At 54.3% G+C, this 274032-nt stretch overlaps 70 protein-coding genes across 71 annotated transcripts; 43 read left to right on the top strand and 27 right to left on the bottom strand.

Moving 5' to 3' along the window:
* Positions 1-14564: 14564 nt before the first annotated feature.
* Positions 14565-15578, top strand: KRP23_1853 (uncharacterized protein; the record flags this gene model as incomplete). Its single annotated transcript, XM_067886514.1, has 1 exon — positions 14565-15578. One exon carries the CDS (start codon positions 14565-14567, stop codon positions 15576-15578), a length of 1014 nt encoding a protein of 337 aa, XP_067749188.1.
* Positions 15579-18855: 3277 nt separating this feature from the next.
* Positions 18856-19497, top strand: KRP23_1854 (Temptin; the record flags this gene model as incomplete). Its single annotated transcript, XM_067886515.1, has 1 exon — positions 18856-19497. One exon carries the CDS (start codon positions 18856-18858, stop codon positions 19495-19497), a length of 642 nt encoding a protein of 213 aa, XP_067749189.1.
* Positions 19498-20070: 573 nt separating this feature from the next.
* On the bottom strand, positions 20071-21070 carry KRP23_1855 (uncharacterized protein; the record flags this gene model as incomplete). Its single annotated transcript, XM_067886516.1, has 3 exons — positions 20071-20696; positions 20783-20880; positions 20961-21070. The coding sequence occupies 3 exons, from the start codon at positions 21068-21070 to the stop codon at positions 20071-20073; spliced, it is 834 nt and encodes a 277-aa protein (XP_067749190.1).
* A 160-nt stretch (positions 21071-21230) lies between these two features.
* KRP23_1856 (uncharacterized protein) lies at positions 21231-22181 on the top strand (the record flags this gene model as incomplete). Its single annotated transcript, XM_067886517.1, has 1 exon — positions 21231-22181. One exon carries the CDS (start codon positions 21231-21233, stop codon positions 22179-22181), a length of 951 nt encoding a protein of 316 aa, XP_067749191.1.
* A 3703-nt stretch (positions 22182-25884) lies between these two features.
* KRP23_1857 (Glycerol-3-phosphate dehydrogenase 1-like protein) lies at positions 25885-26922 on the top strand (the record flags this gene model as incomplete). Its single annotated transcript, XM_067886519.1, has 1 exon — positions 25885-26922. One exon carries the CDS (start codon positions 25885-25887, stop codon positions 26920-26922), a length of 1038 nt encoding a protein of 345 aa, XP_067749192.1.
* A 2156-nt stretch (positions 26923-29078) lies between these two features.
* KRP23_1858 (Egl nine-like protein 1) lies at positions 29079-30092 on the top strand (the record flags this gene model as incomplete). The annotated part of the gene is made up of 1 exon (XM_067886520.1): positions 29079-30092. The coding sequence occupies one exon, from the start codon at positions 29079-29081 to the stop codon at positions 30090-30092; it is 1014 nt and encodes a 337-aa protein (XP_067749193.1).
* Positions 30093-30150: 58 nt separating this feature from the next.
* On the bottom strand, positions 30151-31741 carry KRP23_1859 (uncharacterized protein; the record flags this gene model as incomplete). Its single annotated transcript, XM_067886521.1, has 2 exons — positions 30151-30558; positions 30620-31741. The coding sequence occupies 2 exons, from the start codon at positions 31739-31741 to the stop codon at positions 30151-30153; spliced, it is 1530 nt and encodes a 509-aa protein (XP_067749194.1).
* A 141-nt stretch (positions 31742-31882) lies between these two features.
* KRP23_1860 (Alkyldihydroxyacetonephosphate synthase, peroxisomal) lies at positions 31883-33817 on the bottom strand (the record flags this gene model as incomplete). The annotated part of the gene is made up of 1 exon (XM_067886522.1): positions 31883-33817. The coding sequence occupies one exon, from the start codon at positions 33815-33817 to the stop codon at positions 31883-31885; it is 1935 nt and encodes a 644-aa protein (XP_067749195.1).
* Positions 33818-35947: 2130 nt separating this feature from the next.
* Positions 35948-37876, top strand: KRP23_1861 (Coiled-coil domain-containing protein 93; the record flags this gene model as incomplete). The annotated part of the gene is made up of 1 exon (XM_067886523.1): positions 35948-37876. The coding sequence occupies one exon, from the start codon at positions 35948-35950 to the stop codon at positions 37874-37876; it is 1929 nt and encodes a 642-aa protein (XP_067749196.1).
* Positions 37877-41004: 3128 nt separating this feature from the next.
* On the top strand, positions 41005-41682 carry KRP23_1862 (Patronin; the record flags this gene model as incomplete). Its single annotated transcript, XM_067886524.1, has 1 exon — positions 41005-41682. The coding sequence occupies one exon, from the start codon at positions 41005-41007 to the stop codon at positions 41680-41682; it is 678 nt and encodes a 225-aa protein (XP_067749197.1).
* A 96-nt stretch (positions 41683-41778) lies between these two features.
* On the bottom strand, positions 41779-42984 carry KRP23_1863 (uncharacterized protein; the record flags this gene model as incomplete). The annotated part of the gene is made up of 1 exon (XM_067886525.1): positions 41779-42984. The coding sequence occupies one exon, from the start codon at positions 42982-42984 to the stop codon at positions 41779-41781; it is 1206 nt and encodes a 401-aa protein (XP_067749198.1).
* A 1100-nt stretch (positions 42985-44084) lies between these two features.
* Positions 44085-45083, top strand: KRP23_1864 (uncharacterized protein; the record flags this gene model as incomplete). Its single annotated transcript, XM_067886526.1, has 1 exon — positions 44085-45083. The coding sequence occupies one exon, from the start codon at positions 44085-44087 to the stop codon at positions 45081-45083; it is 999 nt and encodes a 332-aa protein (XP_067749199.1).
* Positions 45084-45299: 216 nt separating this feature from the next.
* On the bottom strand, positions 45300-50969 carry KRP23_1865 (Ankyrin-3; the record flags this gene model as incomplete). The annotated part of the gene is made up of 1 exon (XM_067886527.1): positions 45300-50969. One exon carries the CDS (start codon positions 50967-50969, stop codon positions 45300-45302), a length of 5670 nt encoding a protein of 1889 aa, XP_067749200.1.
* A 376-nt stretch (positions 50970-51345) lies between these two features.
* Positions 51346-54420, bottom strand: KRP23_1866 (Ankyrin-2; the record flags this gene model as incomplete). Its single annotated transcript, XM_067886528.1, has 2 exons — positions 51346-52409; positions 52500-54420. The coding sequence occupies 2 exons, from the start codon at positions 54418-54420 to the stop codon at positions 51346-51348; spliced, it is 2985 nt and encodes a 994-aa protein (XP_067749201.1).
* A 185-nt stretch (positions 54421-54605) lies between these two features.
* On the bottom strand, positions 54606-57194 carry KRP23_1867 (Ankyrin-3; the record flags this gene model as incomplete). Its single annotated transcript, XM_067886530.1, has 2 exons — positions 54606-55628; positions 55698-57194. The coding sequence occupies 2 exons, from the start codon at positions 57192-57194 to the stop codon at positions 54606-54608; spliced, it is 2520 nt and encodes an 839-aa protein (XP_067749202.1).
* Positions 57195-59531: 2337 nt separating this feature from the next.
* KRP23_1868 (Isonitrile hydratase) lies at positions 59532-59990 on the bottom strand (the record flags this gene model as incomplete). Its single annotated transcript, XM_067886531.1, has 1 exon — positions 59532-59990. The coding sequence occupies one exon, from the start codon at positions 59988-59990 to the stop codon at positions 59532-59534; it is 459 nt and encodes a 152-aa protein (XP_067749203.1).
* Positions 59991-60459: 469 nt separating this feature from the next.
* On the top strand, positions 60460-60903 carry KRP23_1869 (uncharacterized protein; the record flags this gene model as incomplete). The annotated part of the gene is made up of 1 exon (XM_067886532.1): positions 60460-60903. One exon carries the CDS (start codon positions 60460-60462, stop codon positions 60901-60903), a length of 444 nt encoding a protein of 147 aa, XP_067749204.1.
* A 528-nt stretch (positions 60904-61431) lies between these two features.
* On the top strand, positions 61432-64287 carry KRP23_1870 (Serine/threonine/tyrosine-protein kinase HT1; the record flags this gene model as incomplete). Its single annotated transcript, XM_067886533.1, has 1 exon — positions 61432-64287. One exon carries the CDS (start codon positions 61432-61434, stop codon positions 64285-64287), a length of 2856 nt encoding a protein of 951 aa, XP_067749205.1.
* A 668-nt stretch (positions 64288-64955) lies between these two features.
* On the top strand, positions 64956-67544 carry KRP23_1871 (Ankyrin-3; the record flags this gene model as incomplete). The annotated part of the gene is made up of 1 exon (XM_067886534.1): positions 64956-67544. The coding sequence occupies one exon, from the start codon at positions 64956-64958 to the stop codon at positions 67542-67544; it is 2589 nt and encodes an 862-aa protein (XP_067749206.1).
* Positions 67545-67729: 185 nt separating this feature from the next.
* KRP23_1872 (Ankyrin-2) lies at positions 67730-71104 on the top strand (the record flags this gene model as incomplete). The annotated part of the gene is made up of 2 exons (XM_067886535.1): positions 67730-70812; positions 70870-71104. The coding sequence occupies 2 exons, from the start codon at positions 67730-67732 to the stop codon at positions 71102-71104; spliced, it is 3318 nt and encodes a 1105-aa protein (XP_067749207.1).
* Positions 71105-72136: 1032 nt separating this feature from the next.
* On the top strand, positions 72137-72601 carry KRP23_1873 (C2 and GRAM domain-containing protein; the record flags this gene model as incomplete). Its single annotated transcript, XM_067886536.1, has 1 exon — positions 72137-72601. The coding sequence occupies one exon, from the start codon at positions 72137-72139 to the stop codon at positions 72599-72601; it is 465 nt and encodes a 154-aa protein (XP_067749208.1).
* A 1497-nt stretch (positions 72602-74098) lies between these two features.
* KRP23_1874 (1-phosphatidylinositol 3-phosphate 5-kinase FAB1) lies at positions 74099-76975 on the top strand (the record flags this gene model as incomplete). Its single annotated transcript, XM_067886537.1, has 1 exon — positions 74099-76975. One exon carries the CDS (start codon positions 74099-74101, stop codon positions 76973-76975), a length of 2877 nt encoding a protein of 958 aa, XP_067749209.1.
* A 402-nt stretch (positions 76976-77377) lies between these two features.
* KRP23_1875 (uncharacterized protein) lies at positions 77378-78652 on the bottom strand (the record flags this gene model as incomplete). The annotated part of the gene is made up of 1 exon (XM_067886538.1): positions 77378-78652. The coding sequence occupies one exon, from the start codon at positions 78650-78652 to the stop codon at positions 77378-77380; it is 1275 nt and encodes a 424-aa protein (XP_067749210.1).
* Positions 78653-80102: 1450 nt separating this feature from the next.
* KRP23_1876 (1-phosphatidylinositol 3-phosphate 5-kinase FAB1) lies at positions 80103-82466 on the top strand (the record flags this gene model as incomplete). The annotated part of the gene is made up of 1 exon (XM_067886539.1): positions 80103-82466. One exon carries the CDS (start codon positions 80103-80105, stop codon positions 82464-82466), a length of 2364 nt encoding a protein of 787 aa, XP_067749211.1.
* Positions 82467-82666: 200 nt separating this feature from the next.
* On the bottom strand, positions 82667-84316 carry KRP23_1877 (uncharacterized protein; the record flags this gene model as incomplete). Its single annotated transcript, XM_067886541.1, has 1 exon — positions 82667-84316. The coding sequence occupies one exon, from the start codon at positions 84314-84316 to the stop codon at positions 82667-82669; it is 1650 nt and encodes a 549-aa protein (XP_067749212.1).
* A 168-nt stretch (positions 84317-84484) lies between these two features.
* On the bottom strand, positions 84485-86690 carry KRP23_1878 (tRNA uridine 5-carboxymethylaminomethyl modification enzyme MnmG; the record flags this gene model as incomplete). The annotated part of the gene is made up of 3 exons (XM_067886542.1): positions 84485-86338; positions 86414-86472; positions 86537-86690. 3 exons carry the CDS (start codon positions 86688-86690, stop codon positions 84485-84487), a joined length of 2067 nt encoding a protein of 688 aa, XP_067749213.1.
* Positions 86691-86989: 299 nt separating this feature from the next.
* On the top strand, positions 86990-87364 carry KRP23_1879 (uncharacterized protein; the record flags this gene model as incomplete). The annotated part of the gene is made up of 1 exon (XM_067886543.1): positions 86990-87364. One exon carries the CDS (start codon positions 86990-86992, stop codon positions 87362-87364), a length of 375 nt encoding a protein of 124 aa, XP_067749214.1.
* Positions 87365-87518: 154 nt separating this feature from the next.
* On the bottom strand, positions 87519-87821 carry KRP23_1880 (uncharacterized protein; the record flags this gene model as incomplete). The annotated part of the gene is made up of 1 exon (XM_067886544.1): positions 87519-87821. One exon carries the CDS (start codon positions 87819-87821, stop codon positions 87519-87521), a length of 303 nt encoding a protein of 100 aa, XP_067749215.1.
* Positions 87822-88071: 250 nt separating this feature from the next.
* On the bottom strand, positions 88072-88380 carry KRP23_1881 (uncharacterized protein; the record flags this gene model as incomplete). Its single annotated transcript, XM_067886545.1, has 1 exon — positions 88072-88380. The coding sequence occupies one exon, from the start codon at positions 88378-88380 to the stop codon at positions 88072-88074; it is 309 nt and encodes a 102-aa protein (XP_067749216.1).
* Positions 88381-89129: 749 nt separating this feature from the next.
* KRP23_1882 (Ceramide synthase 4) lies at positions 89130-90315 on the bottom strand (the record flags this gene model as incomplete). The annotated part of the gene is made up of 3 exons (XM_067886546.1): positions 89130-89509; positions 89585-89922; positions 89993-90315. 3 exons carry the CDS (start codon positions 90313-90315, stop codon positions 89130-89132), a joined length of 1041 nt encoding a protein of 346 aa, XP_067749217.1.
* Positions 90316-90556: 241 nt separating this feature from the next.
* Positions 90557-91729, bottom strand: KRP23_1883 (Ceramide synthase 4; the record flags this gene model as incomplete). The annotated part of the gene is made up of 3 exons (XM_067886547.1): positions 90557-90930; positions 91001-91338; positions 91407-91729. 3 exons carry the CDS (start codon positions 91727-91729, stop codon positions 90557-90559), a joined length of 1035 nt encoding a protein of 344 aa, XP_067749218.1.
* A 321-nt stretch (positions 91730-92050) lies between these two features.
* Positions 92051-92467, top strand: KRP23_1884 (uncharacterized protein; the record flags this gene model as incomplete). The annotated part of the gene is made up of 1 exon (XM_067886548.1): positions 92051-92467. One exon carries the CDS (start codon positions 92051-92053, stop codon positions 92465-92467), a length of 417 nt encoding a protein of 138 aa, XP_067749219.1.
* Positions 92468-92570: 103 nt separating this feature from the next.
* KRP23_1885 (Glyoxylate reductase/hydroxypyruvate reductase) lies at positions 92571-93657 on the bottom strand (the record flags this gene model as incomplete). The annotated part of the gene is made up of 2 exons (XM_067886549.1): positions 92571-93523; positions 93600-93657. 2 exons carry the CDS (start codon positions 93655-93657, stop codon positions 92571-92573), a joined length of 1011 nt encoding a protein of 336 aa, XP_067749220.1.
* Positions 93658-93769: 112 nt separating this feature from the next.
* Positions 93770-94875, top strand: KRP23_1886 (Glyoxylate reductase/hydroxypyruvate reductase; the record flags this gene model as incomplete). The annotated part of the gene is made up of 2 exons (XM_067886550.1): positions 93770-93827; positions 93917-94875. The coding sequence occupies 2 exons, from the start codon at positions 93770-93772 to the stop codon at positions 94873-94875; spliced, it is 1017 nt and encodes a 338-aa protein (XP_067749221.1).
* Positions 94876-100010: 5135 nt separating this feature from the next.
* On the top strand, positions 100011-100526 carry KRP23_1887 (uncharacterized protein; the record flags this gene model as incomplete). The annotated part of the gene is made up of 1 exon (XM_067886552.1): positions 100011-100526. One exon carries the CDS (start codon positions 100011-100013, stop codon positions 100524-100526), a length of 516 nt encoding a protein of 171 aa, XP_067749222.1.
* Positions 100527-103864: 3338 nt separating this feature from the next.
* On the bottom strand, positions 103865-106111 carry KRP23_1888 (uncharacterized protein; the record flags this gene model as incomplete). Its single annotated transcript, XM_067886553.1, has 1 exon — positions 103865-106111. One exon carries the CDS (start codon positions 106109-106111, stop codon positions 103865-103867), a length of 2247 nt encoding a protein of 748 aa, XP_067749223.1.
* A 426-nt stretch (positions 106112-106537) lies between these two features.
* Positions 106538-108874, top strand: KRP23_1889 (uncharacterized protein; the record flags this gene model as incomplete). Its single annotated transcript, XM_067886554.1, has 1 exon — positions 106538-108874. The coding sequence occupies one exon, from the start codon at positions 106538-106540 to the stop codon at positions 108872-108874; it is 2337 nt and encodes a 778-aa protein (XP_067749224.1).
* A 2648-nt stretch (positions 108875-111522) lies between these two features.
* On the top strand, positions 111523-112650 carry KRP23_1890 (putative 12-oxophytodienoate reductase 5; the record flags this gene model as incomplete). The annotated part of the gene is made up of 1 exon (XM_067886555.1): positions 111523-112650. One exon carries the CDS (start codon positions 111523-111525, stop codon positions 112648-112650), a length of 1128 nt encoding a protein of 375 aa, XP_067749225.1.
* A 3055-nt stretch (positions 112651-115705) lies between these two features.
* KRP23_1891 (Secreted RxLR effector protein) lies at positions 115706-116428 on the top strand (the record flags this gene model as incomplete). Its single annotated transcript, XM_067886556.1, has 1 exon — positions 115706-116428. One exon carries the CDS (start codon positions 115706-115708, stop codon positions 116426-116428), a length of 723 nt encoding a protein of 240 aa, XP_067749226.1.
* Positions 116429-118269: 1841 nt separating this feature from the next.
* On the top strand, positions 118270-119007 carry KRP23_1892 (putative 12-oxophytodienoate reductase 5; the record flags this gene model as incomplete). The annotated part of the gene is made up of 1 exon (XM_067886557.1): positions 118270-119007. One exon carries the CDS (start codon positions 118270-118272, stop codon positions 119005-119007), a length of 738 nt encoding a protein of 245 aa, XP_067749227.1.
* A 2032-nt stretch (positions 119008-121039) lies between these two features.
* KRP23_1893 (Secreted RxLR effector protein 124) lies at positions 121040-123257 on the bottom strand (the record flags this gene model as incomplete). Its single annotated transcript, XM_067886558.1, has 2 exons — positions 121040-121060; positions 122031-123257. The coding sequence occupies 2 exons, from the start codon at positions 123255-123257 to the stop codon at positions 121040-121042; spliced, it is 1248 nt and encodes a 415-aa protein (XP_067749228.1).
* A 1440-nt stretch (positions 123258-124697) lies between these two features.
* On the top strand, positions 124698-125816 carry KRP23_1894 (uncharacterized protein; the record flags this gene model as incomplete). Its single annotated transcript, XM_067886559.1, has 1 exon — positions 124698-125816. One exon carries the CDS (start codon positions 124698-124700, stop codon positions 125814-125816), a length of 1119 nt encoding a protein of 372 aa, XP_067749229.1.
* A 15842-nt stretch (positions 125817-141658) lies between these two features.
* Positions 141659-142090, top strand: KRP23_1895 (uncharacterized protein; the record flags this gene model as incomplete). The annotated part of the gene is made up of 1 exon (XM_067886560.1): positions 141659-142090. One exon carries the CDS (start codon positions 141659-141661, stop codon positions 142088-142090), a length of 432 nt encoding a protein of 143 aa, XP_067749230.1.
* Positions 142091-142204: 114 nt separating this feature from the next.
* Positions 142205-142543, top strand: KRP23_1896 (uncharacterized protein; the record flags this gene model as incomplete). The annotated part of the gene is made up of 1 exon (XM_067886561.1): positions 142205-142543. The coding sequence occupies one exon, from the start codon at positions 142205-142207 to the stop codon at positions 142541-142543; it is 339 nt and encodes a 112-aa protein (XP_067749231.1).
* A 120-nt stretch (positions 142544-142663) lies between these two features.
* Positions 142664-143176, top strand: KRP23_1897 (uncharacterized protein; the record flags this gene model as incomplete). The annotated part of the gene is made up of 1 exon (XM_067886563.1): positions 142664-143176. One exon carries the CDS (start codon positions 142664-142666, stop codon positions 143174-143176), a length of 513 nt encoding a protein of 170 aa, XP_067749232.1.
* Positions 143177-144547: 1371 nt separating this feature from the next.
* Positions 144548-145543, top strand: KRP23_1898 (uncharacterized protein; the record flags this gene model as incomplete). The annotated part of the gene is made up of 1 exon (XM_067886564.1): positions 144548-145543. The coding sequence occupies one exon, from the start codon at positions 144548-144550 to the stop codon at positions 145541-145543; it is 996 nt and encodes a 331-aa protein (XP_067749233.1).
* A 36790-nt stretch (positions 145544-182333) lies between these two features.
* On the top strand, positions 182334-183572 carry KRP23_1899 (uncharacterized protein; the record flags this gene model as incomplete). The annotated part of the gene is made up of 1 exon (XM_067886565.1): positions 182334-183572. The coding sequence occupies one exon, from the start codon at positions 182334-182336 to the stop codon at positions 183570-183572; it is 1239 nt and encodes a 412-aa protein (XP_067749234.1).
* Positions 183573-193536: 9964 nt separating this feature from the next.
* On the top strand, positions 193537-194001 carry KRP23_1900 (uncharacterized protein; the record flags this gene model as incomplete). Its single annotated transcript, XM_067886566.1, has 1 exon — positions 193537-194001. The coding sequence occupies one exon, from the start codon at positions 193537-193539 to the stop codon at positions 193999-194001; it is 465 nt and encodes a 154-aa protein (XP_067749235.1).
* Positions 194002-195460: 1459 nt separating this feature from the next.
* On the top strand, positions 195461-198628 carry KRP23_1901 (Phosphatidylinositol 4-kinase beta; the record flags this gene model as incomplete). Its single annotated transcript, XM_067886567.1, has 1 exon — positions 195461-198628. One exon carries the CDS (start codon positions 195461-195463, stop codon positions 198626-198628), a length of 3168 nt encoding a protein of 1055 aa, XP_067749236.1.
* Positions 198629-198893: 265 nt separating this feature from the next.
* KRP23_1902 (Kinesin-like protein FLA10) lies at positions 198894-202304 on the bottom strand (the record flags this gene model as incomplete). The annotated part of the gene is made up of 7 exons (XM_067886568.1): positions 198894-201086; positions 201161-201262; positions 201327-201542; positions 201601-201963; positions 202025-202089; positions 202156-202192; positions 202257-202304. 7 exons carry the CDS (start codon positions 202302-202304, stop codon positions 198894-198896), a joined length of 3024 nt encoding a protein of 1007 aa, XP_067749237.1.
* A 118-nt stretch (positions 202305-202422) lies between these two features.
* KRP23_1903 (uncharacterized protein) lies at positions 202423-203174 on the top strand (the record flags this gene model as incomplete). The annotated part of the gene is made up of 2 exons (XM_067886569.1): positions 202423-202540; positions 202615-203174. The coding sequence occupies 2 exons, from the start codon at positions 202423-202425 to the stop codon at positions 203172-203174; spliced, it is 678 nt and encodes a 225-aa protein (XP_067749238.1).
* A 74-nt stretch (positions 203175-203248) lies between these two features.
* On the bottom strand, positions 203249-204721 carry KRP23_1904 (Alcohol dehydrogenase 4; the record flags this gene model as incomplete). Its single annotated transcript, XM_067886570.1, has 3 exons — positions 203249-203514; positions 203586-203964; positions 204056-204721. The coding sequence occupies 3 exons, from the start codon at positions 204719-204721 to the stop codon at positions 203249-203251; spliced, it is 1311 nt and encodes a 436-aa protein (XP_067749239.1).
* Positions 204722-213508: 8787 nt separating this feature from the next.
* KRP23_1905 (uncharacterized protein) lies at positions 213509-214045 on the top strand (the record flags this gene model as incomplete). Its single annotated transcript, XM_067886571.1, has 1 exon — positions 213509-214045. One exon carries the CDS (start codon positions 213509-213511, stop codon positions 214043-214045), a length of 537 nt encoding a protein of 178 aa, XP_067749240.1.
* Positions 214046-216552: 2507 nt separating this feature from the next.
* KRP23_1906 (uncharacterized protein) lies at positions 216553-216879 on the bottom strand (the record flags this gene model as incomplete). Its single annotated transcript, XM_067896050.1, has 1 exon — positions 216553-216879. One exon carries the CDS (start codon positions 216877-216879, stop codon positions 216553-216555), a length of 327 nt encoding a protein of 108 aa, XP_067749241.1.
* Positions 216880-218425: 1546 nt separating this feature from the next.
* KRP23_1907 (uncharacterized protein) lies at positions 218426-219778 on the top strand (the record flags this gene model as incomplete). The annotated part of the gene is made up of 1 exon (XM_067886572.1): positions 218426-219778. One exon carries the CDS (start codon positions 218426-218428, stop codon positions 219776-219778), a length of 1353 nt encoding a protein of 450 aa, XP_067749242.1.
* Positions 219779-219965: 187 nt separating this feature from the next.
* On the bottom strand, positions 219966-221237 carry KRP23_1908 (Astacin-like metalloprotease toxin 2; the record flags this gene model as incomplete). The annotated part of the gene is made up of 1 exon (XM_067886574.1): positions 219966-221237. The coding sequence occupies one exon, from the start codon at positions 221235-221237 to the stop codon at positions 219966-219968; it is 1272 nt and encodes a 423-aa protein (XP_067749243.1).
* Positions 221238-222641: 1404 nt separating this feature from the next.
* On the top strand, positions 222642-225916 carry KRP23_1909 (putative E3 ubiquitin-protein ligase HERC4; the record flags this gene model as incomplete). The annotated part of the gene is made up of 2 exons (XM_067886575.1): positions 222642-225644; positions 225710-225916. The coding sequence occupies 2 exons, from the start codon at positions 222642-222644 to the stop codon at positions 225914-225916; spliced, it is 3210 nt and encodes a 1069-aa protein (XP_067749244.1).
* A 3903-nt stretch (positions 225917-229819) lies between these two features.
* KRP23_1910 (Mitotic checkpoint protein BUB3.2) lies at positions 229820-230867 on the bottom strand (the record flags this gene model as incomplete). Its single annotated transcript, XM_067886576.1, has 2 exons — positions 229820-229895; positions 229963-230867. The coding sequence occupies 2 exons, from the start codon at positions 230865-230867 to the stop codon at positions 229820-229822; spliced, it is 981 nt and encodes a 326-aa protein (XP_067749245.1).
* A 206-nt stretch (positions 230868-231073) lies between these two features.
* On the top strand, positions 231074-233988 carry KRP23_1911 (Short transient receptor potential channel 4-associated protein; the record flags this gene model as incomplete). The annotated part of the gene is made up of 5 exons (XM_067886577.1): positions 231074-231673; positions 231731-231911; positions 231971-232084; positions 232160-233338; positions 233420-233988. 5 exons carry the CDS (start codon positions 231074-231076, stop codon positions 233986-233988), a joined length of 2643 nt encoding a protein of 880 aa, XP_067749246.1.
* An 8682-nt stretch (positions 233989-242670) lies between these two features.
* Positions 242671-242949, bottom strand: KRP23_1912 (Sm-like protein LSM3B; the record flags this gene model as incomplete). The annotated part of the gene is made up of 1 exon (XM_067886578.1): positions 242671-242949. The coding sequence occupies one exon, from the start codon at positions 242947-242949 to the stop codon at positions 242671-242673; it is 279 nt and encodes a 92-aa protein (XP_067749247.1).
* Positions 242950-243088: 139 nt separating this feature from the next.
* On the top strand, positions 243089-244674 carry KRP23_1913 (DNA-binding protein HEXBP; the record flags this gene model as incomplete). The annotated part of the gene is made up of 2 exons (XM_067886579.1): positions 243089-243892; positions 243967-244674. The coding sequence occupies 2 exons, from the start codon at positions 243089-243091 to the stop codon at positions 244672-244674; spliced, it is 1512 nt and encodes a 503-aa protein (XP_067749248.1).
* A 149-nt stretch (positions 244675-244823) lies between these two features.
* KRP23_1914 (Tubby-related protein 1) lies at positions 244824-246440 on the bottom strand (the record flags this gene model as incomplete). Its single annotated transcript, XM_067886580.1, has 6 exons — positions 244824-244934; positions 245006-245113; positions 245185-245514; positions 245585-245782; positions 245865-246013; positions 246080-246440. 6 exons carry the CDS (start codon positions 246438-246440, stop codon positions 244824-244826), a joined length of 1257 nt encoding a protein of 418 aa, XP_067749249.1.
* Positions 246441-248064: 1624 nt separating this feature from the next.
* KRP23_1915 (uncharacterized protein) lies at positions 248065-248436 on the top strand (the record flags this gene model as incomplete). Its single annotated transcript, XM_067886581.1, has 1 exon — positions 248065-248436. One exon carries the CDS (start codon positions 248065-248067, stop codon positions 248434-248436), a length of 372 nt encoding a protein of 123 aa, XP_067749250.1.
* Positions 248437-252000: 3564 nt separating this feature from the next.
* KRP23_1916 (uncharacterized protein) lies at positions 252001-254088 on the top strand (the record flags this gene model as incomplete). The annotated part of the gene is made up of 1 exon (XM_067886582.1): positions 252001-254088. One exon carries the CDS (start codon positions 252001-252003, stop codon positions 254086-254088), a length of 2088 nt encoding a protein of 695 aa, XP_067749251.1.
* A 373-nt stretch (positions 254089-254461) lies between these two features.
* KRP23_1917 (uncharacterized protein) lies at positions 254462-255222 on the bottom strand (the record flags this gene model as incomplete). Its single annotated transcript, XM_067886583.1, has 2 exons — positions 254462-254550; positions 254619-255222. The coding sequence occupies 2 exons, from the start codon at positions 255220-255222 to the stop codon at positions 254462-254464; spliced, it is 693 nt and encodes a 230-aa protein (XP_067749252.1).
* Positions 255223-255307: 85 nt separating this feature from the next.
* KRP23_1918 (Protein FAM184A) lies at positions 255308-258631 on the top strand (the record flags this gene model as incomplete). Of its 2 annotated transcripts, XM_067886585.1 has the most annotated exons (2): positions 255308-257711; positions 257783-257802. In XM_067886585.1, 2 exons carry the CDS (start codon positions 255308-255310, stop codon positions 257800-257802), a joined length of 2424 nt encoding a protein of 807 aa, XP_067749253.1. The 2 variants fall into 2 exon arrangements, with proteins under 2 accessions (XP_067749253.1, XP_067749254.1); XM_067886586.1 differs by having other exon boundaries at positions 255308-258631.
* A 345-nt stretch (positions 258632-258976) lies between these two features.
* On the top strand, positions 258977-260520 carry KRP23_1919 (COP9 signalosome complex subunit 4; the record flags this gene model as incomplete). The annotated part of the gene is made up of 5 exons (XM_067886587.1): positions 258977-259000; positions 259120-259164; positions 259241-259298; positions 259359-259396; positions 259462-260520. 5 exons carry the CDS (start codon positions 258977-258979, stop codon positions 260518-260520), a joined length of 1224 nt encoding a protein of 407 aa, XP_067749255.1.
* A 1076-nt stretch (positions 260521-261596) lies between these two features.
* On the top strand, positions 261597-263768 carry KRP23_1920 (uncharacterized protein; the record flags this gene model as incomplete). Its single annotated transcript, XM_067886588.1, has 2 exons — positions 261597-262691; positions 263667-263768. The coding sequence occupies 2 exons, from the start codon at positions 261597-261599 to the stop codon at positions 263766-263768; spliced, it is 1197 nt and encodes a 398-aa protein (XP_067749256.1).
* A 66-nt stretch (positions 263769-263834) lies between these two features.
* KRP23_1921 (uncharacterized protein) lies at positions 263835-264206 on the bottom strand (the record flags this gene model as incomplete). The annotated part of the gene is made up of 1 exon (XM_067886589.1): positions 263835-264206. The coding sequence occupies one exon, from the start codon at positions 264204-264206 to the stop codon at positions 263835-263837; it is 372 nt and encodes a 123-aa protein (XP_067749257.1).
* Positions 264207-267954: 3748 nt separating this feature from the next.
* KRP23_1922 (uncharacterized protein) lies at positions 267955-268326 on the top strand (the record flags this gene model as incomplete). Its single annotated transcript, XM_067886590.1, has 1 exon — positions 267955-268326. One exon carries the CDS (start codon positions 267955-267957, stop codon positions 268324-268326), a length of 372 nt encoding a protein of 123 aa, XP_067749258.1.
* Positions 268327-274032: the final 5706 nt, after the last annotated feature.

A 274032-nucleotide genomic window follows, 5' to 3' on the forward strand; every position in this document is an offset into this window, starting at 1 on the left:
AGTCTACCGCAGCTCGACAGATGGGGTAGTTGTCCGTCTAGCGCGACCGGTTCCTCGGTAGCTTCGGTTCCCCTCATCAAGACTGGTTGCTTCAAGGGGCAGGAAATGTTCGCTTTAACCCACACAGCGACAACAAGGAGGCTCTCACTGCGCTTAAGATTGCTGCCGTCGCACAGACAGAGGACATGACTAAGGTTTTGCTCCAAATAGAGAGCCTGGAAGCCCCAAGGCATACGAGACCGACACCACCACCACCAAACAGTAGTCAAGCCACTATCAACCATCCGTTGGACTGCTTCTTCGCAGTAAGTACATACTGCATATCAGGCTTCTATAGCAAAACAAACAAAGCATCAACATAGAAGGCCATTACCCCCGCCCAAGGTTCGGTTCCCTGGTCGATTTTGTCGGACCTGATGAGATTCGACGGGGAGTCCATCTCCGTGGACGGGGTGTTGTACTTGCGTCTTCTAGGTCGTGCCTCGTGCTCGTAAGGCAGCTTGCATGACCTGCTCTACAGAATTTCTACCATTTTTAAGGTTTAGCTACCAATTGCTATTTTGTTGTGCTCCATCGGGACCAAATGTATCCAGAGTTGAAAATACGATTGCAGTTCAATAGATGGACAAAATGCATGAGTAACTATTGTAATACTTAGAAGAGAAATCCAGACATGAAAAGCATCCGACTCGCATAATTTATGGGTGAAATGAAGGACATACATCTTGTTGACAGGATACGAAAACGTACACGAACTACTCCTTTGAAGCTTCAGCAGCGTAAACCAGAATAGCACGTTTGCAAAGGCCAATCTGCCAAAGCAAAGACCAATTCGTAGCCGAACTCTTGTCCGTCGCAGTGGTACTACAAAAAAAAAACCTGCTCAACAGAAGCACTTTCTTCAGTTATTCACATTCCTTTAGCATAGCTTTTAAAAATGAAAATCCAATGCAGTTACTAGAATAGCGTATAAGCGACGAATAGTACTGCTGTTCCATAGACACCACCATCTAGCGTATGCTTAACGGTTTAAGCAATGTATCTCTACACTGCGTTGACTTTCTTAATGTATCGCTGGATCATTTCATCAGCGGTAACCACACCACTGAGCATTTTGGAAAGTCCTGCCGGGCTTTCCTTATCGCGCACCCACTTGTTGAGCAGCGCGTTCTCTAAGGTCGTGGCCAGTTTCTCCGTACTCGGGACCTTCCTTGCCGCATCGAACATTCGCAATAGTGCTCGATCGTTGTAGCTAGCTCTGAAAGCATCGATCATAGTCGTTTTCTTGTCGGGGTATCGTTGGTTGAAGTCACCCAAATACTTAGCCCAGGTTTCGAAATGTGGATCGGCAAAAACTTTTTCGTCCGCCGTGGGTTGTCGTAGAATCCAGTTGAAAGTACGATCTGGAGGCTTCTCCTTGACGAGCCAACGCTCCAGCAGTCCTGCCTGCACCTTTTCAGCAATTTTCACAGTGCTTGGGTTTTGCAGCCCTATGTAAACCATCGACTCAACTCCACCATCACCGTAGGCCGCATGAAGTGCAAAGTACCAATCGGTTTTCTTCGCTGGGTTCTCTTGGTCGAACTTCTTCACGTAGTCGAGCCAAATCTTGAACAGCGGATTGCCTAGAACATTGTCCCATGCATCGCCGAGCCCGAGCAGGTTGAAGATTTCATCGGGAGATTCCTTGCTGGCGAGATGGCTCTGGATCTTCTCCGTCTGCAATTTGCTGGCTGTGCTTTCTAGATGCGGGGATTTCTTCGCCTCCTCGAGGATTCTGATCAGTCCTCTGTCGTTGTAATGGACTGTCAAAATCTTGAACAAGTTCGTTTGCTCCCCCGGATGTTTGTTGTTGTAGACGCTCATATACGAGCTCCACGTCTTATACAGAGGGTTGCCGAAGAAGTTTTCCTCTGCTTTGTCAAGTTTCAGCAGCGTGAAAACGTCGTCCGATGATTTACCATTGGCCAGCCAGACTTGCATCTGCTGGTTCTCCAACCTTGTTGCGAGTGCCTTTGTACTGTCCAGTGTCTTTCCGGAAGCAATAATCTTTGCCAGAGGTTCATCCTCGAACCTCTTCGTTAAAAGATGAAGCAAAGTTGTTTCCTTCGTGGGGTACTGTGCATTGAAATCATCCAGGTACTTGACCCACGTGCTGAAAAGCGGACTCGCCATCAGATTATCCTCTACGTTGCCAAGTCCCATCTGTACGAACGCATTATCCGGCGATTTCCCACTCCTCAGCCATCCCTGAAGCTGCTGGGCCTCCAATTTAGTGGCGATGCTCATTGTTTCGTCCGACTTCTTGGCGGCATCAAGCATCTTGAACAGTATATAATCACGATAGTAAGTCGTCAACGTTGGGATCGTCGATGCTGCCTTCTCCGGGTTCAGTGTGTTGAGGTCGTCCACGTACGTGACCCACGAGTTAAACTTCCGGTTTGTGAGAAGGGAACTTCCTGCCTTTTGGAGATCGAACAGACGAAAGACGTCGTCAGGGTTTTTTCCAACGGTAGCCCAGTGCTGCATCTGCTCGGCTTGCAGCCTGGTCGCGAGGCTTTCTTGTCCTGGGACCCACTTCGCAGATTCAAGCAACTTATACAGTGCATCATCGCCGTATTGAGTCCTCAGCGTCGAGATCGCCGACGTCGCTTTGGCTGGGTACTTGGCACTCAAATCATCCACGTACTTGATCCACACGGCGAACTGCGGGTCATAAAACAGCAGACCCCCGGACTTGGTGTTAAGCTTCATGCGCGAGAAAACGGTATCCGCAGTTTTGCCGTTGCTGAGCCATTTCTGGAGCTTTTCGGTGGTGATTGTGGACGAGGAGAATAACGTTTTGGCCTTTTCGATAGCAGAAACGGAGAGTCCCGTTCTCTCTTCGCCTTCATCGCCCTTGCCTAGAACTGAGAATTTATGCGAATTGGAAAATTACCGAGGCTTGTTTCAGCATAAGGCGTTGCACTGACATTGAGACTTGGAAGCAAGGAGGATATAACCAACGCCATCAGCAAGTAGAGGAGCATCCTACGACTGGAGTAGTGGAGATCAAGTTTGCAAATGAAGAGTCAGCTAAGGGTCAAGAACCGAACAGTGGATTATTCACGGGCATGGGGCGGTGGTCGTGGTAATCTTACCATCCCAACGAAAGCACTGGTGATAATAATACCATGGGGTTAATTCGCAGTTCTTTAGAATTGTCATTAGTAGCTGTTTCGCGAAAGATACTGGTATAGACCAAAATCGAGAATAACGGACAATGGACAACGTTTTTATACACGTATAATACTGAATAACGGTCGGTATTTCCAGTTTTGGTCCAGCTGACTTGAACAAACTAAGGTGCAAAACCTTACAAAAACCAAGATTGGTCAAGTTGGAGCGCTCGCATGCGCCGCCGTTGCATAGGATACCGGTTCGTTGTACTTGGCTATTGTATCAGCCCATACAAACGCTGCTCGGTCGAATTCTTAATATCCTGCCACTATCAGCGTAAGATTCAGGTAGGATTTCTCGGGTCGATGCCGAACCACACCAAGCGCACACAGCTCACACGCAACGCGCACCCAAAACCCAAAACCCACCGATTGTACTCAACAGCAACAGCACATGCACCGTGCGCGCTGCACGATTCGCAATTTGAACCCATCTCTCTTCCTGGTTATGTTGGTGGCCCCACCGTGGGGTGAACATCGCTTACATATTTGCGGCGCTAGCTATGCTATGGTTGTTATACCAGCACTTTATCGTCTACTTGCATCTACAGGTTGCACACGCGCTTGAGCGAATAAGGGTCGCATCGAAATCGCCTCACAGATGCCAGCTTTCGAGCATAAAGCAACCTGAGGGCAGTGCAACTAGTTGGTGCGCTCGTCTATTCTATACCCTGTCATATCGACTTGACTAGAGTAAATAAATATCTGTACTCAAATATATCATCGTGCACCGAATCTAATACCTCTTAGATCGCTTCATTGACTTCAATGAGCTTACTGAGACTGGCGTCTGTAATAATGCACAGGAGTGGGATTAAAGGCTTCGAAATGGTCTAATGAAAAGGTCAGGGACAATAGGTAGTCTGTCATTTTTTACACACTCCAAATGACGAGAAAGCGTCTGCTGGGCTGCACTTGCGTGCGCTTCGAATTGGTCCAACAGAAAATAATAGGGACAACAGGTACTGCCCTCGGAGGGATTGTGGCTGTCATTTCCGAATTTGCGCTGGAGGAGACAACCCCATGCCCAGAAAGTGTGCTGGTGAAGAGAGTGTCCGCTGTGGTAGTGATGGCTCTGGTAATGGCGAAAACTCCACCGTTGTGGCTATATTGATGGCGAGCAAGAGAGCTTGAAGTGCGTCCGACGATGACGATCTATTGGGGCATCTTGACGACGCTTTCGAATTGGAGAATTATAACGATGGCGGCGATACTTGCGGATTTGGTGATTTTGATTCGCACGTATCTCGTCGGTTCTGGCGGTGGTGGCGGAGGCGAATGTGGTGTATCGAGTGGGGTCAGCGGACAACCTGCCACCTGTGATGTATTCGCGAATTCTGGTGGTGGTTTCGGCGGCAGCATTCGTGATGTTCCTGGTTGTGGTGTTCGAGGCGTACTGGGTGGGGAGAGAGGTCCCAGCGTACAAACATGCGTCTGTGGTTTGTGGGACAATTCCGGTCATGATGTTCGTGACGCTGGAGGCGTTCGTGTCCTTCCTGGTTCTGTCGAACGTGGCGTACTGGGTGTGGTGAGCGATGTGGTGTAGGAATTCACCGCAGTGTGGGTCCTGCCGTTGGAAGCTGACGCTGCTGCAAAAATCCCTTGGGAAACCACGTCAAACTGATAAAGGGTTTCTCCGCCTGGTGATTTGGCCACAATTGGACATGGCGAGGAATGGTGATGAGTGAGACAGCTGAGTACGTGATCCGATCTTATTGAATGAGATCCGCACTTAAAGACGGAGCACGTACTTAGAGGTAAGATCCAAAAACCGACGACCAGTCCGACTCGTCGTTCGACTGTTCCGAAGCTTTGACGACTGTGGAGCCCTCGTAGGTTACGGAGAAGATCCACAACGGACTCGTTTGTACTAGCTATATGTATAGGAACCATAGGACAGCATAACATTAGGAATGACCCACTGGGCAACAACACACAGAACAGATTTTCCTCTCAACAACCCCAGAGTCAAGTCCGGCTTCGGTAAGTGTTCGGAGCGTCTGGTCCCGCTCGGTAGGGTAGGAACTGCATTTCGGTGACGTAGTTTGTGTGGCTAGTGTTCATCTGGTAAGGCCAAGAGAAAAGTGAGAGAGAGTGGCCGTGCGTGTGATAGAAGACCAACGAGAACTCGTTGTCATTTGGGAATGTCTGAGTGCGTCCCATATATTTTCGCGCCGGGATGAAGCCTCAGCACCCTCGTGCAAGACCTTGACCGGCTCGTACTCTTCCTTTCTTAGGGACGACGAGGTTTTAGTATGAGAAGAGCATCGTAGCCGTCGCTAGTGGCTAGTGGTGGTGGATATTGGTTGAGCTTGACCGCATACTCATGGATTTTTTCTGCCACTCGAAATGGCCCGTGCCACAAGTGCGCCAGCTTACGGGCGTAACCTTCTTTCACGCGATCCAAGTATAACCAGACGCGAGATCCAGCTTCTATCGGGTGGGGTCGGACGTCGTCATTGTGCGAGTCTGCTCGATCTGCGATCGCCTCACGGAAATTTTCGTTGACTTGTTCTCAGACCCGCGTGTAATAACGCTGGATCCGGTAGCGCCATCGGCGTGGATCGCGATATTGGTGTTGGGTACTGCCCATCGGGATCGTGGCTTCCAACGTAGATCTAGGATCCCAACCATGCACCAAATAGAAAGGCGTATCACCTCGGATCCGATCTTGGGCTGTGTTAAGGGCAAGCGTATTCGTCCCAGTCTTGTTGATCCACATCCTGGACATGCATCTTGGGTGCACGTGTGATCGTTTAAACCATGCGCTCCGCCGTCCCGTTCGCTTGCGGCCGATATGCCATAGTGGCCCTCTGACGCAGGCCTAGGATTATGTTGAACGCTCGGAAGAAGTCGGACATAAATCCTGGCTCCCGATCATGCCGAATCACCTCACTCGCGCCAAATCGGCGGAGCACACGTTCTTCCTAAGACTCCGCTATCGTTTGTGCCGTCCTGGATGAGCTGGCCTTAGCCATCACGTAGCCAGTGAACAGATCCACCCAGACCAGCAACCCTGTATTGCCTCTATACGATTTCGGCAGCGAAGGTATGTGATCCATGGCTATGATCTGGAACGGATAGGTCGCTTGGATTTACCCTGGTGACTCGCCTCGGATAGTGGGCCGGCCATTTCCGGTTTCGCAGTCTACACATTCCCCAACATACCGTTGAACACTCCGATACAGGCCTCTCCAGTGGAAATGATCTCGGATCCACTGGTAGGTGCAGCCGATCCCTTGGTGGCCCCCCTCAACATGAGCATGATAGTGGTGCAGGATATCCCGATGGAAGATTTCGGGTGCGACCAACCGCATCGCGAGATCTCGATCTTCGTCCGACTTCCGGTTAGGTGGACAGTAGAAGAGTAAGCCGTTCAGATCCATCTCGTAATCCGTCGCCAGATTGCTGTAAGATCGATCTTCGTCCTGGGTCAAAGCGGCTACATCGCCGACCAGATACTTCTTCATTCCGGCGATCCATGACTCTTCATCCTAGTCTCGACGAATTCGCTCTATCCTGAGCTCCCTTACTACTTCCTCCTGCATCACCTTCGGACTGAGTCCGGATCTGGCTCCAGATCGTGTGGTCACCGGCGAGATCCGGACCACGGAATCCTCGGACTGCACAGTTAGGATATCGTCTAAATGGTTCAAAGTCACCAAATCAAGGTAGTCTTCCTCATCAACCAGGATCCCCGACTGTCGCTGAAGGGCAGCTCCGGCGAGGCTGTCAGCGGAACCATTCCAATCTCGCTTAACATTCAGCAGCTCGTGATCTGGCCACTCTCCCACTCGATCTAGAGCTTTCTTTTTCAGCAGGATCAAACCTGGGACCTTACAATCAATCTCTCCTCTCACTTGCCGGATCACCAGGTTGGAATCCCCGCAGATCACTAGACGTCCACGCTCCACTTCAGCCAGTAGATAGAAACATAACAAGAGACCATTGTACTCCGCTTCATTCACCGTCATCCCTTCTACATAACCCGATCGGGCTTTCAGCACGATCCACTCGGGTAGTTTCCACAGGATCGCGCTGTACACGACTCCTCCTTGTTTTACTCGGGCCGATCCGTCGAAGCTTACCACGTACAATTCTTCATCAGCCTTCTCCGTGGGTACGGGACCTTGGATCTGCCGCCGGGGTTCTTTCTTCGGCGCAATCGCGATCAACGCCTCCTCCACATCGGATCTAGGTGTAATGCTGGCAACCATCGCCCCTAGGATTTCGTCCTCGCCTTTGGTACACTTCATAGCTTCGAGTGTCCATGGCGACAGAAGAGCTGCCCATTGACCCAGACGTCCCTGAAGCCCCAGTGATCGGAACAGTCATGCCAATGTCGAATGTCGAGTTAGGATCCGGATCTCACGTCCCACCAGAAGGTTGTAACTCAGATCCAAGATCCGTAACAGTGCTAACACTTCTTTCTTGACCACATTATAATTCAGCTCGTTCGACTTCAGTGTCCGACTGGCGAAGGTGACCGGATAGTGGATCTGATCGTGACTTTGCATTAAGGTGGCGAAGACAGCACACTCTCTAGCGAATACAACTACTACTGGGAGTAGATCGGGATCGAAGTGACGTAGAATCGGAGCGGTGGCTATCTTGTCCTTCAACGTCGCAAACGATCTATACGCTCTGATCCACCTCTTGTCAGCCGGATCCATATTCGGCGTCACTGGGATCGTGGCCATTGAGTGGGGGGATCTCGAGATCGGATCCAGAAGATCTGTGATCCAGGATCTGACGAAGATTAGAGCGCTTCTTCAACTCAGCGAACTCCACTTTACGCAATTCGTATAGAACGGCAGCATAGATCGTGTAGTCCTTGATAAAGCGTCTGTATTAGTTCAGGCTGCCCAAAAACAACTCCATGGATCTGAGTGATCCGGAGAAAGGTAGATCCGTCAACGTCTTTAAGTCCTTGGGATTAGCTTCGATGCCATCGTCGGACACTCGGTGCCCCAAGTATTCCACCCGGGACAAGCCCCAAAACCTCTTCACCACACTTATAGACAGATTCCGTTTGTCACATGCTCCAAGTAGATTCTCCACTCGGTTGCACAGTTGATCCCAAGATCCAGCTGTTACTAGGATCTCATCGATGTAGGAACTGCGTCCTAGCACTGACGGACGACCTGGATCTTCCGGTTCCCCAGCTTCTAAGAGATCTGGAGCGAGTCCCGGCTCGTCAGGAGGCGGGATCCATGTAAACCCATATAGCGCATTATCCAGAAGCCACTGATAGATCTGCGGCGCGTTCTTGGGCCCGAAAGGCCTCAAACAGGCCGAGGGGAGTTATGAAAGTCGAGATCGCGCGAGCTCGGTCCGGTATCGACACGACCCAAAATCCGCTTGCCATGTTCAGCGAGCAGTACCATAACACCTTATTCAGATCCTCCAATAGATCATCGATCAGAGGCATGGGGTAAATCATCAGTCGAGTGAGGCCGTTCACCAGTCTGTAGTCTATACGCAGCTTGATGTCGATCCCGTTCTTCTTAATGATCACCACAATTGGCGATACCCACGGCGATGTCGAATGTCGAATCATCTTTGCTGACAGTAACCCTTTGATCAGATCTGACACCTTCTCCCGGAACTGCGGTGCTATCTTCCGCACCTGTTGCACGATTGGCTTTGCGCCTCCTACATTGATATCACATACGACTCATCGGGCAGCCGACGGTAGGCCATTACCTTTGCCTATCAACAAGTGTCGCTTCCGCCAGATGATCTGCCGCAGGCGATCGATCTCATCTGGAGTGCTGCGATCTGGATCACCCACCTGGATATCGTCAATAGTCACTTCGCTCGTCATAGCCGTGATCTCTGGCAATACTGCCATCTCGCCTCCCACATCTTCAGCTAGCAGATCACCAGCTTCGTGGTGATAAATATGTCCATCTTCCGGCGGCTCCGCGACCTGTTTTTGGTTTAGTTCCGACTCCACCACCGGAATCGACCCATCTGGATCTGGATCTTCGTACCGTTTTTGGCCGGCACTTGATGTGTCCAGCCGATTTGTCGGGATAGGCGCCGTCGGATCGGCACAATCACTGAAAACGCAACCAGATGAGCCATTTTGCATCTAATCAATTTCGGCCGGGATCCCAGCATCCTGTTGCTCCGGAATCTTTGGTGGGGCAGGTGAACCGTGTTGATCGGTTCGGCACTCAGGATCCGGTTGATCGGCGGGATCGCGCCTATCTTGATCTTGGTCATCCACGCCTGGTTCTGCGTCCACGCCAATTGCCCTGAGATCCTCACCTTGAGATGAGCCAGCGGGTAGAGCCGGATCAGGAGTCCATTGATCTTGATCTGGCCTTTCCGGAGTCAGCACCGTTGTATGCTCTACACATGGGCTTTCCTGATCAGGTCCATCCGCTTTATCCTCGTCTTGACGGTCGCCTCTGTCTCTCTTCTGGGCAATCCTCACTCCCTCCTGCGATCTTGCGACGTCTGGGTCTGAGTCTCCAGCGGCAGATTTGTTCAGATCAAGGGTGATCTGGGCGACCGGGCTCCTCCGAAGTATCGCTCGTGGGGTCACATATGTTGGACGCTCCACTGCGGGCCCCTGATCGAGTTCCGGTGAATCTGCTTGCCTCGGTTTCGACTCCACGGTAGACTCGAGTACTAGATTCTGCCACTCCATGTAGCGACGAGATCCGACCGAAACGAAACCTGGCAGGCGGGGAACGCGGTCCCCAGCCAACCACATGCCGACCTTCTCATCACCTTGTAGAATTAGGACCTTTTCACTGATGTTGGTGATCTGCAAGTACCTGTCCTTCCTGGTCCTTTGACCACGGTTGGAACTCAGCGGTCTCCTCGAGTTATCCATAACTTCTCTCGATCGGACAGACACAGCCGTATAGGCAACTCCATTGTTTCTCCAACTCCGATCTGCATGTGCTGATCCAGTCGAAGTATCTTCACCTTGTCATCATAGAGTTGGCGTCGTCCGCTAAGCTGGATCTGGATTTCATCTGGCAGGCAAATGGATCCGTCGGCCAGATCCAGTCTGATCCCGACTGGGACCATGAAGTCCATGCCTAGAATAGCTTCCTGTCCGGACAAATCTCCAACCCAGATGTTGAAAAGTACACGAACACTCCGGCTAACTTGATCTTGATCCGGGTTCTCCCCTCCGTAGTGTATACGTTCTCGCCAATTCCAACACATTCTTGGCTCTGACTCGTGTCGATATAGCACCCAACCTTACGAGCAAAGGTGGTGTCCACAATGGACACATCAGCACCTGTACCTAGGAGTAAGATCGTCTTCTCATTGTTGATCTTGCCAGTCAGTTTCGCTTGGCGAAACCATTTCCCCGGCGCATGGTGTTTCCAATACCCCCTCGACTCTCCGGGTAGGAGATCCATAGAGGGTCTGGCGCCAGATCTGCGGAATTCACTGATGTGGGGTTGATCTAGATCAGAGGTCGCGGTGGCAGCTTCTTCATCGGTTGGTCGAAGCCATTCCTCTTGGTCACGCTGGCCCCAATACCCGCGAAATTCTCCAGACTGTAGATCTAGTGACACTTCAACCTCCGATCGGTCAAATTTATCCGATCGTAGGCTGGAGATGTTGGCAACTTGTTCCTCGTGCAGATCACATGTATTACCGCATAGATCTGGTCGTTGACTACCTTGATCTAGCGATAGCTTGTTCACAAATGCATAAATGCAATACCTAGAACGCTCGGCTCGTATCGGTTTCCAAACCGACGAGCATCCTAGTTTAACATTTTTTTCTGCCATCGCTGGTAACATCCCGGCATACTTGGTCGGGTTGTACCACTGGCGGATCTGATTGTAGGACTCCTCCATCGGACATTTGCCCATATCATGAAGCTCGCCACATCCACGGCAGACGAACAGGCATTGTTCCGCCGGGTGTCCTCGCATGCCACACTTCTGGCAAGTAAGGCGTCTCCAACAGCCGAGGTCCGTGTGTTTACGAAATCCGCAATGAGAACACCGGTTGTGATCTGAGTCCAAGGCACTGTTGAGACCATTCCATCAAAGTCTTTCGCTCCTATCTGATTCTCAACCACCAGTAGCTAGTTGTGTGTGCGGCCACTCTAATGGCCACTCATGTATGTAAACGCTGCAGTCAAAACGCTGTATTTATCTACCTGTTGCAAGCGGTATTAATATATTCGATCGCGTACAAGAATCCTACCAAGCCTGTCGCTTATGCGCTACCGCTCTCACTGCCCTCGCTGCTTTCGACCTCCTCCAAGAAACGCTCACCTTCAACACTCTCGCTACTCTCGGCCTCAGCACTCTCGCTGCCCTCCACTTCGACGAGGAAACGTTCACCATCAACGCTCTCACTGCCCTCGGTCTCACCAGAACTCTCACTGCTCTCAACTTCAGCCAGGAAGCGCTCACCGTCAGTGCTCTCGCTGCTGGCGTCGACTTCGCCACTCTCGCTGCCGGTCACCTCCTCGAGGAACCGTTCACGGTCGGTGCTGCCATCAGCATCAGCGTCGGAGCTCTCACTGCCGCTGACGATCTCCTCGAGGAACCGTTCATCCGACAAACTGTCACTGCCCTCGGCATCGTCCGCACTTTCACTACCGGTCACCTCCTGTAGGAAGCGTTCACCCGCCAAGCTGTCGCTGCCTTCCGTGTCGGTGTCAGCACTTTCACTGCCGGTGACCTCCTGTAGGAAGCGGTCGTCGTCGATGCTGTCGCTACCCTCGTCGATTTCCGCGCTCTCACTGCCGGTCACCTCCTGAAGGAAACGGTCGCCCGCGAAGCTGTCGCTGTCGGCGTCAGTACTCTCGCTGCCAGTGACCTCCTGGAGGAATCGGTCACCAGTGAAGCCGTCGCTACCTTCGTCGAGTGAAGAAGCGCTATCACTCCCCTCCATCTCGAACAGGAAGCGCTCACCGTCCGTGCTGTCATCCTGACTAGCATCGAAGCTGGCGTCGAAGCTCGTCAGGAAACGTTCGTTGTGTTGCTCGGTACGGAGGCTGGCAGCGTTGACACCGTTGAAGGTGGAGAGCGCAAGGGCGGCGAGGGCGGCGAAGCTGAAGATGACGTTCAACTTGGTCATGGTTGGTAAGGTTGTGGTGTGGAGAGGATAGAGAAAATTTGGAAGTGGCTCTTTTGATCTTTGAGGAGAAGGGCATCCAGGAGGTGTGGACTGAGCAGTTGAGTTTGTATGTTTAGCTTCTTCTTGTTTTCCCCTTGTGGATTGTGCAACAACTGATTGTTTCGTGTCTGGATCAGTGGAATGGGATTTTGGGCGATCAGTTAGCAGGGCGAATGCCCAACGAGCTCGCGAGATCCTGCAGCCCTGTCCATGAATATCTCTTGTAATGCTGTAGGTGTCATGCCTTTCACAGATTCATCGCACGCTGCCCGAAAACCGACAACTACTTACAACAAAAATAGGTGACGTCGCTGACTAGGGAGGGCTTCACGGTATCCTACCTCTCTCCTTACATCAAACTAATAGACTGTGGTGGCTAAGTAACTCGGTGCCTGAAACACTTTTCCTGAGAAAATCGCTTTCTTGTGGCTCCATTCAATGTTTCCCCTAGGAATCACGCAGCTACATAATTGAATTCTCCGCACGGTAGCTCAGTGTGAACTGTGCGTGGTCGCATGACAGTAAAGCCGAGGGGCGTTGCCCGACCTTATTCAGCGCTATAGCCACCGCGGCTAAATGCAGGCATGGGAAGTTTGGCGATCTCCAAATGTGGCGAATCTGAAGTGAAACGTTGCTACCTGCTTCCCAAGACGCCCTCAAAACAATATGAGATTGCACGCCATAGGCACTTGTAGCGGACCCGCCACCCAAGCAGAAATCGGAGACGTCGTCTTCATCTCGATCACTTTCAATTTTCTCACGGACCGGAAACACCGCCGACCGACCTCTTCACCTTCAACCACCACACACACACACCACAACCTTACCAACCATGACCAAGTTGAACGTCATCCTCAGCTTCGCCGCCCTCGCCGCCCTTGCGCTCTCCACCTTCAACGGTGCCAACGCTGCCAGCCTCCGTACCGAGCAACACAACGAACGTTTCCTGACGAGCTTCGACGCCAGCTTCGATGCTAGTCAGGATGACAGCACGGACGGTGAGCGCTTCCTGTTCGAGATGGAGGGGAGTGATAGCGCTTCTTCACTCGACGAAGGTAGCGACAGCTTCACTGGTGACCGATTCCTCCAGGAGGTCACTGGCAGCGAGAGTACTGACGCCGACAGCGACAGCTTCGCGGGCGACCGTTTCCTTCAGGAGGTGACCGGCAGTGAGAGCGCGGAAATCGACGAGGGTAGCGACAGCATCGACGACGACCGCTTCCTACAGGAGGTCACCGGCAGTGAAAGTGCTGACACCGACACGGAAGGCAGCGACAGCTTGGCGGGTGAACGCTTCCTACAGGAGGTGACCGGTAGTGAAAGTGCGGACGATGCCGAGGGCAGTGACAGTTTGTCGGATGAACGGTTCCTCGAGGAGATCGTCAGCGGCAGTGAGAGCTCCGACGCTGATGCTGATGGCAGCACCGACCGTGAACGGTTCCTCGAGGAGGTGACCGGCAGCGAGAGTGGCGAAGTCGACGCCAGCAGCGAGAGCACTGACGGTGAGCGCTTCCTGGCTGAAGTTGAGAGCAGTGAGAGTTCTGGTGAGACCGAGGGCAGTGAGAGCGTTGATGGTGAACGTTTCCTCGTCGAAGTGGAGGGCAGCGAGAGTGCTGAGGCCGAGAGTAGCGAGAGTGTTGAAGGTGAGCGTTTCTTGGAGGAGGTCGAAGGCAGCCAGAGCACGGAGGGAAGCGAAGGATCGTTGTAAATTAGTAAACGCCCAACCAGAATGATATATGCAACAAATGATCAAGTAGCGAATACATTGAAAGACCCCAGCAAGGAACTCAATTTGCATTAACATTGAAAACAAATCGACAGTACTGGCAACTATTTCGTTCCCAACGTATTGTGGTAAGCATCAGCAAACAGTATGTTATCGCGTGCGCTAGAGGATTCTGGATAGAGCGCCGTGATCACTGAGGAACGATGACTTTGATCGCCATTATCGCTGCTGGTTCCTGTTCTGCTTGCAGTGGCGTGGAGAAATTATCCGACACAAGTCATGCTCGCGCATATCCGTTGTCATTGATTAGGTGGAGAGGTTGTCCTGCGATAGGAATGAGAACGGAACCAGGATAGTATAAATAATGATGCAGCATCGCATCGTTCATCAGGCACGGAGCTAAATTCAGCCGTCAATGGTGAAAAGCATAGCAGCGCGACCTCCTTCCCACTTTTGTTTTTCGCTCCCACCCAGCAACACCCCACTCTTCCATCTCTCTTTCAACCATGGTCAAGTGCAGCTTCTTCCTCAGCTTTGCCGTCTGCGCCATCGTCGGAACTTCCTCGCTAGCCGAAGCAGTCGACAGCGGAAGCGCCTTGAACGACACCAGCGCCAGTGGTGCCGGTGATGCCGGTGTTACCACCGACGTGATCACCGATACCAGTGCTAGTACTGCAGCTGTCATCACCACCAGCGCCAGTGGGTCCACCGATGTTGCCGGCGTGACCACCGATACTAGTGCTAGCAGTACGGCCGATGTCACCACTACCAGCACCAGTGATGCCTCCGATGCTGACGGCGTCACAACCGATACTAGTGCTAGCAGTACGGCCGATGTCACCACTACCAGCACCAGTGATGCCTCCGATGTTGACGGCGTGACCACCGATACTAGTGCTAGCAGTACGGCCGATGTCACCACCACCAGCGCCAGTGATGCCTCCGATGCTGACGGCGTCACGACCGATACTGGTGCTAGCAGTACGGCCGATGTCACCACTACCAGCGCCAGTGGAGCTTCCAACGTTGCCGATGTCACAACCGTCTCGAGTGCTAGTGCTGCAGTCGACGCTTCAGCGCCGGTTGTTGGAAATGCCGCCCCGACCGACGCGCCTACGCCAACCGTAGCAAGTTCTACAAGCGGTACCGTCACAGCGACGGTCAAGCCTACGACGAAGCCAGTCGCGACGGTCAGGACGGGGCCAACTCCGATCGGCGGCCAAGTGACTGTAGTTCCTGGCTACGCTAACTGCGGTGGAGTCGGCTTCGACTACACTGTTTACATGCCCGAGGAGACGTCCACGAGCGAATTCACCAGACTCACGTGTGAAGCGGGCTACAGGTGCCAAGACGTCGAGAGCAGCGACTTCTTCCAGTGCAAGGAGTGGCCGAGTCGGGACCCCGTCGCCTTCTACGGCCAGTGCGGGGGAGGCAACTACGACGGCCAGACGTTCTGCGCCCCGGGAGCGGTGTGCAAGTACATCAGCGCCAGCTTCTCGCAGTGCCTCCCGACCTACTAAACTCTTCAGCATCGCAGCATTATGAGCAGCTTTTAACCTAGCTGGAGCTGCGTATGCAAAGCTAAATCAAAATATGACCCTGCAATCGATCCAAACTCCTACGTTTTCTTGAAATTCCTCATTACTCAAGCGGTCACGACTTCCCCAAACGTGCATCTTGCGCAAGAAACTACAAATTACGGATTTCGTGTTGAAGTTGTTTGTACTCAAATTCTATTCTAGCAACGGATACCATTCTTTTTTGAGTTGACCTCAACGGACCATTTGACAAGATCATGAGGCATTGAAGCGATAAAGGTGCGAGCTTTGGTAGGCGAGACTCTAATGGACCGAGTATTTCTGTTGTCTCATCCTTATCATCTTATCACCTGCGATCGTTCCGTTGAAGCCGTCTCGTGTTTCTCTCTCCGACGATGGTCACCTGCATATCGCTTACTTTTGAATTTACTTCAACAACCCAAGGCAACTCAAGCCCCAGTCGTCTGCAACCAGATCAACCAACATGGTGAAGGCCCTCTCTGTCGTGGTTGCTACAGCAATTGCAGCATGTGCTCTCGCCCCCATCTCCGCTCACGAGGGGCTCACAACGCGTGCACTCTCCACCGAGGAACGCAGGCTCTTCGCCCAGAGTTCCCAGTCCGCCCTGACGACGTGCACCGCAACCGCGTCGTCTCGCAAGCTCCAGGAGCGAGCTGCTATTCGACGCGCCGAAACAGTCGCAAAGCTGCGTGAAGAGCACCGCCAGCGACGTCTTGACGCTGCCACGGCGTTGGCCAAGGACCACAAGTCGACCACCACGGGTATCACGGCAGATACCAAGTCCAGCACGCTCTTCACCAGCAATACGTACATCGTGGAACCCGAAGTCACCGAGGGCCCGTACTACGTGAAGGGCGAGTACATTCGCTCCGACATGCGAGAGACGCAGAGCGGCGTCAAAATGGTCGTCGACGTGCAGGTGATCGACGTGAACACCTGCCAGCCTGTGGAGGACATGTACATCGACCTGTGGCACACCAACGCGACGGGCGTGTACTCGGGTGTGGTGGCCAGCACGAACGGAAACAGCAAGGATGCGAGCAACATCAACGCTACTTTCCTACGGGGCGTCACCCCCACAGACTCTGACGGCGTCGCGCAGATGCTCTCGATCTTTCCTGGTCACTACGCCGGCCGCACCACGCACATGCACTTCGTCGGTACTCACGACGGCAAAGTGCTCGCGAACAAAACTTACTCGGGAGGTTCAGTCGCTCACGTGGGCCAGTTCTTCTTCGACCAGACGCTTATCACTGAGGTGGAAGCGGTGGCGCCATACGCGACCAACACACAGACAGTGACGCTCAACTCGAAAGACAACATCTTGTCGTCAGCCGCTGCTAACGGCTTCGACCCTGTGATGAACTACGTGAAGCTTGGCAGCTCGGTGAGTGACGGCCTGTTCGTGTGGATCTCGTTGGCTGTCGACATGACGGCTGTGCGGACCCCGAGAGCTGTTGGCACGCTCACTGGCACTGCGTCGACGTCAAGCAATTCTAGCAATTCAAACAATTCAAGCAGCGGCAGCTCGGCTACTATCACCACCACGGACTCCAATGCTGCCTCCAGCCTCACTGTGGCCACTTTTTCGGGTGTCGCGGTGGGGCTTCTCGCAGCCTTTGCACCGATGCTCATGGAGCTACTGGCAACTTTGTAAAGGAGAAGAGTGAGCGCCGGGCCAGGTAAAATGGTCCTATTAACTAAACTACATTGAAATCAATAAATTTGATTGTTGAGATTGACATGTGAAGCAAGTTTACCAAGTTGGTAGGTTGTTGAGGTCTACGCGGCGAACAACCTCGTCAGACAAAGGGCAATTTGCGCAGTCAGTGCCGAGGTTGGACACTCGCCAAGTCCACCATTGCATTATCCATACTTTCCAGCCGATATTGGACGGCGTACTTGTCAGATTCCTGCACGACTTCAAGCTGCACGCTGCAGCAGAATACAGAACACATGTACAGGTTTCAAGACCCGGGGAATTCATTATCACGCAAAACAAAACATCCATACAGATCTACACAAGACGGCGAGAAATCCCTGCAGCATTCAACGCGATTAAGCGCGCAGCTTGGCCCGACAACCGCCGCCGATCGCGTTCGAGTCCGTCGAGGGAGCGGTGGTCGTCGTTGCCGACGTGTCCGTCGTGGCGGATGAAGTCGGGGCCGCCGAGGTCGGGGCCGTGGTTGTCGAGGTCGAGGTCGAGGTCGAGCTGTCGGTAGTGGAGGAAGAGGTCGTCGAAGTGGTCGTCGTGTCCGTGGTAGATGAGCTGGCCGAAGACGTCGTCGAGTCGGCCGATGAAGTGGTGGACGAGGCGGCGGACGAGGTGGTGGAGGCCGACGTGGCGCACACAGTGGCCGTGGCGGGGTCCGTGGTGAAGGCCGTGACGGTGAAGTCGGGCGTGCCACCTTGCAAAACTAGAAGCGCTTTCGATGCAACTGAACAAAAGGGTGACTGTGAGTTCTATTGGACCGCGCGATGCACACATGGCGGGTGTTTCGGTAGCTGAGCGCGACCGACATCTCTACTGGAGCCTTGCCGCAAGACCAGATGCTGAATGCGCCTGCCTGAGATATCGATCCGTGGGCTGTCAACCGGGGAAGCATTATTGAGCTCAGGAATGGATTTTATAGCGCTTGTAGGGCGGGATTAATCGTGGTCGCAAGGGCTTTTACGTAGCGCGTTGAGCAACGTTAGTGCTTGTATCGGCACAACGCAGAGTCGAGCCTTGTATTGCACCACCAGAATCGAGTCAAATTACCCTCCAGATAGGTACCATTAGAAAACACATTTACGAGCGCTGTAAAAGCTCTACCTTACCACAGTTCACGCCCTATCCTGGGAAATTAACGCCGTCACAGTGGACTCGTTGAAGCCACCTCAACACGGCCGACCTGGCTCAGCAAAGGCGCTCGCAACCGTAGAGGCTATAGCGCGTGCCCGACAGCTCACTGTCCGAAGCGGGTGCGTTCATAACCACCGGGAAGGACTGGTCCCGTTCGGATAGGTCCTGCATTGCATCTGCTACTCAGTCACCTTTGTCAATGCGTGTTACGCCAAACGAGTATGTATTGCAGATAATGGTATCTCTCTAGCTATCCTTACCCTGCAAGAGGCACCCCATCGACGCAGCTCGGTGCGAAGATGTCGAGCGAGGCGACAGACATCGCTTAAACGATCTCATTCTCACATTTTCCATTGACTACCGACCACCATTTCTTTTCATCGTCCACTAGTTATGAAGTCCTTCGTCACCTTCTCCGCTGCCGCCGCCCTCAGCATGGCCACCGTCGCCGACCTTGCCAGCGCCATGCAGGCCTACCTCGACTACATCCCCAACGGATCCCTCTTCTCGCAGGAGCTCGGACACCCGGACAAAGACAGCTCGCAGTACACCGACTTCGCCACCGCCTTCGAGGCCGTCGGACTCTCCTGGACCGCAGCCTTCTGCGCCGACACCTTCCCCAATTCCGACATGACCAACGGCGCCGCCTTCGGAGACCCCTGCTGCACCTGGGCCCAAGGTGGCACGCCCGACTTCACCGTCACGGCCTTCACCACGGACCCCGCCACGGCCACCGTGTGCGCCACGTCGGCCTCCACCACCTCGTCCGCCGCCTCGTCCACCACTTCATCGGCCGACTCGACGACGTCTTCGGCCAGCTCATCTACCACGGACACGACGACCACTTCGACGACCTCTTCCTCCACTACCGACAGCTCGACCTCGACCTCGACCTCGACCTCGACAACCACGGCCCCGACCTCGGCGGCCCCGACTTCATCCGCCACGACGGACACGTCGGCAACGACGACCACCGCTCCCTCGACGGACTCGAACGCGATCGGCGGCGGCTGTCGGGCCAAGCTGCGCGCTTAATCGCGTTGAATGCTGCAGGGATTTCTCGCCGTCTTGTGTAGATCTGTATGGATGTTTTGTTTTGCGTGATAATGAATTCCCCGGGTCTTGAAACCTGTACATGTATTCTGTATTCTGCTGCAGCGTGCAGCTTGAAGTGTCCTTCTGCGGTGAACAAACCTGTTAGCAACAGCAATTCTACAACAGAGTCGGCGCTGAGGTTGAACATTCGCCGACGCTTCTGACCGCGTTGACAAGCTGCCCAGCCAACGTTATCGCGTAAGTTCATTGCTGCATTACTTTCCAGTAGGCATTTCGCCATATCAAAATGGTCACAAGCTACAGCGCAGGAGACGGACATGACTGAGAGTGCCAACGACTTCAGCACGACGGGCAACGCATTCCTGAAATGCGAGTGCATACTTAGTATTAGCATCTGCTAGACACCAACTTGAATTGCACCCTGAGAGAATGCGTGAATCCTCCGCATACTGTTTTGTCTCGCGGCACCTTCCGTTTCTTGTTTATCAGAGTTGCTCCTGTACCCTCAGTCTCACGCGCTTGCCAGGACGGCGTACTGGTAATCCTCCGTTATTACTTGTTGCCATCATCATCCTTGCCACGCATGTACTCCTCAATTCGATGCACCAGCCACATCACGTTATGCGGCGTGTTTACCGCCTGCTTCTCCATTTGCTCCGTCAGTCGTCGACACGAGTCCACATACCGCTCACTGAATCCGTCCAGACGGCGTTCCCAGAACTTGTACATTGCATTCGCCGAGTACTTGGCTTTCTCCACCATTCGATCTTTGACCTCGGCCATGGTAATCTCCGCCGGGATCACTGCTGGTCCCCGCGGCTTCTTCATACCCCGCACCACCTCGCTCTCCACGAGTGCTTGGCCGTCATCCGTTGCCTCTCCATCTTCAAAGTCGAACAAGTCCTCATCTCCCTTGTCCTCGACCACATCCTCCTCCTCCTGATCGATATCGTCTCCATGATCCTGCAGGTCTCCCCTATTGCCCACACCTTTCCGCAGTTCGCGCTTGATGCGCTTACGCTCCTCGATCAGCTTCATGAGCTCGCCGTTGTCTGTGTGGACCGCAATGACCCCGATCCCCCGGACGTAAGGCAAGCGTTTGCCCTCCTCCATCCACTCCGGAGAGTACACCGACAGTCCGACGCCCATGAAGGTGAAGTCATCCTTCCTAGGGGGAGCTGGTACCACCATCCACAACATTATCAAAACTTCGTTAAAATTCCCCGTTCGAACCGGAATAAAAAGTCAAGTCTCTCATCTTCACCTGCTCGTTCCCTCATATCCTGCAAACGTTCGCGACTAGTCGAGAAATCCACTTGAAGACCCTTGCATTCAGGGCTTTGACGTTCTTTCCACATGGCTCTAAATAATTCCACCATATTATGATTTAGTACCTATTTTGGCATAACCCGAGGGCGCATTTGGACCGGAGAAGCGTCTACCTGGTGTATATGCTGATGCCCACGCAGTAGTTGCACGGCACGTTGTCGTCGGGCCCCGTGGACGCCGCAGCGCCCTTGTCTCCCCGGCGTCCAGGCGGCACTGGAGGCATATTCGTGTTCAATTCTGAAAATACAATTTTGTGTAACTTACCCTAGTTACCAAAGGAATAACAAATTTCAAATTTTCAACATACAAAAAACAAGTCACGCGACGGCAGTGTTTCATTTCCAATAGTGTTGGGCTTGTAGAAAAATAAAGATACTGATGCCATGCAGCTTCGTCATGTCATAGTGAAGGTGCCAGCGACTGAGACTGCAACGGGGGTGAGCAGGAACTTGCTGGCGATTCTAGCCACGCCGGATGACGTCAGCAAGGAGGCTGCTGAGAGTTACGACGAAGTCATGGTGTATCTCCACGGGTTCCCGGATATGAGTGTGCACCCTACCAAGGTAGACTTTGCATCCCGAACATCTGCCAAGCTGGCCGAGTTTTGGGTGAGCAAACAGGACAGGAAGAAGGCCTTCGTGACCTTCAACTTCGGTGGCGTTCCAGGGTCGGACAACGAGTTGTGCTTTACGGACAAGAAGATCTCCTACGAGGTCGAGGACATGGTGGTCGTGTGCAAGTACATCCGCAGCCATCTACTTTCGACTAAAGGGAAGGTGCACGTCGTGGGGCTCTCCACTGGAGCCATCTTGGGAGCTTTACTCCGTGACAAGCAGGTAGCGGATACCATCGCGGTGATCGCAGGTTTATTGGACATGACGAAAGGTGTCCATTTTGACTTCAACGAGCTGCAACTGGAGCAGAGCGCTACACAAGGATGGTGCTGGAAAGAGTTCTACCTGGAGGGCGGTTGTCCTCTGCCCAAGAACGTTGAGCTCTCGCTGGATGGTGTCACTGCCACGACCGAGTTGACTGATTCAGCAGCACCGCCGAAGCTTTACGTGCGCCTGGACAAGCGCTACATCGACGAGTACTATGATGGCTCGCTTGATATTGTCCGAGTTGTTGCGGGGGCTGGATTGCCACCACTGCTAGTAATTCATGGCGACGCTGACACGGACGTGCCATACGCGAATGGTGAGGAACTCTTCGCAGCCGCGGCCGAGCCGAAGACTTTCCTGCATATCTCGAAAGCCAACCACATGCTATCGAACTCGAAGCATCTGAAGAAGGCATTGCGTGCAATTGGAGACCACATTGCAGCCGCGCAGTAGTTAGCACACAGTTCGAATGCATACAAAGCACGTCTTTCGTCGTACCAATACGGTCTCTTGGCGTGCGCTTGACACATTCGCCGTGCTTGACTAAGGCATGAGCACGATTCACTTCCGAAGCATTTTGCCTGTGTTAGCACACCTTTCGAACAGCCAGGCTACGAGCACACTGGTCGTCCACGATGAGCGAAGCATCTCCTCCTTTCTGCAGGCTGCTTCTGAGAACGACGTGCTCAATCGGGTCAAATCTCACATCCTGGATGCGAGCAAACTCTAGTGTGAGCACAGGACTAGCCTTTGTCGATCACATCCTGCGTGCGAGCATTGCCATCCACCGCAAGCCCAGCTCAGCATAACGTAGAGGCAACTGAACGGAGCTGCCACTCATCATAAGGAGAGCTTTCAATGTTCCTTGAGCCACGCTTTCAAGTCGGCACTCGATAAAACGATCAGCTCTTCTGAAAAATTCGCTCGCACCTATCGTAGCAATCTGATCATCGAGCCCAGGTGTCTCCGCACCAGCGCCACTGTCACGAATCTCAAGCCTGGGATCTGCTAGTTTTTGCATCGCACGCTGCACCAGGTCGTTCATTCTCCGAATATTGGACTTGACATGTGAAAGCGAACAGCGATCACGACCTGCATTTCTGCAAGCGCATCCATCAAGCCATAATCAACGGTTTGGTCGGTTGCTGCTTATGGTAGGATAGCGGTCAAGATTGATGCACACGTAGAGCGTTCGAGAAGGTAAAATAGGGTGGGCGGCGCTCGATGCTTTCCCTGACCTGCAAATTCCCAGAACGAGACTTGGTAACCTGTCTCCATTCTCGCTTTCAATGCTCCACTCGATCAAGTTGACCCCTCTTCGACCACGCCGTTGCCAGACATTGTGGACTACACCACGGATGCGTATTGAAACCCTCCACCATGAGTGAAGCAAATGGGGACGGCTCTATCCAATAATTGCTTGGTACAATCTGCATATATGTACTCGCACTGATTGTCTCCACCGTCTTCGCAACACCGACTTGAAATTCATTCTACGACATGTTTCCTGCATCCTGGACACGACCATGGAACGCTGACCTCCCAGCCCAAGACGTCTTCGTGCAACCCGGATGAGAGCGGCAGACGCGTCCCCCACGAACAGTACACTTGAACGAAGGTCCCTTATACAACCTTCACGCGAGCAGTTAGCTCTGCTCCACAGCGACATCATTCCCCTTGTGCCACGCTCTATCACCTTCCTCTCCTTCTTGACTGTAGAGGATGTTGCTGGGTCTCAGGCTATGGGTGCCTAGGCCTCTGCGTCGTCGCCGGTAACGAACAAGTTCCTCAGTATGAAGAACTTAGCTGAGCAACTGCTCCCAAGGAGTCGGCAGTGCGCATATACAGCCACGAGCCTCCGCTTGCATGAAGCACTAGAAACCGAGAGACGAAAAAGAGCCCTACAGCCGACGTGCTCAATACCACACGGCATGTCGTTCTCATCGCCAACAGCTTCACTGATGGCACTGTCCACTCCACCTAGCACATCACTCCCTCAGGCGTCCACATGCGCAATACCGACTTCAACTCCAACACCTTCGAGGCGGATAGCTGTTCCTCCACCGTTGTCCTTCCTTGCTGGCACTATGGAGCTCATCGCTTCCAGGTCACCTGCCCCAGCCTCCTGGACTAGAAGTCGCGAACTCTGAAGCACGCGTCGGAGACCACACAGCAGCGATTGCATGAGCAAGCGAAGTCTCCAGCCGTTTAACAAAGACCGCCGAAATCGTGTGTGGAAGCGTCTCAACTTGGGACTCAAGTGCCTCGGATCGTGCGCAATCCGAACATCTGCAGATTCTTCAATCAGCACAAACTGGAGAGTTTGAGTGAGCAAGCAATGTAAGTCGCGTGCATAAGCCGCGTGCTGGCACCAAGCAGCCCATCTGCGCTCTGGAACGATTGGCCCGCGGCAACAAGCTCCCAGCGTGGGGCTGTCAGATGGCTGCACACGAAACAGGCCGTGCTGGGAGATGTTAAACGACGAGGGTAGATTGCTTGCTCACCGCCTTTGCACCTTGCATCCACGCTGCGATGGCCATCGGCCCCGTGGCGCCTTCCTAGATTTATAGGTTGTCCGAAGTTTTTCGTCTACAGATAACTTCAGAAGTACAGACAATCCTCTCGGTCGTGATATCCTGAGTAGTGATACCCTCCACGGAGAGATATGGGGAGGGCTCCCGATGACCGTCACCATACAAGCACGAGTCAAATATACCTCTACCCTCTAGTTACTGGTTTGTGATACAAAACACGTCATTATCACTATTCAAAGGTGCTTAACTATTGCTAAGGTCCATTTGGTGCAGGACGTCCGAAGAAGTCGAGCATCGACTTTTGCTGCTTGTGGCCTTGTCTACACGCAAGCTCCTCTCTAAATACTCGCTGCATCGTTCGAAGCCCGATAACGTCCCTTGAACGGACCCCCATCGCACCGGCGGTAACGAAAAGTTGTGCTATCCATTGAAGACGCTCCTTCAGCTCCTCTGTGGACAGGTTTTCGGGCGTTGGATAGGTTGAAGAAGTGCTTTCTTCTTCTTCGTCCTCGATACCGCCATCACCGACATCTTGACCGCACCCATTCTCGCGCTCTGAAGACTCGACCCGGCAGAAATCTTCGTCCGTTGGTTCATCCGCGAGGATGTTCTCGTCCGGTGGGTTCAGCAGCTCTTCAACCGACATCGGATTCGAGGGGTGGAGACGCGTCAGCATCTCTGCCAGCTCGTTCACGATGTCATCCTCCACGCCCGGCTCGGCGTACTCGCACGTGTAGTAGTCAAGCAAGCCAGTCTTCTTCCAGCAGTTACTGAAGACGCTGGGAAGCAGGGCGTTCCAGCTCTCGATGCTCCACAGTACTGCCTGCTGTACGTCGACGCTGTAGAGCTGTTAAGTTCAAATGTACCAATTTTACGGCACATTTCTGCCTTGTAATAACTCCAGCGAGTGATAATGTGGTGGTTCCCGACGCTATCACAAAGGAGAGGATTGTCTGTAGCGAAGTGGTACACGTACCTCAACGTTGACAGGAGCAAGCACAGCAATGCAGCCATGAGTGAAGACTGCAAGGCACCAATGTGCAGACTCCTACGATCTGCCCGACGCCTCTGGTTTCGGCGATGCTGGCTGCGTAATTCGGAGGATTACGCGGTCGCATGGAAATGGCCGTTGGGACCGCCGGAACGAAAGCTGCTCCATGCTGAGGCGCGAGCGACTTGAAGCTGCTAATGCAACGGAGCGCCCAACAGCGTAGGTTAGACTCGTGGAGTCAACGGCGGACGTTCCCAGACCAGTGACAGCCCTACAATCCAAATAGACCTACAGCACCAGCCAATGGAGTCGAATCTACACTCGCCATCATCACGATTGGCTTTCCCTCTCGATTTTTCCTAGCGCGCCGTGATTCGCCGAAATGCTGTGCACCAAGCAGAAAACCCGTGCAAAGAAATATCCCGCGAATACGTATGCACAACTTCGTTTCGTCAACCTTTTTATCATACAGTAGCTCCCTGCTATCTCTAATACAGACCATCACTCCTGTCGCTGACGTCAGCGGTTCCCTTCACACGTCCTCAGGTGGCGTTGTCACATGCCTGTCATTCCTGAATTTGCCGTCTAGCGCGCACTCCTCCATCTCCTCCGCCACTCCAAGCTTAAAACAATGCCGCAGAAGGTCTGTCTCGTGGGCTCTGGCAACTGGGGCTCGGCCATCGCCCGCATCATCGGCGAGAACACGCAGAAGCTGACCGAGACGTTCGAGCGCGACATCAACATGTGGGTCTTCGAGGAGCAGGTGGACGGCCGCAACCTCACGGAGATCATCAACACGGAGCACGAGAACGTCAAGTACCTGCCCGGCTACAAACTGCCTGAGAACATCATCGCCGTGCCGGACCTGTGCGACGCCGTGCGCGGAGCTGACATCCTCATCTTCTGCGTGCCGCACCAGTTCCTGGGACGCATGCTCGTGTCCATCAAGCAGCAGGGCCTCAAGGAGGGCGCCATGGCTGTGTCCCTCATCAAGGGCATCGACTTTGACGACCAGGGCGTCGTGCTCGTGTCCGACCTCATCCGCAAGGGCCTCGACGTCGACTGCAGCGTCCTCATGGGCGCCAACGTGGCCAACGAGGTTGCCGCCGGCGACTTCTGCGAGTCGACGCTCGGTTGCGCCGACCTGCGCCACGGCGCGCTGCTGCGTGAGCTGTTCAACGCCCCCACGTTCCGCGTGGACGTGGCGCTGGACCCGCACGGCGTTGAGATGTGCGGCGCGCTCAAGAACGTGGTGGCTCTGGGCGCCGGCTTCTGCGACGGCCTCAAGTACGGCGGCAACACCAAGGCGGCCATCATCCGCATCGGGCTGAGCGAGATGAAGAAGTTCTGCTTCAAATACTTCGACGGCGTCAAGGAGGACACGTTCTTCGAGTCGTGCGGCATCGCCGACCTCATCACCACGTGCTTCGGCGGCCGCAACCGCAAGTGTGCCGAGGCCTTCGTGACCCAGAAGACCACGTGGGAGGAGCTTGAGCAGACCATGCTCAACGGCCAGATGCTGCAGGGTACGCTCACGTCGAAGGAGGTGTACGGCATCCTCAAGGAGCACAACGCCATCGACCAGTTCCCGCTCTTCGCGGCCATCTATCGCATCGCCTTCGAGGGCGCCGACCCCAAGACCATTACCCAGCTCGACTTTGCCCAGTAAGCGTGCAGAGTATGACTAATATATTCCCCATCCACTAGAGGTAACAACAACAAGATACTTTGTCATTATCATCGCCATTACGATGTGCAGCGTCACTGACCTGTCGACGGCAACAACATAGAGATTGAAATTTGCTGCTTGTATTGTGCCAGACTCATTCTCTAAACCGACCAAGTGAGCAGAGGAGCCGACCACGATGTCCGAGACCGGAGAACAACGTGCTGGGGTCGCGATCGAGTCTTTCGAGAACAACGACCACTTACAGCAACACACTCCGGCCTTCATACAGGCTTCCTTCACAGACCGGAAACGGCTGATGTCTGCGTGAACGAGGTGGGTTCTCATCGTCTTCATCCTCATCGCTGGTGGCATCTTCCTCAACGTCGTTGTCGCCGTCGCCGTCGTTGCTTTCTTCCTCCTCTGCAGCGTCATTCCCTCCGTCATCAGCGTCCTTGTAGCTTTCCGAGTCGGAGTCGCAGACATCAGCCGCTTCCGGTCTGCGAAGGAAGCCTGCATAAAGCCCGGAGTGTGTTGCTGAAATTGGTCGTTGTTCTCGATCGACTCGATCGCGACCGCAGTACGTTGTTCTCCGGTCTCGGACATCGCGGTCGGCTCTTCTGCTCACTTGGTCGGTTTAGAGAATGAGTCTGGCACAGAGATTGGTTCCGGCCATGGAGAAAATGTCCTCCCAATCCATCAAACTTACTTACATTGGAGAAAGACCGGCGTTGCAGCGACGCCCCCTTCACTTCTAATGCATGTGTATTACATGGAGAGATGATAAAAGCAATCAGCACTGAGTGATGGGATAGTTGCTTCGTACAAGATACAACAAGCCATGCGAGACGGAACCCTCAAGACGAAAACCTCAAACGATTAAATCACCCAGCTAGCCAGCAGTTGCTGCACCGACTGGCGTCGACCCTTGAATGCTTCCTTCATCAAGATGAATTCCGACTCATCCGACTGCCCTCTCTCCAGCAAAAAGGTCACGATACTAGCACAACCACGATTTAGTGCTTCAATCAGTGCCGCATTGACACTCACCGAGTCGCTTTCGGGCATAAGCAAGTCGACAACTTCGACTTGCCTTGTCGCTACAGCAGCGCGAAACACGCGAGCAGTATCGAAAGGGTTGCCGCGATGCATTATCATCCGAATGATGTGAAGACGGTGCTGGTTCACAGCAGTCTCGAGGGCCAGCGTTGCGTCTGTCGAGGCGGGACTATCCTGTAGTAGTATCTCCACCATCGCGGCGTGTCCGTGCGCCACTGCTGCGTGCAGGGACTCACTGGCGCTAGAATCACCGGGGAGTAACGCTGCGACCAGGTTTGCAGTCGCTGCAACCTCCACTCTAGCTTTGAGAAACAACGAATCGCACCGCTCCATAAGATACCCAGCGACATCGTCTTGTCCAGTTACTCGAACTACTACCACGATTTGCACCATAGCGAGCTGAGACTGGAAGATTTCTGGATCATTTATCATAAGCCACTTGACCACTTCGAGGTGGCCGTTGGCTGCGGCCTTGAACATTGTCACTTTGGTGCATCCTAAACCTCGATCGTCATGAAGCCGCTGCATTGTATCGAGTCGCCCCCTAGCATCAGCGCCGTCCATGGCTCCACATGTCAACATCCGAGAAGCCCCGAAGTTCTGGACTACTCGGTGCAAATCGTTGTAAACGGCCGAGTCGATCGTCTTGGGAAGGAGGTAGTCATTAGCGAACTCAATGATGTGTGGAAACTCTTGCAGCAGTGGGGTGAGCGCGAACGAAACGATAAGCAGGAGTTGAGGCTTCTCCATCGTGGGGGAATTGTAAACTGGTATTCAAGCTCAAAAAGTCGATACTCGCCTGCAGGCCAACTGCTTCCACGGAGGGCTATAGCTTACGTCAATCATCTGAGAAATCTACTTTCCCCACTGCCTCGGACTCGTCGACGAGCACGCTCATCCTTCACAAACTGCGGTGTTCCTATCAAATCTATTGTTTTTGACCCTTGACGGCCACAAAGTATGCCATCTACAGATACCGTTTCAAATCAATCGCGCTGTTTTCACGTCTGGCTGAGACTGTGCTTGGTGGCTGGACAGCTGTGCGCCAATCGTTTTTGCCATGATTCAGTGCTGCACTGGCAGACTTACACTTCTCGGCCATGAGCGACACCTTCCCAGGCAAATACAAGGAGCCGTTCACGCGCGACTACGAACGTCTGCAGCGCAAAATCACCACAGAGGCCTGCGCGGAGCTGGACGAGAAAGGGTATGTGGTCATCGACGACTGCTTCGGTCGCGGATGGGCCAGCGCACTGCTGCAGGAGATGAAGTGGCTCCACGAGAACGACCACTTCAAGCCCAACAAGACGCAGTTCGCGCTCACGCAGAAGGGCTCGGACGGCCGACCGCAGGCCTTTCACTTCGTCAAGCCCCACATTTTCGAGGTAGATCTACACGATGCGTCGCTGCGTACCAAGGTGCCGGAGCTCGATGCACTGTTCCACTCGACAGAGCTGTTACAGGTGCTGGCGACCTTCCTGCCGCAGTACGAGCTGAAGTTTAGCACTTCGGACCGCACGTTGAAGTTGCAGCGCAATGCTGGACACGGAGGGTGTTTCCCATGCCACTACGACAACCCCGGAGCTCCGAACAAGCGCAAGGTTACGTGTTTATTGTATTTGAATGAGGGCTGGAAGGAAGGCGACGGAGGCGAAGTGCAGCTTTTTCCGTTCTTGCAGCAGCCTGTGACTGTGGCGCCCAAGATGGACCGCGTGGTGCTGTTCCAGAGCGACTGGATGCTGCACCGCGTGTTGCCGTCTCACGCAGAGCGATACGTGCTTACGATTTGGCTGGATGGAGCCCAGGTGAACTCCCCGGAGGACTCGCAGCTGCGGTTGACGCAGAGTGATCTGGCTGACTGGTTTGGCTTCTTGGAGAGGCTGCGTCGGTCGCCTGTGCAGCGATTGCTATCTCGCGGGGTGTACGAAGAGGAATACTACGAGTCGCTGATGGAGTGCATGCAGAGCACCTCCACCGACGGCTGCGTGGAGCTGCTCAAGTCGCACGAGACGCACTTGGAGAACGTCAAGCGCAATGCTCCTCTGTACAACTTCATCAATAGGCTCCGCGATGTTCGAGCGATGAACCACGAAGACCCGGTCTACGTGGGCTAATAGGACACGCTGAACCATGAACTAACGCTAAGCTGTTTGGTATTCAATGGAAAGCCGTCTAGGTCAAGGCGTTGGGGCGATCGAACCCGTCCAAGATGAAGCGGCAGCTGGATGTGTCGTACGGGATGACGTTCCACTCGACGTGAGGTCTAGTCTTCAATTCCTCTTCCTCGCGCGTACGCTGCAGGCGTTGAGCTTCGTTTTCACGATGGTGCGAGAGCTGCTGCAGCCTGGAAAACACGTCGAGAGGCAGCGGGGAAGTCGGTCGAGCAGTAGCAATTTTACCATCCTCGAGGTCACTGGCCATGAGCTCGCGCTGTTTCTTCTTGAGCAGCCACTTGGACTTCTTGCTGATTGTAGGTTGGAACGTTAGCTTCGGTGGCAAGGGTGGAGCCTTCCTAGGCTGAAACATGCGACCTGCTAGCTCTGTGTCTAGCCTGCCACTCCGAATCAGCGCCGCGTAGATCTAGCGGCACAGACGGACAGAGCGAGTTAGCATACACCGAGTTTTCAAGCAAAAGTCCTACCTTCTCGGACTTGGCGTTGATCAGCGGCGTGAAGGTTATCTCCTTGTCCTCTTTGGCCTTCTCGATCGCTGCACGAACTTGCTGTCGCTGCTTTTTTCCTTCTTGGTAGGCGATGATATCGTCGAGCGATCGCCTCATGAGCTCCTTCTTACGCTGGATGGTGAAAGACGCGTTCATCTTGCTGCACATTGCCATGAACCGCAGGCAGGCCTGAGTGTGACGACTTCCATCAACAGGAGACGCAGACGCTTCCGTCCCGCTCTGCGCAGCCTTAGACGGACTCGGATTGCGATCTGCGCTCATGACGCAGTTGTCAGATCGACTGGTGTTGCCGTGACTGCAGATGCAGGGCGTCTTCACACTCTCCTGGAGATCAATTGCTCGGTCCCGCGTCAACGCTGCTTCACGTTGTTGCTCCAGTCGCGCTCGTTGCTGTCGCTTCTTGGCCAAAAGCGTTGCCTGACGCTCTGCAAACGCTGGGAATTGGCTGGTGAGTTGCCGACTCTTGCTGTTCATCGTGGGAGCGAACCGAAACTCGATAGTCTCCTGCGTCTCGGTCTCTCGTCTCTTAGCTGTGAGCCTACGCACCTTCTTCTCCTCGAAAATGCGAAACCGCGCGGTCATTTGCGCTACTCGCTTGGGCGACAGTGATGGAGCTGTGCCTTGTTCTCGTGAAAAGGTCTCAAGCAGCGCACGCTGTGCGTCTTGGTTAAACTTCAGCTTGTGTGAACCTTGTCGATCAGCTAGAAATCCTTCCAACGACGATGCAGTCGAATCCTTGCGTCGTGGTGAGACCGACGGCTCCTGTCTAGGGGCTTCTTTGATCTCATCACCAGCTTCAGCATCTGAAGCTACGAACAGCCGATGCTGTAGTAGATCCAACAACATTTCGTCTTCAGTGTCTGTAGACTGCAGGGCTGTGGCCGATCGGACCCCCAAGTGGTTCCCCAGTTGTTCAGCCAGCAAGCTGTCATCATCTCCTTCGTACTGATCCAGTGCGTCTCCGTCGACACCTTCGTACTCCTCGTCTTCTTCATCTTCATAGTCGTTCAACTCGTCGGTGAACAGCGAAAGTTGCGGCGGTGCGCTCAAGGTGAACTGCTTCCTCGTCGTAGCTGCCATGGCGACTCCTTCTCCCCGTCGTTTCAACACTGCCCTCCGAGATAAAACGAGGCTGAATGTCCTTTTCTTTATACGTCGGTCATCGTTCGGCTAGACAGACTTGCTCTCAATCTATATACACATCGACTCCACGCGAAGAAACTAGGCTTGATGCTTGCTCTCGACGTGATTCTTGGACGGTTGCAAGTTGGCCACTGCAAAGATATTGGTCGGGTCCAGCGCAGTCTTGATCCCCTGGATGGCTGCGATGGCCGGGGGTGATACTGCTTGAGGCAGCCACGCAAGACGGTGCTTGCCGACGCCGTGGTGATGAGACAGCGCACCGCCGTTGCGAATGATGGCATCCACGGCAGCAAGCTCCGTCTCGCGGAAGAGCGTCTTCGGCTCGTTCACACCGAAGTAGTTGACGCCGTAGTATACGTACACACAGACGCCGGTGTCGTAGACTTGTGAGATGCGGCAGGCAATGAGGGGCGGGACCTTAACGTCACGCTTGGCAGCTACAGAGTTGATGGCCAGCTTGATGTCGGTAACAAGCTGTCGCGCATTGGTCCAGGGGACGGCAGTCTCGAAGGACTCACTCATGAAGTAGTAGTCCAGCGCGAAGTCACGCAAGTACGCGATGATGTACGTGAAGAAGTAGCCGCGCTTGCCGTTTTCCTCGCCACCGACCATGCCTTCGTGGCGCTTTGCAATGGTCTGGATGAGTTTCTGCTGCTCAGCCACCTTTTGTGGACTGGTTCCTTCGAGCAAAACGGTCGCCGCGCACATTTCGTTCACGTCAAAACCACGGATCTTTGTCACGTACGTCTTCTTAGCAAAGTCGAGGACACCAGCGGCGAACTTGTTCGTCGTGGACGATGTCTTCAGCGCCTGGCCAAGCTGGAACTGCGTGTTGTCCAGCAGACGCAGCGAGGCTGGCTCGCACCCAGCGCGCGTGATCTCCTTAAGAGCCGCCAATCCATGCTCAAGGCTCGGGAAAATGAGCGAGTCGTACACTTGTACACTCGGAAACTCTCGAAGACGCAGAGTCACCAGCGTGTGCACGCCGAAGATGCCCTCTGACCCCATCATAGCGTGGTTCATGTCCGGTCCCATTGCTGCACGAGGTACATTGGCCGCACGCTGCATAGTGCCCTGCGGCGTCACCGTCGTAACATTTACCACCAGGTCTTCAATATTCCCGTACGTGTTCTTCTTCATGCCGGAGGCGCGCGTCGCCACCCACCCTCCGAGCGTCGAGAACTCCCATGAGTCCGGTTCGTGGCCAAGCGTCAGGCCTCGATGCCTTAGCCGCTCATGCAGATCCAGTCCGGTGATCCCGGCCTCCACCACCGCCAACATGTTCTCCCGATCCACACTCAGAATGCGTCGCATTTCGCCCAGATCCAACGACACAATCGCCCGTCGTTCCTTCGGGTCGCACTCGAGCGCATTGGTCACGTTGGTGCCCCCTCCAAACGGAATAATGCACACCTGGTGTGCAAACTTCTCCGTCACCTCCTTGACCAAAACCTCCACTTGTTCATGACTCGAGGGCCACAGCACCGCGTCGGGAACTCGTTCCACTTGCTGCACATGGCGCAGTCGGAAAACGTCCTCACACGTCTGTCCGTGGCCGTGGCGGACGCGTTCTTCAACTGTAATGCTGCTCTTGATGCCGACTTCTTGCTCTGCCCATTGCAGCAGCTGCAGCAGCTTGCGGTGCGTCTCTCCGTCCTCTGGTAGTTGGTTCTGCAGCTGCAGCTCCCCAGCGCACGTGACGCTCGGCGGACTGCCGCGACCCGCGTCCAGACCGAGCCGCTTCTCCGCCCATGGAAGCAGAGCCGGCAGTGTGCGGTCTGGCGCATTGGCGAACACTTCTGCGTAGCGAGCACCCGAGATTTCGATCACATTGCTGGAGTTCACGAATAGTTTCGTGTCCTGGAAGCCCCAGCCGTTCCAGCGCGTGGCGGGGCTCAGTGCCAATGGAGGGGAAGCGGAGGAAGAGGAGGAGGAGGCGGCGGGACGACCTCCGGCCGAGAGCTGGCGCAGGATGGCCCGCATACGCGCCACGGACGGCGTCGCGTCCGACATGTTGTTGCTACTGAGCGGATACGTTGCGAACTGAATAGAGGGAGATGGGCGTGTCAGCTCGTAGAATCAAAGACCATCATTCTGAGAGACTGAGTCGGCAACTTTAGATGGTTGAGTTGCGGAAGGCGAAAGACGAAGCAAGATGGGTACATTTTTCGATTTGAAGATTGATACTTGCGGGACCTTTTCAAATGATTGACGTTAGCCATTGCCCTCAACCATATAAATAAAAGCAATTGACCTTTTGATTGACTAGCTTCGTCAAACTATTTTTTGAGCTCGGATACCAGTTTACAATTCCCCCACGATGGAGAAGCCTCAACTCCTGCTTATCGTTTCGTTCGCGCTCACCCCACTGCTGCAAGAGTTTCCACACATCATTGAGTTCGTCAATGACTACCTCCTTCCCAAGACGATCGACTCGGCCGTTTACAACGATTTGCACCGAGTAGTCCAGAACTTCGGGGCTTCTCGGATGTTGACATGTGGAGCCATGGACGGCGCTGCTGTTAGGGGGCGACTCGATACAATGCAGCGGCTTCATGACGATCGAGGTTTAGGATGCACTAAAATGGCGATGTTTAATGCCGCAGCCAACGGCCACCTCGATGCGCTCAAGTGGCTTGCCAAGAATTATCCAGAAATCTTCCAGTCTCAGCTCGCTATGGTGCAAATCGTGGTAGTAGTTCGGGTAATTGGACAAGACGATGTCGCTGGGTATCTTATGGAGCGGTGCGATTCGTTGTTTCTTAAAGCTAGAGTGGAGGTTGCAGCGACTGCAAACCTGACCGCAGCGTTACTCCCCGGTGATTTTAGCACCAGTGAGTCCCTGCACGCAGCAGTGACGCACGGACACGCCGCGATGGTGGAGATACTACTACAGGATAGTCCCGCCTCGACAGACGCAACGCTGGCCCTCGAGACTGCTGTGAACCAGCACCGTCTTCACATCATTCGGATGATAATGCATCGCGGCAACCCTTTCGATACTGCTCGCGTGTTTCGCGCTGCTGTAGCGACAAGGCAAGTCGAAGTTGTCGACTTGCTTATGCCTGAAAGCGACTCGGTGAGTGTCAATGCGGCACTGATTGAAGCACTAAATCGTGGTTGTGCTAGTATCGTGACCTTTTTGCTGGAGAGAGGGCAGTCGGATGAGTCGGAATTCATCTTGATGAAGGAAGCATTCAAGGGTCGACGCCAGTCGGTGCAGCAACTGCTGGCTAGCTGGGTGATTTAATCGTTTGAGGTTTTCGTCTTGAGGGTTCCGTCTCGCATGGTTTGTTGTATCTCGTACGAAGCAACTATCCCACCACTCAGTGCTGATTGCTTTTATCATCTCTCCATGTAATACACATGCATTAGAAGTGAAGGGGGCGTCGCTGCAGCGCCGGTCTTTCTCCAATGTAAGTAAGTTTGATGGATTGGGAGGACATTTTTTCCGTGGCCGGAATCAATCTCTCAGCGAAGGCAGCCTGCATAGAGGCCGGGGTATGTTGCTGAAAGTGGTCATTATTCTCGACCGACTCGACCGCGACCCCAGTACATTGTTCTTCGGTCTCGGACATCGTGGTCGGCTCCTCTGCTCACTTGGTCGTTGGAAACCACTTTTAGGGAATAAGGCTGTCACCACACATGTAGCAAGTTTCAACCTCTATTTTGTTGCCGGAGGAGGCTCGGTTGAAGGATGTGAGAAGCGGTCTATGTATTGGTCATGATGGAGGACAAGAGTGCTCACACGAAGAATGTCCTAGCGAGCTGCTACATGAGGCCTATGTCACAGCCATGGTGGTAAAAAGTATTCAAGCCGAAGTCGTGAAGAGGCTATCCCAGAAGCAAGAGCACTGGTACGAACGACGAGTTGACCAAGTGGAGCTCTCCTTCAGAAACTGTTCATCCTGGTATTCGGGTATTTGCTCTAGCTCAGCTGGACTTTATTCATACTAACAAGGTGATTCACCTTTACCTGCTGAATGGTGTTCCTATCAACAGGGGTCGTGGCAACAACCAGTGCTCAAAAGTATCCTCCAAACGATGCGCTTCAACACCAGTCGCACCGTAAAGCTCCGTATAACTCCGTATTTTGCTTAGGTACGAGTGAACATGTATCCAAATCTTCAATTCCGCATCGCCATGTTCAGCTCGACGTGGGTTTCCTCGGCCTCTGCAGGGCCGCCCCAAGGCGCCCCCGACACTTATGACTTAACAGAAGAGTATGGGAACGACGCGGCGGCCAAGTTGTCCCGCATTCTACAATCTCTGGAGACCGCGGGCTTCCCCAAGGCGCACGTGAACTCCTACAGCGCCTTCGACCGCGTGTTGAGCGGCATCACGTGGCTGTTGCATCGAATCGTGCGTCGAGAAGACGCCGAAAAGGGGCGAGTACAATGGGACGTTTTATTCCAGTCCCATGAGAAGATGAAACCTCGGCTGGGGCTCGCTCAGGAGGCGGTGCGATGCGTGGAAATCCTCAGTTTCTCCTGCCCCGTAGCGGTCCAGCCGCATCAATTGCTGCTACAGGACTTTGGAGATATTGAAACAGTGCACAAGTTGGTTCTGTGGCTTGTAGAAGAAGCTCAAGAGGCTCGACATTTGGAGAAGATTCGGCAGGAGAGAGCATATATGATCCCACACGTGGAAAACATCACACCGCTGAAGAAAGAGGTCAAGTTTCTGGTGGATGCGTACGCACCAAAGAGGCGCTGGCAGTACGTTGCAGAAGGAGAACAGGAGGAAACGGAGGACGCGTTGATTCAACGATGTTTGCTGGAATATGGCGAGCGCATTACCGTTGCTGTGGACGAAGCGGAGCCGACGATGGAGCAGCCAGAGGAGGGGAAGAGCCAAGTGGACTTTATGGCGCAAATTGCCAATCAAGCTGCGGCGATTGCATCGGGTGGAGCGACAAAACCTCGTGGGGGTAGTATGAGAGGACTGAGGAGGACGAAGAGGAGCGACCCACAGGCTGCAGATTTTGATAGACAGTATCAGAAGGCCATGAAGCAGGCGAAGGAGGAGCAGCAGGCACTGCTGAGTAAACGACGTGAGCGTGAAGCGAAGTTGCTGCAGAACGTGGTGTCGGCACCGGAAGAAAGACAAGAGGGTATCCAGGAAGGGCGTGTGGGGTCCATTGTGAAGACTCCGCTTCATCCGGTTCGAGCGGAGTTGAAGGAACATGAAGCTCAGGTTCAACAACTGATCCAGGAGAAGCAAACGCTGGATGCTAAGATGAGGGAGACGAATGCACGAGCTGCAGCGCTGGATGAAGCACTTGCTGTTGTCAAGCTGGAAATGGAGGAAGTGGAGGCTCAGTTACCAAAGGATGATAATGCGCAGGCGCAACTAATGAAGTTGCGTCAATTAGTGATGAAGAACGAGGCGCTAAAGCGAGAGAAGAACGCGTTCCGATCGAAGTGTCGCCTGGAGATGGAAACACTGAAGGAACGCATCGAGAAATTAAAGCAACAAGTTGCCGAAGATGCTAGTAACCAGGACGAGGAAGCACTGCGTCTGAACGAGATCGAGCAGATGCACGCTCAGATGGCTCAAAAGCACAAGGATATGAAGCTTGCTGCTGCAAAGCAGACCCGAGCTCTGCACCTCAAGATGAAGCAGATTGACGAGATCCCCACGCGAATCGAGCTGGTTCAGTACGAGAAGCGGTTTGTCGAGCTCTACGATGAAGTCGCACTGACCTTGGATGAAACGCGCAAGTACTTCTGCGTCTATAACACGCTCAAGACCACGCACGAATTTTTGGAGAAGGAGATCTCGCTCATCAACAGTATCAACGACAATTTCGACGTGGCAATGGGATCCAAGACAGCGACCCAGGAATTTTTCGTGCAGATGGAGAGCATTATTCAGAATGTGCAAGGTACGGTCGCCAAGCAGCAGACAGCACGGGATGACCATCAATTCAGCGTGGAGGCTCTAGACAGCAAGTATCAATTGCTACTCGAGCAGGAGCGCATGTACGTAAACGCGATCCAAGAGTTCCAGAAGGAGTGCGAGAAGAATGAGAAGCTGATGTCCAGACTTGAGGAGCTGACCCAGCTCTAGCGCGACAGGTGAACGTCGTGTAACTGTATTTGCATGTTGAGTAAAAATAATCAACGCCCGGCTGGAATCGTTTCCTACTGGTGCCAAGATTGAAGTCACCCATTTGCTAACAGCTTCTCCACGCAGATATGAGCAGGAAGAAGAATTTATCTCCGACAGCATCTCTGGCGACATGCCTGGATTTCGCTGCACGAGTGCTTTCTTCAGCAGCAACCGTGCAAGAAGTCTGCACTAAGCCTGTCCTGGCGCCAATGGTTGTTGAAGCCCACCGCTACGGACAGCAAGTGATGAAGCATATCGAGTCGGATGCTCCTACTGATGCTAGGAAGCTTTTGAGGTTTTTGCAGGAAGATCAAAACCCCCTATTGCGCCGAAACTCTCCGTTGATTGATTTGAAAGTCGCCGACTTGACTTGGGATTTCGAAGGGACAGTGGCTGATACTTTGGAAATGGAGCTTGAGGAGCTACAAGAGCGAGCAGCTACAAGCACGACAGATACTTGTGTAGTTATCTCTGCATCATCCGTGGCCGTAAGTGATGGGCAAGCCGTAATTTGGTTTCCGCAGGATAATCACGATGATACTTCACCTATCACCCCGAAGAAGCGCCAAATCCTTCTCTACATGTGTCCAGGCCGAGTGAAAGTTGTCAAGAGCGTTGGTGACCTCATCAAGAAAATGTATGATGAATTGCCGATGTTACGAGAGAAGGGTGCAACGTACTATGTGTGGGCGGTGGTAGTGGGCTCGAGTGCTAGCAATCAGCAAGAGGAAGAGTTCCGGAAGATGGAGTTTGGACTCTCAAATGGCGATGAAATCAGCCAACATCTGCCTGAAAGTTGTTTGGAGCGCCTTGTTGTCACTAATTCATTGGCAGCAGCCACGGAGGCTAACGAACAGAAGGATAAAAGGCTGGAATTAGCAGAATTACAAACTGCGCCGAGCAACCAGGATGTACCTGAAGTAGTGAAGGTCCCTCTTGACACTGCCTTAGAGTCCTCTGGTGATGACGTCGATCAAAACGACTTACCACCAGTCTCTCCTCGCTTTTCCGTATACCCCGATGTTACCGCCGTGAAAAAATATCCCCCGAGATCAATATTTTCGTTTGGTTTAAGGGGTCCGGCTGATGTACCAGCGAACGGAATGGACAAAGAATGTGAGGGTGAAGAGGAGACCATCGAGGACGCTACAAAACAGGCTGAAGTTGATGACTGTAGCCCTGTAGATAACCAGCGTCTCGAATCGTGCCCAAAACGAGGTGTTGTTTCGTCATCTCTTGCAGATTTGCCGATCCCCAGCGGGGTACTTCATGAAATGGAATGTGGCTTGGGGCTCGGTGTTCGCTTGAAAGGGAATTTTGCGTGGCAAAGTTGCGATGGCAAAGTGCTGCGCAGGTCAGTACGCCCGCAGCAAAACGCGAAGTCTGTTAAAGTTGAAGTGAAAGAGCCTAGTGACATCAGTTCGTCTGAGGACAGAGGAGACGATGGCGATGTCCACGCTGCGTCTCATGACGCAGTGCATGTACACGAGGCCATTGTTGATCTTGAGGAAGGTAATTGTGAAGAAATGCAGCAAGAAATAAGCGAGGTGTCCCGACCTGATGATCAGCAGAAGCAGCATCACAGCACAGCGGTGCTACCGTACGAGGCTGTAAACGAGCTCAGGATGCCAAGGGTGGATGCTGCTCCCCCTCTTTCCCTTTTCACGTTTGAACGCTTATCCGATATTAATCAGGTCGTGGATAGTCAAGCAAGCGTTGATTTGTCGTCTTCAGTGAAAACGCCATCGCCAACGGCATCTTCGGTTGGTCCTGATGATGCTTCGAGTAATCATAACGATACGATGGAGTCATTGGCAGCAAACTCTCAGGCTAGTGCTCAAGACGAAGTGCCTGTAGTAAAGGTGGATGAGGACGAACCTTCGGGGCACCCAGACTTGACAGTGGAAAGCGATACAATTTTACCGATACTCAAGACACAACCTGCCCCAGTAAACTACAAGGATAAGCTTGGTGCTCGAATTTGGTGGGAGCTAGAGTATACTGCAGCGAGACTTGAGCGTGAAAAGATGATGGAGCGCGACCAGGAAGTTCGTCGTCGGAGAGGAGGCCATCCAGTAAAAGGTAACAGTAGAATTGGATTGCTGAAGTCCGAACGTCTCAAGGGTCCACAACGAAGGGAGCCAACGGGCTGGTCGAAGAACGCTGGATCAGTAAAGCCGAATGAGGTACGAGTTGTGTCGGAGCAGTCCGTCTGTGAGAATCAGCAAGAACTTGTCCGTGCGTGTATCACCACTTTGGAGTCTGAGCCTCCACAAGACCAGGACTTAGGTGACGACATCAATATTTCATCTTCGAGTCCGACAAGAAAGGTGCTACCTATACACACTTCCAGTCGTCGGGATAGCGAGATGAAAGTGTCGCCTGACAGATCAATTTCTCCCTCAGTTGCTCCGATTAGTCAGGATGTTTCGCCATTCATTGACAGCACGGGGATTTGTCAATTGTCCGGTGGTGAAAGCTCCATTAGAGGTGGAGATCATTCGAGTCTGCCCAATATGGCTGCTGAGGAAGAAGACCAAACACGAAACGCGCAAGTTGTTGAGTACCCGGACCCACGTGCATCGACCAGCACATCATATGAACGCGCTTCTGATAGTTTGCTTGGCAGCTTGAAGGCGACCTATTCGAAACCTGCCGTCGATAACGAATCCTTGAACTCGTTGGTTATGAATCCACACGAGCCTGAAAGAGTGATGCCCAACAATCAACAGGAGGACGAGGACGAAACTTTGACGCAGATGATGTGGGGGAGCACCCACACCAGTTACGAGCGAGACCACAATTTAGGTTTTCGAACAGCATCTGGAGAAGAAGAGATACGTGCAACGGAGGCTGTGGCGACTCTCCCTTTTTCGGTTCGCGGGCGTGTTCCTATTCGAATTCGTCGAGCATCCAGCAAAGTGGCTTTATCTTCTCCGGATGACCTTCACGAAGACCCTTCAAGTTGTAGCAGTACCGAACATGCCCCGTTTTCAGATGCCTCACCTCGTAATGATACACGCTCGCCCCGAGATGAGTCGAAGCCTCAACATCGTGTTGAATCGTCGCACCTCCATCGCGCTTCGATGCGTCTTGAAACCGAATCAGCAATTCCCACACCACCTCCCGTTGCTACCTTTATTGCCCTGGGCGAAGACACATCCGCTCACAGTGCTACGAGCTCCGGAACCCGCCAAGACAGGCTCAATGAGCTGCGTCAAAAGAAGCTTCGGAAGCTGAAGCAGGCTCGAGAGGTCTCCATTCAACAGCAAAAGGAGAAACAGCACCAGCGCCAGGTCCATCGACCCCTATCGTTTGCCAACTCGGTTTATTCCAAGAAGGCATCAAATCGGCAGCTGATGCAAAATGCTCTGGAGTTCACTCTGCTGGCAGGGGGATCTATGGAGAAGGAGCGCACGTTGGCTCTGCTGGCTCTAGCGCAATCAACTAGTGATAACTTCATCGTGCTGCTGAAATCCGCCAAAGAACTCAAATTTCGCGCTCTGTACGAGAACCACGTGGACCGAGACTGTGCGACGCGAATTTTCTCGGTGCTGCCTAGCAGTTCTGCGAGAGCACCGATGAAACTCGGCAGCAGTGAAGTGATCTCGCAGTTTTTCAAGTACAGCTCGGCAAAGAAGCAGTTTCTACCCGTTCCGACGCGGTCATTTACCGTGAAAACGGATGCATGTGCACTTGTGCATCAACTGGTGTTCAACGGGAAGCCGAAACCCAGCAGTTCGGCTTTGTCTCGCCTGCTTTAGCTGTTGTAGTAGATAGATTCGTTGTATTTCATGGCAAGATACGCATTTTAGGAGTACTACGACGCAACTTGCGTTTTGCTGTATGGCTTGTCTTTCTTACGGCTGCCAACTCTTGTCTGGAATAGGTCGATAGCCCCGGAACGATGGCAGCGCTGAGCGCGCAGGCAGCACACACAGCAGCGCCATCAGCATGGCCCACTCGATCGGGAACTCCAGCACCTCGACCATGACAACCCAGCGCAACAATCCATCGTTCGAGTGCGCTGCTCCGTCGAAGCCTGACGGGAAGAAGAAGGCCGGGTTGGCTTGCACGATATCGTGCAGCGGAATATGCGGCCAGTGCATATCCGTCGTGTGCGTCGTGTTGCCAATCACCGAGCTGGACGCTTCATCCGACGGCGGCGTGCACTGCGACGCCGCGAGCAGCAGCAGCGACAGCGTGTGCATGAGGCAAAACACGGCGGCGATGAAGGCGATGCGTCGGATATTCCGCTTGCGGTGGGTCACGTCCTCCGCCACCTTGTCCAGCAGCACACACATCCTCTCTCCGTACGCGGGTAGCAGGATGATACACGCGGCCCAGCAGCAAACGAGCAGCACCGTGGCCACAAGCAACAAGCTGCGTCGGATCCGGCTCCTGGGCTGCTGTCGGGCGAACAGGAACATGCCCATCTGCAGCAGGTAGACGGCCACCATGAGTCGAATGAACAAAAGTCTCGGCGGCGGTGGCGGCTTCAGCGACGACGCGGGGGCAGCGATGGCTCCGCTGTCTCTCCGCTCGTCGAGGTCGGGGGCTCCTCTAGTGTGGAGACTCTGCAGCAAGACGTCGGTGTCTCGACTCCCGCGTCGGTGCTTGTGGACACTGAAGTGGGCCGCTGTGCCCTGCACCTTGTCCACCATAGCAGCCCACGTATTGAACACGAGCAGGAAGACACCGCCCAGCACGAGTGACGCGGAGGCGCCCAGCACCTGCCACAGGAACACCAGCTGAAGGTACGAAAGGTGCAGGTGAGCCGCTTCTCGGTCCAAGAGGCCACTGGCGTGCGACTGGAACAGCGCCAACATCCACAGCGAGACGAGGGTGAAGGCCGCGGCTCGGAGCGCAGCTCCCAGAGCCAACAACCCGTAGAGACGCACGGCCGTGCGGTCCCGACGCCAAGTGCGAACGAGTCGACGGACGGCCACGAGGCCTGGGACGAGGAACAACGCGCCGCACGCGTAGACGCTGGCGTAGACGAGGTAGACGAAGGACGTGGAGGTGGCCGACGGTATGGCCTGGTCCGTGGCCTGCGAGGAGGCCATGGCGATGGTTGTGCGCCAACCGACGCGACGCTGCAGCTTTGAAGGGGAAAATTAGTGAGTGGGATCCGGTATCGGTAGACGCGGCGAAAGTGCTGCAATGTGGCGTCGAAGACTGTCTGATACGCACTGCCTATGGTAGCAGTTTCTCGGGGTGTCGTGTCGCCCGGACTCGACTGCTGTTGACGTGGTGTCGAGTGCTTGTGGCGGACAAGTTTACGAGCCACAGCACCTCGTAGTGCTTTCTCAATGGTAAAACTTTAACTTTTACTGCCTAGGGTGTTTGGGATTCCAATCCGTTTTTTTAATTTCTTTCGCTGCATCCGAGGTAAAGGACTGCGAGCTGCAGACGAGGAATGGAGGGAAGCAGCTTCCCGGTCTTGGTCCGACACAGGTGGACCAGGCGCTGCTACAGACTTGCACTGCCAGTAGCGGTGCACCTTTCGATGTGGGACGGACACAGCGGCGAGAAGCCAGCGTGACGACAGCGGAGGGAGCCTCGGAGAAAAGGCGGAGATGGCATCTCGTCTGGATGCACACGCGTGCCGCGGAGCAAGCTTCGGTATCTGTCGAAGAGGACCCAAGCTGACGAGATCGTCGCCCCGAAAAAGAAATAAGAGAAGTCCGATGGCCAACAACCAGCTGAAGCGTTGACGTTGGTGGGTCAAAGTGCACCCGTCAAGAGCTTACGAAAAGCAAGTCAACCTTTCTGATCCGTGGCCACGCTATGACTACCAGATGGCGTTCTATAAACCGGGCGAATGGTTCGAAGGTGCCCTTTCTCGGACCAATCAGATCGCCGCGCTTCGATTCGAATATAGTGCGACCCCGAAAGTTTACCATCTTGCATCATCTATACCCTTGTATATCTGATTTTAAGTAAAATCTTTACACTACTAAAAAAACTCCTCAATCGTATTCCCTCTGCAATCACACCACCCGACAAATCCATCAGAATAAGAAGAAGCGCGGTGGCCCGTGTTACCACGCTGGACTGGTACGTCGCGGTCGTTCGATCGCGGCACCCGAGTCCACCCACCCCGTATCAGCCTCACTTGGCAATCGAGCAGCTTTCCGCCTGCTGGTCGTCCCGATCCTCAGCCATGCAACCGCCACACGAGTCCAAGCCCAAAGTCTCCGAAGATGACCAACCCAAAAAGCGCAAAGCTCCGGTCAAAAAGACCAAGTCGGCCAAGCCCGACGCGGATCCTGTGCAGGACGCCACGCCCCGCAGCCCCGGGCCCTACCGAGGCAAGTGTCTGTACCAATCGCGCAAGTGCGAGAACGAACGGGCCATCAAGCGCAACGGCAAGCCGCACAACCTGTGCGAGGAGCACCGATCCAAGCAGAACCAGCACCAGCGCAAGTTCGACGCCAAAAAGTTTTCCAGGAAACGGCGACGAGGCAGCGAATCGGACGACGACGAGGCGAAGACCGAGGGACCTCCTGCTGCCAAGCACCACCGGACTGGGGACGATGAGGCTGGAACGATGACGACGCCCATGGTCGCTGCGATGAGAAGCAGCTACCCACCGCTGTTCGTGGCAGGATCCACGCGGCTGCCTTCGATTCGGAGTCCTTTAGGACCGTCCCCAGCTCTAGTGTACAGCGCAGAGGTGGGCTCCGAAGCGTATCCTCGTGGACATGTCGGACCTGGAACGGGTCAACAGATGCCTCATGTGAGTCGTCGTCCGTATCTACAGCAGAACCTACGGAGCTCTCAAGCTCTTCCAGGATATTCCCAGTCAGAGCTTGCGGCGGCCAGTATCTTGATGCAGCCGCAGTCGGTTTTGCCGTCCGTAGCGACTCCAGTCCCGGCATATTTTAAGCAAGAACAACCAGTAGTAGGCGATGATCGAGGACAAGCCAGGACCACTCAACGCGTACTCCCGTCGCTGCGAGTTCCTCTGTCGACTGGGTTGGCTCCGAGTCCGTTTCTCCAAGGTGAGAGGATTGTGCCGCCTCCAGCACAAGGGTTTGCCTCTGCAGTGGCGACCCCCGCTGGTGCTTCTGTGTGCCCAAGTAGACCACTGGGCACGATCCTCCCACCTTTCGTGCCATTCGGACTACGGAGATCGCCCCCGAACAGTCAAAACAAGTGACAAGTGAGTTATTGAGTTGCCCCAGACGATACAAATCATCTGCAGGCCGTCAAATTAATCGAATTCGATGTAGTAATGAATATCAAAGTTGCTGTAACCTCAACATACAGAATGCAAAACAACAGCCCTGGTACTGCTATGTAGACAACGTTGTAGTGTTCAAATGTACTGGCAGCCCTTTATTTGGTAGCAGCGAGAAGCTCAATTGACTGTTGATCACGCGCCGGCGACTCCACCTGAATATTCGGACAGGTAGTTGACTACCTCGCGGTGATCATTGGCGCTTGCAACAGAAATGAGTTTCTTGACGCTCTCATCTTTCGTGCCAGTGGAGACAGTATGTTGGATGAGGATCTTCACGACATCGAGATATCCGTTCTCACACGCGATACCAAGAGCGGCACCGCCGCTATTTCCCCGAAGATCGGGGCTTGCGCCCTTTTCTATGAGTAGTGAAACCACGTCGGTACGGCCTTTTCTCGAAGCACTTATCAGTGGTGTTGTGCCAGAGCTGTTGGCCAAATCAATCGAAGCTCCTTTTTCAAGAAGGTAGCGTACGACGCGTACATGTCCGCTTTCGGCCGCTTTGATCAATGGACCATTACCGTCTTCATCCACCGCGTGAATGGATGCACCGCGTTCGAGCAAAAGAGTGGCAATGTCGATGTGGCCATGCTCGGAGGCTCCCATGAGAGCAGTACAACCAGTTTTGCTTGCCCCGTTAATTGACGCACCGTGGTCCAGCAAAATATTAACTACCTCCTTGTGTCCGTTTTCAGCGGCGATGTTTAGCGGTGTGTCATCGTCTTCGTCTACGACTTGAGTCGAAGCGCCATGATCAAGTAAGAGCTGTACAACCTGTTGGTGTCCATTTTCACACGCGGAAAGCAAGGCCGTAGCTCCATTCGGAAGGGGTTTGTCAATGCTAGCCCCTTCTTTCAAAAGCAACTCGACCACGCCAGTGTGGCCTTGAAAAGAAGCACTCAAAAGTGGAGTGGAACCACAGTTGTTGGGTAGCTCAATGCTCGCTCCCCTTTCCAGTAGCACCTTCAGTACGTCCATTTGCCCGAACGAAGCAGCTATGAACAGCGACGAACCTTCTTCTTCATCTACTAAATCAATTGAAGCCCCGTGGTCAACGAGTAGTTGGACAACATTAAAGTGGCCAGCTTCACTCGCAAGATGGAGAGCTGCAACTCCATCTGGACGCTGTTTATCAGCACTAGCTCTCTTGTTCAGAAGTACAGCCACTACATCTGCGAAGCCTTTATCTGCCGCACTCATGAGAGCAGTCCAGCCTTCGTCATTGGCCGTGTCAATAGATGCCCCCTTTTCCAGCAACAGCGTCACCGTATCTACGCTCCCGTTTTCAGCGGCTTTGATCAGCGGGGAATCTCCAACTTCGTCTACCAAATCAATTGAAGCTCCACGGTCTAGAAGCACTTGGACGGCGTCTGCACTGCTGTTCTCACACGCAATAAGTAGCGCGGTGGCTCCATTTGGACGAGGTTTGTTGATACTAGCCTCTTTCTCCAGTAGTAGAGAGATCACGTCTGCATGGTTCTCTGCCGATGCAGTAAGTAGAGGAGTCCAGCCATCGTTGTTGGATAACTCGACGTTCGCTCCATATCCAAGCAGCAACTTTACAGCATCAGTCTGACCGTTTGCAGCGGCTGTGTTCAGTGGGGAATCGCCTTCTTCATCTACTAAATCAATTGAAGCCCCGTGGTCAACGAGTAGTTGGACAACACTCAAGTGGCCAGCTTCACTCGCAAGGTGAAGCGCTGCAACTCCATCTGGACGCTGTTTATCAGCACTAGCTCTCTTGTTCAGAAGTACAGCCACTACATCTGCGAAGCCCTTATCTGCCGCACTCATGAGAGCAGTCCAGTCTTCGTCATCGCTCGTGTCAATAGATGCCCCCTTTTCCAGCAACAGCTTCACCACAGCAGTGTGCTCGGCCTCGACTGCCAGCATCACGGACGTAAGACCGTCATTTAGAGCTAGATCAACGGATGCACCACTCTCCACGAGTATTTTAACGGCATCAAAGCAGCCATTCTCACACGCTGTGAGAAGAGCTGTGGCTCCGTTCGGCAGCTGGTGATCGACGCTTGCGCCTCTCTCCGTGAGAACTGAAACCACCGCGTCATGGTCATTTGCTGAAGCACATATAAGCGCAGTCCAGCCTTCGTTGTTGGCCAAGTCAATGGATGCGCCTCGCTCCAGGAGGAACTTCACTACCTCGTCAAAGCCATTTTCTGCCGCGACGATTAACGCACTTTCCCCGTCGTTATCCACCGAGTCAATCGCCGCACCGTGCTGAAGAAGCTCCTTGACGACGTCATAGTGTCCCTCCTCGCACGCGATATGGAGAGCATTGCATCCGTTCGGCAGTATCTTGCTGTGCTGTGCCCCCATTTTCAAGAGTGCCGATACGACATCTACGTGGCCGCGCGAGGACGCGCTGATGAGTGGTGTCCACCCCTCCGCATCTGCTACGTTGACGTCACTGTTCGGATTCTCCAACAGGTTCTCAACCGCTTTCAACTGGCCCCTCTCACAAGCAATTCGTAGAGCTGTGTCTCCATTACGATGTTTTTGGTCAATCACGCCATGTGGCTTTGCTTTGTGAGAGCTCCTCTCAGCAGCTCTCGTCGACGTGACAGCCGAGACCAAGTCGAAGAACGATAGTTTCTTGTCTGCTGGCACCCGTTCGAATATGAGCTGCACTAGTTCAGTATACCCACTGAAGTACGCAACATCTAACGGGGTCCAGCTCTGGAAATCTCCGCACAAGTTGATGTCAGCGCCATTGTCAAGAAGGATCCGGACGACGGCCAGGCGTTTGTGCCATACTGCGGTGAGCAACGCTGTGCCTCCACTTGGCAGCCGCGCATCCATCCTAGCACCTCGATTCACGAGAAGCTGGACGATGTCGGAATATCCCAACTGTGCAGCAGTGATCAACGGAGTGTAGCCTTCCTTATCTGCTAGTTCAAGTGCCGCACCATTATTCACGAGCCTCCGGACGACGTCGAATTGGCCATGTTCGCAAGCGATATTGAGTGCCGTGGCCCCAGAAGGCAGTTGTAGGTCGATCATCTCCGGTCCAGCTTCACTCCGCAGCAATTCCTTCACAATAGCGGGATAGCCAAGTTCGGAAGCCTTCATCAGCGCACTCCAGCCGGCATTATTTGTCAAGGCACTAGCCGCACCGCGCTCTATCAACAGCTTCACCACTTCAGTGTGGCCTTGACCAGCAGCCACGAAAAGCGGGCTACCTCCTTCGTTCGCTGCTGTGTTAATTGACGCACCGTTGTCGAGGAGCAGTCGAATCACGTCGAGCTGACCGTTCTCACTTGCTACCAGAAGATCGTCGAATCCGCTAGGAAGAGCCTTGTCGGTAGCAGCTCCTCTTCCAAGTAACATGGCGACAATCCCGGAATGGCCACTTTCAGAAGCAGATTTGAGTGCTGTCCATCCTTCGGCGTCTGCTAGCTCGATCGACGCGTCGTTTTCTACGAGAAACTGGACAACAGCTTCGTAGCCCTTTCCAGCAGCAACGATAAGCGGAGTGGTGCCGTCCGAATTCGCACAATCGATCAAAGCGCCCTGGGAAATGAAAAGTCTGGCAATTTCAAGAAACCCCATTTCACACGCGATAATCAACGCAGTGTTCCCATTTTGCCCTTGCTTATTGATGTTAGCGCCCCCGTCCAGCAGTGCGCCTGCCACGACTGTATGGCCCTCGTTTGCGGCGTTCATAAGAGCGCTCCACTCATAACTATTGAGCGAGTCAATAGCTGCTCCGTGCTTTAGCAGCAATTTCACAATGGCTGAATGACCGTTGGCCGCTGCGGTGATCAATGGAGTATTGTCGTCGTGGTCTGGCAGTTCGAGAGCGGCACCCCTTTTCAATAGTAGATTCACAGCACTACGCTTCCCGTTCTCGCACGCAATTGAAAGCGCTGTCGCTCCGTTCGGACGTCGCATGTCGATGTCTGCCCCTTTATCCAAGAGTAGAGATACAACCTTCGTATAACCTTCGGCGGACGCCCTCGTGAGAGAAGTCCAGCCCTCACTATCAAATAAGTCGACGCACGCGCCCTTTTCAACCAGAAAACCCACGACTGCAACGTGGCCTTCACTGGCGGCAGCAGTTAGTGAACTGCACCCTTCTTCCTGGGTCAAATCAATCCCCGCTCCATGCTGAAGGAGTAGCTCGACGACTTTGAGGTTCCCATTCGAGCTCGCAAGAATGAGTGGGGTGGATCCGTCCAACCCCCGTCTATCAACTGTCGCCTTAGTCGCCAGCAAAGTTGCCACGACGTCGAGGTGGCCTTCCACTGACGCACGCATGAGTGCATTGAAGCCCTCCGTGTTAGTATTTTCAACCGAGGCGCCTTGCCTCACCAATATCTTTACAACACCCGCGTGTCCTCGTTCTGCTGCTACGATCAACGGAGAATATCCCTCTTGGTCGGCCAGGTCAATCGACGCTCCTCTCTCTAGGAGTTGATTTACGACCTCATGGTTGCCGTTCTCACAGGCAAGCGAGAGAGCTGTCACTCCGTCCGGACGCTGTTTATCAGCGTTCACCCCACGCTCCAGAAGAGCTGACACAGCATCTACGCAGCCCTCCGATGAAGCACTCATAAGAGCCGTCCAACCTTCATTGCTGGCCAAGTCAACAGATGCACCTCTGTCGATTAGGAGTCTCACCACATTAGCATGTCCATTGCTGGCCGCAGTGATCAGAGGACTGTCTCCTTCTCCATCTACCAGATCAATTGATGCGCCACGACCAAGTAGAAGTTCGACCACCTTGAGGTTTCCTTTCTCGCACGCAATTATCAGCGGAGTGACTCCATTCGGCCCCAAACTATCAACTGCTGCTCCTCTCGCCAGTAGCGTGGCTACAACGTCAATCCGACCCTCCTCTGAAGCTCGAGCGACCGCGTTCCATCCTGCAGCATTAACGGCCTGAACTGAAGCACCTCTCATCGCCAGCAGTTTTACCACAGCAGCATGTCCATTCGATGCCGCAATGATCAATGGACTATCGCCCTCTTCGTCTGACAAATCAATAGAAGCGCCATTCTTGAGCAGTATATCCACCACTTTGGCGTGTCCATTTTGACTCGCGTAGAAGAGAGCGGTAGCCTCGCTTGGGTGCTGTTTGTCGATAGTTGAGCCGTATTTCAGCAGCGTTGAAACGATATCGACGAAACCTTCCGCCGAAGCACTCATGAGCGCTGTCCAGCCGTCAGTGTTGGCCAAATCAATTGCTGCACCCTTTTCTGCCAGCAATTCCACGACAGCATAGTGCCCATTAGTTGCTGCAGTGACCAATGAACTCTCACCAGTTTCGTCCACCAGATCAATCGCCGCCCCGTACTCAAGAAGCAGCCGAACGACGTCGAGACTCCCGCTCTCACTAGCAAGTGTGAGAGCTGTGACTCCGTCTGGCCCACGTTGGTCGACCTTTGCCCCATTTTCAAGGAGAATCTCTACAACTTCTGCGTTCCCAGTCATCGACGCCTGCATCAGCGCGCTCCACCCTTTACGATCAACCAGGTTGATAGCCGCTCCGTTGCTTAGTAGAAACGCCACCACCGCAGTGTGGCCATTTTGAGCAGCGCTGACCAGTGGGGTATCCCCCTTCTTACTCGTGAAATTCACATTAGCGCCTCGGTTGACGTGTTCTTTGGCAGCTTCAAGTCGTCCTTTGGCACTCGAAATGACGAGAGACGTCGATTCATTTTGGACGCTCTTGGTATCCGCTTGGAGTTTCTGCTTCTGCGTGGTGTGTTGGGCTCGCTTAGCCCTTCGCGCTTTTTTCGGAGCTTGCTTCTCGTTGACTGGAACGGTCTCGCTCGGCATATCAAACACCACCGTCGACTTGTGCACTACAGCGCGAATTAAAGAGTGGCGAGTGACACCTTGGTGGGAAATGGACGGATCATAGATGCAGCACGCTGATATCTGAGGTGGCCACTTGTCATCATGCAAGATTTGCGTTGTGTATTTTTTGGTGAGATTCACACCCCCGAGACAATAATATTGTGCTTTGCTGTATAATAAACCCAAATTTGGGTCTAAAGTCTCGAAGTCGAAGTTGAGCAGATGTGAAACGAACTTCCAAGTAGCGGAAGACAGCAGACAATTCTACACAAAATACGGTAGAACTTCACAACATTAACATTACGTTTCCCTCATCCTCGCGAGCTTGTAATCACGGCTGCGTCTACCAATACTTTTAGTACAATAGAGTCGCCACTTCCTCAATTTGGTTCTCTGATGCTATCGCAAGGGATGTTAGTCCCGCATGATTGATCAAGTCGACGGACGCACCATTGGTCAGAAGCAACTTCACCACTTCTGCGTGGTTGTTCGCGGCCGCAATCATAAGCGGGCTGTTGCCACTGTCGTCGGTCAGGTCGATATCGGCACCACGGCGGACCAAGATTTCAGCGACACTAAAATGACCATGCTCGCACGAAATTCCAAGCGCTGTCATCCCGTTCGGAGCTCGCTTGTCGATACTCGCACCACTTTCTAGTAGCACCGCTGCCACGTCAGTGTGTCCATTCAGCGCCGCTTCCATTAGCGAGGTGTAGCCATTGTGCTTGTGCGAGTTAATTGACGCGCCATTGCCTAGAAGCAGTCTCACCGCGTCGAGATTCCCGTTTTCAGCTGCACTTATGAGCGGGTTATCTCCATTTTTGCCTGCCAGGTCAATGGCTGCGCCATTGCTGATGAGGACCTTAGCGACGTCGGAATGTCCCTCTGTGCATGCCAGGAACAGACCAGTACCACCATCGTGATCTTGTTCGTCAACATGAGCCCCGTTTTCTAGTAGCACAGCTACTACGTCAGGGTGACCATTTTCCGAAGCCTGTAGGAGGGCAGTATAACCATCGGTGTTGACCACGTTTACGTTTGCGCCATTCTCCAGAAGAATTCGTACGACAGCGACGTGTCCGTCTGCAGCTGCGTCGATCAGTGGAGAATCGCCTTCTTCATCCACAGTATTGATTGCCACGGCCTTCTCGATGAGAATCTTCACAATACTGACGTGCCCGTTTGAACTCGCAATATGAAGAGCAGTGCCTCCACCTCCTTCTTTTTTGCCTGCACTTGCCCCATTTTGGAGAAGCACCTTCACGACGTCTGCGTGGCCATGGTTCGACGCACCCATAAGGGATGTCCAGCCTGCGTTAGTTGCCAAGTCGATAGCCGCCCCCTTCGCTAACAGAAATTTCACCACAGCAACGTGACCGTTTTCAGCTGCTGAAGTGAGCGCACTGTCGCCGTCTTCATCTGCCAAGTCAATAGACGCTCCATTCTGGATCAGTAACTTTACAATATCGAGGTGCCCTTCCATGCTGGCAAGTTGGAGGGCGCTATTACCGTTGGGCAGCTGCAGGTTGGTGTTTGCCCCCTTTTTCAGCAGCAACTCGACCACTTCAGTGTGTCCTTCGTCTGAAGCGCTCTGGAGAGGTGTCCAACCGAGACTGTCTGGCATGTTAATGGCTTCGGTACTCGCCAACAGACGTTCAACCACCTTCAACTGCCCTCGCTCGCACGCGATTCGCAGCGCTGTGTCTCCATTGCGAAGTTTCTGGTCGACCACGTTGTTTCTCTTTGGGGGATCAGAGTTCATTCGAGACTTGCCAACTGAAGTGGTTGCAAAAACTACTTCAGCAAAGGATAGCTGCTTGGCGGGTGGAACTCGCTCGTAGATCAGATGTACGAGCTCGGTGTATCCGCTGAAATATGCAACGCTCAGAGGCGGCCACCTCTGAAAGTCTCCCCTTAAATTGATGTCCGCTCCGCTGTCCAGGAGAATTCGAACCACTTCAAGGCGATTGTGCCACACAGCGGTGAGCAAGGCAGTTCCCCCACTCGGGAGCTGCACATTCATGTCTACACCTTGATTCACTAGAAATTGGACGATGTCAGCGTATCCCAATTGTGCGGCCGTGATCAGCGGTGTATAACCTTCATCGTCAGCTAGTTCAATGTCGGCTCCTCTGTTCACAAGAGTCACCGCAACGGGAAAGTGACCGTGCTCGCATGCGATGTTCAGCGCGGTAGCGCCACTAGGCAGTCGCATATTCACTGAGGCCTTTGCCTGCAGCAATGTTTTGACCACAACAGGATATCCGAGCTCCGCAGCCCTCAATATTGGGGTCCAGCCTTCATTGTTCGTCTGAAAAATAGACGCACCACGCGCGACGAGAAGCTTGACAACGTCTGTATTCCCGTTTTGTACTGCTCCGAAAAGTGGAGTGTCGCCGTCTTCGTCCACGAAGTCAATCGAGGCTCCATGATCGAGGAGGAGCTTGACCGCTTCGAGGCGGTCATTTTCACTAGCGATTTTAAGTGAAGTCCGGCCGTCTGGAAGCGGCTTATCCACTTTTGCTCCTTTCGCCAGTAATATCTCGAGGACATCTGAGTGACCGTTTTCCGAAGCTCCCATTAGTGCAGTCCAACCTTCGTCCGTCACCAGGTCAAGTTCAGCCCCACTCTTCAACAGCAACTCCACTACGTCGGTATGTCCGTTTGTGGCTGCAAATGTCAGCGCACTATCACCGTCTTCATCCGTGTGGGCAGTAGATGCACCACTAGCGAGGAGGATCTTCGCAACAGCGAGATGGCCCTCCTCACACGCCAGCTGAAGGGCATCCTTGCCGTCCAGTAGCTGTTTCTTCACGTTTGCCCCCTTTTTGATGAGCAGTTTTGCGATACCAGCGTGGCCTTCATCTGCGGCCTGCATCAAAGCAGTCCACCCCTCATGGTTCGTCAAGTCAGTGGACGCTCCACGTTTCAATAGAAGCTTGACCACATCTACATGTCCGTTCTCAGCCGCATCCATCAGTGGAGTATTGCCGACTTCGTTTACAGCGTCGATCTCGGCACCATTGGCAATGAGAATCTTGGCAGCGTCCTCATGGCCTTCCTCGCACGCTAGATGCAGCGCGGTGTCGCCGTTCGGTAGACGCGTATCCATTGTCGCTCCAGTTTTCAGGAGCACTTTCACGACGTTATCCCAGCCTTCATCGGCAGCCTGCAACAACGCTGTCCACCCTTCCTTGTTCATTGTATGAATCGATGCGCCATTTATCAGCAAGAACTTTACCACATCCAGGTGGCCATTTTCAGCAGCAAGGATCAGAGGAGTGTCGCCGTCTTCGTCTGTGCAGTTGACAGCAGCCCCACGTCTCACCAAAGCTTTCACGACTTTCAATTCTCCATCACTACACGCGGTTTGCAGTTCATCGGCCAGGTCAGCGACCCGGCGTTGGGCTGTCGTGCTGGTTCTTGGCATCGGACAGCAAATGAAGAATGGCGTGTCGACCGAACCTGGTGGGTACAGGGGCGACCTTGAACACTTTCATTCATGGCCATAGATGCAGCAAAAGGTAGTTTGTAGCCAAAGACTGTGATCTTCAGTTCAACATGTATTTTAATAAAAAAAACTTTAGCAACACAGGCACCAGCAACAGAATACGCTTAATCGTGCTCTGCGCCTGCCTGTCGCAGCACCTCGACGACTTGGTTGTGACCTTTCTCCAAAGCTCCCTGCAGCGCAGTGCAACCGGCACTGTTAGCCAGGTTCATAACGGCTCCCCTTTCCAGTAACAACTTCACCACCTCCACATGACCACTATCAGATCCACACTTCAACGGGGTGTTACCGTCGTTGTCTGCCAGGTCAATCGATGCACCGTGGTCGATGAGTAACTTTACCACCTCCAGCTGTCCATTGGAACAAGCCACTTGAAGCGCAGTCGACCCGTTCGAAAACTGTTTATCCACAGCAGCTCCATGCTCCAAAAGTGACGCCACCACATCCACGTGACCCTTTTCGGAGGCCCTCATGAGTGGGGTCCAAACGTTATTTGATGTCAAATCTGTGGTTGCACCGAGTTCCAGCAGATACTTTATCACAGTAGGGTGGCCTTGAGCCGCAGCGATGCTGAGTGGGGTATAGCCTTCGCCAGTTGCTAGCTCAATGGATGCGCCGCTTTCCGCCAAGAGTTTCACAAACTCGAGACGTCCGTGGTGACACGCCATTGTGAGAGCGCTGCGTCCCCCGTCACGCTGTTTGTCAACGCTTGCTCCCTTCTCAAGAAGCACCTTCACGACAGCGGCATGCTTCATATATACGGCGGTTATGAGCGGAGTCCAGCCTTCACTGATGGCCAAGTCGACAGAAGCTCCATTGTCTGCTAGATATTTCACCACACCAGCATGTCCGTTGTACGCTGCATCCGCCAGCGGACTGTAGCCTCTGTCGTCTGCCAAATCAATCGCTGCACCATTGGCCACGAGAAGTTTAGCAACATCAAGACGGCCATCGGCGCATACGATGCGGAGGGCGGTGGCTCCATCGTCTGAGCGTTGTGTGTCAATTGACGCCCCCCTGGCCAGAAGAACCTCTACCACATCCATGAATCCGTTTCGGGCTGCAGTCATGAGAGGTGTTTGGCCATCTTCGTCTGCCAGATCAACCGATGCACCATTCTCGACGAGCTGCTTGACAGCATCCAGCTGTTGGTACTCACAGGCCAACTAAAGAGCAGTCGTACCATCCTGCGTCACCTGGTTAACATTTGCCCCCTTTGCCAGAAGTAGAGTGATAATTTCCGTGTAGCCCCACTCGGCAGCGCTCATGATCGGAGTCCAACCCTCATCATCTGGCATGTTGATGTCGCTCGCTCTTTCCAGAAGAGCCTTCACACTCTTCAACTCACCTTCTTCACATGCAATTCGAAGCGCAGTGTCTCCATTTCGCTGTTTCTCGTCGACCGTGGTATTTCTCACGGGTTTGTGGGTTGCTGTTGAAGAAGTTTTAGCGGGAGGGAGGGCATCAACCAACTCTGTAAACGATAATTGCTTTTCGGCTGGGACTCGTTCAAATATGAGGTGCACCAACTCGGCATATCCGCTAAAGTATGCCACATGCAGCGGTGACCAGCTCCGAAAATCTCCACACAGATTGATGTCTGCTCCACTATCCAAGAGAATCCGAACGACCGCCAGTTGGTTGTACCAGACTGCTGTGAGCAAGGCCGTACTCCCGCTGGGCAATTGTGCATCCATGTTGGCGCCTCGATTCACCAGGAGCTGGACGATATCAGACTTTCCCAATTGAGCTGCAGTGACTAATGGCGTGTACCCTCCCTCGTCAGCCAGTTCGATGTCCGCTCCAGCGTTCACAAGAGCTACAACAGCGTCCAGCTGACCGTGTTCGCAAGCGATGTTCAGAGCAGTTGCACCAGTAGGTCGTGAACGATTGATCTCAGCTCCGTTTTGTAGCAATATCCTTACGGCAAGTGCCTGTCCTCGCTCAGCGGCTTTCATGAGCGGAGTCCAGTCTCCATCCCTACTCAAGTTGATCGATGCACCCTTCCGAATGAGAACATCGAGTACATCTAGCTTGCCGTTTTCTGCAGCAAGAATCAACGGGGTGGCTCCAAATTCATCTCCCAAGTCTATCGATGCGTCATGGTCGACTAGAAGTCTCACCACGTCGACATGTCCATTTTGGCTAGCCATTTGGAGAGCGGTCGTTCCCTCTGCGTCTTGCGTGTCAACTGAAACTCCATTGTCCAAGAGTACCCGAACAACTTCTGCGTGGTTGTCTTCGGATGCCACTATCAGAGGAGTACTACCACCCTCATCTGAACATTCAATGGATGCTCCATTCTCCAGCAGCACTTTAGCCACGTCAGCATGCCCTTCTTCACATGCGAGATGGAGAGCAGTAGCCTCGTCGGGAGATTGCTTGTCCGGGGACGCTCCATGATCCAAAAGAAGCCGCACAATCTCAGCATTCCCTTCAAAAGAAGCACTCATCAGTGGAGTCCAGCCAGCATCATTTGCCAAGTCGACAGAAGCTCCACTTTCCAGCAGAAATCTCACCACAGCGACGTGTCCGTATTGAGAGACATACTTCAGTGGGGAGTTGCCGTCGTCGTCTTCTGTATCAACTGGAACACCCTGTTTTAAAAGATCCTGAACAATCTCGAGCTCTCCCTCCTCACACGCTGTGAACAGCTCTCTGCTCTTGTCCGAGCTCTCAACTTCGAGGTGCATCGTCAATTCTTCGTCTTGTATTTCCAGTGCAGCACAATTCTTCACATCTTGGTCTTGAACCGCACCTTCCGCATCAGTTCTGGTTCGTGCCATGACTTGTGGCATCTCCAAGCACACTTTCACCAAATCTCTCCCCGCTCGACGTCTCCCGCGCAAATTGAAGAATGGCAGCATAGTGGTCAGAGCGCGTGCATGAGCCAGCATATTGTACCCACTGTTGGCAGGTGCGTGTTTAATTAACGAGACTAACACATATTCGTATTTGGACATCTTTTCCGAGAGTACTTTCATGACTTCCTTGTGTCTGTTCTACACGGCAACCACGAGAGCAGTTATCCCAGCACTATTAACTGGATGCATCGAGGCACCCTTTTCAGCCGGGACCTTCGCCAACGCAGCATTACCACTTTTGGCTGCTTCGATGAGAGGAGTATCGCCGTCTTTGTCTGCGAGATCGAAAGACGCCCCATTCTGAATAAGCAACTTGACAGCTGCGAAATTCCCGGCGTATCATGCGAGTTCGAGAGCTGTGGCTCCATACCAGCCGCATTTATCGATGCTGGCACCTTTTCCGACTAGCGCGACGGCGATGTCTGCGTGGCCCTTCCACGAAGTGCTCGTGAGTGGAGTGCATCCCGAGTTCGTTGACAGGTTAATGTCACTAGTACTGCCGAGAAGTGATTCCACAACCTTCAATTGCCCTTGCCTATATGTAATTTGTAGAGCTGTGTCCCCATTACGGATCTTTTTGTTGATGGTGGGGCTTGGCGGGCTTCTAAGAGATGCGGTGGGCTGCTCAACTTGAATGTAGTAATCTGTAGGAACCTGTTCGTAGCTCAGCTGAACAAATGCAGTGTAGCCGCAGAAATATGCTACAACCAACGGTGGCCAGCACTTACAGTTTCCGCACAGAGCGAGGTTAACTCCGCAGCTCACGATAACTCTTACGGCAGATAGATGTTTGTACCATACCGCTGTGATCAACGCTGTTCCTCCACTCGGTAATCGCACGTTTACACTATTGCGAGAAACTGGGTGATCTCAGAGTAACCCATTTGGGCTGCAGTAATAATTGGCATATAGCCATCATTGTCGGCCAATTCGACGCAACCTTGTTGATCCATGAGAGCCACAACGATATCGAGCTGGCATAGCTCGCACGCGATATTCAGCGCAGTGGATCCATTCGGCCGTTGCGATTCAACTGCTTTCACAACACCAACTTGGTTGTGGCTACAAGCCGTTCAAAGAGCAGTATCTCTGTCAGACCGCTGTCTATCGATGTTTGCTCCATTTTTCAGCAGTAGAATCACCATCCATTCTGCGAAGCACTAATGAGAGGAGCCTAGCAGGAGTTGTTGTCTGAGCCAATTTGCGCACGCGTCTCTGCAAGTAGCTTTGCCAATTGAATGTGGCCGTGTTTAGTTGCACTTTTCAGCGGGCTATTTACCGTCATTGTCTGTCATGTTAATTGATGCACCACCTTCGAGAAGAAGACTCACAACGTTGAGGTGGCCATAGTAGCACGCTGATCGGAAGGCTGTGGCTCCTCTCCAAAGCCTCATATCGACTCGTGCTCCTTTCTTCAATAGCAACACCAGGCCACCGACTTGGCAGTTTACCGAACCTTTGATGAGAGCTGTCTACCCTGCCACGTTGGCCGAGTCAATCGAGCTCCACTTTCCACCTGTAACTTGGCCACGACCCCTTGAAGCTGCCAAAACAAGTGGGGTACCGCCGTCTTCATCCTGCGCAGCGTCCTGGTTCATTTCACTACACGAAATGAGTTGTCTTTCCCGAGTTGTTTTTTTATCTTGAAACGTTGAGTATTTCTTCATGGTATTCCCTTCGCTAGCTTCGAATAGACCAGCTTCATGATGACTACATGATGTAGACATCGACACGGATGCCAAGTTGCCAACAATCCAGAACAGTTGTCCTCGGCACAAATGTACGGGGGCAGCGATGTCCTCCACCCTGCCTCCAAATCGGCCGCTTGCTGGTATAAACTGAAATCAGCAAATACTCAGAAGCTTCATCAAAAAGTCAACTGAAAGACAACTTCAGCCAAGCTTTCTGCTTTACTTTGCCAGAATGACGCCTTTCACAACCTTATACGATGTAGTCAATTACACCATGAGAGAACAGCAGGCATCTATCGAGCCGAAACACACAATCTGAAACAGTGCAAGCAAAGAGCACCGATAATTTTCTGATACAAGCCATTCCGATATCAGTACTGTATCCCAGCCTCATAACAGTTCTGCATGCACTTGCACTACAAATAAAGCAGAAAACTTACCCCTCACTTATTACAGCAACATCCTTACACCTCGCTTACACCGTGGCGAACGGGTCGTCGCTAGGGTCCGTATTCGGCACGTTCTCCACATTCCGCGCCATCGTGACTGCAACTTGCTCGCCGTACGCGGACGTTATAAACGCGTGGGCCATGTCCATACCCGCCGTAACGCCCGAACTCGTCCAGATCTTGCCATCCTGCACCCAGCGCGCCTTGTGTACCCAGCTGACCGTCGGGTGCGCCTCCGTCACACCTTGGTACGCCATCTTGTTGGTCGTCGCTCGCTTGCCATCCAGCAGCCCTGTCGTCGCAAGAATCGCCGAGCCAGTGCACACCGTCAACACATGCGTCGCCGTCTCCGCAGCGCCCTTGAGAAACTTGATAAACGGCTCGTTCTTCTGCAGCTCGAAGCGTCCAGGGCTTCCTCCCGGGACAACCAGAACGTCAATGTGCTCCGTGACGTCCTCGAATCCGTGCGTGGCATACAGCGGCATACCGAATCCCAGCGAGTTCCTGCTGCGCAGAGGGCCCGCAGCCAACGCGATGGTCAGGAACTTGACCTGTTGGTCGCACACGGTCGGGAGCTGCTCGAGATATGACGTGACCCCCACGAAATCCTGCTGCACGACGCCGTCGAAGACGATGACGCCGATGGTGAGGGGCGAATTGGCAGTGGCAGTAGTTGACATGATCGATTGCAATTGCGATTCCAGCGGATTGAGCGAGGAAGGAGAAGAATGGACGGGGGGTGGGATTGAAGCACGCGTATGGGAGGGGTGCTGACTTTCGTGTCCCTCGTAAGTTTATGAGCGGCATGAAGCTGCAGCTACAAGTTGTGTGGTAGTAGTACACAAGATGCACCGAAAGTATCCGTTACAAACGCGATCTCGGTGGTCGACCGTCTTGACGACACCACGAGATCGCTTGCTCGATTGCTCTATGGTATCATTGTGCATTTGGACGATGGGGAGCGACAAGTTCCTGGTGAAGGTGGCGCTGTTCAAGTGCGAGGACTTGGTGGCGGCTACGAACGAGGTGGGCGGCAAGAGCAGCGCGTATGTGGTCTTTACACTGGACGGAGTGACCCAAAAGAGCTCCTGCGTCAAGAACAGCCTCGATCCGCACTGGGAGCCGTCCGAGTCGTTCCAGTTCGAAGTGGACGAGTGGGAGAACGAGTTCCTCATTGCGCAGGTCTTCGACCAAAACCGAACCGCCGAGGACGACCTTATTGGCTCAGCGGTGATTCCGTTGACGCTGTACGCCGGAAACAGAAACTGCGAGCTGTGCAGCTACCCGCTGGTGCTGTCCGACGAAGTGGGCGGGCTGGGAGCACCCAAGAGCGACATGTTCCTGAAGATTAGCCTCTTGGACGCGGATGGCAGTCCGGTGGAGGAATTTTATTGGTAAATCTGGTCTAATGAGCGTAGACTGACCGACAATACCTCAGTATCAATATGTATAGTTTGCTTTGTTGACTTTCACCTTCAAAACATACCATTCTACCATCAATTCGTAAGGGTTTTCTGCCCTTTGATGTTTTACATTTCAGTTGCGCTGCTGCATACTGAAGTACTTTGAAGTGTATCAATGCCGCCTTCATATCGTCGAACAGCTCAACTTGAGCTCATGGATCTGTTCTCTTTTCGACCGCTGCAGTCATGTTCATAGTATGATGTTGTCAGTGTTTTCCTTCAAGTGTATGAAACCGGAGTATCCTTCGTGGGCTAAGAAACTACACAAACGCTCGGCTTTTCTGGCGACGTCTGGCCACAGAATGTTGTCGATGGGTACCTGGTTTTTGAATGAGGCTGGCGTGTGGGTTGCAAGGATAACTACGGGACGACCCTCCAGCGGAGGGCCTCCACTACCAACCAGTCTCACTTTTGATTTGCAGGAGAAGACGCAGATCCACGGGCGGCGGCGTCTTCAGTCGCCATGCCGACGAACATGAGCAAGACGATGACCAAGTTCTGGATGGACTCCAAGATCCCGGACGACAGTCGGTGGCACTCGAGGCACGAGGGCGACTTCATCACCGACGACCGCCTGGCCGACCACTTTGTGGGCAAGTTGCGCGACGAATGTCGTGGCGAAACAAGCGAGGTGGCCATCATGGTGCGCTTCACTCGCATTTTGAAGGAGCTGCTGGACTCGTACGAGAGCCAAGCCAATTTGCTGTTGAAGCTGGCGGACACGGGTCGGGTGACTACTCTGCTGCACCAATACATTGACAATGCACTGGATATGCTCAACATTCTCGACCAAGAGGAGCGAGAGGTTTGGCACAGCAAACTCCTGCAAGAACGCCAGGAGCGACTGAAAGTTTTCGAAGCCTTTGTGAAAGACGAGGAGCAGCTACTTGCTGCTTTCGGCAACAAGAACCAGCAACTTGAAATCGTCACGTTGCTGCGCTACTGTGTCAAAAAGTATCATGACGGCCTGACACCATTTGCTGGTGCTGACGAGAAATACCGAGACAAGTTGACGGAGGGCGAGCTGGACACGCTTGCGATGGTCTATGAGCTGGTTGTGAGAAAGACGAACGTGGTGTCAGGGAAGCCGCCCGAGTGGTTTTTCACCTCCGATCACGAGTGGGCGTGGGTGAACAAGGCCAAGGTTGAGGACAGCAAGGGGGCCTGGGACAGCAAAGCTCGAGCAAAATACACGGATGGAAATGCGAGTGATCAGGTTCGGGGAGAAATAAGCGAGGAAGTTTGTGTTCGACTGGCATCGATCTGGACAGAGCTCAACCACCCGCACCTGCGCAAGTTTTACGGCGCCTCTCACGTTGGCAAACCTTTCGTCATCCACGAGACCTGCTTTTCGCCCAGCTACGAGATGGATCTGTGGCGTTATGCGGCGAATTGCGCTCGTGGTCTCCAGTATGCGCATGATCGAGGACTAGCGTACCATGATGTGTCGCCATCGACATTCCTCTGCAGTTATTCGGAGCGCAGAGGTGTTGTGGATGGACTGGGACTTGTGCCGAGGAGCGAAGCCGATCGGTCTTTTCGAGACACGAATCCAGCCGAGTCTCCGGTGACTCACAATGTGCTGCGGTTTGGCATTTCAGTCTTTTTCCTTCTTGTTCGTTCTCGCAATTCCAATCAGCCGTCGGACAAACGTGACGAGACTTTTGACTCATGGAAACCTGAATCTACGAAAAGTCTTCCGGATGATCGACCGCAGTTTATCACCGAGGATGAGTGGCGTGTTTTGCTTGGATTGTGCAATCCAAGCCCGGCATCCAGAACTAAGCTGGCTGACGCGGGTTTCATATCACTGATACCAGATGAAAACGGAGAGAGACAAACTTCAGCTGTTGAGGATGTAAGCAAGTACTTCGAGAAAGATTGTACTGTTGGCGGTGAAACTCTAGCCGAAGTAATGCGTGGGATCAAGAACAAATGCAGACAAGCAGCCGGTTTAGACGCGGAGAAGAATGAACGCGTGTGCAATCGTCTCCATGACGTGTACACGCAACTCTTGAATTTATCCGAGCCGGTACCGTCCGGGTTACTTGATGAGTTTTGTGGACTGGCACGGGCTTTTCGCAAAACGGCTGATAAAGACTGTCTCGACTGTTCTCGCTCCAATTTAAAGATTTCAAAGACGACAGGCAACATGAACTCCCGTTTTCACTACAGAATCGATCATCTCGTACGAAGTTCACCTCTCCTCAATAAAAGAAACGCCTGGCACCAGTGGCAGCCTACGTGGCAACAAGCTCGGAAGGAGCAATTTACACTGTTTCAGTCGTGCTTGAATAACCCCGAACAGTTTCTCGATGAGATTCCCAGCAACCAGTTGACTCAAGCTTTGACTACTATGCGCTTCGAGGCCCACAGCCGTTCTGGAGCTTATTCACCTGAAGATGTGGAAAAGATAAAGGTTGTCTTGGCTGCCAAAAAGATACCAACACTGCAGGGTGCGAAAGTTGGAGAAGCACTTCCCAAATGGTTTGTACCCGGCTACCAGATTGAGCTCGGAAAGCATATTAGCGATGGCGGATTTGGAACTGTGTACCACGGCAAATGGTTTGGAACGGATGTTGTGGTTAAACTGGATATTTCCCCCGTCATCACTCCGGAGAAACGGGCAAAGTTCCGACAAGAAGCAGATCTGTGGTTCACGCTGAATCATTCCAACTTGATCAAGCTGTACGCTGCATGCTACGAGGGCCAGCCTTTTTTCGTCTGCGAGCGTGCAACGCGGGGTATCCTCCCCACGTATTTGAAGAGCAGACGCCACGAGACCTGGTTTCGTTTACTGCAAGCAGCGCTAGGACTTCAGCACCTTCACGAGCACAACATCGTACATGGAGACTTGAAAGGGAATAATATTCTCGTTTGTGAAGGGGGAGCGACAAAGATTGCCGATTTTGGGCTGAGCATTCTGGCCTACACTTCCGAGGATAAGACACTGATGACAGCTGCAGTGCAATGGATGGCACCCGAGTGCTTGAAAGGTAAACCTCCTACCTACGCCTCGGACATTTATGCGTTCGGAATGTGCATCATCGAGGCTGTGACCGGGGAGCATCCGTGGGGGATGCTTGATAACAAAACTGTGACTCACAAAGCGGAAAAGGGAGAACTACCCACACGTTCAGAGAAATTCCAAACTGAGGAATGGGATCTCATTGAGCGAATGTGTCGTCGTGATCCTACGCAGCGCATCGGAATTGGTGCCGTTGTCAAGATTCTGGAAGATATCGGCGTGAGGAACTTGCTCGAAAGGTCTGGGATGATGGTGGGGGCAACCAAAGTTGACAGGAAAAACGCAACGTAAGCAGCAAGTTGTGATGCCAGGACTTTGAGTGTAGTTTCAGTATGTAGAACACAAATATACAGAACTTGGACTTGCATAACCCAGCAAGGCAACAATTCCGTCACGTGCAGTACTGGTAGCGACTCGTGGATATGAAACACGTGGTTTGGATTGAACACCATGCCGATCGCTTCGCAGTTGTCAAGTTGCTTACTTCGTAAGGCGCGTCTTTCGATCTCGCAGACAAAGTCGGCGATACCCCTCTCATCGAAGCAGCCAAAAGTGGTAATGCTGCGTTGGCGAAGGTCCTGGCTGAAAAGGGTGCCTCGATGCATCCAGTTAATAGTGCTGGGCTAACTGCTCTCGTGGTTGCCGTGTAGAACAGACACAAGGAAGTCGTGAAAGTACTCTCGGAAAAGATGTCCAAATACGAATATGTGCTAGTCTCGTTAATTAAACACGCACCTGCCAACAGTGGGTACAATATGCTGGCTCATGCACGCGCTCTGGCCACTATGCTGCCATTCTTCAATTTGCGCGGGAGACGTCGAGCGGGGAGAGATTTGGTGAAAGTGTGCTTGGAGATGCCACAAGTCATGGCACGAACCAGAACTGATGCGGAAGGTGCGGTTCAAGACCAAGATGTGAAGAATTGTGCTGCACTGGAAATACAAGACGAAGAATTGACGATGCACCTCGAAGTTGAGAGCTCGGACAAGAGCAGAGAGCTGTTCACAGCGTGTGAGGAGGGAGAGCTCGAGATTGTTCAGGATCTTTTAAAACAGGGTGTTCCAGTTGATACAGAAGACGACGACGGCAACTCCCCACTGAAGTATGTCTCTCAATACGGACACGTCGCTGTGGTGAGATTTCTGCTGGAAAGTGGAGCTTCTGTCGACTTGGCAAATGATGCTGGCTGGACTCCACTGATGAGTGCTTCTTTTGAAGGGAATGCTGAGATTGTGCGGCTTCTTTTGGATCATGGAGCGTCCCCGGACAAGCAATCTCCCGACGAGGCTACTGCTCTCCATCTCGCATGTGAAGAAGGGCATGCTGACGTGGCTAAAGTGCTGCTGGAGAATGGAGCATCCATTGAATGTTCAGATGAGGGTGGTAGTACTCCTCTGATAGTGGCATCCGAAGACAACCACGCAGAAGTTGTTCGGGTACTCTTGGACAATGGAGTTTCAGTTGACACGCAAGACGCAGAGGGAACGACCGCTCTCCAAATGGCTAGCCAAAATGGACATGTCGACGTGGTGAGACTTCTAGTCGACCATGACGCATCGATAGACTTGGGGGATGAATTTGGAGCCACCCCGTTGATTCTTGCTGCAGAAAACGGCAAGCTAGATGTACTCGATGTTCTCATTCAGAAAGGTGCATCGATCAACTTGAGTAGGGATGGAGACTGGACTCCGCTCATGAAAGCCGCTGAGCGAGGGCAAGCACTTGCCGTAAGGATATTGCTACAAAACGGAGCTGAGATCAATCGTTCACGACCTACTGGTGCAACTGCTCTGAACATCGCTTGCGAACACGGTCAGCTGGACGCTGTTGTAGCTCTTGTGAACGCTGGAGCGGACATCGAACTGGCTGATGAGGGAGGGTACACGCCATTGATCACTGCAGCTCAATTGGGAAAGTCTGATATCGTCCAGCTCCTGGTGAATCGAGGCGCCAACATGGATGCACAATTGCCCAGCGGGAGTACGGCCTTGCTCACAGCAGTCTGGTACAACCAACTGGCGGTCGTTCGGATTCTCTTGGATAGTGGAGCAGACATCAATCTGTGTGGAGATTTTCGGAGCTGGTCACCGCTGCATGTGGCATACTTTAGCGGATATGCCGAGTTGGTGCACCTCATATTTGAACGAGTCCCAGCCGAAAAGCAATTATCGTTTACAGAGTTGGTTGATGCCCTCCCTCCCGCTAAAACTTCTTCAACAGCAACCCACGAACCCGTGAGAAATACCACGGTCGACGAGAAACAGCGAAATGGAGACACTGCGCTTCGAATTGCATGTGAAGAAGGTGAGTTGAAGAGTGTGAAGGCTCTTCTGGAAAGAGCGAGCGACATCAACATGCCAGATGATGAGGGTTGGACTCCGATCATGAGCGCTGCCGAGTGGGGCTACACGGAAATTATCACTCTACTTCTGGCAAAGGGGGCAAATGTTAACCAGGTGACGCAGGATGGTACGACTGCTCTTCAGTTGGCCTGTGAGTACCAACAGCTGGATGCTGTCAAGCAGCTCGTCGAGAATGGTGCATCGGTTGATCTGGCAGACGAAGATGGCCAAACACCTCTCATGACTGCAGCCCGAAACGGATTCATGGATGTGGTAGAGGTTCTTCTGGCCAGGGGGGCGTCAATTGACACGCAACGCTCAGACGATGGAGCCACCGCCCTCCGCATCGTATGCGCCGATGGCCGTCTTGATGTTGCTAAACTTCTCGTGGCCAATGGTGCAGCGATTGATTTGGCAGACGACAGAGGCTACAGTCCGCTGGCGGATGCAGCGTACAACGGACATGCTGGTGTGGTGAAATATCTAGCAGACAATGGAGCTTCTGTCGACTTGGTCATCAGTGAAGGCTGGACTCCGCTCATAACCGCCGTATATATGAAGCATGCCGCTGTCGTGAAGGTGCTTCTTGAGAAGGGAGCAAGCGTTGACAAACAGCGTGACGGGGGACGCAGCGCTCTCACAATGGCGTGTCACCACGGACGTCTCGAGTTTGTGAAACTCTTGGCGGAAAGCGGCGCATCCATTGAGCTAGCAACTGGCGAAGGCTATACCCCACTCAGCATCGCTGCGGCTCAAGGCCACCCTACTGTGATAAAGTATCTGCTGGAACTCGGTGCAACCACAAATTTGACATCAAATAACGTTTGGACCCCACTCATGAGGGCCTCCGAAAAGGGTCACGTGGATGTGGTGGCGTCACTTTTGGAGCATGGAGCTGCTGTGGATAAACAGTTTTCGAACGGGTCGACTGCGCTTCAAGTGGCTTGTTCCAATGGACAGCTGGAGGTGGTAAAGTTACTCATCGACCACGGTGCATCGATTGACCTGGCAGACAACGACGGTAACACCCCGTTGAAGTGTGGATCTGATAGTGGTCATGTGGAGGTGGTGAAGTTGTTACTGGAAAGGGGAGCCGCTATGAACCTGGCTAACAGTGCCGGTTGCACTGCGCTGCAGGGATCTTTGGAGAGAGGTCACAACCAAGTCGTCGAGGTGCTACGACAGGCAGGCGCAGAGCACGATTAAGCGTATTCTGTTGCTGGTGCCTGTGTTGCTAAAGTTTTTTTTATTAAAATACATGTTGAACTGAAGATCACAGTCTTTGGCTACAAACTACCTTTTGCTGCATCTATGGCCATGAATGAAAGTGTTCAAGGTCACCCCTGTACCCACCAGGTTCGGTCGACACGTCATTCTTCATTTGCTGTCCGATGCCAAGAACCAGCACGACAGCCCAACGCCGGGTCGCTGACCTGCAAACCGCGTGTAGTGATGGAGAATTGAAAGTCGTGAAAGCTTTGGTGAGACGTGGGGCTGCTGTCAACTGCACTGACGAAGACGGCGACACTCCTCTGATCCTTGCTGCTGAAAATGGCCACCTGGATGTGGTAAAGTTCTTGCTGAAAAATGACGCATCGATTCATACAATGAACAAGGAAGGGTGGACAGCGTTGTTGCAAGCTGCAGATGAAGGCTGGGATAACGTCGTGAAAGTGCTCCTGAAAACTGGAGCGACAATGGATATGCGTCTACCGAACGGCGATACCGCGCTGCATCTAGCGTGCGAGGAAGGCCATGAGGACGCTGCCAAGATTCTCATTGCCAATGGTGCCGAGATCGACGCTATAAACGAAGTCGGCAATACTCCACTGATGGATGCGGCTGAGAACGGACATGACGATGTGGTGAAGCTCCTGCTGAAAAAGGGAGCGGCCATTGATGCGACGAACGACGAGGGATGGACGGCTCTCGCTCAGGCTTCAGCCGAGGGTCATGAGGACGTGGCTGCGCTGCTATTGAAGAAAGGAGCTAATATCAACAAGCCGTCGCCAAGAGGAGAAACGGCGCTTCTTGTCGCCAGCAAGGAAGGACACTGCGACGTTGCAAAGCTCCTGGTTGCGAGTGGTGCATTGATTAACTTGGCGGATGAAGACGGCGATACCCCTCTCATAAATGCCGCTGAAAACGGACATGTAGATGTGGTCAAGCTTCTATTGAAACGTGGAGCGTCCACTGACTTGACGAACCATGAGGGGTGGACTGCTTTGATGCAGGCCGCAGATGAAGGCCACGCTGGTATCGCAAAATTGCTTATCAAAAAGGGGGCAAACGTGAAGAAACAGCTGCTGGACGGCAAGGATGCCCTTCAGCTGGCGTGTGAGGAGGGCCATCTCGCTGTTGCGAAGATCCTCCTCGCTAGTGGTGCATCTACTGCCCACACGGATGAAGACGGTGATAGTGCGCTGACATTTGCAGCCACAAACGGACATACCGACGTAGTGGAGTTGCTGTTGAAGAGTGGGGCTGAACTTGACCTGGTGACGGACGAAGGTTGGACTGCACTAATGGGAGCTTCGGAAAACGGTCACTCAGATGTCCTCGAGATATTACTGGCGAAAGGAGCAAAAGTGGATAAGCCGCTTCCAGACGGCCGGACTTCACTTAAAATCGCTAGTGAAAATGACCGCCTCGAAGCGGTCAAGCTCCTCCTCGATCATGGAGCCTCGATTGACTTCGTGGACGAAGACGGCGACACTCCACTTTTCGGAGCAGTACAAAACGGGAATACAGACGTTGTCAAGCTTCTCGTCGCGCGTGGTGCGTCTATTTTTCAGACGAATAATGAAGGCTGGACCCCAATATTGAGGGCTGCGGAGCTCGGATATCCTGTTGTGGTCAAAACATTGCTGCAGGCAAAGGCCTCAGTGAATATGCGACTGCCTAGTGGCGCTACCGCGCTGAACATCGCATGCGAGCACGGTCACTTTCCCGTTGCGGTGACTCTTGTGAACAGAGGAGCCGACATTGAACTAGCTGACGATGAAGGTTATACACCGCTGATCACGGCCGCACAATTGGGATACGCTGACATCGTCCAATTTCTAGTGAATCAAGGTGTAGACATGAATGTGCAGCTCCCGAGTGGGGGAACTGCCTTGCTCACCGCTGTGTGGCACAATCGCCTTGAAGTGGTTCGAATTCTCCTGGACAGCGGAGCGGACATCAATTTAAGGGGAGACTTTCAGAGGTGGCCGCCTCTGAGCGTTGCATATTTCAGCGGATACACCGAGCTCGTACATCTGATCTACGAGCGAGTTCCACCCGCCAAGCAGCTATCCTTTGCTGAAGTAGTTTTTACAACCACTTCAGTTGGCAAGTCTCGAATGAACTCTGATCCCCCAAAGAGAAACAACGTGGTCGACCAGAAACTTCGCAATGGAGACACAGCGCTGCGAATCGCGTGCGAGCGAGGGCAGTTGAAGGTGGTTGAACGTCTGTTGGCGAGTACCGAAGCCATTAACATGCCAGACAGTCTCGGTTGGACACCTCTCCAGAGCGCTTCAGACGAAGGACACACTGAAGTGGTCGAGTTGCTGCTGAAAAAGGGGGCAAACACCAACCTGCAGCTGCCCAACGGTAATAGCGCCCTCCAACTTGCCAGCATGGAAGGGCACCTCGATATTGTAAAGTTACTGATCCAGAATGGAGCGTCTATCGACTTGGCAGATGAAGACGGCGACAGTGCGCTCACTTCAGCAGCTGAAAACGGTCACGTTGCTGTGGTGAAATTTCTGTTAGCGAAGGGGGCGGCTATCGACTTGGCAACTAACGCAGGCTGGACATCCCTTATGGGTGCGTCGAACCATGGCCACGCAGACGTCGTGAAGGTGCTTCTCCAAAATGGGGCAAGTGCAGGCAAAAAAGAAGGAGGTGGAGGCACTGCTCTTCATATTGCGAGTTCAAACGGGCACGTCAGTATTGTGAAGATTCTCATCGAGAAGGCCGTGGCAATCAATACTGTGGATGAAGAAGGCGATTCTCCACTGATCGACGCAGCTGCAGACGGACACGTCGCTGTCGTGCGAATTCTTCTGGAGAATGGCGCAAAAGTAAACGTGGTCAACACCGATGGTTATACTGCCCTCCTACAGGCTTCGGAAAATGGTCACCCTGACGTAGTAGCTGTGCTACTAGAAAACGGGGCTCATGTTGACGAACAAGATCACGATGGTGATACTGGTCTGTTCCTGGCATGCACAGAGGGACATTCCGACGTCGCTAAGGTCCTCATCAGCAATGGCGCAGCCATTGACCTGGCAGGCAAAAATGGAGATAACCCGCTCATAAGTGCAGCTGAAAACGGGAATCTCGACGCAGTGAGACTGCTTCTAGGAAATGGCGCGTCAATTAACTCGCACAAGCACAATGGCTACACCTCGCTAATGGAAGCGGCGCTGAATGGACACACTGACGTGGTAGCGGTGCTACTAGAAAGTGGTGCGAGTATCGACAAGTGAGCTCCGAACGGGATGACAGCGCTTGGAATTTCGTGCGAGCATGGTCATTTTAGTGTCGCTGAAATCTTGGTCCGCCGTGGTGCCGATATCGACCTGACCGACGACAGTGGCAACAGCCCGCTTATGATTGCGGCCGCGAACAACCACGCAGAAGTGGTGAAGTTGCTTCTGACCAATGGTGCGTCCGTCGACTTGATCAATCACGCGGGGCTAACAACTATTGCGATAGCATCAGAGAACCAATTCGAGGAAGTGGCGACGGTGGCCTCTACTGAAAAAGTAGTGTAGTGGGATGCTGTCGTGATTGAAACGTCGCGAGCATGAGCGAATTGTGCTTTTAATATTGTGGGGCTGCGTACTGTGTGGGATGTGTCGCTGACCTCTGCTGCTGGCGCCGTTTGTTTGACGCTCCATACTCCGAGGCTTATAAAAACCCAATTTTGGGTTTATTTATGTGCCGAAGTCGGTTTTATGCCGCTTCCTGGTGTATTGTATTGTGTGGTCTTTTCCAATAAAGCCGCGACTTCGCACGGAACAGATCTGGATTTACACTTTTTCGATATTCTGGAGAACCAAACTAGGTTTAAGAGCGGATGTGTAAATGTAAATATTGACTTATACACTGTACTCTCAGGGGGGGTGAACACTCGCGCGTTGGTTCTCGTCTGCGAACTATTATAACAGCTGTGCGCCCGCCCCTCTCTCGCTGCCCTCGGCACCCCAGCCTCTAAGCAGCCAGGCGAAACGTGTGGGTTAACCCTGCTGGATCTACCAACGCATCGTACAAACGTTATTTATGAGTACGGCAACAGCAGCAGCCGTCTCAAGATCAGGCAGAAATTCCAGCTATTACATGTACTACTAACAAGACGATCTGTGGTTTCTTCTACGGGTTTCATCAAGCTGCCCCCCCCCCCCCATCATTTTGTTTTGGCCAGTACATGTACTGACATTGAAGGTTGCTAACTCTCCCGGCAGGGAAATACTCACTCCTTGCGCTGTCCTCGAAGGAAAAGCTGCACTGAATACAATTATGCCAATCACATCCACAAACATGTCATTAGGGCGATCGACCTCTTCGACCTCCACAAGATGCTGCTAACTCAGCTGGATATCGGAGATTGTAGCCATTTCCCTATGGCTAGGGGTACTCACCCCTGAGCATTACACACTGCGACACCGAAACAAACCGTTTGCCGGCGCTCCGTAGAGCCACAACTGCTTCATTCCGACTTCTACATCAGCTGCTCTCCTGCGTGCCTCCAACCGCCCTCCTGCGCGCCTCCTACCGCCCTCCAGAGGCCGTCCCAGTGCAGTACAATGCCCATGACGCTTATGAACAGGAAGCACAAGAAGTTCAAGGTGCAGGTGGTGCTCTTCAAGTGTCAGGACCTGGCGGCGGCCGACATGGACGTCGTGGGCGGCAAGAGCGACCCGTACGTGGTATTCACGCTGGACGGGGTGACCCACAAGAGCTCGTGCGTCATGAACAACCTCAACCCGCAGTGGTCGCCGCCCGAGAGGTTCCAGTTCGAGGTGGACGAGTGGGAGAACGAGTTCCTCATCGCGCAGGTCTTCGACTACGACCGACTGAGCAAGGACGACCTCATTGGCTCGGCCGTCATCCCGCTCACGCTGTACGCAGGCAACCGGCACTGCGAGATGTACAGCTACCCGCTGGTGCTGCCCGACGAGGTGGGTGGACTGGGAGCGCCCAAGAGCGACCTGTTCCTGCAGATCAGTCTCTCGGCCGCGGACGGCAGCCCCGTCGAGTATTACTATTAGCGATGGCGGATATCCACGCGCGTATTTTGATTGTATTAGCCCGGTGGCAATGAGGCAAGTCGACGGGCAGAGAGGAAGCGTCTTAAGTGGCAATAAACCAAAGCCGAATGTACATCGATCGACCCATGACTTGCATTGTGCCACAACGCGCGTTAGCGGCGACGGCATGCGCGAAACTGAAGCTGGATCGCGTTGTTCAGTTGAAATGCGTCGCACTCGATTCATTGAAGGCGATCATGGCTAGATGAATCGATAGCCACGCACTCTGGTAGTATGGAGCTGTGATGGCCAGGCAGGAAGCCATGGGTTCGTGGCGCCAACGAAAGCTGGGGAGCAGCCACTCGGCACTCGTGTAACATAGACACACTCGAGGAGCAAGGTAGGGAGGGGAAGTGAGAGGAACTAGTCCCCCTCTCGAGCCGGTGAGCTGTGGAAAGCAAGATGTATTTGCCTGTGGGAAGCGGTGCACTCGATCTCTGCCTACTGAGGCCGGTGGTGGAGCAGGCAGCTGGAAGCCAGCGGGGCTCGAAAAAGAGCGCTTTGCCGTCTTCCCCACCAAAATCTTGGTGCTCTGCGACGCCGTCTGTGCTCTTTTTGCGAAGAGAAGGCACGAACGAAAGCCCCGAACCCCCACAGCGCGATGATCTTCCGACCTCTCTGTTTGTTTACTGTGGGTAACTACACTGTGTCCAAAGCCTTTCTGCCCCGGAAGCAATTGTTGGGCATGTCTACATGTAGTTTCGAGTCTCGCCAGTGCATTGAGCACAAATTTCCGAGGCTGCTGTCCCCACGACCGAGCAAAGGTGCAAGTTGGGCTCCCGGAGCTGTGTAGCATTTACGGCTTGTGACCCAGCACAACTGCTTCCTGGCGGCCACGCACGCGTCGGAAAAAGCCACTGCGGCCCGGTTTATGGTGATTTGCATCGTGAAGTCGTCGAATCCGTGCTCGTTCGATTGTCGTTTTTAGTTCAGGAAATGATCCGCCCCGTAGGTATTCCAGTGGTACGCATGCGTTTCTGCAGGTCGGATTATGCAAGAAAGCATCAGCCTCGACACTAAAGTCTCCGGTACGCATCACGCGACGCAGTATTGTGACCTTTGGTAATGCTGCTCACTCCTGGATAGACATATCGACGTCAAGGTAACCTACCTGCTGGCTGCACTCTATCACTTCCAGCTGCCTCCGACGCGCCCTACCCTCCGCCTCCATCCATGCAGCGCCACTGGTCACGTCGTCCAGCCGCCGCTTGCTCCTTTCCTTGGCCTTTCACCTGGTGCCAAGTAACGCGGCCAGATGCGGGTCATTCCTCAATCGCGTCCTGCTAGACACGTTGGGGCTGGAACCCCCTAGGAAGGTGACAATCTCGCCAGGATCGAGACCAGAGCTCTGTCTGTGAGATGCAGCGGCCGGCTCCAAGTGCGTTCGACTCATTCGATAGCCGCAGTCGAGCGAGCGGGAGCAGTGCAAAGAGAGACGAGCGACGTCCGCCCGTCCAAATGTTAAGCGCCAGGCCGCCGACAAATCGCCCACGGGCGCCTGTGCGTCCGAACGCATTCCGAAAGTCGAGTCGCAACCCGCTCAACATGAGCCGCACGGCTGCCACCAAGACCACGGGCCATGCGCCGTCCACGCTCATGCTGGAGCGCATGCACGAGGCGGCCTCGGACTTGGCCATCCTGGCCACGACCACCAACGGGTGGCGGTTCACCAGTGAGCGCAACAGCACCATGCTCTACGAAATGGCCGGACGCAACCTGCCGCAGAACGTCTCCACCGCCAAGAAGTTCGGGCGCGGGGCCGGCCACTCGTCCGACTATTACATTGTGCGCGCAGTCACGACGGTGCACACGGGCGTGGCCGCCATGTTGGACCTGCTGCATTCGTCCACAACCGACGAGTTTCGCCTCGTCATGAAGCAGGTATTTCAGCAGTATTTCCAGAGCGGCGTCACGCTCGACAAGTTGACGTGCACCACCCCGCCACCGTTTGCAGAGGACCCGGACGCCGGCGCGGAAGGCGCGCGCAGAAGCTACTCGGAGGACGACGCGTACTCGGTCAACTGGTTGACGCTCAAGGCTCAGGCCAAGCTCGGAAACGTGGAGAACCACCGAGATTTCACGCTGGTTGGCTATCAAGACGCCTTCTCTCGCCACGAATCGGGCGTGATCGAGCGTGTCGGACGTGGGTCAGTGCGCGCCCGATCCAACACAGCCAACTTTCAGCCACAGAACAAATTGGTGGGCGTCCACGTTCTGAGCAGTGTCAACTTCCAGGACGTGCCAGAGCTGCCGATTCCGGAATGTACCGACCGACTGCACTTCCGGAACTCGGGGTTTGTCATCGAAGAGACCTCGGAGCCGAACGTGCTGAGACTGTCGCTCTTGCTGTCACTACTGCCGACCAAGGCGACGTTGAAGTATGCTAGGAAGTATCAGCGCTGGCTGCAGACGCTTGCCAGTTGTGCTGGGAACTTGGCGCAGGTCTTGAGGCCCGAGGTGACCCTGCACTGTCTGAGTAAGCTCACGTGGAAGCAGAGCGATCACTGTTTCATGTGCCTAAAGATGTTTCGCACGTTCCGGCGTTGCCACCACTGTCGGTTCTGTGGTGAGGCTGTGTGTGGTGCCTGCTCCAGTATGGTCAACATGGCCGGGTATGAGGTCATGGACGGGAGTGGCAGCACGCTGGCGGCCAGTGCAGCTAACAGTTTGGCGTCGTCACAGCGCGGAGAGCCGACGAACGCAGACTTCAGTCAGACCGGAGATATCTGGCACATGTCGTCGGGTGACGGCATGGGCGCGTCGCGCAGCAACACCACGCGTGGGTTCCGAGAGGCGAGAGGCTGCAGCGCCTGCATTGCTGACCTGCGCCACGGTTTGACAGCCTCGGGCATTGTTAGGACGCGTCGGACATCGAACTCGAGCAGCGGTGACAACCCCATGCTCGCTAGCGCCAGAACTCGTCTTAGTGCCAGCCAGGACGACGAAGATATTATCTCCTTTGAAAGCTCGGACGATGTGAGCTACGAGCGATTGGGGTCTATCGCGACGTACATCCCGTCAGAAGGTGGTGCCGGTGCCATGATGCAAGAACCTCAGAACGGGCCATTCTCCGCTAGTAGTCTTGGCTTGGATGAACCAGTGGACGAGTTCCGAGTATCAGTTGAAGAACTGCAAGACAAGTTCCCGTCCGTGGACCAACCGCCTCCGCCGCGGTTCCGCAATGTCTCGGATCCGGACCAACTACGCCGTATGCGCAACGTCTCAGACCCGGAACTGCCTCAACGCCTCAAGGACAAGCACAGCATGGTGTCAATGTCTACTGCTAGCAGCTCATTCTCGCGGACGTCAAACGATCGCTACACCAACGACAATATGTCCCAGTACTCGCGCGGCACCAACTTCTCAGCTATGTCTGATGGAGCCTCGGCCTGTGATCTATCTCGTGACCCGGACATCCTGGCACTTGCTGGCCTTTCACTCAAGCCTCGATCGTCCGATGATCAGTATGAGCCCGTTCCGCAAACGCCGATGTCGCACAGCAAGAGCAGCGAGCAGTTGATGAACCAGGTCCGCGAGGAGCCTGAGATGGAGGAGGAAATTGCATCAAGACTGCAGGACAACGACGACGAGGTCGAATCGTTCTACGGAAAGACTGTTCCGACTCCGTGGCGTAGGAACAGCAGTGATAGTCGATTCCGTAGCAACACGACGAACTCCCGCGAGGATCTTGCCGCGCCTCAACCCGACATGCTTCGTCCAGCCGATGTACTCCGTCACCGTAGCCAAACTACGGCAGCTATGACGTGGAACCCCGCTGCGACAGCTCCGTTGTCCTCCACTGCTCAGGAGACCAGCACAAAGCCTAACTTTGCTAGCTCCAGCATTCGTCCTACCGCCGGACTTTCAAACAAGACCCCAGCTCATCCTGCAGCAACAGAGATGCAAGACAATGGTAGCGGCCAGTTCCATTTCTCCAGGATGAACAGCCAGCCCACCACCACAACGGCTGCGATCGTAGCAGCCGTGGCCGCAGCTTCGGCGGAGTCGACCAACTTGTCAGTTAACCGAGCACAGAACCCTTCTACTCCAGCACAGCAGAGCCAAGCTCTGGCGGGTGTGAGCAGCAACAAGCTCTACATTACGTCAACGGCTCGCCGGGGATCTGTTCCAATGCAGATGCACCAGATGCATCGATTGCCAATGTCGGTCCCGGAGGACAGCGCTGCGTCGGATGACTCGGGCCGCAACGATATGATCCCGTTGCCCCAAGGGGCCCAAGCTCAACCGACTTTCGTGGTGTTCTCGGAATCGAGACGCGAGTCGATCTTCACGCGATCGGATGACGGCCAGGATATGATCCCGCTCGACTTTTAGAAGGCCAGATGATCAGGCTTGTAGACGAACGTGGTCCTGGTGCACGTTGAAGTGCTCGAACGAAGAGCTATTTATCAGTGGAGAGTGTCGTATTGCAATATAATGCCATGCATGCAGTGCAGATTTTTTTTTAGCTTTGTGCGTACCTGCAAAGTGTTTTTTTTCCTTTTGATATCCGAGTCTCCGAATGGTCAACCTTCACGTAGTTTACCCTTGTGGCTCAATAATACAGGTACTGTTCGGCACCGACAAACGGAAGGACGCGCATGAATACAACCCGCTAGCTTCTGCTGACGTTAGGCTTCTTTGAGAGAAGAAGCTCTCTATTCGATACGTGTACAAGCTTTTCATAAACTCAAACTTAATTCTACTGCCACAACCACCCATACTGCTGATTCCTCATCAGAAGAACTCCTGTTTATGAGTTGTAGGCGACAAATTCATCTGGAGCTCAGCGATGCACGTAACACACCCGCGAGTCTCGGCAGCCTCCTCTCTGTTATGGTGGTCCCCGCCGTCGAAGCCTTCTCTTTCGACGTAGGACACCTCGAAAGCAGACATGTCGATGAAGCCCGAGCACACGCTGCACACTGCCTCACCGCAGAATCGGCAGTGGTGGCAGCGCCGCATCGTGAGCGTCCCGAACGTCTTGAAACAGATGAAGCAGTGGTCGCTCTCCACCCACTCCATCTTGGTGAGCCTTTCGATCGTCACCCCGGGCTTCTCCGCCTCAGTCAAATTCCCAAGACAGACCGCCAGGCCTTGCAGCCACTTGACGTATTTTTTTGCGAGTGAACTTCCGTGTCCTTGCGCTGCGCGGATCCGCGGACTAGCGGCTACCGATTTGAGAATGTGCTTGTTGGGCATGAGCGACAGGAAGAGGCTCACGCGCACGCAGCCAGGGTCGTTCGTCGTCTCTATTACCACGCCCGAGTTGCGGAAGTGCAGTCGCTCCGTCTTGGACGACTTGGGCAGCTCGGGGATGTCGGAGAAGTTCATACTTGAGAACGTGTGCACTCCGATGAGCGAGTGAGGGGCCATGACGTCGTGGACTGCTCGACGGCCGTTGCGCATGCCGAGACGCTCGACGGACTTGTCCGGATTGCGCTCGAAGATGTCCTGGTAGCACATCATGGTGAAGTCGTGGCACGAGTCCACGCCGCCCAACTTGTTGAGCGAGCGCAGTGTGAGCCAATTGGCCGCGTACGCATCGTCCTCCGTGTAGCTGCGCCAGTCTCCGTTGAGGCTGTCCGGGTCCTGCGCCGCCGCGGGTGGCGTGGTGCACGTCAACTTGTCCAGCGTGACGCCGTTCTCCACGAGCTTCCCGAAGAGCTTCTTCGTGACCTCCTGATACTCGTGTGTGTGCGACGTCTTGAAGAACGCCAGCAGCTCGTCCACGTCGGCGTCGAGCGTCGAGACCGCCCGCACCATGTAGAACTCGGACGGGTGGCCGCCCCCGCCCGCGCCGAACGTGTCCACTGTACTGATGCAGTGAGGCAGCGACTCGCCCGTGAGCTCGTACAAGCGGCAATCGCTGCTCTCGCTCACGAATTTCCAGCAATCGGCGGGCGTGGACGTGACCAGCAGCGCCATGTCCGTGGCGTCCTCGCGCACCCGACGGAGGATCCGCGCGGCAGGTGCGTGGCCCGTGGTCTTGCACTGCGCGGTGCGGCTCATGGCGGCGGGCCTCCAATATGCGCAATGGAGACTGGCAGCAATGGCGACCTTGGCGAAGAAGTGTCCATGACGAGGAGCTACAGCAAGTGGAAGTGTGCGACGAGATGGGCAACTTCAGCCCGCCTGTGACGCGCAAGATCGACCAATCAACGCAAAGTATCACACATTGAAGTGCGTCGGCTCTATGGTTGAGCATTGAGCATTTCACAGCAGCAGTGCTTGGGCATTAGGATAGCTTGTTGGGGGGTTGGTGGTGCCGTCCGATTTCACATCGTGTTTACAGGGATGCTGAACCGAGAGAAGCGAGCGTCCAGGCCGCCAAAGTTTAATAGCGCCGGGTCCTATGAGCCACAAGCTGTGGCATCGACCACAGCAAACGAAGCCACCTATTCAGCAATCTAGATGGTACAAGCAAATGATTGCAAGTCGGCATCGATTTATTGACGACTGCTGAACCAGAGGGCCCCGACAATGTGGCAAGAGCGGCGTGAATCGCACTGTGAAGGCAACGGTACTGCTGCTTGCCGCTGGCTCTAGCCCTTTTCACTGATGCGCTGCACGTCAGGTTTAAGTACTGTTGAACAGAATAAGATGCTTCGGAAGTCGTTGCCTTCGCGTTGAAAAAGCATGAACACGTCTTGGCTCAAGCGCTATCACGACTGAACTAGCCGCACGAACAGCGTCAAACCGTGTAGTCACCAGTAATGCTAGCGTGCAACCAAATCGAGCCCTGGCGCTAGACTCCTGTGCTGTCGCCTAACTCAAAATCTTTTGAGTCAAAGCCAGACCAGCGACGTAATATTGGCGGCTGTACTGTGATTTGCATCAGGTTCTGGTGCAGGGCTGAGAAGGTAAAGTACTGCATCGCAGCAATGCGGTAAGGAACATTATCGGTGTGGAAACACATCGAGAGCGATAGCTGTTAGCTGCTTCCCGAAGACTACCAAAGTCTAAGCGAGAATCTAGTTCGCGTAGCCACCTTTCCAGCTCGAAAAAGAAATTGCTACGCCGGCACATGAGTCATCGTTATCGATCTGTTCTAGCATTGCAGTAGTCGTCCTACACATTCGAGCCTGCCTTCAAAACTCTGCCTAGCGAAATGTAAGAAGGATACTTTTTCACGAGTCTCTGTAGACCCATGGCGGTAAAAATGCTGCCATCCCCGCCGAACATGTTGTCCACCGCCGCACAACGGCCCCCAATTGATAAGGGCTTCTTTTCCACTGACCTTACTTGCGGCTGTCCACAACCATTTCACCGGCAAAACAGCACCGTCGCCTCATTTGAAGCGAGAACGCTACAGTGGAGCCTATGGAGATGAGACTGTGCAAGTCTCTGGCGATTGCGCCGTCTCCCTCCGCTCCTTCCCTCGTCATCGTGCAACTCGTTGCAACCGCCATTCGCCAACTCGACTGCTAGCGGAGACTTTGCTGCTCGAGTTGTAGTTGCCATGAGTTCGGACCCGTCGCCGGTCAAACGGCCATCAGCCCGCATCCTCGAGCGCGTTCGAGAGGATGCAACCGACTTGGCGCTGCTGGCCACGGTCACTACCCACGACTGGAAGCTGCTGAGCGACAAGAACGGGACTCAAATGTACGAGATGACGGGCGAGTCGCTCTCAAGCCAAGTGAGCACAGTGCAAACTTTCGGGAAGGGAGGCGGCGGCAACCCGTCCGAGTTCTACCTCGTGCGAGCTGCCACGACCATCCGGTCCGACATGAGCTCCATGCTGGACGTACTACGGACCAACACGTCCGAGGACTTTCGCGCGGTCATGAAGAAGATTTTCAACAAACAGTTCGAGAGCGGCGCGGTCGTGGACTCGCTCAGTTGTACGACTCCACCCCCGTACGCTCCGAGTCCTGGCAGTACAGGAGGCAGGCAGCTTTTCAGCGAGGACGACAGCTACAGTGCCAATTGGGTCACGTTGAGAGCCTTCACCAAGTTGGGCGGACTGGATGGCCACCGAGATTTCACCATAGTCAACTACCAGGACGTCTTCGAACGCGCCTACATCAGTGATAAGCTGAAGCGTGTGGGGCGTCGCCTAGCGCGCGACCCGCACCGACCGCAGCCCGTGAATGGGTCGAGCCTCATCGGGGTGCACACGTTTTCAAGCATGAACTTCAAGGACATCCCGGAGCTGCCCAAGTCGTCCAAGACCAACCGACTGCACTTCCGGAACTCTGGTGTCGTCGTTGAACAGTTGGTGGAGGAGGACTCTCAAGGGCCGAGGGTGCGCGTGAGTTTGCTGCTGTCGCTCATGCCCTCGAAGCTCGTGTTGAAGGAGGTTTCGCAGAGTCCGCGTATGCGCGTGGCACTGGCTGCGGGTCATGAAGTGGCCAAGAAGTACCGCAAGTGGCTGCAGACGCTGGCGCTGGGGGTGACCCACTTGGCAGAGGCGGCCAAGCCTGCTGTCACCATGCAGCACTTGAGCAAGATGACGTGGACTGAGAGTGACCACTGCTTCTTGTGCCTCAAGACGTTCCGCACCTACCGAAGACGACACCACTGCCGATTCTGCGGCGAAGCAGTTTGTGGATCGTGCTCGGGTTTCGTGAACATGGCATTGTTCGATGTCAACTACGAAGCAAGCGAGAGGAGCTCGGAGAGTATCACGGTGGGGCACCACAGGCTGGATCTGCGCATGGCCAGTGACGGCAGCGGAAGAAGCGACAACAATGCATCAAAGGACAGCACGGAGGAGTTCATGGACACTCGAGGGTGTAACACGTGCGCGTCCGAGCTACAGATGAATCTGATGATGTTGGGTCATGCTTGGGATCAGCAGGACTCCATTCTCTACAGTGGCAACAGTAGTGGCAGCCACTCACAGCTTGTTAATGCTCGTCTCAAGAATCGGAGCGTCAACAACAACGAGGATACACGGAACTCGGGCTTCAACAGCATCCATGGACCACCACCACCATATCCTGGCCGTGACACTGACTTTGAACGGGATCAAGTGATGCCGATGCGCGCGGGAGACCACCAGCAATACCAGCAGTACGCCGGCCAGAAGATGAGTTTCTCCACGATCAGTAGCAGCTCGTACTCGGGTCTTTCTCCTGAAGAGCGTGATCAGCTAGCGCTGTACTCTTCCACCAGCTCTGCTGAGTTCATGGGGAAAGCGGCACCTACCTCGACATCCATCAGCTCTAGCCCCACGCCCAGCAGCTTCACGGCTTCGGACGCGTCGCTAAGTGCATTCTTGGCTCGCGACCCGGACATACTGTCGCTCAATGGGTTGGCGTTGTCTCCCGGAGGCTCCGTGGTGCCCAACACTGTCATAAAGGACGACAAGCACATGAATCTCGGTTTCAAATGCAATAGGCAGCCATCGGGCACCGATACCCGCACGAGTTACGCCACCACTGCTGCTACTAACGAAGGCAGCAACCACAGTCAGTTCAACTACTCGAACATGACTCTACAGGAGATGCAAGCTACTGAACGACTCATCCGCGAGGCCAACGCCCGAGAGAACGCGCGTGTGAATGGCCGACCGCCTCTAAGTGCTCAGCGCCACCAACCGCGGTACCAACCAGATTACGAGCACAGCCCCGCGGAGCTGGCCAACAAGAAGGTCTACCACATGCCCCGGGCAGCACAAGGACGGTTGTCCCCGTCGCACTCACAGACGTCATCGAACTCGCCAGGTAGCACGCACAGCGACCTGATTCAATTGAACGCACCAACCAAGGCTCCGGTAGCGTCGAGTAAGATGAACTTTGTTGTCTTTGATGATCGTCGGCAGACGGAGGTGATCAACCGCGCTGATAGTGCCAAGGATATGATCCCACTCAAGTTCTGAAGCAGGAATGAAAACCCTAAGCAAATGAAGCTCCGTTAGTTTATAAGTTCATGGTGATACCGGAGCTGCAGAAGTAGACAAAAAGAACAGCAGGGAATGCAGACGTATGGGGTGGTAGCAAATATTTATCAAAAGTAAAGACGGCGCAACGATTCCAGTTAAAACAAAACAATGCAGTATATGCAAATGGACAACTTCAGCTAGTTCTCAGACTCATCATCGTCCTCTTGGTTGCTGTGATCTTGCTCTGTGGTATCAGTCGGCTTCTCGGGTGGTCGAACCTCGTCCTCTTGCTGTTTTCCAGGAGATTCAGCGTCGTCACTCTTGTTAGACACTTCCTCAGCCACTTGACCAGCTTCCTGTTGCTGTTGCAGCTGGTACTCTTCAGTATGATCCTGCTGCGCGTGTTGTGCTTCCTTGTCTAATTGCTCTCGCTTTTCCTGCAATCGACGCTGCTTCCTCACCCTCAGCTCACGCAGGAAATTCTCGAATGCTTCCACGTCAGGGAAGCTCTGACCGGCAAACACTGAATTTGGGTGCGAGAACTCCTCACCACCAACGAAAAATGTGAAGCCTGGCTCCACCTCCTGTTTGTGCTCGACGCCGTCCTTTTGATATTCGCCTTCTTCACTCGTAGAATCCGAGTCGTAATCGTCGCTATCAGGGTCTTCGATATCTGCAATTTGCACGGCGAGTCCCTCGGTGCTCAAAGCAATCGTGCGATGAAGCATATGCCGGTCGCAAGCAATGAACAATACATGGCAGACACTGTCAGCAGGCAAGTGGCTCACATCCACAGTAAAGCAGCCTTTTACCACAGAGCTTTTGCTTCGATCATCGAGAGATCGACGACCAGAAGACTCTTTTGCTGGGGCTGACTGTGCGTCTGGAACGTCTGGCGGCTGCTGCACTTGAAGCGGGGCTTCCTGATTGAGGCCCTGAGAGTTTTCATCCCGCAACTTTATGATCCGCTCGTCGTAGTGTGGCTCTTCACTTCGAGCGTCTCCAAGTTCTCGCCAGATGAGCTGGAAGTAACCATTCACAAATGACTCGGTCCGAGGCACACGGTAATTCACGCGCAACAGCGCTTCACGTTCGTGCACGTGCCCCATGTTGCAAGCTTGATCGATCGATAAGCGCTCGCGGCTAGGCTCGAATATCACATAAAAATCATCACCTGCTTCTTCGTCTTGGTTGGTCGGAGTACTCGTCGCTTCGGATTTGGATTTTCCCACAAGACTGCGGATCTGTTGTTCTTGCAGCGTCGCCTTGCGCTCTCGCAGGCGCTGGAGAGCGAGACACCGACGAGTGCGAGCCGTCCCGGGCTTCATCCTGTCATGTTCTTCTCGGAGATTATCCGCTATTTCTTCTGCACTCATGAGCAGCTCCGGTGGCACCAAGTCAATCGGGAACAGCCCGAAGCAGTCACGGATCTGGATATCGAACTGCGCTGGATAGTGCTGGAGTACAAAGGCTACAAAGGCCAAATTGCCTGTCGCACAGGCTCGATGGCAAGCCGGCCACCCCGCTGAATTACTCGTAGCGCTGGTATCATTCCCGCTCTCGCTAGAATCTTGACTAGCAGCTGTCGAGCTCCACGCTTCCGGTCGCGCCTGCAATAACAGCTCCAAAGCGATCTGCAACTGCTGCAAATGCTGTCCAGACTCGAGTTCCGAGGCCACCACCGTGTGCACAGCCTCCTCGAGTTCGAGATTCCACATCGAGTCTTTCGTGGTGGCATTTGAGTCGCCATTGGCGTCGACCCCATGATCGTGCACAAGAGCTTTGAGCTGCTGGATGTCTCCATCCAACACGCTGTCCACTAAGCCCGTTGATGTCGCTGCGCCCATGAGTGTGAAGGCTCCTAAAGCGTCTTGAACGATGTTGAGGAGTGAAATGCCGCGCAGGATTCGCTGTGCGCACGAAACGTCGCGGATCTTTTCGATAGAAAGATACGTTGTTGAGCATGGATACACTCGAGATGGCTACATTGGTAGTTCCTTGCTCTATTGTACGGCTTAGTTAGTCACTTCGGCGGAGCGGTTCGCGATGGCCTTGCGTCTACGTTGCTTCTTGGTGAGTCCGTCGTGGGGCTGGCGCATGGCGTACTGGTAGAGCAGCAAGAGAGTCGCGGAACGGATACCTGCGATGCGACTGGCGGCGTGGATTGTGGCAGGCTGCGCATGCTGCAGCTTCTCGCGCTCTTCGTTCGAGATCATGGGCAGCTTTGAGTAGTCCACCCACTCCGGGATCTGCACGTGCTGCTTGTTGCGGAAGACGCGGATCTCCTGGTGCTGGGCACGCAGCTGCGTCGCGTACAGGCACTCGGTCTTCACGAGCTCCTTGATCTCGTTGCGCAGTGCGTCTGCGTGCTCGTAGTCGACCTCACGCCAGATGCGCTCAATGTCCTCCGGCGTCACAGTTGAGAAGGCCAAAATCTGGGCAGCACTACGCTTTACGCCGTCCAGGCCAACCTTGACGCCGTAGCGGTTCCACTCGTGCGGGTCACGCACGAACTCGTCCAGCGCCTTGCGAGCGTATTCCATGGCCGTCTCTTTCCGCTCGAGGTTTTCCATTCGCTCATTAGGGATGCCAGCGCCATGCTCAAACGCCTTGCGAGTGAGTCGCAAGTCAGCGTTATCTGCACGAAGCAGCAGACGGAACTCCGATCGAGACGTGAACATGCGGTACGGCTCTGTCGTTCCCAACGAGATCAGGTCGTCGATAAGCACGCCTGTGAAAGCATCAGCACGGTCAAGCACGAGCGGCTCTCGTCCCATGGCACTCAGACCGGCATTCATGCCGGCCACGATACCCTGCGCTGCGGCTTCTTCGTACCCTGTGGTGCCGTTAATTTGACCTGCCAAATACAGTCCCGGCAACTTCTTCGTCTCGAGCGTAGGGTGCAGCGATCGCGGATCCACATAGTCGTACTCGACCGAGTATCCAGCGCGCACGAGCTCCACTTTTTCGAGTCCCTTAATGGTGCGCAGCAGCTCGAGCTGCAGCTTTTCGGGCAGCGCCGTGCTGATACCATTCGGGTACACGATGTGCGTGTTCAAGCCCTCGGGTTCGAGCCAAAGCTGATGTCTCGAGCGGTCAGCAAAACGAACGACCTTGGCATCAATCGATGGGCAGTAGCGGGGGCCGACACCTTCGCCATCCCTCCCACCATCGTACTGCGGCAGCATGTGCAAATTGTCGCGCACAATTCGATGACTTTCTTCGTTGGTGTACGTTGCGTGGCAGACCACCTGCTTGTCTGCTAGCGGCACAGCCTTACGCTCGTTCAGAAACGAGAACGGCTTGGGCACATCGTCGCTGGGCTGAATCTCAAGTCCCGTGTAGTCGATTGTGCGTGCGTCAAGTCGAGGAGGAGTTCCTGTTTTCAGCCGACCTAGAGGGAACTCGCAGCGTTCCAGCGTCTGGGCGAGACCCACCGCCGGTGGCTCAAGTCCGTCCGTGTCCCGCATGTGGCGTCCAGCCGGGATGCGAATGTCGGGCCCCTGGTATATCATTCCGCGGAGAAATGTACCAGTAGTGATTACTACTTGCGACGCCTGAATTTCTCGACCAGAGGACGTCACCACTCCCTTCACCCGCTCTTCACTCTGACCAACCTTCTCCAGCATGAGGTCTTCCACTCCGTCCTCCACCAGCCAGAGGTTCGGCAGCGTTTCAAGGGCTTTCTGCATGCCCTGCTGGTACAAATCCCTGTCCATTTGAGCCCGTGGGCCTCTCACCGCCGGTCCTTTCGCCGAATTGAGCATCCGGAACTGGATGCCAGCAGAGTCGGCCACTTGGCCCATGAGGCCGCCTAGGGCGTCCACTTCACGCACCAATGTGCCTTTGCCCACACCGCCAATGGACGGCTGCAAAGAATCAACACACACAAAAATTACTCATTGGGTCATTCGACAACCATCAAGGGCAATTGCGTCGCGTACGTTGCAAGACATTTCACCAATTGTTGCCAATTTCTGCGTCACCAACGCAGTTTTAGCGCCTGCAATTGCGAAAAAGTCCTGCAGTTAGTAGATGCCGACACAATTGCGTTTTAATGCTCGTACCAGTTCTGGAGGCGGCAGCGGCAGCTTCGCAGCCTGCGTGGCCGCCACCAACCACGATCACATCGAAGTGCGAAGGAGCGACAGCGCTGCTGAGCGCTCGTAGCGCGGCATGGCGCACGTGAACCGCGAGGTGAGGTCGACGACGCGCCAACATGACGAGTGGCTGCGAAAATGGTCTAATTGATGGCGTGTGCAAATTTTGGTCTGAAAAGGTCAGACTATAAAAGAATAGTGAACTGAAGCTTAAAAATGTACCAGACTTACAAGAGATTTGTATGCCTCAAGTTGAAGCAATAGCTGTTGAAGCACAACCGCGGACGCTCACCAATCAATCAAAATCAAATGCTTCAGGTCGAAAGCAAGCACGTTATTACTACCACGTCGATACTATTCAGTCAATAGATCACAGCACGCTGGCTACTCTCCTGCTCAGTGGGTACATCGCTGAAAATCATGGCACTGGAATCCAGTCTGGATGCAGGAGACCTCAGCTCTGCCAGTGTCATTCGACGTTTGCTTCGGACGAGCAGCAAGGCTTTGGTCGGGACTCGAATGGTGTCCGTCTACGTGTGGGTCGTAATTGGTGTAGGGGCTCTGTTCGTGGCCTACCTCGCCTTCACGCTTATCAAGATGTACCTGGACGACCGAGAGCGGAGACGGCGCGAGGCAGAAGGTGGCGGTCCCTACAGCAGCAGCAGCGACAATGAGAACGGGTATCTCGGCCTAAGCGTCTTCCGTGACAGCAAAGGCAACGACGCCGGCGGGCTTGAGTTTGTCAGGGAAGGGGTCGACAAGGGCGGCATCAACAGCGCCGCTTCGACAGCGTGAGCCAAGACTCCTGGTTCGGGAGAGACACTGCAAACAGACAGATAGTTGTCTACTAAGCGTGGAAATACAAGTTGAAAAGTCTATGATAAGTATTTGTGTCTGGCTTGTGAAGCTCAGGGTGTGCTTGAGCAATGTCTCTCTTGGGTTGAAGGTCTCAGCATCTGGAGTACCCGATGGAGCGACTGCCAGTCTCCGCTGCGATCTCCACGGCCACCGCCACCATCACCGCCACCGCCAGGACCAGCCCGATCGTCGTCTCGACACCGCCGCTCCACAATACGGTCGAGTCAGTCTCGTGGTCGTCGGGATCGTTAATCTCCTCGTCGTGTCGATGGATGTCGTGCCATCGGATGCTGCTGATAGACTCCACGGGCCTCCAGCCGCTAATCCAGCAGAAGACCACTACCGCCACGTTCATGCTCAAGCCCAGCGCGAGCTCCACGCCCCAGCTCTCCATCGCGTCAGGCTATCGTTGTTGCTGTACACGTTAGGCTAACGTTTTAGCGAATAGCACCTTGAGGGCGAAACCGCTCAGAGCGGCGGTTGAGCGCAGTGCTGCGGCTCGATACAAATTGCCCTGGCTACAGCTTCAACGCCAAATGAACCGAAGCTGCAAGTGACGTGGCTGTGGCGTTAAACGGCCTCGCGTGGTAATGAGCTCTTCGTGTTGATTTGCTTAGACTTGATTACAGTGTACATAGTGTCTCTCATGCGAAGGAGGCTCGACTCATGCTCGCCGCGGTGGCTGCAACCTCTGCCGCCACGGCCGCCATGACGGCTACAGCAATCACGACGCCGCCCGCCAGCTGCACGTCTTCTCCGCACAATCCGCTGCTGAAGTGGCCCGGAAACGTCGCGTAGACGCTTGTTGCGCTCGTGCTGTGGGCCGCTCTCCTCGCGTCGCTGGAGAGCTGCAGCCCCGTCGTGGACGGCGCCCCTCGCAGCCAGCACAGAAGCAGCACCGCCGCATTGACGCCCAGACCCATAGTGATCTCGGAAAGCCAGTCGTCCGTCATGTCGAGAGGAATTCCGATTGTGAGGCGAATACCACGCGGACACGAGCCCCGCGCGTGGCCATGTGGCATCACACGAGAAGGCGGCGTCTGCTACAAATGCATGACGATGAGGAAGCAAGGCGGCACTACCTGGTGCATTTATGAAGCCCCCTAGGTTAGCAGAATACACTCGACACTCGGGATTATAACTAGGAAGCTCCTCCGCCACCTCCTCTGTGGCCTCCCCAGGCACCACCGTCGAAGCCGAATTCACCACTGCCGATACCTCGTGCATGCACACGACTGCGAATCAGAAGGCGAGCTCGCCGACGAACCACTCGGCCAACATTATTGGCAAGTGGCTGCCGACTCGGCCTCGGCAGTGCCAAGGCTCTCTGGCAAGGAGTCTATCTGTACTAGCAGAGAGATGAACAGAGTAAACAGATTTCGCGGTGGGTAACAGCAACGGGGGGGGGGGGGGGGGGGGGGCTTTACCACTTGAGGCGGGCCTACCATCCTTACGAGCTTCGCAAGGCAACATCGAGCCAACATTGTCTGGCAACGAAACGCAAGCGCGTACAGTTGACGTCAAGTTGTGCTGTTCGTCACTATGACTCAACACCGCAAGCTTGACAGCCCCCTTCACAGCTATTTGAAAACGTGCACGAGTGCGTCTTCGCTATCGGTTCTCTGAAGCAAAAGATAATATCTTATGTTGAATGTTGAATAGAGAGTCGTCTGGATAGCAATCTCAACGCCGCGCTTCATTCTCACTCGTTCTTCGGTTTGCTGCTGGAGCTGGTTGTCGATGTCTCTAGAGCTGCCGTTTCTTTCTCCACTCTTTCCACATCCGAGCACTTGTCCTGAATGTCTTCCGCCAAGCCCTTGCGGATCAGCGTGTAGCCCATGACGAGGAATAGTCCGTACCAGTATACGTGCAGCACCACCAGCATGCACAGCAGCGCGTTGCCCGGGTGCAGGAAGATGCCGACCACGTGCGGGTTGGCCTCCGGGATCACGAAGATGGCATTGTAGATCAGGTGGAACGGGTACACGTACAGCCGCGTGTAGCCCCATGAAACCAGGAGCACGACGTACATGGCCACGATTAGCGGAGTGTTGCCCGTGTCCACGACCGACTTGATGGCGTCTGTCAAAGTCAACGGTACAACAAGCACAAAGTTAGTGAATACGAACAGCGGAATGGCTCATCCATCTTCCTTACAGCCAGTAACATCGCCAATGTCGTGCGTGAAGGTAACGAGCGCCCCCATAGCACAGTAGTTGGCAAGATAGGATCCTCCAATGAGGATGATCGTCACCAAATGGTGGAGCAGCATCTCGATGAAGTCGTTCCGAATGGGGGAGAAGAAGAGCATGTACAGCAAGCTGTGGAAATGGTAGCCGAGCTGCACGAAGTAGTAGTACTTGAGCGCGAGCCCGGGGGCTTTGTTCAGGATCAGGTAGGCTTCCCGGATCACGCCGTGGCCCCCAAGCACCGGCGGGAACCACTTCTCGTCGCGCATGACGTAGTACCCGGCCACGGTAATGACCGCAAAGTATCTGCAAAACAAAACGGGAATAACAGTCAAGTCTTAGTCAGGATCCTCCGACCTTCGGAGACGAGACGCACGTGAACTTGAAGAGCACAGTGGCGAAGCGCTCGACGCGGTCGGCGTGCAGGCGCTTGGTCGGGGATAACACGCGGCGGCCGAGCGGCTTGGCGAGCGCCAGGAAGGCGAAGCGCAGCGCAATGATGAGCAGTGCGAAGCCGACGCCGATGAGCCACTCGCTGATGTGCGGCATGTCGGGGTCTGTGCGGAACTCGGGGATGGCGGCGCGCATCTGCGCCACGCCGAAGAGCTCGGCCAGCACGATGGGCACAAGCGTGAGCGTGAGCGCCACCAGCACGTACTCCTTGGCGCTCAGCAGCACCTTCATCTCCGTGGCGGCCATGGCTGCTGGACGCTCGACGGACGGATCAGGGGGGCAGGATGGGATATGGCTTACTTGGATTTTGTATACTGGATTCCACGACCAACAATCGCCAGAGAGATCATCAGATCTGATTACACGGCTGGTTGGTTTCAGATTTGTGTGGTCCACTGATGGCTACAAAAAAAAACCTTGCGAAGGACAACAACCACACTCGACTGTCTACACGTATGCTTCTGTTCAATTATGCGAAAATGCAATCTCAATCGTCCTTAGATTTGACGTGCGAGGTGTCGGCGCTGACTTCTTCGGCCTCTTCCTCCTCTTCGCTGGGGCCCTCCACTTTGTGCTGGATGTCCTCTGCCACGCCCTTGTTCACCAGCGCGTAGCCCATCACCAAAAACAGGAAGTACCAGTACACGTGCAGCACCATGAGCATGCACAACATGGCATTCATCGGGTGCACGAACGCGCCCACGATGTCCGGGTGCTTCTGCGGCAGCTCGACCATCGAGCTGTAGATGAGGTGGCACGGGAACACGAACAGCCGTGTGTATGCCCACGATACCAGCAGCACCACGTACATGAACGCCACGAGCGGTGTGTTGCCAGTGTCCACAATCGACTTGATGCCGTCTGTGTAGCACAACAAACACAAAAGGTTACTATCCGCCCCCAGCCTTCAGCCTTTCTCAAGTGAACGTACATCCGGTGACATCGCCAATGTCATGCGTGAACACCACAAGCGCGCCAAATGCCGTGTAGTTGGCCAGGTACGACCCGCCGATCAGGATAATCGTGGCCACGTGGTGCAGCAGCATCTCAATGAAGTCGTTGCGGATCGGCGAGAAGAAGAGCATGAAGAGCAAGCTGTGCAGGTGGTACCCGAGCTGCACCATGAAGTAGTACTTGAGCGCGGAGGACGGCGCGTCCGACAGTGTGTCAAACGTCTTGACCACCTCACCCTCGCCTCCCAGGGACGGCGGGAACCACGGCTCGTGCTGCATTACCTTAAAACCCACAATGGTGATGGCCGTGAAGTACCTGGACGTTCAAACCAAGAACCAGGTCAGTCCCACACCTCAAGCAACGCCTGAAATAATTGCACGCACAGGAACTTGAACAGCACCGTAGTGAAGCGGTGCACGCGGTCCTCGATCACGCGCTTCTTGGGCGAGAGCACAAGGCGCGCAAGGGGTGCGCACAGTTTCCCAGTCACAAAGCGCGCGGCAATGAGAAGCAGCGAGACTGCTCCGCCAATCATCAGGTCCGGAAGCTGCGGCATGTCGGGCGTACCGTCGTGGAAAGCCTGGTTGCTGCTGCGTGTGTGCGAGACACCGAAGAGCTCCAGCAGCAGGATAGGCACGAGCGTCAGCGTCATGGCCACGAGCACGTACTCCTTGGCGCTGAGTGCGACCTTCATCTCCGTCGACATGGCTGTGGGGGGGAAGGGGCGGAGGGGGGTCAAGGCGCGCTGGGTGCCACGCACTGTTGCGCTTGTCTCTATGAGGCCTGCTGGTATCAGAGGCCGATGATGCCAGTGCCATCCGAGCAATGTATCCACTCCCCGGCTATGTGCGATTGGTGTGACTTACACGAATGTACCATTGTGACGGTACATGGCGAGCGGTTGCATGTCAACGTCGACGAAGTGAACTTCGTCCGTCACTGCACCGCAAGTCAGTTGTCAGGCAGTCGTCATTCTTCCTTCCACCTGGCAGGCACCACCCGCGTGCCCTTTGTCTGTCTGCACTGCATGACCTTGACGGAGCTGCCTGAAGATGTGGCCACGCTCGCCCAAGTGCCGCGAGTCGGTCGCAAGCGTCCGAGAAGCGACCGCAGCAGACTCAACACGACGTTCCGTCCTCCCGTTGAGGACGTTCCGATCCCGCCCATCCGCGTGGACAAGGACCTGCTGCTGCAAGTGGTGCGCGTCAAGGTGCAGACGCTGATCCGCACGGCCAAACTGCGCGAGAAGGGACTCGAACCCGGCAGAAAGCACGACCCGCACTGCACGGCGGAGCGACTGGAGAGACTGGTTCCGGTGCTCGAACAGAGATGGCTACAGGATCTCATGAACGGTGATGAACCCCGCTACGGCTTCGACGACGTCGTCCAGGCCTTTCAGGAAATTGTCCACAGCGACGCGGACGATGGTCAACACAAACGCTAGACAACGACTTAACAATGGTGTGATCACGTGTCCATAACTTACTCAAGTTTCTTCAAGTGAACCCAAAATTGTTGATCCCGTTGATTCGAGGTGCACTCTTGCTCTAGCACACCGCGAGTGGGGGCTCCTCACCCGTCACGCCGGCAAACACGTTGTCGACGGCCATCTTGGCCATGAGCTGCCGAGTCTTCGTGGAGGCCGATCCCACGTGTGGCAGTACGATGCAGTTCTCGAGTGAAAACAATGGGTGCGACGGAGGAAGCGGCTCGGGGGTCGTGGCGTCCAGCCCGGCCGCTGCGATCGTCTTGTTCCGGAGAGCCTCCACGAGCGCATCTTGGTCCACCAACTCGCCTCTGCCAGTGTTGATCAGCACCGCGCTCGGCTTCATGATCGCAAGTTCCTTTGCGCCGATGCTTCCGCGGCTTGCATCCGTCAGCGGCTGATGAAGGCTAATCACGTCGCTTTGGCGCAGCAGTGTCTCCATGTCCACGTACTTGACGGATCCCGCCTCACCTCCGAGTGACTTGGCCACGTCGGGCTTCTCACGAGGTCCAGTGTAGAGGATCTTGCAGTTGAAGCCGTTCTTCAGCATGCGCGCGTACGCGGTTCCAATACGTCCGAGACCCACCACTCCGACAGTGCTGCCAGTGATGTCGGATCCACAGTACTGGAACGGCTGCCAGACCCCCCACTCTCCAGCCTTAGCGCTCGCCGCGCACTCGAGAAGCCGACGTTTGGTGGCGAAGGTCAACGCCACCGCCGTCTCGGCCACCGCCACGTCAAGCACCCCAGGCGTGTGACCCACGCGGATGTTACGGGCGCGACAGGCCTCCACGTCAATGTGGTTGTAGCCAACTGAAGTAGTCGAGATCACACGCAGCGAAGGTCCCGCAGCGTCCAGCAACTCCGAGTCAATGGTGTCCGTGTACAGACAGAACATCCCTGAACATCCCTTCACCCTTTGAAGCAGCTCCTCGCGAGGGATGCAAGTGTCTTCAGAGGGGAACACGTCGATTTCGATCGCAGCGGAGCCTCCAATTCGCTGGCGGAGCAAATCTAGGAAAGCATCCAGCAGTTAGTGCAGTCCGTCAAAATGGTACATGTAATAGATCTTCGCCAAGCGTTTGCTCACCAGTTGCATACGGCCAGTTGCGCGTGAAGAAAACCTTGCGAGGGGCGATGGAACTCATCGGAGTACTGTCGATCGATCAAAAGGGGACTTTGTCAGTGTGTTGTCGACTCCTCAAATCTTTTATTTCAACCAATCCTACATCGCTGCCGCACGCTCGATCCTCCTTCGCCATGAGCTCCACTGCGCCCCGCAAGGTTTTCTTCTCTCGGAATGTGCCGTACGCTATCGGTGAGTAGCTACCCTCGTTATGGCTGCAGCTATTTCTTATCACCATGGAGTTTATTTGTCTCTAAACGTCGCGTGTTATGCCTGAGCAGAGCAATTCCGTCAACGACTCGCTAAAGCTGGCGCCAACTCGGTTGCGGTGGAGTCGTTCACCTCTGAGGAGAGATGCATCTCTCGTGAGGAGCTGCTTCAAAGGGTGGAGGGGTGCACGGGGCTATTCTGTCTGCTCACGGACAAGGTGGACGCTGAAGTTCTGGATGCCGCGGGGCCCTCGCTCCGTGTTGTGTCCACCATGTCGGTTGGCCACAACCACATCGATGTCGACGCTTGTCGAGCACGCAATGTGAAAGTCGGGTACACCCCTGGGGTGCTCGATGTGTCGACCGCTGAGACGGCCGTGGCGCTGACCTTCGCGGCAAAGAGGCGGCTGCTTGAGTGCGCTGCGAGTGCCAAGGCTGGAGAGTGGGGGGTCTGGCAGCCGTTCCAGTACTGTGGGTCCGACATCACTGGCAGTACGGTGGGTGTTGTTGGTCTTGGACGTATCGGTACGACATACGCGCGGATGCTGAAGAACGGCTTCAACTGCAAAATCCTCTACACTGGACCTCGTGAAAAACCGGAAAATGCTAAGGCACTCGGAGGCGAACCAGGCTCTGTCGAGTTTGTGGACATGGAGACGCTGCTGCTGCAAAGTGACATTGTGAGTCTTCACCAGCCACTGACTGAATCAACGCGTGGCAGTATTGGCGCGAAGGAGCTCCAGCTCATGAAGCCCAGTGCAGTGCTGATCAACACCGGTAGAGGTGAACTAGTGGACCAAGATGCGCTCGTGGAGGCCCTCAAGAGCAACACCATCGCAGCTGCCGGTTTGGATGTGACAACGCCCGAACCTCTTCCCCCAATGCACCCGCTGTTCTCGCTTGAGAACTGCATTTTGATGCCCCACATTGGTTCAGCTACGATCAAGACCCGGCAAGCCATGGCAGATATCGCGGTGGCCAACCTAGCTGCCGGTGTTCTAGAGGAAAAGCTACCGCACGGAGTGTGCTAACAGAAACTGCGATCAGAGAACAGAAACCGTTCATCGCAAATGCACACGGAGGCCACTCAAAATGAGAATCCATACATTGAATCTGGCTAACTCGGTCACTTTCCTCGCCATACTATCTGGATATCTGCATCAACCAACAACGCAAAAGATGGAAAGGAAGATCGCCAATATCTACTGAGGACTACCAACAGATCCAGCAAAGTTACCGCTGCCCATGGATCCACCAAAATTGCCGCTACCGCCAGCCCCGCCACCAATAACCGAGTTACTCGAGATGACGCCGCCGTCCGCCGTCAGCGTGGCCGCCTCCTCCACCTCCTGCGCGGCCGTCATATCCACCGCCAACGAGATCCACACGAACAGACCGTCCGCCACCGAGTCGCCCAGCAGAGCGTACTCCATGATCGGGTCGTATTCATCCGCAGCGGCCGCTTGCAGCCACATGTCGTCCGCGTTGAGGGTGATCTCCTGCGTGTTGGTGACGTACGTGTCTTGCTCGTTGACAGACGTGATGAGGTCCTGGTCGAAGAAGAACTGGCCGACGTGAGCCACCGAACCACCCGAGTAGGTTCCGTTCTCGAGCACTGTTCCGTTATAGTTGCCGATGAAGTGGAGGTGCGTAGCGCGCTCGACGTAGTGTCCCGGGAAGATGGAGATCATCTGCGCGACGCCGTCATCGTCGGTGGGGGTCACACCGCGCAGGAAGGTCTTGTCGAGGTTCGTGGTATCGCTGCTGTCTCCGTTGCCGTCGGCCTCCACACCCGAGTACACGCCCGTGGCGTTCGCGTGCCAGAAGTCCACGTACATGTCTGTCACAGGCTCGCACGAGCTCACGTCAATGACTTGGACGTCGATGTACATGTCGACACCTGGTTGATCTTCGCGCATGTCGGAGCGAATGTACTCGCCCAGGACGTAGTACGGGCCGTACGTGACCTCAGGTTCGAGCACACACGCCACCTCGTCGCCGAACAGCACGCTGGACGACGTGTCGGCCGTGACACCCGTGAGGCTGGACTCGTGGCTCGTGGCCACCACCGTATCAACATCGAGGCGACGTTGGCGGCGCTCACGACGCAGATTCTCGATGGCCTCGGCGCGACGGACCACGGCGCGCTCCTGGAGTTTGCGCATGGGCTCGGTGTTGGTGCACTCTCCCAGAGCGTGCTTGGCGTTGGTGACGAAGAGTTTACGCTGGTCGGTGGAGAGAGCACGACGCGTATCCGTTTGGTGTGCGGAGGTGGGGTTCGAGAGTGCGCACGCGGCAATAGCGGTGGCAAGGAGGACGGAGATTGTCTTGATCATGGTTGATTTTGAAGAGAATGACTCTTTCGGTTGTGCTGCTGGCGTTTGGGAAGGCAAATTGCGAATTGAGGGAGGCATTGCAAAAGGCTGGATTCGGGTGAGCAGATGTGTGCAGATGCCTCGATCAGTGGGGAAGGGATCCGGTCATCTTGTTAAACAAAAAGATGGTCTGGATCCTCGGAATTCGGCATCAGCTTTACAGCGCCAAGATAGTACTCGCACACCCATTTCTTGTTGTCCAGCATCACGTGTGTGTGGAATTATCGATCACGACATGATTTGAAGATCGGCAAACCGATCCAACAACGAATCCGACTAATAAAATTCGGTGGTTCAATTGTTGGCGAACATTGCCAGCGTGGCCATCCGCTGGAGCCCAGCGAATCTGGTCTTGCTGTAGCTATCTTGTCATTGTCCTCTGTGTGCGTTGGGCTATGGCATGGGTCGCGTCGCCCACTAGATCGACATTTGACTCACTCCGGGCGTGGGACACAAGGTGATGGCTTCGCTGCGCGGTTAACACTGTGCGAAGCACATTTGCGGTCGAAGAGTAATGATCGAGCGAGCTGCTCCTGCAGCTCTGTACTAGTGGTGAGGAAGGCTAGCGATGGAAAGTCGATCCAGCATATCAGCGGAAAATACAGACTGGATAGGATGGGAGTAAACACGCTCAGGTGATGGACGATGTCAGGGTGACGATAGTCAAATCTAACTGCAAGTGCCTCTATCCGTCTGCAACCGCCGTCGTCTATGTTGGACAGCATCGATAGTTGAGTCTCACGCGCCTGTGTAGTGGCAGTTTATGGCGTGCTGGTCAGGTGAGATCGGGCGCGCACTCCAGCGTGGCGTTATCGTCTGTCTTCAGATCGTAGTAACCACGAGACTCCGAGTAGCGCAATTCCGGAGGTGGTGCCACGAGTATCTTCCCCTATTAAAAGTTACCAGCATCGCCGCACGGCAGCTTACAGATGGCGTCGCTGTTAAAAAACCAGCTGATGGTGATGTTAGCCTAGAAACTAACTCTTTTACTATCCCAGGAGAACAACCGATCTCACAAAACGCCAAGATACACAGCAAGCTTCTTGCCAGAAACTATCGTGGCAACAACGCATGCCAAACGAGTCTGCCAAACCATCATTATCCAATACGCCTCTACCCACACAAGCAAAAACCTACTTCCGAAACCAACCATGGTCAAGACAATCTCCGTCCTCCTTGCCACCGCTATTGCCGCGTGCGCACTCTCGAACCCCACCTCCGCACACCAAACGGATACGCGTCGTGCTCTCTCCACCGACCAGCGCAAACTCTTCGTCGCCAACGCCAAACACGCCCTGGGAGAGTGCACCAACACCGAGCCCATGCGCAAACTCCAGGAGCGTGCCGTGGTCCGTCGCGCCGAGGCCATCGAGAATCTGCGTCGTGAGCGCCGCCAACGTCGCCTCGATGTTGATACGGTGGTGGCCACGAGCCACGAGTCCAGCCTCACGGGTGTCACGGCCGACACGTCGTCCAGCGTGCTGTTCGGCGACGAGGTGGCGTGTGTGCTCGAACCTGAGGTCACGTACGGCCCGTACTACGTCCTGGGCGAGTACATTCGCTCCGACATGCGCGAAGATCAACCAGGTGTCGACATGTACATCGACGTCCAAGTCATTGACGTGAGCTCGTGCGAGCCTGTGACAGACATGTACGTGGACTTCTGGCACGCGAACGCCACGGGCGTGTACTCGGGTGTGGAGGCCGACGGCAACGGAGACAGCAGCGATACCACGAACCTCGACAAGACCTTCCTGCGCGGTGTGACCCCCACCGACGATGACGGCGTCGCGCAGATGATCTCCATCTTCCCGGGACACTACGTCGAGCGCGCTACGCACCTCCACTTCATCGGCAACTATAACGGAACAGTGCTCGAGAACGGAACCTACTCGGGTGGTTCGGTGGCTCACGTCGGCCAGTTCTTCTTCGACCAGGACCTCATCACGTCTGTCAACGAGCAAGACACGTACGTCACCAACACGCAGGAGATCACCCTCAACGCGGACGACATGTGGCTGCAAGCGGCCGCTGCGGATGAATACGACCCGATCATGGAGTACGCTCTGCTGGGCGACTCGGTGGCGGACGGTCTGTTCGTGTGGATCTCGTTGGCGGTGGATATGACGGCCGCGCAGGAGGTGGAGGAGGCGGCCACGCTGACGGCGGACGGCGGCGTCATCTCGAGTAACTCGGTTATTGGTGGCGGGGCTGGCGGTAGCGGCAATTTTGGTGGATCCATGGGCGGCTTTGGAGGATCCATGGGTGGTTTTGGCGGTTCTATTGGGGATGGTTTCGGTGGTTCAATCGGTAGTGCTGGCACACCTGCTGTCGGACCGACGTCGACTGTGGTTGAGACCTCTTCTGTTGATGGCGAGGCGGACCAAACTGTGTCGTGCGGTGTGCGCAAGTAGGTATGAATAACACGAAATACCCTTTGTTGCCATTCATAAAAAATATATAATCTCTTGTCACTTGGTTCTATTATGCAGAATGCTGAAGTTCGGTCGCAAAAATATGTTGCATTCTCACTCACACCATGTGCAAGTTATTTTATGACTACGTCATGTAACGAAAACGGTAAGTGAAGAGAAACATTGTGAAAGTGGTCGACCAAAGGGAGAATGGCTGTCGATGTGATTGGTGTGGTAAAACGCAATTGAGAGTACCCCACGAGCTGCAAGCGTGCAAACAACTGGGTATAATGAGTTAATCAAGTATATGTCAGCAACTAATGTTTGGCCAGGTGGGTCGGATTCGAGGAGTGACACGCTCGCTTTGTTTGAGCAGGGCTTTGAATTCTACGAAATTGGATCAGCCAGAGGCCACCGGATTCTTAGTCTGCCAATTTACGAGCCTTCAAGGACATCGTACCTATCGCTGCTAGTACTCGCACTATTATAATAGCTGTGTTTTTCCATGGCTCAACCTCGACCTGGAGACTGTATTAATCGTGTAGCTTGATTGTGCGAGAGGGGGTTTCCTGCCTTTCTTAGAGTGCATGTATGTATAACGAGGTCTCGGATCGCGTAAAAATTAAAATATAATCGAAGGCTTGCGCGGGTGAGGTCCACGTAGGATTTCTCTTGTAGCTAACAGCTCAAACAGTTATCCCAGCGGTGCACTCGTGAACAACCTCTTACCTACCTCTATCGCGTTGAGTCAAAGTGTTGCTGAAGGCAGCCATTGACTTTGGGTGCCAGCCAAAGTCAACGAGCACACTGTGAGTTGTGTCGCACGTCCTCATTTGCTGGGTTTTGGAAGGGCCTTTCGGACAAGCCCAAACTTTCGACGAAGGCCCTGTGCGGTAGTACTGCTACAGCATGATACCAAGTGCCCCGCAACATTAGCGTCGAGACGAAAGTTCGGCCCGCCATCTTCGTTCATCGTTCACGAGTAAGCGACCTCCCAGTCCTTGCCCGCAAGAGGTATAATACGGCGCTACTCTAATGAGACTGTCGGGTATTAAAGGGCTTTATGCCACCGAAACACGGTCCGCGAGGATAGCAACGGAGATTCGGACTCGGATGCCCTCGGAGTCTGAGACGCGTTGTGTTGGACACACATCAGCCATATGGCATTCTTCTGCGAAGGAATATGACAGAAGCGCTCTCTTCAAGGCTCGAAATAGCTTCAGACCAACATGCCGTATAAAAGGTTTATCCTTCTTTGAATCCTCGGGCATAAGACATCCAGTCGGTGCAAAATGGACAAGCGATCTGGCCAGTCGAGCCTGCATCTCTCTGCAAGACGCACTTTCCGTCTTCCCACCCACGGACCAGACCTACAAAATGCCTGCCCTCCGGTTTGTCGCCTCAGTCGCCGCCGCGCTCTGCATCGGCGCGCAAGGCGCTAAAACAGCGGTGAATAGCTCCTCGTGCTCGACCGACGAGCTGCAGCAAGTGCAGACGCTCATCGCAGAGATTCGCGCCTCGCTGGAGTCGGACGCCGCCTCCAGCAACGAGGCCACAAGCGTGCCATCCACGTGCAAGGCGGCGCTGACTTTCGACCTGTCGGTGACCAGCGAGGACGAAGACAACTGTGCGAACGACTGCGTCGCGTGGATCGAGTCCGTCGTTGACGCTCCGACGTGCGGCGACGAGGAGATGCCGACGTACCAGCGACGCATGGCCGCTTACCTGGCACAATGCAACGAACGTAAGCGAGTGAGGCTTCAGGAGACGGACGGAATGGAGCACTCCAGCAGACTGCGCGGGCTGGCGGCTGGGAGCCCAGAAGAGCGCAAACTCGGTGTCAAAGGTCTGATGGATGCACTGCTCGTCGTCACGCTCAACAATGCGCTGTAAAGAAATGCGAGAGCCAGTCAAAGGCTCCGAGAATATTTATCGCCGCGCAGGACCAACTCTTGCGTGTGCTGTTAGTTGTAGGAATAATCATTAGGTAGAGTGCAGTAGATGTGTTTGTAAATAAAGCATCCAACCAGAAACCCTACAACATAACTTTGGAAATGCGAGTGGTAAGAGAAGAAAGAATTCAATGCAGTTTGGTTGCGATTGATCAGGGTTAAAAAGCTCTAGATTTCAATCTACACATAGGCTTCAGAGTTGGATTATCTTGTAAACATCATTTCAATCGCGATACAACTTGGTTTGGCGAGTTGTGGAACGAGAAGGTCAGTGCAAGGATGACTACGTTTTTCGACACCTTGAGGGCCACTACAGCACTTCAGAGAGATTCCCATTGTCAAATTCATCACTCCTTCTCGCTTCATACTGCACACCTGCACACAACTAGCTACTGGTGGTTGAGAATCAGATAGGAGCGAAAGACTTTGATGGAATGTTCTCAACAGTGCCTTGGACGGCAGTTCAGTTGAACTATGCAATTGTAAATCATCACCTCCTCAACCACACACATAGTACAACACGCAGACTTGAAAATGCAAGTATACAAACACGCACAAAAAATTGCTGCACAGCGGACTCAGGCAGTATGAATACAACAGCCGTCCACACGAGCTAAAGCTTCTCGGAAGGTGTCCTAAGTTTGAGTGTCATCCTCATCCGCACGCACAAATTGATACACAAACATGCAGAAACGCACTAGCATCGGATCGATCAAACTAGCACCAACGTCCTGGCAAAAGAACGTCGGGTCTTTCGGTTGAACTCAGCGTCGGTCGTATGGGGAAAGAAGTTTGTCCTATCATCTCGATCACGGGGGAAAGGGGGCCTGAACCTGTTTATCCTGGGGAGCTGCTCGTCGCTGGGGATGGAAATTTGGTAATGAGCTGAAGGTTTGGGCCGCGAGGCACGGATACGCCACAGCCAGTCGATTTCGAGTTATAAACGGTCCGCGTCAACCAAATATGTGACGTGTGGCGGAATGGCTACATTAAAATGGCAGCCCTCAGTCCCAGTCGTACATGTACTCGGGGTCGGAATCCGGGCGGTAGCTCTCCGAAGGCTCAATATTGAATTCCTCTCGAAGCCACGCCAATATGTGCGAGTTGATTCTGCCGCAAATTTCCCAATCAATGCTGTAAGGCTTCCTTTCTCCGCGTTCGAGGTGCCAGAAGAGAGCTAAATCAAAGCAACTAGACGTCACAGCATTGGACATGAAGTTCGTTCTGTATACTTTCGTCGACGGTAGTTCGACCAGCCACAGAATCACGGATAAGCGCCTGCAGCCGGCACTATCGCAGACATCCAGCGCGGTGGTCGAGTACCCTTCTTCAGGTCGATTGGCACGCAGCCATTTCAACACGGAGAGGTGGCCTCAGGTAGCTGTCGCATCCACCACTATGGTCTTATAGCGGTCCGATCGGTTCTCGTGCAACCACTGGACTACATCCAAATGGCTGCAGCACGCAGCATTCCCCATGGCGCCTTCAGTCGACTCTATGGCATTGTGGCCGCACAGCCACTTCACCACGTGCAAATGGACATGTCTAGCTGCTTCTTGTCCACCACAATGGTGCTTGACTGCCGAGAGTCGTTGCTGCGCTTCCGTTTTTTTTACCAGCTTGTGCGATTGCCACCTCATAGAGAAACTGAAGCACAGCAAGGCGGTGCAAGCATTTCATTTTTAAATGGCAGCAGCTTTCGCTTGGCGCCACGCTCGCCGAGTAAGTCTGTTTCGGTATCGCCGGTGAACTCAGACCACAACCAGTGTACAATATCCAGATATCCATATTTTGCAGCGTCCTCCATCATCCTATGAGTGCATCCTGTAAAACCTCGAGCTTTCAGATACTTGGCAACCTCCAAGTGCCCATTTGCAGCTGCAGTGTGATCGGCGCAGATGCTCTCTTTTCCATAATTGTGATCCAGTAGCCATTTCACAACGTCCAAACGGCCGTGAGCCACTGCAGCGTGAAACGCGCTCTCAGTCGATTCTTTGTCAACAGCGATCCCGTTCCTTGTAATATGGCGTGTAAACTACCACACCACAGGCAGCGGGCTGTGTCCGCAAGCATCGGCAAAAGCTCCAGACACGCCACTAGCCAAATTCGATTCCAGTAGCCACTCGATAACGTCCAAGTGATTACTTGGGAGCTGAATTTCGTAGCCTTCCCCCTCACCATAGAAATCTCCCGCGAAACCTGTCCAGCCATCCACTGGAGCATCGGTAGATTCCCCACTTCTGCAGCCTCATCGAGGATATCGAAAGGGTCTCCCGGCTGGATACCCTGTGAAACAAGCAATTGATCAAGAGATAGATCCCCACCAGTGCGCACAACACATTTCAACACTCGGGCTTCTTCGCGGACTTCAACAATCGTGCTCTCGTAAAGCCATCGCATGACAGCATGGTGACCATTCTTCGCAGCCAACTGCAAATTCCTGCCACCCCATGCTGCTCCGTTCCCCTCACTTTCACCGAATCCTGCCTCGTACGTATCCTGTGTGAGCATGCTGTCGTTCTCGAGCAGGAACTGCAAAATCTCCAGCTGATCTGTTGCTGCCGCTTCCTCCACCACTTTCACCTCACTCACGCAGCCCGAAAAGTGACCAAAGATCCACTCGACCATACCCAGATCTTTTCGTCGTACAGCTTGGATCAGTGATTGCGAGAACTGCCATCGATTGTAGTGACGATTTGCTTGCAGCGAGGCAGCAGGGCACCAGCGTTGATTCTCATCGGGAACGAGCAGGCTTGCAGCCCAAACACGACCCAGCAGCGCTAGTGAGTATACCGTGCAGGTCTGGTGCAGCGGGATATCGACCGTAGAGTCCAGGAACGTCGAGATGAGGTTGACGACATGCAAAGATTGCGGGTTGAGCGCGCAGGACGAGCGTCATTATAGACAGTGAAGAAGCGTTTTCGCTTGAAGTGCCATTTCAGCCCTTTAGATAATTAGGCCGAATTTCGGTACAATCGAGTAAATTACGTCATGTATTCTGGTCGTCGTTTAAAAGGAAATGTGTAGCCATTTCTTGTGAGCCCGGATCTACACGTATTGCGCTGCTGAAGGCATGTCCGCAACTTCACTCACAAGATTGTGAGAGAAGAATTACGCACAGCATGAGCAGCACGATGCCACGGATCCAACAATTGCTATTTGGAGAAACTGAGCTGCTAGCGACAGTAGTCGACGGCACGTACGTAGTGGTCAGGTTGAACGCATCACATTAATATTGTCGGAGCTCGACCTCGTGTGCTTCAAAACGCATTCAGGAATTTACAGGTAAATCTTCTTAGTCTGGTCGCGCTTGGCGTGCAGCACGATGGCATCAACGACATACTCGTTAAAGAGAAGACAGTCGCCGTTCGCGAAACGCAACCGCTTCTTGTGCACCACGTCCGGGTACAAGTCGTCCGTCAGGATCTGTACGTATTGCGCTGCTGGGGTCGTATCAGGCGACAACTTCACTCGTGACGTCGGCAAGTAAATAACGCACAGCATGAGAAGCACGATGAAAATGCATCCCGCCACGGTCACCAACGCAGTCGCAGTAGGAACGTTCACTTCAATGTCCGTCGTAGGACCGGTATCATTAGAGCCGGAACCACTTGACGCCATCACAGCTGACTGAGCCAAACGCCGTGATACAGCATCCGCATAAGAAGTCGGCACTCCGCGCTGCAGCAGGTAAAACAGCGCCGAAGAGTACATATCCGGAGACGGTCGGCCATCCAGATACAAGTGGTTCGTCTGAAGGTGAGTCAAATACGAATCGACTAGCGGAGTACACACGGACGAACTCGGGTGCACGAGTTTTCCATTCGATGACACGAGGCGGTGCCAAGTCGTGAGTGCGTCGTTGTCCAGGCGGCTCATATCGAGAATCGTGGCTGGACGCAACGTCACAAGGGCAACAGGGCGCACCGCATGCTGCGTGGCCAGCGCGTCCTTGCCAGCAAGCAACACGCCATCGCCAGTTGCAAATGGCAGACTCAGGCCGAGGCACTGTTGCTCGTCTTCATCTGCACACGCGGCGCCGTGTCGAATATGCAACGGACTCAACTGCCATGAAAGCTTTCCGACTGAGATCGTCAACACCTCGTGTGGTGATTGTGACGCTCCGACGTCCTGCACATACTGATTGCCGACGCTGTATACCAAAGCGGAATCATCGTTCTGCTCAAAGGACGCGATCGACACGCCTGGTTGCATGTGAAGTTGCTCCAAGACGCTCGACGAGGTAGCATACACGCAACCGGAGGCTCCACATAGCGTCGTTCCCTCGCTGTCGGCTTCGACGGGGACGGAAAGTGTTAAACTGGTGAATTGCACATCTTCAGCCAGCTGTTGGTGCTCAAGCCGCAGAACCAGATCACCCACTCGAGTATTGCTGGGCAGTGCTGTCTTCAGCTCGCTTGCAACCACATGTACCAGGTCATCAAAAGTCTGGGGAACGAAATCACTCACTGAACCAGTTGCTCGATGCAGCTTCGCCATTCCTTGGCGGAACGTCGAGTACAGCTCAGCCGTATCCCAATCGGGTGTCACTTCGTACTTCTCGCGATTGCTCACATAGTCTCTCAGAGGGATCTCTGCAGATGCAATAGGCACAACAGTATTGGACGCAAGAAGCGCCGAGTTCCACGCGTGTGACGGAAAGCTGAAGCTCACGGACGTGGTGTCCACGTCGTCGGCCAAGGCTCCCCACTGCTGTTGCCCCCCGTTATCCTTGTTGTTGTCCTGTTTTGACCATTTGCACGTATCTTCAAACTCGAATGGCGTCGTAACACCGGTCACCGACGTTCGCAGGATCGAGTGCAGTACATCTGCCTCAGAGTCCACAGCCCAGGGCATCTCCATCTGCAGTAGCATGTCTGGCAACTCGTCCGTTAGACGTCTGGAAGTAGGGTCAGCATTTATTGTGGTTTGACCCACGTAGACACTGGTAAAGCCGACGTTCATGAGGATAATGACCGTCTTGAGCCCCCAGAAGATGCAGCGTGCCTTGACTACCGAATGCACTCGCGCCGGTTGGTCTCCCGGGTACAGGCTGCAGTTGTGCAGGTACGTGCCTAACGTGGGGAAGATGAGCGTCTCGCAGAAGACCTCAAAGACCTTCCCGCCCGAGAACAGGATGTAACCGAAGAGCGTGTTGTAGTCCTCCACGACGGACGAGGCCTTGGTGGACAGCGTCTCGTTGGCCGCCAGCCTGTTCTGGTACACGTGCGTGAGCGTTTTCTTGTTGCTCGTGAGCAGAGCGAAGCCGAACGCGAAGACCAGCGCCACCACGACGCACAGCACGAAGCGCGCGAGCCGCAGACCCATGTCCACGATCGTGTTGCGGTCCGCCAGCGCGTTGGTGCGCGTCATGTCGGTCGCTGTCTCGCCCGGCGCGAAGCTCTGCTGCAAGTAGTCGCCGCCGTCGGTGCGCAGAGGGGCTGCCATGAAGCTCGAGTGAGTTGGAACCGCAGTGGCCGAGGAAGACTGAGCACCGTTATCGGCGCCATGCGACTGCAGCTCCATTGGAGTCGTTGTGGAAGTGTGTTGTGATATCGTTGATATGACTGGGTAGAGGTGGGTTCAGCCACGGAGTCGAAAATGTCGGTAGTTAGTAGATTTTGGAATGTAGTATACACGCTTTTATAGCTGCACGGGGTTCGCCGAATCACAACTGATGTGAGTGTTCGCCGGCTCCGATCGACTCCTCTCTCTTTGCCTTATAGCTTCACAAAGGTCATCGGTTCACAGCAGACTCATTGCTGACAGCAATGCTGCCGGCGGCGGTAAAGCCAGTTGTTCGCCACGTTGGTAAAGTAGGTTCATAAACGCTCTGAGATTTTAGTCGCCATTTCGTCAAACTACAGAACGTTCAATTCGCATAGTGAAGGACCTCTCAGTTACGATATGGCCTACCCCATCTCATACAAACACCAAGGTAAAGTAACGGTCATGCCGCCACCGAAGAAGCGGCCGCCTCCTCCTCCGCAGTCACTCAGAGCACAAGCGGAAGCCAAGTACGAAGTGCACCTCGCCGAACGCCGGCAGCTGGAACAGGAGCGCATGTCGTCGTACACGGACGACGCCTTCGTGTGCGAATCGCCGCACGCCATGCTGGCCAGCAGCCGCGGTGTGCCACCCGAGAACGTGCAGACGGCCGGGGCGTCCCCATACCTGGTAGTGGACAACATCGGGCGCCTGCGCGTGGACAGCGTGAGCGACAGCGACGCCCATGAGGATGTGGCGTACGGGGAGCTGGCCCAGCCGCGGCCCGAGATCATCCTGCGCTGGAAGCGGTTCGCGGTGCTCGTGGTGCTCACGGCCGCTACCATGTCGGCGATCGCCGCGTGGCTGCGCGAGGGCTTCGTGGTGGACAGAGGCGTCTCTTCGAACGACGCAATGAACAAGGTGGATACTGTCAACTCGTACATCGGTCTCATCATGGGCTTCATCGAGTCCTTCGTGGGGCTCGGCGTGGAGGAGATCTTCCCTGTCTTCATCGTGTACCTGCACAACCTGAGATGGTACCCGGGGGACGACCCGGCCACCAAGAAGCAGAGCAAGTTCAAGAAGTTTGCGCTCACGATCTTCATCCCAGCGGTGATGATGGCGGTGGGCAGCTCGCTCTCGGCAGTGCAGGCCAACCAGAAGGACGACAACACAGTGAACGCCAGCGCCAACTCGACAGCGACGAGGTTTTTGATGCAGGAAGCGACAGAGTTGGAAGGTGGAGGACTGGCGGACAGCATTTTGAAGACGGCGCTGGCCAGGAAAGTGGACCCCATGCAGCCGCTGGACACATCGGTGTGCAACGCAGAAAACGAGTTTTCCGCTGAGACGCTCCTTGCTGCAGCTCCGAAGGCTGTGTTTGGGTTTCCTCTACATGAGTGGGGCGCAGAATTCGCCAATGGGTGGGTGCGTCAAGAAGCTACGAAACGCTACGAGGTTTCGTACCCTGGTGACGCTGAACAGGAAACCGTGACGTTGAGTGAGGTCATGCCACTGGCTACGGCCTACGAGCTATGGCTGCAGGGAAAATCTGCGCTGCTCAACAGTTTAAGGGCTTCCGGTAAGGACCAAGTCACCGCTCAGCCGTCTAGTACAGGCGAGCTTTTGGATGGTGTCTTCCAGTCCCTTCTCGATATGGGACTCCCTTTGGCTGAGAATGGTGATTTAGATGCCTCATTCGAAACACTGACGCTTAGCTCCTTGATGGACTTGGATACAATGACACTCAAAGTGCCGCTGAGTGGCTCGAGCAATGCCTCCGTTGTGTGTGGCGATGCCAGCTGTGCGTTGCTGGAGCGTCAGGTGGGTCTTGGACAGCGGCTGCCGCGCAAGCAGATTGGAATGATGGAAATGAAAGGAAATTGCTCGGCAACAGCGAATTGCGATGCTATCCCCACTGCAGCCTTCCTGTATGGGATTACTACGGTGACTTCGGATGTCTCCGACCAGAAGAGTGAAGCTACTATAGCGATGCGTTCGCTCGTGCTTACTTTCGCTCGCCTGTCATGGAGATTTGACACCGCTGCATACGAGTGTGAAATGGAGACCTCCTCGGGACAAGACTGCCATGTATTACATCACCAACTCGGTGACGGTGATCGTCACTTGGTCGTCCCCAAGCAATGGCTCCCGGCTCAGCTTCAAGCTGGTACGTTTTCTCCTCAAATGTCTCTGGTGCAACTCCTGGAGCCTAAGGTCAAACTAAGCCCAGCTCAAGGGTCACGATTCGCTACGCTAGAGTACTTGGAGTCGTGGCCTCGACAAGAGGCAAACAGTTGCTCTGCGGCTGTGGACACATATCTCAAGTACGTGGACACCAACCACTTTTACATGGGTGGCGACATGATCAACACAATGGCAGCGTCGGCGTTGCTCTTCATTTTCCAAAATGCTCGGGTGATGGATAGCGCACCAGGTGTGGACATCATGACGACCCAGCGACGTCTTGTAGATACGACAACACCCAGGGTGAAGGTATTCTTGACGAATACCACAGTGGGCAACGCATGTACCTGGACAGGATGTGGCGTGCTGCTGATTCTAACTATCCTGGTTCTCGTACTGCCAAACGAACGCGCTCGGATCTCACCACCGCGTGGTGGCAATGCTCGAGCTGAAAGGTTCGTGGCTGTGCAGACAGAGCAGGTTTACCCAAATCTTATTTACAAGAAGCGCTTCCTGATCGGCAAGACAGGCGAGGAAATCAAGTTCGGCGAATTCGCTGTTGAATCGGTCGGGCTGCACCATAAGATGGAAGAAGACGAGCAGATCTACATATGAGCGGGCTCCAAGCGCTCATGAAGTTGAATGGGTCAATATGTGTAAAATCGAATCACCAATTCAGTGAAACTAAACGCGCCATCGCGTAAATGTTTAAGGGTTAAATCGGTAATTGGATGCGATGCTGCTGGTTGTGTCCAGAGTTTCGAAGTTGCCGTTCAAGTTCACTTTCACTAAAAATATGTGTTTCCATTGCGCTTTTCACGCCAGCACTGCCTTCGACATGGTTCTTGTGCCTTTGACTGCGGTGACCATGGTTCTTCGCGAGAGACCCCATGTGACTGCATTGACGCACGTTTCCAGCCTTGTGTCAGCGTTCCTTGATAACTCGGTGGAAATACCACTTGCGCGAGCCTGCCAAATGGGGTCACTCAGTTTGCTAGACCGAATCTGGGAGAGCAGTGATCCTGCACTTCAATCTGTCGAGAAGTGTCAAGGTTGGTCGCTTTGCAAGCTTCGTCGAGCCGATCGTCACTATTACAAGACGCAGTTCGCTGAGTCGCTGTCTGCTGCAGTTAACCTCGGTGATTTAGATATCGTGAGGTGGCTTTTTCAGCACTTTCATGGGTGTTCTGCTCCAGTTGATGTCGTGGAGACTGCCGCACATACAGGCCAGCTGGCTATCTTGCAGTTCTTGCTGGAGAATGGACGCCGCGCGCATATTTATCAAGGGCGGGAGGAAGAGTTTGCCTATGGAGAAAATGAAGATCAAGATGCAACAAACACCGTGTTTTGGGGCGGAAGAGATATGAGAGCTGCTGCGAAAAGAGGGCACGGAGAAATTGTGCGGTGGTTGTATGAGCATGTGCGCGATGTTGACCGCGACCTGAACCGGGTGATGGTTTACACTATTCGCAAAGGAGACCTTGAACTCGTGCAGTGGCTCCTAGCTAACGTGTACAGAGACTTCCCTCATCTACCCCGACCGACAATCAACGACGCGACAAGAGGGGGCCATCTGAACTTGGTTCAGTGGTTGTACGACCACGGCTACGTTGAGAACGTCGAAGAAGCGTTTAGGAACGCATCCATGAATGACTATGGCGATATCGTTAAATGGCTCGTCGAGCACAGTATCCTCGAGAATGTGGAGGAGGGCGTACGAGGTGCTGCTGCATGCGGGTTCTTTTCCATTGTCGTTTGGCTGCTGGAGCGCAGCCTCGGCCTAGATGACATACACGCAATGTATTTGGCCGCAATTAATGGCCATCCGGAAGTCGCGCAGTATGTTCACGCTAAGGGCATCGTCAACTATGGAGAAAACACGATGTACATGGCAGCGGAACGTGGGCATCTGGGTGTTGTCAAGTGGCTGTATTCCGAGTTCTCAAACAACCCCGATATTGATCTTTTTCCGATCTCCAGGCCAAACGCAGACGGCTACCCCCGGCATTCCACTGCGATGGATACGGCAGCCAGCAATGGTCACTTGGAAGTCCTTCAATTTCTTCACGACCTGGAAAGGTCGATGGAGTCATCTCCAGAGCGAAGAAAAAGGAAGCGCTCGAGGGACCGAGGACAACCAAGGGGAAACAGAGTGCCAACATGTACGCGTGCGGCTATGACAAATGCCGCAGCGGAGGGTCATCTAGAGGTGGTTCAATGGCTTCACGTTAATCGAAGTGAAGGCTGCTCCCCTAGTGTTATCAACACGGCAGCTCGGAATGGGCACCTAGAGGTGGTGAAATGGTTGCACGAACACATCATGGTCGGGTGTACAACCGCCGCAATGGACGGAGCATCAGCCAACGGCCACCTTGACGTCGTTCAGTGGCTCCATGCAAACCGCACAGAGGGATGTACAACTACCGCCATGGATCGTGCTGCTAGCAGAGGCCATCTCCACGTCATTCAGTGGCTACATGCTAGTCGTACCGAGGGCTGCACGCCATTTGCAATGGACTCGGCCGCGCGTTCGGGTCATTTGGGCGTAGTTCAGTGGTTGCACCGTCACCGCTTCGAAGGTTGCACGGACAACGCGATGGATGGTGCCGCCTACAACGGCCATTTTGACATCGTGCAGTGGTTGCATCAGCACCGCTCGGAAGGATGCACTATCGATGCCATGCACTTTGCAGCGGTTCATGGCCATTTTGAGGTCCTGCTCTTTCTGCATTCTCAGCGTACGGAGGGCTGCAGTAGATACACCGCCGTGGACGCTGCTGCAAGAGGCAACAATCACATCGTGGCTTGGCTGCAGCGGCACTACCCTGGCACTAGTTCTTGATCCAGTGCTACGCTACGGTAGTAGTACTGCTACATAACATCAGTTTTTTCTACCCCAACATTGTTGACGATGCCCCACTTGCAAATCAAAACTTCTTGCTTGTTTTCCACACTCCCCTCCATTTTCCGCACCAAGAACTTGTAATTATAGGCCACAATGCAACCTTTGCTGCACCAACATTCCCTAGGAGCAGGCAATCGGATCGCGTCATCCAATGTGGTAAACAGAGGTGAAACGAAAGTGATTGCCACACTCAATACTTAATTCGGTCAACCGAGTACCATGCGACCGGGGGCGAGCGAAAGCCTATCCACTGAGATCACTGCCTTCAGCCCCTCAGCAAGTGACTAGCAACTCATCTCTCATTTTTGAAAACCCTTCCAAGCAACCAAGTCATCAACGACTCCAGCTCTCGTCCACCATGGCATCCAAGCTCTTCTCGGCAGTAAAACTCGGCGGCAAAAAGTCGCCGACACAGCTCAAGCACCGTGTGGTGATGGCTCCCATGACTCGCCAGCGTATGGGTGACGATGGTGTGCCCGGGCCGACAGTGGCCAAATTCTACGAACAACGAGCCACCGACGGCGGTCTGCTCATCTCTGAGGCTACCAACATCAGTGCTTACGCTCGCGGATACTACGGTGCCCCCGGGCTATTCACACCGGAGCAGGTCAAAGGTTGGAAGGCCGTGACCTCCGCAGTGCACGACAAGGGTGGCAAGATCTTCAACCAGTTGTGGCACACTGGGCGCATTAGCCACCCTTTGAATCTCCCGGGCGGAGCGCAACCCGTTTCGGCGAGCGCGACGAACATGGAAGGCGTCCAGAGCCTTGCCACCACCGTCGAAGGTCGACTGCCTCACCCGAATCCACGCGCGCTGGAGGTCAGCGAGATCCCGGGCATTGTCGATGACTACAAACGTGCAGCCGAGAATGCCCTAGAGGCGGGCTTTGACGGTGTTGAGCTCCACGCTGCCAATGGATACCTGCTGGAGCAGTTCTTGCTGAACGGAACGAATTTGCGCACGGACAAATACGGCGGCAGCCCGGAGAACCGCGCGCGCATTGCTTTTGAGGTTATCGAGGCTATTTTGTCCTCCGTAGACTCGAGCAAGGTGGGCATTCGTTTGTCTCCATTCGGCACGGCGTTCGGATGTGCCGACTCGAACCCCCGCGAGATCTACGACTACGTTGTGGAGAAGCTGAACGACTACGATTTGGCCTACCTCCACATGGTTGAGCCGCGTGGCATGCAGCAACCGGCAACTGACGCCCCGGAAGGAGGCGTCACCACCATCTACCGCAAGATGTACAACGGTGTGGTGATCAGCGCGTCTGGATACGACGGTGTCGAGGCTCGCAAGGTGGTCGAGGATGGAACTACCGATCTGGTCGCCTTTGCGCGTGACTTCATCTCCAACCCGGACCTTGTGGAGCGCATTCATACTGGCGCCGAGTTGACCCCGGTCGATTGGCAGACCGTGTATGTGCCGCACGATGTCCCGCTCGAGACGGGATACACGGACTACCCGATCCTTGCCTCCTCGTAAGCTGTAGATTACATGTAGAGCCTATCGTGCACTGCAAAAACCCACCAAGGCGATAGCGTAGACTATTCCACCAACGCAATACACTTTACGGCGAGGATCAAGTTGTTTTTGGCATACAAGTTTCTCTAGCGTATGGACGTGAGTCGAGTCTAATACGCGCGAGCAGGGAGGGTGTGGCTACGGTTGAAATGGTCGAGGAGCGAAAAGTTATACCTAGCGGCGAATTTGCGAACCCGTTCATGACAGATCTGCTGAGGATAGCGTTGAAGCAGCCATTGCACGACCTCCACGTGCTCATTCAGAGCAGCTTTCACTGCTGCGTCCGATGTACACCCGTCAGAGCGGTTCATGTACAAAAAGATCATTACTTCCAAGTGTCCTCCAGCTGCTGCACCATCCATTGCCCGGTATGTAGCACCCTCACGACGCTCTGAGTGGAGCCACTTCACCATGTCCAAGTGGCCGTTCGATGCTGCACCATCCATCGCAGCCGTGGAACAGCTTCCGACCTCAGGACGACGCTCGTGAAACCACTTCACCACGTTTAAGTGCCCGCCGCTCGCGGCGCGATCCATTGCATCGCATGCAATCCACCCAGAGGTACCGCTAAGTGAGTGCTGTTTGAAAAGCCACCGCACCGCTTCAAGGTGGCCACCTGCAGCTGCATTATCCAAAGCACAGCGTGAAAAGTTGCAATTCCCTGAGCGATGAACAATGAGCCATTGCATCATCGCGACATTTCCACCAGAAGCAGCCCCGTCCATCGCTTCCTGAGTACAGCCCTCGGTGCGATGAGTGTGCAGCCATCGAACTACATCAAGATGATTTTCTCGAGCAGCCCCGTTCATGGCGGCGGTTGTGCAACCCTCTCTCCGATAGCGGTGAAGCCACGTGACAACATCGAGATGCCCGTGACTCGCTGCTGCATCCATTGCCTTTGTTGTACCGCCCTCGCAACGATGCGCATGCAACCACTGAACGACTCCTAAATGACCGTGACTCGCGGCATCGTCTATAGCTTGAGTCGTGCATCCACCTGTACGATAACGGTGCAGCCATTTCACAACCTCCAGATGCCTCTCAGCGGGATCATTTAGTAGGCGGCGGTGGTGGCGTTGGCGCTAAAACGGTGCATAAATGGTATGGTCGTCTTCATAAGTTTAGGCCAAAGCTTCATCGTTTTCAAACATTTTTTGGCGCTCAGAAGACTGTAAGTCGATTCCAGCGAGGACACAGGAGAAAACCCACTTTGACATTTGTTTGGGCAGGCAATCTTTTCCCACTGGAGGAAGTAGTTTATTGATATAATTGCGACTCACTCTGATATGTGAGTACATGTATCAGATTAAAAGTGCTAAGGACCAAACTCAGTTGCGCCTCACTTTGCCTTGCTTTGCACCACACTCTCAACTTGAGAGTGTGATGCAAAGCACGGCCAAAGTGTCCTCGTCATCACTTGCTTGTCTTCAAAATCGGCATAATCACCAGATCAGCATCTCCAGAATGAATCTGTACACGTATCAAAAACCGAGTAGCCACCTATTTTTTTATTTTGATACATGTATTTATACATGCAGACTTGTAAGAAAATTGAGGAACCCCCCTGCTTCTACAGCGAACGGCCCTAACCTAATACGTTTCCAGAACTTAGTGACCTTATTGAGAATGGACGAGCCGTCGTTAGCCTTCGTATCAAATGCATGTATATTCGTTCGCTGAGGAGACAGATTACTGTACCATATGTACAATAGCATCAACAACTATTATTATAATACACCACTCAACTTTCACATTACCGGTAAATACATTGAGCCAGTTTCTAAGCTACCTAACCAGCATGATCATCATGTACACCGTGCATGTCATAATCACTTGAGGGGTGGCCCAGCCCCGCAGCTGCTGGGGTAGAGGATTGTGCGCTGCGGCATGCACATTTTAGCGGAGGGATGCCGCCCCAAACTTAGATAAACTTCACTTCAATATTAAGCTCTGGGGATTCATCCTTCGCTAAAAAAAAAATGTATTGTACTCGTCATTGAAGGTTGGACCAAAACTAATTAACATGCCACACAAATGGCAATAGCTCTTCGAGTTTTTATCCGATCAGATTAAGACGGCCACAACACTGTTCCTTAGTGCGTTGTACGTGCATTACAACTTTTACTTCGCTAGCAACATGTCCGGGTCAAACACCAAGGCGCGAGAGCTGACCATGTCCGAAGGGCTTTGTCGTACGGGGTTACGAGTTCATGACCATATCGAAGGAAGGAGGGCTCTTTAGGGGGAAGCGGACCCGAGACCTTGTAGCTGCGTGTATGAAGATTGCTCGTGGCACCGCTATGACCGTAATGGACGAATACAGAGCCGACAACATTACCAAGTTCGAGGTCGGTGCACCATATTCGCGACGCCAGCACCTTATCAGGTGTGTATCGTTAACCTGTGACATATGATACTTTCATCCCAAGCCAAGCAAGAGTGGCATGAAGCGAGGACAAACTACCTCTGTAAATCGATGTTGGCTTAAATGATTTGAGCCCCTGGTTAAAATATCTATGGACGTTTTTTTACTACATTTGCACTTTCGCCTGTAAACCCATGTGTATTGCCAATCAGAAGTGATCACCCGTTTCCCGCAATTCTAAGCCTCACGAATGCCTTTGTAAAGCGACCCGTAGCGCAGTAACGGCTGCGATTCAGCCGATTTTGACCTCATTTTTGAAATCTAGACCCAACTTTGCACCCTATATCTAAATGTCGCTATAGGTTTTAGGGCTGTGAATCGTCATAACCGATGGCTACATTTTGGTCCAACGACTTGTGACGAGTACAATAGTACAGGGCTAAGAATGACAAAGTGGTGGACTACAAATGTGAATTAATCCCTTGCACTACTCCAATCCCGGGATAATGATTCACCTCGCAAATTGCAGACGGGATATTGTGGCATGCTGGGGAGCCCCACTGGGGACCAACAAAGCGTTTGCTGTAGCCAGTTGTAGCTTTTCTCACTTCGCAATTGTCCACGTAACCCTCGCATTGGCGCCTTCCTCTAATGCGTTTCTGCAATGCCTTCCTGGCAACTCTGTTGATCCTCCTCGCGACCACCGTGAACGCGGAAAAGTCTATCCGATCCAGCATTATTACCAATGTTGCATACGGCCGTGCCAGCCGTGGAAGGCTACTGCGAAAGGCTGACGCTGATGAAGCAAATGCCATCGACACGGAAGAGAGGGGCGTCTTGTCGTCCATCAAGAATTGGGGGAATATGCAGTATTGGCTGGCAGTCGGCAAGTCCGACGACCAAGTCAAGAAGGCGCTGAAGATGGAAGGGCTGACGGATGCTGCCTTGAAGGCCCACCCGAATTACAAGCAACTGGAGAAGTTCTGGTACAAGCGCGAAGGTCGTGAGATGGACGATTGGCTTGAGGAAGGAATGTCAACGAAAGACGTGTGGGATGATTTGGGGCTGGCAGGAATGAGCAAGGCGCAACGCAAGAATAGCGACGAGCTTAGACAATATGTGCGTTATGCAACCAAGTATGACGACGAGATTTGGCTCCGCAAGAACAGCATTTTCCAGCCCAAGGTTTATTATGAAGGCAGCCCAGCGGAGATGAAGGTGAAAGTACAGATTTGGGCCAAGGCGAAACGAAAATCATGGTACGTGAAGGAAATGCTGGATCTGGATGGTTTGTCCAAAGCTATGCGAGAAACGAACCCGAACAACAAGTACTACTTGGAATTCTTGAAGTTAACGGGGCGATCGGAAAGGTAAATGGCGGTCCTAGCCACTTTTGTGAGCAATATTCACCATGATGACTTAGGAATACACTTCAATCCTGGCCACCGAATGTTGCTGCTGCAGAAATCTCCCCCATTGTTTTCTTAAGTTTAGATCTTGAGTTTTAGTTGCTTCGTGCTATTAATATTCACTGCGGGTCTCTCACCCCTGCTGCTGAACGTCCAGCAGCATCAGAACACTCGCGTCGTATATGTAAATCATGATGAAAGCCACACTGGGGAGTTCCCGGAGCATTACGCCTGCTCGGTACAGTTTACGAGGACAGGATAAGAAAAATATGGTGATTCACAATTATTGACAAATATTGTCTGCAGATCCTTGTTCTCGAGTCCAATTGCTGCCGCTCCACACAGTCATTTGGTGGCTCAGTTCGCAATTAGTCATCTTCGGCGCCTCCGGACATTTCTTCTCGGCGCGATGGAGAGGAATTGCGCCGGACATGGTGTCGGCTGCCTGGCGTTTGTCACACAAGATCAATGCTAGTCTCGGTGTGGGCCTAGTGACCCTTTCGTGTTAAGATCTCCCACCAACAGCGCCTTGGGCCTGGTGAGCCCTTCGCGTTTCCGTTCAAGCACCAAAGCACAGAGGACTTGGTGACCCTCCTATGTACCTAACCTCCACCGACTTGGTGAGCCTCTGCTTCCATGCGAGTCACCCGATCTAAATGAACATTTCCCCCGTCATTTGGTGGGTTTTGGTGCAAGGCGTGGTGGTGGCGGTGCGCATGAGTTTCTTGTGAGGTCAAACGGCCAATGTTTTCGGATCGAGGCGCAGTGTCTGTACGCTGTCCTGCCGTCCTGTGCAGTTGCTTACAATGGTGAAGAGGTCAATAGTGCTGACTTGCTTTGTTGCTGCGAAGGTAGCGATGCTGGTGCTGCCACATTTCGGGGGCATGGGGGCCAAATAAATGCTACTTTCGAATTAGGAACTAAACGATTCTGCTCGTAGGAGTAGGTTGATGTCGCTCGAGAAGTGATATTCCAGTCGTGGTGGTAAGTGGCCTTCTATTTGATGCCTGTGTTTTATGTAGAAGCCTTTTGATAATATAAAAGACACGACTTGATGTCGTTCATCTGTCTTGGTGATATTCCAGTCGTTGTGAAGGTTGTTGCTGTTTGGTGTTTGTACTCCGACAACGCAAACTTTAACAGAAAATGCGCCTAGGACAGGCTTAGCTCTCACAACCAGGTTTGATAAAAATGGGCTTTCTTGGGGTTAGTAGAAATACTTATATTAGCCCAATCTTTATATGGTAGCGCAGTTGTAGCGCGCGCTTCGTGCCTCGACATTTGATCGCGAAATTGGGCCCATAGGAAATACGTTTTATTGCGAAAATGGCGAAGAACGACTTCCGCACGGGTAATGGACCTCTCGCTGGAGGGGATAATCAAGCAAAGCAGTACGAGTATATCTGACGCATAACCTACACAGCAACTTGAAAGCTCACGCCGGTATAAAAAACTGAAAAACGCCGGAAAAAAGCTATAGTCCGTCCAAACCGGATTTTAGGCAGTCTGATTAATAGTGGACCGATTCCCGCTGCAGTTTCCCGTCTAAACCTTGCCTGTACAGATCCGTTGTTAAATTCGGACTCGATGACCATTGTTGCAGGCACCATAGTGAAATCACTTTCGACACGATTTTAGGCAGCCTATAAATTTGTCGGGGTGCGGGGAAATGCCTAGTGGGGGGGGGTCATCTATTTCGTTAGTCATTGCTAGCTATAGACTCCTGTATCGCTTGGGGCGTCGAAGCCTGAGATCCCTGGGGGGGGGGGGCTTTATAAGCAACCCGTTTCGGCGAGCGCGACGAACATGGAAGGCGTCCAGAGCCTTGCCACCACCGTCGAAGGTCGACTGCCTCACCCGAATCCACGCGCGCTGGAGGTCAGCGAGATCCCGGGCATTGTCGATGACTACAAACGTGCAGCCGAGAATGCCCTAGAGGCGGGCTTTGACGGTGTTGAGCTCCACGCTGCCAATGGATACCTGCTGGAGCAGTTCTTGCTGAACGGAACGAATTTGCGCACGGACAAATACGGCGGCAGCCCGGAGAACCGCGCGCGCATTGCTTTTGAGGTTATCGAGGCTATTTTGTCCTCCGTAGACTCGAGCAAGGTGGGCATTCGTTTGTCTCCATTCGGCACGGCGTTCGGATGTGCCGACTCGAACCCCCGCGAGATCTACGACTACGTTGTGGAGAAGCTGAACGACTACGATTTGGCCTACCTCCACATGGTTGAGCCGCGTGGCATGCAGCAACCGGCAACTGACGCCCCGGAAGGAGGCGTCACCACCATCTACCGCAAGATGTACAACGGTGTGGTGATCAGCGCGTCTGGATACGACGGTGTCGAGGCTCGCAAGGTGGTTGAGGATGGAACTACCGATCTGGTCGCCTTTGCGCGTGACTTCATCTCCAACCCGGACCTCGTGGAGCGCATTCATACTGGCGCCGAGTTGACCCCGGTCGATTGGCAGACCGTGTATGTGCCGCACGATGTCCCGCTCGAGACGGGATACACGGACTACCCGATCCTTGCCTCCTCGTAAGCTGTAGATTACATGTAGAGCCTATCGTGCACTGCAAAAACCCACCAAGGCGATAGCGTAGACTATTCCACCAACGCAATACACTTTACGGCGAGGATCAAGTTGTTTTTGGCATACAAGTTTCTCTAGCGTATGGACGTGAGTCGAGTCTAATACGCGCGAGCAGGGAGGGTGTGGCTACGGTTGAAATGGTCGAGGAGCGAAAAGTTATACCTAGCGGCGAATTTGCGAACCCGTTCATGACAGATCTGCTGAGGATAGCGTTGAAGCAGCCATTGCACGACCTCCACGTGCTCATTCAGAGCAGCTTTCACTGCTGCGTCCGATGTACACCCGTCAGAGCGGTTCATGTACAAAAAGATCATTACTTCCAAGTGTCCTCCAGCTGCTGCACCATCCATTGCCCGGTATGTAGCACCCTCACGACGCTCTGAGTGGAGCCACTTCACCATGTCCAAGTGGCCGTTCGATGCTGCACCATCCATCGCAGCCGTGGAACAGCTTCCGACCTCAGGACGACGCTCGTGAAACCACTTCACCACGTTTAAGTGCCCGCCGCTCGCGGCGCGATCCATTGCATCGCATGCAATCCACCCAGAGGTACCGCTAAGTGAGTGCTGTTTGAAAAGCCACCGCACCGCTTCAAGGTGGCCACCTGCAGCTGCATTATCCAAAGCACAGCGTGAAAAGTTGCAATTCCCTGAGCGATGAACAATGAGCCATTGCATCATCGCGACATTTCCACCAGAAGCAGCCCCGTCCATCGCTTCCTGAGTACAGCCCTCGGTGCGATGAGTGTGCAGCCATCGAACTACATCAAGATGATTTTCTCGAGCAGCCCCGTTCATGGCGGTGGTTGTGCAACCCTCTCTCCGATAGCGGTGAAGCCACGTGACAACATCGAGATGCCCGTGACTCGCTGCTGCATCCATCGCCTTTGTTGTACCGCCCTCGCAACGATGCGCATGCAACCACTGAACGACTCCTAAATGACCGTGACCCGCGGCGTCGTCTATAGCTTGAGTCGTGCATCCATCTGTACGATAACGGTGCAGCCATTTCACAACCTCCAGATGACCGTTTCTCGCGGCGGAGTTCATAGCCTGAGTGGTGCATGCACCACCGTGTTGAAGCCCCCATTGCACTGCTTGGAGATGACCCTTTCCAGCTGCTCCATCCAGACAGAACGGCCCACTAATCGATGATGTGATATCAACCAGGCTCTCGACCATGCTAAGATGGCCTCCTGAAATTGCATTCTGGGCAGCACTAGCTACCGACAGACGCAAGCAGTCAGCTCCGACGATATCAACCAACCATGAAGCCATCTCAATGTTTCCAACGCCCGCAGTGGCTTCTAGCAATGAGCTTGCACAGTCATTCAAATCGGTCGAGGGTATCAAATGCTCGTACAACCACTTCAATGCCTCCAGATTATTTGCACGTGCAGCGGAGAGCATGGCTGGTTTGATGCTAATGCCACACTTATCATGTTTTAGAACTTCTTCCAGAATGTGCAAGTGACCACCACTTGCTGAAGCTTCTGCGGCCTTCAAAATACCGCTATGGCTGTCGACAGTAAATCGTTCAAGCACGATGTTATCGAGAAGCCAGCGCACTAGTTGCTCATTCCCGCGCTGTGCAGCATTAACTAATCCGGCAGAAAGCTGGGCTTGACGATGAAAGGTATCCATCTCTTCAAGTGGCCGTCGGGATACCATGCGAGTAACAAGTCGTCGCGCACCGCCGTCACAACTTGACCCTTTACTTTCAAGCGCGCAAGCGCGAGCAATGCTCCACTGCCATGATACGTCGACGAGGTCATCTAGAGCATGCACAACATGCTGCAACGCTGCAATACTCGATTGTTCACGAAGCACCACCGCGAGACCTGAGGTCAACGTTGCTTCCTTTGTCGCCACGCCTGCTTTAGCTCCTTGGAGTTGTCGTGCCGAGCGGGTGTTCATTCTTGTACCTTGCCAATACGTATCTCTCGACCTGCTGGTAAAACCAAAACTGAAAGCGACCGAGACTAAAGAACCACGAGAGCCTGCTGCATAAAGCCAACAACGTATTTTCGCTGACGTACTGCCACTCAACTGGACAGGCACACGGCCGTTTCGATGCTTGGGACACTGCTGACGAAACGGACTAGTCGCGAAAGGCGTTGTTGACGTACTGCCCATTATTGCTCGCGTTGAATGCTGAAAAGCAACGCAGTTGCAAAGGACGCCACGTACTTGCACGTGTCTGAATCCATGATACTGTCTTGGAGCTACTTCACCATGCCTGCGATCAGCGGTCCGTACCCCGGTAATCATCTTTTAAGCTAGCCGACGTATTCTCACTCGACGTTCAGGAGCTGGCGGGTCCGGGTAGTGCTCTCGGAGCCAAGACAAAATATCATCATGCTTCTTACGCTGCGCTTCAAAGGCAGCATCGCGACTGCATCCTTCTAAGCGTTGTGATTTCAGAAACAGCAGCACCTCGAAGTGCCCTCCTGATGCAGCTGCATCCATCGCTCTAGTCGTACAGCCTTCATGACGGTAACGATCAAGCCACTGAACCATCTTCAGCAAGCCGGCACCCGCCGCATTGTTCATTGCTTCCGCAGAGCACCCTTCGGTTCGGTTGCGATCCAACCACTGGACCACTTCGAAAGCACCAGACCCAGCAGCCCCATCCATTGCTGCGGTGGTACATCCTTCATTGCGATGTTCATGAAGCCATTTCACGACATCTAGATGGCCATTTCTGGCTGCTCCATCCATAGCAGCAGTTGTGCATCCCTCCGGCCGATGATCATGAAGCCAACGCACCATTTCCAAGTACCCGTTAGTTGCAGCACCATCCATGGCAGCAGATGTACAGCCTCCCGACCGGTGTGCACTCAGCCACTCAACAATTTCTAAATGGTTCCCCGCAGCAGCACCGTCCATCGCGTCGTGTGTGTCAGTGGGGCGGCTTCCCGTGAACCCTTCGCTTGCCATACACTCGTCTACCTTCTGAAGATACTTCAGTACCTCAAGGTGGCCACTTTTCGCGGCCGCATCAATCGCAGTGCTGGGCTCGTCGGCGAGCAGCGTCAGCGAGTATGGGCGCAGATCCCGGTACAAATGAGTTTGCGGATCGCCGGCTAATACGTCGTTGAGCCACTTCACCACATCGAGAAACCCTCGTCCTGCCGCACGAAGCATAGTCCCACAAGAAACACTGGCTAATCCTTGGAAACCCTGCTCGTGAAGATATCGCGCTACGTCGAGGTACCCTCGGATGGCAGCTTGGTGCATGCCAGACTTGGCGCCACGTCCAAGATTGTGCTCCAGAAGCCACCGAACCACATGTAATTTATTTTCCCTCGCAGCAGCATCAAGGGCTCGACTTGCGTTACCAACTGGGTGATAGCGCGCCAACCACTCCACAATCTCCAGCACTCCGTTACGTGCAGCGTATTCGAGAGCGAAACTGGCATGGTGAACATATCCGTGGCGGTAGAGCCATTGCAGCACGTCTAGATGTCCACCCCATGCCGCGTCATCCATCGTTGGTGGTGCGAGCTGACGCTCCGCGTAGCCACGACCCAGCAGCCATTGCAGCAGCTCGAGGTCTCCTCCACGAACGACGCTTGTCATGAAGAGACCCCAGTCTCGATCCACATTGCCTTTGTGCTCATACAGCCATCGTGCAACGTCTGTACACCCGTTCTCCACTGCAGCCGCCAGGTCTCCACCTCCCCACACCACTTGGTTGCTATCGTTGGCCTCGGTCGCTTCTTGGGCGTCACCAGTAAGAACTTCTCTATCCAAAAAGAACTGCAAAATACGCAGGTCACCAGCGGCAGCAGCAGCTTCAACGGCCTGCACACCCACCACGCAGCCTGAAAAATGATCAAACAGCCATCGGACCATGCTCAAATCCCTTCGACGCACAGCTTCGACGACCCCCTGGGAGAACTGCGCGCGGTGATAGTGGCAGTCGGACCGCAGGAATTGCCACGGGGACCAGCAGCTGTGGCGACGACGGGAGAGCCCCCCTATGGAAGCTGCAAGCTCCTCACTGCCGTCCCACACGCGACGCAGAAGCCGCAACGACCCGAAGCTGCAGGCTCGGGCGAGAGGAATCTCCACGGAGTAGTCCACACACTGCGATACAGCGGAGATGACGTGCGGTAGCGCGCCTAGGGAGGAATTGTTGCGCAGTACCAAGACCGCAGACGCGAGAGGAGGCAAGCCAAGTGCAACGTCCGGCATTGCTACTCTATAAAAAATATTTGCAATGTTGTGTTTATATTTCTATTGCTATATTTGAAGCCAAACGTCATATTTTACTATTCTGTTCTAAATTTTGGCCCGAGATAACCATAAATTTCAAATTGTACTGTTCATATAGGTCATTAATTAATAAATGAACAAATCTCAAATAATTTCGTATGTTACAGCTCGTATCGGTGCTGTATACTGCAATGGTGTGCTTGTTCTAGATTGTATTTTCTCCTGTTTTGAAGCTCCCTCATTATTTATGTGATTGCGTACCGTATTCAATCGGGCGAATAGGCCCCCAGCGCTGCACTACAGTAGCAACGACGAAAACAACTGCGTTTCATTCTTTTGAAGGCTACTTTCTATTCATGGAAAGTTCATGGGATGCATTGCATTCTGAACAGGTTAAATGCATTCTCTAAGTCTATATATTAAAAATCTTGCTTCAACAAGTACGCCATCCAATCGGAAAGCTGGGAAAGCCGAGTGATTACTGGACGCGCAGACACGCAAGACTAAAAATAGGGCCTGCGCCGAACAAGGGAGCCTGTTGGGTAAGTTATTGCTTGAATAATAACTATTTGATAATCGTTCTAACACTTCGACAGCTATTGTTACTGCGATGGGACCGGGAACCAGATATCGGCATGGAGGTGACACAAGTAGGATCTGGATTCATTGTTACTGACATCAGGCAGTTTGGACCAGCGTGGCGAGTTGGCGCATCAGTCGGCGATCGCCTGAGGGCGTACTGCCAGTCTGTATCGTTCAAACCATATACAAGATGGAACCCAAACGCGGTCGCCGAGGTCAATTCGTTTGCAGCTGACTCCGCGTTCGGGATTCAGTTCTGGAAGACGATGAAGGTACAAGGGTGTTAAGACTGAGACGTGACGAGCACGTCAAGGCCCGCATATCCAAACCACAACATCCACTACTACGCACAGACAAGTGGGTAAGTAAGGATCATGCACTGTGGTGCATGATCTCTGTCGTGTACATTTTCCTTTGTATAGCGCACGTCAACCCATTTCAACTTGAAGTGGATTGACTAATCAAGTTCATTCATTTTAGCACCGCCTTGGGCACTGCCCAGACGGCCGGCCACAGGGCCTTAACCAACTAATATCACTTTGCAATTTACGTCTAACCACCTACACGCTTCCACATCGCGGACTATCTTCACTCACGGGCTTCTACTAGCTCAAGCCTTACAAAGGGTTGCAACACTGCCGGTCAGAGTACTTGCTACGGAAGAAAGTAAGCTCTACTGACCTCTGTCTTGCAAGGAACATACTAATATATTCTAAAGTCTGGGAACAGAGGCAAACAACAGCTCGACTTGTCTGATGCGATTAACAAATGGGATCTCAAGAACTTCAACTACGCGGAGCCGATTGACGCCAACTCGCGGCACCAAGCGTGATGACCATGAACGAGCCTGTTGCGCCAAGTGTGTTGAGTGGAGTTCTTTCATCCAAGTACGAGCCTGTTGCGCCAAGTGGAGTTCCTACAAGCGTGTTCACTGCGCCGAGTGTGATGACCACGAGCGAGCCTGTTGAGCATGATGTCGAGTTTGAGTTTGATGACCATGAAATGGATTCCCCGCGAGAAGCGTTGGAAGACGCAGCAGTGATTTGGCTCCAGCAGATCGGTGGACATCGTATCAAGTTCACGATCCAACATGGTTGGCTGGATACGATCACTGGAGAAGATATGTACAACCCAAGCAAGAACCTTCAGCGCCACTGGCTGACAAGTGACATGGTTTCATTCTTCGGACATCGATACGCACAACCGATTCCGTTCCAGCGATTGCGCATCTTGGAGTCACAAGCTTACTCTACAATTGTTGAACGCAAGAATGTGAAGGCATGGGAAAGAGCGACTCGAGGTGTTGCGGTGGTTTGCTTACCTGTTTGCAATAACAGCCATTGGACGTTGATCATTGTGCTGCTCACGTCAACTACTCCACGCGTGTTCCACTTGGACAGTTTGAATGTCAAAGGCAAGGTTCGTCCGGTTGCCAAGGCGGTTGGCAAACTACTTTCAGTCTCCGCGAAACCAATTTCGGTTCCTATCCAGCAGAATGGGAACGACTGTGGAGTTCACGTGGTTAGCCACATGATGACTTTGATGAGATTGATGAACAAGGTTAACGACAACGATCTCGCGACTTATATGGAGCCGCTGCAGTTCTCCACGGTGTTGACTAGAGATGATTTGAAGTGTGACCTTGTCAATGCAGTTGAAGAAGCAATGTGCGAGCACTCGTACTGGGCCCAGTGCCAGTTGGATGACGGTGAGTGGATGTGGTGGCCTTGCCGACGCTTCTCGCACGGGTTTGGAGCAAGACTTGGCGTACAGCTTCAAGAAGACGGCGTTCTGGTTGTATGGTACTGCAGAGAGGTGAATGACATGATGTGTATCCCGCGAAACAGAATTTGCCCGCTCAAGTACCTGACAGTCGAAGATGCGTGTTTGCTGTGCACCTACGAAGACGACGAAAAGGTAATGTTGCAAGAGGCGTATCGTCAGGCTAGTCTTTGAAGGAGTCTAGGTTGTCTTCTGTGTCATCTGCACTAATGTCATATCCATCAAACATATCCAATTCTTCATCTTCTTCAACTACAGTTGCTTCTACTTCATTGTCTTCTTCACTTACTGCTGCAGTGACTGTCTTTAGTTTCGCAAAGTTGTATTCCTTGTGACGAGAGTCTTGTAGAACTATTTTCTTAATAATGAACTCTAGCAGCTTACTAGTGGTACTATCTGTCGTGTAGGAACACGCAGAAAATCTCACTACCGAACGGTATGAGTCCCACCAACAACACACGCTTCCCTCGCGAAAGGTCAGCGAACGTTGGATCAACACCTGAAGACCAGGAACGATCCCTTACACCGGGTTGGTTGTAAGCGCCTCTGTATACCAAGGTTGAGTTCGGTCAACCTTAAAACCTGCACTACTAGCCACGAGCGAGGGCTAGAATGCAATATTGCGCTTTCGCGCGAACCCCCGCAGTCCCTCAGAAGTAAGGGTACCGGCAGTCACGCCTAATACGGGTTTGCCGAGGGTAACCTCGGCGGGTAGTGAAATACACTTGGGAACACTCGGGTTCTACCAATATATAGGGACCGACACTCCCTGTCGCCCCTAACTCTCGGCCACTCCTATCTCTTGGACTGACCAGCAACAAACTCTCGGTTCAATGTACCTCAAGCTCGCTGACAGGCATCCCACGCAGCCGAGCGTATCCAGACCCTAAGACAAGCTAGCTAGACTTACCGAAGACGGACTTGACCCTTGGTGGCTTGTGGGGAAGACTGCTGATTTATTTCTCTTATCCTACAGCTCTGGGAGCCTCTGTAGGTCATCATTTGGCTAGTCCTATATCTCTATACAAATATCAAGTGTAAACAGATCTCTGTGGGAAATCGTATAGCCGGCTCTACACAGCCGAGGGTACGACACGAAATGGGTACAAACGAGGCTTTTAACCTCGGCCGGGGTTTTATTAGACCCAGCCGAGACCTCGGTCACTATTGCTCCTAGGTCACTATAGCGCGGGAAATGAGACCCGCCAATCAAGACGCTCTGTCGCCGTTCACTGAAAGGTGCAACGTCAGCCGAACCGTGACAGTTCGGCATCAAAACCCAACGCCACAACTGCCCCCGCCTCGACGCAAGCTTCCGCAAGTAGTGCGCGTCGCGGCGCCTCTTGATCGCGCCCTGATGGCTCGCCGCTCGCCGTTGCTCAACCGAGCTACGGCCGCCGCCCTTCATGCCCTTGATGCATCCGGAGAGGTTCGTTTCCTGCTTCTCTTTGCTTCTTCATCCTCCTTGAACCTTGCCTGACCTCTCGGTGCTTATATCCACCGTAATCCACGTTCACAGGATGCTAGCGGCACTCCATCCGCTGCTTCTGGCTCCGCCGGAGCTTCGGTGGCCGTTCCTCGGTCGCCGGCTGCCACGCCTATGGCTGCTGGTGAGGGTGCAGAGGGTTCGTCCCCACCCACGCCTCCGTCATCACCGGGGTCTTCCCCGGTGTTGGCGTACCTCCTTGGCGCCACTCCGACGGTTGTTTCGACACCGCCGGGGTCGCCGACGACCCACAGCACCTCGGTTGGGTGTCAGACTGACCCCACCGACGGTGATCTGCCCCGTAGTGCTCAAGCCGAGCCTGCGGGCCCCTCGTTCATCGAGCGGCAGCTATTGCAGCTGGGTCACCTGGTCGTCGGCGTTGCGCGCCAGCGTCCACGACGCGTCGACTCTGTCCTGGACAGTCGGCTGGAGAGCGCCACAGATCTCGGTGAGATTCTGTCGGCTGCTGTTGCACCTGCTCGGCTCTCGCTCGCCGAGTCCGAGGAGATCGTCTCTCTACGGGATGAGATCGCTCGGCTGCAGGCCCAGTGCGCCGACTCAGAGGATCGGTTGCACGCAGAGGTGCAACAACGTGAGAAGATCGAGGTGTTCTGCACCCAGGCGACGAGCGACAGCAACCAGGCTATGGATGCCCTGCGTCTGCTCCGCCAAGATCACGTGGCTCTCACCCGGCACCACAACGCCGCTAATGCTGCCCTCGGGCACCATGCTGACATTGTGGCAGGCTTGTCGGCTCGCGCCAAAGCTGCCGAGGCTTCAGCGGCAGCCTCCCAGCGGCTGATCCAGAAGGATCGGGAGCGCTTTAAAGCTGGCCTCGTTGCGTACACGGCGCAGCTCGCCAAGCTTCGGAGCGACCTCGCCGCGTCCGCTCAAGCTTCTGTGGGTACGGTTCAGGCTCAGCTCCAGGCTCTGCAGGCGGAAAATGCGAGCCTGAAGCGAGCAAACTCCATCCTGCGTCGTCATTCGGCCGCCCACGATCTGGACGTGGACACTTTGGTCCTTGCCTCTGCTGGTAAGTCTTCGATCTCTATTGGCTCGGTCGTCTCTCATCTTCTAACTCATCGTGCTTCCTCTGTCAGGTATCACCGCAGGAGACATTGACTGGGACTTGCTCGGGCTGTCGCCTCCGAGCATTTGCTCCAAGCGTAGCCGGAGTTCGTCCTCCGAGAGTTCGGAGGACAGTCCAGAGGCTGCCGTGGACTCTGGCGACGAAGCCAAGGCCCCAGCCGAGGTGTCTGTCGGCGCTGGGGATGACAGCGAGGAGTCTGACGACTTGCCGCTCATCCCTTCGGTCTCCCGGCGTCGGCGTGACCGGCGCAAGCGCCTCCGACAGCGCAGCTCTTCTCCGAGCTCGCTGTCAAAGTCGGCTCTTCCCGCTGGCAAGCGGTTGGGCCGACCGTCGGTCAACCTTCGAGCTCGCGCTCAAGGTGGACCCTCGGGCGCTTCTGGGTCGACTCCAGTGTCATCTCCCGTGCCTGGGTCGACCCCCACACCCTCACCGAGTCCCTCGGCGGGGCCGTCACCTGGTTCTCCGGCGCATACGCCTGCCCCGGATTCTTCGGTGCCTCCATCTTCGGCCGAAGTCGTTGACTTGTCGGGGGAGGAGGTCGTCACCGAAGCTCCGGTGGCTGCGGTTCCTGCGTCCGGGCCATTTTCGTCGCCGGTGATCACTCCACCGCGGCATGACGGTCGCCCGTCGCGCAGTGCTTCGGTGCTGGCCAATTTGCGCTCGATGAAGGCTCTGGAGACTCTGGAGGCTTCGGACGATTTTATCCTTGGCTCTGGCCAGTCGTCCGAGGTTTCCCAGGCCCTTAAGACTCCGGTGGCTCCCACCAGTGGTGGTGTCATTGCCCCGAGTCCGGTCAGCGGAGTTGCGCCGTCGCCTGCCGTTCTGGTGACCTCGGTCAGCCCACCAGTTTCGGCGCCACCCTCGGTCTCGTTGGTTCCATCACCGGCGACTCCGATTGGGTCGGCTGTGGGTGCCCCCGAGACCTCTGCAGCGTCGGCTAGTCAGCCACGCGCACGTCTTTCGGCGGCTCGGTCTGTGACGCGTCGTGCGCACACCGAGGTCACGGCCACGCTGTCGACCGCTCCAGGCACGGACCCGAACACGTTCGCTCCGGCCGTGCCGACGGTCCCCGGGAGCGTGGATTCCCAGCGTCTTTCGATGTTGGCGAACCCGTTCTTGACCCCTGGGTTCACGGCACCAGGCGCACAAACTGCCTGGTGCCAGATCCAGAACCAGAGCGTGACTCCGCCTATTGCAAAGGGCGTCGAGTCCCCGTGCTCGGTTGCTGGGATCCGGGCCCTGGCGGATTGGACTAATCCGGCTCATCCGTGGCAGCAAGTGCGCCAGAAGATGCCGGAGGTCCCATGCCTATTCGGGCTGGACCAGAATCCGCCGGGGTCCAAGATTTCGATTCGCGCAAGTGGGTTGGCGCGCACAGTGAAAATGTGGCGCCAATTCCAAGGCGTCTCGACCGACCGAACGGAGAAAGCAGACCTCGGTCTCGCTTTGTGGGAGCGGCGCCACTGGGTCCAGGTAGCTGCCGTTGAGACTTTTCTCCGGAGCGAGGCACAGAGGCTTGGAGCGACCGATCCGTCGGTCGTCTCCCTCCGTGCCGCCTGGACCGAGTACAACAAGGCCCGTAACCTCCGTGCTGATCGCATTCGCCAACAGATGCTTTACCGCTGTTGGGAATGGTGCATCGAGCGCACCGGCAAGCCTCGGGAGTCGATCACCGAGTTCTTGCTGGAGCCCACGTACCTCCAATATTCGTTCGAGGTAATTGAGTGGGCTCCGGCGTCAGAAGATTGGCTCGGAGAGCTCGCCACCTTGGACGACAGGCAGCCGTGGCGCAATTGTTGGGTCGACGCGCCGGCTAGCCACCCGTTCAACACCACGTTCGCCCCATGCAACCCTCAGGTGCCAATGTTCGTGCCCCGAGGGATGACTCAGGCGGAGGTGGTGTCGGGTTTGATGGTGGATCCTTCGTTGCCGTCGTCGTCGGTGACGGCTCCATGGGCTGCCCAAGCTTCTGTCGGTGGTGCTTCAGGTCGCCCGAGCCAGGAGGGAGAGGATGAAGACGTCTCAGAGTCTTCTCCAAGTCACTCCTCGGTCCCAGCACCGGCCGACGAGTCGGCAACTGCTCAAGGGTCGGATCTGGATGTTTTGGCTAACATCGCGTCGACCACTGAGGTCTAGGCTTCGGTCTGGTCTCACTAATTTTCTCCGTTCGTTCCTCAAGCTGCTAGTGTGCCGTCCGAAGCCCGTAGTCATCCGTAGCGGCAGTTCTTGAGCTCCAAGTAATTCCATTTAATCCAATTCCATTCGAAAATCGTTCACGTCACATGTAAATATGCAAATTCGATGCAGTAGCAGTTTTCGTCTGTCACTGCGGGCTGCATCATCCCCGCAGGCAGTTCATTCGTCAACCGACGTCGCAACCAGGCCTCGTCCGAGGCTTGGTAGCAATCAATAGTCGGTCACTCGCAATTTTGATACAGTAGCAAATTTCATCTGTTGCTACGGGCTGTATCACCCCCGTAGACAGTTCAACTCTCGGTAGCTCTCCAGATTAGTTCTCATCAGCAACTTGAACCATCTGCAATCGTCGTTCGCTGCGCCGAGTCCGCAGATAATCATAAAGTAGCCCGCCACATGATAAATTTGAGGCAGGCTCCCACGTGGGCTCATCATACCCACTCCACTTCACTTTGAACTCTCGGACAGCGCGGCTAGTGCCCGTCGACAGCGGGGATCGGTCATCGAGGATGGCTTCTACCTCATATTCGCCAGCGAGCTGGTCTGGCTCCCAGCTATCTTCAGGCAGCAACTCCTCGTCGAAGTCCAGTCTCGTATCCTCGGTCACTTCAGGTGCTAACCGACTCTTCGGTCGGTCTCCAAATTCGTTGACGGCCTTGAGTCGGGACACGTGTACCACCGGGTAGAACCTATACCCACTTCGGTCTGGCAGTTCCAACTCGTACGCAAACTCTTCGATCTTTTTCTTGATCCTGAATGGTCCATGCCATCGGTGGGCGAGTTTCTTGGTCAACCCTGGCTTGACTCGTTCCATATACAACCAAACTCTGCTTCCGGGTTGGAACAGAGACCTCGGTCCTTCGTCAGTGGGATCAGATGTTGCCCCCGTCTCCACCTGTGACTCGTCAGAGGTCTCGTTTTCGTCGACATTCGGTACTGCAGCTCTCTCACGTCGCTCCAGCGACTCATTGTGTTCTCTCGCCCTCCGAGCCTTCTCGACACTTTGGTACTCCATTGCCATTTTCCACGAGATTTCCTGTTGCCGGTTCACTTCTCGGCGCCATGCCAATGCGTCAGTCTGGCCTCCGAATCCTCGTTTGAGTGACGACGACATCGCTCGCAGCGTGGATTGTGCGTCCCACCCATGAACTAGGTAAAACGGAGTGTCCTTCCGGGTGCCATCTTGAGAGTTGTTGATAGCGAAGATCAATCGCTCCGCGATCTCGTCCCAGTCTTGCTGCAGCGGGTCTTCTGCGTACACCCGCACCGATTGCATGACCGTCTTCACCGACCTCTCTTGCTGTCCGTTCGCCTGCGGCCGATAGCTCAGGGTCGCTCTTGACCGAGACTGCATCATTTCTGCAAAGGCCTGGAACACCTCGCTCATGAAGCGAGGGTCTCGGTCATGTCGGATCAGAGTTGGTGCTCCGAATCTTCGATACACGCATTCCTCGAAAGCCTGTGCGACCCTCAGAGCGGTAGTGTCTGACATAGCTTTACCCATGACGAATCCTGTGAACGCGCACTGGAACAGTAGTAGGGCTGAGTTGCCCCGACGAGACTTCGGTAACGGTATGACGAAATCCATCGACACCATCTGGAACGGTCGCTCTGCTAAGACGTTTCCTGGCGAATAGCCTCGGAACTGTGGTCGACTTTTGCTCGAACTACAGTCGGGGCAGGACTTGACGTGCCGTTCGGCGTCTGCATATAGTCCAATCCAAAAATAGTCTGATTTGACTCGGTGGTACGTTCGACCGATACCTTGGTGGCCACCTTCCAACGAGTCGTGGCAACTCCGTAGTACTTCCTGAATCATCGTTGTGGGCACAACTAGACGCATCGTTGTCTCCTCTCGGCGTTCGTTGCCCCACCGACGGTTCGCTCCAAGAAAATACAGTACACCATCCTCGCTAAGCACGAACTTGTCGGCCATCTTCCAAGCGTCTCTGGCCGCTCTGTAGCTGAGGTCTGTTTCCTTGCCTCGGAGGACCGCTTTTAGGTTCGACCATCTCAGCTCTTCATCCTGGGCGGCGGAGATTCGTCTCCGGCGCTCTTCCTGTATAACCACAGGGTCAACGTCTTCTGCGTTTGGAGCGCCAGGGTCTACCTCATTGCTCGATTGCTCGGCTCTCAGCTCACTCTGAGCTTCGGTGGTCACACCATTCGCTTCGTCTCGCTCGGCTGTGCCATTCGGCTCTATCACCGACGTTTCATCTGCAAACTGGACTCGTTTCTTCCTCGCTTTTGCTTGGTGTCTGGTAGTTGCAGTTAGGTAGTCGGGTTCGTCCCGCACAAAGTCGAAAAAAGATCTGTCGCGGGAGATCCCACGGGCTACTTGGGCTCGGGCGAAGCTGACTGTCGGTTTCTCTTCGGCCGTGGTCTGTACTGAGGGTTCATAGATGACCTCTCCGATCCGGTTCAGCTCGACCAATTCTAGTTTCCTAGCTTCGGTCGAAGCTACGCTGGATTCTTTGCTGCTGAGAGCCTCGCTTGCCAACGAATCTGCTGCAGCGTTGAATTCTCGGACCACGTGCAAGTACTTCACCGACCGCAGCTTGGTCGTGAGTTCTCGGTGACGATTCAGTTGAACCATCAGAGACTCCTTTCGACATGCCATCACCCCTAGGGACTGCTGGATTGCGAGTCTCGAATCTACCACGATGACTAAATCCTCGGCTCCATGTTCGAGCGCAGCTGAGACGCCGTTGTTCATTCCAGCATACTCAGCGAGGTTTACCGTGGTGGTCTCGAGATAAGCACTCGCAGCCGTCACTACAGTCCATTCTGGTAATTTCCACAAAATCCACGAGCAACTGCCATATCCACCGTTCTTTTCGGTCTTGGCCGAACCATCGAACGACATCACAAATCCGGTATAGGACCTCGGTAGGCAGGCATAAAGCAAGTGTGGGTCCATACGAGCAGTAGGTGACCCTTTCGTCGGCGGTGTAACTGGGGCCAACGAGTCTTCCAACTCCACGAAGCTTGTGAGGCCAGCTTGGAGAAGCTGAGCAAACGTACAATCGCGTTCCTTGACTCGGTTGACCACCAGGTGCCACGGGGACAACATAACCGCAAAGTGGGTCGCTCGACCGAACAGTGTCTTGGATTTGTGCACCCATTCGAGCGTCGAAAAACGCGTATAGACGTGGATGGTCCGACCCACCAACTGGGAGTAGCACACTTTCAACACCAGCAGTAGCGCTAAGACCTCCTTCTCGGCCGGGTGGTAGTTCATCTCGGCGTCCTTGAGGACTCGGCCACAAAATCGAACCGGGTGCAGCTTGTCATCATGGTATTGCATCAAAGTGGAGCTCAATGCCCACTCATTCGCGAATAACGTGACATGCACCTCCTTGTCTCGGTCAAAGTGCCGGAGAATCGGTGCCTCTGCAACCTTCTGTTGGAGAGCGGCGAAGCTTCGTTTGGCTGCCGAGAGGCTGCCACTAGGCGTGAAGTCTTCGTCCTTCAACTGGTACAAAGCTGCTCCATACACTGCGAAGTCCTGGATGAATCGACTGTAATAATTCAGCGCACCGAGGAAAGACTGCATCCCCTTTTTTGAAGCAGGGAATGGCAGCTCGGTCACTGCTTTCATCTTCTTGGTGTCGGCTCGAATACCTTCTGCAGAGACTTCGTGTGACAGGAAATCCACCTTCGGCTGGACGAAGATACTCTTCGTAAAGCTCACACTAATGCGACATTCGGTGAACCGTTGGAGCAGACGGTCTAACGTGTCCAGGCACGCGTCGAAAGTCTCGGACCCAAAACAGATATCATCAACAAACGACCGTCGGTCGAACACTGGCACCAACGAGGATTCATCCGGTTCTCCGGTGGAGAACATGTCGGCAACAGGGCTGTTCACTAACTCATTCACTGCGTCAAGCGTGACCGAGGATTCGCGGTCGGCCTCGAATTTGGTCACCCGAGTTGTTGACTCCTCGAGTTGTCGCGATGAAGGGTCGGTCACCCCTGTCCGCGCAACCTCGGCGTGGGCTTCGGCCGTTCGCATAAGCTCCGAAAAGTGGAGCCAGCCGCCTTTGGGTTGAACGAAACCCCACAGAGCATTGTCAATCATTCGTTGGTAAATCATCGGTGCATTCTTCAATCCAAACGGCATACGAAGCCATTCGAAATGTCCGAGTGCACAGACGAATGCCGAGACTTTGCGGGCCCGCATCGTCATCATAATAGCCCAGAATCCACTGGCCGCATCAAGTGAGCAGAACCATAGGTAGGCTTCCAGGTCGGTCAACAAGTCATCGACTAACGGCATGGCGTACTCCATAATCGCCGTCACTGCATTCACCATCTTGTAGTCGATGCACAACCGAATATCAACTCCATTCTTCTTGAGCACGATCACGATGGGCGACGCCCATGGGCTGTCCGAAAACGCCACCAGACGAGCTTTCAGCAAGCCTTTCAGAAGCTCGTACAGCTTCCGAAGGTGTCGGAGCGGTGTTCTCCGAGCTCTCTGTTTGATGGGTGGATGCCCCTGTACGTCAATATCGCACACCACGCCGTAGGCCGGTGGTGGCAGAGCATTCCCACTCGCAATCATGATCTTCTCGTGTCGTTTCAGCACCGCAACGAGACGTTCTTGTTGACGGGCTGTCGCGCTCGGGTTCAGAACATTCGGTCCTGAATAATCCAGTACCGTTTCCGAGGCTTCGGTCAGGTCCGGTAAGAACGCCAACTCGTGTGCATAGTCCGTCAACTCGATCTCATTCGCTAAATGTTCGGACGTATTGGTATCGGTGTTCCCACTACCTGAACCGTCCCCCGCGGCAATCTCATGCATCATTGCTACGAAGGCAGAGTCCAATCGGGTCTCCGGGTCATCACCGAGGACTGGGATGGAGTTCTCTTCACTCGTGTACGTTGTATCCGCGCCATCAGAGGTGTCGGTCGCCACCGAGTCGTCATCTACGTCGACCCATCTATCTCCAACAGGTTCGTCAGAGGGTTGCACCGAAGTCGTCAACGGCGTTCGGTCTCGTTCTGCCGGTTCCTCAGTGCCCCTATTCGCGAACGTTATCTGGCCCTCGTCTAGGCCTTCCAAGTCGTCGGGTGGTCGAGGTAGGATGCCGCGAGGTGTCGGATAGTCTCGTCGTTCTACAGCTGGTGGCTGATCTGCCAACCATCGTTCGTAGAGTTTGCGTTCCCGCGCGAACAAAGTCTCGTCTCGACACTCCGCATACGCCAGGACTTGCCACTCCTCATACTTAGCGGAGTTCAAACGAGTGTATCCATCCCCTTGCGGCAGGTCACCCTTTTTCACCCACAGCAGTACCGATTCGTGTCTCGCGCAGTGAGCAATCTTCGGTGACACGTTCGTTAGTCGCACCATCGTCGGCTGCCCTCGTCGAGACCTCGTTACAGTGGGCACCAGGTTTCCAATCCGGCGTGCCCACACGTCGTGAGTAGTCAGAGGCGGCCGTCGTCGTGGTAACCTAAATTCTCGCCACTCACGCCCTGGGACCGACAAATCTTCGGTCGGGCGTCCAGTCACTTGCATGCTGTACGGCTCGGCCTCTGCTGGGTTCTGCGACTTCACCAGGGGTACCATTACCTCGTCCGGTAGTCTCGCAGTACCGTGGAACAGATCCAACCGGACTCCGGCTGGAATCATGAAGTCTGTTCCCAGGACCACGTCCACTCCTGCACTGTGATCCATAACCCATACTTCAAATTCGTACACGCGCTCCCAGCCTAGCGTGACTTTAACGAGTGCTCGTCTGCGGGTCTCCATCACCCCTGGGTTAATTCCTCGCACTTCCAGACTCCTACCGTGATCTGGAACTTCGCGCAAGCGCAACCGTTTCGCGTATGACGCGGAAATCACACTGACATTCGCTCCAGTGTCTAGCAGAATCCTCGTTCGCGAGTCGTTTACAGCCCCATTGACGAGGGCTCGCAATCGCTTCCTCTTGTCATAGCGCTGGGATGACCACCACCCCATTCTCTCGCCAGATAACAGTTTAATCGTCTGGCCGAGGTCTCGGGATGGATGGTCGATTTTGGCCATGCTGAGGATCGAAGCATCGGTTAGCTCCACTCCGTCTCCGTCCACACGTCGTCCATTCACTTCACTCTCACCGAGGCTTACGCCTCTCTCCTTTACATTTTCCGTCGTTTTCACATATTCCATATTCAAGTCATCAGGCCGTTTGCTCACACCTGCGAATGCGAACATATAGTCCGCATCCAGCGCAGGTTTGGCTAACTGTGGCAGCCCGATTGGGACCAACCCAGTTTCAGTTGGCGGGCTGCCTAGTTTAAATGACTCCCATAGACGAGTTCTTGCAACTCCGGCGAGAGGTCCTTCTTCTCGACCTTAGCTCGGAGGAGATTCGTGAGTTCTTGGAAGGCTTCACACTTCCCGGCATCATGAACCTGTTTGCACATCTTGCATCGCTTAAAACAGTAGTGAGCCGAATGGGTGAGCCCTCCACAGGCGGCGCATGGACCATATTGGCGTCGACTATCGCGTCCGGTGGAGTTTCGGTGCTGGTCGTCTCGGTCATACGGGCGTTGGCCGTTACTTGCCCTCGGCCGACGGTTGTCGGCGCGAGCGAACGTTCCTTCAGCCGCATTGCGACGTTCAGAGTCGTTTGCGGCAGCCACGTGGCCTCGGTCCTCGGTCGACGCGTATCCGTCGTCCGAGTACCCTTCGGAGTATCGGTCGTCATCGCCAGAGTGAGACTCCGGCCCATACTCCTCGGTGTCATCATATCCGTCGTTGTACGCTTCCGGGTATCCTCCACGCGCGTCCACCAAGCGTCCCGCATTCAGTGCTGTCACTATGTTGGTCAGTGCGTCAGTGAGAGTGACCCTCGGTCGATATTGTTGGTCATCCCGGCGACGGTTATCGTCTCGGTAACGGTCTTCTCGACGACGGTCGTCCTCTCGGTGACGTCGGTCTCGGCGATAGCTGTCCCGCGGATCCTCGGAGCGCCCACCATCGCGTCGGCGTGCTACCTCTTGCCCTCGAGGGCGGCGGACCGAGGACTCGCGTCCCGATTTTCGCTCTCTGCGACGAAGGATATCATTGATCATATCCTCGAGGTCGTGAATGTTCTTAACTCGGACATGGCACAGACGCTCTTCTAGACCTCGGTCTTCGCACGAATCCAAGAAGTGCTCGACGTGGTCCTTTGCATCACGACCGCCATGCTCGAACTGCACTCCGGCGTTGCGAGCATAGCCGTTAAGTCGGTTGAGGTAGTCGCAGACATGCTCCTTCTCCTCTCGCTTGGCCGAGTAGTACCGAGCCTTCGCAGACTGGTTGAACCTCGAGCAGTAGTATTTAATGAACGCATCGCTCAACAATTTCCACGTGCGTCTCGTTTTGCGGGGCAGCTGTCGGTACCAATGCAGAGCACCATCTTGGAGGCTCAATTCAAACGCCATGCACCATTCGTTGGGCGGCGTGTGCGTCCCTTTCATCTCGTATATGAACGCTCGGAGCCACTGCATGGATTTCTCGCTCTTATCGCGGAGTCCCAAGTACGGCTTAATGTTTCCGAGTGGGAGATGCGTAGCGATCTCTAGCCTCGGTGTCGCACTGTCATTCCCCACAGCGCTCAGCTCACGAATTTGGCGTGCCCATTCTCCCGTCAAGTCACCCCCGGTGTCTCCGACGTCGAACGAATCTTCGTCAGACGAGTCATCGCGGAGGTCGTAACGTCGGCTGGGCGTCCGATTTGCACTTCGTCCAGCAGTCGGAGCGGTTCGATATCCCTCGGCCTCTCTCGCCAGTCGTTCTGTGCGACTGACCGACCTCGGCGTCACCATGTGAGAGTCTTGGAAATATGTCGACGTCGCACCTTGGGCTGAAAATATTCCGGCCTCGGTCGACCCTCTGGGGCGTCTCCCAGGGGTCACCGGCAACGGAATCATGGACGGGTCGACCGGATCCGATGCGTGGCGGACGTTCGGTGGACGGCTAACTCCCGCCTCGGCCACCCCGAAGGCCGACCGAAGCTTCTGCTTCCACTTGCGAAGCGCCGTAGCGGCGTCCTCGGGTGCCCATGCTCGGAGGTCTGCTTCCGACGGGAACACTTGGGGTTCACATCCCATAGCGCGTAGGAGTTGCACCGTGTCCTCGGCCACCTGCCGAGTGTTCCACGCCTCCACGGGCACAGTTAACTCGCCACCGAGCTCCATCCAGATGGCTTGGCGAACAACCTCTGGAGCAAAGGATCGCATCCAATTGCTCTTCACCTTCATGAGTTCTAGGTATCGACCCAGAACTCGGTTGGCGGCCGGGGTGTCTCCGTTAAGAGGAGGCCGGCCGCCATTCGGCCGAGAATTCGCATCCTCGGCCATCGCCGACGATCGGTGATCGTCGGACTCATCTTCGTCGTAACCGTTGGCTGGTTCGGGACCAGCCACTTCGTTCAACTCTTCGGTGAGGTTTCGCGCAAGCGACCTCACCCCTCCGCTGCGTCCTGCAGATACTGCAGCGGCTTCCGAAAGCTCGGGCATAGCTGCCTTCTCTTCCAGGTCATCTTCTTCGTCATCTTCCTTGGCGTCAGAGTAGTCCATCGGCTCATCAAAACTGTCCGAACGCTCGTTAATCGACGCCAACGTACTCGGCGTCGCGAACGACGAACCGGAACGCCCCGAACCCTCGGTACGCGTTCCACTTGACCTCGCCGGCGTTGCTGGTACCGCTGACTTCGCTTCTTTCGCCATCTTCTTTCTTCTTCTCTTCTTTCTTCTCTCGAATGCTCGTTAAGGTAAGACCTATATGCAACCAAGACACACAGAAGGTCACACCAATCCCGGGTCGCGGCACCAGTTGTCGTGTAGGAACACGCAGAAAATCTCACTACCGAACGGTATGAGTCCCACCAACAACACACGCTTCCCTCGCGAAAGGTCAGCGAACGTTGGATCAACACCTGAAGACCAGGAACGATCCCTTACACCGGGTTGGTTGTAAGCGCCTCTGTATACCAAGGTTGAGTTCGGTCAACCTTAAAACCTGCACTACTAGCCACGAGCGAGGGCTAGAATGCAATATTGCGCTTTCGCGCGAACCCCCGCAGTCCCTCAGAAGTAAGGGTACCGGCAGTCACGCCTAATACGGGTTTGCCGAGGGTAACCTCGGCGGGTAGTGAAATACACTTGGGAACACTCGGGTTCTACCAATATATAGGGACCGACACTCCCTGTCGCCCCTAACTCTCGGCCACTCCTATCTCTTGGACTGACCAGCAACAAACTCTCGGTTCAATGTACCTCAAGCTCGCTGACAGGCATCCCACGCAGCCGAGCGTATCCAGACCCTAAGACAAGCTAGCTAGACTTACCGAAGACGGACTTGACCCTTGGTGGCTTGTGGGGAAGACTGCTGATTTATTTCTCTTATCCTACAGCTCTGGGAGCCTCTGTAGGTCATCATTTGGCTAGTCCTATATCTCTATACAAATATCAAGTGTAAACAGATCTCTGTGGGAAATCGTATAGCCGGCTCTACACAGCCGAGGGTACGACACGAAATGGGTACAAACGAGGCTTTTAACCTCGGCCGGGGTTTTATTAGACCCAGCCGAGACCTCGGTCACTATTGCTCCTAGGTCACTATAGCGCGGGAAATGAGACCCGCCAATCAAGACGCTCTGTCGCCGTTCACTGAAAGGTGCAACGTCAGCCGAACCGTGACAGTTCGGCATCAAAACCCAACGCCACAACTATCACCCTTCTCGAGTAAATCATATACTATCTGGAACAGTTCAATAAGCAACTGATCCGCGTTTGTGGCATTGGGGAACGCGGGCAGGTTCTCTAGTTTACTTGACTTATGATTAGTATCACTAATGAAGTTAGTTTTGATAAACGCGAAGAACAACGGATCTGGGTGACTGCGCGTATCAATCGATGCGTTCTTCGCAAATACGTAATGCGAATACAAGAGACGCACATACGATTCAATAATGTCTATCGAGCGCGCGCCGCTTGCGTCATTGCCAATGTACATCAGCTCGGTTACGTTGAACAACTTGGAGATGCTGTTTGAAAGCGACTCCAGTTTTACCATATCAGGCTTTGATTTGCTATCAAGTACAATAGCCTTATCTACTGCAGTAGCATACGACATGATACTTGACGCGTCCTCAATCAGCTCGGTGACTATAGAGCGGCGATAGGTATCGTACGTCTTCACATACTTCTTATAGTACTTCGCATCTTGATTGTCTAGCTGATCCTTGGTTGCTCCGCATTGCGTGCATGCCTTAGCTTCAAACACATGAGCATCCTTGACAGGACACGATAGTGTATACAATCCAAAGAACGCTTGCATTTGCATTTGCTCGTTAAGCTTACCTTCTATTTCATGATTCTTGCTAGGAGATGCCTTTTCAATATCGAGTTTGCAAATGCGGAAAGTGTATATGAGCTTTGATCCAGTCTTGGTGACTGACCAATGGTGCGGACGGATAGATTCGTCCGTGACAAGACATGATAGTTCTTTAAGGTAAAATCATATTCGCGTGCGTTTTCAACCGGAAGGTACTTAGTAGGTGGTCTGCGCATACTTTTGAGTCTCGCGCTGAGTTGACGCTCGTATTGTTGTATAAACTCACTCGGCGGCGCGGCAACAATTGATGCATATCTACCATTAAGAGGTTCTTCCGATACAAAGTCTACAATGTTCTGATACGCCGCATCAATATACTTACCTAGCTCATTAGATGCTTTCGAAGGCGGCGTGTATGTCCCAGTGTACAATGCACGCGTCGCCAGTCGTACTGCATCCCGCTTCTTAGTATATAACTTATCTAAGTCGATACCAGTAAGCTCCCATGCATCTCTGTCACACTTCCAGTGATTCGCGCGCTGATACATATATGTAGCGTATGCTACTACTGGGCTACTTGTTATATCTAATGTGAGCTTGTCGCTCGGAGTTGATGCCTTCAGTTGAATTGACTCGTCCGCGAATGTGCGGTTCATGAACTTGAAAGCCTCGATCAACATTGTTTTGGTCTTATCATCGGTGATGCCAACTCGCTTCAATGATGCAATCGTCTGCACGATCTTCAGTGCAGCGATCAATTCATCCTTGAGTGAGGCGTCGCCACTTGTAGAACCTTTTCCCGTTTTGCCGCCGGCAGGAACATTGACTATCCAAGATTCGTATGCTTCGTACTTGATCATATAATAAACATTTCGATCGATGGCTGTATCAATATACAATCATCATTCTTTGTAACATTAGCGATCATGGTGATTCTTGTGAAGTTCTGGCATGCTCTTAAGGACGCTATCGCAGACTTTGATCTGAAGGACGCGCTAGCAAAGAATGAAGAAGCGCAACGTAAGTATGATATTGCGCAACGTAAGTACGAAGCAACTCAAAAGAAGATTCTTAATCAGTTGGAGATGCTAGTCGCGCAGAAGCAAAGCATTGAAGAGACTACTGGTGAATCATTGAAGGCGTTTCGCGCCCGTATCATTCAAGAGCAACGTGAACAACTTTACACAGTTATCACGCAAGCATTGGATCATGCGATTGCAGACTTTGATGGCATCACGATGCAATACAATGCTCTTGAAGCGGCTCGCTGCATGGAGAATGAATCAGACTCTGAAGAAGACATTGAAGATGTTCTGAAAGCTGTTCGTGTTATCGAAACAGAGAATAGATACGAATAGAGTATATCTCTTTTTTTGCTCTAGAGAGCCATTTAACGAGTTCTCATTCTGACCTCAAAATTGAAGTTCTCACAGATTAATATACTAATCACCTCAAAAGACTTCATATCTACCATGAACGCTACTTACATCATCGAGTTCCTCTCGCCACACTCGTCGCTTGGCACTAGTCACGAGACAACGCACAAGGAATCACGTATTGTGGCTATCTGTTCTTCCCAGAAAGATATGAGAGATGCGTTGGAGAAGATGTATCAATCATACATCAATGAGCACGATTACAAAGAAATGGAGATTGTGTCGAAACTTGTCAAGAAGCAATGCATCTTGAGCTACGCTCGTGCAGTTCACGAAATCGCGTGGATCGTCTATAAGCTGCCTGAGACGTCGGGCCACTTCATTACTACTGAAGGACTGACTCCTGAATCAATCTGGACGATTGAAGAAGAGTAAAAGCATGCTTCACTTAGATAATGCTAATATAGCAATTGTCTTTTTTTGCTCTAGAGCTATTCTGACCTCAAAATAACAAATGCGGCTCCTTAATAGTATAAAGCATTTCAAAACGCAATAATGACTGTCCTTCTTACATCTGTGAGCAAGACTCTGTCGAACGAGTTTGATGGACTAGTGACTGAGCTGATCCCATCGTTCTTGCAACCGGCGACCCTTGATCGCGCAGGATCGATTGCAGTGCTTACGAAGTTCACGAACCTACCGATCACTCAGACAACGTTTGATACAGCGATCGCGACGAACAACCTTGACGTGATCAAGTGGCTCCACGTGGAGAGAGGGTTTGTTCTTGGCAACGACAATGTTGATAGCTTTGGCATTGCTGCGGAACGCGGATACACGGATGTCGTTACGTTCTTAGCTCCAACTGACATTACACGTGGCGCATGCACATATGCGTTGTTCGCTGCTGCTGAGTATGGTCGCTACGAGATTGTAGATATGCTAAGTGATACGTGCAACTCAAACGAGATTCGAATTGCGAACATCACTGCGATTGTAGCGAATCATTATGAGCTTTCCAAGATGCTCATAACGAAGCATATGATTCAGTTTCCACAAAGAGCGTAGAGAGAAGATGAGTGAACATCATTTTTTATGCACCAGAGCCTCTAAAGCTATTCTTAAAATTGAAGTCTCCACAGATTAATATATCAATCACAACAATGACTGCTACTCCGATTCTCGCATCTGTGGCTAACGCGCTATGCAATGACTTTGATGGACTGGTGCTTGAACTAGTTTCATCGTTTCTTCAACCAGTTACGCTGAATCGTGCAAGCTCTATGATGGTGTTTACGAAGTTTAAAGATCTGCCATGCACGCAAACTGCTATGACCTTGGCAGTGAAGAATAATGATTTCGATGTTATTGAATGGCTGCTCGCAGAGAAAGCTCTCACCTTGAAGAAGAAAGCGAGTTACAAAGCAATCAAACAAGCAATCAATAATGATCGATTCAACTTGATTGAGCTTATATGCGCTACCAACCATATGACTATCAATATCTATTCATTGATGAAGATGATAATTTATACAAAGAAGTGGAAAGCGTTTGAGCTTCTTCATGTATATGCCAGCGCTCATATGAATGGCACAGCCTTGATCGAAGCTGCACGAGATGGACAGCACGAGATTGTAAATCACTTGTTGAATCAAGTTCGTAATGAATGTTACTTTTCACTGGCATTGGATGCTGCCGCTGCTCAAGGTCATTGCGCAATCGCGAGTCTCTTGTGTACCAAGACGTTGGGCTCGTCTATAAGCTGCGCGTTAGACAAAGCGATGCGTTGTAATCAATCTGAAATGGTAAAGCTGCTGATCACTCGTTGTGGAGGTTTTGAACACTGGTGTGCGCTATCTAGCGCTGTACGTAACAACCAATGTGACTCCGTCAAGCTCTTGATACCAACTCAATTGCCAATCTTCTTGAACCCATCTTTGGCGATTGCTATTGAAAACGGATTTACTGAAATCGCAACAATGATCACCAGCGCGATTGAGCAACACTAAAGGCTCGAACTCTTTTTGTTTTAAATTGAACATCAAACATATAAGTATATCAACACCATGATTTCGAACTATGCTCAAGCTAAGCAATATGTCAATCGCCTTGCGGAGCTCCTCAGTTATGCTAAAGACACCACTGCGACATTGGCTGATGTCAAAGAAGATCTTGCAGTAACTACTGACAAGGTTGATACTGCGCTCGAGTATCGCTTCGTGAAGCTCGACTGCGGCCAACTCGATTATGTAACTCGCAACTGTTGTTCAGCATTGCACAATAGCGCGTCTCTTGTGTAACAACTCTGTGGTGCACTCTTTTTTGTGTTTCGAGTCAGTTCGAGCCTTGATGGGTGCTGCGTCGCAATCAAGGTTTTTCAAAAAACACTAAAACCCCAAAACCTCAAGTGCTTCTTCCATGCGATCCATTCATTTCACGATGGACGAGATTGTTCTCGAATCTCATTCCGAAACGGACGACTCTCGAGAGACGCGGTTGATCCCGTCCGAAGATGAATCTGTGAAGACGCAGTCGCTCCCGTCCGACGATGAACCACAAACTCCGCCCCATGGTCATGATGAAGCGTCCCCGTTGATGTCGCCTCCGACTATACAATCCCCGCTGATGTCGCTTCCGACAAATGAACCTCCGCCGCCAACGATGGAATCTCCGCAGATGTCCCCGCCAACGATGAACCTTCCAGAATATGTTTCGCCGGCTCCGTTCCCGACCGAGTACTCGCAATCACCTCCGCTATCAGAACCAGCGTCGCCTTCATGTACGGAACCCATTGATCCACCCCCGCGCGACGTGAGCGGCACGAGGAGGAGTATCGCTGCCGAGGGTCTCGGTGGTGCTAGTACTTCTGCTCAGTCGCTTACGTTGACATCCAGATTGACTAGTAAGGTTGCCGAGGAGCTCGGTGGCCAGTATGATCCTTTTCACGAAGAGATCAAACATACTAATCCAATCTGGATGGCAGGATACCTTCCGCACATGGTCGGCTGGCAAGTGGACGGCATTGGAACAAGACTGTTCGACACGTCCAGTTTGATCGGCATGGGAGATAGCTTTGTGTACCAGCTAGAACCGTCTATGCGAGACAAGTTCAACTTTAACGCTCACGATTGTTTTATAGAATTGTTTTGCCGATGGAAGCTGTTCAAGAGGCGCGAGCTGGGAGGAGATCGCGTGCACCCAGACGACCGGTCCATCGCGTGGAACGCCTTCGTGATCCAGTTCCGCCGTGACCCTGTCCATTGGGCGCTTCGTTACCAAAACGTTCACGATCGCTTCCTGACACACTCTCTACTCGGAATGAAGATGGCGGTTCACGAAGAGTCGCGCAACTGCGGTCGGCGGTGTCGCGTTCTCTCCAACATGAATTGTGAGTTTTGCTACAACAGAGTAGCCGCCCCGCCCTTTAGAGTTTAGGGTCCCTATACACGAGAGGACAGTATAGTGAAATCAAGACAAACCGGAGAAGGGTAGGCCGGTGCTCCGTGTCCTACATTTATTGGCTCGGCTTTCCTATATGAACGCTCCGGGTCTTCTCCGAGGTGAGTGTCCTCCCATTTTTGGCTCGGGTTTCCTATATGAAAACTCCGCGACCATTTTCGGTCAATTTATCATGTTCGGGGGGCCATACAAACTCGAAGTCATACATAGAAATCCAAGTCATTCAGGGTTAGTGCATAAACCTCGACAGCACAGCTTCCTAGCCAATCAGGAGATAGAAAAACTACCATCGTCAGGAGTAGCTAAAAACTTGGGAATCCATGTTTATACATCTCCTACAAGTAACAGAGTAACCTGTCCGTCCGTCCGTCCGTCCGTCATTCCGTACGCACCTCGAGCGTAACGCAAATCCGGACTTTCCGTTGGCTATAAATAGCTGCCGAGCGCAGCGAAGGCGGCCTCCCCATTCGCTATTATTATACTACGAGCCCTCTCATTGGCTATATATTCGAGCCTCTGCGCGATTGGCTATTATAATGAGTAGTGTGGACTACACCACATCGGAACTAACGGAATAAAATCACTGATGCTGATTGGACAAAATAAACCGCCTTTCAACAACGTTTCTTTTCATTCCCATGCGTGGTCGAGTTTCAGAGAGATTCCAGGCAAATTCTCCAGGTGGTGAAGGGCGGCTCGGCTACAGAGACAATTGACGCATGCCTGAAGTCATCCGAACGGTGGCCACTTTTCCATACGGTGCGTCTGACAGAGAACATGCGTGTTCGCACGGCTGCCACCTCCGATAGTGCTGCAGAAATGGCTGCGTTTTCCGAGTACCTGCTGAAGGTTGGAGAGGGGAGACACGAGGTACACAATGATCTGGGAAATGACTACATTAAGATTCCACGTGACATGCTCATCGACAACCCCGCCGGTGATCCAGATGAGGACGAGGAGATCCGACCGGGAGCTATTCCGCGAGGTATGCGGCGCATGATCGACGAGATGTACGCCGACATCAACAATTCGGAAGTCGCAACGGACGAGTACTTTGCGAGTCGCACCATCCTCACCACCACGAACGCGATAGTCCATCGTATCAACGAAGCCATAGCGGATCGCATGACTGGGCCAGCTCGAGAATATGTGTCCACGGACTCAGTGGAGGATGACGAGGACGGGAACTTATTCGAGCAGGAGGTGCTCAACTCCCTGAACATCAGTGGCATCCCACCCCACAAGCTGAAACTCAAGAAGGGGATGCCGATCATCATGATGCGGAACTTAAATCCCGACCTGGGGTTGTGCAACGGAACACGCCTGCGAATCGTCGAACTCAAAGATCATGTCATCCATGCCACCATCATGGCCGGCGACAGGCAAGGCCAGCATGTGTTGATCCCGCGCATCGTGTTCATCAGCGATGGCGACATCCGCGATTTCCCATTTCGACTGAGACGCAGGCAGTTTCCTATCCAGACTGCCTTTGCCATGACGATCAACAAGGCGCAGGGACAAACGGTGCAGTACCTGGGACTGTACTTGGCGACTCCTTGCTTTTCCCACGGTCAGCTGTATGTGGCCATGTCAAGGGTTACGTCGAGATCGAGATTCAAGGCGTTGGTCGAGTATCCAGAGCGGGAGGAAGAAGACGGAGTGTACACGGCGAACATAGTGTACCGACAGCTGTTCGAGAGGGCGTAGGCAGCGACTTCGTGTGAATGCATATTTTACGAAAGGAATACATTTGTCACTTTGCATAGCGGTAATTGTTGAGAGTCACCATTCCCCCTCGAGCGCAGCGAGTACGCCTGCGGTTTGAAGTCCGTGTGCGAAGCACGCGGGTGAAAACCCAGGACCAAGCAGTGCATGCTAGACAAGCGGAGGCGAAGCTTGCGAGCCGTAGCGGGCTTAGGGTTCGTACACACGGGAACCACGTGAGACGAGCGCAGCGAGTACGCCTGCGGTTTGAAGTCCGTGTGCGAAGCACGCGGGTGAAAACCCAGGACCAAGCAGTGCATGCTAGACAAGCGGAGGCGAAGCTTGCGAGCCGTAGCGGGCTTAGGGTTCGTACACACGGGAACCACGTGAGACGAGCGCAGCGAGTACGCCTGCGGTTTGAAGTCCGTGTGCGAAGCACGCGGGTGAAAACCCAGGACCAAGCAGTGCATGCTAGACAAGCGGAGGCGAAGCTTGCGAGCCGTAGCGGGCTTAGGGTTCGTACACACGGGAACCACGTGAGACGAGCACAGCGAGTACGCCTGCGGTTTGAAGTCCGTGTGCGAAGCACGCGGGTGAAAACCCAGGACCAAGCAGTGCATGCTAGACAAGCGGAGGCGAAGCTTGCGAGCCGTAGCGGGCTTAGGGTTCGTACACACGGGAACCACGTGAGACGAGCGCAGCGAGTACGCCTGTGGTTTGAAGTCCGTGTGCGAAGCACGCGGGTGAAAACCCAGGACCAAGCAGTGCATGCTAGACAAGCGGAGGCGAAGCTTGCGAGCCGTAGCGGGCTTAGGGTTCGTACACACGGGAACCACGTGAGACGAGCACAGCGAGTACGCCTGCGGTTTGAAGTCCGTGTGCGAAGCACGCGGGTGAAAACCCAGGACCAAGCAGTGCATGCTAGACAAGCGGAGGCGAAGCTTGCGAGCCGTAGCGGGCTTAGGGTTGTGGTACAAGTCTACTGTAAAATATACTGAGATAAAACATAACCCTGTCATAGTAAAAATAGTAGTGAAGCGAGCTGGATGAGCGAGCGAACGGGCACCAACCAACCATGCACCCACCGCCCGCAACGCGGGCGGCGCTCGGCTAGTCTCCTACAAGTAACAGAGTAACCTGTCCGTCCGTCCGTCATTCCGTACGCACCCGGAGCGTAACGCAAATCCGGACTTTCCGTTGGCTATAAATAGCTGCCGAGCGCAGCGAAGGCGGCCTCCCCATTCGCCAATACTATAATTCGAGCCCTCTCATTGGCTATTTAGTGGAGCCTCTGCGCGATTGGCTATTATAATGCGTAGAGTGGACTACATCACATCGGAACTAGCCGAATGAAATCACTGCTGATTGGACAAAATAAACCGCCTTTCAACAACTTTTCTTTTCATTTCCATTTTCAAAACGACGCTCCGGCGACGGACCAGCTCGACGGAGGACCGGGCGGGATAGCTTCGCAGGCAGGTCATCCCCGCCGCAGGCAGGGTAGGTATAGATTAATCCTATTTAATTCTAATACATAACGATTTCGGGAGTGCCGCCTGTTGCGGATAACTGGTACCTTCAGGGCAGTCGAGGGGTAACCGTGCGTGTTAGAGGAGGATAACCGGAGCCGTGCATTGTGTGGGAAGGGCACAACTGCATGGAGGGATGGGTACCCTATGACGGCCACACTGATGCGGCCTAGCCAGCCCCCAAGAGGATCCCATCCCTGCCCAGCGAGCCAGGCCGACCTCTCTCGAAGCAATCGTGACGGTTACCCCATATTTTCGGGCTTTCTGGTGAACATGCTATTTTGGGGGGCTCCCTTCACCCCCGGGAAGCATAACTCCAGGTTAGAGGTCCGATAAAAAGATTGCAGCTGGCGCCCGAAATGCGTTCCAAGACAGTCCGCCATCCAACCTGCTCTTCGGAGCCGCGGTGCTGAGGCGCCCATTTATGCCCGCCGGCATAGTGGGAAGTCTCATACCAATCCGGGGGACTGGGATGGGTACACACGGCGATAAAAGCCGGCCTAGCCGGGTCGTCCATCCTAGCCCCGGGCTTGACACCGTGTAATGGGACCGGCCCGTAGTGTGGTAACATGCTATTTGGGTTTCTGAGCAGTTACGGCTGTGGCGGACACTTTCCAATCAAAAGGACGAGTCGGCACTATTGTGACAAGTGAGGACCGCTCGACGGTGGCCATTTGCAGTGGTACCGGTGGAAAACCGTTGGTTTGGTGCAGTCTGCGCTCGAACTCGGGGTTTGTACGGCCCTTTAATGCCTATGATGCCTTGCTGCTAAAAAAAAATATTAAAAAAGATTCCCAAAAAGCTGACACGTGTCCCTTTACAACCAAAACGGTTAATTGCCTGAGCTGATAAAGCTCAGTGGCATTGAGCGCGACCGGTAGACCTCCGTTGCCAAAGGAAGCAACTAAAAGAAAAGAAAAAAAAAGAATTGAGGTACCGAGTCGCGCTTCAGCACCTCGAACCCGCAGCTGTGTCTCCAAAGGTATTGAGACGCAGCACCAATGCGGGGGTGCTTTAAAGGGATAACGGTGGATGTGAGGGACCAGAAACAAACAAAAGCAAACGCGGCAAGGCTAATGAGGTGTTTTACAGCCGTGCAGGACTCGGGTTCGTGGCGAGGACTGTGCAAGACTGGTGGTGCTACACGGGTATCCTGCAGGTGTGTCTCCAGAAGGCGTCTCCTTGCGAATTGCGAGGTACCGGCCGTCCTTTTACTAACGACTGCAGTTTTGGGTGGTTGTTTTCCAATGCACGTGCGCATTTATTGGGAAGTCCACTAACGCTGCATTTGCTGTTGCAGTTGTTGCGGACAGCACCATGGTGAATGTCGGCAGCAAGCGGGAGCGGTACGGCTGTTTCTTGGTTGTTGTCAAGTGTCCCTTGCTCAGTGGTCTCTTTTGTTAGTGATGAGCGGCGTCAGGAGCTGGACCAGCGCCATACCCAGGCCCTCGATGCCAACGCGTCACCACAAGGATACGAGTCTCCAGCGTCTAAGAGGCGACGGTTGGGGCGCCGCCGCGCGGCTCAAAGGCGGTTTCGGGTGGCAATGGAGCAGATGGAACAACTGAGCCTACAAGAGGCGGCCGCAGGTAGGGGGGACGTCGTCACAGTTGCAACGGGTGAAACCGCCCCTCCTGTGCCGACGGTCGTTGGACAAGGGGCGACTAGCCAGCTCTCTGCAGGTGCTCCAGTGCAGAGGGCGACTGACCCACAAGCAAATCCACGTCGGATGAGGGAGGCGCAGCGAGCGCGTTCCAGACGAAGTAACATGACCGACTATCAGCGGGAGAGTGCGCGGCGGCGTGACGCGGAGCGAAAGCTAGCCCGGCGAGCCCAGCTCCGTGCCGAGCAGCTTCAGGACGTACGAGAGCGAAACCGGATCGCACAGCAGGAACGTCGGCATAATCTGAACGAAGAGGTCCACGCCGCGGAGCGTGAACGCAACAGTGCTTCTCGCGCGCTTCACAGGAGTGTACACGATTGCACTGAAGAACGGATGGTAAACCAAGAGCAACATGCCCAGCGCCGATCACAGCTTACGCAGGAGGAGCGTGCTGAAGCGCAAAGGGTAAACCAAGAGCAACACGCGGAGCGCCGATCACAGCTTACGCAGGAGCAGCGTACTGAAGCGCGAAGGGTAAACCAAGAGCAACACGCGGAGCGCAGATCACAGCTTACGCAGGAGGAACGCGCCGAAGAACGCATGGTAAACCAAGAACAACATGCGGAACGCCGCAGAGAACAGACTGAGGAAGAAGCACTGGAGCAACGCGAGAGAGAGCGATTTCGGCGTAGATCGGCTCGACGTGGAGAGGCGTTGGCAAACCATGAGGATTTTGACGTGGCCTACGTCCAGGGTCCAGACGTTGTGAATGGGCGCCATCGGCTTCCTCCCACCACTGTTTGTGAACATTGTGGCGCTTGGAAGTGGCCTGGAGAATCAAAAATGAGCTGTTGTCTGGAAGACAAGGTTCGTCTTCCCCCTTTACGGCCTGCACCTCCAAGATTGTTGCAACTGTACCGGGATCCAGCGTTTCGACAGCACACACGAGCGTATAACCAAGCTTTTGCGTTCACGTCCATTGGCGCTTCGTGCTCCAACCGATCGTTCCAGGACGTCAACCAGGATGCAAGCGTAGCGGGACAGAGGGGCGTGTACACGTACCGCATCCAGGGTGCAATGGGTCACTACTTGGGATCTCTACTCCCCTATATTGATCCCGCCACCGGAGAGCGCACGGACCCTAAGTTCGCGCAGATCTATATTGTAGACCCGGACATGCAGCAGCGCGCCCAACGCCGCAGAGGAATTTTTGCTGACTTGGATCCTGTGGCGTTGATGGACATTGAGCAAATGATGGAGCAGCACAACCCATTTGCTCAACAGTTCCTGAGTTTCGGAGAGCAAGTGCGCTCGCGAGACACGAGCGACGTCGTGGATATGATGTTCCGCCTCCACGAAAATATAGCGCATCCTCGGACATACAATTTGCCAACCGTTTCTGAGGTAGGCGCGACGCTCATCGAGGACGGCAACCTGGATAGGCCTCGCGATCTACTACTGTATACTCGGGATCACAGGCTTCTGCGACTGTTCGAGACGCGCCCGGAGTATGATCCTCTTCAGTATCCTCTTCTGCTTCCGTATGGGGAGCTGGGTTGGACCTACACGGACACATACGCGAACGGAGTCAGACGTCGCAACAAGAACCAGATGTCCCTTCGCGAACATGTCGCCTTCCGGTTGCACCAAAAAGTGGGAGATCAGTCTGCTCTTCATCAAGGCGGCCGTCTCTTTCAGCAGTGGTGTGTCGACCAACGCGCTAAATGCGAGCAGGAGCAACTTCGCTGGGTGGCCTCACATCAGAAGCAAATTCGCGCCGATCAGTACAGAGGGCTTCAGGACGCACTGCTGAACGAAGGTACAATTCAGCTGGAAGCAGGCGAAGGGCTACTCTCTGAGTTCGACAGAGGCGATGGTACGTTGGTCCACCCTGATCGAGGCCGTGGTGGTGATACCCATTTTCTCAACCAAGTGGGACGCCGCGTTATTCTGCCCTCATCTCATATGGGCAGTCCTCGAGCGATGTACCAGTCCTACCAAGACTCAATGGCCATTGTTAGAGAATTCGGCAAGCCTGATGTGTTCATGACAACGACGTGCAGCCCTACATGGGAAGAGATAGTCGAGGCCCTTGGGTCCGATCAACAAAACGCTCAGGACCGCCCCGATATTGTAGCCCGTGTCTGGCAGCAAAAACTGCAAGCTCAGCTTAAAGACCTGAGCGAAGGAGTGCTGGGCCGTATGGAAGCGCGGATTTACGTGGTCGAGTTTCAAAAGAGAGGGCTCCCTCACGCGCACATCTTGATCATTTTGGCTGAAGAGGACAAGCCACGTACTCGCCAAATCGTAGATCGTATGGTGTCTGCAGAGCTTCCTGACAGAGAAAAGTTCCCGCAGCTATTCGAGACAATCATGACATGCATGCTGCATGGACCCTGTGGAGCGGCAAACCCGTCATGCGCTTGCATGAAGGACGGGAAGTGTACGAAAGGATACCCGAAACCTTTTGCAGAGGCGACAAGGACCAATGTGAACGGCTATCCGGTCTACAGACGGCGTCGACGAGCTGAAGGCGTCCTGGTATGGAAGGGCAGGGAGTACGACAACGCCACTATTAACCAGTGGGTTGTTCCGTACAACCCGTACTTATCCCAAAAGTACAATTGCCACATCAACGTCGAGGTGTGCACGGATATTTCAGCTGTGAAATATCTATACAAGTACGTCTACAAAGGGTCCGATAAAGCTGTGCTAACTGTCGAGGCAGTTCGCGCGGGTGGAGAGCTCCCTCGGCAAGAGCCAAACGAGATTCTGCGCTTCCTCACGGCCAGGTACATATCTCCAGTTGAAGCCTGTATCCGCTTACTCGACTTCTTGATCCAAGGAAAGACACACGCAGTCACTCAGCTTACCGTTCACGTTGAAGATGCCCAAACCGTGTTCTTCAGAGCGACGGAAGACCCGGAGCGTGTCCTCGGTCGTGGGAATCACACCATGTTGACCCGCTTCTTCGAATTGTGTGCGAGCGACGAACCCGAGAACCAGATCGCGAAGACAATGCTGTACCAGGATATACCCAAGGAATTCCGCTGGATGGGAAACACGAAGTGCTGGGTTCGACGTAAAAGGTACCAGGCTGCAATTGGTCGGATGGTGCATGTTTCACCGCGTGATATGGAGCGCTTCTATTTACGCCTGCTATTATGCCATCGCCGAGGACCGAGGTCTTTCGAAGACCTGCGGACAGTTGATGGTGTGCTGTGTCCCACGTATCGAGACGCGGCTGAACATGCCGGCTATCTGGAGAACGACAGCGAATGGGTTTTGTGTTTGTCGGAGGCTGCCGAGTTCCAGATGCCGTACCAGCTGCGCCAGCTCTTTGCAACAATCTTGGTCTACTCGGCGCCTACGGATGTTCGGGGTCTTTGGGACCAATTCTTCAAAGACCTTTCGCTTGACTATGCCTACAGGAACCGGGAGATGTTGGACCCTTTTAAAACGTCTGTTGTGACGTTCGACACACTGAAGAGTATCCAAGACTTGCTCAGTGTCAGTGGGTACTCCGTCCAAGACTTTGATCTCCCTCGGCTGAGCGAGTTCCCTCGCCTGGTGCTTGAGTCTGTTCTGCAAAACAATCTCATCCGACGAGAGCTAACGGGATATGACGCGTCTGTTCTTGAACAAATTGTGAGCGAGGAGGACCACCTAAACGAGGAGCAGCGCTTGACCTATGATCAGATCACCCAAGCTGTCGAGGACCCACAGGAAGGCAGGAAGCTATTCTTCGTTGATGGACCAGGCGGTACCGGGAAGTCGACACTGCTTCGGAACATACTGGCCAAGGTTCGTCTATCCGGAAAAATTGCAATCGCGGTCGCTTCCAGTGGGATTGCTTCTCTGCTGCTTATGGGAGGTCGGACAGCGCATTCTACCTTCAAAATCCCATTGAAGATAGACGGCGAATCTACTTGCAACATCAACAAGCGATCCCAGGTCACGGAATTGATGAAGAAAGCAAGTTTGATAGTTTGGGACGAGGCACCCATGGCGCATCGGCACGCGTTTGAGGCAGTGGATAGAACGCTTCGTGACGTTTTGGATAACGAGGCAGAACCTTTCGGTGGGAAAGTCGTTGTGCTTTCGGGAGATTTCAGGCAAATTCTCCCCGTGGTGAAGGGCGGCTCGGCGACAGAGACAATCGACGCATGCCTGAAGTCATCCGAACTGTGGCCACTTTTCCAGAAGGTGCGTCTGACAGAGAACATGCGTGTTCGCACGGCTGCCACCTCCGATAGTGCTGCAGAAATGGCTGCGTTTTCCGAGTACCTGCTGGAGGTTGGAGAGGGGAGACACGAGGTACACAACGATCTGGGAAATGACTACATTAAGATTCCACGCGACATGCTCATCGACAACCCCGCCGGTGATCCAGATGAGGACGAGGAGATCCGTCCGGGAGCTATTCCGCGAGGTATGCGGCGCACGATCGACGAGATGTACGCCGACATCAACAATTCGGAAGTCGCAACGGACGAGTACTTTGCGAGTCGCACCATCCTCACCACCACGAACGCGATAGTCCATCGTATCAACGAAGCCGTAGCGGATCGCATGACGGGACCAGCTCGAGAATATGTGTCCACAGACTCAGTGGAGGATGACGAGGACGGGAACTTATTCGAGCAGGAGGTGCTCAACTCCCTGAACATCAGTGGCATCCCACCCCACAAGCTGAAACTCAAGAAGGGGATGCCGATCATCATGATGCGGAACTTAAATCCCGACCTGGGGTTGTGCAACGGAACACGCCTGCGAATCGTCGAACTCAAAGATCATGTCATCCACGCCACTATCATGGCCGGCGACAGGCAAGGCCAGCATGTGTTGATCCCGCGCATCGTGTTCATCAGCGATGGCGACATCCGCGATTTCCCATTTCGACTGAGACGCAGGCAGTTTCCTATCCAGACTGCCTTTGCCATGACGATCAACAAGGCGCAGGGACAAACGGTGCAGTACCTGGGACTGTACTTGGCGACTCCTTGCTTTTCCCACGGTCAGCTGTATGTGGCCATGTCAAGGGTTACGTCGAGATCGAGATTCAAGGCGTTGGTCGAGTATCCAGAGCGGGAGGAAGAAGACGGAGTGTACACGGCGAACATAGTGTACCGACAGCTGTTCGAGAGGGCGTAGGCAGCGACTTCGTGTGAATGCATATTTTACGAAAGGAATACATTTGTCACTTTGCATAGCGGTAATTGTTGAGAGTCACCATTCCCCCTCGAGCGCAGCGAGTACGCCTGTGGTTTGAAGTCCGTGTGCGAAGCACGCGGGTGAAAACCCAGGACCAAACAGTGCATGCTAGACAAGCGGAGGCGAAGCTTGCGAGCCGTAGCGGGCTTAGGGTTCGTACACACGGGAACCACGTGAGACGAGCGCAGCGAGTACGCCTGCGGTTTGAAGTCCGTGTGCGAAGCACGCGGGTGAAAACCCAGGACCAAGCAGTGCATGCTAGACAAGCGGAGGCGAAGCTTGCGAGCCGTAGCGGGCTTAGGGTTCGTACACACGGGAACCACGTGAGACGAGCGCAGCGAGTACGCCTGCGGTTTGAAGTCCGTGTGCGAAGCACGCGGGTGAAAACCCAGGACCAAGCAGTGCATGCTAGACAAGCGGAGGCGAAGCTTGCGAGCCGTAGCGGGCTTAGGGTTCGTACACACGGGAACCACGTGAGACGAGCGCAGCGAGTACGCCTGCGGTTTGAAGTCCGTGTGCGAAGCACGCGGGTGAAAACCCAGGATCAAACAGTGCATGCTAACAAGCGGAGGCGAAGCTTGCGAGCCGTAGCGGGCTTAGGGTTCGTACACACGGGAACCACGTGAGACGAGCGCAGCGAGTACGCCTGTGGTTTGAAGTCCGTGTGCGAAGCACGCGGGTGAAAACCCAGGACCAAGCAGTGCATGCTAGACAAGCGGAGGCGAAGCTTGCGAGCCGTAGCGGGCTTAGGGTTCGTACACACGGGAACCACGTGAGACGAGCGCAGCGAGTACGCCTGCGGTTTGAAGTCCGTGTGCGAAGCACGCGGGTGAAAACCCAGGACCAAACAGTGCATGCTAGACAAGCGAAGGCGAAGCTTGCGAGCCGTAGCGGGCTTAGGGTTTTGATACAAGTCTACTGTAAAATATACTGAGATAAAACATAACCCTGTCATAGTAAAAATAGTAGTGAAGCGAGCTGGATGAGCGAGCGAACGGGCACCAACCAACCATGCACCCACCGCCCGCAACGCGGGCGGCGCTCGGCTAGTCTCCTACAAGTAACAGAGTAACCTGTCCGTCTGTCCGTCATTCCGTACGCACCTCGAGCGTAACGCAAATCCGGACTTTCCGTTGGCTATAAATAGCTGCCGAGCGCAGCGAAGGCGGCCTCCCCATTCGCTATTATTATAATGCGAGCCTCTCATTGGCTATATAGTGGAACCTCTGCGCGATTGGCTATTATAATGCGTAGAGTGGACTACACACATCGGAACTAGCCGAATGAAATCACTGCTGATTGGACAAAATAAACCGCCTTTCAACAACGTTTCTTTTCATTTCCATTTTCAAAACGACGCTCCGGCGACGGACCAGCTCGACGGAGGACCGGGCGGGATAGCTTCGCAGGCAGGTCATCCCCGCCGCAGGCAGGGTAGGTATAGATTAATCCTATTTAATTCTAATACATAACGATTTCGGGAGTGCCGCCTGTTGCGGATAACTGGTACCTTCAGGGCAGTCGAGGGGTAACCGTGCGTGTTAGAGGAGGATAACCGGAGCCGTGCATTGTGTGGGAAGGGCACAACTGCATGGAGGGATGGGTACCCTATGACGGCCACACTGATGCGGCCTAGCCAGCCCCCAAGAGGATCCCATCCCTGCCCAGCGAGCCAGGCCGACCTCTCTCGAAGCAATCGTGACGGTTACCCCGTATTTTCGGGCTTTCTGGTGAACATGCTATTTTGGGGGGCTCCCTTCACCCCCGGGAAGCATAATTCCAGGTTAGAGGTCCGATAAAAAGATTGCAGCTGGCGCCCGAAATGCGTTCCAAGACAGTCCGCCATCCAACCTGCTCTTCGGAGCCGCGGTGCTGAGGCGCCCATTTATGCCCGCCGGCATAGTGGGAAGTCTCATACCAATCCGGGGGACTGGGATGGGTACACACGGCGATAAAAGCCGGCCTAGCCGGGTCGTCCATCCTAGCCCCGGGCTTGACACCGTGTAATGGGACCGGCCCGTAGTGTGGTAACATGCTATTTGGGTTTCTGTGCAGTTACGGCTGTGGCGGACACTTTCCAATCAAAAGGACGAGTCGGCACTATTGTGACAAGTGAGGACCGCTCGACGGTGGCCATTTGCAGTGGTACCGGTGGAAAACCGTTGGTTTGGTGCAGTCTGCGCTCGAACTCGGGGTTTGTACGGCCCTTTAATGCCTATGATGCCTTGCTGCTAAAAAAAATATTAAAAAAGATTCCCAAAAAGCTGACACGTGTCCCTTTACAACCAAAACGGTTAATTGCCTGAGCTGATAAAGCTCAGTGGCATTGAGCGCGACCGGTAGACCTCCGTTGCCAAAGGAAGCAACTAAAAGAAAAGAAAACAAAAAATTGAGGTACCGAGTCGCGCTTCAGCACCTCGAACCCGCAGCTGTGTCTCCAAAGGTATTGAGACGCAGCACCAATGCGGGGGTGCTTTAAAGGGATAACGGTGGATGTGAGGGACCAGAAACAAACAAAAGCAAACGCGGCAAGGCTAATGAGGTGTTTTACAGCCGTGCAGGACTCGGGTTCGTGGCGAGGACTGTGCAAGACTGGCGGTGCTACACGGGTATCCTGCAGGTGTGTCTCCAGAAGGCGTCTCCTTGCGAATTGCGAGGTACCGGCCGTCCTTTTACTAACGACTGCAGTTTTGGGTGGTTGTTTTCCAATGCACGTGCGCATTTATTGGGAAGTCCACTAACGCTGCATTTGCTGTTGCAGTTGTTGCGGACAGCACCATGGTGAATGTCGGCAGCAAGCGGGAGCGGTACGGCTGTTTCTTGGTTGTTGTCAAGTGTCCCTTGCTCAGTGGTCTCTTTTGTTAGTGATGAGCGGCGTCAGGAGCTGGACCAGCGCCATACCCAGGCCCTCGATGCCAACGCGTCACCACAAGGATATGAGTCTCCAGCGTCTAAGAGGCGACGGTTGGGGCGCCGCCGCGCGGCTCAAAGGCGGTTTCGGGTGGCAATGGAGCAGATGGAACAACTGAGCCTACAAGAGGCGGCCGCAGGTGGGGGGGACGTCGTCACAGTTGCAACGGGTGAAACCGCCCCTCCTGTGCCGACGGTCGTTGGACAAGGGCGACTAGCCAGCTCTCTGCAGGTGCTCCAGTGCAGAGGGCGACTGACCCACAAGCAAATCCACGTCGGATGAGGGAGGCGCAGCGAGCGCGTTCCAGACGAAGTAACATGACCGACTCTCAGCGGGAGAGTGCGCGGCGGCGTGACGCGGAGCGAAAGCTAGCCCGGCGAGCCCAGCTCCGTGCCGAGCAGCTTCAGGACGTACGAGAACGAAACCGGATCGCACAGCAGGAACGTCGGCATAATCTGAACGAAGAGGTCCACGCCGCGGAGCGTGAACGCAACAGTGCTTCTCGCGCGCTTCACAGGAGTGTACACGATCGCACTGAAGAGCGCAGGACAGACCGGGAGCAACACGCGGACCGCCGGGTTCAGTTTACGCAGGAGGAGCGTGCTGAAGCGCAAAGGGTAAACCAAGAGCAACACGTGGAGCGCCGGTCTCAGCTCACGCAGGAGGAGCGCGCTGAAGAACGCATGGTAAACCAAGAGCAACATGCCCGGCGCCGATCACAGCTCACACAGGAGGAGCGTGCCGAGGAACGGATAGTAAACCAGGAGCAACATGCCCAGCGCCGATCACAGCTTACGCAGGAGCAGCGTGCCGAAGATCGCATGATAAACCAAGAGCAACACGCGGAGCGCCGATCACAGCTTACGCAGGAGCAGCGTGCTGAAGCGCGAAGGGTAAACCAAGAGCAACACGCGGAGCGCAGATCACAGCTTACGCAGGAGGAACGCGCCGAAGAACGCGAATGGTAAACCAAGAGCAACATGCGGAACGCCGCAGAGAACAGACTGAGGAAGAAGCACTTGAGCAACGCGAGAGAGAGCGATTTCGGCGTAGATCGGCTCGACGTGGAGAGGCGTTGGCAAACCACGACGATTTTGACGTGGCCTACGTCCAGGGTCCAGACGTTGTGAATGGGCGCCATCGGCTTCCTCCCACCACTGTTTGTGAACATTGTGGCGCTTGGAAGTGGCCTGGCGAATCCAAAATGAGCTGTTGTCTGGAAGACAAGGTTCGTCTTCCCCCTTTACGGCCTGCACCTCCAAGATTGTTGCAACTGTACCGGGATCCAGCGTTTCGACAGCACATACGAGCGTATAACCAAGCTTTTGCGTTCACGTCCATTGGCGCTTCGTGCTCCAACCGATCCTTCCAGGACGTCAACCAGGATGCAAGCGTAGCGGGACAGAGGGGCGTGTACACGTACCGCATCCAGGGTGCAATGGGTCACTACTTGGGATCTCTACTCCCCTATATTGATCCCGCCACCGGAGAGCGCACGGACCCTAAGTTCGCGCAGATCTATATTGTGGACCCGGACATGCAGCAGCGCGCCCAACGCCGCAGAGGAATTTTGCTGACTTGGATCCTGTGGCGTTGATGGACATTGAGCAAATGATGGAGCAGCACAACCCATTTGCTCAGCAGTTCCTGAGTTTCGGAGAGCAAGTGCGCTCGCGAGACACGAGCGACGTCGTGGATATGGTGTTCCGCCTCCACGAAAATATAGCGCATCCTCGGACATACAATTTGCCAACCGTTTCTGAGGTAGGCGCGACGCTCATCGAGGACGGCAACCTGGATAGGCCTCGCGATCTACTACTGTATACTCGGGATCACAGGCTTCTGCGACTGTTCGAGACGCGCCCGGAGTATGATCCTCTTCAGTACCCTCTTCTGCTTCCATATGGGGAGCTGGGTTGGACCTACACGGACACATACGCGAACGGAGTCAGACGTCGCACAAGAACCAGATGTCCCTTCGCGAACATGTCGCCTTCCGGTTGCACCAAAAAGTGGGAGATCAGTCTGCTCTTCATCAAGGCGGGCCGTCTCTTTCAGCAGTGGTGTGTCGACCAACGCGCTAAATGCGAGCAGGAGCAACTTCGCTGGGTGGCCTCACATCAGAAGCAAATTCGCGCCGATCAGTACCGAGGGCTTCAGGACGCACTGCTTAACGAAGGATACAATTCAGCTGGAAGCAGGCGAAGGGCTACTCTCCGAGTTTGACAGAGGCGATGGTACGTTGGTCCACCCTGATCGAGGCCGTGGTGGTGATACCCATTTTCTCAACCAAGTGGGACGCCGCGTTATTCTGCCCTCATCTCATATGGGCAGTCCTCGAGCGATGTACCAGTCCTACCAAGACTCAATGGCCATTGTTAGAGAATTCGGCAAGCCTGATGTGTTCATGACAACGACCTGCAGCCCTACATGGGAAGAGATAGTCGAGGCCCTTGGGTCCGATCAACAAAACGCTCAGGACCGCCCCGATATTGTAGCCCGTGTCTGGCAGCAAAAACTGCAAGCTCAGCTTAAAGACCTGAGCGAAGGAGTGCTGGGCCGTATGGAAGCGCGGATTTACGTGGTCGAGTTTCAAAAGAGAGGGCTCCCTCACGCGCACATCTTGATCATTTTGGCTGAAGAGGACAAGCCACGTACTCGCCAAATCGTAGATCGTATGGTGTCTGCAGAGCTTCCTGACAGAGAAAAGTTCCCGCAGCTATTCGAGACAATCATGACATGCATGCTGCATGGACCCTGTGGAGCGGCAAACCCGTCATGCGCTTGCATGAAGGACGGGAAGTGTACGAAAGGATATCCGAAACCTTTTGCAGAGGCGACAAGGACCAATGTGAACGGCTATCCGGTCTACAGACGGCGTCGACGAGCTGAAGGCGTCCTGGTATGGAAGGGCAGGGAGTACGACAACGCCACTATTAACCAGTGGGTTGTTCCGTACAACCCGTACTTATCCCAAAAGTACAATTGCCACATCAACGTCGAGGTGTGCACGGATATTTCAGCTGTGAAATATCTATACAAGTACGTCTACAAAGGGTCCGATAAAGCTGTGCTAACTGTCGAGGCAGTTCGCGCGGGTGGAGAGCTCCCTCGGCAAGAGCCAAACGAGATTCTGCGCTTCCTCACGGCCAGGTACATATCTCCAGTTGAAGCCTGTATCCGCTTACTCGACTTCTTGATCCAAGGAAAGACACACGCAGTCACTCAGCTTACCGTTCACGTCGAAGATGCCCAAACCGTGTTCTTCAGAGCGACGGAAGACCCGGAGCGTGTCCTTGGTCGTGGGAATCACACCATGTTGACCCGCTTCTTCGAATTGTGTGCGAGCGACGAACCCGAGAACCAGATCGCGAAGACAATGCTGTACCAGGATATACCCAAGGAATTCCGCTGGATGGGAAACACGAAGTGCTGGGTTCGACGTAAAAGGTACCAGGCTGCAATTGGTCGGATGGTGCATGTTTCACCGCGTGATATGGAGCGCTTCTATTTACGCCTGCTATTATGCCATCGCCGAGGACCGAGGTCTTTCGAAGACCTGCGGACAGTTGATGGTGTGCTGTGTCCCACGTATCGAGACGCGGCTGAACATGCCGGCTATCTGGAGAACGACAGCGAATGGGTTTTGTGTTTGTCGGAGGCTGCCGAGTTCCAGATGCCGTACCAGCTGCGCCAGCTCTTTGCAACAATCTTGGTCTACTCGGCGCCTACGGATGTTCGGGGTCTTTGGGACCAATTCTTCAAAGACCTTTCGCTTGACTATGCGTACAGGAACCGAGAGATGTTGGACCCTTTTAAAACGTCTGTTGTGACGTTCGACACACTGAAGAGTATCCAAGACTTGCTCAGTGTCAGTGGGTACTCCGTCCAAGACTTTGATCTCCCTCGGCTGAGCGAGTTCCCTCGCCTGGTGCTTGAGTCTGTTCTGCAAAACAATCTCATCCGACGAGAGCTAACGGGATATGACGCGTCTGTTCTTGAACAAATTGTGAGCGAGGAGGACCACCTAAACGAGGAGCAGCGCTTGACCTATGATCAGATCACCCAAGCTGTCGAGGACCCACAGGAAGGCAGGAAGCTATTCTTCGTTGATGGACCAGGCGGTACCGGGAAGTCGACACTGCTTCGGAACATACTGGCCAAGGTTCGTCTATCCGGGAAAAATTGCAATCGCGGTCGCTTCCAGTGGGATTGCTTCTCTGCTGCTTATGGGAGGTCGGACAGCGCATTCTACCTTCAAAATCCCCTTGAAGATAGACGGCGAATCTACTTGCAACATCAACAAGCGATCCCAGGTCACGGAATTGATGAGGAAAGCAAGTTTGATAGTTTGGGACGAGGCACCCATGGCGCATCGGCACGCGTTTGAGGCAGTGGACAGAACGCTTCGTGACGTTTTGGATAACGAGGCAGAACCTTTCGGTGGGAAAGTCGTTGTGCTTTCGGGAGATTTCAGGCAAATTCTCCCGGTGGTGAAGGGCGGCTCGGCGACAGAGACAATCGACGCATGCCTGAAGTCATCCGAACTGTGGCCACTTTTCCAGAAGGTGCGTCTGACAGAGAACATGCGTGTTCGCACGGCTGCCACCTCCGATAGTGCTGCAGAAATGGCTGCGTTTTCCGAGTACCTGCTGGAGGTTGGAGAGGGGAGACACGAGGTACACAACGATCTGGGAAATGACTACATTAAGATTCCACGCGACATGCTCATCGACAACCCCGCCGGTGATCCAGATGAGGACGAGGAGATCCGTCCGGGAGCTATTCCGCGAGGTATGCGGCGCATGATCGACGAGATGTACGCCGACATCAACAATTCGGAAGTCGCAACGGACGAGTACTTTGCGAGTCGCACCATCCTCACCACCACGAACGCGATAGTCCATCGTATCAACGAAGCCGTAGCGGATCGCATGACTGGGCCAGCTCGAGAATATGTGTCCACGGACTCAGTGGAGGATGACGAGGACGGGAACTTATTCGAGCAGGAGGTGCTCAACTCCCTGAACATCAGTGGCATCCCACCCCACAAGCTGAAACTCAAGAAGGGGATGCCGATCATCATGATGCGGAACTTAAATCCCGACCTGGGGTTGTGCAACGGAACGCGTCTGCGAATCGTCGAACTCAAAGATCATGTCATCCATGCCACCATCATGGCCGGCGACAGGCAAGGCCAGCATGTGTTGATCCCGCGCATCGTGTTCATCAGCGATGGCGACATCCGCGATTTCCCATTTCGACTGAGACGCAGGCAGTTTCCTATCCAGACTGCCTTTGCCATGACGATCAACAAGGCGCAGGGACAAACGGTGCAGTACCTGGGACTGTACTTGGCGACTCCTTGCTTTTCCCACGGTCAGCTGTATGTGGCCATGTCAAGGGTTACGTCGAGATCGAGATTCAAGGCGTTGGTCGAGTATCCAGAGCGGGAGGAAGAAGACGGAGTGTACACGGCGAACATAGTGTACCGACAGCTGTTCGAGAGGGCGTAGGCAGCGACTTCGTGTGAATGCATATTTTACGAAAGGAATACATTTGTCACTTTGCATAGCGGTAATTGTTGAGAGTCACCATTCCCCCTCGAGCGCAGCGAGCACGCCTGTGGTTTGAAGTCCGTGTGCGAAGCACGCGGGTGAAAACCCAGGACCAAGCAGTGCATGCTAGACAAGCGAAGGCGAAGCTTGCGAGCCGTAGCGGGCTTAGGGTTCGTACACACGGGAACCACGTGAGACGAGCGCAGCGAGTACGCCTGTGGTTTGAAGTCCGTGTGCGAAGCACGCGGGTGAAAACCCAGGACCAAGCAGTGCATGCTAGACAAGCGAAGGCGAAGCTTGCGAGCCGTAGCGGGCTTAGGGTTCGTACACACGGGAACCACGTGAGACGAGCGCAGCGAGTACGCCTGTGGTTTGAAGTCCGTGTGCGAAGCACGCGGGTGAAAACCCAGGACCAAGCAGTGCATGCTAGACAAGCGAAGGCGAAGCTTGCGAGCCGTAGCGGGCTTAGGGTTCGTACACACGGGAACCACGTGAGACGAGCGCAGCGAGTACGCCTGTGGTTTGAAGTCCGTGTGCGAAGCACGCGGGTGAAAACCCAGGACCAAGCAGTGCATGCTAGACAAGCGAGGCGAAGCTTGCGAGCCGTAGCGGGCTTAGGGTTCGTACACACGGGAACCACGTGAGACGAGCGCAGCGAGTACGCCTGTGGTTTGAAGTCCGTGTGCGAAGCACGCGGGTGAAAACCCAGGACCAAACAGTGCATGCTAGACAAGCGAAGGCGAAGCTTGCGAGCCGTAGCGGGCTTAGGGTTTTGATACAAGTCTACTGTAAAATATACTGAGATAAAACATAACCCTGTCATAGTAAAAATAGTAGTGAAGCGAGCTGGATGAGCGAGCGAACGGGCACCAACCAACCATGCACCCACCGCCCGCAACGCGGGCGGCGCTCGCTAGTCCCTACAAGTAACAGAGTAACCTGTCCGTCCGTCTGTCCGTCATTCCGTACGCACCTCGAGCGTAACGCAAATCCGGACTTTCCGTTGGCTATAAATAGCTGCCGAGCGCAGCGAAGGCGGCCTCCCCATTCGCTATTATTATAATTCGAGGCCTCTTATTGGCTATTTAGTGGAACTTCTGCGCGATTGGCTATTATAATGCGTAGAGTGGACTACACCACATCGGAACTAGCCGAATGAAATCACTGCTGATTGGACAAAATAAACCGCCTTTCAACAACTTTTCTTTTCATTTCCATTTTCAAAACGACGCTCCGGCGACGGACCAGCTCGACGGAGGACCGGGCGGGATAGCTTCGCAGGCAGGTCATCCCCGCCGCAGGCAGGGTAGGTATAGATTAATCCTATTTAATTCTAATACATAACGATTTCGGGAGTGCCGCCTGTTGCGGATAACTGGTACCTTCAGGGCAGTCGAGGGGTAACCGTGCGTGTTAGAGGAGGATAACCGGAGCCGTGCATTGTGTGGGAAGGGCACAACTGCATGGAGGGATGGGTACCCTATGACGGCCACACTGATGCGGCCTAGCCAGCCCCCAAGAGGATCCCATCCCTGCCCAGCGAGCCAGGCCGACCTCTCTCGAAGCAATCGTGACGGTTACCCCGTATTTTCGGGCTTTCTGGTGAACATGCTATTTTGGGGGGCTCCCTTCACCCCCGGGAAGCATAATTCCAGGTTAGAGGTCCGATAAAAAGATTGCAGCTGGCGCCCGAAATGCGTTCCAAGACAGTCCGCCATCCAACCTGCTCTTCGGAGCCGCGGTGCTGAGGCGCCCATTTATGCCCGCCGGCATAGTGGGAAGTCTCATACCAATCCGGGGGACTGGGATGGGTACACACGGCGATAAAAGCCGGCCTAGCCGGGTCGTCCATCCTAGCCCCGGGCTTGACACCGTGTAATGGGACCGGCCCGTAGTGTGGTAACATGCTATTTGGGTTTCTGTGCAGTTACGGCTGTGGCGGACACTTTCCAATCAAAAGGACGAGTCGGCACTATTGTGACAAGTGAGGACCGCTCGACGGTGGCCATTTGCAGTGGTACCGGTGGAAAACCGTTGGTTTGGTGCAGTCTGCGCTCGAACTCGGGGTTTGTACGGCCCTTTAATGCCTATGATGCCTTGCTGCTAAAAAAAATATTAAAAAAGATTCCCAAAAAGCTGACACGTGTCCCTTTACAACCAAAACGGTTAATTGCCTGAGCTGATAAAGCTCAGTGGCATTGAGCGCGACCGGTAGACCTCCGTTGCCAAAGGAAGCAACCAAAAGAAAAGAAAACAAAAAAATTGAGGTACCGAGTCGCGCTTCAGCACCTCGAACCCGCAGCTGTGTCTCCAAAGGTATTGAGACGCAGCACCAATGCGGGGGTGCTTTAAAGGGATAACGGTGGATGTGAGGGACCAGAAACAAACAAAAGCAAACGCGGCAAGGCTAATGAGGTGTTTTACAGCCGTGCAGGACTCGGGTTCGTGGCGAGGACTGTGCAAGACTGGCGGTGCTACACGGGTATCCTGCAGGTGTGTCTCCAGAAGGCGTCTCCTTGCGAATTGCGAGGTACCGGCCGTCCTTTTACTAACGACTGCAGTTTTGGGTGGTTGTTTTCCAATGCACGTGCGCATTTATTGGGAAGTCCACTAACGCTGCATTTGCTGTTGCAGTTGTTGCGGGACAGCACCATGGTGAATGTCGGCAGCAAGCGGGAGCGGTACGGCTGTTTCTTGGTTGTTGTCAAGTGTCCCTTGCTCAGTGGTCTCTTTTGTTAGTGATGAGCGGCGTCAGGAGCTGGACCAGCGCCATACCCAGGCCCTCGATGCCAACGCGTCACCACAAGGATACGAGTCTCCAGCGTCTAAGAGGCGACGGTTGGGGCGCCGCCGCGCGGCTCAAAGGCGATTTCGGGTGGCAATGGAGCAGATGGAACAATTGAGCCTACAAGAGGCGGCCGCAGGTGGGGGGGACGTCGTCACAGTTGCAACGGGTGAAACCGCCCCTCCTGTGCCGACGGTCGTTGGACAAGGGGCGACTAGCCAGCTCTCTGCAGGTGCTCCAATGCAGAGGGCGACTGACCCACAAGCAAATCCACGTCGGATGAGGGAGGCGCAGCGAGCGCGTTCCAGACGAAGTAACATGACCGACTCTCAGCGGGAGAGTGCGCGGCGGCGTGACGCGGAGCGGAAGCTAGCCCGGCGAGCCCAACTCCGTGCCGAGCAGCTTCGGGACGTACGAGAACGAAACCGGATCGCACAGCAGGAACGTCGGCATAATCTGAACGAAGAGGTCCACGCCTCGGAGCGTGAACGCAATAGTGCTTCTCGCGCGCTTCACAGGAGTGTACAGGATCGCACTGAAGAGCGCAGAACAGATCGTGAGCAACACGCGGAGCGCAGATCACAGCTTACGCAGGACGAACGCGCCGAAGAACGCATGGTAAACCAAGAGCAACATGCGGAACGCCGCAGAGAACAGACTGAGGAAGAAGCACTTGAGCAACGCGAGAGAGAGCGATTTCGGCGTAGATCGGCTCGACGTGGAGAGGCGTTGGCAAACCACGACGATTTTGACGTGACCTACGTCCAGGGTCCAGACGTTGTGAATGGGCGCCATCGGCTTCCTCCCACCACTGTTTGTGAACATTGTGGCGCTTGGAAGTGGCCTGGCGAATCAAAAATGAGCTGTTGTCTGGAAGACAAGGTTCGTCTTCCCCCTTTACGGCCTGCACCTCCAAGATTGTTGCAACTGTACCGGGATCCAGCGTTTCGACAAGCACATACGAGCGTATAACCAAGCTTTTGCGTTCACGTCCATTGGCGCTTCGTGCTCCAACCGATCCTTCCAGGAGGTCAACCAGGATGCAAGCGTAGCGGGACAGAGGGGCGTGTACACGTACCGCATCCAGGGTGCAATGGGTCACTACTTGGGATCTCTACTCCCCTATATTGATCCCGCCACCGGAGAGCGCACGGACCCTAAGTTCGCGCAGATCTATATTGTGGACCCGGACATGCAGCAGCGCGCCCAACGCCGCAGAGGAATTTTTGCTGACTTGGATCCTGTGGCGTTGATGGACATTGAGCAAATGATGGAGCAGCACAACCCATTTGCTCAGCAGTTCCTGAGTTTCGGAGAGCAAGTGCGCTCGCGAGACACGAGCGACGTCGTGGATATGGTGTTCCGCCTCCACGAAAATATAGCGCATCCTCGGACATACAATTTGCCAACCGTTTCTGAGGTAGGCGCGACGCTCATCGAGGACGGCAACCTGGATAGGCCTCGCGATCTACTACTGTATACTCGGGATCACAGGCTTCTAGCGACTGTTCGAGACGCGCCCGGAGTATGATCCTCTTCAGTATCCTCTTCTGCTTCCGTATGGGGAGCTGGGTTGGACCTACACGGACACATACGCGAACGGAGTCAGACGTCGCAACAAGAACCAGATGTCCCTTCGCGAACATGTCGCCTTCCGGTTGCACCAAAAAGTGGGAGATCAGTCTGCTCTTCATCAAGGCGGCCGTCTCTTTCAGCAGTGGTGTGTCGACCAACGCGCTAAATGCGAGCAGGAGCAACTTCGCTGGGTGGCCTCACATCAGAAGCAAATTCGCGCCGATCAGTACAGAGGGCTTCAGGATGCACTGCTGAACGAAGGAACAATTCAGCTGGAAGCAGGCGAAGGGCTACTCTCCGAGTTTGACAGAGGCGATGGTACGTTGGTCCACCCTGATCGAGGCCGAGGTGGTGATACCCATTTTCTCAACCAAGTGGGACGCCGCGTTATTCTGCCCTCATCTCATATGGGCAGTCCTCGAGCGATGTACCAGTCCTACCAAGACTCAATGGCCATTGTTAGAGAATTCGGCAAGCCTGATGTGTTCATGACAACGACCTGCAGTCCCTACATGGGAAGAGATAGTCGAGGCCCTTGGGTCCGATCAACAAAACGCTCAGGACCGCCCCGATATTGTAGCCCGTGTCTGGCAGCAAAAACTGCAAGCTCAGCTTAAAGACCTGAGCGAAGGAGTGCTGGGCCGTATGGAAGCGCGGATTTACGTGGTCGAGTTTCAAAAGAGAGGGCTCCCTCACGCGCACATCTTGATCATTTTGGCTGAAGAGGACAAGCCACGTACTCGCCAAATCGTAGATCGTATGGTGTCTGCAGAGCTTCCTGACAGAGAAAAGTTCCCGCAGCTATTCGAGACAATCATGACATGCATGCTGCATGGACCCTGTGGAGCGGCAAACCCGTCATGCGCTTGCATGAAGGACGGGAAGTGTACGAAAGGATATCCGAAACCTTTTGCAGAGGCGACAAGGACCAATGTGAACGGCTATCCGGTCTACAGACGGCGTCGACGAGCTGAAGGCGTCCTGGTATGGAAGGGCAGGGAGTACGACAACGCCACTATTAACCAGTGGGTTGTTCCGTACAACCCGTACTTATCCCAAAAGTACAATTGCCACATCAACGTCGAGGTGTGCACGGATATTTCAGCTGTGAAATATCTATACAAGTACGTCTACAAAGGGTCCGATAAAGCTGTGCTAACTGTCGAGGCAGTTCGCGCGGGTGGAGAGCTCCCTCGGCAAGAGCCAAACGAGATTCTGCGCTTCCTCACGGCCAGGTACATATCTCCAGTTGAAGCCTGTATCCGCTTACTCGACTTCTTGATCCAAGGAAAGACACACGCAGTCACTCAGCTTACCGTTCACGTCGAAGATGCCCAAACCGTGTTCTTCAGAGCGACGGAAGACCCGGAGCGTGTCCTTGGTCGTGGGAATCACACCATGTTGACCCGCTTCTTCGAATTGTGTGCGAGCGACGAACCCGAGAACCAGATCGCGAAGACAATGCTGTACCAGGATATACCCAAGGAATTCCGCTGGATGGGAAACACGAAGTGCTGGGTTCGACGTAAAAGGTACCAGGCTGCAATTGGTCGGATGGTGCATGTTTCACCGCGTGATATGGAGCGCTTCTATTTACGCCTGCTATTATGCCATCGCCGAGGACCGAGGTCTTTCGAAGACCTGCGGACAGTTGATGGTGTGCTGTGTCCCACGTATCGAGACGCGGCTGAACATGCCGGCTATCTGGAGAACGACAGCGAATGGGTTTTGTGTTTGTCGGAGGCTGCCGAGTTCCAGATGCCGTACCAGCTGCGCCAGCTCTTTGCAACAATCTTGGTCTACTCGGCGCCTACGGATGTTCGGGTCTTTGGGACCAATTCTTCAAAGACCTTTCGCTTGACTATGCGTACAGGAACCGAGAGATGTTGGACCCTTTTAAAACGTCTGTTGTGACGTTCGACACACTGAAGAGTATCCAAGACTTGCTCAGTGTCAGTGGGTACTCCGTCCAAGACTTTGATCTCCCTCGGCTGAGCGAGTTCCCTCGCCTGGTGCTTGAGTCTGTTCTGCAAAACAATCTCATCCGACGAGAGCTAACGGGATATGACGCGTCTGTTCTTGAACAAATTGTGAGCGAGGAGGACCACCTAAACGAGGAGCAGCGCTTGACCTATGATCAGATCACCCAAGCTGTCGAGGACCCACAGGAAGGCAGGAAGCTATTCTTCGTTGATGGACCAGGCGGTACCGGGAAGTCGACACTGCTTCGGAACATACTGGCCAAGGTTCGTCTATCCGGAAAAATTGCAATCGCGGTCGCTTCCAGTGGGATTGCTTCTCTGCTGCTTATGGGAGGTCGGACAGCGCATTCTACCTTCAAAATCCCTTGAAGATAGACGGCGAATCTACTTGCAACATCAACAAGCGATCCCAGGTCACGGAATTGATGAAGAAAGCAAGTTTGATAGTTTGGGACGAGGCACCCATGGCGCATCGGCACGCGTTTGAGGCAGTGGACAGAACGCTTCGTGACGTTTTGGATAACGAGGCAGAACCTTTCGGTGGGAAAGTCGTTGTGCTTTCGGGAGATTTCAGGCAAATTCTCCCGGTGGTGAAGGGCGGCTCGGCGACAGAGACAATCGACGCATGCCTGAAGTCATCCGAACTGTGGCCACTTTTCCAGAAGGTGCGTCTGACAGAGAACATGCGTGTTCGCACGGCTGCCACGTCCGATAGTGCTGCAGAAATGGCTGCGTTTTCCGAGTACCTGCTGAAGGTTGGAGAGGGGAGACACGAGGTACACAACGATCTGGGAAATGACTACATTAAGATTCCACGTGACATGCTCATCGACAACCCCGCCGGTGATCCAGATGAGGACGAGGAGATCCGACCGGGAGCTATTCCGCGAGGTATGCGGCGCATGATCGACGAGATGTACGCCGACATCAACAATTCGGAAGTCGCAACGGACGAGTACTTTGCGAGTCGCACCATCCTCACCACCACGAACGCGATAGTCCATCGTATCAACGAAGCCGTAGCGGATCGCATGACTGGACCAGCTCGAGAATATGTGTCCACGGACTCAGTGGAGGATGACGAGGACGGGAACTTATTCGAGCAGGAGGTGCTCAACTCCCTGAACATCAGTGGCATCCCACCCCACAAGCTGAAACTCAAGAAGGGGATGCCGATCATCATGATGCGGAACTTAAATCCCGACCTGGGGTTGTGCAACGGAACACGCCTGCGAATCGTCGAACTCAAAGATCATGTCATCCACGCCACCATCATGGCCGGCGACAGGCAAGGCCAGCATGTGTTGATCCCGCGCATCGTGTTCATCAGCGATGGCGACATCCGCGATTTCCCATTTCGACTGAGACGCAGGCAGTTTCCTATCCAGACTGCCTTTGCCATGACGATCAACAAGGCGCAGGGACAAACGGTGCAGTACCTGGGACTGTACTTGGCGACTCCTTGCTTTTCCCACGGTCAGCTGTATGTGGCCATGTCAAGGGTTACGTCGAGGTCGAGATTCAAGGCGTTGGTCGAGTATCCAGAGCGGGAGGAAGAAGACGGAGTGTACACGGCGAACATAGTGTACCGACAGCTGTTCGAGAGGGCGTAGGCAGCGACTTCGTGTGAATGCATATTTTACGAAAGGAATACATTTGTCACTTTGCATAGCGGTAATTGTTGAGAGTCACCATTCCCCCTCGAGCGCAGCGAGCACGCCTGCGGTTTGAAGTCCGTGTGCGAAGCACGCGGGTGAAAACCCAGGACCAAAGCAGTGCATGCTAGACAAGCGGAGGCGAAGCTTGCGAGCCGTAGCGGGCTTAGGGTTCGTACACACGGGAACCACGTGAGACGAGCGCAGCGAGTACGCCTGTGGTTTGAAGTCCGTGTGCGAAGCACGCGGGTGAAAACCCAGGACCAAACAGTGCATGCTAGACAAGCGGAGGCGAAGCTTGCGAGCCGTAGCGGGCTTAGGGTTCGTACACACGGGAACCACGTGAGACGAGCGCAGCGAGTACGCCTGTGGTTTGAAGTCCGTGTGCGAAGCACGCGGGTGAAAACCCAGGACCAAACAGTGCATGGCTAGACAAGCGAAGGCGAAGCTTGCGAGCCGTAGCGGGCTTAGGGTTCGTACACACGGGAACCACGTGAGACGAGCGCAGCGAGTACGCGTGTGGTTTGAAGTCCGTGTGCGAAGCACGCGGGTGAAAACCCAGGACCAAGCAGTGCATGCTAGACAAGCGAAGGCGAAGCTTGCGAGCCGTAGCGGGCTTAGGGTTCGTACACACGGGAACCACGTGAGACGAGCGCAGCGAGTACGCCTGTGGTTTGAAGTCCGTGTGCGAAGCACGCGGGTGAAAACCCAGGATCAAACAGTGCATGGCTAGACAAGCGGAGGCGAAGCTTGCGAGCCGTAGCGGGCTTAGGGTTCGTACACACGGGAACCACGTGAGACGAGCGCAGCGAGTACGCCTGTGGTTTGAAGTCCGTGTGCGAAGCACGCGGGTGAAAACCCAGGACCAAACAGTGCATGCTAGACAAGCGAAGGCGAAGCTTGCGAGCCGTAGCGGGCTTAGGGTTTTGATACAGTCAATAATAAAACATATCGATATAAAATATAAGCCTTTCATAGTAAAAATAGTAGTGAAGCGAGCTGGATGAGCGAGCGAGCGGGCACCAACCAACCATGCACCCACCGCCCGCAACGCGGGCGGCGCTCGGCTAGTCTCCTACAAGTAACAGAGTAACCTGTCCGTCCGTCCGTCATTCCGTACGCACCCGGAGCGTAACGCAAATCCGGATTTCCGTTGGCTATAAATAGCTGCCGAGCGCAGCGAAGGCGGCCCTCCCATTCGCTATTATTATAATACGAGACCTCTCATTGGCTATTTAGTGGAGCCTCTGCGCGATTGGCTATTATAATGCGTAGAGTGGACTACATCACATCGGAACTAGCCGAATGAAATCACTGATGCTGATTGGACAAAATAAACCGCCTTTCAACAACGTTTCTTTTCATTCCCATACGTGGTCGAGTTTCAGGGAGATTCCAGGCAAATTCTCCCCGTGGTGAAGGGCGGCTCGGCGACAGAGACAATCGACGCATGCCTGAAGTCATCCGAACGGTGGCCACTTTTCCATAAGGTGCGTCTGACAGAGAACATGCATGTTCGCACGGCTGCCACCTCCGATAGTGCTGCAGAAATGGCTGCGTTTTCCGAGTACCTGCTGAAGGTTGGAGAGGGGAGACACGAGGTACACAACGATCTGGGAAATGACTACATTAAGATTCCACGCGACATGCTCATCGACAACCCCGCCGGTGATCCAGATGAGGACGAGGAGATCCGTCCGGGAGCTATTCCGCGAGGTATGCGGCGCATGATCGACGAGATGTACGCCGACATCAACAATTCGGAAGTCGCAACGGACGAGTACTTTGCGAGTCGCACCATCCTCACCACCACGAACGCGATAGTCCATCGTATCAACGAAGCCGTAGCGGATCGCATGACTGGGCCAGCTCGAGAATATGTGTCCACGGACTCAGTGGAGGATGACGAGGACGGGAACTTATTCGAGCAGGAGGTGCTCAACTCCCTGAACATCAGTGGCATCCCACCCCACAAGCTGAAACTCAAGAAGGGGATGCCGATCATCATGATGCGGAACTTAAATCCCGACCTGGGGTTGTGCAACGGAACACGCCTGCGAATCGTCGAACTCAAAGATCATGTCATCCACGCCACCATCATGGCCGGCGACAGGCAAGGCCAGCATGTGTTGATCCCGCGCATCGTGTTCATCAGCGATGGCGACATCCGCGATTTCCCATTTCGACTGAGACGCAGGCAGTTTCCTATCCAGACTGCCTTTGCCATGACGATCAACAAGGCGCAGGGACAAACGGTGCAGTACCTGGGACTGTACTTGGCGACTCCTTGCTTTTCCCACGGTCAGCTGTATGTGGCCATGTCAAGGGTTACGTCGAGATCGAGATTCAAGGCGTTGGTCGAGTATCCAGAGCGGGAGGAAGAAGACGGAGTGTACACGGCGAACATAGTGTACCGACAGCTGTTCGAGAGGGCGTAGGCAGCGACTTCGTGTGAATGCATATTTTACGAAAGGAATACATTTGTCACTTTGCATAGCGGTAATTGTTGAGAGTCACCATTCCCCCTCGGCGCAGCGAGCACGCCTGCGGTTTGAAGTCCGTGTGCGAAGCACGCGGGTGAAAACCCAGGACCAAGCAGTGCATGCTAGACAAGCGGAGGCGAAGCTTGCGAGCCGTAGCGGGCTTAGGGTTCGCACACACGGGAACCACGTGAGACGAGCGCAGCGAGTACGCCTGCGGTTTGAAGTCCGTGTGCGAAGCACGCGGGTGAAAACCCAGGATCAAACAGTGCATGCTAAACAAGCGGAGGCGAAGCTTGCGAGCCGTAGCGGGCTTAGGGTTCGCACACACGGGAACCACGTGAGACGAGCGCAGCGAGTACGCCTGCGGTTTGAAGTCCGTGTGCGAAGCACGCGGGTGAAAACCCAGGACCAAGCAGTGCATGCTAGACAAGCGGAGGCGAAGCTTGCGAGCCGTAGCGGGCTTAGGGTTCGTACACACGGGAACCACGTGAGACGAGCGCAGCGAGTACGCGTGTGGTTTGAAGTCCGTGTGCGAAGCACGCGGGTGAAAACCCAGGACCAAACAGTGCATGCTAGACAAGCGAAGGCGAAGCTTGCGAGCCGTAGCGGGCTTAGGGTTTTGATACAAGTCAATAATAAAACATATCGATATAAAATATAAGCCTTTCATAGTAAAAATAGTAGTGAAGCGAGCTGGATGAGCGAGCGAGCGGGCACCAACCAACCATGCACCCACCGCCCGCAACGCGGGCGGCGCTCGGCTAGTCTCCTACAAGTAACAGAGTAACCTGTCCGTCCGTCCGTGATTCCGTACGCACCCGGAGCGTAACGCAAATCCGGATTTTCCGTTGGCTATAAATAGCTGCCGAGCGCAGCGAAGGCGGCCCTCCCATTCGCTATTATTATAATACGAGACCTCTCATTGGCTATTTAGTGGAGCCTCTGCGCGATTGGCTATTATAATGCGTAGAGTGGACTACATCACATCGGAACTAGCCGAATGAAATCACTGATGCTGATTGGACAAAATAAACCGCCTTTCAACAACGTTTCTTTTCATTCCCATACGTGGTCGAGTTTCAGGGAGATTCCAGGCAAATTCTCCCCGTGGTGAAGGGCGGCTCGGCGACAGAGACAATCGACGCATGCCTGAAGTCATCCGAACGGTGGCCACTTTTCCATAAGGTGCGTCTGACAGAGAACATGCATGTTCGCACGGCTGCCACCTCCGATAGTGCTGCAGAAATGGCTGCGTTTTCCGAGTACCTGCTGAAGGTTGGAGAGGGGAGACACGAGGTACACAACGATCTGGGAAATGACTACATTAAGATTCCACGCGACATGCTCATCGACAACCCCGCCGGTGATCCAGATGAGGACGAGGAGATCCGTCCGGGAGCTATTCCGCGAGGTATGCGGCGCATGATCGACGAGATGTACGCCGACATCAACAATTCGGAAGTCGCAACGGACGAGTACTTTGCGAGTCGCACCATCCTCACCACCACGAACGCGATAGTCCATCGTATCAACGAAGCCGTAGCGGATCGCATGACTGGGCCAGCTCGAGAATATGTGTCCACGGACTCAGTGGAGGATGACGAGGACGGGAACTTATTCGAGCAGGAGGTGCTCAACTCCCTGAACATCAGTGGCATCCCACCCCACAAGCTGAAACTCAAGAAGGGGATGCCGATCATCATGATGCGGAACTTAAATCCCGACCTGGGGTTGTGCAACGGAACACGCCTGCGAATCGTCGAACTCAAAGATCATGTCATCCACGCCACCATCATGGCCGGCGACAGGCAAGGCCAGCATGTGTTGATCCCGCGCATCGTGTTCATCAGCGATGGCGACATCCGCGATTTCCCATTTCGACTGAGACGCAGGCAGTTTCCTATCCAGACTGCCTTTGCCATGACGATCAACAAGGCGCAGGGACAAACGGTGCAGTACCTGGGACTGTACTTGGCGACTCCTTGCTTTTCCCACGGTCAGCTGTATGTGGCCATGTCAAGGGTTACGTCGAGATCGAGATTCAAGGCGTTGGTCGAGTATCCAGAGCGGGAGGAAGAAGACGGAGTGTACACGGCGAACATAGTGTACCGACAGCTGTTCGAGAGGGCGTAGGCAGCGACTTCGTGTGAATGCATATTTTACGAAAGGAATACATTTGTCACTTTGCATAGCGGTAATTGTTGAGAGTCACCATTCCCCCTCGGCGCAGCGAGCACGCCTGCGGTTTGAAGTCCGTGTGCGAAGCACGCGGGTGAAAACCCAGGACCAAGCAGTGCATGCTAGACAAGCGGAGGCGAAGCTTGCGAGCCGTAGCGGGCTTAGGGTTCGCACACACGGGAACCACGTGAGACGAGCGCAGCGAGTACGCCTGCGGTTTGAAGTCCGTGTGCGAAGCACGCGGGTGAAAACCCAGGATCAAACAGTGCATGCTAAACAAGCGGAGGCGAAGCTTGCGAGCCGTAGCGGGCTTAGGGTTCGCACACACGGGAACCACGTGAGACGAGCGCAGCGAGTACGCCTGCGGTTTGAAGTCCGTGTGCGAAGCACGCGGGTGAAAACCCAGGACCAAGCAGTGCATGCTAGACAAGCGGAGGCGAAGCTTGCGAGCCGTAGCGGGCTTAGGGTTCGTACACACGGGAACCACGTGAGACGAGCGCAGCGAGTACGCGTGTGGTTTGAAGTCCGTGTGCGAAGCACGCGGGTGAAAACCCAGGACCAAACAGTGCATGCTAGACAAGCGAAGGCGAAGCTTGCGAGCCGTAGCGGGCTTAGGGTTTTGATACAAGTCATAATAAAACATATCGATATAAAATATAAGCCTTTCATAGTAAAAATAGTAGTGAAGCGAGCTGGATGAGCGAGCGAACGGGCACCAACCAACCATGCACCCACCGCCCGCAACGCGGGCGGCGCTCGGCTAGTCACAAACCAGTAACTAGAGGGTAGAGGTATATTTGACTCGTGCTTGTATGGTGACGGTCATCGGGAGCCCTCCCCATATCTCTCCGTGGAGGGTATCACTACTCAGGATATCACGACCGAGAGGATTGTCTGTATATCGCTGCTCGAACACCACACGCAGCTTCGCGCACGAGCTCATTCAGCACAGACTCGATTGTAAAGCCTTCGGTCGCTACCAGTCTTGTCTCTTTTCGACATCGGCACTAGCTGACCCATTACGGCGAGTGACGGATTGGACAGTCTCGACTGCGTTTGGTTGTCTTCGTGTCCGCGATAGCGGCTGATGAGTGAGTCGCGCAGTATTGACACGGACTCCGGGTGCCATCGACCCGCGCAGGCAAGGCTCGTAGTGTTGTAGTGTTGGCGCCGCACGATATTCTTTAGTGTCGGCCTACGCGACACCTGAACGACTCGACAGCACAAAGCTTCATGTCAGTCGGTCGACTCAAAACAAGCTAGCAAGCACGCCAGCGCGAGCTGTAAATTGCACTCCCAAGCTGGTCTGAGCCCCCCGCATGGTACAGTATTATTTACCATTGATGTTTGCCTGCCATACGAAAAACACATCGCTCGCTGTCATCAATAGTGCAGCAGCAGATTGCACTGAAAGAATTTCCGCAATCCGGCAAGATGTGGAGCCGCACCACACGGCGTGTTGAGCCGCGACCAGTAGCATTATACAGTACGACACCATACTACGTGTATGAGAGCCTTGTCCAGCGGGGGTTGATTGCCAGGGGAGCAGCTGGGTGGTGACCGCCAAGGCGTGCTTGCAGCGACTCGCATCGCTTTTTCAGGCCTGCAGATGGAGAACACCAGCCGACGCCGGGCTGATCGCTTGCATCTCCCGAATATGATGCCGTGAAGCAGAACAAGTGCGTCTGGAGTACAGTACTTGCACATGAAGAACTACACGTCTTATTGCAGGAGCGACACCACAACCTTGATCGTTGAGCTCGGCGAACAGACGCCGCTCTGCCGACGCATACAACCTCCAATGTTGAGGTAGTCGCGTGGGGAACCTCCTCGCCATGGAAGGCCGCGCCACGAGTACCAACACGCACGCATCCAAAGCGTCAACTTGTCAATTCCTGCCACCCGCGCGCCTCAGCTTCTGACAGCCACGATCGATCGTCATGGATTTGACGGGCAATCGAAAAGGCCGACCGGTGAAAAACAAGTGAGCTCACCCGCAAACCCCGAACAGCAGAACTGCTGCAGGAAAACAACTGGCGCACCCGATCTTCGCCACCAGGACGTCAGCTCTATCAGCGTGTTGTTTCGCTGCTACCAAGACACCCGGTGGCCCGACGCCCTGATGGTCGACCGGTGCTCCTGCTCGGTGCCTGTCGTATCCTGACTAACGACCGGACTAAAGCTTTAGTCGATGTCGGTGTCAGCCACTCCTCATTAATCAATTCGGCTCTTCAGCAGCAAGCGACCAACGGCACCCGAGCCAACGCCCACCTACATCACACTGCTGCCCTCCACGATGATCAAGTCATTTGCGCCTCTCGCAACGTCTGCCGCCCTCCTCATTGCGGCCGCAACCGCCGCCTCTGTTCCCGATGGCACGTGGCCCACCAGCACGGGTTCCGTGCAGTACACCGAGGCGTACACGGTCAAGGCCGGCGAGGTCTTCGACGGCAAGATGCAGACCTTCGAGCGCTCGGACATTTCATGTGACGGTCAGTCCGAAAGCGGGTCGTCTACCGCCGTCTTCCTCGTGGAGGCCGGTGGCACCCTCAAGAACGCCATCATCGGCGTCAACCAAATGGAGGGTGTCCACTGCGACAACAGCGACTGCACCATCGACAATGTCTGGTGGGACGACGTGTGCGAGGACGCTTTGAGCATCAAGGGCGGCACTGCCTCCAGCGTGTCGACGGTCACGGGAGGCGGCGCTCGCTCGGCCGACGACAAGGTCATCCAGCACAACGGCCTGGGCTCCGTCAAGATCGACGGCTTCTACGGCGAGGACATCAGCAAGCTCTACCGTTCGTGTGGCACGTGCGGTGATAAGGCCCGAAAGGTGTCCGTCTCCAACGTGTACGTCGTGAACCCGGGCAACGCCATCGTGACGGTGAACAAGAACTGGAACGATGAGGCCACGCTGAGCAATATCTGGGTCAAGTCGAGCGGCGACAAGGTGAAGATCTGCCAGTGGTCGCAGGGTAACGCCGACGGCGAGCCGTCCATGCTGGGCGACGGTCCGTCCGCTCCGCTGTGCCAGTACTCGGAGAGCGACGTGCACATCAACGGAGACGTCTCGCAGGCCACGGGGACCTCGGGGTCGTCCACCTCCACCGAGACGGCCTCCTCCTCGACAGGATCGTCGGCGACGTCGCAAGTTTCTACGAACTCTACGGCCGATGCGTCCGATGCGTCTGCGCCTGGCACGGTGGCGCCAGCCAACACGGAGTCTGGCGAGTCTAGCCAAAGCGAGCAGCAGCAGTCCAGCGAGAAGTCTACGGACGAGTCGGAGCAGCAGCAGCAGCAGTCGAACGCGTCCGAAAACACGGATGATGACAGCGACAAGAAGAGCAGCGATGATACCGACAGCGACAAGAACCAAGAGGAAGAGGAAGAGAACAACGACGACGCGCAGAACGAAGAGCAGACGATCGTTTCCAGTGCCGCCGGCAGCAACACCAGCAGCGACAGCTCCAACACTGGATCGACCGTTCAGAGCTCCAGTACCGGATCCACCACTCAGAGCTCCAACGCCGGGTCCGCTACCCAAAGCTCGGACAGTGACTCGCCCACGCAGACTGCCACCAACACCAGCACCAACACCAACACCTCCACGTCCACCTCGACGGGATCAGTGCCCGACGGCACGTGGCCCGCCAGCACGGGAACCGTCCTCTACAAGGAGCCGTACACGATCAAGGCCGGCGAGGTCTTCGACGGCAAGATGCAGACCTTCGAGCGCTCCGACGTCACGTGCTCCGAGGGCGAGGGCCAGAAGGACACGGCCGTATTCCTCGTGGAGGCCGGCGGCACCCTCAAGAACGCCATCATCGGCAAGAACCAGAAGGAGGGCGTGCACTGCGACGACCACGACTGCACCATCGAGAACGTCTGGTGGGACGACGTGTGCGAGGATGCTTTGAGCATCAAGGGCGGCTCGGCGTCCAGCGTGACCACCGTGACCAACTGCGGCGCGCGCTACGCCTCCGACAAGGTGGTGCAGCACAACGGCTACGGCACCGTCAAGATCGACGGCTTCTACGCGCAGGAGTTCGGCAAGCTCTACCGTTCGTGCGGCACGTGCGGAGACATCCCTCGCATCGTGACGGTGGAGAACGTGTACGCCGTGGACCCTCTGGTGAGCGTCGTCACGGTGAACAAGAACTACGGCGACCAGGCCACGCTGAAGAACATCCGCGTGAAGACGACGGACGGGAGCACTGACGTGAAGGTGTGCCAGTGGTCGCAGGGCGGCAGCACGCCGTCGAACGTGGGCGATGGTCCGTCGGGCACGCTGTGCCAGTACTCGGAGAGCGACGTGCAGATCAACCAGTAGATATGTACCGCCGTAGTGTTATGTGTACAGGTATGTGTGTGAAGTCAATGCTAATGTTTGTAAACTTGAAGCTACATGTCCTTTTAATACGTAGCTTTGTGCCTTCCGTTAGTCGTTTGGGAAGGCCACCAAGGTGGCATGAGATCGAGCACGTTATGTAGCGCGTATCCGGATAGTGGACCGGCGCGCTTTTGAGAACGAGGTGCAGACAGAAAAAGCTTGGCATCTTTAGGCTTTGCTAGCCAAGAGCGGACAGGTGGCTTTGAACGTTCAGGTATGAATGGTTCAGGCAAGATGGCCGCCTCAACGTTGTTGAATAAAAAAACATACATGTATTGGCCATTCGCTTTGCGCGCGACACTGTGGCTGCGAAGCGAGCGTCGAAACGGAGAAACGAAAGCAGCAACAGAATGATTATAGGTGCAGTACATGTATCGCTACATGTATTAATACGCCCTGGTTGCTGCTGAATCGCACATTGCTTGTGCCCTATAACCGATCCAAGAGGCCTGCCCAGCGCCGGTAATGCACCCCAGCGCGATCTGCTGAGCCTCAGACGTTGCGCGGAGACCAGAACATTCGATTGCGTCGAGCAGCGCAGCCTACATGAACTTGTCCTTTGATTGAAGTGATAGCGCACTCATGTAAGCTGCCGTTTGTAAAGAAAAACATTTACTGACTCATAGCCTTCAGCTGCTTCAGGGAAATGAACATGTCCGCTACGCTTGCCGCCACCATGACGACGGCACATTACAAGCCCTGGTTGCACCGCAATTGTGCGCCTTACGAACGGTAAAAGCGAGTCCTTCGATCCAATCCTTGAATCCTATCGCCGCTCGCATACTCCACCTAGGATGCTCGAGCTCAAATGGGGTCGCGTTGAGAAACGAGGCGCGGCTATCCGAGCTGCACATTCCGTGTCCTATTTTTAGTGCTTGGGCAGACGAGTATGGGAAACTCTATGCGTGTAGCGCTGCGGAGACGGTCTCTGGCCAAAGGAGAACATGGTGCAAAAGCATCTGGATAAACCCCTAAAATTTGTCAGCATGTATTAGCCAAGTCAGAGCACTAGCGGAGTGCCTACTCAAATCCGAAAGCTGAAGCCTGAGCGAGCCATTTATCACACACGTGTGTGCCAGGGAAAACCCGCGCGATTGCACGGAACACCTAAAACGCCGCTGTTCATTAGAGGAAAAACTCGCTCTCCGGCACGAGAATTTTTTTTTGCGGGAACGTCGCGGCCCTGGAGAACGAGGATGAAGACGCGTCTTGCTCCGTTGGTGGTGTGCGCGGCCCTGCTGATCTCGTCGACGTCGGCTGGTGGATACAAGACCGGCGTGTCGAAAACGTCAACAGACCTGAAGGACACGGGCGACTCGTACCTGGACGACTACGACGCAAACGCGAGCAACCGCTACGATTTCAAATACGTCAACAGCGAAGCCGACACGTCCGAGCGCGCTGGAACCCTCGGCGACTCGGTCGTTGCTGGCAAGGAAACGGATGCCACGGAATCGCCTGACCCGGTGACGCTGTCCCCCGAGTTGAAGAAGGAATCGGGTATCGACAATGGAGCCATTAGCACGGAGAATAGCAGCAACCAGGAAACGGCCATTAAGGAGGGCACCATTGGTGGCACGGGTAGCTCCGATACTACTTCAACGGCCCCTGAGCCGACCCAGGATTATCAGGCTAAGAAGGGTGAAACTCCAGCGCCGCAGTCGACTGAAGACACGAAAGCTACAAAGGGTATCTCGGAATGGACCCCCGCACCCCAGTCCACAAGCGCCCCAGAATCGCCACCTGCGAGCACTCCAACCCCCGATGACAATCAATCGGACCAATCGACCGGAGCCTCTAAGTCAGCCGACACGCCAGAGACGACGGATGCTCCGCAATCGCCACCTGCGAGCACTCCAACCCCCGATGACAATCAATCGGACCAATCGACCGGAGCCTCTAAGTCTACTGACACGTCAGAGACGACGAATGCTCCGCAGTCGACCCAGTCGGACAACCAGTGGACTCCGGCCCCGAACCAATCGAACAACCAGTGGACTCCGGCCCCGAACCAATCAAACAACCAGTGGACACCGTCTCCGAATCAGTCCAACAACCAGCAGCCTACCCAAGCGCCCAACAACGAGGCGCCACAGCCTACTCAGCCTACCCAAGCTCCTAACAACGAGGCGCCACAGCCTACTCAGCCTTCTCAAGCTCCTAACAACGAGGCGCCACAGCCAACGCAGGCTGGCCAGAACTCGTACTGGCAGGGCAGTCCGCAGGCCCCAGCCACGAATGGCAGCCAGAACTGGCAGGGTAGCTGGGGCTCTACGACACAGACGCAGACCACGCCAGCACCCACGACGACCACTGACTCCAGCCAGGAGTCGAACCGTGATTCCCCCGTTCCTACCGAACCAACCTACTCAAGCGGACCTACAACCCCGGCATCTCCGGTGTCGAACTGCAAAGTTCGTCGCGCGAGGCACTAAGGAGTGGTCTCTATTGTAGACAGAGAGCCTTACTGTTAGATTTGTTGCGTTGAGAGCTCCGTGTGAAAGCGAAGCACAGAATTGTTCAAACCTTTAACATGTCCACGTTCACGTTCAACGGTGAGGCTAGATTCCAGCAATTGTCTTTTCGGAATACCAACGGTACCCCTATTTGTAACTATGTTTATTAAATGGAGACAACTCCACCGGGTGCTTCAAATATGCGTTCGCTTTCACTCCAAGTCACTTGGTCAGGAGCTATTTCCCAGCTGAAATAAGAAATCGACGCCTTGCGATGGAACAATTGCGTGAAATGAGTTCAAACAACCGCGTATGCTTCCGATAACTGTAGAGCCCTTGGGGTTACGTAAATCTGTGAATTGCCCTCGCTAAAGTCAAAGAGAAACAATGCTCAAATCGACCCACGTGGCCGCCGCCACGACGAAGCGGAGGTATCAGCTGGAGAATGAGTCTAAGGTGTCTTCCAGACTAATTAGAACTTCTAATTTAGAAGGAGGACGTAGCATCTTCCGCTTTCTCGGTATAATAGCAGTTCATATCACGACGAAAGGAAACGGGATGTGTGCTGCTGGACAGCCACACTCTTGGTGAGCATCCGGATGCAAGGAACCAAAAAGCGCCGGACGTAGGAGCTGCTTGTTGCAGTTCCTCGACAGGATAAGGCCATGTAGATCAGGACTTGTACTTAGTAAGTATTGAGCAAGCCTTGATTTGTTGTATGCAAGCCTTGGACGAACATGCGGGTAGGGGAACAAAAAAAAAGGTGAAAAACGCTTCCACGAAAAAGAGGGAACATGAAAAACGTGATTTTCGTGTTCTCCTCGCTAAAGTGCGAGAACAACGAACATTTTTGCGAGCTTCCCTCCCGATATTCGTTCTCGCGCATTTCGTATTTATGCGGATCTGGCGTGTTCGTATCCTACGCGTTGGATTGGCTGAAAATCGCACGATCTTCCACAGCCGCACTGAAATTTATCGAGCTCACTCGCGAAGATATCCTCTGCCCAAGAAGCGGCCTGCGTTCGCATGTGCTGAGCCTCCGACGCGCTCGAAGTGCAGCCGACAGACTCGTGATCACACCAGGGACCCTGAGCACCGCAAGTCTATGCTCGTGACCACCACACGGACCACGGCACCTTCCAGCACACGGATCAAGTCAAGGACTTCAGGAGAAGGTCAGAGGACTCCGCCTGAAGCAGCAGTACATGGACTAAATCCACCTGTGACCCACACTCGTGGCCACCGCAAGGACTCACTGTGCCTCCAGCCTCAGCTTTAGTCCTCGGACTTCAGGTCAGAGGCTCCGCCGCCAAGCATCGAGCTCACAGCGCAGCCGACAAGACTAGAGACCGCATCGGGGACTTACTTCACACTCGTGACATCTGCAGGGACCCACGACACCTCCAGCCAACGCGTGACGATGACAGAGCCACCTTCTGTGGTCCTCCAAGCAGTGAAAGAGTTCCAGGCCCTTGGACCCTTCGAGTTGGTGCCTCCACGACCAAAGGAGACTTCGTACATATTCAAGTGGGGGGTTCGTGTCAAGTACATCGAGAACGAGAAGGAGGTCTTCGCGTGGGCTTGTTTGGCCGACGAGGCGTGTCGGACGTCAGGAAAAAACCTGTTCAAGCTCTATGCTGGCAAAACGACCATGGCCGTGAAGCACCTCCAGAAGATACACAACGTTGGCTCGCCGAAAACAAAGATAGCGACCGTCAAGAAGCGCAAACACGACCATGATTACAACCACCTGTCATCGTCCGCCCTGTACTCAAACAACCCAACCCGGCTAAACGTGCTGATGACCACTCTCATGATCATCAACCATAACTTGACGTTTCGTATGGTGGAGTACGAAGAGGCAAGACTAATCCAAGCGCTACTCTATAAGGACGAGATGAAGGCCAAGATAACTACAAAGCAGGTGAAGGAATCTATCGTGGAGCTGTATTCTTCAACACGCAAGGAGATCACTAACTACCTCCAAGAGAACCGAGAGGACTACCCGAACTTTACGCTCGTGGCAGATTTTTGGACTTGCAAAACAACGCAAGACAAATTTCTTGGGTTGCGGGTTTACCTGGTGGACAAGGCCTGGGAGTACAAGTCCATTCTCTTGGGAACGAGAAAGTTCAACCCCGCATATGGAGATCGTGATGGCGGCATTGTCAAGCCCTTCAAAGGGTGGTTGAAGCACATGCTCGAGGACTTTGGCTTAGCGACGAGCGATTTCTACGGGGCTACGAGCGACTCGGGGGGTGACGTGAAATCGATGCTGTGCAAAGAACTCAATCTGCACTGGGAGTGGTGCTTCGCACACATGGCCCACGCAGCTACAAAGTCATCATGTGGTGTAAATGGAGCTGCTAGTGCTGCAGCTAACCCGGAGATGGCGGACTTAATCTCACGGATGGTAAGAACAATATTTCAGGTCAAGGTCGTGTCTGTCACTGGGAGCTTATTTGCAGAGCTCTGTAAGTCTAAGACTCAGGGTGCCTCCACGCGACTTGTTGGATATTCTACTTCACGTTTCCTGAGCATGACGCGTTCATTGGAGAGAGTTCTTGAGAAGTGGCCAGCAATAACTGCGTGGTATGAAGAGCGAGCTCGTAAAGCACTTCGTGCCAACCAGCCACCACCAGAGTTCCCGTTGGCTAATCGCCATGACGACTTGGTTCATGTGTTGTCTGTGCTGAAGCAAATCGGTGAGATCAAGCGAACATGTCAAGCAGAGCATCCTGTTCAAGTCGACGTGCTCGTACAGTTGTATATGATGCGTATTCACGACCTCGACCCTGATCAGCCTTTGCCACACTACCTATCAACCGACAAAAATCCTCGTTGGATTCCTGCAAGTGACCTTACACCACTGGCTGCGGATGTACGGAGACTATTGCGGAGAGCATTGGACGAACGCTTCTTCAGCAGATATTACAACGACAAGCAATTCCACAAGTGTCAATTTGTATTTGAAATGCAGTTGAAACTCCACCCTATCTTCAAACGAACGGAGAGGAGCCTCGATCGTGCAGTGATTTTGTCGTGCCGTCAGCATGGCAAAAGCGGAAGGGATGCTGTGACCAGGAAGAATGATGTGAACGCCAAAATCCGCTGCAACTTATTGGACTTACTTAAGGCAGTAAGTGAACCCGCGGACGTCTCTGAATTTGAACCACCTGCACCTGTTGTGCAAGTCAGTCGACTGGAAGCAGAATTTGCGCCGAGATCAAGCCGACCACCAACCTTTAGCCGGCAGGATCGACGCGCAGAAGAGGAACTTGATCGATGGCTGGAAGATCCTGTCGACATTGCACGAAAAGAGGACTACACACCAAATGAATCAGTACTTGAGTTTTGGCAAAGACTTGAGCACCAAGGCGACTACCGTATCATACCGAAAGCTGTGAGAGTGCTGTTCTCAATACCAGTATCTTCGTGCCAGATTGAGCGTGATTTTGGTGTAAGCGGGCAGATGGTAACTACACAGCGCACGACATTAGCCGAGCACAACATCGATATGTGCTCATTCCTGAACAGAAACAGCGACTTCGTTGATTTATTGCAGTGTGAGGAGATCCCAAAGGGACAGCATCACTTGCACACACCTACAAGCTTCATCTTCCCCGTCGCTGAAGAAATGGACTATGACCTGGACGAGATGACAAGCGACCTTCTGGCCGACTTCGCTTCTAGTATGTCACTACCTGACGACTTCGAGGAAACGAAATCGGAATTGTGAATGTAGTAAGAAATTGACAAGATGACTAGTGAGTGAATTCACACACGTATTACGTTATGCTTTCCGTTAAGCATCTCTCGTAGCCACGCTTACCTTGCCCGGCCAGCTGCACTTAGACAACGCTGCCACATTCACGTTCCACTGCTCGACAAGTAGTGTTGGGCTGTCTGCTCCGCTCTCATTTGCACTTGAAGCTGAAGGCCTAACACGAGTACACTTTGCGCCACCTGTTTGTGTGCTCGCGCTCGATGATGTGTGCGGCGTGCAGGAGCTCGAGCGCGTCCTCGAAGTGACTGCAACCGCACAAGGCCGGTAGATGTCGGACGAAGTGGTGGCGAATATCCTTGGTACTCCTAGGTTTGTGACGAAGCACGAGTCCCCGCTACCACTGCCGCGGTTGGCCTCACAACCGCCACCCTGTTCGATATGCACCGCTCGGGTGATGTCGTCATTGGCGAACTAGCTCCTTGTAGTGTCTGTGGCGATTGATCCTCTGTCTGTGTCGCAGCAATTGACGCCAACGTAATGTGAACTATCGCCACCATGTGTGGCTGATCCCTCTCCAACGCTGCATGCACCTTTGACTCATCATCAAGATTGCTTGGACGGCGACTCTCTCTATTAGGCAGTTGAACAGGAGAGACAGGTCGTGGTGCGTGTCGGTAGGATTTCTCCCATGCCTCTAGCATCCTCATCTCGAATTCACTATCTCCATCAGAGTCGCTGCCACTGTCGCCGTCGTTGCTCCAGTCGGGCTCGTAGCGTGTCGTTCGGATTCTCTGGCGCTCGTCTACAGGCGTCAGCTCACGCACACCCTCCTTAATCGTCTTGCAGATGGCATCAACAGCTGACTGCAAGCTGTGTTCAATGCTGTATTGGGAAGCTTCGGGCTGCTCGGCTGGTCCACCTTCGTGTCGCACCGCGTCGTCACCAGACTGGGATTCCTTGCTCTGCAGAGTGTTGATACACCGATCCACGTCCTTCTTCGCGTCATCACCAGCGGCGCCGATCTCTCCGTCAGCAGCGGCGTCGTGAATCTCCCCGTCGTCGATGTCGCCGTCGATCTCCACATCGTCCTGAGCAGCAGCTTGAGATCGAGCAGCAGCTTGAGCGCGAGCTTGAGCGCGAGTTAGCACCATCGTCGGGAAGACTGCAATATTCTCCCGCCTCTCCAAGATCTTAATAAATTACCGTTTGACTAATAGCCAATCGCAGAAAAATCATTTCTGCCAACCAGACCGGCGAGAAGCGAACACATCCCACTGTGCAGTGCACACGCCAGCATATTCCCCTGCAAAAACCGATATTACGGACGAAGGTCCAAAACCTCGAGAACAATATTCTTGAGGTTTTTTACCTCCCCACTTCGTTCCACGAACAGTGTTCTTCCAATATTCGTCCAAGGCTTGGTTGTATGGTGCAAAAATACATATACATGTATGTATCGCCCCGATATAACAAGATTAAAATATTCGGGTTGCCTTGTGGTCAGCGAAAGTTAATACAATTATACATGTAGGACATAAGAAGCAAAGCACATGATTCCTAGCGCATTTGCTCCGCTTTAGAAATCTTCTGCTTCTGCGCACTTCCGGATGTGCTCGCTTCGCTTTTACAGGTGTTCGTTTGACGCTTCGACTGGAAAGAAACGCGGAGTCAGCAGCCAGCGAGGACCCCGATCGTGTGTGGACGGCATCAATTGTCAGTGCTTCTTGCACCAACGCGTGCTGTGCTTCACGCATATTTACGTTGCGCGGGAATCATAAACGGCCAGTTTAACTAAACTTTTACTAGTATTCACTGGCAAGTTTGACTCATTTTTACTGTTCGTGAAATACAGGAGCTAGTAGTAATTTGCGATTCCAGCTAATCGTCGAATGGCTTCGACACGCCGTCTTTCGTAGGCATGTCTAGTTTCACAAGCACCGCTCCAAAATAGCTGTTTGAGCACTACAGCAAGCAGTTAATGCCGACAAACGGCGTGAACGGATTCCCAAATACAGCGACGTAGCATCATTATCGCGTGTGCTCCGCATGACGACGGGCGTATCTATGGTCAATGGACGCGACGTTCAGCCGGTACTTTACATGCCATTCCCATCTCGCTCCCCTCACCCTCAGGTTGTAACCTGCGTTTGATTCGCTTCGTCACACCATAATAATACGTGCATGCGCTGTTTTAGTCCATCAACACATGTAGTTAGTCGCTTTAGTCCAATGCCAACCAAAAAAGCTACATGCATAATATTAATCCTCGTAGCGCACGTAACTGCCTCGAATCGTCAGAGCCTCTGGGCACCATCCCTCCCCTCCTTTTCTTGAGCACATTTTCGTTGCAATGTGTACGCAGTGCTTGGCTGTAGAGTTGAAAAGCCTCGACCAGCAAAAGAAACACGCTCACAAACTCAAGTGGTCGATAATCAGCCCAACGTATCTGTACACTTAGATCGTGTGTTACGCTGAAGCAGCATGGAAGCCGAATCAATGCGTCCTGCACTATGCCCCTGTGTGCTAAAGCAACGTAGCAAGCCCAGCGATCGAACGCGAGCACCAACTCCATTATCCATGCTCATTTAGCAACTTCTTCAGCTTCAAGCAAGTGTCTGCAGTACCTCTGGGGGATATCCACGACGCCTTGCTGATCAATCCTTCGCCATGGTCAAGGTTCGATCTGCCACGGTTGCCTCCGTGGTGATGCTGCTCGGCGCCACCCTCAGCACATCTTTAGCGGACGACTCATGGGGTGATATGGCACAGTACACCAGCGGTAGTTCTGTGACTCAGGACCAATCTACTGATGCCCCAACCACTTCGTGGGCCGCCAGTAAGAACTCCGACGATCGAAACAGCGAAAACAACGACAAAAAGTCTGACGACGACGCAACGGATGCACCTTCCAACTCGTGGACGCAAGCTCCGTCCAGGGGCGACTCGGATGAAGACACCACGAGCCCTCCTACCAACTCGTGGACACAAGCACCTGCTGGGTCGAGCGGAAACACTTGGACTCAAGCTCCGGACTCATCCTCCGATGATGATAACGACGATGACAAATCTGACTCTTTATCTTTTGGCGACGGCAACACATCGAAATCGTCGAGCAAGAAGTCGGACACCAGCGAAGACAACAATTCCAATCATTCTTCAGAGTCAACTGAGACTTCGGAGTCGAGCGGAAACTCGTGGAAGCAAGAGCCCGTAGGTGGTAGCCAGATATCGGGTGGTGAGACTTCGTCCACCGGTAGCCAAACCACCGGCAGCGGTACCGGCGGCAGCACCACACCGTCGATCAGCGGAGGATCCGTCCCCGATGGCACCTGGCCGACCAGCACCGGAACCGTTCAGTTCGCCGAGGCCCACATCATCAAGGCTGGAGAGATCTTCGACGGCAAGATGCAGACGTTCGAGCGGTCCGACGTCAAGTGCGAGGGTCAAACCGAAAGCGGCGGCTCCACAGCTGTCTTCCAGCTCGAGGCCGGCGCCACGCTCAAGAACGCCATCATCGGCGTCAACCAAATGGAAGGTGTCCACTGCGACGACCACGACTGTACCATTGACAATGTCTGGTGGGACGACGTGTGCGAGGACGCTTTGAGCATCAAGGGCGGCACTGCCTCCAGTGTGTCGACGGTCACGGGAGGCGGCGCTCGCTCGGCCGACGACAAGGTCATCCAGCACAACGGCTTCGGCACCGTCAAGATCGACGGCTTCTACGGTGAAGACATCGGCAAGCTCTACCGTTCGTGCGGCACGTGCGGTGATAAGGCCCGCAAGGTGTCCGTCTCCAACGTGTACATCGTGAACCCGGACAATGCCGTCGTGACCGTGAACAAGAACTGGAACGATGAGGCCACGCTGAGCAATATCTGGGTCAAGTCGAGCGGCGACAAGGTGAAGATCTGCCAGTGGTCGCAGGGTAACGCTGACGGCGAGCCATCCATGCTGGGCGACGGTCCGTCTCCGCCTCTGTGCCAGTACTCGGAGAGCGACATCCACATCAATGGGGACGTTTCCCAGGCGGGTGGAGGTTCGACGCCTAGCACGAGCTCAGCTCAGTCGAGTGGTGGAAATGATGGTGGGGATAATGACTCTACGGAGGCTCCTGCAAAGTCTTCAGGTGGTAGTCAGACGTCGTGGACTCAACCACCTGCAACGTCGTCGGAGTCGAGCGGCAACAATGACGATAATAATGATGGCACCGCAACCTCCTCCGGTGGAAACACTCAGACCCCAGCTTCGTCCTCAGACGGCAGTCAGACCTCTGGCGATCAAACCACGCAATCTCCTGCCATCTCCTCAACAGGCAGCCAGACTTCCCAGGGCACGCCTTCAACTTCGACCGGTACCGTGCCTGATGGCACGTGGCCGACGAGCACGGGAGCCGTTCAGTTCACGGAACCACACACGATCAAGGCCGGCGAGGTCTTCGACGGTAAGATGCAGATCTTCGACCGCTCCGACATTACGTGCTCTGAGGGCGAGGGCCAGAAGGACACGGCCGTATTCCTCGTGGAGGCCGGCGGCACCCTCAAGAACGCCATCATCGGCAAGAACCAGAAGGAGGGCGTGCACTGCGACGACCACGACTGCACCATCGAGAACGTCTGGTGGGACGACGTGTGCGAGGATGCTTTGAGCATCAAGGGCGGTTCGGCGTCCAGCGTGACCACCGTGATCAACTGCGGTGCGCGTTCCGCCTCGGACAAGGTGGTGCAGCACAACGGTCTCGGCACGGTCAACATCAACGGCTTCTATGCTGAGAACTTCGGTAAGCTGTATCGTTCGTGCGGCACGTGCGGTGACATCCCTCGCATTGTTACGGTGAAGAACGTGTACGCCGTAGACCCTAAGGTGAGCGTTATCACTGTGAACAAGAACTACGGCGACCAAGCGACTTTGAGCAACATTTGGGTGAAAACTTCCAGTGGAGGCGACGATGTGAAGGTGTGCCAATGGTCACAGGGCGGTGACAACCCCTCTAACCTGGGCGACGGTCCGTCTCCCCCTCTCTGTCAGTACTCGGAAAGTGATGTGCACATCAACCAGGACGTTTCACAAGCAGGAGGCTCGACACCGAGCACGAGTTCTGCGCCAGCGACGTCATCCGCCGGCAGCAGCACTTCTCAAACCCAGTGGACAGAGGCTCCTGTCACTTCGTCGGGGTCGAGTGGCGACGACGACGGTGGTAGTGATGATAACTCTGACACCTCAGCAACGTCTACCGGCGGAAGTCAGATCTCATGGTCTCCGGCACCTGCAGCACCTTCGGAGTCTAGTGAAAACAACGACAGCGGTGAGGACATGACATATGCTCCTTCTACTTCGTCTGGGGGCAATCAAACATCGGGTGATGAGACTTCGTCCACCGGCAGCGGTACCGGCGGCAGCACCACACCGTCGATCAGCGGAGGATCCGTCCCCGATGGCACCTGGCCGACCAGCACCGGAACCGTTCAGTTCGCCGAGGCCCACATCATCAAGGCTGGAGAGATCTTCGACGGCAAGATGCAGACGTTCGAGCGGTCCGACGTCAAGTGCGAGGGTCAAACCGAAAGCGGCGGCTCCACAGCTGTCTTCCAGCTCGAGGCCGGCGCCACGCTCAAGAACGCCATCATCGGCGTCAACCAAATGGAAGGTGTCCACTGCGACGACCACGACTGTACCATTGACAATGTCTGGTGGGACGACGTGTGCGAGGACGCTTTGAGCATCAAGGGCGGCACTGCCTCCAGTGTGTCGACGGTCACGGGAGGCGGCGCTCGCTCGGCCGACGACAAGGTCATCCAGCACAACGGCTTCGGCACCGTCAAGATCGACGGCTTCTACGGTGAAGACATCGGCAAGCTCTACCGTTCGTGCGGCACGTGCGGTGATAAGGCCCGAAAGGTGTCCGTCTCCAACGTGTACATCGTGAACCCGGACAATGCCGTCGTGACCGTGAACAAGAACTGGAACGATGAGGCCACGCTGAGCAATATCTGGGTCAAGTCGAGCGGCGACAAGGTGAAGATCTGCCAGTGGTCGCAGGGTAACGCTGACGGCGAGCCATCCATGCTGGGCGACGGTCCGTCTCCGCCTCTGTGCCAGTACTCGGAGAGCGACATCCACATCAATGGGGACGTTTCCCAGGCGGGTGGAGGTTCGACGCCTAGCACGAGCTCAGCTTCGGCCACTTCAGCAGAATCGAGTGGTGACGCTAGTCAGATGACAGGTGCTGTGTCTTCTGCGTCGTCAGAGGAATCTAGCGGCAACGATGATGGTAGTGAAACCTCGCAATGGACACAGGCTCCTAGTGAGAATGGCGATGGCGGCGACGATGCCAGTAAATCCCCTGCCACCTCAACCGAGTCGAGTGGGGATGACAAGAACGATGACAAGGACGAGGATGACAAAAAGGAATCCACAGACGCTACGGAGGCTCCAGCCGACGGGGGTGAAAAGTCGGACGATGACAACAAAGAATCCTCGAATGCGGACTCGACCCAGCAGGGTACCTCGTCCGATGGCCAGAGTGTTACCCAAGGGGAGGTAGAAGGCGAGGCAAGCGTTTGGAACGATACGAGTGCCGCTGTTCCCACTGCGGTGAAATCGGATGCGGCCACCAAAGAGTCTGCGCTCATGTCGACAATTACAGCGTCGAAGTGCAATATTCGCCGCAAGAGGAATTAAGGCCGTCAGCACAGGCACTGGCGCCTTTTATTTGTTTCGTTGGAGGCTTCGTGAATAGTTTTCACGCGAAGCGCAGTGACGTTTTTAGTGTGCTTGGAAACAACAACAATGTGAATGTGTTTTATTTCTTCACAGCATGGCAGTTGAATAGTTGTGAAACAAATCGATTTACATTCTGGTTTTGGACCAACTCCGTAAACCCCCTGGTGTCGTGCTCCAGCATGAAAACTACCAGCATGAACTCCTGTACATGTAGATTTGCTTTCATGACGAAGGAAAAGAGTGGTGAATGCAGTTGTCTCTACATGTTGGGTTGATCTCCGTCCCGGTAAGGGCCCATATTCAACTGTTTGAGCTGAATACCGTGAGACAACCATATTGCTATGCCTCGATGTTTTGGAATGGTGTGACTTGCTTCAGTATCGCTGCTCATCCGATCTCATGCTACACCAAGCAGTCGAGCAATCGGAGCATGTGCGCGGAGCACAAGCAAAACCTGTTGCTTCCAAGTCCAATTGCCGCCGCCGAGGCCCTCAATTTGGAGAATCCAATGTAAGTAATTCAGTGGAGTTGTGGCCCGAGTCTTGACTCAAGACGCTGAAGGGAGTTCGACTTCTGTCACGCACGCAGGACTGGGTTATGGCAAACGCCGGATCGACCCGACAATTCTGTCATTTGAACGGGTTCGTGCTACCGCAAAACCAACATGGATTAACGCATGTACCAGCAACATCCAACGTGAGCCGGGCAGCGTCCCGAAATCACACGCCATCTCCGAGCCCAAATTGGCGACTGACTTTTCAGCAGCTTCCTCCCCCGTTTCTTGCAAAACTCCTTTGCGGCAGCTTGTGCACTGGGATTCCACAAGGACGAAACCTTTGTTGATGATTTGCAACGCCTTCTCCAGAGAGCAACGTCCGTGGCAGCTCGTCAATATAGCTGGAGACTCGGATGAAGCTGTATTAGACCGGAAGGAAGTTGGCATTCTTCCAGACATTCGAACGAGAGCTTGACGGAGCTCATTGGCCGATGACGAGTCGCCAATGGCGACTGCAAGGTGCCGGCATCTGGTCGCAGCCCGGCTTTCATGGGGCGGAGTCTACACGTCAGGACGACGCCGCTCCGATGATCGGGAAAAGCCGTTCCGCCCCAATAGCCAACATCGCCAATTCACTACTGCGACCGATCCGTCAAAGCAACAACAGTACACTGCAGCAATCAGTCTACTGCACCCGACCAACGCAACCCTTTCTCGTCTATGCGCGCGGGCTTCCGCACTCGCTTCTTTCTCATTAGCCTGTCGAGCGTCAAGGCCCCAGCGAGGCCCCCAAGCACTCGCTCAGCAGGTCACCAATCGCCAGCAGAAAGTGGAGGGGAACCAGGTGCAGACTCTCGCTCCGTCGTCACGTCGGGACTCCGCACTCTTCTGACCGGTATCAGTCGCCCATAAGCAAGAGAGATGCCGGGCGCTTCCGCTCCGAAATCGGACGCGCCGCCGCGGCTCTTCGGCGGCTACCTGCGCAAGCGCTACGCCAGCAGCGTGTACATGGGCTCGTGGCGCTTCTGCGTGCTGCAGGGCGCACGCCTGCGCTGGTACCGCAGCAGAGAAAGCGCCGAGACGGACACGCAGCTACGCGGCGAGGTCTGGGTGCAGGCCGCGGAGCCCTGGGACGGCCGCGGCGCGCTCTCGAGACACTCGCACACCTTCGCGGTGCGCACGACGTCCAAGAAACTGCTACTCTGCGCGGCGGAGACGGCGCGCGACCGCGACCTGTGGGTGCAGCAGCTGGAGCGCGCACTGCAGCGTCCCAAGACCTCCGCCGACCCGCAGAGCGTCGGCGGCGACGACGTGGGCCGCCGGATCGTCCCGGGTGACATGCGGCCGCCGCCGACGCCGTGCGCGTTCCCGGCGCGGCCCGGGGCGGCATCCGACGTGACGTCCGTCCCCTCGGCGCCCGCGGACCTGTCGGCCGACGCGCTGGTCCTTGGAGATGCCGGCTGCGCCGAGTGCTTCGTGCGCTTCCGCCCGCTCATGGCCAGAAGAGTCGTGTGCGGCTCGTGCGCGCGCGCGTTCTGTGCGCGCCACTGCAACCGCGGAGTGCGCCTGCAGCATTTGGGTCTGCGCGCGGCGCGGCGCTGCTGCGACCACTGCGCGCAGCGACAGGAGTTCATCGGGTACCTGCGCGCGGCGAAGCGGGTTGTAGAACCTATGGCGAGCCGCGGCATTTCCATGGACTCGCTGGTCGCGCGCAGCGATGCTGCACACAGGAATCAGCGGGAGATGCTCCCGCGCACGGTGCACAAGCTCCGACACGGCCCCATGACGCTCAACCGCACCATCAAGATTCTGTACCAGACGCGCAAGAAGCCGCATCTGTTCCGCGTGGCGTGTGAGCGGCTCCCGTTCTACACGGAGACGTCGGTGGACCGCGTGGAGAATTTGTGGTACCAACTGCTGCACCTCGTGCAGTGTCTGGATGCAGAGCCCGCGCCTCGATGCGCAGCGCAACTTTTCTATCTGCAGCGGTACATCCGCGCCATTTGCAGACGCTGTCCGCGCATCGCGCTGCAGACCATTTGGCACGTGCAGGCCTCGGTGGAGGACGGGAGTTACCTCAACCTGCACCCGCACACGCTGCTGTCGCTGCTGGGCTTTATCTACCCGAACACGACACTGCCGGACAGCTCGAGGATGTTCAGCATCTGGAAGGATTTGGTGTTTGCCGACTGCCCCGAGCACCAGCTAGCACAGATTTTGGCCGATTTGCGGCAGATTAATGCCGACATGGAGAAGCTCATTGCGCTGGAGCCGGACTCCATGATTGAGCGGTGGCTCAACGCTTCCACCTTGCCGCAGTTTGAGAACTGTGCTGCAGAGTTGGCAGCGTCAGGCATCGAGCTGTGTGAGTTCCAGTCCAGCATCCTCTACGACTCGCTGGATGTCGAAGGAAGTAATTTGTCAGATGACTCGCCAGGCACGGGAATTGAATCGCTGGTGCTTGAACAAGTGAGTTTTGTGCAGTCACTGGCAGCGATTAGCGAACGCCTGCGACACATTCAGCCAGTGTCGGACCGTGGGAAGTACTTGGCGGGCGAGTTAGAGACGCTGAACAGCACGCTTCAATCCTCGGCGCTTTACCCGCTGAGCGCGGCATCCGATGAGCTGTATCAAGTTGTGCGCATCCCGCCGACAGAAGGCAAGGTGTTCTCGACTAAGATGCGTGCGCCAACGCTCATTTTCGTGGAGACTGTCCCAGTGCAAAGTGCTGGCGGAATTGATCTGGAAGACGGCGACACGGATCGTCTTCGCCCGTTTGTCTTCAGTTCTCATCCGCGTAACTCGACGTTCTTCGAGTCAGCGATTCTGGACGAAATCGAGGCTTCCGCTGTGTCCTCGAGCGGAGAAACAATGCTCTCTCCATGCAGCAACTCAACTCTAGCGACGCCTACACCAACTAGCAGCCTCGCTGGCCCCGTGAGCTGCCCGGATGATCTGGTCCCGCTACACGCCAACGGCCCTTCGTTGAATAGCCAAGAGACTGCGAGCGACAGAGGACCTACTGGCACCGGCGGCAATTTGGGCCGGCACATGACACTGCCGACCAGTGGACGAGAGCCATCATCATCAACCGGTAGTCGGCGCCACACTAGCATGATGCCGCACTTGCCGCAACCCAGTCGTGGTAGCAAAATGGGTGCTGGGGCACGTGCCGGGCGTCTAGGCATCGAGAACTTCGTGTACGACAGCAAGGTGTTTGGCGAGAGCTGGGAGGAGCGCAAGGCGCGCATTCAGAGCGAGTCTCCTGTGGGGAAGTTGCCCGGGTGGAACCTCTTCTCTGTGATCGTCAAGACAAACGATGATTTGCGGCAAGAGGTGTTTACGATGCAACTCATTCACAAGCTCAAATCTATCTTCGAGTTTGAGGCGCCGCACTTGTGGCTGCGCACGTACCGCATTGTCGCGACGGGGGCCAATATCGGCCTTCTTGAGACGATTACCGACGCCTGCTCGCTGGACCACCTCAAGAAGACATTCCCGGGCGGCAATCTGTTCGAGTACTTCCGCAGCATTTACGGCGAGCCCTCTAGCTCCGAGTTCATCGCGGCTCAACGCCGCTTCATCGAGAGTATGGCAGCGTACTCGATCGTCAGCTACGTGCTGCTGCTCAAGGATCGCCACAATGGCAACATTTTGCTGAGTGCTGAAGGCCGCGTGATTCACATCGATTTCGGCTTCATCCTCGGTATCGCACCTGGTGGCATGTTCAGCGTCGAAGACGCCCCGTTCAAGTTGACGAAGGAGATGGTCGATGTGATGGGTGGTCTTGGCTCTCCTGGCTACAAGCGCTTCCGTCACTGTCTGTGTGAAGGCTTTTTGGTTCTTCAGAAGTACCAGTCCGAGATTGCGGCGCTGCTCCAAACCACAGGCCAGCACTCCCCGTTCCCTTGCTTCCACGGGGCGAAGCTGGCGCGCGTCATCATTGACCTGCGCTCGCGATTGTTCGTGGGGCTTTCCAGACAAGATATTCGCCATCGCGTGGATCACTTGCTGCGCAAGAGCTACAACGCTTGGGGCACTCGACAGTACGACTCGTTCCAGCTACGGAGCAACAACATTCATCCGTAGACGTCGGCACCACGCTGACAGCGTATTTCCAAGACATATACCCAACGTTCCGCGTTGAAACACAGCTACCACTCGAAGGTAGCAGAGCTATAGCGCCGCTTCGGACCACCTGTAAGTATTTAGTGGATGGTTGGCGCATTCGTTTTTCGTACATTCGCTGGTTATCCAGGCATCTAAGCTTTCTAATCAGCACGTTAGTTTTGCAGCGTACCAGCGAAGTCAAACAGCACCGGAAGTTAGTGTGGCTGCATTCGGTATCATTTTGTCAGTTGCGCGAAGGCTTCATGTGCGCCTTGGTCAGATGCTGGCGAAGGTTTTCGTTGTCCTCAGTGAGCATGACGTTCTTGGTGAGCAACTCAGCGCAACGCCGTTCCACTTGCTCCAGCAGCGCCATCCAGTGAGCTTTGTTGCTCGACAACTGCGATTCCAGTTGAGTTTTGGCTGCCCGCAGTGTCTCCAATTCCTTGGGGTCAGCTGGGGTGATGGCACGCGCTTGTGGCGCTGTAGTGTCGGTAGCTCGTGCCATTTGCTGGTTTTGCTGCTGGTGTAGGGTGAGTCTCCGCACTTCTTCAAGCTGACGCGTCAGTGCTGCGTGCATTTCAGTGATGGCACGGACTCCACTCCCGTTGTCTCGAGCTGGTGCAGCATCCTCTAACTGTCGTCGCTCCTTCTGCTCTCGCACCAGATCTGCATTCTGCGCCTCAAGCTCTGCAAGTACCAGTGCTAGTTCCGAGCGCTGCTCCCTCTCCGACGCTAGTTGCTGCTCCATAGCAGCAACTTGTTCACCCAACTGCTCAATTTTGCCGGTATCCTTGTTTCCTTCTGCAGCTTCGTGATCTCGATGCTGACCGTCATCGTTCTCGTTGTTCGTAGCGTGAACATATTCTCGAAGACGTCGCGTTAGGCGCAAACTAGAGCTCCGTGCACTGTCAAGCTCATCTCGAAGTTCTCTTTCACGCACTTGGTAAGACGCCAGTAGCTCCCGAAGTGCTTGAATCCCAACACCTCCGTTCCCAACCTCCCCGCCGTTCCCTGATTGATGAAGAAGCGCAAGCTTCAACCGGAAGGTCTCAAGCTGTGCTTGTAAGTCATGCCGTGCACGCTCCAAAGCCAGCACAAGTTCTTCCTGTTCCTCATTCTTGGCCTTCAAAGCGGTCACCGTATGTTGTTTTTCTTGGGACTCCCGAGCCAAGTCGCGCTGCACACGCTCCAGTTGCAATTCCAGTGCGCGTTTGTCGTCTGCAAACCCAACCCGCTGAGTTTCCAGGTCGCCACCCAGTTGCTGCACTGTGCGATCGCGCTTGGTATCAGCATCTCGTCCAGCCTGCTGCGTCTCCAGTTGCTCCTTCTTCATTGCCAACTCGGCACGCTCCAGTTCTAGCTCACGGCGCACCAGATCCTTGCGCATGGCCTCAAACTTTGCTTCAAACCCGGTCACTTGCTCACGCAAAGTCCCATTGTCCGACCGAAGCTGCTTACACTCAGCGAGTTGTGTATCGACCTGAGACTGGCGTGAGCGCAGTTGACTGCCAAGTGTTTCCAGCTCACCCTGGAGTTTCTGCTTCTGGTTCACTGCGACTATGAGCTCCAGACTGAGCTGCTGGTTCTTCTTGGCCTCTCCGTCACGAGCGCTCTCGGCAGCCTTTGCGGCGTTTTGAAGCACCGCCAACTCACCTCCTAGTCTGGTTTTGTCAGCTACAAGCTCATTCATTTTGACGCACAGATCCTGAATCTGCGCGGCTTTGGTAGCATCGTCCTGTTGGATCTCCACCACGAGTTGCTCTGTCTTCAACAGCTTCGTTTCAGTCTCGAACTTGTCGCTGTCTAGCTGCTGCACTTGCGTATCGCGCTCTAGTTGAAATGCTACGAACGCCTTGCTTAGTGCCAGCTTCTCTTGCTCGCACGCGAGTAGCTCAGAACGAAGTGACAGCTCGTTGTCAAACAACTCCCGATACTTCGTTCGCAGCTCCCCTAGCTGCGCGGTCAGTGCGTCCTTGTCTTCACGCAGCATTCGACGCTCCAGTCCGCTCTGAGCCAGTTTGCCTTCTAGGTCATGGAGCCTGCGCTCGTAGTCTGCGAGTCCTTGCTCCACTGCTCCGTCTTTCGTTACCAAGGTAGCAGGTGCCGAGATGAGCTGCTTTTGAACCATGTGCTGGCGTTGGCGCAAACCGCGAAGCATGTCGTTGTTCACTACGGGAAACGTGCACACACGAGGCAGCATTTTGCCGAGCTGCAACGTAGCTGCTGAGCCTGCCATGTCGCCCGGACTCAGACCCATCAACACAAACGTGAGGCAGTTGCCTCCCAGTGCATCTTGCAGCAGTGTCGTTAACTGCGAGCCTTGATAGCGGATCGGCAACGCATCCCCACTGCTGCTTAGGCTTTCAACGACATCTTGCAGCGCAAACAGTGACTTGTTTAGCAGTGGACCCTCCGACAAACGCACCGCTGCTCCAGACTAGCTCGATCGCATCAAAACAACAGCTTAGTCGACTTTGATCAACGCCCACGCAACAAGATGAGGATACTCACGCGTCCGAGGCGGTCCGTAGCTGGCAGATCTACAAAGTCGAAGAACGAATGAAGTTCTTGGGTTGACGCTTCACGAAACGCAAACGTTTGCTTGACTGCGATCTACAAGACACCAGAGTTACACGCTAAGCAAATTCTCACGAGAAGCAACACAGCCCGCACTTACACGGAGAACGGCGCTGCTGAACTCGGACGAATTGCCGTACAAACCGTTAGCTCTGCGCCTTGCACTGAGACCCGCCTCCAGTACTCGTCGAAACTCCGCTAGTGATGGGATAGGCGGTGACTGCGTCAAGTTCTTAATGGTCTTTCCGAGTGCCGGGTCGTCTTCGATCAGAAGAGCTTGTCTGCTGTCTGCGCTGTTACTCGCTGTTAAGAGATCCTGTACGACGTTTTGTCAGTAGCAAGCTTTACCCGTCAAATAATGAACTTCTGTTTACCGTGATCGTCTCTTCATAGAACTCAGCAAACGATACTCGCAGCGAGAACGTCGCAGAAGAGAGAGCTTGATTCTTGCTCGCGTTCGTGACCCCGTCCATAGCTCCCATGGAGCTGCTGCTTCTCAGCGCGGTAACTTTGTTCTGGAGCATGTCAAACAACGTTTGAAAGACCGCAGAGGCGAGACTCTGCTCTGGCATAGGCACGAACAACACTTTGCTCTTCTGCGTCTTGGCCGAACCGACGACTAGCACCGATACATTTACGCCTTCTACGCACGCTGCAACAAGCGGCCGCAGCGACCTCTCCATCACGTCTCCTGCCGTTGCCTGCTGATAGACATGGTCTAGAACAACCCCCAAGGTCTGTTTACGGTGGACAGCTCAGTGTCTTGGCCCAGTGTTTCCAAGACTGAAAATGCGATACCTCTCCTGTCGAGCCATCCGCAATCTCAATTTGCTTGCCATCCTTCACCCGCAGCGCCGAGCTGTCTGCACATTCCAGCCCTCGTTCAGCCCAACTTTATGGCACAGCTCAACAGTCACGAGAGTGCGAACCTGGTTTCGCAGGTGGTGAACCGAGGTACGCGTGCATCTGCACAACCAGCAGCAACAATTCCGTCAGCAACAGCATCACCACAATAAAGCTTCGGCTCTACCTGCACCGCGACACCCCTAGGTCCTCCACGATCCACTACATTCGCCATCTCCGCGTTGGTAAATATCCGCTAAAAGGCTAGTGCAGCACCCCTTCGCATGGTCTTGTCAATGATGGCCCCGTCGCAAACAAGCCCATTGTTTCAGAAGAAAATTCAATTTGCTATCATGACGCTTAGTGGTTGGGGCCGCGCTCACTCCCCGCAATACTTTCCTGATCACCTGCACATTAAACCGGGTGTCGTGGCCGAGTTTGCGATGCTCATGGGGGGGGTGTCGTTTGCCTGTACGGCTTTAGACTGCTACGTGCGATGATCTTCACATGCGGCTTCCTCGTCACTGGATTGTTGACTTCGGCAGCGCTTGAAAACACCTTTGGACTGAAGCTGTGGGTGCTCGCTGCTTCATGGATCGGGCTCATCGTCATGGGCATCACAGGTGGTTGCGTCGCGTTGGCATTTTTCCCGTTGGGTGTGTTCCTAGTGGGTTTGATACTGGCGTACGCGTTCACCTCGTCGCTTCCGTATCGGATGCTGCCAGGCGAACCTAGCGCTGTTCTTGACGGCGCGGTGGTTCTACTGGGCGGTATACTCGCGTGGATGCTGGTGCGTCCGTTTGCTATTGTCGCTAGCAGTCTCGTGGGCTCCACGGCAGCGGTCTGGGGCATTGGCTACTTCGCTGGCAAATATCCAAGTGGTGACGACCTCGATCGCTTCCGCTCCCACACAGAGCACGAGCACCACGGCAGACACTGGTTGTACGCTGTTCCGGGAATCTGGTGGGTGTATCTGGTTGCGATGCTGGTGTTGTTTGTTGTCGGAATGATGAAGCAATGCCGCGATGTGGACAAGTTGCGAAGCTCCAGCCACATCGGCCGCTACACTGGCTGGCGATCCAGTCCAAACATCTCGTTTCCATGATCGCTTACAATGGCGGGCACAGTAGCAGCAAGTGTCTTCATTCGTTATCACGTCTAAAATCGGTTGAATGCAGGTTACTCGTCTGCGTCTTCCTTCACAGGGTCCACCACGAGTACAGCGCTATCGATAATCGCACGCAGGTCGTCCTTCTCCATGACCGCGCCGTTGTCGTCGCTGCGCGCAACGTGCATCGAGTCATCCTGATACTGGGCGGCACGGTCCACAAGACCATTAAGCAGGCTGTCTTCCAGCTCGAGAGTAGAGGCAGTCGGCAGGTCGAAGCGTGCAATGACGTAGCGCATCCACGCGGCGACGTTGGGGCCCTGGAATCCGCTCGCGGCTGTCAGTCGGTCGGCCGCGTTCTCCAGCTTCCCGCGCAGCTCGTCGAAGAACGGGTCGCCTCGTTCTCACTCGCCAGCTCTTCATACCGGTCAAACACGAACGGCAGGAACGCCGTGGCCACCTGCGTGTGCGGCAGGTCCGAAATGCCGCCCATGGACACCGCCAGAGCCTGCGCCGCGCCCGAACCCGACGAGTTGGCCGCAATGCCCGACAACAGACTGCCCAACGCAAACTGTTCGCGCAGCACGGCGCCCTTGAGGTCGAGCTTGCCTTCCTGGAGCGGTGCCGCGAGAGCCCCCGCCACAGCCTCGAGACCTTCGAGCGCCAACGCGTCGTCCGCACATCCCAGCAGGTAGGACTCGAGACACTGCCCCAATGCGGTCAGCGCGCCCTGCACCGTCGCCCGCAGCGGCACCGTCAGCATCAGCGTTGGATCAATGATCACCGCCTAAACAACAACAACAACCGTTAGTTTATCTATTCTCACACGTCGCAGATCTTACGAACACCGAATAAAGGCAACTTCAACATGTACCCACCTCCGCCACGATGTCGCTGCCCGCGGCAAAGAGCAACTTAGTCTCGGCGTCTTCATCGAGCAACACAGTGTTCCTGGTCACTTCGGCGCCACTGCCCGCGATGGTGGGGACAAGCAACAGCGGCGTGGTCTTGAGTTGTTCTTGCTGCAACTTCAGCTCGTCGATCTCGTCGTCCTCGTCCGTCACAACCACAAAGTCGTTCGCCTTGCCACCGTTCGCCAGCACCACGGCTGCGGCCCTGGCCAGGTCCATGGCGTTGCCTCCTCCGAAAGCCACGACGCCGTCCGCGCCCACGCGCTGTGCTGTGGCCACCGCGTGGTCCACGTCGGCCAAAGTGGCGCAATCACGCTCCAACGTGTACTGGAAGCACGGCAGGCCCGCTTGCATGAGCAGAAACTCGGCGTACTGCGTGCGCGCGGCGGCGGCGGCGTCGCGGTCGCGCACCAGCAGCACCTTGTGCATGCCGCTCGCGCGACTTAAGGCGCCCAGCTGTGTTGCCGCAACTTTAGCACCAAAAATGACGCGACCCGATTGCCCGGACGCGCTGAGCTCCTGTGGCCGTGCATCGAACGCAGACGAGATGGCACGTGTGCGCTGGAGTGAAGTGAATGTGTCAGGACGGAGGTGACGGGCGCGCGCGAGCGGACGGCGCAGCAAACGCAGCATAGTGACCGGCGAGTGTGTGGCCTTGGCTCCGTAATTTACCATCTACGATGATTGGATAAAACGGTTTTAAAGAGATTCCGGTGGTCGACATCGCGGTGGATACCAGGATGATTCTGGTTTTCTCTCGTCTGCAGGTGCCGGTGCTGCGGAGACCGATGAACTAGCATTGGCGACGCATCAAGGAGATGTCGGCGACTTTGACGTTAATACTTTTGTTAACCGCTGGGCAATGCTTTTACGCTGTTAGACCTCGGCATCCAGCGATGGTATGGCATGCGTTCAAACAGGATGCTTGCGGCTGTGTGGGGTAAATGTACAGAGCTGTCGGTGACATCAACCATGCAGCCCTTCACATGTTGTGAGTGTGCAGCCGAGGAAAATAGAGTCGGGAACTGGTTGATACTTGCATTGGCTCGTAAAAATCGCTTGTAACAACAAGTCACTATGAAAAGCAGATCCCTTGAGCTAAACCATCAACTTGTTAACCAAGAAAGAACGCAATACCAAGTACACAATACACGATGAGCACCACTCAACATCTCGTCGCGGGCACTTACCACGGCCAGGCACCGGCGAGCTTCCCAAGGAAACTGCCGTCATTCATCGGCATGATCGCTTTGCCGAAATCTGTCGTGTTCAATGCCAGTCGGGCCGCGTCCGACATCTGATGCCACATGATGAGGTCTTGGAATTCGCCACTCTTGGAGGTAGTGTCCAGGGCGTGGTTGACCGGCCAGTGGCTCTCGTAGTTGATCTTGACACTCGTGCCGTCAACGGAGTCGGCACTAGGAGGCACATATTTCGAGTAGCCACTGTGCGCCGAAGGAGAAACAGCCAGGAGTATCGGATTTGACACATCCGGGTTATCGATCCACACGACAACATGCTCCCAGTCGTGGCGGTGTCCCAGGCGCGTGGACGGCGAGTCTTTCGGGAAGTACCAGGTGTACATGATAGCCCACACACCACTATACCAAGTAGAACGGCCGTACATCTGCGAACCCCAGCCAGAACCTTTGCATTTGGAACTGGGGCCTCCGGTAGCTTGAAGCCCACCACTTGTCATCCCCGCTTCGCTCACAGCGGGGTATGGGTGACATCCGTTGGTGATGTGAATCTCAGGCTTGAACCTGACGGCCGCTTTTTCGGAGATCGTGACAGGTTCTGGTTGAGGAAACGGGACGACCTCATCGTGACCAATTTTGTCGGCTTGAACCTGAGCTACGGCTGTGAGAGCGAATACGACGTAGAAGAATGCTCGGAGGTTCATCGTGAACGTTGACCCTGTGAAAGCGGAGTAAGATAGAAAGTGTTTTATTAATGCGAGTCCTTTGTTGCAAGGACCGTGACTAGTTTGCGCCAAGAGGGTTTCGGGCTTGATGGCGTGCACGGTGTTGCCCAGCCCGAGATTTTCAACTGCGCGGCCAATCGGATTGAGCGGTATGAATGAATATTTGGGCAGCTTTGTGGTCTGATAAATTGCTGATAAAGTTTCTCGCCGTTGCGACGCTAGGGGCCGACGACTTCTTCGCGCATCCGCTGGAGCTTAGACCAGGCGCTTGAGGCTCCTACGTACACGTGTACGACCGAGCTGGTCGTTTCGTTTTGTAAATCCCCCCCCCCCCCCCCTTCACATCATCTGAGGGAGAACTAGCTACTTCAACAAGTACCAGCTACGGACCGTGGTACGGTGTCCTTGTGGAGGCGGAGGTTCGGCTGTCTTCCTGGTGAGTGTAGTCGGTGCCCCCCTTGGAGAGACGCAACCACTGCATATCCTCGGCAGGTATCTTGTTGCTCGTCTTATTATTATCAACACCTGCTAGTTGATCGGGTCACCATCAGTGGCCAACCAGCTTACGACTGGAACAACGAAAATCTGCATTTCCACAACTTTTGGGGTAAAACATCGTATTTCATTAATGAACATATGTGCATGACCATCCGCTCATCCAACAAGGGACGAGGGAAGCGGAGCCCCCATTGTAGGTTATGCAGCATATGCCCACTAGTGAAGAGTTGAGTCACCCTTGGAGCCGGTGGCCATGTTGGCAGCGAGAGAAGTGACGGATTCCGCGCAGAGGTTGGTGTAGGTTTTGAAGGTGTCCGAAACCCACCGGCCGTGAAATTGAATCGTCATGGCATCAACTCCGGCCCGATACATGTGCGTTGAACCCCCGGCACAAAAGGAGTGCAGGCTGAAGTTCCTTGGATCCTCGCCATTCTGTACAGCGGTCTTCTTGATCGCACTCGACTGGTGTGCCGTTGAAATACACGCTGGATGGCCGGTGCGTCCCAGGTACACTGCCGCTGGTATACCGAGAGGGAGGTCATGTCTTGATCGTAGAAGAAGGATAGCACCGAAGACAGGGCACAGGAATGCGTGGCCAAAAGGATACGTGTTACACGCCCGCACTGATTGGTCTTGGAACCGCGAAGCCTTATGTGTACTGATCGCGCTTCATTCGCCAGTAAGATCGGTTCCCCCGTTGCATCCAGGACAACCAGGTCCTCGGCTCTAAGCACAAACCACTTGAACGAGTTTCCACTGATGGCGTTAATTTCCGAGCGCCTCAGGAGGAAAAAGGACGCCTCACACACAACCCCCTAGAGAGCTTGGGCGAAGTGATCATCGAACCAGAGAGAATGGAAGCAGGTTTCGAGGAGCCGAATGGACACTGGAGCCTTATGACGCGGAGGCGTGTCAAGCCGCTATATCCCTTTCAGAAGCGTGCAAACGTGTGGGTGTGCAATCGGAAGGACCCTTCCAGCCGCTGCGAAAAAGTGACGAACGCCTTGTAGCATGTTGAGGATTGATGATCCGCGTAGCGGGCCGCCAGTGCCAAATCCACATTGAAACCCGTGCACGATAAATTCAGAGAGTGCTTGAATACGGTTCTCGTCAGTGACATGCCTGTATTCCCCGACGTGATGACCATATCATCCACGTTTTCATCGCTGCAGAGTACTTGGTGAAGGTGGAGTCGGCAACAGAATGCTCGCGGAGATATTGCGCCAGAGCGACGATAGTCCGTGGATGTCTATCGTTGGTGATACCCGCCTCCAACCACGAGTTAGTTCTTCGAACTGGGTAGCGTAAGACGGGTGAGCGGCAATGCGTGGACCGGCGTCTGCGCGGGTGTTGTCGACCCCGGCAATATGGGAAGCCGAGAAACGGAGATTGAGAGAGCTCTCCCAGTATCCCAGGAGCCTGATAAGGTCTTGGGCGCGGGCGTTACGTGACGCAAGGCGATTTTGCCAGGCCACAGCCGATGTATTATCGATACGGAAGGGTACGTGAAGGGTGCGACGTCCATCCGCAGCACACGGGGACCACCAAGGACCCCATTCGTGGGTAGAGAATGTGCAGGAGAGCAATTACCGGAAATTAATGTTGAAACCATTGGCTTCCCCAGTCTTGAAGCGCTCAATAAGTCGAAGATCATCGGGCAAAAATCGGTAAGTCAGCGCAATAGTGGCCTTCATATCGAGAGCGCACAATCCGTGGTCGCATTCGTCCATCACGACGACCACGTCGGGCTCCGGGAGACAGTTAAAGTACTCGAGGGCCACACCACTCAAGAGTGAGGAGTGAAGAATCTCCCACCACCAGAGCAGATATTGTTTCATGGAGTCGCATACCGTGACATTTCGAGACCTGTGAAGGTTAACCTCTCAAAGCCGTAGGCGCTGGAGAAACGGGTGGGCTGCCCTAATGCATGTTGCGACGTGACGTAAGCCTCCCATGAGAGAGCGATACCGTTTCCGCCAGAGTACACTCGCGTGGTACACCGATGCTACCAAGTTGCGAGCCTTAACGATCTTGACAGCAGGCATCGCGAACGTTTCAGCAATGGTAGTCCCAGGATTTTTTTTACTGTTGTTCCATGCCGGGAATTTGTCCTCATTAACAGCTTCACTGCCTAGTATAGTCGTCATAGCGTAGCGCAGTGAGCATTCCATATCTTCGTAGTTGGTCCCCCGACATTAGCAGCGACGTTGACGTGGTCATCTACCCAGTGATAGTTGAAGAAACCATTTGGGTTGGGCCGGTTGGCATGTCCGCCGTGAACAAATGCTATCGCCTCACCGATGACTTCATATTACTCAGGAGAACCCATCCATCCAAATGGACATGCAAGCTCAATAACGAGTACATCCTCGATCTTAATGCGCCCTGCAAAGCGGTGTACGCTGCGGCTGTGAATACTGACGTGGCGAAATGCGGAAGTTACATCGGCTGCCTGGGCCTTGGTCTCAGCATCAGGGTGTTCCCGCTTGGTTCGTATTATCTCGGAAGCGACAGCGTCGCAGTGTCGATTGGCGGCCTTTGGAATAGCGTCCTGGTCTGTGAAGACGTTGATCGAGGCGCTGTCAGGGAACGATAAATTATGGATTGTCCTTCTGGACGTCAGCGGGTCACCACCCGCCTTGTCGACTATCCCGAATGGGCTGACGAACACTTCTGGCCACAACGAGAGGAGGTCTAAGTCTTGTACGAGGCACCTCCATGCGTCTTGTTCCTTGCAACACAAGAATGTCTTGCGCAGTATGTTCACTCTCTCAATTGCCGACCCGTGGTTATTAGGTGGATGCTATTGAAGCGGCACGTCCTTCTTGAGCTCCACACGCACGCCTTCCGCTGCGATAGATTGCGGTTTCTCTAGATGCTGGTAGTTCTTACACACCTCCGTGATCACTGCCGAAACCTTGTGCTTGTTTGGCCGGTAATCTGTTTCCGTCGGGCCACGTACAAGTTCCACTAGAGCCGGTAAAGGCATCCGCGTCCGGCGGACAAATTCAGAGAGTGTACGTTGCAGAGGCGTGTTGAGTAGAAACTCTATTCCGCTTGACGATTGTCCGGATGCAGGATACGACGACGTTGGAAGTCGCAGCCCAACCTCCCCCAGAGCCTTGTTCAATGTTAGACGCCGAAGTGCTTCGAATCCTGAAGTGTGACGGACTGCGTTTTCGGTTACCCGAGTAGCCCTTGCACTAGTTCATACGTCACGCGATGTGCGCTGTGCGTGTGCGACAAAGTCTGTGTGTATATACATGTCATCAGACATTGAGTCCGTTTCAACTGTCCCCGGCTGTGTAGCAATCTCAGATGCAGGAGGTGTCCTCGACTGTATAACCATCTCAGGTGCATAATATAACCCAGGCGGTATGGCCATCGCAGGAGTAGGACCGTATGGTCATCTTTGTTACTGATGCTGCCCTAGGCTATATGGCCATCTCAGGTACATTTGGCTGTATAGCCGTACGGGTAGCCCTAGACTGTGTGGCCATCATAGGTACGATTGACTGTGTAGCCTCTTGGCGCTCAGTGATCAATAACGTCTCAGACTGCCGTGGTAATGGTCCGAGCGCAGTTTCTCCAATCGAATTTACTCCGCACCGGGAGCATGAAATGGAGCATGATTTGTGCTTCAGATTCGGGTTTTCATAGGGTGGAGTACATGAAAACCGCGTTTCGCCCCGCGACGAGCGCGAAAATTCCACCACCCACCCCTCTTGCCTCCCGGCACGACAGCTGCGCAGACAACGCTGGAATGCATACTTGACTCACTTAGTAAACGTGGGATAATTTCACATATGTTATCTTCCTTATCCACGTCTTGATTCCGAAGTGGCGGGGAGTCGTCGCCACCTCGGCCGCTTCAGTGCCATCCGTTGCGACGCCCATGCTTCTGTTTTTCGTCCCAGCCTCTGCGGCGGGCGTACGTGTCTTGAGCCCACTCCTTCAAGCGGAGAGGAATGTCGGCGGACGACCGACCGTGGATGCGCTTAGGGTGACCCCATGGATCCCGTCGAATGTCGTCATACGCACGTCAGCTGGTGGCCGCTGTCTGAAAAGTGGCTGACGGGCTGAAGTCGCTCGCGAAGTTGCTGCTGGACGATCCATCCTCCAGCGCTTCTTGCTCATTCTCCTCACGGAAATGGAGGATCATCAGGCCACGGGCGCCCAGTCGACCGGAGAAGAGAGCCATCAGCATCACCGGGGTCGTCTTGAACCCCACGCACTCCGCCTCACGTAAGTCTAGCACAAATAACATGGGAGAGATGGGCTTAACTTCCGTCGGACTTAGGCCCTTGAACATGCGAGTCGCAGCCTGCACGTGCACTTGCGAGGATGATAGTCGCCCTTGGCCTTCTTCGCTTGTTCCGGGAAACTGGCGCTTGTCAGTTGACGGACGCTGTCGGCTGGAAGCTTGCCTTCATCGTTCGATTCGGTGAGTACAGCTAGCAACTGACGCACGCCTGCGACTTGGCCCCTCAGGCTTTCGAGCTCCTGGCATAAACGCTCTATCTCGTCTTGAACACTTGACGAGGATGCAGCCGGAGATTCCTCGACACGAGCTCAAGCTTAAGGTCTTGCTTCGCTGGGAAGTCCAGGCTGGAACGACGTCATGAAGTCCGCGAGGTCGAACCCAGTGGGCTGTGGTGGCGTCATCTTGGTCGCCGAATCCGTCCGCTACGTCATGCTCGGACGTGAGCTCTCCACCCCGGTCGTCGAACGATCTTCGTTCGTCGTCGGCACTTCGGGTTGAGGCGCGCGCGGGGGGGGGGGAGACGCTGCAAACCTGTTTCTTCTTGCCCTTCTTGGCCTTCTCCACGTCCGCCGGGGACGCCTTGCGCTTCGCCACTCGCTTGGACGCACGGATCGGAGGGGACTCAGTCGTCGAGCAAACCGGAGTCGTCGTCGTCGTCGACGTAGCGCCGTCAGCTGTAACGTCGACGACCTCTACCGTGGTTGCCGCGGCAGCCGCTGGTACCTCTGCTGGAGCCGGGTTCGTCGTGGGAGGCCCAGCCTCGGTAGTGGCGCCGCCGAGGGTATTGTCAGGTTCTTAGTCGGTCATGGCGTCGTGCAGTGTTGTGGACATAGGAACGTTCCCTTAAAACTAGCTTGGCTTTCGTGTCTTGGTCGAAAGCTGAACTGGGGAGATCGCTGCGGCTCGCAGTGGGTGGCTCGCGCATAATGTGTGCACCACACCATTGTCGTATCCATTTGTGTACAACACCATTTCCATTTGTGCCTCCAGGAAATGAGCCATACTCCATGGATTTTCCATAAATGACGGATAAATTACCACCCTGGTAACCCTACTAATATTTTAGTTCCAGCTCAGTTGATTCCAGAGGAATAGTTCGGGATCATCTCGTTTGTTGCGAGTTTTCTAATATTATAGAACTCCGACCGTGTAGCAAGGTTCAAGACGTTGGTGTTCCCAACCAAACAGCATTTGAGAGCATCATTCCAGAAAAACGCTAGGCAGACTGTGACTAAACGTGAATAGACTCAGCGTCGAAGCGCTAAATCGGTTGGAATGTTCAGTCTGACAGGCCAGTCAGCAGGTAAGCGTTGTTAATGCTGTTCTCGGTCGTGCTGCAGTACTTGCAGGTCTTCTGTAGAATCCATTGATGCCGGAGGAGCCGGCAAAATATTGCGGCATGATCCTTGCGTGTTGTGGGTATTGCTGAACACCCGAGGAATGTCTTCGACGCATCCATCTCTTGAAGGCGTCAGCCAAAGATTGTACATCTCATCATGAGCGCAAATGTAATTTAATTTGTGAAATGTCATTATTATCCACAAAAGTTGTGGATAATAATGACATTTCACAAAATTGAGACAACGTCAAACCGTTTTTACTAATCAACCAAAGTACGAATCTTGATTTAGGTGGGCGGAGAGCCGTCTTGTGCTCATTTTGAGTCATTGTCTGCTGATGAATGTTCGATATAGGTGAAGTGACATATATCGAAAAATGAAGGAAGCAGGCGACGTCTTTGAGAGGGCGGCCAAATTGAAAAGTGATGAGGCTGCCGCCATCGTAGTTCGGGCAGTTGAGAGCTTTGCTCCCACGGACTACCCTACTCTGCATATTTACTAGAATGTTATAATAATTATAATCCTAGCCAAAACGTAAGTAACTGCTAAGTATCCGTTACATGACATCTTTTGAAAAACGTATCTCCATTTTCAAGACCCCAAAATGGCGCTACCTCTTGGTGGCGGGTGGCGGCAATATGCCTTCAATTTTTTTGAAACGTATATTATGGGAAAGCTCTTGTTAACAGCTATCGAAATCGACTAGATTTATTGCGCTTGTCTGACTTTTGCCGAGCCAACGCACGGGCGACATCGGTACTTGCGAAGTAAATCGGACTTTCATAAAGTGGAGCGGAGACACCCATAAAACGTACCCGATACCTAATATTATCATCCAACCAGAAGGTGACACTTCATTTCATGGACGAGAGCCTCTGCTCTCACTCATTCAAGAATAAGCTGGAGCGAAAGGAAGCTGAGGACGAGAGCGACGCTCAGATCACACAGGCAACACCAAGACTGCCAGGACCGACACCTTCACTCGACGACAGCTGATCGCACCCAGCTGATGTCACCGCTCTTGCGCGCCTTCGTAGCTTAATGGGAAAGCTCCGCTCGCGGAGATAGACGTTCAATTCCTCTCGAAGGCAGATGATGTGTGGCAGCAGCTGGGGCGAGAGACACGAGTGCTAGGCTTATGCGAGCGGGGGAGAGGATGAGGTGCGACCACGAACTTTGCTAATCCAGTAATTGCATGTGTGTGTGCGTGTGTGTGTGCTTGTACTGATTTACGGCGAATTCAGCCACAGTAAGGTCAGCGGCAAAGGCAGCGCCCACATGATTGCAGCAGCAGAGGCCATGATCGCCGAAGAGAGCAGCTTTCACAGGAGAGAGCGGCTGCATATTGGCGGTAGGTCTGCGGTGAAAGGAAAGCGATCAATCCCCGTTGTGCTATGCAAGCGGCATTACCTCTTCCTGAGAGTCTGACGTGCCGTGTATTCATTAAGAATGGACATGCATACGGATCAGATCGTAACAAGGTTCCTCCTTCACCAACGTTTGTGTTCAATGTAGCAGAAGGGTATCCCGTGCTGAGAGCTAAGGTCGAGAATCACTTTGAGAGCGCGCTACCAGGGCAATGGAGCCCCGAGTTGATAATCTACTACAAGCCGACTAACAACGCGTATCAGAAGGACTATCAGGTGCTATGCAACGACAGTAGCACGATGCAAGTCCAGCTCGACACGGCGTGGCGCAAGGCAAGACTGCGCAGCAGAGGACAAGCAGGTTTCGAACTGGAACTCTACATCTACGTACCCAAGCCTGCTGATCAAGCGACATCGCTTCGAAGGGCAACTGCTGCGCGCGTTCAAGAGCAGATGCCACGTGTGGCAGAAGTCCTGCGCGAGCAAGGACTCGCTGCGGGCCCAGAATCTCAGACCTACATGGCCGTCACGCAGGCAAGGCTTCCGGAGGAACTCCTCTCTTAGAGCCCGACAACACCACTTTCCGGCATCTGCTGCACGTGGACGCCCAGCAGGCTGCAAAGGAAGAATCCCAAAATATGGCGCAGCAGCTAGCGGACGCAGAGTACCACCTCGTTCGCGTCAAGATCAAGGACGTTCCCGTCGCGATGCAAGTGAACGTGAGTGGCCTCAGAGTTGCGCTTGGTCTTCCCAGCTACACCTTGCGCCCCCCATTCCGCGCTCCCACGAACGTAGCCACACCATCTCCTGCCGTCTACATGGAAGACACGGATCACCTAGATACTTAAGAACTGAACGTCAGCTAAGAGGATCACTTCGCATCTATATTTCTTTAATTGACAAATCGTTTGGCTTGTAACCACAGTGTCTGTACAAATTCTCTCGTACCTCTTCTTTCTGGCTAGTGCACGCGTACATGGCAACGCGAACCACTGCAAGCGGGGCTTCACGAAACGCCATGTTTGCGTGGCGTTGAATCCAGCGCTTGAGTAGTGAGAACCCGACCTCAATTGGATTGAGGTCGGGCGAGTAGGGAGGTAGAAAAAACAGCAATGCTCCTGTTTCATGAATCATCTCCTGGCGTTCCTTGTACATGTGGATCTTGGCGTTGTTCAGCACCACAATCGATCGAGGCAGCGGCCACGGGTTGAGAAACGGGAGAATTTTAGTCTTGAAAACCTCATGAAAACTAGCACGCGTAAAGGTCCCCTCAAAAAAGCCTTGAACGTCCATCGCGCCAGAATTGATACCCTCTTGCCGCGACTGAAAGGGAGGGTTACATAGGCAGGGGTGTTTCTGGCAGACCAGCCATACCGACGCAGCACAGATCTACAAAGCAACAGTATAGACAACAATTTGAATTAGATCTGCAGTGACATCGTTAAAATTGTCAAACTTACCTCCCATCCGTTGAAGTCTCGTCGATGAAGACGAGCTGGTCAGGCCCACTGTAAAATGGAGCGAGTCGGCCAACGTACTATCGTCTTTCGCGCGGCACGCTCTCTCTCGCTTAGTGAGCACTTTTCGCGTTAGTTTCAAGTCGAAACGTAGAGCGCGGCATATCGTCGAGTCCGAAACGCATATCGAGTCCTTGTATCGCGCACGTAGCTCGTGGCGAAGTTCCTCGAAGTAGAAGCACGGATGTTCCTTGACATAGTGCCTCACAAAGGCACATACGTCACGAGGCCATCGTGACGTCTTCGCACGGACCTCAGCCTTAAGCACATTACCTGTTGTGCGGAACTATTTGTACCGTAGATCTAGACTACGTTCAGAGAAGCCTAGCACGCTAGTTACAGTGGCAGTGTCAATTGAGGAGACGTAGATGAGCACGATGCCTCTCCAACGCATGTCAGTTGAGTAGGTCATCTTAAACTTTCGCTTTTGACGAAATCTCTGAATGCCCGGGTGAGCTCCAGCCATTCAGGCATTGTGCTGTTCAAAGCCAGTGTTTTTGGTGGGATAAAAGTCCGATATCGGACTGCACACTCGACCATACTGATTGGCTAATTTAATCCAAACTGATCTCAACTTGTCCATTTTTGACAACATCTCGGTAGGTTACACCTAGCCCCTGCAACGAGAAAACAGTTTTTAAAGCCCGACCCGCCAAAAGGCCTGAAAGGCACAATAACTTTTTAGGAATGTAAAGGATACCCACATTTTAAATTGTCGGTTATGTATGAAAATTGGATGGCCAACTATAAGGTCAATTATCTCGATAACTCTAAATGTTTGATAAGTAACACTTTGTTCGCCGTGGTCTCAAATCAATCATGGATATCTTTAAATCCCATCTACGATAGGCACATAAGCTCCAAAAACCTCTTGGCGCAACGAGACGAAGGAATTGGCCGGCCAGGACAAGCCACGGCAACAGCTTTCAATCTGTCGTAGCTCAGTTATCTCATATAACCTATCCGTATCGCGAGCCGTGACAACAAGATTGCATCGCACGGATACGGATTACTACAACTTGAGTGTTTAAAACAAGACTCAAATGGACAACATCCATAACATGAAAGTAAAACTATTCATCGGGTTTTACGAATCTCATGCCGTGTTGGAACCATTGACAACTCCGATTGTATTTGCAACACACGGTGTGTATTTGAAACTGAAATGACTTCACTGTACGATTGAATCACGGCGGTGATTTCTCCAAGTCACACGCAGCTCCCGGTTGTTGCTGACGCACATAAGCTAGTCCAGATAGAGGTGATACTCCGGTTCGTACTGCGAAATATACATTTAGTCCATCGAGTCACGTACGAAGGCCTTACACTCATCTTGTTAAGGATTCGAGCCGGATCTTTGCCTGTCATAATTACAACCCGTTCATACCACCACTGTCCTGAAACCAACGACAGCGGCACCAGATCGCAGGGACGATGGGAGAATGAGCAGCCTCCGTACTACACTTAATCCATCCATCATCGCAGGATCCGTTATACAGCTACATTTACGGCAGGTAGAGCTTCTACCATCCAAGCTCAGTCTTCATTTTCCAGCTATCCTCGCAAGTGGGACTCAACTTCAAGTCGTACTTTAGCGGAGCACGTGACATTGCCTTTCATGACCATGCTCAGGACTTTGGTGTCAGGAACAAAGCCCCTCTCTTCTCCCTCATCCGTCATCGACACCTTCTGGTCCTCATCCTCGTCAACCAGGGCAGCGCTTCTCAACTGTCTTGTACCAACACTGCCAGCGGGCAATATGTCAGTCCAAACACCGACATCGGTCATGGCCTGGTCGAGCTCTTCGACAGTCGCCGAGACTGCGTTAGGGCTTGCGAGGTGAGCAGCTGCAGCCACCAGCAGCACGAAGTATGGACGCATAGTTGGAATTGGGTAGCTGGTCGTCTTTGAGTGGGAGACGTTTCACGAGTACCAATTTCGAAGCAAAACAGACAGTCTGGTCCGTAAAAGTCGAACGGAAAGACTATGTTCTTCTGGCCCGATTTCGCTTATTTGCTTACGAACCGCAATTTCAACATATCGGAAAGACTGTGGTTTGCTGCAGCTTGTTGTGAGAAGAGGCTCTTGCCCCCCCCCCCCCCCCCCCCTCAATTGAATACGCCCAAGTTGGGGTGTGTTGTGTTTCAAGATTTATTGTAAATTAAAAACAAAGATCAAAAATAGTATCTATCGATTGATTTGTGTATAAATAACGAAAAAGTCACAAACATAAATTTCGTAATATATCATTTGGACTATATAACATCGCGATAATTGTTTAACGATCCCTTGGAGCTAGACGAGCTTCGAGCAGCCACAACTTCGTAGACACTGTAACTAAACGTGAATGACCTCCAATGGCAAACACCAAGTACGCCGAATCGTTGGGCACCCTTATCTGGCTTGCGTACCTGAGTGCGTGGAGCAAGGCAGAACAAACTCCGCTGCGCTGTTTACATTCAAGATACAAGTGCATTGTACGATTCAAGTTATCTCGTTCGCCACACGACGACTGTGCACGCCTCACAGGCCGCGGAGCTCGCGGAACTGGCACTGTGCGCGGTCGTTGTAAGCAGTAGTAGCGAGTCCAATTCTGTGCTGCTTTTCTTGCTGGAGCCCCAGTAATCCACGTGCCGATGGCCAGTTCTCGACAGTCAATGAGCTCTGAGCAATGTGACAAGACTGAGCCGGTGTCACGGCTGTCAGCGTGAACATTGAGCAACAGTGACCCTTGTTGCAGATTCGGCACGGATACTTGAATCTTAACGGTCTCATTCCGCTTCAACTTGGTCGCTCAAACTCGAGCTTCGAGGCCCCGTGCGACCTGAGACTCAGATCCTGAGTAAACGACGAGTCCTCTCTCTATGTGCATGTGTGCGTGCATGAATTACAGACACTCGAGGTATTCGGTTCGCTCATCCCCGCCGGTCAAAAGGTCACCGTTTTGCTCATCCTGATCGTCTGTATCAAGCGATGCTTGTCCAGCACGATGATCGTTTGGTCAATGGAGACTCTGCTGGTGGTAGCGGTTCAGCCTTGCCCGAGAAGTTTATTTTCAGAGCCTCCTTCGCTCTTCCAACCGACTGAGACGCTGCGTGTTTAGGCAAAGCATACGGAGCAAAGTGAAGACGCCCCGTGTTGGGGACGCACAGAGACCAGTCATGCTTGTGTTAAAAGCGGAGGCACTTCGCTCTGCATCGGCGAAAACGTCAATTCGACGGAGATTCAAAGCGCGAGTGTATTGAATTGCTGAACGGGACGGTGGTCCGCTGCGATGCCATTGGCACGTCCGTAATTTCACGGCGCTTGTCTTGACTCCACATCCCGACTCGACAATCCCACATGGGGAAGAGTCTCCAGCTCGCTCGCTGGCCAACGCCAGTCATTCCTGAATTTGCCGCAACTAGAACAGCACCAACTGCCAACCATGGTCCGCGTCCTCGCCGCTGCAACGCTTTCTGCGGCCCTTCTGGCCTCTAGTGCCAAGGCTGACAACTACTTCATCGCGGCCGAAGCTCCGGACTACAACAACCAAGTGGTCGCCAACCTGCTCGCCAACGTGAGCTCCGTCCGCGCGGACGGCGAGGCCTACGCCGTCTTCGACTGGGACAACACGTGCATGTTCGGCGATATCTCGTACACGTCGGTGTACTACCAGGTGGACAACCTCGACTTCCGCTTCGCGCCGGAGAACTTCGAGACCATCTTCTCACTGGGCTACAACACTAGCAGCAGCGACATTTGCCTCGTGAACGGCACCAGCTCAGTGCTCGGCCAGGATGTCAACGGAACCGATGTCACCTTGGCCACGGCTCTTGCTGAGACGGCCAAGGAGTACCAGGTGCTGTACGACGCCTACGTTGCTCCGACGTACAACCTGACCAGCAACGCCACGGCAGCGAACGTTTCGCTGGACGAGATCAAGGAGACCACCGAGTACCAGAACTTCCGTGCCAAAATCTCCTTCCTGCTCTTCGGACTGGAGGCTATGGACGGTGGCGACGACCACTCGGACTGTGCTATGACTATCGCCATGACGGTCTTCCCTCAGTTGCTCGTCGGAATGACCGAAGACGAGATCAAGGCTCTGATCCGGTCCAGTATCCGCTGGAACTTGGGCCAGGCGCTTGAGGATCCTACGTACACGTCCACTGGCGATCTGGCTGTCGAAGGCTCGTACACTAAGGGTCTGCGTTTCTTCAACGGCCAGGAGTCCACCATGCGTGGTCTTCGTGCGGCGGGTGCCGATGTGTACATTATCAGCGCGTCGCCCGAACTCTTCGCTGCTGAGGCTGGCGGTCTCTTCGGACTGGGCAACATGGTGCCGAACGACAACGTGTACGGCGTCCGCTTCAAAACGGACGACGCCGGTGTGTTCACGGGTGAGCTCCAGGACAACTACCCGATCACGTGGGGTCCGGGCAAGGCCACCATTGTTAACAGCATCCTCGAACCGATTCACAAGGGCGCAGCTCCCATTTACTCCTCGGGTGACTCGGACGGCGACTGCGAGATGCTCAGCACCGTGCGCGACGGCGTCGTCGACACCAACAACCGACTCAAGGGCAACTCCTCTTGCATCAACGGATTCTACCAGAAGGCCTGCGAGTACTTCGGCACGACCGAGAACAGCACCAACAACGCCTACCTGCTGCAGGGCCAGGACCAGGTGATTGGCACGTGGATCACCTCGGGCTTCAGCACGGAGGACGGCGTCACGTACGAGTCGGCTGTCACCGCTTACAACGGGTGCACGCAGTACCAGTTCCTTGACCTGTAAGGCGTTTGCAGTCGTGTGCTTAAACGAAGCTATAACTAATACCTTTTGACACTGTCCACTTGAAGTAAATGATGTTTGGTTGCCAAGAGCAATTCAGGTATCAACAGCTAATTTATTTGTAAACGATAAACTCGAACACGACTACAGTGGGTAGCGCTCTCACGGCTACCCGGACACGATGAAAGCGCTAGTGCTGCTCAGCTGTAAGAGATCTCTTCGAAAGTGCAGACGACTTCTTGTTCTGGATCTGGATGGTGTTCTCGAGGTTTTCCCACCACTCCAGCATTTCAGCGACTGAGCCATCAGCGCTGCTACCTTCGCCATGAACACCTCCAGGCTTGTAGTCTGAGTCTGACGTTTTGGAGGCTGAAGTCCCTTGCTTGGCTGACGATCGCACTTCAGTCGAAGGGTTACTAGTTGACGGCTTCGACGTGTGCTTGATCATGTCCGAGATGGAGTCTGGGGCGCCTACACTTCCAGCAGTCGATGAGGCCACAGTTGGGATCTTCACATCACGCACCGTCGCGTTATCTTTCGAGCCATAGAGCATGCGCAGCGTGTAAATATCCCCAGCACTCAGCACCGCGCGTGTGCCAATCTCCACGTCGCGACTCGAGTTGCAGTGCTGCTCCACAGGTTGGATGCAATTTTTCACCATCTCCACGTCGCAAAACGCTTTGAGCGGGTACTGAGCCTTGGGGAAGCAAAGACCTGCCGTGCGGCCGTAGTGCATGATGGACTTGGGGTCGTACGCCTTGAGTGTCGCTTCTCGACTCGTCGTCTTGGCATAATTCTCAGCGGACACTGGCAGGTTCTGGTCGGTGAGCACGACCACCTCCCGATCCGGGTGCGTGTGCTCATGGTACAGCCCCATAGCGTGGCCGATTTCGTGCACCACATTGCCCGGGCCGCCGGCGAAGCAGCTCTGGCCGAGGTTCATCACCTGCGGCTTGCCGTCATTCACGTAGCCCACCATGCCGTAGCACGCGTCCTCGTTCTGCTCAATACTCACGTATTTCCCGTTGCACTTGGTCACTGGTTCACACTCCTGCAGGGTCACGTTCACGTCCGCTTTGCTGTAGAGATCCACCGCCGTGTTGATGACCTCTAATTCGAAAGCGGAGAAGGACCCGTTGATGCGGTACCACACGATATTGTCGGGCCATTTGTCCTCCTGCAAGATGATGGCCACGCCCAGTCGGCGGCGCCTAGAGGCCTCCGTGCAGTCCACTGGGCGACTGTTGATCCACTGCGGGGCGTCCACCAGGCCGCGGTCCTCGAAGCAAGTCGCCGCCCCGTACAGACACCGAGCGTAGACGCTGCCGGGCCGATGCGCGCGACCGACTAGATATCTTGCGCTGGCGTGGTCGATCCGGACGCCGTCGACGTCGCAGGCGGCAGGCCGCGCCCACGAACGAGTCGCCGAGAGCAACAGCAGCAACGTCGACAGCACCTGCATTGTTGGAGACTTTTGGTGAACTGCTGACTACTTATCCGAGCGTCTGATTGGTTGGAACCTGTCGACTCAGTATGGAGTTGTAGAGGTTCATGACAGACAAAAGGATGTAGCCATCACAAACAGTATTTGTAAGTGTCTCGATTGCATGTTGGGCTTCGTATCGTGCATCGGCGTGCTGCGAATGGTTGTGCTGAACTATATGAGCGAGTACAACCTTCATGTTAAAAGCCACACTCAGGGATAGCTACGTGAGTCAGCAATCTCGCAATCGTAAGATATGCTTGTGAGTTGACACTGTTCACATTATGTCGTAGACCCTGTAAATCACTTCGAATCCATGTTGTCAGGCATCTCGCGCACAATTGCAAAAGTTAGCTTGTAGAAAGTCAAAAGACTGGACACAAGACACCATCCGTCATGTTGACGCGAGCCATTAAAATCTATATGAGCTCGGGGTGGTTTGTGTTCGTAAGCGCAGTTTTACATTATTATTATTATGCTGACAATAGTTTGTTGCAGTGTTTTCGACACAATCACTTCCTCACCAGAGCTGGGTGCCTGACGATGAGATGTACAAGCTTTGGTCGATGCCTCCAAAAGCGGGATGCCTCGAGGTGTTAATGCCCACAAAACGCAAGGTGAAAACGTCTCAATATGTTACCAGCTGCGCAACGATCCCTCCCGGCCATGTAGCAACGTTCAAGGCATTGGCGCTCGTAGCTGGACTATATTTAAGAGCAGTCTTCGAGCAGCAATAGCATCGCTCCAGAAAAACACTAAACTCAGGAAGACTTTGAATTCACTTCGGTGGGAATGCTCAGCTCATATGATGCCTGGAAGCCTGAGTGCTGCGCTGGTTCAACACCTTTCTGCAGCGGGACCAGGACCAGGTTATGGGTCCGTGGATCAACTCGAGTTTCAGCACTGGACGTGTTACGAAAAGTGGTAGATGTTCTCAAAATGTTTAAGTTGTTTCAAAATTCAACTGTGGGTCAAGCGAATAAACTAAAAAATCGGACCGCAGATGAAAGCCGTCCAACACGAACACGACCATCTGCGTCGTCTAGCGGTAGACGACCGAATGAACCGTATCATTAAACGAGCAGGTCTGGATGCAAAGACCTGGAAAACATGACAACGGAGAAGCTGTGGTTCCATCGCCCGAGTATTCGGCGATTTTTGATGGATCCGTTTGATGAGGAACGAGGGGTTATCCAGCACTCCGTACACTGTGATCAAACAGCAACTACCAATGAAGAAATGGCTGTCTTCTGGGCGTTGTTCGTTGGAAAGTATTACTTCGGAGTACTATATACCAGTAGTTTAGCAAATCTGTGCCTTGCAACTTGCAACGGCCGATTATTCTGGGTGTGTTGCGCGAAACGAACGTGGGGCTCGACGACAATGGTTAGCGCTCTATCGAAAGCTGGTGCTCCACAGGGGATGGAAGGCAACCTGGGCATCTTGTACGTGTGTGGTGAGCAAACTGGAGGCGAGATCACCGCCGCGGAGAGTCTGCTCGGATACAAAGTTCGTGGCATCTGCGGTGCCTATGACCGCTTCGTGGCGTTGGTCGACGCGTGGGAACTCAAATGGTCTGGCAGCAAGGAGGGGGCGGACTTGGAGAGCCAATTGGTGGCCGAAGGACTGCAGGATGTCAAGGTACACTACGTCGCAGTTGGGAAGAACCATCGCGTGGCGCTGTCGTTGGACGGACAACTTTTCTCTTGGGGTCGATGTGGAGCAGTTCTGCCTAGCAGTGAGTTGGGTCACCAACAAGGAATGTCCATTTCGCAAAACTCCTTCCACAGCCCAGAGGCAGATGAACCGGAAAAGCGCCCGAAGTCTGATCGATCGCTCAATAAGCTGCCGATCACTACTGCCACTGCCACCGGAACCCCGCACCGAGTACTCACGGCACCAGAATTGTTCTTCACTCAAGTTTCTTGCGGCAAACACCACTCGGCTGCTGTTACGGATAACGGAGACGTGTACACATGGGGGCGGAACTTCGAGGGCCAGCTTGGGCGGGTGCTCAAGACGCTCCCGAAGGAGATCAACTCTGTCCTCAGTGGCATTTGTGCGTGGCCGAAATACGTTGGGTTCTTCCTTGGCAAGCCGCGTGTCGTGTCTGCCTGTTGTGGAAATACGTTCACTGCGGTGCTACTTGCCGATGGCAGCGTGTACCTTCTTGGTGGCAGCTCGCTTCGACCGCCACAAAATTCATTTATCAACGCACCCAACTTGATACTGGAGAGAGGATCCGACGGAGAACCTTTTGTCGATATTGCTTGCGGCTTCGAACACATCGTTGCTGCAACAAGCGCGGGTGACATGTTTTCGTGGGGCCTTAACACGTTTGGCCAGCTCGGTCACGGAGGAAAGACCGGAAGAGGAGAGGCAGAAGTCAAAAGAGGCAGAGCTTTCCCCAACGCCGTCAAAGGCAAGGGCTCAATCAAATGGGCGAAGGTTTTCGCAGGAGGAAACTACTCTGCTGCACTCACGACGGAGAACCAGCTTTACACGTGGGGGAACGGTAGCTATGGTAAACTGGGTCATGGTGGGGGTGGAAACCCACGAAGCCAGGCATGTGAGTTCACCCCGCGACGGGTAGACTTTCTCCAGCACACAGTGATCGGGTCGGTGGTATGTGGAGATCGCAACCTGTTTGTGTTTGCACCAACTTGCATTTCAGAGATAGCACCGCTGTGTGGAGAGCACACAGGCGGGTACGAACTCCGGATACGCGGCAGCGGATTCTGGACGAGCGATAACGTGACAATTCGTTTCGTGCCGCTGACGGATGGTCGACTTATGCGCGGTACGTTAGGGACATTCAATGAAGCCACAGGTGACGTTGTATGCCAGGTGCCGAAGTTTCGTTTGCCCGGAGAATATGCCGTCGAAGTCTCGATGAACGGGAAGCATTTCACATCGAACGGTCGAGTTTTCACAGTCTTCAGGCGCCCACAAGTTGCGTCCGTGTCAGTGTACGACGCTCGTTTCGCTGGTGGAGAGGAAATCACGCTCTCCCTGTATGGAAGTCTCCCAGAGATCTGCCGCCGCCCAGTCATTCGCTTTGTTCGCTGTTGTATTGATGAGAAAAGAGGCCACCCGCTACCCGTCAACTGTCTTGAGCATGCTCCTTCGGCACTTGGAGTTTTTGACGAGCGCCCGGAAGTCGTGGACGAGATGGATGAAGCTGCAAATGACCCATCGGATGTAACAGGTCGGTGGCTGCGTCTGAATACGCCAGCACTATCACACAACGGAGGCGGAGTAGTGCCATACACTCTTGAGATCTCGTACGATGGTGGTTTGCAATTCGCCCCGGTGTGCGTGGATCCAACGCTAGTAAGACAGAAGGATGGAGAGGCAGACGACGCAGATCCTGTGATTGAACACTACAGCCACTCCCGCAAGCAAGAGCTACTCCAGCCTCCACTGCCTCACATTGTCTGGGCTCACGACGCATATCTAGTACGTGTCCGCCCCAACTCGTTCCTTACCAACGAGCTTCCCCAAACGGTCAAGATCGAATTGCAAGACAACCTTGCACCTGACGTAGCCCAATTCTCGGTGAGCATCGTTTACTCTCCAGTGAGCAGTGGACGCGATGAAAATGACTCACAAAAGGCTGGCGCATCGGCAGCTCTCCGCGTTGAGAGCGTGGATGGTAACCTTCTCACGTGCACCATTCCACCGCTGTCAGAATGGGTTTGCTCGCCGCCAGCGAATCTCAAAGCACAAGGTTTGGCAACTGAATGGTGGAAATCGTACGCAAAGACTGGCTTTGACTCTCAGTTGCGGGTCTCCATGAACTCTGGTAGAACCTTCTTGCCCGCTCAGCTCCAAATCGGCGGTAGAAGTTCATCAACTGCGGCCCAGATATTTGGTATGCTCGCCCCGGGACGCTTATTGAGCTTGTTCCCCAATGTCGGTATGGCACTTGGTGGTACGCAGGTGTCTGTTGCCGGGGACTTTTTCCACTTTGACACGCAAGATGCCGCCGTGAAGCTACAGTGGAGAGAAAGCAGTGTAGTGGTGCCTGCCGCTTGCTTGCGCCCGGAGGGGTCTGCTGGTCCCGAAGAGACGAACTCGACGACTCGGCGTGTGGTCTTTCGAACTCCACCATTACCATTTTCTAACGATGCTGTCACCGCTGCTGCCATGGCGGAGGGTATGGTACTCGGGACACGAGAAGAAGTCGCGGTGTTTGTGTCCCTGGACGGCGAGCACTTCGCAGATGCTGGCCTGAGCTTTGTGTACTGCGCAGTTCCAGAAGTGAGTGGCATTTCCCCACAAGACGCAGAGCCTGGTACGAAGATGGTTGTGACTGTCGACCGAGTGATCTCGACGCCTGCAGCATGTGTGAAGTTGACGGCAGCAGACTCAGGAGTATCGGTGGTAAGTTTCTCGCCGTCGCGACGGCTTAGCTCACTGCCATCTCTAACGAACTGTTTTTATCGTAGGTGGTGCCTGTGGAGATCGACGAGGTAGCTCGCACGGCTGAGTTTACACTTCCAAGGCTACCGATCAGCACCGAAGAGCTGGTGCGCGTTGCGCTGTCGCTCAACGGCCAAGAGTTCACAGGAGATGTCTCGGACGCAGCATCGGCACCGAGCGAAGCGGAGGTGAGCTTCAGCTACAAAGTTTCCGTCCCTGTAGAGGAGCTGTAGCAGCACAGAAACATAATCCAAGCACACCACGCGTCCATGGACAATTCATTCGGTGTTGAACCGAATCTTGCTTGGGCTTACGTTGACATGATCGGCGGCCACATACTTGCACCTGCTTGAAAAGCAGACGTTAACTCGTGTCGATCGCGATCACGAAGACGATACTTTTCGCTAGTCGGCGGATCCATCACGCTAAACCGAAAATGGTACGTGATAGTCATATGGGCAGGCAACCAAGGCAAGGCGTCTCCAAGTATTCAGGCTCATGCACCTCAGCCAACTACATGTGCACGTACACCATTCGACTGCGAGTACAATACAGTCACCTTGGCTGGTCTGACATATCCTTTACATGATCAGGTGGTTGGAGTCAAACTTTGACAGGATTTCCAGTCGTTCGGTTCGGATAGCTCTGGATCGAGCGGAGACTGGTAATCATATGGTCGAGTCACGCAGTTAATCAAGTCGGCAGAGTACATGTACGATAAATCTTCAATGACGTCAAGTCTGACAGCAAACTGGTATGGTGGCGTCCTTCAGCGGCTGCCCCGAGTGAGCGCTCCGATGGGGACGACGAGCGAGGTTGCGACTAGGTCAACGCTCGAGACCATGCAGATTTGTCGGAGTTATTCGCCGTCACTGCTGATCACTTGTCTTTTCGGTGTCAAAGACATTGTGATCCACCGAAAGGATTCGTTTGGAGCGACTCGCGACCATATGACCGACAGACGAACATTGTTGCCCTTGCTGTCGGCGGGGCTCGCTACCCACGCCACTTCTCAACTTGTCTAGCACGAAACAAACTCCACTTGACGATGTGTTCGTCAATCCGTTTCTCGTTCGCAGCGGTTGCGGCCGCCGCAGCGATGATCGGAGCCACCACAATCGACACGGGCACTGCCCCGGGACTCGCGGCCGGCACCACCGGCGGTGGAAGCATTGAACCGGTGTACCCGACCACGACCGATGAATTAATTTCATACCTGAAAGACTCGGAGCCTCGTGTCGTGGTGCTCAACCAGGAGTTCGACTTCCGAGGCACCGAGGGCTCCACCACGGAAGTGGGCTGCCGTCCGGACTACACGCGCTCATGCATCGCCGAGAACAACGGCTATCAGTCGCAGGATGTCATCTTGAACGAAGGTGATACTGCTATGTCCCAAACCGGAGGTTGCTCGGACGGATCGGCCGTGAACGTCACGTACGACAACGCTGCAAAAGACTTCATGGTGGTGGGCAGTAACAAGACGCTCGTTGGTGAGGGCACGTCCGGTGTGATCATCGGCAAGGGGCTCTGGATCGATGGCGACAACGTTATCGTGCAGAATATCCACATCACCGACCTAAATCCGCACTTGGTGTGGGGAGGTGACGCCATTTACATGCAAGGCACAGACGACCGCGCCATGGAGAATGTTTGGCTGGACCACCTCAAGATCTCGAGTATTGGACGGCAGATGCTCGTTACAGGCTTCGCTGGAGTCAACAGCCTCACAGTCAGCAACTGCGAGTTCGACGGAGTCACGGAGTACTCTGCATCGTGCGACGGACGTCACTACTGGACCATGATTCTCAGCGGTGACGACACCCAAGTGAGTCTGCTGAACAACTATATCCACCACGTTTCGGGACGCGCGCCCAAGATCGACAGCTCTGTGGTACATGCCGCCAACAACTACTGGTGGAACTGCTCCGGCCACGCATTCGACATCGGCGATGACGCCTACGTGCTCATCGAGGGCAACTACTTTGACATCGAGCCGACGCCCAACGTCGAGGACAGCACTGGGTCCCTCTTCGTGCCGACCGACAGCAACCAGAACCAGTGCGAAGCTGATCTCTCTCGCGAGTGTCTGCTGAATGTTCTAGTGGAAAGCGGCACGCTGTCATCAGACAACCGCAACGAGGACACTGCAATCGCGACGGTGGCAGGAATCTCGGGATTTCTGACGGTTGAGGTGGCAAACGCAGCCGAGTTGTTCTTAGTCAGCGACAACTTTGGTGTTGGAACGCTGTCTGGCACTACCACAACCTCCACTGCATCCAGCACTGCAACTGCTGCCACCTCGTCAACATCATCAGGATCCATCGACGCGATTCAGGGGACTGTCCAGCCTGCAGGAAGCAGCACGGCAGCCTCTGTAGCGATAGATGTTTCAACCACGACCGATACGACTGCCCCCAGCACAACAGGAACTTCGCAAACAGCATCGTCTGGTACTAGCACATCTGTCCCATCAGCCACAGAGACAGCGAATTCGTCTGTGACCACTAGCACTTCGACAAAAACAAGCTCCGGATCACCTACTGGCTTCGCTGCCGGCACCACCGGCGGTGGCAGCGTCGAACCGGTCTACCCTACCACCATCGACGAGCTTTCCACCTACCTCAGCGACGACGAACCACGAGTCATCGTGCTGCAGCAAACCTTCAACTTCACCGGCACCGAAGACTCTACCACCGAGACCGGGTGCAGACCCACCTTTAATCAAGAGTGCATCGCCGAGAACAACGGATACAAGTCCCAGGATGTTATCCTTATGGACGGCGATACGGCCATGTCCCAAACCGGAGGCTGCGACAGCGACGGCATCGCCGTCGAGGTGACGTACGACAACGCCGCCAAGAACCCGCTTGTGGTCGCCAGCAACAAGACTCTGGTCGGAGAGGGCACCGCCGGCTTACTGTACGGCAAGGGCCTCATCATCGAGGGCAGCAACGTGATCGTGCAGAACATCCACATCACGCAGCTGAACCCGCACCTCGTGTGGGGCGGTGACGCCATCACGATCCGTGGCGCGGACGACACGGCGCCGTCGGGCATCTGGGTCGACCACGTCAAGATCTCGAGCATCGGCCGGCAGATGGTCGTGGTCAACTTCTCGGGCGCCATGGGGCTCACCATCAGCAACTCGGACTTCGATGGCAACACCGAGTACTCGGCGTCGTGCGACGGCCGCCACTACTGGGGCTTCCTGCTCTACGGCGAGACGACGCAGATCAGCCTCGTGAATAATTACATCCACGAGACATCGGGCCGCTCGCCTAAAATCGGAGGCACGGCCGACCAGAGCGTCGTGGTGCATGCCGCCAACAACTACTTCTACGACAACTCGGGCCACGCGTTCGACGTGGCTGCCAGCGCGTACGTCTTGGCTGAGGGCAACTACTTCGACGCCGTCACGACGCCAAACCTGGATGACGAGGGTGGTAACTTCTTCGTGCCGGCGGCGGCGAGCGACTGCGAGTCAAGCCTGGGTCGCGACTGCGAGCTGAACGTGCTGACGGACAGCGGCACGCTAACAGGGTATAACGAAGACGCGGTTACGAGTATATTGGGAACGTACGAGATGCAGGTCGGCGGGTACGCGATCGCGACGGCGTCTCAGTTCAGCGCCGCGACAGCCAACTTTGGTGTGGGCACGTTGACGTATTGATATTTTGCTGATCGTGAACGCGTAAGTTAGTGCTTACCAGCCACAAAGTAATCGACGTCCCAGAGAAATGTACTTACACGTAGTCAGCACGCTGTTATTGCGGTAGGTCGACCGTGTCCGCAGAATAACATTGCATTAATGCCGAATGTAATCCACACACTTGCATTAGCCATAATTCACGGTAACTCTCACGGCCCGTGAGAGTTCGCATTCTGGACACGCTTTTAAGTGCCATCATCTTCAAACCGAGGAAAATTGTTCAGGGGGGATCGAGGGTCGTCATCTCCTGTCGTTAGTTTCAAAGGAAGAAAATGAACATTGGTCATCGCAGCACGAGAGCTGTATTTGTCGTAAACGTACTTGTGCCTTGCGCGGCAAGACAAAGCCGAGTAATACTGGCCCGCATTGCCGCTTGCACATGCTCTGATGGAGCATGTTGAAGCTGGTTCGTCCTGACTGGATTTCCCTATGCTGCCGCCTTCTTCTTCGGTCGCACCTCGGAGTCCTGCACCGTGTGGATGAAGATGGCGTCGTTCGGGTGGCTGCCCAAGTAGCACAAAAAGAATTAATCATCCACCAGTACAAAATCACCCTCACAGCTCCACGTACTCCTTCTCGCCCTGTTCGTACGTGTACGATGCAGCAATGGCGAGCACCGTGCCGTCATGGTTAAAGTCCATGGCCGCAATACTCGTCGGGTACTGCCGCAGGTGCGTAATTCGCTTTTTGTTGGCGCCGTCCCAGAGGTTCACCACTCCGTCACACCCGCCCGTGGCAAACGTACCGTACGTCGGGTGGAACGCGATGCTGTTCACGGGATAAATAAGAGTCTGGTCATCCACTTTGCCGCGGTGGCACTTGAATGCATAGCTGCGTTTCTTCTTCTCCTTGTCGTCCTCAAAGTACTCGAGAGCCACGCGGCCTTCCACCGACCCCAACGCGAGCCCAGATAGGTCGGGAAAGACGCTGATGCAGCGCATCTGGTACTTCAACGGACTCTCTTTCTTCACGAGCGGCTGACTGAAGTTCCTCAGGTCGAACACGGCCACTTGTCTGTCCGACGTGGCCGTCGCCACCAAGTGGCGCTTGACGTCCAACCCGAAGACTTTTCCGCCCAGTTGAGCCTCGTGCAGCTGCGCGTTGCCTCCGTTGCGCACGTCAAAAACCTTGATGGCGCCGTCCCAGCCGCCGCTCACCGCGAGCCCGAGCTCCTTCGAGTAGCCGACATGTCTTACGGCAGCATCATGGCTGCCCAATCGTGCCGTGACTTGCCGCGTACCCACGTCCACCTGCTTGACCACGCAGTCCAACCCGCCGGCGAACGCCTCGGCCTCGCCCTGGCCGTAGCAGCAGCCCAGCACGGGCGCCTCCAGTTCCACGCGCGCGCGCATCCGCACGCCGTCGTACACGCGCAGCGATCCGTCCCACGAAGCCGCCAGGAGCGTCGAGTGCGTGCCGAAGCGCAGGCACGAGATGCCGTCGCTCGGCGGCGCCAGCACCTCCGCGTCCTGCATAGCGAAACCAAGAGTGACTGGATGCGGAAAGGTTTTACCCCTCGCGAGCTGCATAGGAAACCTCTGTATTGACATACCCGTGTAACAGCATGACAACCTCTGCTACAGCATATCTTGATTTGCTTTAGCGGACCCCATAGAACAAGCTGCACAACATGGCGGACCATCACTCTCGCCGGCATCGCGTCTTCTCCGCATTAAGCCGCATGCAGGTCACGGGCACCGCCGGCGCGGCGCAGAGCCCGCAGTGGCGCCGTCAAACCCTGCAGACGGCAGCAGACCTGCCCGCGGCCTTCGCGTCAGCGTTGGACGCCGCCGAGGCGCGCGCACACGAGCGGCACGTCGCGTTCCAAGGCCGCAAGCAGAGCTTCGTTATACTTATCCGGGAGCTCTACGCACTGCTGGAGCGTACGGCGCAGGACCGACGCAAGCTGCGGCTGCTGTTGCAGGAGCTCGTGCAGCGGCTGCTGGACCCGCACGGCGTTCACGCGCAGGAGGACGGCGGTACGGGACCGCTCGACGCGGCCGTGGGAAGCTTCGTCACCGCTGAGCGGGAGACTTTTCTGCGCGTGGGCGGCGACGAGTGTCTGCTGCGGGTTCTGCACACGCTGCGCCAAGAAGAGCGCGACGCGCAGCCGCCGCTCTGGTCCTCGCTCGTACTGGACGGTGAACGGCGCCAGACGCACGCGGCGAGAGGTAGGAGCGACGTTCGGACACTGTGGGAGGAGCCGCTGCCCGTGAACATCTCGACGGGAAAAAGCGGCACGGACGCGTCGCTCCGGAAACATATTCTCAATGATACAATGGTACGGAGGAAGACAGTGAGCGGTTTAATGCGGAGCTAATGGTTTTATTTCTGACAGGCGATTTTGAGAGAGCTGTGCTACTTCTCTATCAACTTGGCCACGCAGCTGTGCGACAAGGATGGACTGATCGTGTATTTGTTTCAACTCATGGGGGACGTGAGATTCTTTGACAACGCGTCCGGACTCGTGGAGGAGATTCTGGCAGTGCGAGACGAGTCCTTTGACCTCAGTCGCATCCGTACGTGAAAATTGGGTGGGAACTGGGTGTGGGAAGAGCTAATGAACGTGGTGTGGCAGCGAACTTCCACGCGATCATGCAGGCGCTATCCTCGAGACAGTTGGCGTTCTTCTGCCGTGTACTGGCGCTTGTCGTGTTTGAGCCGGAAGACCGACGGCTGCTGGAGACTGCCAGTACGTGGATGAGTTGTGGCAACTGGTGTGGGTGTTCATTTCTAAGCCTTGTAAATGTTTTGTCTACTTCTGCAGAGGTTATCAAGTCGCTGGAGCTGCTGAAGCTGCGCCGCAACCGTATGATACGAGCAGACAATATTGTAGACCGCAACCACGCGCTGATTTTCAACTCGCCGTTGATCCTGCAGCGATTGCTGCGTGTGCTCCAAGTGCAGAACTTTTACTTCGCGCTGAACCCGGTTTACGAACCTTTTTCGTCCGAACTTGCAACATCCGCCGAGTTTGCAACGTTGCTCTACCAGACGAGTGACCGGAGCGATTGGGATACGATTGATCGTCTTGTGACGCATCCAGCGCTTGGAACTTCCGGAGATCTCACCATTTTGCATAGGCATCACCAAGCCCGTGCTACGGCAGCAGCTGCTGCTGATGATGAAGGAGATTCCACCTCAGCATCATCGTCGCATCCGTCTCACCCGTTCTCCGTCGAGACAGCTATTCTTCGCGATCTCATTTTCCGCAATAGATCACCAGACCAGCGTGTACAAGAAGACGCCGAAGCGCAAGTGATTATGAAGTCGATCGTGCTGGCCCCGTACCGCGTGGAGGTGCTTTTTGTACTGTGCACTCTGCTGAATGGCAAGCGCAAGGTCGACTTCCAGGAACGCCTCGCAGAAATGGGACTCGTCAAGACATTAAACACCATGTTTGACAAATTCCAGTGGACCACGACGGTGCCTCCTAACCTGTCGCATGAGCCGCTGCACGGCCCTGGTTGCGACTGTAGCTTAGATGCATCGTTGAAGATCCAATTCCTGCGCCTTATTCACAATTTTTGCGACCGCGACTACAGCGACAACACGAGCAAGCTTCTTCTACTGAGTGAACATGAAGTCAAACTTATGAATGACGGCGGGTCTACACCAATCGACCTCGACCACCCCGACAAGGGTCTGCTCTCGAAGATCATCCACGCGCTGATTGAGCAGCCAGTTGACTCCATCTACCGTTTCTGGTTAGCGTCGTGTGTAGAAGCGTTTTTGCGACGTGCCGCGCCCAGTGAGCAGCTCTTCGTGGCGCGGACGCCGTTGCTCCAGGCGCTTATCACAGAAATTTTAAGTGGAGGAGCCTACCGCTCGCAAGGAAGTTTCCAGTCGGCGTTTGATTTGCTCGGGGAGATGACCAAGGGTAACTGGGAAACGCTCCAACTTTTCCACGGACTGCTGAGCAACACGCAGTTCGCGGCTTTTATGGGTTCGTGAATATGTATTGTGTGGTTGGTTGGTTGGTCCCTACTGTCACTAACAGTCTATTTTGTGCGCTTGAAAATTGCAGAAGTGGTGATCTTGAATCTGGTGGACTCGAACGTGTTCATCCGATCGATGCTGTTGTCCTCTGAGAAGTTTGCGAAGCAGCCCCAGAGCGGCACGTTTGGTCTAGCCGATGACTACGAGATGGACCGTATGAGCGAATTCCTTACTGTTAACCTCGTGCGACTTCTGCGTGATCTCATGACCATCGTGACGATGGACGACATCAACCACGAGAACATTTGCTGTTTGAACACAGCCATTGTGATTCTCGTTTTCCAACACCGTCGGCAGCGACTTCCAGCTATATTAGAGGCTCTGCGTGACCACGAAGATGTGTCAGGCAAACAAGGCTACGTTTGTGATAACTTCCGCGGCTTGCTGTGGTTCTGGATTCAGTACTATACGCCGCGCGGTCGTGACCGACTTGGATTGGAACACTCTAGCGAAGTGGAGTTCGAGGAGTGGCGACATGTTGTTTCACTGCTTTGCGCCGATGATGGTTCGGAGACTGCGTTGCTGTCGGTGCCTGCACGACTCCCACCTTCGCCTTATTCGCGAATGTACGCTGCGTACCGTCAGAGATACTCCTGAGCAAAAACGTTTTTGTGAAACACCCTCGGGTTGCAAATAGTGACACAACCTTGTGAACTCGAAAACTCGACATGAAAACTAATGAAGAGATATGATTGCGTTTCAGCCTTTATTATTCTCGGCCCAAATGGACGTGGCATGCGATGCATCAGCTGATGTTGTTAGGTCTGATCTGTGTGAGATCCTTCTCGCACACAGCGCAACGTGTTCACCAATTCAACCCCTAGAGACACTTTGGGCAAGGCCATGGCGGTGTGATTGGTCGGGGTGAAAACAGTATCAACTGTAGCATACTTACGTAGGAGGACTTCCATTTCGATGGCTGGTATTGAGTCAACGTGATTGACTATGTGTTAATGGCAGCAACGGACAATTGGGTATTTACTGGCGGCGACGGTTTTTGGTGAGCCATTTTTTAAGACTATGAGCATTTCATCGCGTCTATTTCGGAGTTGGGTATGATGATATTCTGGTCTACCCAATGCGGAAAAGCCTAGACTGCTTTATATTTGCTGAAGTCCATCCCTGTGTTTCTTCAAGAGCAAAGGCTTGAGCATGCACTACTTATCACGAAATCGCCGAAAGCCGTCCAAAACCCCGTTGACTGCCAATTCAGATGTCCTGCAACCGGATGCCAAAAGTTCGCCTCTGTTGCGATCACTCGCAATGTCGTGGAGGCATGCGTCAGCGGTTCAAGTCCGACCAACGCAAGCTGCAACCGGCAGCCCCAATAAAGGATCGCTGACTTTTTTCGTGAGAATCAAGCCTCGTGAGCTTGCCGACGCGCTTTACTATTGGACGACCTGCCTTTTCATCATTGCACTTGTATGCTCCCAATTACTAGTAGCGTTTTGGGATTCGAGGACAACGACCAACCACCTCCTCTACGGTAGAAGTCCACTACTGGGACCCTCGCAGATTGTTGGGACCAACGATGTGCCGTACCCAGACCGTGTGATAGCATGCGTGGCAAAAGGAAACCATTACGAGCCAAAACTGGTGAGTTCGCTACTGGCAGCACCAGGAGTATCAGCTATCTTGGAGGACTCGACTGGCTCAGCAATGCACGGCTACCGGCTTCGACAACGGCGAGTCAGTTCGGTTGAGGACTCTCTCGATTCGGAGGTTCTGAGTATCTATGAATCATCATGCGCGTTGATCGCAAGCACCATCAACAACATTCTTGACGGTTGTTCTGCACTCGGGTATACGAATCTGACCCGAGATAGTCTGCGTGTGGTCGACGACTGGGACAGCAAGAATCTGTACGTGCTTCCGAACACCTTGCCTGTTCTGATCATGCCGTACTGGGATAACGCCGCTTTTTCACGCCACGCGATACCAACGCGGGGAGGCGACGCTTGTATGTTTCGTTTGGAAGATGCATATACAATGGCAGATGGCTCGGCTGCAATGGCAAGTTTTCGTGGGGTTAACCAGAGTGTGCGTTATGAGCGTACCATGGAGTGGCTAAAACGCCCAGGAGGCGTCTGGAAAAATGGTTGGTATGAAGATCCACAGGGCATGCGGTGGTATTCCGACGTTAAAAGCTCAGCGAAAGGAGCTCCTTACTACATTATGCACCGACTATTTGACATGCGCACGGGGACAGAAGTGGACTGCTCAAATTCAGATGACTGTGAAGGTGCTGCGCATGTTGATCTGTGGGGAACTAAATTCAGCTCTTCTGACAAAGGACACAATGTCAATTCCATATTCATCGCAAACGCCACCGAGTATGGATTGTTCTTCTACGAATCCTATGAAAAACACACAGTGCGCAGCGTCTTCGATTGGGAGACCTTGGTTTCCAATCTGTCAGTCGGTTTGGTATTGGTGCGGTGGGCGATGGCACTTGTTTCGTTGCATTCGGGCGCTTATCGAGGGAAAAGCTTGTGGTTTAGTGGTGGGATCGGCTGTGTGTCTGGGGCTGGCAGCTTCGCACTTTTACCGTTTGCATCACTACCGCGGCTGAAGATGACGTTGGCTGCCTTTTGGACGGTGGGCTGTCGATTCGAGGGGCAGCAAATTGGACTAGCTGAGGCGTGGTTTGCTATCTACCCTGCTATCGCCCACTTCGTGTTGATATACTTCAGTTTACTGAACTTGGTTGCAAAAGTTTTTCGACGTCGTATTTCTGACGTCCTGTTTGCACCAACTGTCATAGCGCTATGCGTGCTACATTACTTTCGTATGGAACTCGCTGCATCGGGGTGGCTAAAAGGCATCGACGGCAGAATTGCGACAGTGGTTTTCTCGGACGAGGTGAAGAAGCTCCAACTGTCCGATTATTTTACAACAGACATCGCCTGGCGCATGAATGGCCGCGTGCCGCTCATATTCGGCTTGAAGCTGGCCATCCTCGGAATTAATTTGCTGCCATTATTGTTGGCTCGCCCGTTTCCGACTGGCAACCGGTGCGCTGATCTTGGTTTGCACGGCGTCGAGAAAGCTCTCGGTTTGAGGGCGAGAAATGTGGGTGGTCTTGGCTGCTCGCTGACGTACATGAAAGTAGTGGTTGACACGAAGAAGCACTGCCTGGTCTCCACGAAGTCCACAGGTAGCATTGTTTCTACTCTTAGTGATAAAAGTAACGAGTACGTTGGCGATCGCGACAGTGGTCCAACCGAGAGGAACGTCGAGGTGACTCCAGTCACTCCTCTCCTCGACCACATAACTACAAGAGAACAAAGTCTCAAGACTGGCAATAACATGATTGCAGATCCCAAGCACCAGATTTCAACCCGCCACGAAATCGCGCTCGTGAACAGCTACGAACTTGTTCGCCTCGGATACCTCGTTTACGGCGACAAATACCTCATTACTTTCGATGAATGGGATCTGCTGTCGTCAATGGCCCCGTTTCGTTCCTTTTGGCACTTATGGAACCATCGGGTGTTGGTTTGGACACTCCGACCTTACGTTTCCGGTGGCGATGCAGAAATTGCAGGAGGCCGAGCTCTTCAGTGTACGAAACCAGAAATGTGGCCTCTGGACGACCCAAGATTGCAGCGAATTCGGTGGTGGCAGGTGTCTGGTTGTAGTATTCAATGCTGATCTTTGGACGAATTCATGAAATCAACTACAGTTACTCGTAACCCAAGGTACAATGCACTTTACTCTTCATGGTGACACTACCAGTAGCAGCAAACGCATATCCTAACTGATGATAATGGCTTGGGTGTATGGTACTGCGTCTCAAGTTCGAAAGACTGTTGATGATAATGAAGCGGACAACACTAAGTGCTGTACGCCCGACATGCCTGATGTTTTGCGTTTCTCGTCGTCCGATGAGAGTGAGAAAGGATACGTGAAGCGTAGCAAAATGGAGCGCAACGGAGTGCAGTGAAGTAGGCGGAGCGGATTTTGAGTTATTCTGGTGGACAGCAAAGGGCCAAAAAATACCAGCAAGTAGATAGTTAGAGACTAGCGAGCGTCCATTTTAGAATTCTTCTGGTGACGAGCACGTGATACTAGACCAGGAGGTCAGCGGTATGCCTCGTGCCGGGGATGGCTCTCAGAACCCAGCTTCTGCAGTCAGATTGGACTCTAAAATGAAATAACGGAAACATGAAAAAAGAGAGCAACAAGCATGCTTTTAAAAAATAATCGAAGAAATAATTATCCCGGCAAAAAGTTCCGTGACAAATGATGAATGATGGAAGCGCTGGTGCGCGTTGTCTCTTAGTTAGGAACCTATAGGTAGGTTAGCAGACAAAACTCCATTTAAAAAAAACTCTCATATCCACGAGGAAGGAACGTGAAAATGGTTGAGATTTGCTGGTTGCCCCACACGAAAATAAACAATCCTTGCCGCCCTCGGTTTCTTTTCTGGGAACTGATGTCCATTGCCTTGTGCTCTCCAACTCTCTGAAGCGGGACGAGCAACATGTTCTGCTTATCGCGAGTTCGTCGAAGGCACTCGATTGCTCCAGCCAGTTTGTCTCAAGAAACTCCAAAACGTGCCAGCAATTCACGGGAATCGTTTATCAGTACGCGCACCTGGAAGTCATCGTTAACGATGCAAACGCACCCGATAGAGACCACAATCCCCAGCCCCACAAAACCCTTGGTCAAATCGATGCTTCATCCAATCGCTACCAGCGTGTACCATTGGGTAACTTGTCTTTTCATGGTCGGTCTAGTCTGTTCGCAGCTTCTTGGAGCTTTTTGGGGCTCCACATTGGCACAAAAGCACCTCCTGTTCGGGAGAAGTCCGCGGCTTGGCCCCTACCAAATCGTTGGTACAAATGATGTGCCTTACCCGGACCGCGTGATTGCTTGTGTACGCGGAGGGAGATCGTACACACCAAGGCTAGTGAGCTCACTGCTAGCTGAACCAGGAGTATCTGCTATCCTGGAAGACTCGACCGGTACTGCAATGCATGGCTACCGTCTACGACAGCGCGGTGGTAGCTCTACCACTGAGTCCCTGGACTCTTTGGCTGAACCAGTTTACACAATGTCCTGCAATTTGATCGCAAGTACCATCGAAAACATTTTTCAAGCATGTCTAGCTCTGGGCTACACGAACCTTACCCGCGACAATTTGCGAGTAGTTGACGACTGGGACAGCAACAATCTGTACGTGCTACCAGATACGCTCCCTGTCCTCATCATGCCGTTTTGGGACAACGCTCTCTACGCGCGTCACGTTCTACCGACGTGGACGGGTGACGCCTGTGCATTTCGTCTGCAAGATGCCTACGCTTCAGCTGACAGTCCGATGGCGAGTTTTCGTGGCATCAATCAAAGCGTTCGCTATGAACGTACCATAGCCTGGTTGAATCGGCCTGGTGGGTACTGGAAGAACGGGTGGTACGAAGATTCAGAGGGCATGCGCTGGTATTCGGATGCGATAAGCTCTGCCCAAGGCCCTCCTTTCGATATGATGCACCGCGTTTTTGATATGCGCTCGGGTAAAGAGCTCGATTGTTCAGACCCGGACGCCTGTGAAGGCGCCGTGTTTGTGGAGCGCTGGGGGAACAAGTTCAGCTCAGCAAACAGTGCTCACAAGTTCACGTCTGTGTACATCGCGAACGGGACGGAATACGGACTTTTCCTTTACGAATCCCATGATGCGCACATTGTTCACAGCATCTTTGACTGGGAAACGCTGCTTTCCAACGTGTACACTGGGTTTATATTGTACCGCTGGACGATGTGTCAAGTTCTGATAGCGGTAGGGGCTTATCGAGGCAAACATCGTAGGTTTGGAAGCGGCATCAGCTGTGTTTCGGGGTCAAAGAGTTTTAAATTGCTTCTGCTGGCATCTTTACCTCATCTAAAGATGACATTATCAGCGTTTTGGACTGTAGGCTGTGAATTCGAAGGCCAGCAGGGTGCTTTTGCCGAAGCGTGGTTTGCGATTTACCCCGCAATCGCTCAGTTGATGCTCATTTACTACAGCATCCTCAATTTGCTAGCCAAGATTTTGCGTCGTCGAGTATCGGATGCGCTTTTTACGCCTTCGGTGATCGTGCTGTGCTTGCTCCACTACTTTCGACTCCAGATCACCGAGTCTGGGATACTAAGCGGGGTGGATGGCCGCGTGATGACTGTGGTTTTCTCGGATGAGGTTACAAAACTGCAGCTTCGTGACTACTTCACCACTGACATTGCCTGGCGGATGAATGGCAGAGTGATGCTGATATTCGTCTTCAAGCTGTGCATCCTTGGCGTTAACTTACTGCCACTGCTGCTCGCGAGGCCATTTCCGATTCACGCCCGAGGCACAGATCTCGGTCTACGAGGTGTGGAAAGGGCTCTAGCATTGCGTGTTGGAGAGGTTGGAGGACTGAACAGCTCCCCGCCATACAGGATTTCCGTAATGTGTGGCGATAGGCAGCAACTTTCATCAACGAGGCTATCATCGGCTATTCCTCGTTGTGGTGGTGATCCAAACGGCAAAGAAACTACATCCTCGGTCGAGATGCAACCGACTATCACTTCACTTGTAAATTTTCTTGATCAAAGCTTCGACCACGCAAACGCTAGGCAACATGTCGGTCGGCGTCAAGTTGCGCTCGTCAACAGCCTCGAACTCGTTCGAGTGGGATACCTCGTGTTTGGAGATATGTACATTACTACATTTGAGGAATGGGGGTTGCTGTCTGCAATGTCCCTGTTTCGGGTCTTCTGCCACCTCGGGAACCACCGCGTACTCGTTTGGGTACTTCGTCCACCAACCTTTGACGGTGACGCTGAACTTGCAGGCGGTCGATCTCTCGAATGTTTAGAGCCCCAGATGTGGCGCCTTGATGATCCGCGCCTTAGACAGGTGCATTGGTGGCAGATCTCCACCTGCAGCATCCAATGTTGAGTTTTGCCCGTTTTGCTCAACTCCGCGTGAAGATACCATTGTCCATAGTTATGCACCCGAGTAGGAATCTTTAAGCCGGGAAATGCAACCGTCCCCCCCCCCCCCCCCCCCCCCCCCCCCCACCTCCCAACAGCGCCGGCAAGCAGCCAAGACCTATCGGCTTAATATCAAGCCGGAATACAAGTTATTTGGATGTGAGCAATCGACACTTCAAGGAGATGCTGCAGAAATTGGAGTCGGCCGAGCTCTCGAAAGCTTAGAGCCACAGTTATAAGCCACACAAAGCTTAGAGCCACAGTTATGATGCCTGGATAATCCATGGCTGAAAGAAGTTCACTGGTGGAAGATCTCAGCGTGCAGCATCCAGTGCTGAAAGGCGACTATCAGCACAACCTCCGTATTGTGATTGTGTAGCGGACTATAGCCAGCATTTTGGACTGTTGGTCGTCGCTTGCAAGGTCGACAGTCTGATCTATCTGAAGCTTGGTTCGCCATTTGTCCAGCAATTGCTCAGCCGATGCTCACGTTACAGCTTGCTGAATCTGCTAGTTAGGCTCGAGACTTCGGTAGCATTACTTTCGCCGATGATGTCCGGGGTGCCAACGGTCGAGCAGCCACGGTTACGAAGCCAATAATGATTAGGATCTTTGTCGTCGATGGATCGTTGTGTCATCTGTGGAATCACCGTGTCGTGTCTGGACACTTGAATCAATGTCAGATGATGGCATGGGGACTGGTTTCCGCACTGGAAGCGGAGATATGGCGGCTAGACGGCGTGAGACTGCAAACAATTCGCTGGTGGTGTATCATCATGTGCCGTCCAATGCGGAGTGAAATTGTGCTTTGGATCGCCACCACGCAGGAAATAGTATACACTATCTGCCACAAAGGCAACGCGCCAGTTTGATTTGCGCCGAAACGTTGTTGACCATCTCGCGCTGTTTTCGCTGGAATGCTTTTAGCCGTTTGGTACGGCTATATTTTTAGGACAAGTATGATGGACTCCAAAACGGAAGCAGGAGAATCTCGCTTAGCTTGGCTTTCTCGTCGGCCGCGTCAAGTATTTAGTAGGTCAATTGCCACAGCGTGTGCCAACTCTGGGTGATGACTTCACTTAGTGCGCTGAACCACGGGCGGAAATGCATGCAAGGTCAGTAGGTCGTGCGCTTCATTCGTAAGTTGTTCTTCGCTGACATTACCGTACCTCATGCGCTCGACAACGTTGAAGATCTTGAGCAATTCAGCCACTTGATGGGGTGGACCTTCGGGAACCTGGACACCGGAGAAGACTGTGGTACGCACCCGTTTGCTTCACTGCGCGCACACGTTAAATTTGAACTGAACAAACTATTGCTTGTGTACAGATCTTTACAACTCTCGAGATGATCCGGGTCTCTCCCAAACTGCTTTCGGCGACGTAGTAGATATCCCAAGCGACTTTGTTGCGCCAACATCAACCAGCTCCAGTAGAAGAGCACGGCATACATCCGCAAACGATCCTTCTCGAACCTACCGCAAACAAGCCACGGGTCCAACGACGACTTCCTCAGCGAAAACGCATCCAGGAGATAGCCGCTCATCAAAACCAACAAACTGCGATTCATCCCGTTTTAGCAGGTCGAAGAAGTCCCCAACACACAAGAATCGCGCACACAAGTCTTCGAATACAACAGCCAAACCGAAACCAGGGCTGATTGATTTCGTATACGACATCAACGTGCGGCGACAGCTACGCGAGCAGCTCGACGCCGATCGACATGTGCTACAAGAAACGAAGGCCCGAGAAGCTCAGCTTCGAGCCGAAAACAAGTGGGTCTTCGACAAGCGTGACAAGTCCCCACCGAGACGGAAGCAGGCGTGGCAACCTAGCTCCAATCCCGACAGAAACACTCCCAACCCCGACGGACCAACAAACGACAGCAAAAGTTGTACCAGCAGCCGCAGCAGTCAAAGCTTCAAACCTCGCGTCCGCGCAGCCTCAGCCCCCAGCAAGCGCCCCAGCTCCAACGCTGGATCATCGTCCTCAACCAGCTCCTGCCGCACATACACCCCCTCCGTAACACCCCAGCAGCATACGAATCTCCACGACTCCAAAGATACTGCCGACGACGTCGAGGCCGCCATCCAGGAGTTCGAGCGACGCTTGCAAACCCAGTGGAGTTTCCACGTCGACAGCAAGTAGTGACCTAGACGAGTAAACCTCCAACCTGCTGCTGCAGTCAACAACGTTTAAGTGTATCACGTGCAATATCACCCCACCCCAAAGGCACCATAATTGAGAAATGGGCTCTATGGCCTGATGAAGAGAAAGACGGCAAAGAGAACAACGGTCTGCTTATCTAAGCTGTGGAGCTCGTGTCTTAGGCGGTACGCAGCGGGGGCGCCACGAGGATTACGACGTCTCCGCGCACGAAGAGCATCTCGATGGTGCGCTTGGACTGCTTGATGAGCTCCTCGTACGTCTCCGGATCCAGCTCCTGCACAGTGATGGTCTCCTCCACGTCACTCAGCACCATGTTCAGGTGCTGGTCGTACGCCTGCAGCACGCCACGCAGCTCGCGGTCGCCCCGGCACTTGACGTAGATGCGCTCGGCCACGCTCAGCTTGATCAGGTCCAGCGGCTCGTCGATCGACGCCATGGGGCTTGCAGATGCGGAATTGGTTTGCTTTCCCTTTTGTATTTTCCACCAATGGGATAATTCCGCTTGAATTTAGCCAATGCCATCGCTCGACGCCGCCTTTCCGCATCATTGGCAGATAGAGCACCGGGAGCGCAGGATGCGGGGCGAGAACGCGGGCGTGCTGGACGCCATGAGCGACGTGAGCGAGTCCTCGGACAGCGACGAGGAGCTGCTGCATGTGATGGACCCGTCGGACCCGCGCGCGCACCGCCTAGAGCCGCTGGCCGTGCAGCCCACGCGTCGGCAGCAGCAGAATCAGAAGCTCAGTCGTTGGGACTCAGACTCAGATGTGGGTGAGCCTATCACCGTCGACTCTGAGACCGAGAATCAGACTCCAAAACCCGCCGTAATCAAGATTGATGATGCTATAGTGGCACCCAGCAAGAAGCTGACGCTGTCCAAGTGGGCGCAGGCGCGCTTCCTGGTGCCCGCGAGCCAGCGCAAGCTGCCGGTGCTGGAGGAGCCGCCGCTGGAGCCGCTCAACGACTTCATTTTGAGCGACTTCAGCTCGAGATTCCGCGGAGAGACGGGCGACGTGCCTGTGGAGAAGCAGATCGCGGCTGAGGACGAGCAGCAGGACGAGGACGGCAAGTTGCAGGTGGGCGCGCCGCTGTTCGACGCCAACAAGGAAAAGGAGAATGCAGACAAGGATGATGACAAGAAGAACAGGAAGAAGAAGAAGGACCCGAGCGAGATGCGCAAGCGGAAGGAGAACAGGTACTTCGTCACAGACCTGGCCACCAAGTGCTTCCACTGCGGAGAGGTGGGCCACATGGCCAATGTCTGCATGAACGACAAGCTGCAGCGGCCGTGCTACTACTGCGCGCTGCGTGGCCATCAGGCCTGGGAATGCCCGAACTTGCCGTGCGCCAACTGTCTGCAATTAGGCCACCAAGAGCGAGTACGTTTTGAGTTTTTGTTGCATGGTTTGAGAAGCAAGGATCTCACTTGTATTGTTTAATGTTGGGGTTGCAGGGTTGTGATAATCGCTCAAAGCATCTCGATCCGTGCAGCATCTGCGGTCGAGGTGGACATGTTGACGACGATTGCGAGAACGTTGAGAGCCAGGACCTGTTGACGTGCATGGTGTGCACGACAGCGGGCCATCTGCACTGTGTGCCTGTACCACCTCCTGCCGACAGACGTGTGTACTGCCCTCATTGCGCCGAGAACCACACGCTGGACGAATGCCATACGTACAGGGAGCCCGCTGCGACCGACTTCGCCATCCGAACGAGCAGTGGTCGGACCGTGCAGACGTGTTTTGTGTGTAACGAGCCTGGCCACATCGCTGCCGAGTGTCCTATACGCACGAATGGATATAGCAGAGGTGGGGGAGGCAACTGCTTCAAGTGCGGCAAGCCTGGACATTTTGCGGCCGACTGCTACAGCTCAAATGACAACGGCAATGGTCGTCGCGTAACAGGACGCAAGCGTGGTCGAGATGTCGAAGATGAATACCCAGACTACAATGGTTACGACTACGATGAAAACGAGGACTACTACTCGTACGACAGGTCTTCGAAGGGGGGCAAGAAAAGCCGCAACAGAGGAGGGGGGTCATCGCGAACTCGGAACAGCTCTGGCAGCCAAGGGTACGCACGATTGAATGAGGCTTTGCCGACAAGACCTTACAGAAACAACAATAGCTACGGTGACCGGAGACGCAGCACGCGTCGGTAGATAGGTGTTGTATAGATGCCGATGAGGGTCTGCTTGATCGAGCAAGAATCTCTTCGGCGAGCTGTTGCTTCTTGTGAATAGCTGCAACGCGGGAACGTGGACTGCAGGCATACCGCGCTAGGGAGACTTGATGGGGGGTGCTGTAAATTCTATTTCCTCTTCATGAGCTTGGACACATTATCGTAGAGCTTGAGGTCGGTGAACTTGGTGTCGAGTGTGGCAAGGCAGATGGCGAATCCTTGCAGTGGGCTGAGCGGGTACTGCAAAGGAGAAACCGAGTGGTGAGAATGGCGATGGGGGTTTCCTGCGCTTCGACTGCAGATGGTCTTACCTTGACATCCATGATGAAAATGCTTTTGTGGCACTTGCACTGCGTGCGAGGCCCCGGCGGCTGGCAAGAAACTCGGCCAAACTGCAGCACCGTATCATCCCCGAGAGCCTGACGACAAGTAAACGCAATAGATCAGCGTCAAGTCGATGAAGCATTCGGCTCGATAACTGGTGCCTTACGTCGCACATCATCTGGAAGTTCTTGATGGACGGCATGGTAACGCGTCCGCCGAAGTCTAACACGTGACCGCCAGTCTTCTCGTCGAAATGCGGCCGCTTGTTATGAAGCACGAACAGCCTTTCGCTCTCTCCGCTGCCTGATTCAAGTTTATCCTTCCACGGGGACGCTGCGCCGCTGGGCTGTACTTGGGGAATCTGCACGCTGAGCCTTCCTGGCCCCATTTCGTCGTAGGAGAACTCCACGGCGCCTAAAATGTTTCGAACATTCGCCTCTAGAGCAGTTTTGCTAGGACTCATGCCGTCGTCGTACACAGTGTACTCGGAGCCTGACTGGAAACGCACCAAGCGATACAAGTGGTTAGATGACGGTCGAGTGAGCGATTGATACACGTGCAGATACCCAGTTCCCTCGCAATTTCCCAACAATGAGGTTGCTGCGTCGATTCGTCGGGTTTTGCTCCATGGTGAGCAGGTAGTTGGATGTCTTGCTGCTCGTTCGCTTTTGAGCACACAACAAAAACTGCTTCTCCGACTCGAGAAAGAGTCGAAAGACTGGATGCAAGCGGTTGAGACCTTGGCGATCGCGTTCAACGTAGCACTGGTCGCAATAAGCGCGGCAAGAACAACGCAGGTGTTAGTCGATCAGCATTGAGCGCTTGATCGAAGATATTCGAGCGTACGCGAATTGCAGCGGAACCCTGCGCTGGTGATCGCATCACGAACGATCGCAGTGCATCAACCTCCGTCCGCCCTGTTGGTCCACACTCTCTATCGTTGATAGCAGCATTTGCGGCCCCGAAAAGCTCGCGGTTAGCATTGACCACAGGTGCTGCACATTGAGAACAGAGTGAGGTACGATCACTTGACGAAAAGTAGCACAAGGTCTGTAAAATACCTTCGCGTTCCTGATCGGAACCGTCCGAGTCGTTTGGCACCTCGTCTTCCGACGTGTTACTACGACTGAAGCTGCTGCTACCATGTCGAGATGGTATTTTGTCCTTGGGGAAGGAAAGCGGTCGCCTCCGAGACTCACTATTCTTTTCTTCCACTTCAGGGGTTGTGGTCTCATAACGCTGATCGTCTTTGCGCTTTTCCTCGGACTTCGGAGACTGCATGGTCGAACGTCGACGACTTTCACGAGCATCGTATTTCCTCGGGTCGCTGTACTTCGTTTCTCGCTCGTCTTCGTCGGAATCGAGCTGCAGTTCGGCCATCATTCGGTCGTACGTCGCTGGGTGACCGTGTTGACGCGTCATGGTAGTCTCGAGGCTCAGATTGCTCACTACTGACAAAGGCTGAGGTCTGTCGGCCCAACCGCCAAGCAGGACACGGTCGTTTCAACATGGCCGCGCATACTGTGGTTGGATCACCGATAATTTTAGTCGCTGCAAAGACAGTGAGAGGCCAAGGCGTGGAGTTCAATTCGACCCGGCATCGGCGACAAGGTCTCAGGTGGTGGATGCGTCTTCCTCGAAAAGCGGCGGTCAAAGCCATCTTACCGATCACCTCGATGCGTCGTTGATGACGAGATCCAACTCGAAATGGGATAGACCGAAATACGCTGGCCGAACAGGTCGTCAACATCGTTAGACAGGAGATCAGCACTCTCAGTGCATGATGCATCAATCGTTCACTGTGCTGGATTTGAGTGCTTTACTTCTTAACTAGTGAGCGAAACAAGGATATCCCTGGGTATGAGGGCCATCGTCATCGTCGCTGTGCGTTGCCTTTCGAACGGGTTATATTAGTGTGTTGTAGTGTTCAGCGCAATAGTAGCAATGTACAACGCGCTCGCCTGTAGTGGTGGACGCAACATTTGGTGCAGCTGCAGTTTAATCAAAGTTGAAGTGTGACACTCATTCTTCAGTCGAGTGATAGTCACATAGTTGAAGTAGAATTCAATCACTGCTACATAGCAGTCTTCTACATTAATACCGGACAGGCGAAACCAGCGATGCACCTTAGCCGGGCTCGTGCTCACTCAGTTACAAGACGTGGCAAGCACGATCGCTGTGCTCTGACCGCGTTGGTGCTTGAGCCTTAACCTGTATCAACACGGTTGTGCTGTAGCCTTGAGCCATGCATCAAGGCGCTTGATTATCAAGTTGATGCATGACCTAGAGAGTGTGTGTGCCATTGTAAGATCCAAACACGATTTGACCGTCTATCTAGCTCGGGTGCGATCGCATGAATTATACGCCGGCGTTGTCTCTCCTGGCGATTGCTTTGTTCTTGGACGCGTGAAGCGGCTCCAACTGCGCGCGTCAACCCAGCGGATTCTAGCGGACCATGGATAGCTGCGAGCAGCCAAGTGGTCAAGCACTCACACATATCTGCAGTGTGCACAATGACGACGTCTTTTGTCTGGCATCGCCGCTCGAAGATATCGAGCCGCACCAGGGTGGACCTTGCTGCGACTCCAAGTTACTTTGCGCTGTTCACTCTACCCGCGTTGTACATTTCCGTGAGTGCAAAACCTTCACGTCGAACAAAAGCACAAAAGACTTGGGGAATCCGGCGCATAGCATTCGCAAGAACCGGCTGGTCGCTACACTTGACCTTTGTATACCATCTGAAAAATTGAGTGCAACTCAAGAGTTTTAACGTGACTTAGATCTGTTTGCTGCAACTTACTGTCCGTTGGCGCAACTTGGATCACGGATTACTATCGGGCTGATCCTCAGTCTCACCAGCCCATGATGAAAGCTGGCTAGACTCTCGCCCCGCTCTCACCAGCCCAGGATGAATCCTGAGCTTTGATCCGTGCCGAATATCCCGAATCCACCTCCATTGCGTACTCTGTATGGCCATTTTCCAATTGGACTCGAGCAGGCAACCACTTTTGCACGTGTAGCACCAATAGCTCGAAATCTCAGGAACATGCAGCTCGTCAAGGGACTTTTCATCGCCGCCGTGCTCTGCGTGGCGCAGGTGAGCGCCGGCAGCTCGGAACAGCAGCAGAAGCCTGAAGTCGAGTCCAACTCGGCGTCCAGCGCCAGCGACAGCAGCGAGTCGGCCCCGTCCCAGGTCCAGAAGGGCTTCGATGTGCACCAGGTCAAGTTCACGTCCAGCGACCCCAAGGAGGAGGGCGGCGAGGAGGAGGAAAAGACGAGCATGGTGCCCCTCATGGCTGCCATTGGCGCCTGCGCCTGCATCGGCGTGCTCGGCGCCGTCTACATGAAGCGACGGAACGAGGAGGAGAAGCTGCCGGGCGAGATCTTCACCATCGACGACAAGAACTCGGTACTGTGAGCGTGTCTGCGGAGGCCATGTCTTATTACGTTGATAGCATTAAGTGACAATTTCAAAGTGTGTGTGAACGAAACACGACTTGGGAAATGCTCCTTCGGATTGTGTGCTGTAGTTTGCGCGGGTGTTTCTTGTTGCCGACGGAGTTTTGGTAAGCTTAGTACAATGGCATTGCGCTTCCCCACCGGTCACGCCTTCGTGCAGCCCTCGAAGCCGAACAGTAAAACGACATTTGTGCCTTCCGGGAATGCTACGCTGGTGCACTGAAGAGCGGGCAACACGACAAGTCCTGGGTTCACGTTGCATGGTGATACCGCGGAGCTATTATCAGATGCAAAGCGCTCTGGAAGGAATTCCCAGTGGTGACTGATCGCGTCATGAACGACGGGCTCTGTCGCTATTAGGGTTTGAAGGTCAGTGGTTCGGCGAAGGTGACCCCTTGCATGCAGTTTATGAGCTACGCTCTCTCCATTGCGGGTCTCCGGGCCTTGAAATCCGAAGTAGTTTTGAAGTTACGAGCAACTCGAATTTTTGGTGTATCGTTTCATCATGCCAGTACAATACTGAATGCAGTTTAATGGAGGACTAGCGGCCGGGGTCTACAGTAGTGAAAACGACCCACAATTGCCATCAGATAGCACAAATGCGAACCTTTAGACGCTTGCTGTGCAGGGTAAATTGGGTTTCATTAACTTGAACGCTTGCTGTGCAGGGCCCTCAGCAAAACGAGTTGTTGCCAAGAGGAAAGAAGCCCGTGATACTGTACATACCACAAGGTATCCAGGATAGGTTGATTAAGTTGAGTGTAGAGATGGCGCCGTCGCAACAGGTTGAACAACGCGGCAGCACAGCTTCTGATCCGATAAAACGGCTCAATGCATTGAGCTGTCCAGTTTTACTACTTCCTAAAGTATCCTACATGTACTCACGAAAGCACGTCTCCATTGTTGCCATTGTGAATATTTCTCCTTCTGCGTCGTCAAAATCGTCACCGCTACCTCCTTCATCATTGGGGCGACGTCCAAGAAAATCGCGTCAGTGGACTCGTCCCACAGCTCCTCCGGGGTATACGTCTCCATTTCTGTGCAGGGTTACAGGCAACAGCGGAGGGGAAGCCGAGCATGATGCCCTTCATGGCCGCTGAAAGTGCGTGTGAACGAAACACGACCTAGGAATGCGCCCGGGTCTTCGGATTCCTTGCGCGGGTGAATGTTTGTTTGGATGCATATTGCTCGTTTTGGAGTGCTGTTGACCAACACGTTCGTGGCTTAGCGTTCCTGACGACGCCCTCTGAAAGCTCAGAGTCTGGAGGCCGACCAGCAAAACAGCGGTTGCACCTGCTACTTCGAAGTTCACTGCAGCCTACAGCCCACGATGCGCTCTGATGTCTGATCCGTTTAATCAAAAGCTGTGCTGCCGCGTTGCTCATCTCAGGGAATTTGCAAGTCTCATTTATGGTATTTGAAGAAGTACTTGATCGCTGCTGGCGTGTGGCTCAGAAGTAGGGGCAACATCAAGAGTGAACTCAACCTTGGCTACTTTGTGGTATTTATTGTCGTCGCTTGAACCAGCACTAAAAGCTGGCCACGGCCCAGTTGTGATTGAAGCTATAGACCGCGTCAAAAGGTTCGCAATTGTGGGTCGTTTCCATTAGGAACATACGAATCAAAGACTGGGGACGTACTGGGGGTTTCTCAAGGAAGTGGTGCCTTACATGCTGGTGCCATCAGCAAGAAGGCTTCATACTGAATGCTACTGCATTGAGGGCGACACCATTGTCTAGCCCTCTCACTCTCCATTCTACTTTGCTACTGCTCAAGCAGCTTCGATACAAGCGTCAAGGAGGATCGCCTCCTGCGTTTTCAAGTTGCTTCAACCTCCGGAAAGCACTATCGATCTCAACCGTCAGCACACCACAAGACTAGCTCGCTGGCACGGTGCGGGGGGTGCAGTGTGATGCGCCTTTAAGACTGAAGTGCTCATCTTCGCGGTGCTGGCAGCAGCACCACCAGAACGACTCGACTACTGGAGCCTGCACGGCGACTAGAGGACACGCCAAGGGCGCTGCAAGCTTCAACACCGACTGTCAGCGTCAACGCTTCAACGTCGCCGGCTCCATGTCGGCTCCGCAGCCCTCATCACTGCAGCAGTCACCCAAGCGCCCACCTTCTGATGGCCTCCGATTGCCATGGAATCATCTGGGCCGGGGCCTTTTCATCGGAGACTCTAGCCCGATCCAGCAGCGACAGTGGTGGTGATGGCCATCGATCTTAACCGACAGCTCCAACGGCAATCGGAGCAATGGCGATGCCTCCAGTACGTGTTCACCGTCATGGCCACCACCAAGTTCAATCGAGCAGACATTTCGCCATTTGACCCCGAGGCGGCAGGCTCAACACGCTGCGCTCGTAGAGGTCCGACACCGGGCTCGATCCATCCGCTGTTTTTCAGAAACTAGTCGAGTCCTTCTCCCATCACGGTTGCTGCTGCCTGGTCGTGCCATCGCAGGGCATCAAGTCGCGCATGCTCTCGTGCCTGTTCTCGCTGACGAAAATGTAAAGACGGCAGGCTCTCGAGATGCCCCAAAAGTTTTTCAAGGTGGAGGCTCCGGTGGTCCGGCCGCACCTTATTCAGGCTGTGCTAGGCTGTCCACGAAACTTTGGGTCGTCGTGCAGGGCCGAGCTGCTCCTCGGGCATCAACATGGAGAGCTAAGAGACGACAAGAAGATGGTACGCTTTGCTCGGCGAGAACTAATGGCGCGCCTAAAGAACGAGGGAGCATGTATACGTGAGTCAACGCGGACGTTGTGCGTGTGGCAGCGCGGCGCGGCTCGTATCAAGGTGCTGGACGACGCCACGCACACCGCCCAAGTAGGCTGCCGAGGCGATCGCCAACTGATCCACACGCCAGCGTGTTATTGCGGCCACGGCGGCGCCGATATCTGCTGCAGCACCGGCTGGGGCGGCACTGAGCCGGCCGCCATCCAGTGAGCTCCGATTCAACTTGTGCAGATTGCGGAAGAGGACGCCAAGTGCCTAAATCCCACATGGCTCCATACACTGATAGCTGCCGCCCACAGTCACGGTACAGTAAGCATGGTTCAGGTTTCGCGTTGCGCGTGGCCCAGTCACGGCCGCTCGACTTCTCCGGCCTCAATCGGCGCCACAGGAGACTAGAAACGCTATATAACAACGAGCTCCATCTAATCTGAGCCATGCCGGCAGCGGAAAGCTGTTCCTCCGCCATAGTAAAGCGCCGATCTGGTCGATGGCGCGCTTTGACGGAGCAGCGGGAGCATCGGCCCAGATGGGCCCAGGCCGGACTCTACAGGCTCCCAACGCTCCATACTGGCGACGTTTAACGACGGCAGGTCGTGTATTCGCCCACAGCAGCTGGGACTCTCGCCGCCATACAGCTGGACTCGGCGCTCCGCCCAGACAGCGACTGACTCTCTGCTCCCAGCCCATGATGCCGGAGCTCGCTCCCGAAGCTCTGCTACCCGCTCATTCTCCAATAAGACTTCTGCTGAGCAGCGAAAAGGTTCGACAGCACAGCAGTAGAAGAGTATGAAGGTCGCCAAGGGACTCGTCCTCGCCGCCGTCTTGTGCGCGGCGCAGGTGAACGCCATCGACTTCAACTCCGCCACCTTAACGAGCAGCGACGCCGGCGGCGTCTCAGGCGCCTCCGGCACCGCCGACCAGTCGGTCACCCAGACGCAGACCGGCACGTCGGTGGCCGGCTCGGCCGCCACCTACTCGAGCGCGGCCTCCACCGCCGCCTCGGGCGGTTCCGCCGCTACTTTTTCCACCGCAGCTTCAGGCGGTTCAGCCGCTACCGATTCAACCGCGGCGTCGGCCGGCTCGGCTACTACTACCACCTCGACCGCCGCGTCGGCCGGTTCAGCCGCTACTTTCTCGTCAGAGAGCAGCGCGGCCGGCACGGACTCGGCTTCGTGCAGTCAGGAATTCTCGACGGCTGGCAGTGAGACGACCGATAGCAGCGCTGTGGGCGGCGCTACGGACTCGGCCTCGTGCAGTCAGGAGTTCTCGACGGCCGGCAGCAGCGACACGGCCGACGACTCGTGCAGTCAGGAGTTCTCGGTCGCTGGATCGGAGGACTGCAGCAACGAGTATGACATCGCCGGATCGGACTGCAGCAACGAGTACGACATTGCTGGATCGGACGATTGCTCGGAAGGGTACGACATCGCGGGCTCCGACACGGTCGACACGACCTCAAGCAGCACCGGCACCACCGACACTGGCACCACCGACACTGGCGCCTCAACAGACACGAGCACCACGACGGGCGGCAGTTCCACGGGTACTACTGACACGAGCACGGACACGTCCACCACAGACACGGGTGCGTCCACCGACACGTCCACCACCGACACCTCGACCACCGACACGGGTGCTTCCACGGTCTCGAGCACTGGTACGACCGATACGGGTGCGTCTACCGACACGTCCACAACTACGACGGGTGGAAGCTCTTACTCGGACACGACGCAGAACTCTACTCCGTCGACCGACACGTCCACTACGACCAGCAGTCAGGACACGTCTACGGACACTTCTACGACGCCCGATACGTCCACGGACACGACCACTACCGGCGGCTCCACGGATACTTCTACCGACACGTCCACGGACACGACCACTACCGGCGGCTCCACTGACACGTCTACCGACACGACCACCACCGGTGGCTCCACGGATACGTCAACTGACACGTCCACCGACACGACCGCGACTGGTGGCTCCACGGACACGACTACTACCGGCAGCTCCACCGGCACCACTGACACTGGCGTTGACGCTTCTGCTGGCTCGGACTGCTCCGAAGAGTACGACATCGCTGGCAGCGAAGACTGCAGCCAGGAGTACGACATTGCTGGCTCGGACTGCTCGCAAGAGTACGACGTCGCCGGCTCCGAGTCGTGCAGCCAGGAGTTCTCTGTGGCTGGCAGCAGCGACACCGCTGACGAGTCGTGCAGCCAGGAATTCTCCACCGCTGGAAGTGAGACCACAGACACTAGCTCCACGGAAGCTTCAGCCGCCACCTCAACTGGTGCCTCGGCTGCTACTTCCACTGAGGCTTCGGCCGCCACCTCAACGGGTGCGTCGGCTGCCACCTCAACGGGTGCGTCGGCTGCCACCTCAACGGGTGCGTCGGCTGCCACCTCTACCGGTGCATCGGCTGCCACCTCCACGGAGGCCTCGGCTGCTACCTCGACGGGTGGCTCGGCCGCCACGTACTCGTCGGGTGCTTCGACGGCGTCGTCCACTGCCGCTTCATCGGCTACTGAGTCTTCGGGCTCTGACTCCGTGCTCACCTTCTCACCGTCGGCCGCCGGCGCGGCATACAGTGGCAGCACCACGGCAACCACCACGACGAGCAGCGGCAGCACTGGTAGCAGTGCCGGCCAGAACACACAGCAGCAGACGCAGTTCAGCGTCGAAGCTGTCAAGTTCAAGTCGGGCGACGACGAGTCGGAAGGCGTCAACCCCGTCCCCATTGTGGCTGCGGTCGGTGCTTGCGCTGTGCTTGCCATCGCCGCCACGGTCTACATGAAGCGACGGAACACTAAGAAGAACACGAAGAAGGCTGCGGGCGACATCTTCACCGTCGACAAGAACTCGGCTCTGTAAGTCGAGCCGAGCTAGAGCCATGTCCCGTGCCGTGCAAACGCCGTCTCAATGCGCTGGTTGCAATGAATGACAGACGTTGGAAAACCTCCATCGAGAAACGAACCGAGGGGAAGTGAGTGTGAGTGCGTTACCATCTTGTATGCAAGAAGAACTATGTGGATTTCGAGTATTTTGAAGCTGACTTGGACCCTCCCTCAGTCTCTGCTCCCGCTCGCTTGCCGAACGCGGTCGTGCTGTGTATGTCGTTTTCCTTCGTCAGACCATTCGCGCGCCGCGTCTTGGGCTGGCCTGTGTGTCTTTGAGTGAGTGAGTTTCGAGTTTGTTCAAATAGAAAGTGCCAACCTTTAGCCTCTTCCTTCCTGTGTTGTTTCCATTAAACCACGCTGTACTCTGCCATGAGCATCATCGATAGTACAACGACCGCAATAGCGTTGACTTGCATCCCAGGAAGCGTCGAAGCGCCTACAGGTCATTACATCACCATGACTATGAAAACTCTCAGCAACCCCAAATAAGGCATTGATCCGTACCATTCCTCGACCCTTTGGCCCACACCTCCACCTCCCGGATGCCGTAGATCACCCGTTCATTTGTGCTGCTGGTTGTGGCGCGCACGCCGTCGTCTTGGCAGGAATACTCGTCACTGCAGACGTTGGGCGCCTCAATGGCGACTCGAATGTATCGGAACGTGGACGTGACCTTGGCGAGCCCTTCCGTGAGGTTGTCCACTCGGTCGTAGGTGCCGGTGAGGTTGAATACGGCGAGGATGCTCGTGAACTCTACGCCGTCGTACGACGTCCGGATGAGGTAGCTCCTGGGCGACAAGAAGCCGTGCCAGCGCACCACAATCCGCGAAAGGGTCGGCGCCAACGAGCTCATGTTCACCTGCCAGAAAACCTGCTCGGTGGCGTTGTCACCGGCCGACCACCAGCTCGTTTCGTCCGGGAAGCCGTCGTTGGCGTTGCCAGGCACGAACTCCGTGTCGTGTAGCGGGTTGGGTGCGTAGTTGTAGTAGCTACTGGCGTGCGCAGCTTCCCCGATCGCGGCATTGAATTCCACGCCGGGGAAGCTCACCTCACCCCGGACAACGGAGACCGCTGCCACCAACACGACGTGCAAGATCCCGAGTGCCATCTAATTTTGCTGTCAAGGGCCGCATGTCGGCGTTGCAGTGAGTGTCCGTTTCGGTACGTCGGACAAGTCGGAACTTGGCTTTAGGATGAGCGCGAGTGCGGCGGCGTCGGCCGCGGCGGCCGAACTGCACCTCAAGATGTGCAAGAAGGTGGCGCAGCTCACCAAGGTCATTTTCCAGCTCAACACGCGCAACGAGGACTACCAGAGCGAGGCGGAGCACTCTCGGACGGCACATGCAGCAGAGATCCAGCGGGTGACGCAGGATGCAGCCGACAAGATGCGCGCGTTGCAGACCAAGTTGCAGACGCACGCGGCGACTGCAGCGCAGAGAGAGCGACAGCATGTTGCGGATAGACACAAGTTGGTGAGTGAGAACCAGCAGCAGCAACGGCGGACGCAAGCGAGTCGCGCGGCGGACGAGGAAGCTTTTCGCACCAAAGTGACGGAGCTGGAGGCTCAGGTGCAAGCCGCCCAACGAGCTTTTGACGCGCGCGTGGAGCAGCTCTCGCAGCTCGCGGCGACCAAGGAGAAGCAGCGAGAATTGAGTTCGCAGGAAGAGGCAGCAGCTCTAGCGGCGAAGCTGCAGGAGCTGAGCGAGAAGCACACGGACGAGGTGGAGCAGCTCGTGACGACGTCCAACGCCAAGTACAATAAAATGCTGGCCGAGCAGCTCCGAGCACAAGACGCGCTCAAAGCCGATCTCGTGAGTGTTAAGCACGACTGGGAGAAGCAGAAGCAGGAGGCAGCGGCGGAGCAGGAGCGCCAGCGCTTGGCTCAGGATGTGACAGCCAAAGCAGCTTTCGACAAGATGAAGCACGAGCTGGTGACCAAGATTGAGGCCTTGCTGGTTGACGCGGAGACTCTGCGAGGCAGCGAGACCAAGCTGCGCGAGGAGAAGGAGAAGTTCATCAAGAACCAGCAGGAAGCAGCGCGGGCCACGAAGCAACTCGAGCTGCAGCTCGCCAAGGCGCAGCAGGACGCGCAAAGCGTGCGGCAAGATACCTCCGCGCATTCCGAGGAGCTTCAGCGGATGCTGGCTGTCAGCACGGGTAAGATCGACGAGCTGGCGCAGGAGCTCGTGGCGCTCAAACAAACGCTGCAGACCCGGGATCGAGCTCTGGTGCAGGCTCAGAAGAGCCAGGAGGCAGCGCACTTGGAGACTTTGCAGCAAACTGCGAACGCGTCGGAGCTTGAAGCGCAGCTCAGGCGACAGCTACTCGAACACGAGTTGCAGCGTGAGGGCAGCAAGCGTGAAGCTCTGCTTGGTTCGCAGCAGATTGAAGCGGGGCAAACGCAGATCAAGAAGCTGGGAGAAGAGCTTGCAGCCGCACAGAAGACGATCGTAGAGATGCAGGCGGAAGGTGCAAGCAGCGCACTCAGTCACGCGAAGCTCAAGCACGAGTTGGAGCGTGTAGCTGCCGAGGCAACGCAAGCCCAAGTCGACAGCGAGCGAGCTTCGACGCTCCTCAGACAGACGCACGACAAGAAGCTTCAAGAACTCAGGAGCTCTCACACGCACGAGATGGAAACTCAACGAGCGTCGGCAGCAAAGCAGTTGGAGCAGTTAGAGCTGCGCATGAGCGAGGCCTCTGCAAAGTCGTCTGATGACCGGATAGCTGAGCTGAAGAGGGCCCACCAGGACGTTTTGACGGACCACGAGGCGGCTTCCAAGGCAGCGCAGACCAAACTCCGGGACGAAATCGTGACACTGGAGGTGCAAGCCACGGCGTTACAAGGACAACTTGCAGCTCAATCCCAACAAGTCGCAGATTTACAGAAGAAACACGCCGACTTGACGCGGCAGCTCGAGAGCTCGCAGCAGCAAGTAGCATCGTTACAGTCGGCGAAAGACGCGCTGCAGGCATCTACACAAAAATCGCACAAGGAGCGCGATGCAGCGCATCAGAAGCAGATTCGTGAACTGGAGACACAACGCGAGAACGCGATCAAGACTCGCATGGCGGAGGAAGCACAGCAGGAGCTCCAACACTCAAAGGCTCTGGTTCAGTTAGCGCAAGAGCACGCAGCAGCGCTCCAGGAAGGCACTCTACAGTTCGAGACGCAGAGGTTACACGAGCTTGCTGCTCAAGAGAAATCCATGCGGGAGCTGTACGAACCGCAACTCGCGCAACTCCGTGACGATGTTGATAACCTACAACGAGCGCTTGGCGCTTATACTGAAGAGGCTTCAGAGGCGCGAAGGTCAATGGAGGAAACACGTTTGTTCGAGCAAGAGCGGCTTCGTAGCGCCATTGTCAGTTTTGCCCAGCGCACGGTAGCAGAACGTGCTCACACGGAGGAAGTAGCTCGACAGGAGCTGGAAACCCTTCGGCTTAGTTACAGCAAGCAACAGGATGAGCTGGAGAAGCGATTGACGGAGGAGTCGAGAGCTCAGATCGCGAGTCTGCAGGCGAGGGCTGACTCGGACTTTGCCCGATTATCAGCGGACCATCGTCAAGAGCTCCAGGCATCCGCTCAACAGCACGCGGGTGCACTGCAAACGTTACAGGCGAGTTTGAATAGCGCCCAAGAACGAGCAATCGTGGCTGAACGTGCTCAGGCCGCGGAGCAGCTGTCTGAAATGAGCTCCAAGAAAGACCGTGAGCGGTCGGAGGCGCTGCTAGATGCACAAAAGGCGCATGACCAGCAGTACGGCGAGCTACGCGGACGGCTGGAGTCAACAGAAGAAGCTCTGACTAGGAAGACTCTCGACTGGGCGAGCGCTATGCGCGAAGGCCAGCATTTAGGCGCTGCTTTAGCTGCGAAGACGGAGGAGTGGGCTCAAAAGCTAGCAGCTTTGGAGAAGAGCTCGCGCGAGCAAGTGGAGACGCTGAAACTAGCCGCAAAACGAGAAATGGACAAGCTGCTGGAGGAAAACTTGGCCGAGACGAAGCAGTTGAGCGACGAATTCGAGGAAACTCGACGCGTCATGGCCGAAAAAGTCGCGTACCTCAAAACGACCATCACGGAATGGCAGGACAAATACGCTCGACGCGAGAGCCGCACTGAAGACGTCGCTCGCATCGTCGAGCTTGACCGACTTGTGGTGGAGAAGGACGCGCTAGTACGGAGGACGCTGGACGAGATGGCCTACTTCAAACGAGAGCTCTTGAATCGCGAGGAAATGTACAACAAGACGTTTGCGCGGACGCCCAACGTTGGGATGCTGCAGGTGCTCAAGCCGCACGTGCAGATGCAGCAGTCTCTGAACCCAATGCCAAACCCGATGCACGCAACCCCACCACCGAGGTCACGAGGCAAAGCAAAGTCATTCGAGCAGCCAGGCGAGCTGCAGCGAAGACGGAGCGAGCGCAGCGGCTTCAATGCGTCGTCCCCATCCAGTGCAGCGTCTACAATGTCAACTAACCAGAAGGCCTTGCCACCGCTGCACAATAACCAGTTCAGTTAGACGATCGATGATCTGAATGGTACAGAACGTTCGTCTTTCGTGCACAAATTCTCAACCACCAGGGAACTCTCGTCGTCAGAGGGAAAAGCAGGTTGAAGTGCACCAAGACAAAATAGTCTGCTTTTGATAGCTCGTTTGTGAATTATAGTCCTAGTGTAAGGCTGTTGAATGAATCTGATTAGAAAGGTAATTGATTATCGAAGTGAGACTAAACGTATGTTTACTATGGAATGTATAATTGATACTACTATGTATTGCAAGATATAAGATAATAGGTGCTAAAAATTTAAGTGCGGTACCTGTATCCTCACTTTTGATCCGGAAGAAAGCCATCAACGAGTCAACATGGTGGACGCCGAGCTGCAGCGCGTACGTGCGACGCCCTGGGGGCGTTTCCTGCTGTGTTTTATATACCGGCGTATAGCGGAGACGCTGCACTATCTGATGGTATCCTTCTCATGCTGATTGCGGCCTTGCTGCTCGTGTAGATCGTGCGTATCGCGGACCAGAAGGAGAAAACGGCGGCGTACAAGGTACTATTGCTCATGCGCTGAGATAAGATGTTATGCAATGAGATGCACTGACTTATGCTATACTAATCTATTTTAGACGCTGCTGGAGGAGAAGCTGCAGGACCTGCACAGCCTCAAGACCATCGTGGCCCACTGTATGCTGCAGTCAATTTCAGTACTCTACAAATATCTTCACTAAACTCATGTATCTGCAGTGCTAGGAGAAGATGTGCTACTGGTGATCTCCCGAGCTGTACGTCTCCACTGCTGAGTAGAAGGTCAGATATCAACTTTTAAAACTCACCTTTGCTACTGCAGGTGATCACCCACCTGGCCTCGGTGGTCGCAGGTATCGACGTGGACGCGAACCCGTGGAAGCTCGACTTCATCTGCTTCTGCCTGGCCAAGATCAAGCCCCGCATCCTGTCGTTCGAGGAGCCCGACGTCATGTTCCGCGAGTCGCTGGCCGCCATGTACATGGACGAGGAAGAGTACATTGAGGCGGCCAAGGCGCTGGCTGCCATCAATCTCGAGAGCTCCACGCGCCAATACACGGACGTGGAGAAGGCCGAGAAGTACGTCAAGATCGCCGAGCTGTACCTGCAGGAGGACGAGACGGTGGACGCCGAGAACTTTATCAATCGCGCCTCGCGCTTCATCCACAACGTGGAGAACTGGGCACTCAAGCTGCGCTTCCAGGTGTCGTACGCGCGCATCCTCGACTCGAAGCGCAAGTTTTTGGACGCTGCACTGCGCTACTATGAGTTCTCGCAGTCGAAGCCTGATGAGGTGGACCCGGACGACTTGCTGGAGTTGCTGAGCAAGGCTGTAACGTGCGCTATCTTGGCGTCCGCCGGCCCGCAGCGCTCGCGTCTTTTGGGTACGCTGTATAAGGACGAGCGCGTGAAGAACAGCGAACACGTGGCGATCCTGGAGAAAATGTACACGGAGCAGCTGATTCGTCGCCCGGAACTGGTGCAGTTTGAGAAGAGTCTGCTACCGCACCAGAAGGCCGTGCTCTCCAATGGGTTCACTGTGCTAGAAAACGCCTTCCTCGAGCACAACTTGCTGGCTGCCAGCCGCGTGTATAGCAGCATCTCGCTCGAAGAGCTGGGTAAACTGCTCGAGATCGAACCTGCTAATGCTGAGCGCGTTGCCGCTACTATGATCGGCGAAGAGCGCATGAAGGGCAGCATCGACCAACACCTGGGCTTCCTCGAGTTTGAAAACACGGAAGACGAGGTTCTGGCAGCTTTTGACACGCGAATCAGCTCTGTGTGCTTCAACGTGAACCAATGCGCCGAGCAGATTGAGCAGCAGTATCCGGACATCGTACGCCAGCTTTCTGCCGCTGCCGCAACTGCGACAGCTTCCTAGAGGATATCGAGCTAGTGCTGCAAGTTGGCGGAAAACTAACTGGGTTCGAAAGGAACGGACAATCGACCACCATTATTCTCTTGGCCGCGGCATTTTATCCGTCGGATTTTTGTGGCTGCTCATCCAACAACTAGCGCCGACTGGTGCCAACGCCTGGGCTACACGATTGAACTTTACCTTGACAGGATTGATAGCGTGTCTTTGGCGTCTGGATTGATAACAACGCGGGCGTACCTACTAACAGTAGCGTGAAGTCCACCGCAGTTTGGGGTCTATCTTGTAATCAGCGTTGCTGAGTTATCAAATCCATGAGCATCCGGTCATCTGATCCGAGCGGACACCGCGATGCGTGATCGACATGATATCTCAGCAACAAGTGTCCGGGCTCAGCAGATAGCGACAGAGCCCGCCGACACAGCAATTTGCAAGGCTCTTCACCGCTACCCAATCGTGGGGATCCGTCGATGCCTTTGATCCCGTTGCGGACAGGACCTTGAGCTCCCGGAGGCTCCATTGCAGTGCGTCCATTCGGTCTCATCATCTTCTCTATCTTCCTGCCCGAGGTCCTGATACAAGCTTCAACTCCAAAGACCAATCAACCACAGACCAACTAGCAAACTACTCGCTTCGCAGATTTGCATGGCCCGGTTTTCAGCGGCCTCGCCACGCCGCGACTGGAGACATTTTGCTTGCACCTTGGCGACAAGCTCTCGTTGGGCGGCGGCACACGCGCCGCTGCTCGAAGCAACAAACCGCTGCAAGCACCTCGCAGTCATCACTTGGTACCATCTCAACCACCTTTGTACTGGGAACGATTGGCAAGAAGCGAATGATGCCTTGGAGCCGCGTCTGCTGCTGCACTTGTCTGTGGAGCGGACCGAGGTCGTGCGGAGGTAAGAGGCACCACCTTCATGCCCCGTTGGTCCGAGCCACGTGCCAGAGTAGAACTTGTCGGGGATTATTCACCTTGACATGAGCCCAAAGGGTGACTCGTACGCAACCTACGTTGTTTCGCCGTTGGCGCTTTTCAAGCACGTGCAACTCGATGTCCATTTCCGTTTTTGCTTTCGCTCACCATGGGCTCTCCAACCTCCGCAGAGCGCTCCTCTCTCTCCTTCGCCGCTGCGAGCAACAGCCAACCGCAGAAGGTGGCGTCTCCTGCTCCTGCTGGTTTCTACGACGGTCTCAAGTCCCCCGCTGACCTCGAAGGCGGAGCACTTCGGCCCGGTGGTCCGCCGTCTTCGCTGTACTCACGACAGCACCTTGGTCTGGCAGCCCATCAGATTTCCGTCGCTATCGTGTATGGCTCCATCTCCGGTGTCATCTACTCCGTGCTGAACAACTACCTCAACATGAGCGCGGTGCTTGTTGCAACCGCACAGGCGCTTGTGAGAGTTCCACACGCTCTTCGAGTTTTCACCGGCCTCATTTCGGACTGCTACCCCATCTTCGGCTACCGTCGTCGGCCATACATGGTGATTGGTTGGGCCTTGGCCTTTGTTTGCTGCTTGATCATGGCTGTCGTTCCACTGGGAGACCCATACTACGGCGACGCATCGCTCGAGGATATCCCCGAAAGCGAGTGGACCGTGGAGCAGCAGGCGCTGATCAACTACGAAGCACCAAACGAGGGAATCCGTCTCATCATCCTCTTCATGCTGGCCCACCTCGGTACCATCATCGCCTACGGAGCTGCTGATGGTTACCTGGTTGAGTTGGCGCAGCGCGAGCCAGAGGCCATTCGTGGTTCGATCCAGACGGATATTGCCATCGTGACTGCCATAGCTGGGATATTGACGTCGTTCATGACGGGTATTGGCCTCAACAGCGAGGCGTACGGAGGAACCTTCTCGTGGGATATGGGCTTCGGTGGCGTCATGGGCGTGTGTGCTGCCTTCTCGCTGGTCACCGCCCCACTCTGCTGGTTCTGCGTTACGGAGGAGAAAGCCCCTGCTCAAGCCACGGGTCCGTTCTTCGCATACCTGTACGATTTCATGCAGTACCGAGTGATCTACCAGGTCCTCGCCTTTCGGTTTTTCAACCACATCTTCTCCAACTTCTCGGTCACCGCGTCTAGCAAGATCAAGAGCATCTGGTCCAATGTTGAGCCTCTGAACGATGGTATTGCAAGCATGATCTCCTCCATTGTGAGCCTTGCTGCGCTCTACGCGGTGCGCAAGTGGGGTCTCCACTGGAGCTGGCGCTGGGTGGTTATCCTGTGCCAGATTTTTGTAGTGGTCATTGACTGCTTCCCGACCTTCTTGACGATCTGGGATATCTACCGGAGCCAGTGGTTCTGGTTGGGAGTACCCTTGTTGGCAGAGGTCCCGAGTAGCATTGGCGAGCTTATCGCGAAACTCTTCGTCATTGAGATCGCCGACCCAGGAAGCGAGGCAACGGTCATGGGTCTCATCATCACCATCAACAACATCGGCACGCCATTCTCTACCGTCATGTACAAGTCCATCGATTCGCACTTCAGTATCACGGCAAAGGATCTCAAGAAGGACACTCACGAGGTCCGGATGGATGTGACCTACGCCTACCTGATCGCTTACGCGTTCAACTTGGCGTCCATCGTGTTCGTGATGTGGCTCCCGCGTCAAAAGGAGCATGTGCACGAGTTGAAGCGCACAGGCGGGAAGAGTAAGATCATGGGCATCCTTACGATTGGCTACATCCTGTTCGGCTTCGTCTGGGTGGTGCTGACGAACGCATTGACGCTCTCAACGTCAACAAGCTGCCTGCGCATTGCTGGCGGGACTGGGTGCTGATCTTTACAGAGTAGGAAGAGGTTTTGAGGATCATTCTACTAGGTTTTGGACTTGAATTGGAGTATTCACTTTGTTACGTGAAAATGGATCGACAACAAACGATTTTTTTGGTAAGCGATCCCGAAGTTTCTTGCGGAGATGACCCATAATATGTGTCGAACCAGCTTCTTCTCGCTAATCTGGTTAGTCGCGCATGCGTGCATTGCACTTCAAGTCCGCTGGCAGGGTAGTAAAAACGGAGGCTGCCAGCCACCAACGTCGTGGTCTCCTGGCCAGCAGAAGAAGCCGTCGTCCTCCTCTAGTAACTCGTCTAAAAGATCCTAATTTAACCTTCAAGGTACATGTAGGCTTAAGAAAAACTCGCAAATGTAGTGGTATTTCTTGCATCCGTCTACAAACATCAAGCGGAACGCGCTGTTCCTTTCTATGGTGCGCCATCGAACGACACGACTCAAACTCTTTTACACGCAGTGACTGGCGTGTTGGCTACCGCAAGGTGGCGTTCTCGGTAGGCCCCAGCCATTTCAACAGTGAGCCACCTTAGTTATCATCGTCGTCCGTGTCCTTCTTGTCCTTGCTCTTCTTCTCGGACTTCTGCTCCTTGTCGTCACCGCTTGTTCCCTTCTTGTCGCCTTCGTCGCTCTTCTTGTCGGAGTCCTGGTCCTTTTCGTCATTGCCATTGTCGCTGGTCTGCTCCTTGTCGTCGCCGGACTTCGATGAGCTTTTCTTCTGCGAGCTACCACGGAGCGAGCTCGCTTTGGAGGCGCTGCTGGTCTGTTCGACAGATGTCTGCGCGGTCGAAGAACCGCTGGATGTTTGTGCGGTGCTGGTTGCCGAGGACACCTCGCCGTTGATGTGCACGTCGCTCTCCGAGTACTGGCACAGCGGAGCGGACGGGCCGTCGCCCAGCATGGACGGCTCACCGTCGGCGTTGCCCTGCGACCACTGGCAGATCTTCACCTTGTCGCCGCTCGACTTGACCCAGATGTTGCTCAGCGTGGCCTCATCGTTCCAGTTCTTGTTCACGGTCACGATGGCGTTGCCCGGGTTCACGACGTAGACGTTGGAGACGGACACCTTGCGGGCCTTGTCACCGCACGTGCCGCACGAGCGGTAGAGCTTGCTGATGTCCTCGCCGTAGAAGCCGTCGATCTTGACGGAGCCGAGGCCGTTGTGCTGGATGACCTTGTCGTCGGCCGAGCGAGCGCCGCCTCCCGTGACCGTGGACACGCTGGAGGCAGTGCCGCCCTTGATGCTCAACGCGTCCTCGCACACGTCGTCCCACCAGACGTTATCGATGGTGCAGTCGCTGTTGTCGCAGTGGACACCCTCCATTTGGTTCTTGCCGATGATGGCGTTCTTGAGGGTGCCACCGGCCTCCACGAGGAACACGGCTGTGGACGACCCACTTTCGGACTGACCCTCACATGAGACGTCCGAGCGCTCGAAGGTCTGCATCTTGCCGTCGAAGACCTCGCCGGCTTTCACCGTGTACGCCTCGGCGTACTGCACAGTACCCGTACTGGTGGGCCACGTGCCGTCCGGCACAGAGGCAGCCGAGGCGACGGCAGCGGCGAAAACAGCGGAGGCGGCAGCAATAGCGAAAATCTTGACCATCTTGAACTGGAGTCGGGTTGGATGACTGTGGAGTTGTTGGAGGCCTTGTGGTGCGCGAGGCAGATTGGAGAATGAGACGAGTTGGGAGATCGACCCATAGTGACCGAGCGCCGGCTCGGGCGATTCATTCGTACTCGAACAGAAAAAGAAGTTACCAGGACACTGGTGGCACTTTGATGTCCAGGGAAACGAGCCTGTGTATCGCCTCGTCCAGCTTGTTCGAAGGAAACACACACGACATTGAGACGGGAAACGGGATTCAATAATGTGTTTGCCTCTTTGGCCGCCACAGCGTTGCCATGTGCTGCGATGGAACTTTGGATGGGGTCTAGTCCACACTCATTGATGTAGCCGTGGTGTCTACTCGTGAATTGTTCATCATGAGGAAGCGGTGCCTGCACTCTTGGAACAGTTGACTGGTGTTTCGGCAATGGAGTGCCGAGCGCAAACCACTCGTTACAGGCTGGATATATTGAAGTTGTTGAATTGGTGCTGTCTTTCGCCGTCCACGATCGGCCGATCTCGGTGTGACAACATGACAGCTTTGACTGCTGAAAAGAGGCTCAGACAGCATGTACACTGCATTGACGGCCTGCGTCTCAGGTAAGATGAATCATTGTAGCAGCGGAGCGACTGCAATCTTTGCATTTCGGGGAGAGGCAAGGGTGAAAGGAAGACAGGGAAATTGGCCGCCTCACGGATAGACACAGCGCTATCCGTAGGTCGGCCGATACACCTTTTAATCCTGGCTCATTAGTCGTTTTGGTTATCGTTAATCCATGTGGTGTGTCTTCTACGGCAGCGGACACGGCCGGCATCGCGACCAACGATCGCTGCATGGCGACAGTGGTGGCTTGACAGATGCAAATCCTTCCAGGTGCCATCGCGGAAGATGCGAGCAGGCCCGTTGATTATTACAGCACCACTGGCTCAAACCCTCGACCATCGAGTCGACGGGTGCTCGCACGGGATGGCTTGTCGTGTATCACGAGCTCGCTACTCGCCATATCCGGCGGCTCCGGCTGCGGCAGCATGGTCGTACAACATACTACTACTACTAATAGTATTTTAGTATTAGACGATAGAAACAGTAACAATATATCACAACAACACAAATAAAAAAACGATATAGTATTAGTCGTACAACACACTAGTAGTACTATTGTTGATTGATACAAATAATAAATAATAGTATTATGTTGATAATAAACACAAACACTAACAGTATTATCAACAATAAATATTGTTAATGACATTATTATCGATTAAAAATACTATTAGTAGTAGTAGTATGTTGTACGACCATGCTGCCGCAGCCGGAGCCGCCGGATATGGCGAGTAGCGAGCTCGTGATACACGACAAGCCATCCCGTGCGAGCACCCGTCGACTCGATGGTCGAGGGTTTGAGCCAGTGGTGCTGTAATAATCAACGGGCCTGCTCGCATCTTCCGCGATGGCACCTGGAAGGATTTGCATCTGTCAAGCCACCACTGTCGCCATGCAGCGATCGTTGGTCGCGATGCCGGCCGTGTCCGCTGCCGTAGAAGACACACCACATGGATTAACGATAACCAAAACGACTAATGAGCCAGGATTAAAAGGTGTATCGGCCGACCTACGGATAGCGCTGTGTCTATCCGTGAGGCGGCCAATTTCCCTGTCTTCCTTTCACCCTTGCCTCTCCCCGAAATGCAAAGATTGCAGTCGCTCCGCTGCTACAATGATTCATCTTACCTGAGACGCAGGCCGTCAATGCAGTGTACATGCTGTCTGAGCCTCTTTTCAGCAGTCAAAGCTGTCATGTTGTCACACCGAGATCGGCCGATCGTGGACGGCGAAAGACAGCACCAATTCAACAACTTCAATATATCCAGCCTGTAACGAGTGGTTTGCGCTCGGCACTCCATTGCCGAAACACCAGTCAACTGTTCCAAGAGTGCAGGCACCGCTTCCTCATGATGAACAATTCACGAGTAGACACCACGGCTACATCAATGAGTGTGGACTAGACCCCATCCAAAGTTCCATCGCAGCACATGGCAACGCTGTGGCGGCCAAAGAGGCAAACACATTATTGAATCCCGTTTCCCGTCTCAATGTCGTGTGTGTTTCCTTCGAACAAGCTGGACGAGGCGATACACAGGCTCGTTTCCCTGGACATCAAAGTGCCACCAGTGTCCTGGTAACTTCTTTTTCTGTTCGAGTACGAATGAATCGCCCGAGCCGGCGCTCGGTCACTATGGGTCGATCTCCCAACTCGTCTCATTCTCCAATCTGCCTCGCGCACCACAAGGCCTCCAACAACTCCACAGTCATCCAACCCGACTCCAGTTCAAGATGGTCAAGATTTTCGCTATTGCTGCCGCCTCCGCTGTTTTCGCCGCTGCCGTCGCCTCGGCTGCCTCTGTGCCGGACGGCACGTGGCCCACCAGTACGGGTACTGTGCAGTACGCCGAGGCGTACACGGTGAAAGCCGGCGAGGTCTTCGACGGCAAGATGCAGACCTTCGAGCGCTCGGACGTCTCATGTGAGGGTCAGTCCGAAAGTGGGTCGTCCACAGCCGTGTTCCTCGTGGAGGCCGGTGGCACCCTCAAGAACGCCATCATCGGCAAGAACCAAATGGAGGGTGTCCACTGCGACAACAGCGACTGCACCATCGATAACGTCTGGTGGGACGACGTGTGCGAGGACGCGTTGAGCATCAAGGGCGGCACTGCCTCCAGCGTGTCCACGGTCACGGGAGGCGGCGCTCGCTCGGCCGACGACAAGGTCATCCAGCACAACGGCCTCGGCTCCGTCAAGATCGACGGCTTCTACGGCGAGGACATCAGCAAGCTCTACCGCTCGTGCGGCACGTGCGGTGACAAGGCCCGCAAGGTGTCCGTCTCCAACGTCTACGTCGTGAACCCGGGCAACGCCATCGTGACCGTGAACAAGAACTGGAACGATGAGGCCACGCTGAGCAACATCTGGGTCAAGTCGAGCGGCGACAAGGTGAAGATCTGCCAGTGGTCGCAGGGCAACGCCGACGGTGAGCCGTCCATGCTGGGCGACGGCCCGTCCGCTCCGCTGTGCCAGTACTCGGAGAGCGACGTGCACATCAACGGCGAGGTGTCCTCGGCAACCAGCACCGCACAAACATCCAGCGGTTCTTCAACCGCGCAGACATCTGTCGAACAGACCAGCAGCGCCTCCAAAGCGAGCTCGCTCCGTGGTAGCTCGCAGAAGAAAAGCTCATCGAAGTCCGGCGACGACAAGGAGCAGACCAACGACAATGGCAATGACGAAAAGGACCAGGACTCCGACAAGAAGAGCGACGAAGGCGACAAGAAGGGAACAAGCGATGGCGACAAGGAGCAGAAGTCCGAGAAGAAGAGCAAGGACAAGAAGGACACGGACGACGATGATAACTAAGGTGGCTCACTGTTGAAATGGCTGGGGCCTACCGAGAACGCCACCTTGCGGTAGCCAACACGCCAGTCACTGCGTGTAAAAGAGTTTGAGTCGTGTCGTTCGATGGCGCACCATAGAAAGGAACAGCGCGTTCCGCTTGATGTTTGTAGACGGATGCAAGAAATACCACTACATTTGCGAGTTTCTCTTAAGCCTACATGTACCTTGCTAAGATAGACTCCGCTGTGAACGTGGCGTTTGAAAAGGAATCCGTAGTGCATGGAAGTACATACTGTTATAATAAAATACATTCAGGGGCAGGTCATCCCCTGGAAGTGACGAGGCAGGAACGAATTGGCGTAACCGAGTTCAAGTGGCAAAGTTCCGTGTAGAAATACATCTGCATTTACCTTTGAACGCAAATCCCGTTAACTACCTGTTGCCACCCGGCAACAGCTTTAATCAACACGTCACAGCGCCAAAGTCAACAGAACAAACATTCTTTTGTATTTCTACGCACAAACATCAATTGGAGCAACAAGCTCCATTGTCATTTACATACTGCGATAAGGGCATTGCATGTATCGAGGACGTGGTTTCTAGGTCACATGGGTTGCCGAGCCCAGAGTAGCGTCCCGCTTAGTCGTCGTTATCCTTGTTCTCCTCGTCCTCCTCGTCGGTGGCCTTGGACTCAGAGCTTTCGGATGGAGCACTAGTTTCGGAACTCTCCGAGCTCTCCTGCTCCGTGCTACTGGACGGGCTGCTGGTTGTCTCAGTCTTCTGGGTCGTTGAGGCGCTCGACGCTTGCGTCACGCTTGAAGTGGACGAACCACTGCTTGCGGGCGGTGTCGAGGTCGAGGTCGAGGTTGAGGTCGAAGTAGTGGAGTTCGACGAGGTACTCGTGGCCGTCGACACATCCCCGTTCACGTGGATGTCGCTCTCCGAGTACTGGCACAGCGGATCCTTGATGCCATCGCCCAGCTCCGTCGGCTCACCGTCCTCACTGCCCTGCGACCACGCACAGACCGTGTATCCGTCGTCATCCGACGAGATGTAGATGTTGCTGAGTGTGGCCTCGTCCCCATAGTTGTCGTTCACCGTCACAATGCTCACGCTCGGGTTCACAGCGTACACGTTCGACACGCTCACAAACCGCTGCTTATCGCCGCAAGTACCACACGAACGGTACAGCTTGCCGAAGGTCTCGGCGTAGAAGCCGTCGATCTTGACGGTGCCGTATCCGTTGTGCTGGATCACCTTGTCGTCGGCGTTACGAGCGCCGCCGCCAGTGACCGTGGAAACGCTGGACGCCGAGCCGCCCTTGATGCTCAGAGCGTCCTCGCACACGTCGTCCCACCACACGTTCTCAATGGTGCAGTCGGAGTCGTCGCAGTGTACGCCCTCCATTTGGTCGGCACCAATGATGGCATTCTTGAGGGTCCCGCCGGCCTCCACGAGGAACACGGCTGTGGACGAACCGCTCTCGGACTGTCCATCACAAGAGATGTCCGAGCGCTGGTACGTCTTGAGACCGCCGTCGAAGGTCTCTCCAGCCGCGACCGTGTAGGGCTCCGTGTAGTAGACATCGCCCTGGCTGGTGGGCCACGTTCCGTCGGGAACAGAGGCGGCTGACGCGGTGGCAGCGGCGAAGACAGCAGTAGCGACAACAGTGAAACCCTTGACCATGTTGAACTGATAGAAACCGGAATTGTGTAGGCTGGACGGGAGATGTGTTGCTCACAAGGTGAATTGGGAAGTGAGAGGACTCGACAGTCTTGGTCGCGACTGCTGCTACTGCGGACTCATTTTTCGTCGGCTGTGAGTTCCTTGCCTAGCGAGAAGAGCGCTGGTGATGCAGGGGGGGGGGGGGGGGGGGGCTGAACTCGAGCTCCACCCAACTGATAGCTATGTCGAGATTAGGATCGGACAAGATTGGGCGTGGGTGTTTCCTCGCCCAGCTTGCACGCAAGAACCAACGACACCAGCAACGCGACTATAAAACCGATAGATAAATCCGAAGAGACAAAAGCGAGCCTATCCTGTCCCGAGGTGTGTGTGACCAGTAGCGATTATACTGACTTTAGCTGCGTTCGCTAGCAAAATAGCAACGCCTGTTCCCACACAAGCCTGAAAACAACACGTTGGTTGCAGTCAAAACAATGAGCGGTGCGATTAAGTCTGGGTGGTATCACGATTAATCGACCATCGGTGGTCGAGGCACGCTACGTCTGGCAGATGCCACAGTGGAAGACGTTGATCGATCTTTCGCGTCTCCGAGATAGCGCGTGCATCCAGAGGTAACATGCGTGCGCGTTAAGCATTTGGGTAATGAGCTCCCGCTGCACCCGCGTCAGAGCCCACTCAACGACTGTCATTGCTCTCATAGAGATTTGGATTCACACATGATGTTGCTGATGCACCAACCAAGTGCTTCGAAGTATACTTGCTAAAAAGATTGTACGTGCACGCCGCCCACCTGGTGGGTGGAAGCTATTCGCTACTCGCAGGCTTGAATAGGAACAAATCGCTGATAGATTACCAGCATAAAACCCATCTATTAAATAGATAATCTGCGGTAAACGCTGATATTGTTTGCGGATAATGTGTAAGCAAACGAACGGCTGGTATTATATAGAATTCTCATCTACCCTTCTAGTCGTTAAAGTATACAATACGGCGAGTAAACCAGAAGAGACCTTTTCGAGGTAAAACGCAGTTGTATTTCTAGTATGCATTTACAAACGTCAAACGGAACGTGGTGTTCCTATCCATGATCTACCACTGAATGCGGCGACTCGAACTCATGTACACACAGTGCTGACAAGGTACCAAGAAAGTGTCCTCGGTATCGTGGCCCCTGAAACGAGGTGCAGTGCCTCGCTTAGTTGTCGTCGTCGTCCTTGTCCTTGTTGTCGTCATCGTCCTGATCCTTGTTGTCGTCATTCTGATCCTTGCTATCTTCATCCTGATCCTTGTTGTCGGCGGAATCCGAGCTAACGGTTGACGGTGCACTCGTCTCGGTAGACTCGGAGCTTCCCTGCTGTGTGTCCCCACGAAGCGAGCTCGACGTAGAAGCAGCACTCGTCTCATCATCCGATGACTGCTGCGTCGTAGAGCTGCTGGAGGTTTGCGTTTGTGTGGTGCTCGAGGTGGACGATCCACTACTGGTCGTGGCAGCCGACGACGTCGAGTTGGATGATGTGCTCGTTGCCGAGGAGACCTCACCGTTCACGTGGATGTCACTCTCCGAGTACTGGCACAACGGAGCCTTGATACCGTCACCCAGCTCCGTCGGCTCGCCGTTGGCGTTACCTTGGGACCACGCGCACACCTTGAAGCTGTTATCGCTAGACTTGATGTAGATGTTGCTCAGCGTGGCCTCGTCGCCCCAGTTCTCGTTCACCGTCACAATGCTCACGCTCGGGTTCACAGCGTACACGTTGGACATCGACACCTTGCGCGCCTTGTCTCCGCACGTGCCGCACGAACGGTAGAGCTTGCCGAAGGTCTCGGCGTAGAAGCCGTCGATCTTCACGGAGCCGAGGCCGTTGTGCTGGATGACCTTGTCGTCAGCGTTGCGGGCGCCACCGCCCGTCACAGTCGATACACTAGACGCGGAGCCGCCCTTGATGCTCAAAGCGTCCTCGCACACGTCGTCCCACCAGACGTTGTCGATGGTGCAGTCGCTGTTGTCGCAGTGGACACCCTCCATTTGGTTCTTGCCGATGATGGCGTTCTTGAGGGTGCCACCGGCCTCCACGAGGAACACGGCCGTGTTCGACCCGCTCTCTGTTTGCCCTTCGCACGAGATGTCCGAGCGTTCAAAGGTCTGCATCTTGCCGTCGAAGACCTCGCCGGCTTTCACCGTGTATGCCTCGGCGTACTGCACAGTACCCGTGCTGGTGGGCCACGTGCCGTCCGGCACAGAGGCAGCCGAGGCGACGGCAGCGGCGAAAACAGCGGAGGCGGCAGCAATAGCGAACATCTTGACCATCTTGAACTGGAGTCGGGGTTGCTTGAGTTGGTGGTCTTGTGGTGTGCGAGGTAAATTTGGGAATGAGACGAGCTGAGAGTTTGAGTTGGAGAGTCGTAGCTGAGACGGAGGCGCGCTGGTATTCGAACAGCAGTAACCACAAGGGCGTTGAGGTCATGAACTATTATAGCGTACACGGTGGAGACTGGGCTTTTTCTCGTCCAGCTTGTTCTAAGGAATCGCACGACTGACCGCGCCAATTCGGCAACGCGCTATTGCACGTAGATTGTCCGCAGAGACGGATCGTGTTGTCGATGACTTCAACGCGAATGAGGGGGGCCACCCATGTGGAAAATCACCGAAAACACCGCCTTGTCGTTTGTCGGAATACGAACAACCATGCTTTGGATCTTATGGGCCATCTCTTGATTTGCAGCAACTGGTTACAGCATTCCCGTGCATCTGAAGCTTACAGATTTCTGCTACTATTATCAGTGAAAGCTGTCTAACGGCTGATGGATGTAGGACACAGGTGGCGGGCACTAAACTTGCAATGAGGCACTCACTCTTAAGGAGTTAGTCCGGGGGGGGGGTCTGTATGCGGCACTGGGGACGGTGAAAGACCTGGGCAGATTCCTGAGGAACCTGTCTTTTCAGATCTCCCTCAGTAAGCTATCAAAAGTCGGCATCAGCACGCTGCAGGTGCACAGATAAACATCTACAGCTTGCTGAACTGAGCAGTGCCAACTACCAGGTATTAGATCGATAAAAATGTATCCAACTTTGTTCGGCCTAGTTCGCGAAAAACAGTAAAAGACCCAATCGATATATTCTATTGGAGTCCCCCCCCCCCCCCCCCCCCCCCCCCGACTAACTCCTTAAGAGTGAGTGCCTCATTGCAAGTTTAGTGCCCGCCACCTGTGTCCTACATCCATCAGCCGTTAGACAGCTTTCACTGATAATAGTAGCAGAAATCTGTAAGCTTCAGATGCACGGGAATGCTGTAACCAGTTGCTGCAAATCAAGAGATGGCCCATAAGATCCAAAGCATGGTTGTTCGTATTCCGACAAACGACAAGGCGGTGTTTTCGGTGATTTTCCACATGGGTGGCCCCCCTCATTCGCGTTGAAGTCATCGACAACACGATCCGTCTCTGCGGACAATCTACGTGCAATAGCGCGTTGCCGAATTGGCGCGGTCAGTCGTGCGATTCCTTAGAACAAGCTGGACGAGAAAAAGCCCAGTCTCCACCGTGTACGCTATAATAGTTCATGACCTCAACGCCCTTGTGGTTACTGCTGTTCGAATACCAGCGCGCCTCCGTCTCAGCTACGACTCTCCAACTCAAACTCTCAGCTCGTCTCATTCCCAAATTTACCTCGCACACCACAAGACCACCAACTCAAGCAACCCCGACTCCAGTTCAAGATGGTCAAGATGTTCGCTATTGCTGCCGCCTCCGCTGTTTTCGCCGCTGCCGTCGCCTCGGCTGCCTCTGTGCCGGACGGCACGTGGCCCACCAGCACGGGTACTGTGCAGTACGCCGAGGCATACACGGTGAAAGCCGGCGAGGTCTTCGACGGCAAGATGCAGACCTTTGAACGCTCGGACATCTCGTGCGAAGGGCAAACAGAGAGCGGGTCGAACACGGCCGTGTTCCTCGTGGAGGCCGGTGGCACCCTCAAGAACGCCATCATCGGCAAGAACCAAATGGAGGGTGTCCACTGCGACAACAGCGACTGCACCATCGACA

This window comes from Phytophthora ramorum, assembly GCF_020800215.1.
Source record: "Phytophthora ramorum isolate Pr-102 chromosome Unknown Phyram_PR-102_s0002, whole genome shotgun sequence".
NCBI classification, from domain to species: domain Eukaryota; phylum Oomycota; class Peronosporomycetes; order Peronosporales; family Peronosporaceae; genus Phytophthora; species Phytophthora ramorum.